At 42.7% G+C, this 288,358-nt stretch overlaps 3 protein-coding genes across 8 annotated transcripts in view; 2 read left to right on the forward strand and 1 right to left on the reverse strand.

Annotated features, from left to right (window-relative positions):
- Positions 1 to 13,156: 13,156 nt before the first annotated feature.
- GABRB3 (gamma-aminobutyric acid type A receptor subunit beta3) lies at positions 13,157 to 215,056 on the reverse strand. Of its 3 annotated transcripts, XM_083610777.1 has the most exons (10): positions 214,722 to 215,056; positions 120,447 to 120,494; positions 112,443 to 112,534; positions 112,204 to 112,271; positions 37,894 to 38,114; positions 28,341 to 28,423; positions 25,469 to 25,606; positions 24,091 to 24,243; positions 22,285 to 22,529; positions 13,157 to 15,565 (listed from the first exon to the last, which is right to left on the reverse strand). In XM_083610777.1, exons 1-10 carry the CDS (start codon positions 214,820 to 214,822, stop codon positions 15,215 to 15,217), a joined length of 1,500 nt encoding a protein of 499 aa, XP_083466903.1. In that variant the 5' UTR covers positions 214,823 to 215,056; the 3' UTR covers positions 13,157 to 15,214. The 3 variants fall into 3 exon arrangements, with proteins under 3 accessions (XP_083466903.1, XP_083466904.1, XP_083466905.1); XM_083610778.1 differs by lacking the exons at positions 120,447 to 120,494; positions 214,722 to 215,056 and adding an exon at positions 112,906 to 113,134; XM_083610779.1 differs by lacking the exons at positions 112,204 to 112,271; positions 112,443 to 112,534; positions 120,447 to 120,494; positions 214,722 to 215,056 and adding an exon at positions 40,234 to 40,397.
- GABRA5 (gamma-aminobutyric acid type A receptor subunit alpha5) lies at positions 152,652 to 226,687 on the forward strand. Of its 3 annotated transcripts, none has more exons than XM_083610821.1 (10): positions 152,652 to 153,095; positions 155,071 to 155,226; positions 171,198 to 171,319; positions 174,134 to 174,201; positions 174,320 to 174,540; positions 191,273 to 191,355; positions 211,101 to 211,244; positions 217,746 to 217,898; positions 220,418 to 220,629; positions 221,831 to 226,687. In XM_083610821.1, exons 2-10 carry the CDS (start codon positions 155,141 to 155,143, stop codon positions 222,125 to 222,127), a joined length of 1,386 nt encoding a protein of 461 aa, XP_083466947.1. In that variant the 5' UTR covers positions 152,652 to 153,095; positions 155,071 to 155,140; the 3' UTR covers positions 222,128 to 226,687. The 3 variants fall into 3 exon arrangements, with proteins under 3 accessions (XP_083466947.1, XP_083466948.1, XP_083466949.1); XM_083610822.1 differs by lacking the exon at positions 152,652 to 153,095 and adding an exon at positions 153,230 to 153,626; XM_083610823.1 differs by lacking the exon at positions 152,652 to 153,095 and adding an exon at positions 154,357 to 154,378.
- Positions 226,688 to 248,890: 22,203 nt separating this feature from the next.
- The window catches only part of GABRG3 (gamma-aminobutyric acid type A receptor subunit gamma3), a 282,951-nt gene continuing 243,483 nt past the window's right edge, over positions 248,891 to 288,358 (forward strand). The window contains exons 1-3 of one of the 2 annotated variants that reach the window (XM_083610825.1): positions 248,891 to 250,682; positions 259,732 to 259,880; positions 282,472 to 282,539. In XM_083610825.1, the coding sequence (XP_083466951.1) occupies positions 250,630 to 250,682; positions 259,732 to 259,880; positions 282,472 to 282,539 (270 nt within the window). In that variant the 5' untranslated portion in view covers positions 248,891 to 250,629. The remainder of the gene's footprint in view (positions 250,683 to 259,731; positions 259,881 to 282,471; positions 282,540 to 288,358) is intronic. The other variant, XM_083610824.1, reaches the window with a different exon arrangement.

Consider the following 288,358-nt stretch of genomic DNA (forward strand, 5'->3'; position numbering starts at 1 on the left):
GCATTGGTTATTCTTCTTCAGGCAATATGGAATTTGTTTTGAATACCTAACAAAAAGAATATTGCGTCTGTAGGTTGAAATTCATATCCTCTACTTCTGCTTAACATTAGGAATGACTTGGAGAAAAAAGCTGTTGATTAAGAGACTAGTGAAAGCAGATTAGTCAATAATTTAAAACAAGGTTTTACTTGCATGATGCTAATGCCTTTTTTTCTTTTTAAAAAGAAACAATATATCCAATGCTATGCAAATCCATAATACTCTCTTTCCTTCTTAAAATATATTTTATTGTAATTTTTTCAAAACAATAAGCTCATTCCATACCATCATTTCCTCCCCCTCTCTGCCCCTTCACAAATATTTCTAGAAAAAAAGAAAGAATGAAAATTCACAGTGATGTTTTTCCACCGCTTTGTTTCATGCATGTTGTTAAATATTTGTCTTTTTGTTATTTGTGAAAGGTCCCAATTTGTTCATGTGTTGGTTGGGTAATATTCCACTGCACTCCTGAAAATGCCAAATACAGTGGTGCTCCACAAGACGAATGCCTTGCAAGACGGAAAACCCGCTAGACGAAAGGGTTTTCCGTTTTGGAGGTGCTTCGCAAAACGAATTTCCTATGGGCTTGCTTCGCAAGACGAAAATGTCTTGCGAGTTCCTGCGGGGTTTTTTTCCTTCCCCCCCTTTTTCCCAAGCCGCTAAGCCGCTTATCAGCTGATCCGCTAAGCCGCTAAGCCGCTTAACAGCTGATCCGCTAAGCCGCTAAGCCGCTTAACAGCTGACCGCTAAGCCGCTTAACAGCTGATCCGCTAAGCCACTAAGCCACTTATCAGCTGATCCGCTAAGCCCGCTACGCCGCTAATAGCGCTAATCCGCTAAGCCGCTAATGGGCTTGCTTCGCAAGACGAAAAAACCGCAAGACGAAGAGACTCGCGGAACGGATTCTTTTCATCTTGCGAGGCACCACTGTAATAGTGTGTACACACACACACACACACACACACACACAGTGGTACCTCGGGTTACATATGCTTCAGGTTACAGACTCCGCTTACCCAGAAATAGTGCTTCAGATTAAGAACTTTGCTTCAGGATGAGAACAGAAATAGTGCTCTATTGGTGTGGCAGCAGCAGGAGGCCCCATTACCTAAAGTGGTGCTTCAGGTTAAGAACAGTTTCAGGTTAAGAATGGACCTCCGGAACGAATTAAGTACTTAGTCCGAGGTACCACTGTGTATGAGAGAGACATGACAATTCCAATTACATGAATCACAGTTGCCTATCTACAGGTGCTCCTTTAACCACTATAGGAAGGAAGAAATTCAGTAAACATGCCTTCTCCTGATACTGATGGAGTAATGGAAGAAATGGCATCAGGACCTTACCACATTTCTCTCTATCATACAGCAGTTATAACTAAGGGTAATGTTAACAATCCCTATGAAGCAGTATACACACACACACACATGGCTTCTGCATGAAGTGGAGAGGAACAGCAGGGTACTTATTCAGAGCATCCAATCTTTGCAAATCACATGTGTCTTAAACTGAGCACACACTCATTTCCTGACCTGTCTGCATACACTGTAAATAGGGGGGCACAGAGAGATGGTGTAGAACAACTGCTAAGAGAGGAAGCTGTGGGCCAGGGAGTCCAGATTCAAAACTCCAATTGGATCAAGGATGGGGAACCTCCAGCACTTCATATAATGCTGGACCAAAACTCCCATCATGCTTAACAATTGTCCATGCTGGTGGGGGCTGATGGGAGTTGGAGTCCAAGAATGTCTGAAGGACCCCAGGCTCGCCATCCCTGCATTAGGCCATAATCGTTCTTCCTGGCTTGAAGCAAGCCGCTATCTTTCAGCCTCAGCCACCACACGGTTATGAAATCCTAAGTATCAAAAGAGGCCCAGTACTGTCCACATAATGGCTGCAGAGTGCCATCAGCTTCTTTCACAAGGAACATTGTGGGAATGTCAAAATGATAGGTGGTCTGAGAGCTGGGTCATGGACATGCTAGTGTGGTGGAGCCCACTGGGTGCACTTTGCCTGTGGGTTGCCCCTCATGCATTGCACCAACCTTGGGCAAAAAGCAGGCAGTTAATGCTAGAGGGAGCCAGGGGTGCCCAGAGCCTATCAGCGGAGGAAGAAAATAAGTACAAGGCTGCAAGTCCATGCATGGGAATAAGCCCCACCGAACTGGTCTACACAGGATTGCTCTACATAATATAATAATAATAATAATTTATTATTTGTACCCCGCCCATCTGGCTGGGTTTCCCCAGCCACTCTGGGCGGCTTCCATAGAAAACCAAAAATACACTAAAATATCACAGATTAAAAACTTCCCTGAACAGGGCTGCCTTAAGATGTCTTCTGAATGTCAGGTAGTTATTTATCGCTTTGACATCCGATGGGAGGGCGTTCCACAGGGCAGGCGCCACTACCGAGAAGGCCCTCTGCCTGGTTCCCTGTAGCTTTGCTTCTCGCAATGAGGGAACCGCCAGAAGGCCCTCGGCGCTGGACCTCAGCATCCGGGCAGAACGATGGGGGTGGAGACGCTCCTTCAGGTATACTGGGCCGAGGCCGTTTAGGGCTTTAAAGGTCAACACCAGCACTTTGAATTGTGCTCGGAAACGTACTGGGAGCCAATGTAGGTCTTTCAAGACCGGTGTTATGTGGTCTCGGCGGCCGCCCCCAGTCACCAGTCTAGCTGCCGCATTCTGGATTAGTTGTAGTTTCCGAGTCACCTTCAAAGGTAGCCCCACGTAGAGCGCATTGCAGTAGTCCAAGCGGGAGATAACCAGAGCATGCACCACTCTGGCGAGACAGTCCGCGGGCAGGTAGGGTCTCAGCCTGCGTACCAGGTGGAGTTGGTAGACAGCTGCCCTGGACACAGAATTGACCTGCGCCTCCATGGACAGCTGTGAGTCCAAAATGACTCCCAGGCTGCGCACCTGGTCCTTCAGGGGCACAGTTACCCTATTCAGGACCAGGGAGTCCTCCACACCAGCCCGCCCCCTGTCCCCCAAAAACAGTACTTCTGTCTTGTCAGGATTCAACCTCAATCCATTAGCCGCCATCCATCCTCCAACTGCCTCCAGGCACTCACACAGGACCTTCACCGCCTTCACTGGTTCTGATTTGAAAGAGAGGTAGAGCTGGGTATCATCTGCATATTGATGGACACCCAGTCCAAACCCCCTGATGATCTCTCCCAGTGGCTTCATATAGATGTTAAAAAGCATGGGGGAGAGGACGGAACCCTGAGGCACCCCACAAGTGAGGGCCCAGGGGTCTGAGCACTCATCCCCCACCACCACTTTCTGAACACGGCCCAGGAGGAAGGAGCGAAACCACTGCATAACAGTGCCCCCAGCTCCCAGCCCCTCTAGACGGTCCAGAAGGATGTTATGGTCGATTGTATCAAAGGCCGCTGAGAGATCCAGCAGAACTAGGAAACAACTCTCACCTTTGTCCCTAGCTCGCCGGAGATCATCAACCAGCGCGACCAAGGCAGTTTCAGTCCCATGATGAGGCCTGAATCCTGATTGGAAGGGATCCAAATGGTCCGCATCCTCCAGGCGTGCCTGGAGTTGTTCAGCAACCACGCGCTCAATCACCTTGCCCAAGAATGGAAGATTTGAGACTGGGCGATAGTTGGCCATACTGGCTGGGTCTAAAGATGGTTTTTTAAGAAGCGGTTTAATGACCGCCTCTTTCAGCGGATCTGGGAATGTTCCCTCACAGAGGGAAGCATTCACCACCCCGCAGAGCCCATCGCCCAGCCCTTCCCGGCTTGCTTTTATTAGCCAGGATGGGCAAGGATCAAGGAGACAGGTGGTTGGTTTCACGCGTCCAAGCAGCCTGTCCACATCCTCGGGGGTAACGGATTGAAATTGATTCCATGCAACTTGACCAGACAGAGCTCTAGCACTCTCCCGCCCCAGCCCTGCTCCCACGGTGGTGTCTAGCTCCTTCCGAATATGAGTGATTTTATCTGCAAAAAACTTTGCAAAATCGTTGCAGGAGATCTTGGGGTCTTTACAAGGCCCCGGTGGTAAAGGTGGTTCCGTTAAATTGCGAACCACCTGAAAGAGTCTCCTGCTACTATTTTCTGCAGATGCAATAGAGGCGGTGAAGAAAGTCTTCTTCGCCGTCGCTATCGCCACTTGGTAGGCTCGAAGTTGAGCTCTAACCTGTGTCCGGTCAGATTCGGAGTGAGTTTTCCGCCACCGACGCTCTAGCCGTCTCAGCGATTGTTTCATCGCCCTCAGCTCCGAAGAAAACCACGGGGCTGTCCGGGCTCCATGCAATCGGAGAGGGCGCTTCGGAGCCAGACAGTCGATAGCCCTGGTTAACTCCGCATTCCAGCGGGCCACCAGGGAATCAGCTGAAAGGCCATCAACATGGGATAAAGCATCCCCTACCACTCTCTGGAAACCATTTGGATCCATTAAGTGGCGGGGGCGGACCATGCGAATTGGTCCCACCTCCCTGCAGAGGGGAAGGGTCGTGGAGAAGTCCAGTTGCACCAGGAAGTGATCTGACCATGGCACTTCTTTTGTTTCACTTTTACTTAGTGTCAGATCACCCACGTCACTAGAGGTGAACACCAGGTCTAAGGCATGTCCATGACTATGAGTTGGGCCAAACTTATTCAGGGACAGCCCCATGGAGGCCATGCTTTCCACGAAGTCCCGAGCGGCCCCTTGTAAGGTCGTGTCGGCATGGATGTTAAAATCCCCTAGGACAACCAAACTAGGTGTCTCCAGGAGAAAATCCGCCACGACCTGAAGCAGCTCAGACAGGGAATCCTTGGTGCAGCGGGGAGGCCGGTACACCAATAGGAATCCTGTACTGCCCCTATTGCCCAACTTCCAGAACATGCACTCAGAAAACTGGATCTTCCCAGTAGGACGCCTGGTGCAAGCTAGTGACTTCCTAAAAATCACTGCAACCCCCCCTCCCCGCCCACATGACCTGGGTTGCTGTGCGTAAGAGAAACCTGGTGGGCAAGCAGCGGCAAGGACAGGCCCATCTGCTTCCTCCAACCAGGTCTCTGTCACACATGCCAGGTCAAATCCTCCATCCACAATCAGGTCGTGGATGGCAGTGGTTTTATTCATCATTGACCTGGCATTACACAGCAACACCTTCAGGTCATGTAGGTTTCCCCTGTTGATTCCAGTATCCATCCGGTCAAGGCCAGACCCGGAGGCAGGGATAGTCTTCAAACAACGACTAAACCTGCCTCCTCGGTAATGACATGGTCTGGTCTTAGCGTAACTCCGCCTCCTGCCCATGATCACCGAGATCGGATGTCCCAGTGCTTCCCCCCCTGTGGAACTTGTCCCAGCCATCGTGTTGGCTGGGGCCCCACTCCCAGGCAGCCCTGATCCCGCCCCTTAAAAACAAAACGCAAACTATACAGAACCAATAAAACAACAACAACAAAAAAGAACAGAACAATTATAATAAAATTAATCCCCAACCAAATATCCATTCCACCCACCCCCAACAAAGGAAAAAAGGAAAAAAAAGAAATAAAAATTTAAATTGCCACCGACTGCTTGAGGACATTTTAAAGCACATTAACCCCCTGGAACAGGGAAACAATGGCAGAACACTTCCCACCCTTCCCAAAAAGTTTGTTCCAAAAAGGGCCTGGGCCACGCCCCCTGGGCCAGTTGGAAAAGGCCCTGGAAGGGAGCAGGCCCTGCAGTCCTCACCCAGCCGATGGTCCGAGGCCTCACCGCAGCAGGAGTCCCTTTATAGCTGGGAGAGAGGGCCTGGGCCACGCCCCCTGGGCCAGTTGGAAAAGGCCCTGGAAGGGAGCAGGCCCTGCAGTCCTCACCCAGCCGATGGTCCGAGGCTTCCCCGCAGCAGGAGTCCCTTTATAGCTGGGAGAGAGGGCCTGGGCCAGTTGGAAAAGGCCCTGGAAGGGAGCAGGCCCTGCAGTCCTCACCCAGCCGATGGTCCGAGGCCTCACCGCAGCAGGAGTCCCTTTATAGCTGGGAGAGAGGGCCTGGGCCACGCCCCCTGGGCCAGTTGGAAAAGGCCCTGGAAGGGAGCAGGCCCTGCAGTCCTCACCCAGCCGATGGTCCGAGGCCTCACTGCAGCAGGAGTCCCTCTATAGCTGGGAGAGAGGGCCTGGGCCACGCCCCCTGGGCCAGTTGGAAAAGGCCCTGGAAGGGAGCAGGCCCTGCAGTCCTCACCCAGCCGATGGTCCGAGGCCTCACTGCAGCAGGAGTCCCTCTATAGCTGGGAGAGAGGGCCTGGGCCATGCCCCCTGGGCCAGTTGGAAAAGGCCCTGGAAGGGAGCAGGCCCTGCAGTCCTCACCCAGCCGATGGTCTCAAATCACAAATCACATTGCTTTCTCTGGTGGTCACAGGCAAAAGATGGCAGAGATCCTATACCTTAGTAACGTAGAAGAGGACATTTCAGTAGACACAGCTGGTAGGACTCCTGTCCTTATTTGCGCCCATTCACATACCAATTCCTGCTTTGATCCACCACAACTCCCTTCCTAAGACTGCAATCCTATACATCAGCGTTTCCCAAACTCAGGTCTCCAGCTGTTTTTGAACTACAGCTCCCATCATCCCTAGCTAGCAGGACCAGTGATCAGGCATGATGGGAACTGCTGGAGGCCCAAGTTTGGCAAACCGTTATACAACTGCTTACATGCAGGTATTATCTAATAAGTTTCCAAAAAGCAGCATCTTTATAATTATTCAGTTCTTCAATGTCATTTTTTTTTAAAAAAGTTTATTAATTATTCATAACAAAAACAGTCCCAGTCCGTATTGTTTGCTCAGCCAGCCTTGCTGTATTGAGGATTTGTCAAAGACAAGTAACGTAATACTGCAAGGCATTTGCCTTAATATAGATCTTTTCCTAAGAAGACATGCCAAAGTTCACAAGGGCTAAAGTACTTCCCGGCATCTGCTGTGCTATCACTAAAGCCATTGCAAGGAGAAGCGGGGGATTGGAGTATTGTTGGGACTCACAGTCCTGCCAGGCAATTTTCAGTGGGAATTGGTAAAAGATTTCTCTACGAGGAAAGGAACTGAATTGTTATATTCTGAAGTTCTCACCCTGGGCCAGAAGAGGGATAGTTTTCACTCAGGTCCACATATGCAAATAAGGGATTGAAATTGACGTTCAGTGATTGGATAGTTACAGAAAGTGGTTACTGTTGCATTGTAGTGGAGCTCTATATAAGCAGGCTGGCTGAACCCTTCAGTTCAGTTCTGCTCTAGTCTGTGAAAAAACAAGAGCTGTTTGAAGAATCATGTCGTCTGATATGTTCACCCACAACTTAACAGGAATGAAAAATGGGGGGGGGGGTCCTCCTCTACAGACAGGGATGATACCAAGCAGGGGTGCCAACTTGAATAAAATATTGCAGGGGGTGGGCAAGTAAGCTCTGCCCCACATAATCAATCACAAGGCAGTGCATGCACACAATTTGAATGGCAATGCCCATCAATGTCTGGCCCCCCTCAAATATTTTATTGGGAGGGCTGGAGGGATCTCAGTCCCTAGGAGATGGCTCCGACCGTAGTGAGCAACACACAATGGTTGCTGATTTAAATGCATGTAAGTTTACACTTGATTGGCCAAGCTAGACAAAGATCGAAGATGAACCCCGGAAAAGGTGAGAGAGTGATCTGATTGTTATGACTAGTGGGGTTTTTTTTTGGGGGGGAGACTCTGGTTCTGCAGTTTGGGGGGACAGGGTGCTGCAGCCCCACCTTTCCAAGCTGAAGAAGTACCTCTGTTTCTATTGGCTTCATTTAACCAATTCCCAAATTGCCCATAAGAGCAACTCCTCCATTACAGTATCTTTCTTAGTAAAGAAAAACTGTCGATTCAAATCTGTTGCTCCAGCCTCCATTTAATCTTCTGCTTAATCTGGGGAGGGGTTGGAAAATATTTATAACGTTTCCACTCCTCCTGCAAAGCACGACCTATTTGCTGAGTTTTCACTCCCCTTCGAAAAAAGCAGGGAAGGACCAAAAGGGGTGTCAAGGAGAATTGGGGACAAGGCAACAAAGTTTTACGTACCTTCAGTTCAGTCATGCACAGCTGACTAGCTGGAGCAGCATATGAATTAAAATACATGTGCATCCTGATACATTAAAAGTAGTGGAGTACATATGGAGGACATATGGAGGACCTATTTATCTGTATGCACAGCTGAGTAAGAAAATTCCCCACCCACACTGCCTTACTTTGCTTGTACATCCTAAGCTGCCTCCCCACCTACATCCTGGCCCAGACAGCCACACACAACTCAAACTGAAGAGGGATTTACCATGCAGTAGTGGCAGGAAGTGAAGTGGGAATGTGATGTAGCAAGACAGGAAGTGTGTCCCCATTATCCTGGGCAATGGAGACACATTCCATTCCCTGCTTCTCCTGTTCAGAGCACAGGCAACAGAAGGGCTTCGTTTGATGCCCTCAATGACATCAATTTAATCTGATTAGTTATGTGTCACTGTCATGTTAACAGATTCGCTGTGTAATCCCCAGTTGGTTGAGATCACGGTGTAAAGGGGAAAGACAAAAACGACACTGAAGCTGCAGAGCTCAGTGGCTGCAAATAGGTATAGAATAATTAAGCAGCTGGAGGAATTCCCCTAGGAGGAAAGGTTGCAATATTTTAGTCTTTTTTTTAAAAAAGGCAAGTGGGAACATGATAGAGTATATAAAATTATGCATGGTGTGTAAGAAGTGCATAGAAATAAGATTTTCTCCTCATCTCATAATAGTTAGACTGTCCAATGAAGCTGTATGCTGGAAGAGTCACGAGAGAGAATTCCCTGCCAGATCTGGTGTGTGCCAGATCTGGATGAACCCCAAACAGAGGTGTGATGCTTTGAATGGATTCAGTCTCAACCAATCTGAGGCAAAGTAGGATCTGTTCAAGACTGGGCAGAAGAATTTTGTGGTGCTGCAGTGACCCAGACATTAAAGAAATGGTGCAGGCCAGCTTCCACAAAATGCAAAGTTATATCTCTAAGCTTCCTGAAGAAGGAAAATGCAAGGGGGAAGAGAGAGCAGTTTTGCCAGATCAAAACTTATGACTAGCTGAAAGCAAAGACCAGGATCAGGAGAGGGCAGGAAAGCTTTTTACTGACACTTCTAGCTTGTAGTCAGAGAAATGGTTTTATCAGTGCTCCCCAATCCCAGTTTTCAGGGCCAGCCCAATACATTTTGGCACCTGAGGCGAAGCATAAAATGGCACCTCACTCCCCACCAGGAAAGAAGGGGAGAGGGAAGAGCTAGACCAGGAACAAGAGGGGGATAAAGATCTACATCAGGATCTGTTGACCCTGTGGATCTGCTGCCTGAGGTGGTTGCCTCATCTTGCCTCATGGGTGGCCTGGCCCAGCCAGGTTTTTTGGGGGAAAGGGTCAGCTTTGCAAGAGCAACTTATGTCTTTAGGCTTAAGGAATAAATCAGGATAGGAAGGGGAGGGGGCAGAGAGCTCCACTGTGACTGGCAGGTCAAGCTTGTAATCAGAGGGAATTATTTTACATAGAAAGTGAATGCCATTTAGCTCTTTGCACTCCAAAACAACTTCAGTTGTGCCTAGCACAAGAATCCCTTGAACTCGTTCTTAACCTGGGGTCCCACTTTCATTTCTCCAATTTTCAGATCCGTTGACTAGAAATCAGCAGGGGAGATTAAGTTATTAAGTAGCAGTTGCCTTTACAAGAAGACTACTGCAGTTATCATTCTGAAATGTGTCAGGAATCAGGCCTTCAAAATGGTTTATTCTGCCTGCAAATTTCATCCAATTCTGTCCCCTAATAAAAAAGTTCCTCTTCCTTTTTTAAACAAAACAAAACAAAACAAAACAAAAAACAAAAATCCAATGTGAAAGGTATATTGGACAGAGGTGAGCTGTTACTCAAAAGTACTGAACCAGGGTCTGAACCAAACCTTCTGGTTGGTGAAGGACCTATTTAGATAGCTTTAAAGGGGATTTATGGAGGATACTGCTATCAGTGACTAATTTCCAATATCAATGCGAATTGTTGGGATTCACAAGCAGGAGAGTACCATTGAGCTAGGCTTCCCATAGGCATATGGTTGGTCACTGTGGAAACACCATGCTATAAAGTGGTACCTCGGGTTACATACGCTTCAGGTTACAGATGCTTCAGGTTACAGACTCCGCTAACCCAGAAATAGTACCTCGGGTTAAGAACTTTGCTTCAGGATGAGAACAGAAATCACACGGCGGCAGCACGGCAGCAGCGGGAGGCCCAATTAGCTAAAGTGGTGCTTTAGGTTAAGAACAGTTTCAGGTTAAGAATGGACCTCCGGAACAAATCAAGTACGTAACCAGAGGTACCACTGTACTAGATAGGCTTTTGAGTGATCCAACAAGGCTCTTATACCAAATATGTGATAGATCAGTACTGCATGGATTTTTATTTTTAAAGACTGCTTATATCCCTTGAAAAACCACTTAGGACATTGAAAATTGAACTAGGTGATCATTCAGCACAGCACTAAAAATGTAATCTGTAATCCTGGCCTTTATTACAAAGTGACATTAGAAAAATTAGTGGGGTGATGCATAGCTTTGAGCATTTAGAGAAAGTGCTAAATGCTGATGATACCCATCAATTTTCTGACGGGACCGTTCCGTTGTTTTTAAGAGTTTGCACTGTTTTGTTGTTTTAGGGTTTGTTGATTTGATGCTATTGTTCCTAGAGCTAGTGTTCCTGTGTTTGATTCTGGGTTTGTTTTTTGTTTTTACTATGCACACTGTTTCAATGGCAATGATAAGGACCAACTTGAACGGCTCTGAAAGAGGATTAGAGAAATTCGTGAAGAATAAGGCTATCAATGACTACCAGTCATCATGGCTACATTCCCTCTCCACTATTGGAGGAAGTAATGCTTTTGAATACCAGCTGCTGGGAATCACAAATGGGAAGAACCCTGTTGCATTCAGCTCCTACTTTAGGGCTTTTTCAGAGGCATGTGGCTGGCCAACATGAGAGCAAAATGATGGACTAGATGGGTGTTTGGCCTGATCCGGCATGATGTTTATTATGTTCTTTCCAGTGCCTTTCATAACAAACATGTTTTGTTGGCCTGCAAATAATTTATAACAATTTTATGTAAAAAGCTATAAAAGACATGGCTAACTTTGCTCGAGTAGCAGCCTGAGTTCAGGAACGGGAAAACCTTTCAAGAAATTTCCCTAGTCCCATCCAAATTCTCCGCTGGGCTTCCCTAGAAAACCCTCAAATGTTTTGCTACATGTGAAGCTCTGTAGCATTGTATGAGCCTTGGGATTGCACTCTTGCTTCCTCGGCAGGCTCATTCTGGTAGCAGTTCCTCACCCACCAAAGCTGTTGCAGCTGTATTTCAATTTTCTTGATCTCACCAGAGTCGCTAAGGCTGCTAATTCCAGCCATAGCTAGGTGGAGACACCACAGCACGTACAGCCCATAATGGCTAGGGTAGAAGAGCAAGAGAGGCATGTAGCTGCACCAGCCTGGAGCTGGCATAACAATCAGGTCCAATTTGGGCCCATGGGATAGCAGTAGGATTGGCTTAGGATCCAGCAGATCCCAGGCTGGTTCTGCCTCCCCTGTCTCCAGAACGCCCCATTTTGAGGGTTCCTACTTACTGTCTAGCAGGTGGAAGTAGAGCTCCACACCAGTGGAGGAAGGTGGTTGTCACTCTGCAGGCAGAGGCCACCAGGGTTGAGCAGTGGGGTAACTCCATCTAATATAAGTGCCCCTGCCCCTGCTTGGTGCAAAGGCAGGGTTGGATTGCTTAGTAAGGCTGTACAGTGGTACCTCAGGTTACAAACGCTTTGGGTTACAAACGCTTCAGGTTACAGACTCCGCTAACCTGGAAGCTGTACCTTGGGTTAAGAACTTTACCTCAGGATGAGAACGGAAATCGCACGCTGGCGGTGTGGCGGCAGCAGGAGGCCCCATTAGCTAAAGTGGTACCTCAGGTTAAGAACAGTTTCAGGTTAAGAACGGACCTCCAGAACGAATTAAGTTCTTAACCTGAGGTACCACTGTAATCCTAAGCACACACAAAGTACTGTATTTTTCCATGTATAACATGCCCCCGTGTATAAGACGACCCCTACTTTTTGGGACCCCAAATTAAGGAAATAGGGGGAGGTTGCCCAGCCTTGCCGCAGCCACCAATCACCCGCCCAATTGACACAGCAGCAGCCGATCGCCAGCAGGCCTTGCCGCAGCCACCAATCACCCACCCAATTGCCGCTGACAATCTCCTGCTTGCGGATGCCACCAATCGCCCGTCCCCCCTCAACACTATCTGTGTATAAGAGGACCCCAAATTTTTAACATTTTTAAATACAAAAAAAAAAAAATCATCTTATACATGGAAAAATACGGTAGGTTCTACAGATCTGTTTCAGCTTAATATGTTTAGGATTCAGATTAAATGTTATAGATATATAGTTCATCTCAATTAGTTTGTGAATCACATTGTCTAAATTGTTGTTGAAGCCTGAAGTCATTATGGGTTGCTGTCATTCCTCGCTCATTACTGATTTCAGTGTTATAGACCAATCAAGATACCCTCACACAAAATTATCTTTATTTACATTCATAGCAAAAAAAGAAAAACGAAAAAGACAACCCTTCCCATCTTTCATAAGTTTATGAACTTCAGTATAAGCCTCAACATCCGATTATTATTATTATAATTATTTTAACACTACAGCTGCACTGAAATTTTGATTCCTATTTTGATTTAAAGGCTCATATTATAATTTCAATGGCAGCTTCCGTTAGGCAATAAAATGAACCAGTCCACTAAGAATAATTTTGGCATGGTTTTAGTTAATACGTATTCTTCCAAGAAAGCCATGGTCTCTAGCAAGCTGCCCTGGATTCCTGGCATATATCCAGGGCTTTTTTCCAGCCAGAACTCACCGGAAGTCAATTCCGGCACCTCTCAGGTGGGTGCCATTGCCATTCTAAGAGAACAAGATTCACGGTGAGTTCCGGCACCTCTTTTTCTAGAAAAATAGCACTGCATGTTGTCTCAGTAGCAGGTGTGATATCAGCCGAGACTAAACATAATTCTGCAGGTTTCTGTTTTCATATCAAGGTAAAACTTTCCCCCCCAAATCACTAGGCCAGTTATGTGAAATACCATTTCTCCCCCCTCACATACGGTGTTCTCCAGCATGTGAAAATGAAACCAGGTATGACTGGTTTTAACTCAGTTTCAACATAATATCCTTTTCTATAGTATATTATTTTATGTGGGAGTGACATGCAAAAAGCATTCCTGTAACATGGAAAGTGGCCCTTTAACAGTATGGCAGGTGAATCAGAGGTTGCTTCCATATAATGAAAGCTACAAAATGTTTCCAGTGCAACCCAACTAGTGGAAGTTGCCATAATGAAATGAATGGGGAATACAACTGGCGATTTGCACCTACAACTTTACCTTCCAAATTCCTGCTCATCCAGTTTTCTCTAAACTCCTTTAGATATTCATTCATCTCATGTATGCTAAGTTAACAGTACTGATATGAATGCATTCTAACTACAGGAAAACAAAAGTGGAACATTTTGCATAAGGAAAATGACTGAATGCATTTAATGCTGAAGCAAGACATTTGTTCTCCATTATTTATGGTTTGTGAATGTAGCATATCAGCTATACTAGCAGTTTTAGTGTGTATATACATATATATGTACAAAATAGATGTGAAAATGTTCTGTTATTGAATTTATACATTAGAAGTGCTATATTGGTTTAATTCTAGAGAAGAGAAAGCTGTAACATCACAGAAACAAAAGTATGATATAGCATGCAGTCACAGTAGCAAGCACTAGAAAGAAAATTGGGTAAATTATTCATATATATGCATATTATGCAAATATATCTTACATTAATCATGTTCTAAAAATGTTTGGTAATGTAAATGCATGGTTTTCCCTTTTCGTTTTTAACCTGAGGTGTCTTCTAGTTTATCATTGGAATACTAATAATTAAAGAAACAATGGGCTAAGATTATCATATCCTCCATTGCCTGGCATTCTGGAAATTTGAAAAGCTCTGTGGCACAGAGAAGCTTTTATATATATATATATAAACCTTATCTATTCTTTTGTGGAACTGATTTGTTCTGCCTGGCTGCTCCACTGTAACATAGAGAAGATTTGCAAAGGGGAAGCAGGTACAGCAGAACATGGAGCAATGTATGTGCTAAAATTTTCCTCAGAAAGAATCTCCTCAGATTATAGTACCCCTGCAAAGGAGAAGATTTGATAACCCTGTATAGATCAGAATAGATCCTAAGTATGTTAGCAGCAGTTGCATTTCAAACAACATTCCAGTAACAATATGCTGTAGGGATTCTCTCCTCAAAGTAATCCTATACTGTAATTGGAATATTAAATTAAAACATTATATAATGCACTGTATCACATAAGAAGAGGCTGCTTTGCATCGTTCAATAGCTTCTTAAGGATTGTAAATCCTATGAACGCGAAGCAAACTGATCTCTTGATCAAGATTTAACTTGCTACATGAGAATAAACAAGTGATCGCTAAAAGGATGATGCCCATTTTTGATAGGGAAACTGATCTTTGCTAGAATATAAAACACAAACCATTAGCAAAAACAAAAATTAAAAAATATTGATTAGGTTCATTGGTTCAATGATTAGGAAATATAACTTAGAAAAAGTGTACCAGTGTTAATTCTACCAGTTAATGAGCAGTCAAGTTTCCACAAACAATATCACATAATTCTGATAAATATGGAATTGCAGAGGTCTGAAAAATATTTGGGTGGTCTTAAATGACTTTTAGATTTATCAAAACCTACAGTTTTCAGAGCACTTGCCTCTCCATACTTTTTATTTTATTTTTTAAAAATCACTTAATGCACATTCTGCTAAACTGTCCGTTATCTTCCGAAAGTACAGAGTGTGTGTGTATATATATAGTACATATGTGTATGCACAATGGGTATAATACACATTCTTTCACAATATATGTACACACATAAACAGGATTTTAAATATATTTATATATATTTTATATTTATATATATATATATATAGTGTAAAAGTTTCTTATGTACACATACAAAATAACAGGCAAATTAATATTTAACTTGTTGAAGTCTTTTTTTTAAAAAAAAGAAGAAGAAGTAAAGTCAATTTAGTTGACATAGTATAGCCAGTAGATTAAGTTGAAAAGAGAAAAAGTGAAAGGAAACACCATTCTTGACCATCTATCTATGGCGTTCACATCCGTTAGGTCAGGAATTTTTATCTTTAGCTGTGAAGACCTTCTCCGTAAATGACTCTTCTTTGTGTGGGCGCCAGTTCTGTCCAATGTACGCCTTCCAAGGTTTTCTCGATGCGAACTCTGTTTTCTGTACTGGATACCTGAGCTGTCAAAGGATATTGTTGAATTCTGAGGATCGGTGACGCTTGTGGTGACCTCATTGCTTGCAACTTCGTTGTGAATTTCGAGGGATGTTAGCAGGATATTCCCATGCATGTCCACCTAGTTGGAAACAAATTCATAATGATGGAGGTTCATAATTTTTTTCCAGTAAATAAAAATATTTAATTCTATTTCAGAATAGAGGGCAACTTCTGTTCCAAGTTTTAAATGACTGCTGAAAACTCTTCTATTCCATCAGGCCTATGCAGGAAATTAAGAATACATCTTTCCATAATAGTTAACTGATGTCTGATTTTAACTTTTTAACTTTTTTATTGTATGGGTTTTTTTGTTCTATTGTTATACACCACTTTGGTGTTTTTTTAATGAATAGCAGTATACAAATGTTTTTAAAACAAACACACAAACACACAAATAAATAAAATAAGGTTTAACTATTCCCCATGAAAATGGACAGAATTACCATATGAAGTGGTAAGGATTAGGAATCATGTCAATAACATAAATATAAAACAAGTAGGGCCTGAAACAAAATGTTGCAATGTAGACTCGTTCTGTAACTGGAGTGCTATTTTCCAGGGCTTTAGCCAGTCAGCCAGGCAGTCACACCTCAGGACCTCAGAAGATGCAGATCAGAGAGGGTTCTCTCCTGAGGGCGTTTAACACAGATGGGTCTCTGTTGGTGGGATGAGGAATCCCCCTAGACCTTTGCATGCTCCTGTGAGCACAACAGTATATAAAAAGGCTAAAGAGCAAATCCACTTTCCCTACTGAATTGTATTGTAAGTTCTGATCAATATTCAAAATTGCATTTGATACAGATGCAGGCTACTCATCTGCTGTAGTATTCACAAAGTCGCTTTACCTACATAATGATCCTTCAGAAAAGTCATTAACACTATGGGCAAATTCCGGTCCCAAGTGAGTATTGCTGCTCATGCAAGGAATGACTGGTACAACACTCAAAATATCACTTTCTCCTCTCCCTAGCACACATATGGGTGCAAATGCATTGAGCCACAATACACTGACCCATTGCCAGAAACAGGAGGTTCATCCCACCTTTTATCTCCCAATGCAGCCCTCCCTCTGCTTTGGGTAAAAGTTACCCAAGCACCGGACATGTAAATATGAAACATTTGGCCTACTTAAACAGGATCAAATGTATAGTTCACAATCCTGGGATGGTGGTGAGATTACATAGAAGACATACCAATACTTCCCAAGGGCTTCCTAAGTCCCTAGGGTAGGGAGGTCTTCCTCTTTGGTGGTTTTTATTCTATTATTATTTCCCCCCCCCCAACTGTGGTAAATGGAAAGAAATTGGCTATTTCATTTGCAGCATAGCTGAAGGCATGTGAAGGGAACGAGGAGACTTAGGATCCTGCTAGTGCCTGGCTGCTCCAAACATTCCCCTGGAAAACCCCATTTCCCATACCCATTGCCAGAAGAACATGGTTGTATGTTTTTGTGTGAGTGTGTAAAAGTCCTGGCAGCAGGCCTCTTTGGTGGCAGAGCATACCATGCCTAAGAGCCCCTCAGATCACATTTGCCTGGCTTTAGGATTACTGAGTGTGCAAGTTCAACTAGGCAGAACAATCTACTTACTCTTTTTTATTCCTAAAACATAATGATAATCAGAGGTTCCTGAAGATACTATTCACTCTGGTGCAACGTATTTACTAGAAATTTGTCTTGTTCTGCTTTGGAAAGCGAGTAAGTCACTGTACTGTCTGGGAAGTGTCATTTCATGGCAAAACTCCCATTTGTTTTATGGGTCTAGATCAATTTAAAAAAAAAATATTTTAAAAACTTGTATCAAAATGTGCAGGCTTCTCACTTCATTCTTAATGCCAATTTCAACATATTTTTAATTGTGCGGAATTTTTGAAAGTGAATTTAATGGCAGGCAATTCATGTTCCCTGAATCATTTCAATCCAATTTAATTGTTTAATATGATATTAATTTTAAGGGTCCCGGAATTGAAGTGTATTTGATACCGTTCACAATTGCAGAGTGTTATTTACTTTACATTTTACCATTCTTCCCTTTTTTCCCTCTTGAAGTGGCACATGAACTTAAAACAAGGGTTCTGCGGTAGTAAAATGAGAATGTGTAGCACCCTTTATCTGATCTGGCTTTATCATCAGAAGTTACAATATAATGATCCACAAAAAGGTCAGATCCCACAAATTAGCTGTGGGATCCTTCTGCTTGGATTGAGAGCAATATAGAAGAAACTGACTGATTTCCTGGCCAGGGAATAAGACAAACAGCCAAGTCACTAGCAGACATAATATTCCATTTGCAGGTTCTCGTGTCTTTGCATGTTAGCTTTTTCATGCAGATATAGCATCCCCACAAGGCTTGGGATAATATGAATTTTGACACTGTACTTATGCAACAGTCAATATACCTTCTCTAATTGCTTGCTTATGAAAGCAGGCAGTTTTAGAATCAGACCAAAACATTGTATATTAAGACAATGTTAGCCCATGGCAGCTGGGATTTTTCAACCAGACAATTTTAACCTCGTGCTATGTTGTTACGGTCTGGGCTCTTTGTGTTTTGAACTCCGTATAGATTGGTCTTAGACATTCAGTTGTATCACCCCTTGAAACAGGACTGTGCTCCAAAAGTCAATCTATGCCAGTTCCAGTGTGTGCTAATATTGTGGGCTCCTTGTCACTTGGGTACTTTTAATATTGTCTCGAATGGATTCCCCTCCTTTTTTTGGCTATATTAGTGAGAACATTTGAAAACTACTTTCCAATCCACAGACACTGTCTACGTTTTATATTCAGTGAAGGATAACCAGACCTCCTGAATGCTAAAAAGAGGGAAACTAGAATTTACATGGAAGCCGCTTTTAAATGTCTAGTTACTTAATTTTCTTGATTAGCCATTCTTGCCTTTCAAATAATTGTTTGTTTTATTGTAAATTGCTTTGGGACTTTTGCTGTTGGAAGCAATTCATAAATTCAATAAACCTAACTTAAAGGTAAACGTACCTCTGATGATTAGGTCCAGTCGTGGACGACTCTGGGGTTACGGCGCTCATCTCGCTCTATAGGCCGAGGGAGCTGGTGTTTGTCCGCAGACAGCTCTGTGGCCACAGTCATGTGGCCACCATGACTAAGCTGCTTTGGGTGAAACCAGAGCAGTGCACGGAAACGCCGTTTACCTTCCCACCAGAGTGGTACTTATTTATCTACTTGCACTTTGATGTGCTTTCGAACTGCTAGGTGGGCAGGAGCAGGGACCGAGCAACGGGAGCTCACCCCATCACGGGGATTTGAATGGCCGACCTTCTGATCAGCAAGACCTAGGCTCTGTGGTTTAGACCACAGCGCCACCCGCGTCCCAAACCTAACTTAACCTAACTTTAATGGACATCTTTAGCTCTAGCACATATTTTTAAAAACACTAAAGTCCAAATAAACATCCTGGAAACAGTGTAACAAATACTGTTAAAGATAATAGTGAAGTGTATCAGAAAATTAAAAGGGGAAAGTTTTGTATTTTATTTCCACATGCTACAGAAATTGCACTGTTAAGTTCCTCCTTGCCACTGTGAATATTAAGAATTCTACTTGTAAAATTTTAGATGGGCTCATTGCCAATTTAAAAAGGTGCATATTGAATTATTAAAACTGGTGACATGTTTTCAGTAAATGGCTCTTATTAAGGGGTCGGTACAAAACATGTGCAGGTTTTCCTTTACCACTCAATTTTAGAGCTCACCAACATTGTTCTGTAGTATATATTCTCAGTCCAGAAGAAAGCCTGTAATTATTTAAATATATTTAATATTTTCCCAAGTACAATGGCAGATGGTCATTCAACAGGCCAAATTCAAACTAACTTGAGGACCTAGTATCACACAGCCTGCACCATCATATGTCCCTAACTCCCTCGATCCGAGGCTGGAGAAAGTGAGCAATGCTTTTTAATAATAATTAGTACAATGAATGTTCCTGGTTGGAACACTCTGTTTCCAGGGACATGATTTTCAGCTAACCATGCAGGACGTACTTAACAGAGAAAGACTGGAAACCACATTTCTCTTTCAATTCTTTAATAACTGGGAGACAGGTATTTTCTAAGCATTGCTCATCCAACACCTCATACTATAGTGATGCTTGCATGGGAATAACATAAGCAGACCAGCAACGGGGGTAAAGATTTACACCCTGATAGTTACTGAGTGGAGAGTTATTACATCGCCAAAATAGTGGAATGTGCAAACCAGCCTTCATGTTGATAAAGAACAGGTGCAAAGCTTCAACAAAACACTTCCCTGAATTACTGCTGTAAAGTTTTGCATACATTTCTAAACACAACTCTAGCAACAAAGCATGCACACATTCGGGTGGAAGTGCACAGGAGTGGGGTGGGATACGGCGAAGTTCGGAGAAGTTTTTTGGTGAATTATTATAGGTTCCAGCAGAATTTCAGGGGCTTCATATATAAAAAAAATCTATAAATATCCCTGATTATATCACAATTTAAGTGTTGTGCTTCTCAGCCAAGGAACCTTGTGAGTTGTAAAGGGCGATACAGATATAATGGGGCAGGGGGGGGGGGGCGGAGGAGATAATGAACCTCACAATAGAAGTACAGTCCTATGAGGGCCTTTACACTTGCAAGGTGTGCTGTCTTTCCATTTGTGGTTTTAAATGGGGGGCTACAGAAAAATCCCCTTTGTCAAAAGGCTCTGCCCTTGTAATGGTGGAGAGAGTCCATAGACCATGTCCTTTAACACTGCCCCTATGATCAAGATGCTTGTACAAAGATTATTGCCCCATTGCTTAGAAGAATGCCCATAAGTCCTAGTTTGCAATTGCCCGGTTCACTTCTAGAAGACGGAAAACCAGAGATTGCAGGAATTAGTCACAAAATTCTTTGTGTGACAGCCTACAAAATAAGTCAGTTGTTCTTACTCGCTGGGTCTACATAGACCATTTACCGAAAAATACAGTATCTCTCTTTTAAATGACAGTCTTCAGTTTTGCTTAATTACTATTTTATTTTGCTTGATTTAATCCATACTAGTATTTGTTGTATTAGAGCACATTGGTATTTAACCCCACATACAACCCACAAAAAAAAAAAACAATTCCCAGAAGTCATTGGGACAGTTAAACTAGTTTCGGATTGGGTCAAAAAAAATTACGTAGGGAGAAGAAATTATGTAAGCCTGGATGTGCTCCCCTGATCGCATGATCACATTTAGCCATTTAAGAAAAGTAGATGACAAGAATACCACTTTCCTCCCTGGACATAGCAACAAAATATGCTGGGACACCATTTATAATATTGGCTTGAGAGGACCTATACTACTGTATAATGTTGCATGTGCCTTGAGGCACATGTCTCTTCTCTCTCTCTCTCTCTCTCTCTCTCTCTCTCTCACACACACACACACACACAGACAGACACACACACTGCCCTTAGATAAACATCAATTAAAAATTCTCGGTGTGGTGACTTGTAACAATAGAACTAGTAAAAAAACAAATCAGTACACTGAGGAATACAAACAACGCACTTAAAGCCTTTCTTAAATGTCTAAACATTGATCTCATATTTAGCTTTCTCTCCTGCACAACACAAAAGGAGGCACTGCTTTAGCTATGCGCTTGCAGTTTCACATCGAAATTTGTGGTTCTCGATCTCTTACTACACCAGTTGCCATGATCTGCACCAACCAAATATAATTCCATTAATATCACATTGTGAACGGCCCTTTGAATTCAGACGCAAACCTCGTGAAGAAAAGCTGTCTTCTTGCACCCCTTTAACCATTTCCTGTACAAATACATACAGCAGGAAATGAGCAGAGGTTTTGCTACTGAAAAAATGCACATTTGTTTTTGACACACTTAAATACAACCGCCAAACAAAAAAAATTCTGCATCTTTCCTAGTCTGGCGGGGGTAGGGGTGGGGAGCTGACAGCATTTAAGTCTGGGCTCCATGACTTATTTCTCATTCTGTATAAGAAACTAAAAAGAAATAATAAGCAGTGGAGGAAGTAGTTTTTATATGTAACAAAACACATTCAGTTGGCCAGTTCCCTTATCCTGGAGGCACGACAAGAGTAATTGGGGCAATATACATTGCATTAAGGGACGTGGGTGGTGCTGTGGGTTAAACCACAGAGCCTAGGACTTGCTGAACAGAAGGTTTGTGGTTCGAATCCCCATGACGGGGTGAGCTCCCGTTGCTTGGTCCCAGCTCCTGCCAACCTAGCAGTTCGAAAGCACATCAAAGTGCAAGTAGATAAATAGGTACCGCTCTGGTGGGAAGGTAAACAACGTTTCCGTGCACTGCTCTGGTTTGCCAGAAGCGGCTTAGTCATGCTGGCCACATGACCTGGAAGCTGTATGCCAGCTCCCTCGGCCAATAAAGCGAGATGAGCGCCGCAACCCCAGAGTCGGCCACGACTGGACCTAATGGTCAGGGGTCCCCTTACCTTTACCTTGCATTAAGTGTTAGTGATGGGAAGAGAAGTTCCCAGGCCTGTGAATCCTGAACTAGCTATTTCGCTTATGGTAATAAAGTATGTGAACCTGTAGCCTACCAGAACCATGTTTTGCTCACTCTTTCCCTTTCTGCACTCTCTGTGTACTGGGAGTGTTTTATGTGACTAAGGATCTATTCATACTGAGGGAGGGAGGGAGGTGGCTGCGGTTTCTACAGATGCCAATGATACAGCTTAGCGTGGAGGGTAAGTACACTTAATCCTACTGATCCATAGTGGTGCTTTGGAACTGAAAACAACACAGGCTAGTAGATGATGTGAATAATCCTACCCGGTTGCTTTCGAACTTAGAGCGATCGTTGTTTGCTTTGGCCGTCTTTTCTGCAAGTTTCTTCTGCCTTTGAGGGCCTTTTCCAAAGAAGATGTAGTTGACGAAAGCATATTCAAGTAAGGCCAAGAAGACAAATACAAAGCAGCCCATGAGATACATGTCAATGGCTTTGACATAGGGAATCTTAGGCAAAGTCTCTCTGAGATGAGTGTTGATCGTTGTCATAGTAAGCACAGTTGTAATACCTAAAAATGGGACGAAAGGCAAGTATATTAAGATCTTTCATGCATTTCCCCCTAAAAGCCATTTCCAGGAGCTTGTTGATGTTGTGGAAGAGTCAGCGAAATAAAGAAAGGGAACACTGTTGTTTTTATTTGTTTGTTTATTGCATTTATATTCTGCCTTTCACTTCAAGGACCTCATATTTTGTTTCATAGCTCTGTGAATTCCACAAAGAGATCTTATCCTACATTTATTGGATGCCTAACCTATTACAACCAAAGTGATTTGGAATAAGACAGTTTCTTTACTGAAGAGTTTGCTTCTGAAATACCTATAAATGATTTGTTATATAACTACTTTCTCCGGACCTAAAAGAAAATTGTCATATGAGAAATTCCTTAAAAAGGATGAAAGGAGATATAAAGGAGAGCTAGAAAGGGGATTTTCACTGAAATCAATTGAGCTTAGAGAACTGATGTAACCCAGTGCTATTCAAAGGGTGGATCATGGGTTTCTCTGTACCAATGGTGGTAATGGTGAAAGATGGCTGGCCCACCAATTCTATCTGAAATGTGTACCCTAACAAGAGTGCTCTGGGATGCACATAGAGCAGCGGTGAAACTCAAAAGCTCTAGCAAGAGTCCTGTGTGAATGGCATGTGTGCTTTAGAACCAGATGGACGGGGTATAAATAATAAAATTGTTGTTGTTGTTTTTGAGAACCCAATTAAAAGCACAGGTGTTCTGTTGCAGGTGATATGGAAACAGTTCCTTGAACCGATAATAGCTGGAAAACTACTGATGTTTCAACAGCAGGCATTTTGCACTTGAGAGTGGACAACGGGACTGCATGCAATTCAGTGCTGATCTTATTCTGGGTTACCCCATGTCTGTAAACGTATGTAACAAGGGAGAATCCATGAGGAACTGGGAGGAAGAAGAGGAAGCAAAGTGGCCTATATATTGCTTTGCCACCCCCCCAAAGCCAGCTCAATAATCAGAGAAGGGCTTGGACTTCAGAAACCTTCTCTCGGCTCAGTCCCCCTTGCATCAGCCAACTGCTTCAACAGCAAAGGGAATGGAGCCACTACTGCTTACCAGCACGAGTGAAGCAGTGGCAAGATTGAGGGTGCGTACATACAGTGGTGTGAGCAATGGATTGGCTCTGTTGGTTATGCAGCCCCAACTTTGTCACTGTCTTTTAGCTCCTGCTACCAGTAATCAGCATTGCTTTGCTGCTGGGAGGCTACTGCTGTGGCTCCAACCCCACTGGGCAAACCACTTCTGATCTGAGGCAAGCTCTAACACAGGATTGCAAAAAAGCCCAGCCTGCGAAAAGTCTTTATGCGCCTGCTGGGGACTGTAGCTGTAGCAACTTACTGCATTTCTTCGCTGTTTGTGGAAATGGGGACTTCCCTCATCTGACAGCCTGTTTATTTTCTGGGAAGTGCTCCATCCCTCCTGCGCCAGTCCACTCACCCATCTGCATGCAATCCTTTGTCACCTGTGCTTAAATATGTGGCTGTTGTAACAACCTCCTACAAGGATATGACAGGGTAATGCCCCATTCATCCTCATTCCATACCGAGAGCAACTCTTGCTGCAGATGCATCATAATTGATCCAGAAGGACACCCACGATAAAATGGTAATCAGTATCGAGGGCATGTAGGTCTGAAGAATAAAGTATCCAATATTCCTCTTCAGCTTAAAGCTCAGTGACAGTCTTGGATAGGCACCTATTAGAAAACAAGGGAAATAACAGTTAGTTATATATATTCTCCAATGTAACTATTGATGACGTTAGTAAAGGCAGAATATGCTCCTCCTCTACAGAAGCAAAAACACATTTGATGGGCTGTTTTGTTACCTATAAAACCTTGAATAAAAATCACAAAAATTTGTGAGTTCACATTGAAACTAATGCATACTAGAGAAAATATGTCATGATTCTTGAACACCTATCTGGTTACCTTTTGAAATTTTGTGAAGAACAGAGATATAGTTAATTAACATTTACAAAATAATTTTCACATATTACTGTAAATGTGTGTGTGTGTGATGTCATCTCCACAAGACGGTGGAATAGCCTTCTTCCCCTTGATTCCAGCCCATGGATGTTTAAATTAGATAACCCTAAATCTTAAAAATACTTATCAAAATAGTGAATTCTGTCAGGACTTGTTACAGTGCTCATAATTAGAACAAAAACCTGACATAAAAACCTAATAATTTTAAAAAAAGAAAGAATTTTTTTATGGGGGGTGGGATCAATACTTATTTCTCCATTACTATGTTTATCCATTAGCTTGGCTATACAATTGCCTATACTTATTTCTCCATTACTATGTTTATCCATTAGCTTGGCTATACAGTTGCCTATAGAGGCAATTCTCCTAAAACAATTTAATCAGGAAAATTCAGACTGGTGGCTTGGTTCATGAAGCTGTTTCTGAGTGAATTATTTTTGCTGTACCATTTCAGTCAGTTTCTGATCTTTAAGTGTTGCCCCTGTTCTAGTTTACAGCCCCTTATTATTCTTAATTTCAATACTACAATGCCCAACTGTCTGTTCCGTATGGTTCATATTTTGCAGCATTAATGGTAGGTAGGATGTTGCAAAATGTTTTCATATCAAATCCCTGAAATCACCAAGTAAAAGGACTTTGCCTCTAAAGTGCTTGGTTGGCAGTCTTGCTTTGCCAAAGCATCCCACCCCCACCCCCGCAAGTCCTACAGTAGTTTGGGATGTTCATACTTATATCCTTTATTCTAGACCATCACAAAAACATGGAATGTCTCAGTTGTCTTTTATTCCAGTCATTATAACACCAGTGTCCTTTATTTTAGAAAGTATGATCTGGCCACCCAGTTTTTGTCACCTCTATGGCCATATACAGACAAAAATGGGCCTGTGCAAGAGAGCTAACGATGCAGAGCATTCAAAGCACGAGAAATACTTGCCTGTGGCAAAGACAACATTCCTGGACACAAGTTTGTGTTCCACAATAGAGAACTGAGGAAGTTCAATTCTTTCCACTCCAGAGACTGCATTATTCCCACCTCGCCAGTAAAATTCTATGTCATCTGTTGTGTATCCATCTGTCAACAAAGCACAAATGCTTTAGAATCATGGGTGCTTAAATGTAAAACTGACCATTGTTAGAGGACAAACAATACAGGACTACAAGATAACAACCATCAACAACAATTTCAAAAAATAAAACAGCATTCCTCCAAGGCACAATTTTGTTTGAGTCTTCATTGCCCCAGAAGAGCAACGAATTCACTCCCTCTCAAGAAGTAGAGCAGGGGCAGCCATGTGTGTATTTCTTACCAAGTTTTGTTGACTAATAAATGTGATGCAACTATCTGGCTACTACAGACGTCAATCCCTCAGAAACCAATAAGCTGGCCATGGGCCTATTAAACACTACTTCTGTCTCTTTTCGTTAGATCCAATTGAAACATCTGTCAGCTGCCAGGATGAGAAGAACTGCCCATCAGATGTGTCATCTATCCTTATTTTCTTGTTTATATTTAAAGGGACAAAAATAAATAAATCCCATTCTTGGCTTCATGCTAAGAACTGATGCCATAGTAATACATGTTTATTATATGGTAGCTCCTGCACAACCTGAAGAACTTACCTCCAAAAATAATATGTCTTATGTAATAAGTTTAAAGTTACAGATAGTAAAAAAAAGAAAGACTTAAAACTGGAGGTTCCTTTTAGGAACACTTCAGAGTAAGAACAGAAACCATTGTCCTAACTCTGAATTAGCCATGTGATGTTGTCATATATATGGTCAATCTTATTGGTTAAATAGGGACATCACGTCATCATGCAATCCTTGATTGGCTGGGATCATGTGGTCTGTGACCACATATACACCATACATTTAAAGCACATTTAACTCCCCCCAATAATCATGGGAACTGTTCCTTACCTGTCTACAATTTACAGAAAATTACCATTCCTAGGATTCTTTTTTGGGGGCAAGCGAATGTGATTTAAATAAATGACATATATGCTGTCTATGTGAAGGAGACGCTATAAAAATGGGACCCACAGGACGAAAGACTGAACAATGAAGAAGCCACAAACAAGAGTGGACGACAACAAATGTTTATGATTTGAAGGACTACTTTTGCAGGCCCCCCCCCTCGTAAGTATTGAGCACAACCCTAGATATAGAGATGTTCTTTTTATCAAGACCAATCTCCTTCGAACGGTGAGCCCAGAGGGTCTGTGCTTCAGATTTTTATACTTGTGGTTCTGTGTTGAAGCACAGTCAGGAGCACTGGAAATGGACCATTAAAAAGCAAGGTTTTTCCCCTTCATTAGCACAATCTGCTCTGAAAGCAAGATGAAAATAACCCAATCTTCATGCCCGCCTTACAATGTCAGCAATGTAACCACCGCCAGGGCCAGGGAAGGTAGAAGCACCCTGGCATGCATGTACTGAAGTGATTGGATGCACTAAAAAAGAATATTCAATCCTTTAAATAACAATGACATAGATGTATCCTGAAACACTACTATTTGAAGAACTAAAATTTTGTTTTTTGAAAAAAAAATGCTAGAGTTGTACTGAAAAATGTTGAGAAATAGACTTTAGAAGTGCTGTGAGACAAATATGAGGCAGATGGCCTAATTCTTCCTTTGAAATCCATGGCAAAACTCCCGTAACTTCAACAGGAAAGTGGTAGCAGGCCAAGCGTAATTTACACAAAAGTGTTCATTAGCGTGTATTGATATTTTAGGCGTGTAGAAATTCCCTATACCCTTTGCATTGTAGAAGAAAGCGATGGCTCTTGAAATACAAATTTAAATGATATGAGCACTCCAATTACGGAAAACAACTGGATGGGGGAGAGAGAGGTTTTACTTCTTACATGAAGCTGAACTTATAATCATAAGTAGGTCTATCTGACAGCCCAAGAGGGGGGAGGGGGGCATAGCAAGATCACTCATCCATAATAAAGCACACTGAAAGCAAATTGAATCTCAGTGCTTGCTTTCCTCAAAATGAATCTGATTAAAACATGAACACTAGTTCTCTTGTGTTGTAGATAAGCATCCAGTCATCGCTCTTGCCTAATCAGAACGGCATTATATTTTCCATGCCTTTGGGGTTGGGGTTTTTTTTTAATGCCCACAAATAATAGCAACTTAACTACTATATTTATGTACTTATTTATTTTTCTACATATGAAAATGAAAAAGATCAAAAAAATAAAAAATCAAGGGAATACAGTGGCCATGATCCAAACAAAAACCAAAGTTGCAGTGATTTCAATGGGGCGAACTTAAACACTTGCTCAACCTTCTGATTTGCATAAATAGAAGCTGAAAGTACATAGTTTTGCCTGCATCATATGCAACAGATTTAATATTAAGAAACTCATATTTCGTCCTAGGTTGTCCTATCCAGTGTCAGCTTCCGTGTGTGTGTTCAGGGGGCCTCCCTTTCACAGTAACTGTTCCTCTTCATCTCTGATGCTGTTGCTCTTTCATTTGCCTTGCCCTTCTGGGCCCAATCCATACCACCAACCAGAGAGATGAGGCAGTAACATAGAAGAGGAAGAATAGCAGGGCATAGGGACCTGAATTTTGCCAGCGTTCAAGGCCAGGTGCAGCCTTCAATAAATGCCTAACCATGTCAATCCTTTATGACAGCCCTGGTACCATCCTGAGTCTTCAGTATGTGGCATGAATGTGAACGGGAAACCAAATAAATAACTGAGCAGCAAAATTTAAATTATTATAATTTGTGCTAAAATACTCAACACAACTGAATCTAGTAAAGCAAGTACTTTTATGTGTACATACAGCTTTCTATTTCCAGTGTACAATTCTGCTCATCTAATGGGTATCTTCGCAAGTCCATCATGCAAGCTGCAGTGGTTGTGATTCTGAAACAAAATGCAACAATAGGAACTTTATAAGAGCAATAAATCAACAGTCCCTTAAATAAACATAACATTAAAAAGAAAAGAAAAACAGGAACTGATAAGTAATGTGAGAGAGGTACTGAATCGTTTGCTATTCCTTCACTAGGACTAAGCTCATGGGCGGGCAGCCTGTGGCCCACTGGGCTCCCCATTTGTCTCATCAGGCCATTTGGGCAAGGCCATGCTCACCTGTCCTGCACCTTTCATCCTATGTGGGGCGGGTAGATGTGGCTGGGACAAAAAGGAGTTTGTGGGCACCTATCAACCAGTTCTTTGGACTTCCAAGCACAGAGCAGGGCTCCTTGAAAGCACCAACAGCGAATTGCTTATCTTTGCTTGAAGAGGACCCTGCACAGCTGAAGCCCCGATAATCAGCAAGTTATCAGTTACACAAGAGAGCTCCCCTTCAGAAACTCCTTGGTGCAGTTGAGGGGACCAGAAGCAGCAGCTAGGATTCAAAGCGCTTCCTCCAGGACTTTGAACCCAATTTCCTTCTATTGAAAAGTGTTTTTCGTTTCTTTTCACAGAAAGCCACCCATATTCAAAGAACTGGAGGATGCACTTTGAACACAAGCTACTTTCTCTGCAGAGGAGCACCCCACCCCCTTTAATTTTTAACAAGTGTCTTCTGACATCACTGTGACTTCAGGAGTTTGACAAGGGATGGTTGCATCCACCCATCACAGTTGGACCATGAGGGGTGGAGAAGATAAGGCTCCGGCTCACTGGTCGGATCCAGTACTGTACCCCAGTTTAATGCCTCTATTTCTGCACAGCCAAATGCAGCACAGACAGATACATGGCAACTCTGTTTTTACTTATTCATTAAATATTTCTTTATTCTGCCATATCCAAAACGTTAATGGTAATTTTCAAAGGACAAGGTACAATGCTAATAAAAGACTATCCTTGTTAGTTTAGGAACCTCGCCCCTCAAAACGATGAGGTAAGCTCAAAATGATGCACCCACTGAAATTCTAAAATGTGGGGCAGAAAAATGGAAACCTCTTTTTCAGGGGAAGAACAGTTTTGAAAAATTGGAACACAGATTTGAACAAAGTACTAGGCTTGGAATTTTCTGCAAACCTTGATGTCAAGCTTATCTACAACCGTTTTCCTTTTCTAATTCCTTACTCCTTAATCTCAATGAGAAGCAAATTATTTTTTTACCAGTTCCACTAAGAACATGACCCCCCCTTTTGCATATCACATGTATATCACACACATATACGCTCCAGGTTTCTTAAACTAAATAAGCAGATACATAAACAGATACATACAACAATGTATATAACTCTATACAAATTACTTCTGTGTTGTATTTATAAAATGATGATGCAGGAATAGAATACCATATGGGGCATGACTCTTATACCTACTATATATGGTGGGGTGGTGTATAATTTTGCATATAATTGAGCTTTTAAAATAATACGCAGATGACTGAGATATAGAAGAATAAGAATTTGGATTTGATATCCCACTGTATCACTACCCGAAGGAGTCTCAAAGCGGCTAACATTCTCCTTTCCCTTCCTCCCCCACAACAAACACTCTGTGAGGCGAGTGGGGCTGAGAGACTTCAAAGAAGTATGACTAGCCCAAGGTCACCCAGCAGCTGCATGTGGAGGAGCGGAGACGAGAACCCAGTTCACCAGATTATGAGTCTATCGCTCTTAACCACTACACCACACTGGCTGACACTTGCTGCAAGAGGTGGTCCAATGTGGGCAAAGCTCGGTTGGATTAGAAAACTGCTACATTCCATGCTATCTCTATCACAACACAGTGCTACTTAGAACCAAAGACATTATTTGTTAATCTAACACATGCAGGTTGAGGATCAAACTGATTTGACACAGAAAACTATAACCAACAATCATGTGGAAGTTCAGCTAGCATGCCTACTCAGAGGCAAATCCCACTGAATTCAATGGGGCATCTTCCCAGGTAAGTGGGTGCACAGTTGCAACCTTAACGTGTGGTTTTTAAACAAGTGCTTCAACATAATGCTTTATGCATTGACTTAGAAATTTTGCTACTCTGTGGCTTGATCATGGGAGCTTGCTATGGAGTTTGTCGGCAAACTTGTCCAATGAAGTTCAAAGCAAACAGTTTCATTGAATGAGGGAAAACAGACTGATCAGCACCGGTGTGGCCAAATGGAAGATGAATTGGGGTGATGGAGGAAAAGCTGCAAAAGATTTCTCAAGGGTTTGCATTATAGCATGCAGGATAAAAAAATTAACAAAACTCTTAAGGACTGAAACAGCTTCTGAAGAGTGCCTTTGCAGCTGGTCTGTGGCTTCAGGGATGAATTCCTTTTTACCAAACATCTGCTAGCACCCAGCTAATTCCCCAGGCAAGGTGCTCAAGACTATTTACTACAGGGAGACTGTATTTCTCCAGTATGACAGCAGCAGCTGTGACTTAACATGTACAAGTAACACCAAATGATCCCCCTTTTGAAAAGCATGCTACCTTAAGCTAAGGGGCAATCAAGCTTGTTTTAAAATGCACCATTCTGGTAATTATATAATCCTATTTATTTGTTAAAGAAGTGGAATCATTTTGCAAACAGTTCCGCTTTAGTGCACTGGACAAATAAAAGACCTGAGCTTTTCTGCTTGCATCAAGTTCTTTAAGCAAACAAATATAAAATGATTTGCTTCAATAAATCAAGGGAGCTCCTAGCCTTTATCGTGCATTTGCATGCATTTTAAAATGAATATATGTGGGCAAACACACTTTAAATACTTATGGTAAAATGCGTTTCTCTGTGGTTTTGAGTTATATGCCTGTATTCCTTATACTCCTATATTGTTTATATAAAATGTTGCACAGCTTGCACACTTGGAAGGAGCAGCATAGTCAATGATTTTTTTAAATAAAAAAATAGATAAGTATAACAAAATTTAGCCCCAAGTTACACTTATATGACCACTGTAAACTCTGTAATGCATTCCTGTTTCTGCGTACAGTGATACCTTGGTTTATGAACTTAGTCTGTTTCAGAAGTCGGTTCTTAAACCAAAGCATTCTTAAACCAAGGTGTGCTATCCCATAGCAGCGCAGGACTCAATTTACAAATGAAACACACTCAACAGGAAGCAGAACATGTTCTGCTTCCAAGGCAAAGTTCACAAACCAAAACACCTACTTCCGGGTTTGCAGCGTTCTTAATCCAAGTTGTTCATAAACTAAGCTGTTCTTAAACCAAGGTACTCAGAACTAATTCTAAGAAAATTCAATGGGATTTACTCCCTGCTAAGTGAGTTTAGGGATTTCATCTTTACAAATAAATCTTCACAAAGGAATGTTCTACCACTTGTTGATGGCACATTCAAGGACCTTTAAACGTTCCTTTCCCCTTGTTTACAGGAAGCTTGAGTTGATAAGGGCTACCTCAAGCATCTTTGCAATAAGCCAAACCAAGCAGCTCAAAACCTAGGCCAGTGTTTATGGAAGTTATGTATCAAAGAAAGGAAGGAACAGTTATTCTTCTTTCTTTCAATGCATAACTATGTAGCAATACCTGACTACAATACAAGACCGATTCTTTATTGCAATATAACTAAAGTAGAAACCTTATCAAACAGTGGCTAATTATTGTTTTCAAATGTTGTAGACATTGCCTGCCTAAATGCATTTGGAAATATTGGGTTGGTTTTGATACTTATCTCTTCATAAATGTTATAAATAAACAAGTAAATACATTTAGCAGTCAGTTTGTGTTTATCTCACATTTTGGCCATTTCTTAAGCCACTTTGACCTTTCTCTTTGAAAATGTGCAAGCTGACTATACTTCGGGAAATCTAAGTGTTCTGTGGCTTGACATATTATTCACAATGCTCATGACCATGGTAACTACCTTAAAATGGGGTGAAGGGGAAGGTGGGAAAGAATAGGATTGTATAGACAATTATAGTTTTCAGAAAGCTATTTTTGTTATCTACACAAAGTTATTTTTGTTATCTACACTCCATATTTTTAAATATGTGTGTGGCTCCTACAATTACATCTGAATTTGTCTTTCTGAGTTCTTTCTGTATGAACATAAAATCTGCAGTACAGTGGTACCTCTGTTTACAAACTTAATCTGTTCCGGAAGTCAGTTCTTAAACTGAAACCGTTCTTAAACCAATGTGCGCTTTCCCTAATGAGGCCTCCCGCTGCCGGTGCCCTTCCACTATTCAGATTCTGTTCTTAGACCAAGTTAAAGGTCTCTAACCAAGACACTATTTCTGGTTTTGCGGAGTTTGTAAACCAAATCCTTCTTAAACCGGACTGTTCTTAAACCGAGGTACCACTGTATATCTAAAGAGTCGGCTTCAGAAACTCATCATCTGGAAAGAAAAGCAGACTCACAAGCTGAATAATCTAATGCAAGTAATAGTAGCTCAGCCCCTAGTCTCCACCTGTAAATATTGAAAATAATGGGTTCTGGAGAGTGAACAGGATATAGATTATACATTACTACAGTGGTACCTTGGGTTGCATATGCTTCAGGTTACATGCACTTCAGGTTACAGACTCCACTAACCCATAATTAGTACCTCGGGTTAAGAACTTTGCTTCAGGATGAGAACAGAAATCGTGCTCTGGTGGCACAGCAGCAGCAGGAGGCCCCATTAGCTAAAGTGGTGCTTCAGGTTAAGAACAGTTTCAGGTTAAGAACAGACCTCCGGAACAAATTAAGTACTTAACCCGAGGTACCATTGTATACAATTTTTTAAAAACCTTACCTAAAACTTTAAAAATCTAAGGCCACAATTCAACCTCCCTCTGCATCTGTGACGCCACAGAGCCACTGCTATATCTGCAGTCCTGCTATTCATAGCAGTGGCAGAAGCTGTAGGGGAAGATAATCCTTGGGTCAGCTTGAGGCTGGTGCAGTGATCGGGCCTGGCCTGGGCTCAATACCAGCCAAACATGACTGTGGAACCCACTCAGGATCCAGCAGATCCCGAGTCAATTCAGCCTTTCTGCTTTGGGGCTTTCCACTCAGCTTCATTGATGGGGGCCTTGCCAATGGGCTTCACCTGCACATCAGGTGGGTGGAAGGGGAGACATTTGTGTCTTGGCAGTAGGTGGGCAGCTCATGTAGCTGAACTGAGCAGCAGAACACTTAAGCCAAGCCCTCTATAGCCTGGCATAAGGCTAATCGTGCTGTAATATGCAAATCATTTAACCTGGGTGAATTCTAACCAAACCATCCCATCAGTGGGAGTGTTACAGTTGACATCAGCAGAGCTTGGATTATGTCATCTCTCTCTCCCCCCCCCCCCCCCCGCAATGTAGTTTTTATTCGTTTTCATCTTGAAGCTGCTTAACATGGCTGTATTAAGATATATCTTTGTTTACATCAGAGCGTATGGCATGCAACAATTACATAAAAATAAAACACTGACAAAAACTTAGGTAAACATTTATGAGTGTATTAACAAAGTTGTGTTGAAGTGTATATACCAAAATAATTACAGTTATTACAGTGACAAAACGATGCATGGTAACATGTATTGTTTAGATTGGCAACCATAAGTAAAAGGTAATTTGTATCAGTAACAATTGGAATTTATAGGAAGAGGGGAAGGGAAAAAATAAAATACATACTTCATGCACACCAGACTGTGCCATAAACTATGGACACTGTTCTGTTATTCTGTAATCAATAAAGGCACACCAGACTGCATAGAAATAGTTGTGTTTCTTTTGACCTCTTGCTGCTTAGAATTTTTGTGTCAGTTTTTTCCAATAATGCTGTTTGCCAAAAAAGCAGAGACATCACCTTGCCAACAAAGGTCCATATAGTTAAAGCTATGGTTTCCCCAGTAGTGATGTATGGAAGTGGGACCATAAAGAAGGCTGATCACTGAAGAATTGATGCTTTTGAACTGTGGTGCTGGAGGAGACTCTTGAGAGTCCCATGGACTGCAAGAAGATAAAACCTATCCATTCTTAAGGAAATCAGCCCTGAGTGCTCACTGGAAGGACAGGTCGTGAAGCTGAAGCTCCAATACTTTGGCCACCTCATGAGAAGAGAAGAGTCCCTGGAAAAGACCCTGATGTTGGGAAAGATGGAGGGCACAAGGAGAAGGGGACGACAGAGGACGAGATGGTTGGACAGTGTTCTCAAAGCTACCAGCATGAGTCTGACCAAACTGCGGGAGGCAGTGGAAGACAGGAGTGCCTGGCGTGCTCTGGTCCATGGGGTCACGAAGAGTCGGACACGACTAAACGACTAAACAACAACAAATCTCTTGCCCTGCATGCACCTAGAAGTAGGTAATCTCCATTAATTGCAATTGTTGAGACTGTCTTCAGAAATTGCTAAAGAAGTGCAGGCATCTGAATGCACTGTTATTTCACAATGCAGACTGCACTGCCAGGCGAGGAGGCAGGCCCCTTTAAATCCCAAAGAAGTGGACCCAAGCAGAAACAACACCAAATTTCCACCTGGCTCTGCCCGCTCCCCCTGCTGATACCTCCTAAAGCTTGCCCACAATTGGGCTGACATCGTGAATGGGTAAAATTTGATTTCCCCATGGCTGAGGGGAATGTCTCCCATCAGCCACTGGGAGGCTCTGAATCAGTCTGCCACCAGCAGCAAGCTGTGAAGTGCCACAACTGTCTTACACCAGCACAATGAGTGGAATTTCCACACACAAGTAGCAAGACTTGCCATGTTTGAAGAACAACATGCATACAAGTAGTGTACTGGCTGAATTTGCAGATAGCAGCAACGCTCAAAGCTGCTGTTTTTATTATTATTTTAAACTCTGTACAACACGTCACAGTTTCATATCATTTAGATTAATATTATTAGTTATATAATTGGACATATACAACAAACTAGTGCTTGAAAATAGTTTGAAGTAAATACCCTTGAGCTGATTTAATTTCCACAGAAGTCTTTGTAATTTACATCTACTCGACATGTTTAATAAAATTCCAAGACTAAATTGCGGATAGAATGGAATTAGCTCTTACAATCTGAAGAGATAATGTAAGCATTTGTTTTCTTTAAGAGATTTGCTGCTTTCAGCAATTTATCTTCAGAGCTTGTGTTTATTTGTTGAACTCAATTAAAGGTTGGCATGACATGAGCAACTTAACATTGAGTCATTATTTACTGCTGCTGTTGGGCTTTGGTCTATATACAAAATGTTGCTATTGTATGGCATTGTTAAACTGGGTGCCAGACCCATCTTCTCCTTGGATCTAACAAATGTTAGAATTTAATCCAGGCTTCAGATTCTTGGAATAGCCGGGCTACCCTCCTGGTGAGGTGATAAACCTGGGTGATGGGAATTTAGAGTGTTAAGGGAGATTAAGGGGCTTGGTACAAGATGGCAGATTGGTGGGGCCCCTTCTCTCAATGGCATAGCTGTCAACGTTTTCCTTTTCTTGTGAGGAATCCTATTCGGAATAAGGGAATTTCCCTTAAAAAAAGGGAAACGTTGACAGCTATGCTCAATGGATAAAGTCACAATTGAAAGTAGAGCGTTTGGGGAGCAGTGAGGTGACCTAGAAGTAAAGCAGCAAGCTGGAGAGAGAACCAGAGCAACATTTGAGAGCAATATTTGCTTTCTGTTTGAATTTAAGGCTGTAGCTATGGGAGAAACAAGACCCATTCTGGTGTGTTCATGCTGTGAACCCCTCCAGTATAAGCTCTTAAAGACACCACAGTTTCTGCTGTGCCTCATGGCCAAAAGGAAACACAAATCCTGGGTAAGAACCTGGAACCCCTGGAATCTTGCAACGCTTGGATATTGGGGTGGCATGCAACACCGTGGTATTATAGCACTGGCTACTGAGGCAGTAGTACAGAGGCTCTGGGTCGCTCATATTTTTCTGGGAAATGAGCAGGAATGAAAACATAACGAATCCTGCTTTCGCTAAAACGGAATGTGCTTTTCATATATCTTGCTCCTTTCACAAACAAGACCATAGCAAGAAATACAGCTTTTTATTTCTGAGACTGGGTAGTTTCTCAGCCTTGATGCTTTTGGACTAATTCAGGGTTTGCATCTTTTGGGGGGTAAGCTCAGGAACTGTACAGCTTCCTCTTTCAATGTTAGGGAAGTGGTAGATTTTATTGCTTCAAGGCTGGGGAGCTGTTAGGCCTCATAATCTCAAATAAAGGTGTGCATACCCCACCCCTTGCATCAGTATCTGTGACTTTAAAAACAAATTCCAATCCGTTTCTGAGTTGCTCTGTGCTCTGTCCACTTGTAACTGTGTTTTGAATTCTGAGCCACTCTGTACACAATGAAGCTCTGTGTTTCCCTGTGTAATTTCCATCCTCTTTGGCCAAAGTGAGCAAAGTTTACAGAGGAGACCCTCCAGCATGGATTCAATCTGTCCAGGGGTTTCTGGGAGAGTGTGGAGTGTAAAAATGTTTTGAAAATGAAGCATTTGATGTGAACTGAATCAATGAACATTTAGTACAAACAACTCTGATCTGACTTGGGAGGTGAATAAGGGCAGATTCTGACATGCTGCTTAGTCAATAAATTTGTGCCCTGATTTCACCCAACACTGGTGCCCAGTTTGAGTTATTTACACCATACTCACAAGCTACAGGCATGTGCTTTCCTGGGCACTGCTGCTTATCATATGAATCAGTGTGATCAACTGAAAGCTTTCCTGCTGGCACTGATATGGAGACTCTCTATATGACTGAACTGATTCATGAGATAGCAGCCCTAACTAGCAGCCTCCCACATGGTGACTTCAATAGGAGTTTCGCTTTACCTTGTGATTCATTATCAGTGCTTTGGATATTCCACATTAAATATATTACACACTTTTCCTTGTCCCACTAACACAATGGCATTAAGGCACCAGAAAGGCATGTTTGTCTGAGGGAACTGCCATGTAGAACCCCAGAGATAGGAGGGAATGTATGCCCTGTTGGGGTGGGAGTTAAAAGAGCAGGAAGGATGGGGAGTTAAGTTTCACACATGATTAGACCTTGGAGTGCAAGTCTCAACAGACCACATGCTTTTAAATGAATGCTTGATGGATACTTGGATATGAGCTGGTAGTTTAAATTTTGAAGCAAAGAAAACCTGGAAAAATTAGGAAATACAGTGGTACCTTGGTTCTCGAACTTAATCTGTTCCGGGAGTCCGTTCGACTCCTGAAACTGTTTGAAAACCAAGGTGTGGCTTCTGATTGGCTGCAGGAGCTTCCTGCACTCAATTGGAAGCCACGTCGGGAGTCGATTTGTTCAGGAGCCAAGCTGTTCGAGTGGCAAGGTACCACTGTATTAGCAACGTCATTTATTCTCTGGGGGAATCTTTTAGAGAAATGCTAGAGGACGCACGATAGGTGGTAGAGGGTCTATGATAACTTAACACCAAGGGAACAAAGGTCAACAGCACAAAACCAATACTGGAAAAATCTCGATCACGCTGCTACATACCTGAGGCCATACAACACTGTACCATCTGGATGAAGGCGAATCATTCGATTCTTAACAGTAACACCGTGCACGAATGATTTTTTGTCGTTTAGGAAGTAAGTATCAGGCACCCACAGTTGATCCGCTACTCGGTTATCAAGCGTAAGGTTGAGAGGAATCCCAGCATAGGCTAGTCTTTTATCTCTCCAGTATTGTTGAAAATACATAGTTAGTGTGTAGTCCTGGTGGAGAGAAGAGAAGAAACTTAAGTCATATATATCACACTTCTGAAATCAATTTTGTACATTTTCTTTGTCTGATACACTTCATTCTAAGCCTAGCTTGTGTTCAACATTTGAGTTCTGTTGCATATCACCGTGCAATTCTGTGTAATTAAAATGTCACTGGTTTGTTGCTTTTTAAAAAAGAAAACGTGTAGGGAAAGATTCAACTTTTTATTTTCTTCCTCAAATGTGCACCGATAAATTACTAATATTTTTTTGTGAGGGCTACTGCCTTGTGTGGTGTAACATTTGCCTCTATGGGAACACTTTTGGAATTACTTGCATGGAAGGAAGCATGGAAATGAAGCTACACTTGAATTGGGCATCCATCTGAATTTTTCAGAATCCCAAATCAGACATGAATTTCCCAGGGGATACGATACAATACTGCAAGATGAAAAACTATCTTTGGTGGAGAATGATTGTCACTACTGTTCAGAGAAATAGCAGTTATATTCCGCTCTCAGTGCTCATGAACAATTTCTATTAGTGCATCGTCAGAAGGACAATATACCCCCTGGTGTTTTCTGCAATTTCTGATGTAGAGGATAGGAACAAATGCATTCTCTACCAGTTATAGCTTAATTAAAGCTTGGTTTTAGTAGTAATAAAATTGCAAAGTATTTTTATTGGCCTCTAATAAGTAATTTGGAACCAAAAACTAGATTACTAAAACCCACAGGTATATGTGTAGCACCAAAACCACATTATAGTGCAATATTAGTAATTTGATTAAACTAGAAGCAGTCTAAAAGAACTGTGTGTCGCTGGGAAAAAGAATAAATAGCAGAAAAGGCACACCACAGCTATCGTGTACTCTCCCAAAAGTTCCATCATATTCCCATTTTTGAGAAAGAGAAGAGAAGAGCTTCCTGTTCAGTAACTGAAGATGAAGCTGCTTTCATGCTGACTTCATAAACTAGTAGTCTTCAAAACCATACAACTCTATGAACAAATAGTTAAATACATAAAATGCTGAAACACTTGTGCTTATCTCGCCAAACTTTGCCACACTGTATTTTTCACACACAATGCCACCCATAAAATATTTGTTTTATCATTTATGGCAGTGTAATAAAATTATATAACAAAGCTGGTGGAGAAAACACGGCTGTCCCATTATAGAAAAACAAAAAATTCTACAACCTCAATAATTTTACAATCAGCATTGTAAAAACTGGAAAGGAACTCCTATCAACTTATTAAAGCAATTTCCAATTTGGAATAAAATTACATTTATTTAGATGAGGAAGAACAGATGGCCCCAATATTCTGTTTTTTTATTTAGCAACTGACTTCACAAAGAAAAGTTCTTACAAGAAGTTGGGAGGGGGGGAGAGAACAGGGAGTTACAGTGTTAAGTCTATTAAATAAAGTTTGGTTCGTGTTTCTATTCTGAAGGTGCCTGTGCATTTATTCATATGTAACAGGATATCTTATACATAAACACGAGTGGAAACAAGGTTTGTTCTCTTTGGAACAAGGATATTTCCTTTCAACTTTCTTGAACTGAATAGACCTTTTTAAAGAGGAAATGTTCCCATCAGCTTTTTTATCCCAAGACTTTGAAAGTCTCTGTGTTGCAAGATATGACCATCAAAGTTTCCCAGATTATTGCCTTGCTACCTATATAGTGGAACACTGGTGGCGCTGTGGGTTAAACCACAGAGCCTAGGACTTGCTGATCAGAAGGTTGGCGGTTCGAATCCCTGCAGCAGGGTGAGCTCCCGTTGCTCGGTCCCAGCTCCTGCCAACCTAGCAGTTCGAAAGCACATCAAAGTGCAAGTAGATAAATAGGTACCACTCCAGCGGGAGGGTAAATTGCATTTCTGTGTGCTGCTCTGGTTCGCCAGAAGCGGCTTAGTCATGCTGGCCACATGACCCGGAAGCTGTACGCCGGCTGCCTTGGCCAATAAAGCGAGATGAGCGTTGCAACCCCAGAGTTGGCCACGACTGGACCTAATGGTCAGGGGTACTTTATGAATAGTAATAGGTCAGTGCCAAATCAGTTACTTATCTCTGTTGTGCTTCTTTAAGTAAAGGAGCAGGACAGTTAATTTTGACTTGTTTTACCTACCTCAGAGCATATTTTTAGCTAGTGTTGGAAAATGTGTTGGCTCCAAATGAAGGCCAAATGGCACGCCAACATTTTTGCAGGTCTCTAGCACAAGGAAAGCTGCCTCCCAAAGTGCATGCCTTTTGGTGTGAATAAGTATGCCAACAACCTCTTTGGTGGGTATAAGTGTAATGAGAAAGGTTGCCATATCAACCAGTGTTAAGAGATACTGCACACAATAGAAGGTTGGTTGGCATAGCAACAAAAGGCACAATATCTTCATTTTGGCATGGGAAGAAAAACTAACCACAAAGTACTAGGCTTTCAGGCATGGAAAGAGAAGGGACAGAGCAATAACATGAGATTGTTTTTGTTGTGCCACAGTCTCCTGTTGCTCAAATGATATAAAAGCTTATCCATTGAAGGAGCTATTCCTGCAGTTATAAGTTGCATTCTGGAATATTGCTTTAGTGAGAAAATGTAATTTGGTCATAATTTTTTTAAAAAATGCCTACTATTTCTAATCAATGATTTGGCTTATTGGGACTTCCAGGGCAGTTCTAATGACTGAATAATCTAAAAATATTCCTTTCAATTTCAGCAGGCATTCTAAATAAGTTGTTCTTTATGTTTATTGATTGCTGTGTAAAATGTTTTGTGAAAAGCTATTGGAAACAAATGCATAAAAACACAAAATATATAAAAATACAAAAAATCCATGTTCAAAGGAATGTTCTTAAGGTAGGCTTATAAGTAAGGAATTTTAGAAATTTATTTACTTGTAATATGGTTTTATTATTTTAAAAGTAGTTTCTTTATATAATTTACAAAATGGTAATTTGATGTGAAAATTCCTGAGCAATTGATTTATTTATGGAATAAATACATAGATTGCCCTTCCTTAGTTGATGCCAGGCAATGTCAGTGGCCTTCAACTTAGGAAATTAAGGTCACACACCTGGAGCTCAGAAGATATCACACGGAAGACAATACACACAGATTTCATGATCTGAATGCATTGTGTACTCAGGAAATCATCTGTTAGGCAAGCAGTCACATAACAAGTAAATGATTTCCATTGATTCCTATGGGGAAATTTCTTAGGTCTTATGCAGTTCAGATTCTCTCCCCCCACCAAATCATTGCAGCTTTTATTGTTGTAAGTTGTTTTGGATGCCCTTTGCCTGGGGAAGCAGTAGAAATATTTTAAAATAAACAAGAAATGAAAAAAGAAGTCTCTTCATTCTCACAGCACAATGCTTTACATGTCTATTCAGACTCAGTCCCAATGAGTTCAATGGGGCTTCCTCCTAATTGATGCAAGATTGCAGTCCTAGTCTGAGTCCAGCACCCTAGCCACTACCTCTATGAACATAGCGATAGGACACCAACATTCCCTTCCTGATTAAAATGGCCCAAATGAATCTCAAAAGATTCATAGTGCATTCGTATACATGTTTACTCAGGTGGAAGATCTACTATGGTTGATGGAGCTTACCTCTAGATAATTGTGCACATGACCACAAACTCAGTGACTGAAGGGATATGTCCATTTCCTTTCCTCTTTCTTTCTCCTACACACCAAAGTGTGCAGCGAAAGGGGGAATGATACTGTACTGGAAGTGGCAAGCAAAGGCTAGCCAATGAAGAGTAGAATGGTCTACTCTCAACTAATCACACATTTAAAGATGCACCTCTGTCATTTACCCTTTACATGTTTGCTGCAGGAAGCTTTGCACAAGCAAGATTCCCACAGAAAACAGATACACAAAGATATCCCAAAGGTACTCAAATATTGCATTTAAAGACTCTGTATCGCAATGCAACCTAAAGGAGTTGAGATGTGTAGGTGGCATTTTTCAGGATCCAGTCATCCCAGGTTGGAAGCATCAGGAGAAAGACACAACTAGTAGATTGAGACTGTTGACGACAGCTCTTTTTAAAAAAGGACCAGAAAGTTAAACACCCAAGAAAACTACCATTCAAAAGACAAATAACCTTAGGCTCAGCAAAGCACTGAAATTGCTTTATGCAGCACAAAGTTTATTTCCTTTTTAAGCTAACACTCTCGAGGGGGATAGATTATTTAGAATCATTGTAACCACTTTAAAGAAAGGAACAAAATGTTCAAAGACAGTTGTGACTGAACCTGAAGTAGCAGTGGCCAGATGAGGGCCTCCCTTTGCTTTAGCAGGAGGAGGCGGGGGGAAAGGATTCCTTGAAGCTGTCATCTCATCTTTGAAGTAAACTCAAACCATATTTTTTTCAAGCTTTCCATTGCCATCCAAATAAACTTCAAAAGAAGACAGACATTTCTCAGCCAATCTTTGAATGCTGCAGTTTCAGGGAAAGAATCCTGTATCAAAATTGTCAAATGGGGCTGACCTCGCAGTCGACTTAGAAACTTCAAACTGCAGTGGCCAGAACGCTAGCTAGCAGTCCATTTAGATTCATATAACCTCTGTTTTTAAAACAGCTGCATTGGTTGCCAGTTCATCTCCAGGGCCTTTCAAGGTGCTCACATTAGTGTTTGAAGTCCTAAATGACTTAGGCCCCAAAGAGACTGTCTCCTTCCCTATATGACCCTGATGGGTGTTAAGATTAGCAAAGAAGGTCCTCTCGGCTGTTTCACTGCCCTCAGAGATTTGGGCATTGGCAGTTGAAGAGAGTGCCTTGGGACCTCATGGCAAAGAGTGGTTAATAAGTATTAATAATAATAATCCTGCTGCAATCCTATGTGAAGAGTTTCAGGTTGCAGAGTGTCCCCCATAGGAGCCAAGTGTTACCATCTCCACCTCCACATACCACCACTGAACTGAATGAACCATTGCAACAAATTTCCCACAAGCAGGGGTGCTTTTCACACCACATATAGGACAACTGACCAGCCTGGTCAACCTCAATTCCCTGCTGTGAAGTCTGGGAGCTGGGCTGTACCTGGGGTCTTGGAAGAGGTAGACTGCTAAATCATCTCTCTGCCTCTCTATGAACTCATGATTGTAGTCTAGAAGCATAATCCAAGTTTGCACCTAATTTTTAATTATAGAAGGCTCAAGAATGTGGAAATTTCAGCTGAAACTCTTGCTGTTTTCATTTTTATCATAACAGCATATTAAATGTTTTGTAAGTAATTATATACATCTTTAAAAAAAGAAAGAGTACAACTGTACTAGTGAATAACATGTAATTCATTGAACACTGAGGAATACTTATATGCCTTATTCTGAATTGATGCTGAGTATATAAACAATGTAATTTGTTTAACATCTGCTTGTGGTAAATGTTAACAGATGTTCCTAATTATTATCTTTCGGTGCCTATGTATGCAGAATATGAACACACATATGATAAATTAGACTTGCATGAAACGAATGCGAAATGAGTTAACACACAAACAGTATACAGCTAATTAAAATGCCCATGCTTACATTTGAAAGCTAGATTAACAAACCATAACAAATGCCGCTATTTTAATCATACAAACAAGGCAGATGCTTTCATTTGCTGGGGAATTAGACCACCCAAAACACAATCTGATATATTTGTTGTATTTTAAAACCTTGCCCTCTTCTCTATCCATCGCAATGTAGTGTTGCCAATCCACTTCAATGGTGGCTTTTGTGACATGGTGGCTTTTCGTTCAAAAGAATGTTAGATGACAAATTACATGTAGTTACTATAGATGTAGTGTGTGCTATAACTACAATACGCATGTTGATAGGTGGATACACATGAAAAGGGATTGAGATTGAGCTCAATTTCAGTTCCTTCCATTTGTACCACCACACTTCTCTCCTTCTTCCTCTTTAGCCATGCCCAAATCCCAGCACAACAGACTGAATACAGAATGGAAGGCTGGGGAATTCCTCTTGTACTGGTATCTTCCAATTTATCTACTCCCTATAGTTTGTCCTTTTAGTTATTATTGTTCTGGGCAGCTGTGCCTGGAGTCAAATTGACTATGCCAGTATTAGGTTTTAATTTACATTTCATGAAGCATTCCCCGCCCCCCTACTCCCGGGCCGCAAGAAGTGGGGAAAGAGACGCTGTTTTGATCCACATAAATACATTTAGGATCAAGGCTTAAATGCTGAAGTTTTGTGTGAGTCAGTCAAGCCTTTACATTATTTGAAGGCTTTACTCTCATAAGCACTTTATTCCTATGCTGCGAGATTTTTAGACTCTAATAGTTCACACTGTGTGCCAAGCAACTTTTAAGGTTTTTTCCTCCCCCTTTGAAAGAAAAAATGGTGAGACATCTCGTTTAAGATTCTGGTGTGGGGAGGAAGGTTTCTATCGCATTTCGAGTTCCGTTTGCTATGCTGTTCACATTTAAAAATCTAGCCCAAGCACCGTATCTTTTTATGACTAAGACTCCAGTTGTCAAGCCACTTCCTTTGGTCTCCTGTCAGTGAAGCACTGAAACTGACAGCAGTGCTCCAGAACCGTTCTGGCCTTAGTTGCTACAGCTTCAACATAAACAATGTCGTGCAATCTGGCTCCACAGCACAAGCTGCTTACTTTGGACTCATCCAAGCAACTGGGATGAATCTGATTTAAGCATCTGCTATGTTCTAAACATCCAGCCCATCCTCTTGGATTTCTTCCTTTTGATTTCTCTATCCATGGATAAAGACACAGAGTAGAAAAATACTGACCAAATAGCTGTGTATTTGTCTAAATGACAGCATGTTTATTTGTTATTTGTTGTTGTTTAGTCGTTTAGTCATGTCCAACCCTTTGTGACCTCATGGACCAGAACACGCCAGGCACTCCTGTCTTCCACTGCCTCCCACAGCTTGGTCACACTCAGGTTGGTGGCTTCGAGAACACTGTCCAACCATCTCGTCCTCTGTCATCCCCTTCTCCTTGAGCCCTCAATCTTTTCCAACATCAGGGTCTTTTCCAGGGAGTCTTCTCTTCTCATGAGGTGGCCAAAGTATTGGAGCCTCAGCTTCAGGATCTGTCCTTCCAGTGAGCACTCAGGGCTGATTTCCTTAAGAATGGATAGGTTTGATCTTCTTGCAGTCCATGGGACTCTCAGGAGTCTCCTCCAGCACCATAATTCAAAAGCATCAATTCTTTGGCGATCAACTCTCACTTCCATACATCACTACTGGGAAAACCATAGCTTTAACTATACAGACCTTTGTCAGCAAGGTGATGTCTCTGCTTTTTAAGATGCTGTCTAGGTTTGTCATTGCTTTTCTCCCAAGAAGCAGGCGTCTTTTAATTTCATGACTGCTGTCACCATCTGCAGTGATCATGGAGCCCAAGAAAGTAAAATCTCTCACTGCCTCCATTTCTTCCCCTTCTATTTGCCAGGAGGTGATGGGACCAGTGGCCATGATCTTAGTTTTTTTTTTTTATGTTGAGCTTCAGACCATATTTTGCGCTCTCCTCTTTCACCTTCATTAAGAGGTTCAGGAAGTTTATAGGCGTGCTTATATGCAGATGTACGGTATACCAGTATGACTAAGTGGCTGCCAAATTTAAATTTCGGAAAATATTGAAACATGAACTGTAATATAGCATAGCATATTAATCTTATAAACAAATGCTATCCCCCCCCCTCATCACTTATTCTTATTCTAAATAAGGGATGGGAACTTGTGGACCTCCAGCCTTAGGCTGCATAGCTAACAGTCAGGGATGATGGATTTTTCCTTGCTTGGGCAAGTGAATGAAGTGGTATTAAGACTTTCAATTTCTATCATTGTTTGTGGCAGACACAATATTGGCAATGTAAAGAATGGGAAAATGGGGAGTGTATAGAATCCGAGACTTAATATACAAAGGCAAAGCAATAACAAAAGAAAGGCTAAAGGGAAGGCAAAAAGATCTGCACCCTAATTGGCTTCAACTTTTCCAGTGCTGCTCCTTTGCAAAACATGTAGGAGAAAGAGGGGAAGGATTTCGTTCCCTCACGATATTTGAATCAAGGTGTGTTGAACCCCATTGTGATATGAAAGGCATGGTTTCATTGATTTATAGTATGCTTGTAAAATACTATATGGGGAATGGACACCACCCTTAAGAACTATCTCATCTCACCTTCAAGAAGCTTATCTGAAGGTCATTCTTAGGTGGTATTGGACTCTGGTGCATCTAGCCCAAATCAATAAATCCCTACACATACACACCCTTTGTTGGAGAGGCTATGGGAACCTTGGAACGTATTTTCATGCTTAGTGGGAATGCAAAATTATTTACGGTATATATTTTGGACCAGGGTCTTTGATATTATCTCAAAGATGCCAAACCCAGCCTTAGCCCTGCTTTAACTAAACCCAGATTCCAACCCTACTACCCAGCATAAAGATTTAATTATTTTCCTACTGGTAGCTGCACGTGTAGTGATGATAGTGTATCACTGGAAATCCTAGGTGGAGTTAACTCTTCAGACACGATTCAATAATATTTGGGATATAGCTAGTTCAGAATGACTAACTGGCCTTAGGAGAGTTTCAAGTGGGGTTATAAAGGAAAATACATTTCCTGAAACCTGCTGTCCCTTCTTTTCATATGTAAAGGAAAAAGAAAGTAAAGCTCTTCCAACAACCTCACAAACCTGTTTGTGGAGGACCTATACAGGCTGCCAATGTTTTAAGACCATGCAGAATGACACCATAATCTTAATGCTATGTTCTTTTCTTTGTTGCGACTGTATTGTATAATATTAAAATCTATTTTTAATATATTTAGAAAGAAAGAAATTAAGAATCTGGATTTGTATGAGGCTCCCACATGTCATGTTATTTTTTCTAGAAGAGCAAAATTCCAAACATTATACAACCAAGAAGAAACATGGAGGTCAGAAAAAGTTTTCTATTTTTGTACAACTGAGAGGCATGTGACCAATAATTTTAAAAAAAATCAGTAAAGGAGACCTAGTTGTGGTGTGAATTGAATTGGTTCCTTATTAATCTTAAGAGACTTTTTCAAAAAAAATCTGACTACCACGACAACATCTTTTCTTTTGAATGTTTCCTTGATTTCATTCATCATCTCACGATCTCCCTGAACATTTTGATCAGGGGGACCATTTGACATCCCTAGGACAAAATAACACCAGGGGGCCAATATCATCACCCACAATGATTCTGTGGGGAAGTCTGCCCTTTTGGGATTTCAACTTGTTGGACTCAGTGCTCTCTTTGACCTGCAGAGTGACACTGTTAAAGCTAAAAGTTTAATGTGCATAAAATGTTTGTACATGCTGAGGTTAAAACATCTGTAGAGGTTAGCATTTGGAAAACAGAGGTTTACATTCAGTGAGAGGTTCTACTCTAGGTGAAAGCAAAAGGCTGGCCTTTTTCCATTTCACAGGCTTAGGCTACCTGATGACTCATCTCCAGAAACCCAGCTGCACATCTTTCCAAGCAGAAGAGGAAACTTGAAAAGTCAGTGATGGCCAGCAGCAGCAGTGGCAGATGAAGCTAAGCTCTGCAATGATGAACAAGCTTAGGATCTCTCTCTGGGACCAGAGAGAGGAAAGTTTACTGCACTGCATAAAGGACTGAACCGCACTGCCTGTGACTTGAGAGCAATATGTTAACTTTGTTTCTTTGTAACACTTATCCTTTGTAGTTAGTATATAAGACTGTTTAGCAGTAAAGCTTTGAAACTCCTTCTTGGGGATGGAAAGCTTATTTATTTCTACACAAGGTCCAGATCAGGGATTCCGCTGAACAACTCTCAACAGACACCACTTCTGCCCTTCCTATAGAGCTTTTATCCAGGGAAAATTGTGTCCCATTGGGTATCTCCATCCCACCAGATTTTCTTTGTGCCCGCTATAGGACAATGCCATCCTCTAAGACCCAAGTGCTCCAATTCACCCATTTGGCTCAGAGGTTTCTACCATTAGCATATAAACACCTGCCTACAGTCTATCTCCTCCAATGATCCTTGTGTTTTTTGGTAGTTGTATAACTGTATAGCATTGCAGCAGTAGGATAATTGCTTAGGGTGCTTTTCTAAAGTTGAGATATGTGCTTGGGATATGGGGAAGCAGGCAGCCACAACTAACTGAACAGGAAAAATTAAATTAAAAAGGTTCATGAATTGGCTATACAATCCTGCATGTGGTGATGGTGGAAGCTGGAGTGATGTCACTTATTACTTTCTACGGTAGTAGGCAAGAGTACCTGGGTGGGTGTGGAATAGGCTGCTGCCTGAGTGCTGGGAAAATGTTATTGCCCTGAAGCTGATGTACTAGCAGGCGGAGAGATGGTTAGAACGCCCACAGTAATTGAGTAGGAATGACACAATTACTGCACAATAAAAACAATAACATAGACAGACTCTTATAGCCAAAGCCTTTTCAGTGTCAGCTCCAGTTAACTGCGGGGTTTACTATGCATTATGCATGTCTGCACAGTTTTTATTCCATTCATTTTAAAAGGACATTTAATAACACAGAAAATGAGCTGGCCAAGTTTCTGAAACTTTTGTTTATTCCATAGGCTTCTGCTTAAGCCTTTTAAATAGAATTTAAGAATTGACCAATTTTAGTCAGCTTGTTCCCACATTATTATTTTTTATAGTAAGACAAAATCTGCTAAGAAACAAGTGTGTTCTTACTGGAGAATACAATTAAAATCAAGAGGGCTTGCAAACAGTATGTTTATGCTGCTGTTTTGTTGCACTTGTTACATTCTCCAGCAGCTGGCATTCACTTATATTAATATCATGTTTTAGACTTTCTGATTCACATCTTGTATACCATACACAAAACATTCATTTTTTCTTTGCTGAAGTCTTGTTTAAATTACTGTTACTTAAGCATCAACAGTAATAATCTCTTTTGAATAGGAGGTATTCAGCAAAGTTTTACATGGAGTATGCCAATTAAAATTAATGAATATGACTAAGTTAAGTCCATTAATTTCAATGGATCTATTCTGAGTTAAAGTTAGCTGAACACAATCCAAAATATTCTGATTCTGAACCCACTCCAACTTTAAGATTCAGAGCAGCTAACACTGAAAAAAATATTAAACTAGCAGGATAAAGTTACATAACTGACAGTATTATGGCAAGGTATTATCTTAACTTTCCTAGTAAGCACCAAATCAATCCCATTTATGGAAAAATTCTAATTAAACTGGAATAAGATATTAAATGAGACTTAGCCAGTAGAAGCTAATTAGAAGTACAAAAAATTATTAGGAGTATGTCTGCTAATTAAGTGAGATCTAATTAACTGGTTGCCTAATGTGATTATTTCTTTTTTAAGACTAAGGACACTGGGCTTGATTTTTCAAGGTCACTAAAATATTCAGTATGTCCCAGAATGAGAGCCATAAATGGGATGGTACCTAGTGACTGTTAAATGCCTTAATTACTGAACTTGGAATGCTTTCCAATCTTGTAGTCTCTATATAAGATTAGAAAATATGCTCTAAGAAGTCAAGGAAAGTGGTTGGGAGAGATATGGTCATTATGAAGAAGATAGGAGCATATTCCAAACTTCTGAAGTTAGATGTGAGCTGGATTTTTAAAAAGTTGTTCCCAATCTTATCTGCAGAGATGACTAACTTTTTGCAGGAGGTCCACCGTTCAAGGAAAAACATCAAGACATCCCAGCTCAGTGTTCCTCTGTTGACTTAATGGGCTAAATCCAGAGGATGAATACATCTACAGTCATCTTGGTTTCCAGTCTCGCTGCCTACTGCTGATGGAGTCCCATCCCAGTGTTTTTTATAGGAGTGGACTCCGTCAGCCTACCTCTTGGTATTGACTCGTATGACAAAAGGAGTTAGCAGGTTGCTTTACACTGGCTTAAATCATCACCATCTTAAAGTTATGGGGATAGTTTATGAAGTTAGCAGTGCCACCCAAAAAAAAAAAAAAAAAAAAAAAAAACAGAAACAACCATCTCAAGCTGAAGAAAGCAATCAATGTCACGTGACACAATTCACTCCTGTCTAGCTGCAATGATACAACTTGGTTAGAGCAGGGAAGGTGTACAGGTGAAACTCAAAAAATTAGAATATTGTGGAAAAGTTCATTTATTTCAGTAATTCAACTTAAAAGGTGAAACTAATATATGAGATAGACTCATGACATGCAAAACGAGATAATTCTGATGATTATGGGGTACAGCTGATGAAAACCCCAAATTAACAATCTCAGAAAATTAGAATATTAAATGAAATCAGCAAAACAAGGACTGCAAATAGAGCAATATTGGACCTCTGAGAAGTAGAAGCATGCACATGTACTCAGTACTTGGTTTGGGCCCCTTTTGCATCAATTACTGCCTCAATGTGGTGTGGCATGGATGCTATCAGCTTGTGGCACTGCTGAGGTATTGTGGAAGACCAGGAAGCTTCAATAGCAGCCTTCAGCTCTTCTACATTGCTCGGTCTCATGTCTCTCATCTTTCTCTTGGCAATGCCCCATAGATTCTCTATGGGGCTCGGGTCAGGTGGGTTTGCTGGCCAATCAAGCACAGTAATCCCATGGGCATTGAACCAGGTTTTGGTACTTTTGGCACTGTGGGCAGGTGACAAAGTCCTGCTGGAAAATGAAATCAGCATCCCCATAAAGCTCGTCTGCGGAAGGAAGCATGAAGTGCTCCAAAATCTCTTGGTAGATGGCTGCGGTGACCCTGGACTTAATGAAGCACAGTGAACCAACACCAGCTGATGACATGGCTCCCCAAATCAACACAGACTGTAGAAATTTCACATTGGACTTCAAGCATCTGGCATTGTGTGCCTCCCCATTCTTCCTCCAGACTCTGGGTCCTTCGTTTCCAAGTGAGATGCAAAAGCTGCTCTCATCAGAAAAGAGATTTTGGGAGCCATGTCATCAGCTGGTGTTGTCACTATGGTCACAGTAAAATAGCTCATCATGTGGCAAATATTTTATTTTGAGTTGAGTATTTGCCATTACTGATAACAGCGGGAGTTTGGTGCAGAATTCCTACTGGCTGCTGTTGTTTTGGTAGTGGGATCATTTCCCAAGTCATGGCAGTGTTCTCCTGCCACTGATGCATATCAGATTGCCAGAGAAAGGAAGTCTCTTCCCCTCACACCAAAAAGGCACTTTTTGAGAGCTTACAGAGCCAAAATCTGTACCTCACAGCCTATCTCACTCGCAGGTTCAAGTTGCTGTTTCAGTCTTTTATTTCTTTCCACACCCAAACCTAGATTAAATTATCCTTAGCTAGGAGTGGTGGAGAACAGCATATCCTCTTTGCAGACCTTACAGTTATTCATTTCATATCTAAAGAGAAACACAGTTTAGAGTTCTTCTTCTTCTTTTACCTGTTTGGCAGATTTACATGTTATGGCTATTCTGGTGGTGACAGCAAATGGAATGGAAACTCTTCATGCAATTGGGGCAATCTACTGTTCCATAATTTTACTGGCCAGAACACAGAGCAGCTGTAAAGTGTACATTAGCCCCTAAGTCCTACACATGTAGGATGATGTGTATGGTATCAAGGAAAATCAGGTTTTATGTTTATAAGATTGAAACACCCATACAATGGGCATAAAACTACAAGCTCTAAAAGAAAACATTACTTAGGTCACTTTAAATAAATGTTATACGTTTAAATACAGGCTTTGCCTGGTGCTAATAAAATGATAGCAGCATTAATACAGCACAGACCAACTTTTCACAGCAAAATACGGATCTCCTAAACAGAAACACCTGCCGTATTCTGTTTCTGTGGTATGTGGACAGAGCATTCCATTCAATCACTATGAATGGCAAATTCTATCACCCTCCCACGGCACACAAGAGGGAAGTCTCTGTAGACTCCAATTAATCTCAATGTATGAAGATGCACAAAAGATAGTGGTGAGGACAAAAAAAAACCAAGGTAAATTTCCCAAAGAAAGGTAAAACATGGTTTTTACTTCACTTGTTAAGGGCACAAAATGTTGGGCGTTTTCAGAAGGAACAGGTTAGGAAAGATTTTGCATGCCTTCCCTTATCTGGATATTAAATGCCATGTTGGGGGGGAAAAGCATTCTCACTACACCGTCCTTAGATGCATCCCTTGGACAATCTATGTACGCAACTTAGTTACTAGGTTTACAGTATCCTTCAGTGGTTGGCGTTTCCCATTCCCCATTTCTCCTGGCCTGTATCACCAAAATGGGTGGTGCAAAACTGTTGTGTTGCAAGTTGCATGGGAAGTGGTCCTCCAGATGTTTTATACTAAAGCCAGACTAGCTGGGATTAATGGGAGCTGTAGTCCAAAACACCTGGAGGGCACCAGGTTGGAGGCGGCTGGCTTTGGCAACTGGATGGCTTTCTTTAATTAACCTGTATTGTTCTCAAGTTTTTCCATCATTCTACAAGATCAGAGACACCAAAAGGCCAGTAACACAAGCAAGCAAGCAAGCAAGCAAGCAAGGGAAGTAAAATTAGTAATTTATTACGTGAAGATGCCAAATATGTTTCGTCCAAAGAGGCAAACCTTGTGTGTATTTTATTCAGGGAAAAACATTATGTGTATTTTATTCAAGTACAAATGTAAACAATTCACTCCTTAATGTATAGCCTTGTGGGTAAACATGGTGGGTAAATATCACCCATCTTCATGCCCCTCCCACCCCCAAGATCAACAAAAGCAGAGATTCAACCTTGCAACCTGTGAAAATTAAACCTTATGTTTTGTCTCAGGGCTTGTCCACACTTCTGCTTTTGTGCTTTCTGGTCATGGGTTCAAGTGGTTTTGCTTTTGCCCTGCCACTTTCCCTTGGAAAACCTGCTCTCTAGTGCTGAATCGGAACAAACGGCAATCCACAGGAAATCCAATTGCCTTTGTTCTGATTCAGCACTAAAGATCGGGGAAAGCGGCAGGGCAAACAGAGGTGGGGATAAGTCCTCTGTCCTATTCATGATGAAACAAATAAACCAACATGTCACGCTACATTATTATGGTGGCAGATGAACATCCATCACCATGACCGATATCGAACAACTTTTATTAGAATCATTTTCTTAAAGCTTACAAATTTGAAAGCTCACATTTCAAAGCTGTAAGCAAGAAAGCAGTTCACATGTCACTGGTTCTAGTCCACTGATAAATAATGGCAATACCCTGCACCAAGAGGAAGACGCCCTCGCTTTATATGTATGAAGCAAACACTCTATTATTACTGATGGCTTTGGGATCAATTACTTTTGCAAGAAATGCCAAGAAAAATTTGAATGTGAACAATGCTTAGTTCGGATGAGAGGCTAATAAACATGTTTGGGAACACTTTTTTTTTGAAACATACAAGTATGTAACAGTCCATATCGAGAAAGCAGATATTAGCTAATATATTGATGGAAGCATTAATAGATAATTTACTGTCATCTCTCTCTTCCTTGGCAGCAAATCATTGTATGTGCGTGAGCATGCATGCCACAAATTCAAAATAAAGCACTGGACTGGGGATTACTGTAGACAGAAACCATGATACTTCAAAGAGCCCTCATTCACATGTTGATAGTACAGCAATACAGTGGTACATCGGGTTACATACGCTTCAGGTTACATACGCTTCAGGTTACAGACTCTGATAACCCAGAAATAGTGCTTCAGGTTAAGAACTTTGCTTCAGGATAAGAACAGAAATTGGGCTCCGGCAGCGCAGTGGCAGCAGGAGGCCCCATTAGCTAAAGTGGTGCTTCAGGTTAAGAACAGTTTCAGGTTAAGAACGGACCTCTGGAACGAATTAAGTACTTAACCCGAGGTACCACTGTAATCCTAAAAAGCTGCTTTAGCTGCCCTGGTGCAAACACAAGCTTGATTAAAAACTAAAGTGAGCCACTTTTTAGCTCACATTGTAGGATAGACTTCCTTCCATTCTACAACAGAGAACCTAAGAACCAGATTGAGCTATTAATAAGGAAGTATTAAAGTGAGCCAAAAAGAAACCGAGTTATTTAACCTTTTGTGTCAATATTTTTGTGCGTATGGAAATGCAGGGCTTCTGCAGTCCATGCTATGTATATTTACAGAAAAAGAGTGACATCAGTTTTTGACAACTACGTTATACAGATACTGCCTATCTAAATTACCAAAGCCTTAAGGCTGTACAGTATGTCAAACATAGTTGAATTCTAAGGCTTAATGACCCTAAAATGTGTATTCTATTTTTGTGAACATTATGTAAGTACTGTATCCATTTTACGTAAAGTGGATCTAGCACTATAGAGTGCAATATTCTGATTAAATGAGAAGCCCGTTTTTGCACGTGGCCAAATAATACAATGGGTCCTTGAAGGCTTCAGCCACATGTTTGCTCAAGAAGCAAAGGAACAGAAAAGTGAAACTATATATATGCCAGGAGCACAAGCCTAGAATTCCACTTGCATTTCTTACTTATTCTTCAGCACATACGCAATTGAAACAGGTCATAACTTTTATTTGTATCATCACAGACACTAGTCACGGGGGTTTCTGGGGGTGGGGGCGGAATCTAGATCAGTCCATAAATAAATTAGATTTAGTGTTTTCAAGCAACTATTATGTGCAAAGGCACAGGCTGTACCAATTTTTTTATACGATTCATGACCATGAATCCTATTCTCGAAATGTATCTGTAGTAAACATTTCACATGATCTTTTGACCTGATGATGCAGACACTTGTCCCTGACACTGAAACCAATATTGCTGCATTTTAAAAAATGTCAATTGTCCTATCAGTCTTACCAGCACATCAGCAGCAGCAATATACTTTACAAAACAGGTAGTTTAAAATCACCATGCGCTTCATATAAGTCTAAGTGTCCCTTGTCAACACACAGCTTAAAATTTCAATAATGTTGCGAAGTTATATTCTTTTACTTAGTGTATATGTGGGGGTTTTATGTCAGCGTCACTTGGGTAGGTTCTCTTTCTATTTGTCTATTATATTTCCATGGTAGTGAGAGAGGTCTCTCCCCTTTTTTCTTCTTCCCCAACTTTATTCTGTATACAACACTAACGTCTCACATCAAATGTAACCAATCTATAGAAAACACTCTACAACCTGAAAAAAGAGACAATGCATGTACTTTTGTAAACCAAGAAAATCTTTAATAAAAATTATTTAAAATAATAATAATGTTGTGAACTGCTCTGTGATCTTCAGATGAAGAGTGGTATACAAATTTAATTTAATAAAAGAATGGTAATAATAATAACACCACAAAACAAAACTGGCTGAAGACTCGCTTCAAAGCCTGAAATGCCTAATATCATCAGTGTTTCAGGAGTAATGTCTCTTTGATCATGTGCTGACAGCCTGTGTGGTCAAAACAAGTGCAAGAAGGCTGCTTGAGCAACTAACAGATTCTCTGAAAGTTGGGGAGGAGAGTATTGGAGCCTCGGCAAAAGTTATATTTGAGCAAAATGAAGAGAAAGAACTCTGCATTCACCTGCAGCAGCATAATGAGTCTGGTGCAACCCAACCTCATTCTCTTCCTTAGTCAATTCTGATGACTGACAGTTACCCAATGTCCTTCTATGGAAATCAAATTATTTTTCCCTCCCTACCATACAGAACAGAGGAAAGATGAGTTGTTTTCAGGGCTCCTATTCGAGTTTGATGTCTTGCACTTCATTAGATATTTCATAATGCTACTAGGATTACAGTGGCACCTGAAGACAGTGCAAATACTTCATGTGTATCAATAAAGGTTGCTCTGTGTACCACAAATTGCTGTATACTGTGAAAAACAAATGGGCAGTGAGAAGAACTAGGAAGTGCTCGCCTGTTGTTTGGAGAGGATTGCTCATTTATAATGAAGGCTATATCCTAACCCAGGAAACTGGAGGGAAGAAATATTCCCATCTTTCCACTTATATACAGCACATCTGTACAGCTAGTATGCTTGGTAAATGAACAAGAACAGTTGATAAAACCCCAGTCTTAGTTCACACAGATACATACATACATGCATACACACATACATACATACAATATAGATAGATGATAGCTAGATAGATGATAGATAGATAAAGAACTGAAGACAAGCCTGATCCACATGGTCCTTATTATTACAGTAAAATAATAAAATTGCAACTCTTGGCTAAATGCAGACTCAAATGTAGCTCAGATTCACGTTTTCAAGATTCAGTTTGCCCAAAGGATGCCAAAAACCCAGGTTGTTTTCATTCATATATATATATATATATATATATATATATATATATATATATGAATGTTGAACCTAGTTCAGTCTGGGAACCATGCAAAATAAGATTTGGAGGCCAGAATGCTTATCAATATTTATTGGCTACAATTAATGGTAGAGGACTGGGAAAGAGCCAGTAAACTAAAGATGAATCCTGATAAGATGGAGGCAATGTGGGTAGACAGCTTGCTGGTTTGGCGAAATGATATTGACTCAAATTGCTTGTTTCAGCACAAAATGCCTAGAAAAATAAGACCTTTGTTCAGGAGTTGTAGGCAGGGAAACACACCTCATTAGCAAATGAGGATGGGATGAGAGGCAACTTCTGCTGTCCTTTGTTCCTATGCTGCCTGAGTTTGATTTACTAAAGAAGCATGCATGATGCTTCCAAGGGAATCTGGCTCATCAAAACCTGCTTGCCTTTATCAACAGTACTGATGCTCAAAATTATTCTGTGCCTGTTTATGATATTGCAGGAGGGGCGGTTTGGGAGTTTCATCAGCACTGTAAGTTTGATGTGTTAAAAGGCTGATAAACAATGCACAGACTCTTAAGTACCTCCATCAACGTATAAGAGTAAACTGATACCATATATAAAGCAGAATTTTTGAAGTACAGAGGTATACCATAGTATATTAACCGTAATGGACAACAGCCTATTTGCCGGTAATAAATTCAGCCTTGCCTTTAGCAATCTTCAGTACAGGGACAGGTGGGGAACGTGCTCTACATCAACCCACACTTTACTAAAAGTAACATGGGAGGTTATTGGACTCAGTGTAGAAGTCAAAGGGCGTACCTGATGCCCCAGAGAATGGACAGAATAATGCTGTGAAAACAGCGCACAGTTTTGGAATCCATTGCAAAGGTAGACAGTTTGAAAGTCATAGGAAATGAGCAAAAGAAGGCTTTTATACAATTATACTTATTTATACATTGAATCCTAAAACACATACATTTCCGTACACCATTGTTTTAGCTAAGAGGAGACAACCATTGCAACTTTTAGGGCACAACCCTATACTAAAGAAAAGGGAAAAAAGACAGTTAAAGGAGATATGGTGGGAACACTGTCATGTTAGTGGACTACCTTTAAAAATATATTGGTGGAGCACTCCAGATCCCTCCACAGATATTTTTATGTTAGCTCAATGCCTAGAACTGGGTAGAGATGTCAGTGGGACATGAGTGACACAGAGCAACAGCACACTTACGCCATATCCATGCCAGGGGCAAGTCATGCCCCCATGCTATACCAATGCTATACCAGCTCCAGACCAGACAAAAGAGGACTTTCCTTCCTACTTGGGGAACTCTGAAGGGTCAAAGGTTCTCTTTCCGTGAACCATCAGGCTGATGTCCACGAGTTCTGTCCTGCCTACCCCACCAAGGCAGGTAAGAAGAGAATCCCTGGGCCCCAGAGAGCTGTCTTTGGGGAGGGGGGCTGAGATTGGTTTTGCGCCTCTTCTAGTCCTCCTTTTTGGCTGAAGGCAGAGTCTTTCTTTGTCTATGGATTTAGTGAGATGGCCCTCTAACTACTCACCAAAGATCTTGGTGCCAGAAAAAGGGGAGGCAGGTGAAGCACATCTGAGAAGTTGTATCCAACTCCCACTGGGCTTATGAAAGTTGGCCTATATGGCTTTCCAGATGGAGTGAAAAATGTCTGGGGGAAAGGCACAGTGAAAGCAGAAGGGAAAAACTTTTTTTGGCCCCCACAGCCAGCGGCTAAGAGGTGTAGAGCTGCACAGAAGGGTTTTTTTTTATGTGCTCATGATGTTTTTGTTTTTAATTTTGTTCTGAAATCTGCTTTGGATTTTTGAGAAAGAAAAACGGGATATAAATAACTCAGACAAAATGAATGATAAAACAAACGCTAGAAACTTGATTTGTCCCTTTTTTTTTTTGTACGAAGATGAAGCAAGGTAAGATGTAGGTATCAGACCAATCAGAATGCCTTCAGTATAATTTGAGCATATTGCTCCACAGCAATTGTCGGTGGATAGGCAAGCACAGCGTACGGCAGGATAGCATGACTAAACAATGGGAGCTGCCTTTAGTACTAAGGATTGCTGGGCTGTGTTTGTGACCAAAATATCATTCCAAGAAAAATAGCAGATAGAATATAATATAAAAACAGGGGAGGAACACGAGGAAGAAACGTGTTGCTCTGATACTTCAGGCATCTTACTGCAGAGGGAACTGAACTTATCTGCAGAAATAAGCTAGTTCTACTTCTAAATAACTAGCTGCACACAACCTAAGGTTTCACAGATGTTGCATCCACATTAGAAAGCGGATGGTTCTATATTTAGCCACGAACATTTTGCCATTATAAAAGGCAAAGTAAAGCCATTGTAATTAAGTCTAATAGTTATATACAGCAATATTGTCATGCAGCCTCTCAATAGGTGAACAGAAAATGCTGTGGCACAGAAAATCTTGTTGCTTAAAGCTATAGCACCATAGAGCTGTTTGCCAGTTTGATATCATTAATCAGATATATTTAGAGGCCAAACCTGCCTTCCATTTGAGATCCTTTTTTCTGTCAGTTAGATAAAAATAATTTCAACATAAACATTCTGGACTTCATACAGTAGCTGGTGACTTTTATAAGGACAGATATTTTTGCAAAGTAGAAAAACACACACACCAATGTGTCAAAATTATGCTTTGAAAATTTTTTTTAAAGGTTATATAAATACAGTTGTAGAATCAGTTCTCATTATACCGGATACCACCTATTTTAAGAAATTAAAATATTTTCGTAATACCCTGGAATGCATACATATACTCATATAACCTAAAAGAAAACTGTCAGTGTGACCACAAAAAGAAACCCTTGCCTTCTTACCAAGCCTGTTTCACATTATGCAGGCATTTGAGAGTCCTCTGCTGTAAATGAAAATGTTTTATGTGAACTTGTTCTAAGATTGTACATGCATGAACATGATTCTATAGTAAAATGAATTATAGTGAAATAGGTATATTGTTGTAAGCTGTCCTGTCACCATTTTTGGCAAAGAGCAGTACAGAAATATCTTAATAAGTAAATCACATACTATTGTACAGTGCTTTCTAATCTTTCCACAAAGACACAGGCATTTTCCATTACAGTGGTACCTCAGGTTACATACGCTTCAGGTTACAGACTCTGCTAACACAGAAATGGTGCTTCAGGTTAAGAACTTTGCTTCAGGATGAGAACAGAAATCGTGCTCCAGCGGTGCAGCAGCAGCAGGAGGCCCCATTAGCTAAAGCGGTGCTTCAGATTAAGAACAATTTCCGGTTAAGTACAGACCTCCGGAATGAATTAAGTACTTAGCCTGAGATACCACTGTACATGCTTCTTCATTACAGAAGTCAATATAGGCCTCTGCCTATATGCGACTCCTTTCATACATTCAGAACTTCTAGGTCACCATCACAGACATCGGCTGCATTTGCACAATCAAACCTTGGCTTGATAAGCAAATATATGCATGAGTTTTTCGGGCAACCACATACAGCCTCTGTGCTCCTCCTTGCACGCAAGCAATGGAATAGCCAGGAAACAGAAGTTACATCTGAAGCAGGAAACTATGGCTAATGCCTTCTGCTCAAGCCAAGATACTAAGCCATGCTTTAAAATTGGCTTCCAGATCCTGGCTTGTTTGGAAGCCATTAACTACAGTTTCCTGGTTTGGACATGAGAGGATGTATGGTTAACTGCAGTTTTTGCAAAGGGAGAAGCCAAGTGGGGGTAAAGGAATTGTGTCCAGGTGCCTGAACCTTGTGGATATGCCAGTTTACTAGGCTATCTAATTGTGCAAACATGGATGTTAAATTGACCTGTCTAAACAGTGAACCAGAGCTGGGGCATCCTTGCCTTCTTTAGCCTGAAAGTAGGGTTTAGAAAGTTACAGAAATACAATAGGTGAGCCAAAATGTTTCCTTGACATGGTCTTCAATAATCGAGCTGAATAGGAAAGTTATTTTTAGGGGGAGGTTCTAAAAGGAAAAGTGAATTGTTTCAAAGAAAGCATCAGTTTTCACTATACTCAGGCATTACTGATGGTTGAACAACTTAATACAACGTGAACGGCTTACTTACAGGAGGTGCGTATGTTTCGATATTTACCTGACTTCTTTAAAAAAAGAAATTACAAATTCTATTCCTAGGAAAATATATGTCCCAGCTCCAGAGCTTGTTATATTTTATTTCTGTATCACTTTACTGTAATTTAAAAGAAATTGTCTTATTACTGAAAACCTTTAGGTTGATATAGAGCGTGAATGCAAATAAGCGATTAAAAGAAGCATCATATTAAACTGATGTTCAAAGTGAAATTACAGCAATTTCTTCTGAGAGCGGAAGAAACTGTGTAGTGTTCTAATAGAATTCAGGAAATGCTGTTCGCATAGCCTGAAGAGGTAGTTTTAATGTTTGAGTTTGCTCCCCGTGCAATTATCACAGCAGAATTCATATAATTAAAGTCATTTTGGGCTATTTTATTAAGCACGTTAGGCTATTTTATTAAGCACTTAATATCATCCAGACTATACATTTCAGTATTTGACTGAGAGAATGTGAAGTTTTGATTGGATCCAAGCAACGTCTCACGTTAAAAACAAACCACAGTAGTCAAAGAGTAAATTAAGGTGATGGCAGGGTCACACAATTGGCTTAGCTTGAAAGCCTAGCTGGCTTAGTACTTAGTACACACACCTAGGCAGTTTTCTAGAACAACTCTTGAAAGAGATCTAATGGAAATGGGATGGAAAGAATCTGAATCTGGGTCAGAAGAGCCAGAAAATTCCATTTTATGAAGCTGAGGTGCATGATTTTATTTTTTTATTTAACAAGCTTTACAGACAAGCTTTTTTCTTTTAAAAACACTTTCTAACTGGTTGACATAAAATAATAATATAAAAGACGTGGGAGAGGGCCTTCTCGGTAGCTGCTCCCAGATTCTGGAACTCCCTCCCTAAAGAAGCTAAACTGGCTCCCTCCTTGCCACCTTTCCGCCAACAAGTGAAGGCTTTTTTGTTCCAATAACTGGCTGCTTAAGAGCTGGTGCCATGCTGTTTTTGATTGTAACTATTTGTATGGTTTTAATAGGGGGGAAAAATCAATAAAACGTTAAACATTGTTAGAAGTAAAACTATATACATATATAAAAATCTATTAAAACCCATACAAATAATTACAATAAAAACAGCATGGCACCAGCCCTTTCATTAAAAGCACATGCAATGCTCCTCTGAACACGTTACTCTTCCTCTCCAGAAAACATTTCACAACGAAAGTCAAAGGCTGACAGGCTTCTTTTGCATGTGTGAGATTGCTTTATTACTGCAGGGTTTATTTACTCTTACTTTTTACCCTATTGGAGCAAACAGGGAGAACAAGGTTATCCCTGCTTGCTTGTGACTCACACAACGGTAGCTGTCTTTGGCAAGCAAATTCACCCACTCAAAGTTTCTGTTGTGTACTGAGAAGTAGTGTACCTTTTGGCAGTTGTTTGTGTGGACTTCAGCAGGTTTTCCTAGCCTCGTGCTTGCTTGATTTATTATCCGCACATTGTTTTTATCTCGGCTTCCTTGCATCACGAAACGCGTTAGTGAACAAGATGTTAGGTAAGTGCCTGACCGTGGTAACAGTCAGGTTAAGAGCCAATAAACTGAGTCTAAATCCAGACAAGGCAGAGGTGCCGTTTGTGGATGCTGTTTGCTCAGTCTGGATGATTGGTGTTCATCCCATTCTGAAGCGGTTGCACTTCACTGGAAGGGAAAGGTCCAGAGCTTGGAATTACTCCTAGAGCCATTGTTGTAACTGGAAGCAAAGGTGGCCTCTGTGGTATAAAGACTGCTTCAGCATCTCACACTGCTGTCTCAGCTACTGCCCTCGCATTAGTGATCTACGCTCTGTTAAAATCCCATCTAGGTTACTGCACTCCATTACACACTGGGCTGCCCTTGAAGATGGTGCAAAATCAGCAAGGTTACTAATAGGGGGTCAGGCATTCTTAACATACTATGCTGGCCCTTGCTTGCCTGCAGGTCTAACCTCCATTTCCAGGTTCTGGTTGTTGTTATTATTTAGTCTTTTAGTCGTGTCCGACTATTCGTGACCCCATGGACCAGAGCATGCCAGGCACTCCTGTCTTCCACTGCCTCCCGCAGTTTGGTCAAACTATTTGAGAATGCTATCCAACCATCTCGTCCTCTGTCGTCCCCTTCTCCTTGTGCCCTCCATCTTTCCCAACATCAGTGTCTTTTCCAGGGAGTCTTCTCTTCTCATGAGGTGGCCAAAGTATTGGAGCCTCAGCTTCACGATCTGTCCTTCCAGTGAGCACACAGGGCTGATTTCCTTCAGAATGGATAGGTTTGATCTTCTTGCAGCCCATGGGACTCTCAAGAGTCTCCTCCAGCTCCATAATTCAAAAGCATCAATTCTTTGGTGATCAGCCTTCTTTATGGTCCAGCTCTCACTTCCATACACTGGGAAAACCATAGCTTTTACTATACGGACCTTTGTTGGCAAGGTGATGTCTCTGCTTTTTAAGATGCTGTCTAGGTTTGTCATCCTATAAAATGGCTTTGGGGCCCCAACGCCTGAAGGAATGCCTCTAGCATGTGAGCTGACCTGGACCTTAAGATAAATTGTGGATAACTTCTTCAGGGTACCCCTCCATCACAAGTGCAGAGGAGGACAACAAGAAAGCACACCTAATAATATATCCTCACCCTTGCCCCAAGAAAGCTTGCCTAGCACCTTCTGTGAAACCTTTTTAATGCCAAACACAGTAATTCCGCCCCCCACCCCGGCTTGTTAGAAAGTTTATATATTAAATCTTACCAACAAGCATGTATGCACAATAGCCCTAGAGAAAGGGACTTATATCATCTAGAATTCAGACTCTGTGGATTTATTCAAAGCCGCAAATCCCAGCCCACTGACCTCTCCATTGCAATAACACTGATCATGCAAGCAGACCAATGCAAGAGAGTTAAACATCTGAACCAGCTCACAGTTAGAAACAGTCACAGCCAGTATTAAGAGTTCCCGGGGTAGTGCTTTCCAAGCTGGAAGCTAAGGCCATGCTATCGTCTCTTGCAGCCAAAGGATACACTATGCTAATCGCTTCAATTCTGTGGTTTGCTCTTGAGTACAAGATTTCCGTTTCACAAATTACCAGTGCAGTGGGCCTGTCAGGGAATGGTCTGAATCTGATTGGGGAATGCATTCTCAGGCAGATCAGCTCCTCTTTGAAGGGGTTGAGGAGGGGGAAGATCCTCCCCCCCCCCCCGTTTCCAGCGGTTTCAGGAGCAGAGTGAGACACAGACACTGAACAGCTTAGACAGGAGTTACCTAGTTACGAGATAATGGAAAGAGAAACAGAAGGGAAGGAACAGCCAGCCGAGAACAGCCAGCAGAGATGTCATTAGAGAGTATAGGGGACCCTCCCTCCCCAAGAACTAGGAGGTCCATCTGTATTAGAAAACAAAGAATGCAGAGAGGAGGAGTAACTTCCTGTTGACACCCAGGATGTTGCTGGAGATGGAAGGGGGAGGCTTTAGAGTAGCCAACTGCTCTCCTTGTGGAGAGATGTGAATTTTTGCTTGCAACCTGATGACTGAATAAAAAAAGACTATAAATATAAACTGCTCGTTAATTCTTGTCTGTGAAGTTACCCAAGGAAGGGAAGGACTCTCCACGCCTGACAGTGCCTGATACCCTGGCTTGGAGAGCAAGGGCTTTAACTCGTTGCCCCTGCTGTCGTAAGAACAGCAGCTTGTACTAAAAGGAACATAATTTCCCTTCAGAGCTACAGAATTTCAGATTAATAAAGGCAGAGTGTTGGTTTTTTTAAAAAAAGCAGTCTCATAAACCCTCATAAAATAATTGCATGGAAATTACAAATGGGTACGTAGGTTTGACTGAGAAAAATACAAAATGTATTTCAGCTGTCGTGCAGATGCACCTAATTCCGACTCCCCCACCCCAAAACGTTTTTTTTCTTTAGAAAAACGCCATCATCAGCCTTTTACTTTAGCTGAAAATATCATTATTTCTTCTTAAGCTTTCCTTTGATCTAAAACTTCCTTCCCCAGCCTCCAGGCCATGTTCTTGAATCTGTTACTACACCATGTTGCCAGAGTACCTTCAATGAAGTCAGTAGAGCATAGTCTAGTTCTCCTGAGGCTAGTCTACCACTCTGCTTTTAGACCAGTGGGTAACTCATCTGATAGTCACGTCAGTCTGTTGCAGAATATAACAGAGAAACAAAATTCATCAGTGTAGGGAGCTAGATTTGGGCAAAAAAAATTCGTGAGCTGGAACTCGCCAGATCTCAGTTCCAGCACCTCTCAGGTGGGTGTCACTGGCATTCTAAGAGAACATGGGAGACGTTCATGGTGAGTTCTATCACCTCTTTTTCTAGAAAAACAGCACTGGATCTGCTTCCACCTGTCCGTGCTGCTTCCACCTGTCCGTGCTTTTAGCCAATGAGTGCAGTCAAAGCTGGGATTGATAAATGAGTTGTCTGGACACCAGGCAATAGGAATGCCTGGAGTCCTAAAGAGCTGCTCTCCCTTTTGCTGTACTTTTCCTGCTTCTGTCTTATTTTCTAATAGACCACGGAATCATCATATCTAATAGACCACGAAATCTCCCTTCCCTTCTCCCTAGCAACCGGGATGCAGCTTTCTTGTGCTGGGTTCACCTGAAATTATTTTCTGTAAAGACTGTTACACAGTTAAGTGTTGGTAGATGTTAAAGAATCACCCCTCTCTCCCAAAGACAAATGAGAAAACTTTGCAAAGAGGCTTCCGTATGTCTCATGCTGTCCAGGAGCTGAAGACCAAGTACTCATTAAGAATTCATTGCATAGATAACTTATACAATGGCATATATTTCCACTCAGAAGTAAGTATCTTCCTGTTTTATGGGGCAGTCTAGGCTTTGGTTTTGAGTTGGCACTGTGGAAAAACAAAGTTCTTGTGCCTTCAACAGCTATATGACAGGCAGGAATTCAACAGCACAAGCCTTCTCTAGCATAGAAATACAAGGTGGCATTCAAGTAATTTTTGCTCAGAGTAAACCAGTTTAAATTAATGACTAAGGACTCAGCTATACAGCTGCAAATAAAACGTTTTAAATGTGTTGTAAAGTGCAATATACAAATGTGACACTAGATGGCAAAACTGATCTATGTGATATTCAATGTATTTTTTGAAACTTTTTTTTAAAAGCATTTTCACAGCATTTTTTAATATGTGTGTAGATTCCACCTAAGTTAGGTCTATTAATTTCAATAGGTCTACTCTGTGTAAAGCTTCACTGAATACCACCCAATATTATGGGGACAGCTTAACCATAGCTGTATTGTCTAATTTGGTGTCATGTAATGCTTCCACAGCAGCCATTAGAGCTTATGCCACATGTACCCGGTTGCCATTTGGTGACTGGCACCCACAAGTACTCTCTTGAAATTCAAATCGGAAAGTCATAGATGTCAGCAAAATGTGCCCATGAGTCCAAAAACATTGGCAAACCCTGGTGCAGACAGTACTGAGGTAGATGGACTTGGCACAGGACAGAAACAAAAGCAGTACAGAGCAACCTTAGACTGAAAACCTGCTAATTTAGGAAGAGTGTTAGTTCCATTATGAACAGGGAATCCCACTCACCATCAAGTCACAACAAGGATTGCCAACAATTTGTTACCGCTTTCTTCCCTGTACCCCACACAATCTGAGGTTTTGCAACTTGTAAATGTTTGCCTTCAAATTCCATTCCTGATTATGATTATTTTAAGATTGAAGTGGAAATGAATTCTGGCTTAAAACATTTGGTGAACAACTGTAAGAATCCTGCAATTCTTTGGTACATTTCTGCACCAGTGAAGTGTAAAAGTTTGCAAACAAGAAAAGAAAAAGATTGAAGGGAAGGAAGCCAAATTTTCAAGAAATATAGAATTTTTCAAACTTAGCAATTGACTCTGGGACAACAGGGAGAATTAGCATGGTCAATAGGTTATGGAAATGAGCTAAAATAAATGGCAATAGTGTTACTGTATATTATATCCTCTTCAGGCTGCATATTCTAGGAAAGTTGCTGTGCCAACAGAATGGCTAAAAATATTATTCCACTAACACATTTATAGTATGGGGCTGGGCAAGCTGTTTTCCTTTCCATTAATAGCTTTTGCCAGTCAGAGTAAAACGGCAACATGCATAACAATATCATGATATAGAAACAAGGCCCCCAATTAATTCATGCTAAAATTGCTATGAAGCCAGTCAGCAAAGCTATATGAAGGATGACTTTGGGCCAATGCATTTAATTAAACAGTATCTAGTATGTTGTTTATCCTCTAAAACGTCAATTCATATTTTAAATAGAAGCTTTACTCTGAGAAGTGTTGAGGCAGCACAAAATAAGCAAAAATTTCTTGCATAGTAAAACAGCAATTACATGCAACGCTTGTTGAAGCTACATAACCATTTTCTTTAGTTGCGCTGCAGAGATTACCACAGAGAACCCTCAAGGTTTCTGGTATTTTAATCTCTGATTAAGCTGAAGGCACTGTGCTGTGTTTTTGTTTTTAGGAAGAATTATCACATGACCTATCCTATTAGCATTCTGCTGCTCTGTTTACCATGATGCTTCTTCCCTCGCTGTGTTTAATTTCCCACTTCTGACTGAAAGCAAGTTATTCTTAGCAGAGCTGTTCTAGGACTGGCATGAGCATTTAGGCAATGCCCGGGGCCAGAAACAATGATTAAACTGAATCACCTATAGCAATAGTCCTAGCAGGCAAGGCTTGTTAACAGACAATTTTCTCCATACTTACCTGAGGAGAGGTAGGACTTTGCTATAAATTAACACACTCCCTCTTCCACCTCGTGCATGCCAATCTCGCTATAAAAAATGCACCAGGAAATACTACACCAAACCATATTAGGCCAACGAAAACGTCAGAAAATAGTAATATGCTTTTTGAGTTCTCCAGAACGCTCTATCAGGCTAGATGGTAAACAGAGAAAGGGAGGGGAACAAGGAAAAGGGATCTCGGTCTCAGTATGGAATTAGCGGGGTGGGGTATGTAGCAGATATTCAAATGAGGCTTTGTTAGGTGCTGTGCAGGTCCCACAGCTACAATCAGAGGCTGCTGGGCAGAATCAGCAAAGAATAAAAAGGTAAAGGGACCCCTGACCATTAGGTCCAGTCATGACCGACTCTGGGGTTGCGGCGCTCATCTCGCTTTATCGGCTGAGGGAGCCGGCGTACAGCTTCCGGGTCATGTGGCCAGCATGACTAAGCCGCTTCTGGCAACCCAGAGCAGTGCACGGAAACGCCATTTACCTTCCTGCCGGAGCAGTACCTATTTATCTACTTGCACTTTGACGTGCTTTCGAACTGCTAGGTTGGCAGGAGCAGGGACCGAGCAACGGGAGCTCACCCCGTCGTGGGGATTCGAACCGCCAACCTTCTGATTGACAAGCCCTAGGCTCTGTGGTTTAACCCACAGCGCCACCCTCAAATCCTTGGGAACATATAAGCCAGCTGTTACCTTCCCCCCCTGTTTTGTTTGCTATCTAACATAATGAAAACTCAAAAACTTGCACTGTATTTTGACTTGCCAAAGAAAGGTATTGTCAGGTCTGGAGTGAGACTCAGTTCAGCACTAAAAGAACCAGACGTCCATTTTCAGTAAAGTGAACTATTTATTCAAGGAAACAGACATAAACTCAGCCTAGTGGCCTCAGCAACACTTCCCAGGAGGTCTTGCCCCTCTGGAACAGTTGTCAGGGCTGGAGGCCTTAAGGCTCCCCCTCTCGCAGATGTTTCCCAAGCAGTCTCAAACTGTGTCAGTGCACCTCTGATCTCTGTTCTGCTCTTTGCATTACTCTTCTCATTCAGGGGGAAGGGGAGCTTGTCACAGCAGGAGGGGGAGACTCCCTGGCTTCTTCAGCAGCCTCTTGACCAACCTCCTCTGCTTTAGCCTTGGAGTCTGAACTGCTCCCTGTCACAGGTTCTTCCTGCTCACTAAACCCTTCAGTTTCTGACACCTCCTCCCACCAATCTTTTCCCTCTGGCTGCTCCTCTGTGTCCCACCACCAATCCCCTGGCTCTGAGCCTTCTTCCTCTGGGTTTTCCCTTGATGGTTCCTCGGCCGCTGCCTCCCACCACTCCTCTTCATCCAGCCAGTCCTTGACAGGGTTTGCCCTAATATGGGTTTTGGAGGTAGATTTACTTTTTGTGGGTTTACTAAATTAAGGTCTCTTCTCTTCCATAATGTTCCTTAAAAAAACAAAACAAAACCCACTAGGAAAAAGGTAAGTCTAGCAATTCACTGTAGGGTGGAATCTACACACACATTCAAAAAAGCTCTGAAAATGTTTTTTTAAAAGCATTTTTAAAAATACATTGTATTTCCCATAAGGCTCACCATTACCATGTAGTGCCACATTGTATATTGCACTAAAAATATTTTATTTGCAGCTGTATAGCTGAGTCCTAGGTAGAATGTGGTGACAGCTCTTCACACGATTCATACAAATAGCGGCCAGAATGATAGGACAGAGCCACAGAACCATTCTCCTGACATTAGCATTGGAGCAGTTTATCTGGATGGGGTTGGGGTTGGGAAGAGCAGCAGTGAGGGTGGTACTATGAGAACAAACCAGCCGAAGCACCAGATTGGCTTTGCCACCACAGCCATGCAGCCCCAACCTTGCCACTTTCTCATTCTTGACCAAGTATGATGCGGTGATGTCAGTGTAAAGAGGATGGTCCCACCAAACATGAACCTACTGATTTACAAAGAGTTTGTACTCTGATAGCCAGCAATACATAGGATTTTACTACTACAGATAACCACACAATACTGTTTTGCCCTGTTCCCCATATAGCAGGAAGTTCAGGAAATTTAGATGAAGTGTGTGTTTTCTTATGAGCATAACCTCTGGAGATTTACTTACATTCCATTGGTCCCTAATTGCCTAGGGAAGTCACAAACGTCAACTGCTTTCTCCCCCATGCACATTCATTATCCCTGAACTTCTGAATAGCTAAAAAAGAGCTAAAGACTTTAAGATTCACCCTGTAACCTGAACAGTCATTTAGGACTCTTTCACACAAGATGAATTTCACACTTCCATGTAGGAAATTTGGTGAATCCTATGTCTAGTTTGTTGTTTCTGATAAGTGATTATGCCTATTTTACCAAGTGCATTTTAATCATGTGATCCACTACATGCACTTTTTTTAAAAAAACAACTTAGTTTTGTATGAAGAAGCATGGGTTAAATTGTGATTGTTCTCAAGGATGATGCACCTCAAAGAGCTGCAATAGGACCTTTCAATGAGAATAAAGGTAAAGATAAAGGGTCCACTGACCATTAGGTCCAGTCATGACCGACTCTGGGGTTGCGGTGCTCATCTCACTTTATTGGCCGAGGGAGCCGGCTTACAGCTTCTGGGTCATGTGGCCAGCATGACTAAGCCACTTCTGGCGAACCAGAGCAGCACACGGAAACGCCGTTTACCTTCCCGCCGGAGCGGTACCTATTTATCTACTTGCACTTTGATATGCTTTCGAACTGCTAGGTTGGCAGGAGCAGGGACTGAGCAATGGGAGCTCACCCCGTCGCGGGGATTCGAACCGCCGACCTTCTGATCGGCAAGTCCTAGGCTCTGTGGTTTAACCCACAACGCCACCCACGTCCCCCAAACACAGTAAATGGGTGTTAAAATGACAAAAGCAATTCAGTGCAAACAAGTGGTGCATGTAAGGGCAAAATACCTTAATTTCCTGATTGCTCATGGGGTCTGAATTGGCAGTGAATGACCAAGAGCAAGACCTTAGTAGGGTCATAGTGAAAGCATCAGCCCAGTTTGCAGCAGATGTGAAAAAGGTGAATTCCGAGTTAAGAGAGGAACTGAAAATAAAGCTGCCAATATAAATAATGCCTTTGTACATATCTACGTTGTGACTATGTTTGGAGTACCACATACAGTTCTAGTCACCTCACCTCATAGAAGGGATTGTAGAGTTGAAATAGGTTCAGACAAAGGCAACTAAAATGATCAACGGTTTGGAGAAATTCCCTACAAAGAAAGGTTACAGCATTTGGAGCATTTTAGTCTAGTGCAAAGAGGCACTAGGTGGGATTGCTGCAATGCTTTATATGTAAGGCTGCCTCTGAAGATGGTTTGGAAGAATTCAGCTGGTGCAAAATTCAGCAGCCAGGTTGCTCATTGGGACAATACAGTTTTGGCAGCCTATTACACCGATCCTGGCCCGACTGCACTGGCTGCCAATTAGCTTTCGATCCCAATTCAAAGTGCCGTTTTTGACCTATAAAGCCTTAAATGGCTCAGGACTGCAATATCTGAAGGACCGCCTCTCCCCATATAAACCGTCCCAGACTCTGCATTCATCATCTGAGACCCTTCTTCATGTGCCTCCTCTGCAAGAGGTTCAGTGAGTGGCAACATAAAAACGGGCCTTCTCTGTAGTGGCTCCCCATTTGTGTAATGCTCTCCCCAGAGAGATTCACCTGACACCTTCATTATATATTTTTAGGCAAAAACGCTCCTCCTCAACCAGGCCTTTGGGCGATTAATATTCCAAAGCCTTTTAAATGTGTCTGTGGAGGGAGGGGGTTATTGTATTGCTGCCCCGCCCTTAATTTTATACCTGTTTTTATCCTGCATTTTATTCTGCGAACTACCCTGAAATCTTATGATAAAGGGCGGTATATAAATCTAATAAATAAATAAACAAACATTATAATTATAGTGTATTATAAAGTGTATTATAATTAAGAATGGCATGGAGAAACTGAACATAGAGTGAATGTTAGAAAGGAACAGATGAAACCAAGTTCATACAGTGCATGAACTATGGAACTTGGTTTAACAGACAGTTAGACAAGTAAATGGAGAATATCCACTGGCTACTAGCTATCATGGTTATACTCTGCCTACAGGCAGTATGCTTGGGAATACGTTTCTGGAAATGGCTGGAGGTGAGAGTGCTGTTGTACTCAGGGTGGTGCTGTGGTCTAAACCACTTAGCTTCTTGGGCTTGCTGATCAGAAGGTCGGCAGTTCAAATCCCTGTGGCAGGGTGAGCTCTGGTTGCGATGTTCTAGCTCCTGCCAACCTAGCAATTCGAAAGCACCCCAGTGCAAGTAGATAATTAGGTACCGCTGTGGCGGGAAGGTAAACGGTATTTCCATGTGCTCTGGTTTCCGTCATGGTGTTCTGTTGTGCCAGAAGCAGTTCAGACATACTGGCCACATGACCAGGAAAGCTGTCTGTGGACGAATGCCAGCTCCCTTGGCCTGAAAGTGAGATGAGCGCCGCAACCCCATAGTCACCTTAGACTGGACTTAACTGTCCAGGGGTCCTTTACCCCCCTTTTTTTTACCTTTTTACTCAGGCCCGCCCTGCAGGTTTCCCATAAGCATGTGGTTGGCCTTTGTGAGAACAGGATGTTGTACTAGACTGACTACTGGCTTGATTCAGCAGGCACTATGTTTTTAAATTAAATGGCTTTTGCCACTAAGTTTTGATGAGTTCACCTGTATAGTCCTGATTCCACTGAAGTCTGTCGGTAGCCTGATTCAGTGGTCAGATAGTTACCCAGCCATGATATTTAGGTTCTGCTGCTTTCTTCCACCCATTCTCACTAATCACTTCCATTTTGAAAACTGTAGTTCCTAGAATACTTACCTCAGTGACACTTTTAAACAATATTTTTGAATTCATAGTAATATGCAGGCAGGATTACCAGAACTGAAGGCAGCACACATTGTTTAAATAAAAAATACTAAAGACATGGTTTCTGACCCTTTTGCAGTGAACTGTTAAGTTGAGCAGAAGGTACATCAGATAAGGAACTAAGGTATGAGCAATACTTTTAAACAGGAAAATGCAAAACACAGAGTTCAGGAAGATTTCAGCATATCCAAGACAAGGACATGCAGGAAAGGGGTTTGACAGCTTAATTTGGGTACTTAAAACTGTAATATTCTAGGAAACTTTATTTTCCCAACAATGAAACCTACAGAAAAAACTAAATGTGTATGAGAAGAAGTGGGGTGAGTACAAAAATATACTTGTGCATCACTAAAACATCTCTAGGGATGGTAATGTCAAGGAAAAGTGTTTATGACAATTATTCTTTTTAGCAGTTGTAGCAGCAGCTCCACAAAGAGCTGAGGGGGGTGTTGGTGGTTCATTCACAGGAGCAGATTCCTAGCAACTAAGGTCCCTTCGGCGCCCCCAATAAAATATTTGAAGGGGTTGGGACCCCCAAAGTTCACGGGCATTGCCATTCAAATGGTGCACGTGCACCGTGTCATGTGTTCAATTATGTGGGGGTGGGGCTTACTTGCCCCCCAACATTTTGTTCAAGTTGGCACCCCTGGGTTCACCAATATTTCATCGTCACAACAACCTATGTGGGGCAGTTTAGACTGAAAGACTGCGACTCGTCCTCAATGCTATCAATGAGTTTCACGATCACCCAAGGATTTGAACCAAGGTCTCGCTGGGCCAAGGTCAGCGCTAGTCTATCCACTACACCACAATGACAATTCAATACTTGTCCTGAGCGAATTGCAATATTACCTCAAATACCAGTATTTCAAAAATTGAAATTAGAGGTGGAAACAACGGGCATTAATATTTCACTGTCCCACTACTATATTTGTCATTTTTATGCACAAATAATAATAATTTTTCACTTTCCCAATTTATGTGGAAATTTGTATTTATATCTATTATATCTATTATCTACTTTTCTGGTTGTTAACTACTTATTTAACCTCACCAGTTTGATAGGTCATGGATGATCATATATGCCACATGCTATTTTTTGTGCTCTGATTGTTCTCTTGCAGTGAATAACGTGTGAGTAAATATTCCACTAAAGTGATTAATGTTAAGGGAAAGCAACAGTTTAAGCAGAAAATTAATAGAGTATTCTGAGGACAGTGAATATTTATATTAGGTGAATATGATTTAGAGAGCTGCAAACTGCAAGCCACAAATTCCAGAATTGTACTAAGAGAGTCACTTTGGAATCTATGAGGTATCAAAAGTATTATTGCCTTACAAATTACGGTCAGGAATAACTCTATTTGAGTGAACTATCTCGTGTGTTTTTTTCATGTAGTGCTCCACATAAAATACCTGGCACTGAGCTGTTGTAATCCAATAATGTTTTTTTCTTTCTCTATTTTAGTGGGCTTTGCTACTCTAATCCTACGTAGATCTATCATCTGGAAGGCTACTGCAGCATTTGTTAATAAATCTTTAGATACTTTGCTCTAAACATATCTTGACCATCCCAGGGTTGGGCAGGCTTTATGCTTCTGGAATCTGGTTTGCTTTTCCACTAGGACCACTGAGGTCTGCCAGCTGCCAGCAGATGCAAAACTGTTAGGGTGCTGGGAATTGTTGCTATGTAAAGGGCAAGCTGCAGTTCCCAGGATTTGGTAGGGGGTGGGAACCATGTGTTTTAAATATATGGTGTAGGCTCTGAGCTCATGAGTATTTTCACACAAAAATCCACTCCTGGCTTCCCCACACATTTCAGCGACCTACTTTGAGATGCGGGGGAAAGCCTTGCTTTTGTTCCTTTTTTTAGACAACTGAGAGTCAGAAACCCCTGCAACTAATCTGCCTTCTAACCACCCCTGGACTGTACTATATTCCTACTGTGTGCCATCCTTTTGAAATAAATAAAATTATCTAACCAACAACATTACAATGAGTGGGATTCACCTAATGCAACCTGTCAGCGGAAGCCCTGCGGAAGGACTTCCACTTGCACAATGAGAATGTCCCCCTTTTCCACTGCATAGCCCCTGCATCGGCTTGCAGGGAATCCTGAGAACCCCCCAGAACTGTGTGCAGAAGGAGGAGGAGAGGGAGATTGTTCCACTGGGCAAGCTTCCATGCAGAAATGGGGCCAATTACTACATCAGTCATATAAACATACCGAACATGTACCGAGAGAAGCAGTGGGTCCAGGCTTACATGTTATCCCACCTTATCTGTGATGTCATGTGCAACCAACTATATCTCAAAAAGAGTTTGTTATGGGAACCCTGATCACGTGGCAAAGAAACATACATTGACTTCTCATGGGTGAGCACATAGGCTCAATGTTACAGAATATACAGACCTCCTGTATTCAAATTTGTAAGCCAAACTTAAGAACCAGTTGGAGGCGTACCTCAGGACCCTTGCACCCTTGGCAGGGAGCTGTATCAGCAACCCCCTTCCCCTCCCAAAAAAATCACTTTACCACAATAGTCACCAGACAATTGAGTCCTGCACAAGAGTGGCAAGCAGGGAAAGAGGCAGGCAGGCAGGGCCTAGTTGGATCCCCAGGGAAGCAGGGGTTTAACACACACACACACAGAGGAGTTGGGAGAAGTTAACATCCCCTGCTGGCAGTGAGTGCGAAGAAGATGGCGGTTGTTACCCCAGCTGTCCTTTCAACCCACCCACTCCACAATCTCAGTTGCCATCCAGGCAATCTGTGTCTCACCCTACACAACTAACTCTTTCTCCTTGGTTGGAGCAATCTGGGGTGATTTTTGCACCCATCCTCTGTCTGTGCCCCCGGCAGTGGCCTGTTTCACTAACCCCCTAGGTACACCCCTGGAACCAATTCAGATTGTGGCCAGTCTAAAACTACTGTACATGTAGGTAAGACAGGGAGACTTTGGCATACCTTCCAGAATGAGTATGATTTAACATCTGATTGCAACCCTATGTACAATAAGCATACTTACTATGCAGTAAGCCTGCAACCTATGTGGAGGTTACATTCCAAATACAGAGGGGCACAATTTGATTAACATTTTGAGGAGGTAGCAGTGTTGTGGATTTAATTTAGGGACTTTCTGTTTGTATAGGAGTGAATCAGTGGACAGGGTAAACACTGCTAGTCATTCAGCACTTGTTCAATTCAGCAATCGGTCGCTGACCAAGGTCTAAACACATTTTATCTAGAGTGGTAGAATTTTAAACATAGGCATCGGCTCTCTTGGCACAAACGCCATCAAGTCTGCAGCCAGACCCACAAATCCAGCCTGAGAGAAGCAGATCGAAATCTTATTTCCGACTTTAGGTATGCACTTAGATATCACTGACTTTGACTTTAATGAGACTAGAGCACAAATATATATTGCATTACCGATGCAGGCCAACAGTATAATTGCTTCTTTGGCATAATTTGGAGTCTTATCCTGTGTGCTTTACTCTGCTCTGAAGGCATCGTGACTACATATTAGGCAGATGTAGTCTCTTAGCATTCTTCTTTAACAGAGAGCCTGCCAGCAGTCAAGAAGTCAAGGCAGGATTCGCTAGAACACTGCTGTATTTTCACTATTCTCTGGCCGATGAGTTTCAATTTGAGGCAGCCAAAACATAATTGCCCTGAAAAGTATGTCATGGGCTGGCAGATTCACAGCACATTGTGGACACAGCATTTGAAAGGATCTTACAGTATGCATTGGCCCAAAAACACAGACCGTGCTTGCATGCAAATATAGCTGCTGCCAGACATATGCTGTGCTATCACACAGACAACACTTATAAGGTCCTGCAGATAACTGTGTAAGGCAGCAATTCTCAGGCAGTGCTCTAGAGTGAGGTGAGTCCTTTCATGAGCGGAAGGCGGTTTTAAAATTTGTGGGGAGGTCTTCAGAGCAAAACCTATTACATTGATGCATTTCAACAACAAAAAATCCACACACTTGTTTTTCAACTTTGTGTTGCTAATAGATGCAAAGCACTTACAAAAATCCCTGTGCTTCAGCTAATTCTGTTCATTTCGAGTATGATCTATTATAATATCAAGCTTGAGACCTGAAGTAAGGGTTGAGGTGAAAGAAGAAGTTAAATTCTTTGCAAAAATATAGTTTGACCAGATTAAAATCTCGAAAGTAAACACTGCTGGTGGTGGGAGGAAGCAGACAAGTAAACGACAGGCTGCTTCACTTACACTAGAGACTTTTCAATATGAACTTTCACTTCAGCCTATTAAAATTTAATTGTGTGTCAGCACAAACATACAAATTATTCAGCCAAGTATATAAATAGTGCTGTAGCGCTACCTTAGCTATCATTACTGTGTTCATGTAAAGTTAGAAACTTAATGGCAGCCTTGCTCTTTCAAACTGTTAATTGGATCTCCATGAGAGCAGTTATTGTACTCTGGAGGTGAAAAAAAAAGTCACACATCAAGTAGATGCAATCTTTTAAAAAAAGAATGAGTTGTCATATTAAAAGATTCAGAGACACTAATATTTTCAGCAGATGAGGACAAATGTATTTACATTTTTCCTAATGTATTCCACAAGCATATTAAAACCCACATTTTCAGGTAATTCTTTTCTACTGGTTAATCTTGTGGTTTATTTCCTCTCCCTCCCTCATGCATTGTTTATTTATATTTAGTGTAGTCTAGTTCCATGGAACTGTAGAGATTTGCCCCACTGCTTCATAGATAATGAAAAAGTATCTGCTGGGACCTTTGCATTGCTTGCTCAATGGCCTTCTTTATTCTACAGGGGCTAATGTTGTTTTCTGTCCTTAAGTGATACCATAATATTGTTGTTCGTCATATATATCCTGAAGCAGAACTGCACTGTAGCTGCACCAGAGCAACACTTAGCAATAGAAAAACATTACAGCAACAACAAGAGGATATCCCAAACATACATCTGAGAAGTCTTGAAAACCAAAAGCCAAAAATGTCTTCTCTGAAACGCAGATCACGAACCACAGAAATATAATCACCTGGTGATCGAGCATGAGCATTTATTTTATTTTATTTTCAAAATGAAGAAAAAGCAGACAGAGAGCCAACAAAGAAGGATTAGGATACGCTTTCAGGTTAAGCTGGCACAGACTTCTTCCAGTTGGATGAAAAGAAGGGAGCAAACTGGGAAATAGACACATATGCCATTCTAATGAGATATTATTCTATTTGTAAGCTTCAACGAAAAGTATTACTTGTACCTAGAACCCTTCTGTATTTCACACAGGATATAACCATGAAAGTAGGGTTTCTTCACAATAACGGGAAAGCACTACATATTTTTCATGAGAGTCATTGGGCTCAGGTGACTCCCATTCTGAGGCCCAAGTGGCTTTCAATCTGTTTCTCCAGAAGTGCATGGCAATCCTTTCCCATTTTGCAGATTATTTCCACTGTGGTGGATTACGACTGCCATTGCCAAAACAGACTCGGACCTCTATCAGAGAGATATTGGAAGGCAGCAAAATCTTAGCTTGGGGAAAAGTTAAGACATTTTTTAAATTTTATTTTTACAGTCATTCAGTTAAATCACGTACTTTGCAAGCATATGTGCAAAGATTTGCTAGATTTAGGCTGGGGAATGTTTGGAACTTTAATTACATTTGGAAAAAAAATGTCTTGAGCTTAAATTTCAGGCACAGAATGGGAAGTCATTTTTCAGAAGGTGATGGGACAGGAGTTCAAACATGGATTTACCCATTTTGCAGGGGTGTGTAGGAAGGGAATATGCCCCTGCGTTGCTAAAGCACCTAGAAAACGTTCTGTTTCTTCCCATGATGCACTACAGTAGTTTAATTGCCCAGATTTGAAGTGTAGTGCGAGAAAAGCTCGGAAATGTGTCCTCGTTTCCAAGCCAACTTATTGATGCTCCTGCCTTGCCACATTCTTCTTTGAGGAAGGCAATGAAAGCACCAGAGCACAGCACACACAAAAAACCACAAGGAACATTATCACCGCCTTTGCAATGCAGAGATGTGTTTCTGCCTTCCTGAATAAGAGGGGAAACTGTTTCATTTGCTATCAGGGACTGTGCTAGGTAGCCAGATCTGAGTAGCTATATAGCATTATGTTGCCATGCCCCTCTCTACATGGTTTCTGATTGGTGGTGATCATGCAGTAAAAGAAAAAGGGTTTAAGGGGAGCAGCAGGGAGAATGAACACATATTAACTACAAACAACGATAGAAAAATGAATTGGGGGGCGGTCAGGAGACATTGTATGGCACCAAATCTCCTTTCTTGTCCCCAAAATGCTCATATGCACAGCTGGATTCAAAGCTATCAAGGACTACAAACCAATCATTTCAGTTTGTAGTAATTAGGATGTCCTTCATAATTTCAGGAGATTCAAGTGGTATGGCTTTTTTCCTGACATTTAAATGGCACTCCAGCTGAAGGTTGTATGTCTAAATTCTCTTCCACACAAAAAAAAAGTTTAAGCAGAAGCACGATTTATGTGTGTCCGTGAGGCAATAAAAAACAACCACACAAAAAATAAAAGGAGAGAAGAAATTAAGAGCGAAACCAAAGTCGCAAGAGATTCTGAGAGAAATAAAGCTATATCAAGTACAATACATGAAAATGATAAATCAGGAAGTAGAATGGAAAATTAAGCAGATGAGACAAAAGACATTTGAATCGGCTAATAAATGCGGGAAACTGCTAGCTTGGCAGATGAAAAAAAGACAAAAATTAAACACCATCACAAATTTGGATGTGGAAGGAAAGAACATACAGAATCCATTGGAGATTAGAAAGTGCTTCCAGAGATATTTTAAACAACTATACACACAAGGGCCACAGAAAGAGACTGATTTAGACCAATTTTTAAGAACAAATGGATTACAAAAAATCTCTCAAGAAAATAAGATAATGTTGAATCACAAAATTACAGAACAGGAGGTTGAAGGTGCCATCCAGAACATGCAGTTGGGTAAATCTCCAGGGCCGGATGGTCTAACCTCCAAATACTATAGATCTCTGAAAGACTGGTTAATTCAGCCACTAAAGGAGGTCTGTAATGAAATTTTGGAGGGGAAAAAGGCGCCAGAGTCGTGGAAGGAAGCTTACATTACACTTATACCGAAAACTGAGTCTGAAAAGACACAACTTAAGAACTACCGCCCCATATCCCTGCTTAATGTGGATTACAAAATTTTTGCTGATATCTTGGCTAATAGATTAAAAAAGGTATTAGTTGAAGAGATACATAAAGATCAAGCCGGCTTTCTCCCAGGTAGACATTTGTCGGACAATACGAGGAATATAATTAACATTTTGGAGAAGCTGCAAGTGAACATCAATACCAAAGCAGTTTTAATTTTTATAGATGCGGAAAAAGCTTTTGATAATATTTCTTGGAATTTTATGAAGAAAAATCTTCAGGGAATGGGGGTGGGCCAAGGGTTTGAAAATGGTATAAGTGCAATTTACTCAGAACAAAAGGCTAAGTTAATAGTTAATAATGTGATGACAGAGGAATTTAAGATAGAGAAAGGGACACGACAAGGCTGCCCAATTTCCCCATTGCTTTTTATTTCGGTTCCGGAGGTTTTGCTGAATATGATTAGAAGGGACCGTCTGATTAAAGGTATTCAGGTCGGAGCCAAACAATATAAATTGAAAGCTTTTGCAGATGACCTAGTTTTGACGTTACAGGAGCCAGAATCTAGTACGAAAAGAGTATTAGAATTGATTCAAGAATTTGGTCATGTGGCAGGATTTAAGCTGAACAAGTCAAAAACTAAAGTGCTTGAGAAAAACTTAACACCGATTGAGAAAGAGAGGTTTCAGAAGGAGACTGGTTTAACATTAGTTAAGAAAGTAAAATATTTAGGGGTTAATATGACTGCTAAGAACTTAAACTTATTTAAAGATAACTATGAGAAATGTTGGATAGAAGTGAAAAAAGACTTGGAAATATGGTCAAAGTTGAAGCTTTCCTTGTTGGGTCGAATTGCAGCTATAAAGATGAATGTATTGCCAAAAATGTTATTTCTGTTTCAATCATTGCAAATATTGGACAAGATGGACTGTTTCAAGAAGTGGCAGAGAGACATTTCCAGATTTGTCTGGCAGGGCAAGAAGCCTAGAATAAAATTTAAAATATTAACTGACGCAAAGGAAAGAGGTGGATTTGCCCTGCCAGACCTTAAACTTTACTATGAATCAGCAGCATTCTGCTGGTTGAAAGACTGGCTGCTTCTTGAGAACACAGACATTTTGGACCTAGAAGGGTTTTACAACGTTTTTGGTTGGCATGCATATTTGTGGTACGACAAGGTTAAAGCACATAAAGCATTTAAAAACCATATTGTCAGGAAAGCATTGTTCAATGTCTGGATAAGATACAAAGATTTACTGGAAAATAAAACCCCAAGGTGGTTGTCACCAATGGAAGCGAAGGCTCAGAAAAAGCTCAATATGGAGGCCAAATGGCCGAAATATTGGGAAATATTGGAACAAGAAGGAGACAAATTGAAATTGCAGAGTTTTGAGAAATTAAAAGATAAAGTGCGAGACTGGCTTCATTATTATCAAATAAGAGAGGCCTATAATTTGGATAAAAAAATTGGCTTCCAGGTGGAAAAATCAAAATTGGAAACAGAACTGTTAGATCCCAAAACTAAGATACTTTCAAGAATGTATAACTTGCTGTTAAAATGGAATACGCAGGATGAAACGGTTAAATCTGCTATGATCAAATGGGCACAAGATATTGGTCACAACATTATGTTTGCTGACTGGGAACAGTTGTGGACCACCGGTATGAAATTTACGGCATGTAATGCCTTAAGAGAGAATATTATGAAAATGATATACAGATGGTACATGACACCAGTCAAGCTTGCAAAAATCTATCATTTGCCCGATAATAAATGTTGGAAATGCAAAGAAAATGAAGGTACATTCTTTCACCTTTGGTGGACGTGCCCAAAGATTAAGGCTTTCTGGGAGATGATCTATAATGAAATGAAAAAGGTATTTAAATATACCTTCCTGAAGAAACCAGAGGCCTTTCTCCTGGGCATAGTCGGCCAATTGGTGCCAAAGAAGGATAGAACTTTCTTTATGTATGCAACAACAGCAGCAAGAATACTTATTGCAAAGTATTGGAAGACACAAGAGTTACCCACCCTGGAAGAGTGGCAGATGAAGGTGACGGATTATATGGAAATGGCGGAAATGACTGGCAGAATCCGAGACCTGGGAGAAGAGTTGGTGGAAGAAGACTGGAAGAAATTTAAAGACTATCTTCAGAAATATTGTAAAATTAATGAATGTTAAAATGATGTTGGATTGGAAATAAGTGGCATTAGCAAAAAAGTTAATAAGAATATGCAAAAATGAATTGATAATGGATGAAAATATAGAGTTATAATATGTTAAGATACAGAGTTAAGATAAATGAAAGAGGGTAAGGATTTGCTGATTTGATTATTTTAATGGGAATACAAAAAGGGGAGGTGTGAGGAGGCCAAGGAAATAAGCTAATGAGTTCAAAGTTACAAAAAACGGATTTGTTTTTAATTCTTTTTTAGCTATTTGTCTTTTGTATTTTGTATTTTTATTCTTCTTTTTTCTTTTTCATGTATTTTTCTATGTTCTCTTTTTTGTATCTTTTTCTTTTTATATGACCTTTTTTTATTTTGTAAACTTATGTTTTTGTAAAACTTCAATAAATACCTTTTTTAAAAAAAACAACAACAACCACACAAATCCTCTTAAAACCCCTACTATTTCGTAACCTAATTTTGAAAATGTTCAATAATTGGCTTTCAATCCTGGTTTAAGAATCATGCCCTCTTCAATTCCTCTTTCAACCCCAGGTGCACATATTCCAGATTTATAATGGTTATGAAGCCATGTATGTTTTATCAATTTATAAAAGAGTGCCAGCGGAAGAAAGAACTGGGGGTGGGGGGGGGGAGAGCCTTACCTATCTATAACCCAAGGTATCCTAATGTCTACTATTCCTCTTTTGTTAAAATACAGCACTGCACTGCAGATTAAATGTGGTATTAAATCACCTCTTCTGATAAATCCGTGTTGCTGCATATTTTACAAGCCCATATTTTGTCACAGTTAGTGTTTATTGGAGCATTTTCCAGCTCTTCTCCCGCAGGCATAGTAAAAGTTACTTAGTGGGACAAGCAACAAAGTCAACTGTAGGAATTGCATGCTGCAGCTGTTTGAACCTGGCTGCATTGTAGTCCTACCACAAGTTTCAGAGAAGAAGTCTAAAGAAATGTAAATCAGTCTCCCTGCTGGAAAATAAAGTTGCATCAAGAAAATGCATCATAATTTTATGTGGCTTGATTTTCAAAGAGCTTGAGTACGGCATGGCATGGGATCCTTGACAGTTGCTTTAAAGGTGATTTCACTTGCTTATCTTTTCAAAAGAGCTCTGCACATTTCATCCACGACAACTGAGAACATTGGACAATGCAGCCTTACCTTAACATCTTCTAGCCAATGTTAGAATGTACTTTTTGATGCTAACACAGTGGGTCCACTGGCAGACACAGATGCACAAGTAGGATGTTGGAGAATCCTGATGAAAATGGAAACGGGTGGGAAAACTGCCAGTGTTTGGCTCTTCATTCCATGTCCAGAATGGAAATCAGTTTAGTGGACAGGATTGGTATTTGCTGTTCTTGTTGTTTTCCACGCACAAGCAATACATAATTGATTGAATTTCCTCCTATTTGCATAGTGCTTCCTGTGCATTAAAATGAAGAGAGCTGAATTTTCCAGGGATAAGAAGCAAGCAAGCAGGCTCTAAAACAGACCCTCGTTTTGACAACTAAGGACAGGGTTGGTTCTTCCTTATTTTCAGCTCCTTTATTATTAAATATATCTATAATTTCATACGTTAAAAAGAAAGAATGGATCAGAAAACTCAAAGTGAGCCCTCATATTTGTTTTTTTCTATTTATATTTGTCAATTGTAAGTGCCTTAGTCAAATTCTGCAAGCAAGTTCATTTCAGTAGATTGTTTCTGTATATACATCATGAAAGGTTCCTAATCTTTCTTAAAGTCATTATTGTGCTTATCTTTGAGTCTCCCAGTTAACTTCGCCATTTCAGCATATTCCATCAACTTTTCTTGCCATTGTTCTTTCGTTGGTATTTCTTCACTTTTCCACCTTTGAGCTAATAAGATTCTGGCCACTGTTGTCAAATACATAAATAAATTCTTCTTGTGTTTTGGTAGATCTTGACCTAAAATACCTAATAAAAAAGCTTCTGGTCTTTTAACAAAAAAATAATAATGAATGGGGTGGAATAACATAATCACAACTTAATTGCATAAGTTTGCCACAGTGGACAGCAAGATGAATAACATAGTTTTTGATGGAAGACAAACTGTAGTGGAACAGAAACATGCAGTTAAAACAGGGTGGAATGGAAAACTATGCCTTCTTGAACCTCTAAACAGAAGCCAGAAACAGAAAGCCTCTATGTAAAGCACAGTGACCACCTCCCATTTCTCTCACATGGCTCATGTTGCTTACATCTCAACATTTCTCAGCTTCACATCTAACGCCACACAGTCCAATCCACCCACTGAACACCATACCCCTACCACAAGTCTCCAAGTCTAAACTAAGTTCAATGAGGAGACCAGAGGCAGTTAAGAGCTCTGTTATCGACAATAAGGTACCTCCCGCCTCAAGAGACAAGCCTTAGCCAGCTGATGAAGCTCTGTGTTGAGGAAAACATAGGACGTACTTTCCAGTAGACACCATTCTTTTTCCTGCGGCTGGACTCAAGTGACAAGAAGTATGAAGTAACTAACCTTCACTGCGCAAAGTCAATGGAGGTGGACCAAGGATAGTGGGTGAAAGAACAGCTTTTGGGGGGCAGACATTTTTCTAAACCAGTGTGATGGGATGTTGAGCTGCTTGTGCGTAAAGTTCCTAATCCCTCAGTGTTTGGCTAAGTCCATAAACCACTGTCTGTAACGGAGCGCCATAAACATGACTCCGTCAGTCGCTGGCAGAATCCGACAGTGGGCGTTTACGGAATTTCTTCCAGCATAAAAGCTCCTTAACGGAAACACGTCTTCTGGACTCTCTGCGTGACAGTTTCCGGCGAGGAGTGGGTGTCCCTATAGGAGGTCCTGAAACCTCCTCGCTGTTCTCGCTGGAATTGTCTCTGAGTCCTCCTTCCGACTCACTATCCCTTGGAACTGCCTCTCTCCCCCTGCTGGTTCCCTCATCAGCTGACAAGTCTCTGCCAGCCTCTAAGAGCCTCTTCCTCTCCAGTTCTCCCGATGGCAGTTCCCTGACATCCACCTCCCCTCCAGGGCCCCCTTCACCCCCTCCTTTCCCCTCCTCTGCGGGAGGCGAGGGAGCAAAACCCCTGAAAGAACTTCCCTCATCTTCCGAAGTCTCGAACATTTTCCTCCACCGGTTGCTGTTTGAGTACTCTCCCTCTCAATTCCCCTTCGGGTATATATAGTGCCCCTTTGTAATACAATGCCCCATTTCTTTCTTCAAAACCTCCGGAGTTTTCTCCCTCCCTCCTTAGACCTCGGAGCTTATTCTGGGCGTATTCATCATTCTGCGTCTCCTCTACCAGTTCCCTTTGCCCCACCAACGCCGCCCCACACACCCAGCGGTCCTCTGGGATGATATGTCTCTCTTCGGGTGCTCCCTCCCCCTCCAAATACTCTGGTTTGCGTGAGAGAGCGTCCGCCCTGACGTTTTCTGGGCCTGGCACATAGCAAATTTCAAAATAAAATTTGGAGAACTCCTGTGCCCATCTCACTTGCCGTTGGTTGAGCACTCGTGCCGTTCTCCAGTACTCTAAATTTTTGTGGTCTGTGCATACTTGCACCTTGTGTTGTGCACCAATTAGTAAGTGTCTCCATTTCCGGAACGCTTCGTGAATGGCGAGTAGTTCTCGGTCATATACCGTGTAGTTCCTCTCGGACTTGTTTAACTTCCGCGAGAAGAAGGCACACGGTCTCCACTCCGACTTATCCTTCCCCGGCTGAAGAAGCACCGCCCCCACCGCCCGGTCTGATGCGTCAGTTTCCACTCTCATGGGTTTTTGTAAATCCACATGCAGGAGCTGTTCTTCCGAAGCGAAGGCCTTTTTCAATTCTTCGAATGCTTGCTCCGCTTCCGCCGTCCAAACAAACTTCTTCTTGCTGCTGAGACAGTCCGTGATGGGAGCCGTTAAGTGGGCAAAGTTCTTGATGAACTTCCGATAAAAGTTCCCAAACCCTAAGAATCTTTGCACATCTTTTTTCGTTTTCGGTGTCTTCCATTCCAGTACCGCTTGGACCTTGCCTGGATCCATGGCTAATCCCTTGTCTGACAAGCGGTACCCCAGGAATTCCACCTCCTTGGTGTGAAACTGACACTTCTCTAATTTCACCCACAGTTGGTTTGCTTGCAGTCGGCTCAACACTTCTCTGACGTCCTTTACATGCTGCTCCTCATTCTCTGAATAGACTAATACGTCATCTAGGAAGGCCACACAATTCTTGTAGAGCAGAGGTCCCAGGACGTGGTTCATGAACGATTGAAAACATGCTGAGCCTGCTTGTAATCCAAAAGGCATAACGACATATTCAAAAGCCCCTAGAGGGGTGAACATTGTTGTCTTCCATTCATCCCCCTCCCTTATCCGTATCAGGTTGTATGCCCCCCTCAGGTCCAGTTTAGTAAAAATCTTTCCCTTCCTCACCCTGGTCAAAATGTCATCAATCCTGGGCATAGGGAAAGCCACTGGTTCCGACACGGCATTTATGGCCCGGTAGTCCACGACCAATCTCGGTTTATCCGTGTTTTTTTTTGTCCACAAAAAACACTGGGCTGCCCCCCACCGCTCTGGACTCTCTGATGAAACCTCTCTTCAGGTTTTTGTCAATAAACTCCCTCAACTCCTGCATTTCCCTGTCTGACATGGCATACAGCTTGCCCACAGGGAGCTGGGCTCCAGGGACTAGATTGATCTGGCAGTCAAAGGGTCTATGCGGTGGTAGTTTGTCTGCTTCCCTTTCGCTGAAGACATGGCTCAGGTCAGCGTATTGTTTGGGAACCTTTCTTTTGTCCATTACTTCTGTTCCTGCTAGAAAGGCTCTTCCCCCTTCTGGAGCCTTGCCCTCTTTGCAATGTTCTAGGCAATGTGCTGACCCAAAGGAGACCACTCTCTGATGCCAACCCACTAGCGGATCATGCAACGCTAGCCAGCTCATCCCCAAAATAATGGGAGCCCCTCCCAAGGTGGCCACATTGAACGCTATTCTTTCGGTGTGCCTGGCTACCCTCATCACCATTGGGACGGTCTGTAAGCTGACTTCTCCTCCCAACAGCTCTCTCCCATCGATCGTGGTCACCTGCAAGGGGTTGCTTAAAGGGATAGTCTGTATCTGGTGTTCTGCTGCAAACTCCTTGCTCATAAAATTACAGGAGCTGCCTGAGTCCAATAGCGCCCTTATCTTTAAGGGATGTCCGTTTGGCAGCTCTAGCAACACCTCTATCACTAGGGCTGGTCTCGGAGGTTCCGGCGTGGGCACTTTTACTGCTCCTTCGCCTGACTGCTGTGCCCTGATGGTGGCAGTCAGGCGCTGGCTTTTACTTGGTCCTGCCCTTCCTCCTCCTTCCCCCCAACAGCTCCTGCCATCCCTTGCCATTCCTTTCTTTGTGGACAGACCCTGGCAAAATGACCTGGCTGCTGGCAGAGATAACATTTCTTGGGGCTCTTCCCCTCCTTCTTCCGCCCTTCACTGGGATTTGAAACTGCCCGCGCGCGCACTGTTCCAACTTCCATCGGCTCTGCGGGCGGGAAAGTTGGCTCCGGAATCTCTGGAATGCGGAAATCCCTCCAACGCTCCCCTTTCCCTTCCCGCTTCTCCAAGGCTCTAGCCTCCTGGCGTGCTCCAATGGTCAGTGCTGATTTGGTCAGCTGGTCCATAGACTCCGCCCTGGGCGCCCGGGAAAGTTCATCTTTCACAGCCGAAGAAAGTCCCTCTTCAAAAAGCATTTGAATGGGTTCCGCTGACAGATCCCACCCCAATTTGTGTATCAGCATAGTAAACTCAGTCCAGTACTCACGGACAGATCGGCTCCCCTGTTTACAAGCCATCAACTGTCTGCGCACCACTCCCTGTTCAATGTCGCTGGAAAACATCAGGTCCATGGCGCGAAAAAACTTCCGTGCGTCTTTCAAGACTTCATCATGCCTTGCCATCAGGGGTCTAACCCAGTCTCTCGCCCCTCCTTCGAGATGGCTAACCACAAACCCCACTCGCGATTCCTCATCGGGAAAGTCATCAAACTGCAGATTAAGAGCATACTGCATCTCTGTCCTAAAGGCTTGATAGTTCCTGGGATCCCCCCCAAACTTCTGCACCAATCCTGGCATCTTTCTTCCTTGTGGGGGGGCCTTTGCCCTTTCTGCATCCTGAGCCCTCCTCTCATCGAGCCTCGCCGTTTGCAGCGCTAGCTGGACCTCCAACACCCGGTACCTTTCTTCTAGGCTTGGACTGGCTCCAGCTCCTCCTGCCGCTCCGGTTCCGGCTGGGTTGCTCATGATGCTTTCTCTGCACAAGCTGCTTTCAGGGACTGTCGGATTGCTGTGATGGGATGTTGAGCTGCTTGTGCGTAAAGTTCCTAATCCCTCAGTGTTTGGCTAAGTCCATAAACCACTGTCTGTAACGGAGCGCCATAAACATGACTCCGTCAGTCGCTGGCAGAATCCGACAGTGGGCGTTTACGGAATTTCTTCCAGCATAAAAGCTCCTTAACGGAAACACGTCTTCTGGACTCTCTGCGTGACAGTTTCCGGCGAGGAGTGGGTGTCCCTATAGGAGGTCCTGAAACCTCCTCGCTGTTCTCGCTGGAATTGTCTCTGAGTCCTCCTTCCGACTCACTATCCCTTGGAACTGCCTCTCTCCCCCTGCTGGTTCCCTCATCAGCTGACAAGTCTCTGCCAGCCTCTAAGAGCCTCTTCCTCTCCAGTTCTCCCGATGGCAGTTCCCTGACAACCAGTGATGGAGAATTTGTGGCCCTGCAAACATTGTTAGACTTCAACTCCAATCATGAATTATGGAAGTAGCAGTCTAGCAACATGGGTGGGGGGAGAGAGAGTCCACAGGCTCCCCACCCCAGGGTTAAACAGAGCCCAAGTGATTGTGTGTGTGTGTGCTCGCTAAAATAAAAAGCAACAGTGAAATTATTCTATCTTTTGAAATTGCTCACAGCCTGGGACCTGCCCCTGGTTTTATTTCTAGAGACCCAGTTAGCAGCTGCGGCCAGATGTTTAGTTCTGCCCTATATGCTGACTGTGCTCCTACCAGGAGACGTAAAACAACCTTGACAAAATAATGCATGGCTTGGTACAGCCAGGTTGAATTTCTGTGTAACATACAACATGTGCACCTGTACTGACAGTAGTTAGAAAACTGTAGCTCATGAAAAACATAGCAGCTCACCTGTAGATATAATTATGACTCGCAACACCTATTACAATGGCACCTTGGGATGCGAACGGGATCCATTCCGGAGCCCTGTTCGCATCCTGAATGCAACGTAAGCTGCGACGGCGCATCTGTGCACCTGCGGGTTGCGTTTTTCCGCTTCCACGCATGTGTGTGACGTCATTTTGAGCGTCTGCGCATGCGTGAGCGGCAAAACCTGGAAGTAACAGGCTCCATTACTTCCAGGTTGATGCGGAGCGCAATTCAAACGCACTCAACCCGAAGCACATCCAACCTGAGGTATGACTGTATTGCATTAAAACTGAAAATTTGACAATATAAAATCTCTCCCCATATAAACTGACCCAGACTTTGTGATCCTCATCTGAGGTCCTTCTTCATGTGCCTACTACATGAGAGGTCTGCAGGGTAGCAACACGAGAACAGGCGTTTTCTGTAGCAGCTCCCCATTTGTGGAATGCTCCAAGGAGGTTCGTCTGGTATCTTTATTATACATCTTAAGGTGCCAGGCAAAAACGTTCTTCTTCCACCAAGCCTTTGGCTGATTTAGATTCTACAGCCTTATAAATGTGTTTGTGGGATGGGGAGTTATTTCGTTACGTTTTTGTTTTAACTGTTTATTTGTGCTTTTGTATTTTTATCTTGTGAATCACCTTGAGCTCTTTGGATGAAGGTTGGTATATAAATTTAACAAATAGAAATTTAAATGGTTTTCAGTGTGCTGCTTTTCAGTGGGGAGCATTTTTAACATGCTAAATACCTCAGGGTCAGCATTCAATTGTAAAATTCAATCCAATGAGCCTAACAGGCTGGTTTGTTTTTTTCAGCTATAGCCTGCAATGATTGGTGGTTCACTTTTCCATAATAATGGTGCTGTGGTGATTTTTATTTATGTTATATTGGATTATTATATTTGTATCACCTTGGCTTTGGGTGATATTTTAAAGTAGTTGTTTTAAATACAGTTTTAATTTATATTTGATTCACAGTGCTTTGAGATATATTTTGTAAACCACTTTGGAAAGAATTTTTCTTGAAAAGAGGGTTATAGATCTGTTAATGAATAAATAATACTTCAAGAAGCATTTTCCTCCTACAAGAGCTTCCCTGCACATCAAATGATTCTATTGTGGTAATAAAACTGGAACAGGCTTCACTTTCGTGGCTGACAACTTTGCTTTGTGCCTCCTAGTGCCAAGTCAAAAATTCTCATTTTTCTCTAGGCATTTTAAGAATTGTTTAAATTTTAATGACAAGAAAGTTTGGGGAAAGGAACAGAAGAACCTTGGGAGATCTGCTTTCCATAAAGTCAAACTGATCTGCTGGTTTTGAAGTTGCAAACATAAAGCTACAAATCCATCTGTATCAGAAAGTATTTAATCCTCAAGCTTCAGCACATGCAACTATTAAGAGAGAGTGACAGGAAATGACTCTGAGCAGTAACATCTACTTGGTGAAGAATATGTAATCCTACCATTCATTTGAAATCTTTATATAAGCACCAGTGGTCAAAACAAGTGACTAGACACTCCTTTTGGCAGAATAATTTTTTAATTGGGGAGGGGGAATTGAAGCTAATATAGTAATCAGGGGGGGAAATGAATGGAAGCCAAAGGCTGAGAAGAAGAATTAGTGGAAGTAAAAATAAAAGGGGATGGTAGTAGACCTGAGCACTGACTTGCTTTTGGTAGGTCTCAAGAACACAGTAGTGATAAAATATAAATGAAGGTAAGGTACAAGGGAGACCCATTATATATAAAATGTTGCCTCAGTGAACAAGGGAAAGTATAATCCAAAGTCATTTGTACAGTGTCTTCTCCTCACGACTGAGAAATGCAGATTATTTATTTTTTTACCACTCAACATTGCAAAGTTCATAGGCTGTGGAGCAAGTGGCTGGTTCTTGCTGTTGTTTCTACAAACATAGCAAGTTCTGAAAATCCTCATTTACTCAAACCAAATGTTTAACACATTTTTCAAGAATAAGTAGTGTATCAGTGAGAGTTATTTTAGTGTCATTTGCCAAAAGCTAATGCTGAAAAACAACAACCCAGAAATCGGCATTATCTTTGACATAATTTTGCCCACGCAACACCCCTTAAGGAGTTTGTAACTTAATTCAATAAATCCTGTTCACAAGTTTATTATTACTCAGTGGACAAATGATCATGGGGAGAGGGATGAGGACAGCACTTGCTAGTTCTACTACACCAACCTGCTTGAGTACAAGCTGTTACTCAAATATACCCAACATATATCCATCCCAGTATGTATAAGTCAGAGGCAGCCAATGTGTTGCCTTCCAGATGTTGTTGACGCCAACTCCCATCCACCCAAGCCATGATGGGATGATCCTGACATCAGCTCTCTGATTGCATAAAGTGTGTTCAGGCCACAGGCACAAAACTTACACAGGTCTGGATATCCACATGTAAGGTCTTCTGCAAACAGGACCTCAGACATATGGAGGTTAGAGGTGGGGCCACAGCAGCCACAATCCCAATCTCACCCCCTTTGTGTGCACATCTGTACATAGATTAAACATCTGCACAGGGATAAATCACAAGCATTCATATACAACAAGGGGAAAGCATACATAATTGAGCAGCCTTCCCCATCCTGGTGCCCTTCAGGTATTTGGGGCTATAACTCTCATCATCCCTGGCCACTGACCATCCTGTCCAGGGCTGATAGCTAATGGGATTCTATCAGCATCTGGAGAGTATCAAATTAAGGGAAAGATCTAATAGTGATATAAAAGGAGAGGATGGGAAGCAATGAATCAAAGTTCTATTTAAACCTTACGGGTTCAAAATAAGGCTCGGCTTGGGCAGTAAGGTGTTAATGTGGGTAAGCAGCCCTGTTAGGCTCTAAGCCTCCCTATAGATTTATTTATATTTCATATAGAGTTGGATATATTCAGTTGTTGTGGTATAGGAGGTTCTAGGACTGTTGCCAAAGAGAGGAGCTAGGAAATGCAAGGCGATACATAACATGCACATAAACAAAACCATGGTAGCCACAGAACTGTAATATGATGATTGACACGCGTCCTTAAAGCCACAAGAAACGTAGTATTTTCTGTAGGAATCGACCCTTGTTTCCATTAGCAGTAGCATCTTACATCTGAATAATGTACTTCACTGCCTCAGTTTTGTTCACAGCAATTCCTGATGCTTGTACAATCTACACATCTGGCTGCTGTGCGCACACATGCTCACATATGAATTCCAAATATACTGAAGGCTACATTGACTGAATTAAGGAGGTGTGAACTGAAATGGCATGTTGAAGATAAAAACAAAACTAAAAAAATAAGTTCACACTGCAAGCAGCAGTATCATTTTTATTTTATTTTATTTTTAACATAAAGGATTACTAAATAAAGAAGAAGAACATAAAAGATGTAATCCTTGTGAAAACATGGTCAAAAATGTAATTATACATGATAAAAAATGTTTTTATACATTTTTATCATTATTTGCTGGGCCAGCTCTTCTGTATTTTGATTGCCTTCATCAACATCACATCCAATTATTTATCATCCCAACGATTTGTCTTTTGTGAAAGATAAACCATTTTTCAGTTGGCATGTACCAGTAATATTAATTGATAACATCCATCTTGCAAATTCTCAGTACAGGAACCATAATGTCTCTGAGCATTAACTGTAGTCCTCAGAAGTGGTCTGTCACAAGCTACATACTTCATCACAATATTCTATCTTTGGTTCCGCTATTTATCTTACGCTGGAGGAGATAACTCATTGCTATGTGTGTGCTGAGGGTGCCCACAATTCAGTGGCAACAGTGGACAAAGTCCCCTACAACAAATCTTCAAGTGTGGCTTCTTATGCTATACAGTGGTACCTCGGGTTAAGAACTTAATTCGTTCTGGAGGTCCGTTCTTAAACTGAAACTGTTCTTAACCTGAGGTACCACTTTAGCTAATGAGGCCTCCTGCTGCCGCCGTGCCACCACCGCACACTTTCTGTTCTCATCCTGAAGCAAAGTTCTTAACCCAAGGTACTATTTCTGGGTTAACGGAGCCTGTAACCTGAAGCGTCTGTAACCCGAGGTACCACTGTACTTTGTATTTCATTGCAGATACCCAAGAACAAACTGCATGCATACTATACTACTATGAAGTGCACATATGTGTTATCTGCCACATTCCTTTGAAATGCACTTCTGTGTACTCTAAAGGGAAATGCAGCAATCTAAACACACACACACACACTTACAACCTTCTCAGGTGACACAGTATGATATCTATATATAAGAAGCTCTCATTGGCAGAAAGTTCCACTTCTCTGGGTTCTGTATAGTGTCCAAGATGATGAATGACTAAATACAGGTTATGCAGCAAAAGTGGAAGGGTTTTAAACACACTCTTTTCAGGCCTTGACATTAAAATGCAATTTCTATCAAAGATCAGAATAGTTCAAAGTGGATGTATCAGACAGAACAGTCCCTGTGGCAAAAATCAACCATTTTCTACTTTTAAATCTGGCAAGGAGAAATAGGTTTCTTTAACCACATTGTTCTGCAGACAATGACTAAAATGAATATATTGACAAGCCAAAGGCCTATTTACATTTTTTGCTGAACAATGTATACTGAATGTGTAAATGGGCAGTGAAATCATGTGTCCCCACTGCATATATGCATAACATGTTAATTTGGGCTATGCACACACATTCCTTTACACACTGGTCCAATATGCACGATATGGACACACCTTTTCTTAAGTAGAAGGTGTGTAGCCGATGTATATGCATAAGCCCATTTTACAATTCATGGCATATGTGTAATGGGAGGCCGCACAACACTCAGCATATACCCTCTCACACACCAGACACCAGTAATCTTTTATGAGCGCAGGAGCTCCACTGAGTGACCCAAGCTCTCCCAGCTACAGTAACCTCTCTGTTCACTTCAGCGATTTCTCCATCTGGAACTGCCCAGTCTGCTAAATAAAATGAGAAATCCTAGTCAGACAAAAGGTCTGCATGCATCGGAATGCACACAGGGCTCTAAATTGTTTCTCCAGCATCATGCTGTAAAGGAAAAAAAAATTTAGGAATGGATTGTCAACAGAAAAAAATAATTGTATTTGTCAAATTCAGCTGAAATAAAATATCCAAGTGCTTCCTTAAGCTCTTAAAAAGTCAATTTCAGCATTGTGAAGAAGGCACTAGTAAGCAGTTATGCATCTGAATTATTACTAGATGTGCTCAGCTAACAAGGGTCAAATTAAGATTAATAGTAGCCATCCCGAACTGCACTTTTTCCTTTGCAGTTAACAAAAAAACAAAACCAGGCATTTATATATAAGCCCATTACTAAAGCGACTTCAAACTTTAAGAGTAAGTAAACTGAGGTGAGATAAGACAAAATATTTTAACTGACAAAAAGGACAATATGATCCGAGTCTATTGCTAGCTTCAAAATCAATTGTGTCCCTTTTCAGAAAATGGGAGTGTATTGTAGTAGCTAGATGATAAATGAACAACTGTTAGTTGCAGCGGGGAATCCTGGTATCTTTCCCTGAGAATATGGTTTTAATGCGACAATATCACATTATCTCAGAAATCAAAATGCATTATTTTGTCAGTGGAAAAATGTGATTTCCTCCCTCCAGCAAGCAATTCCATTTTACTACATATTACTATCTAGCACTATATAACTGACAATGAATATGCATTACTGGGCAATCGTATTAGATATATTACTAAGCAATGTTTTGTGTATTACTAGTCATCGACCAGAGAAATTTCGCACTTGGCATAATTTTGGGAGAGAGGGAAGAGATGGAAAACTCCAACTCTTGCTGTTTCTCCCATGTGGTATACCCAGCCTCTCCCCACTCATAATCCTCATACTCATTTCTCCTCCTGATCCACTCACCACCACTCTTTTCCAATCTACTTTTGCCCAGCTGTCCCACTTCGTTCCCCTCACATCTCCCAAGGTGGTGTTGGGCAGTGCTGATGGTACTGAATATCCTTGAGTAACCCCAGAAAGAAAAGCACTGGTGTTGCGAGATGGGTGGGTTCTAGTCTATAGTTTGCTCCATACCTTTCCTCTGCACACCTCTTGGGCTCCAGGTCTTCCTCCTTAAGACTCCATCTTGCCTCTACTCCATCCCATTTTGTTCCCTTCTCCCCACTGCTGTCCCAGCCATACTGCTAAAGTTGCCAGCATAATATGGATGCATAGGAAGCCTGTTTCATTTCATCTTCTGGAAGCTCACCACATCTGGAAGTATCTCCATTACGGTATTTGCCAGTAATTGCAAGATAAGGACCAGTTGATGTGGGGATTCCGTGCGATGTGGTATGGGAGAGGGCAGGGAGTAGGAAGCACAAGACAATACAGGCTTTAAGCACACTTCCTAGAGGGAAGCAGGCTCCCCAGGCCAGCCAATCAGGTGAGCACTGGTGGTCCAGGTGAAGATGGAGGCCAGGCAGCAGACGGGACCATCTTCCCCCATTAAAGGGGAGTGGCGCCTGGTGTCTGGCCTCTTGCCCACGTGGAGCCAGTTGTCGTTGGATCACCCACCCTTCTGCCCATTTCTGTATGTGTGGTTCAGCCCAGTTGTGACTCAGCTGAGCAGCTCGAGGACAATGCTATGGAAAACTCAGTCACTGCTTTCCAGGGGAGGATTCCCCTCCCCCCGGGATGCTAATTGGCCCGTCTGCAGATTTTCGCCTGCCTCATAGCAAATGTCATGACTTTGGCAGATAGCACATTGGGTGGTATCCTTTATCATTAAGGTACCCCATTAAAAGGGTTCGGGGAGGGGCACTGATGTTGAGCGATCTACGTGGAGCTGATGGGCCATGACACCCCTTCCAAGAGGTGGCACTGACAGGAACGTCACACTTGATCCATGCCAAGGGGTACCAGTGCTGACCCATCACCGGGTTCAACCAGCAAGTGGGTTGGCTGAGGGCATATACTTACCCAATGCCTTTGCCAAACCACTTTACATCAGTAATCAAAAAAGTTCTGGCCTATTTCACCCCATTAAAATCTTTCCTGTGTTTTATTTATCACTGTGTATCTCCATCGCCTTATGCGCCTAGGAACTTTCACATTCAGGCACTGACCAAACCGAGGCTTACTTAGCTTTAGAAATATAATAGCATCATCTGTCCTCAGACAAGTCCCTGCTAATGAAATGCTGTTGCATTGGTGATGAGCAATACTAACTGCTTCCCCCTAACATAGGGAGTGTGAATCCAGCAGTGCCTAGAGCTCCATTGTACTTAGGCAACAAGGAGTCTGTGATTTCCACCAACTTCCCTTTGCAGTCCCCGCCCCCAAACCATACCCCACATTATATCCCAAGGTACCTAAACCCTTGGTATATTTGAAAGTGGGGGGTGGGTGGTGCAGCAGGAAAGAGAGAGGCAGGTAAATCCCATTCCATGGGCAGCATTTTGCTCATCATCATTTCAGTCCAACTCACATCATTTTTTGAGTTGCTAAAGCAGTAATTGTCCATTAATGCTTTATGCCCTAAACAGTTCCATATCCCACAGCAAAGGCATGGAAGCCCTTGCGTAGGCTCAAGGAGAGAAGAGGGGAGACAGCATTGGAAAGGGTCCACCATTCTTCCACAAGGTACATTATTTTTCTCTCTCCTTTCTAAAGAAAACTAGCTTGCTCCTGCAAGATTCTCACTTTCCCATGAATTAATGCATTTTATCTCCCCCTTTTTATTCTAAAATGTGGGGGGAAAGGACAGCACCTACCCACCCTACAGAAAAACCCTCTCTCCTCCTGTGATGGATAGGAGGGCAAGATCATCGAGTGACTGCAAATGGGTCTTCTAGTTTCAAGATGAAGCACTATAGCTTTTCTAAATGCAAAGATAAAGAACACATCTCTTGTTAATGGATAAGAACATTATTTATGCAAGCTCTTGATTTCTATTTTGAAGCATAAGCTCCTTTATGTAATTTTAAAAGCAATTTACAATGCTACATGGGCAGACATGCCAGAGGAAAGGGGGGGGGAAGGATTTTGAAGGAGCCACTTTACAATAACATCAAAGGACCTGGTGCCTGTTTTCTAGAAATTCCATTCCAAAACTCAGAGCTTGTCCCCCACCCAAGTAAAGATCAGCTGATCAAACTTCAATGCACTTTCTAATTACTGAGCATTATTTTGCTTTTTATACAAAAGAAGTTATTTTTTACTTTTGGCCTATGACCTCTGCAAACAATGTTTTTGGAAACTGACTGGGACAATCCTATACACAGCTGGAGTATTCATTGTTATTCATTGTTTTCCATAGTTGGAACACAAGAATGTTAAATCATCGTCCTTCACTATGCAGGACTCACTTCACCCAAACAAACTATCATCACTGCTGGAGATTTAAGCATAATGGGTCACCTCACCATCTTAACTTTAAGATGATTTGCATGAGTGCTAGTGCTGCTGTTTGTTGCCCTCTTCATTTTTTGTTTTTAAATGTTTTTAAACATCTTCAACAGCAATGTTGCTAACTGGCCTCATTGCAGGGAATGCTGTTAACTCGACTCTTGGCTTCTCCATGTAACGTCTCCACATGGTTCTGGGGAAAGGATGCTGTGAGCAAGCCCCATCAGTAGGCAAAGTTTCTGTTGCAGACGGGCAGCTAGGCAGGGAGCTAGAAAGTGAGGATGGAGGAATGCTAACGAAGCCAGCAACTATATGATGCTAAATACTTTTAATTCTTCATCCTGTTCCCCTGCTCCTCCTCGTTCCTCAGTTGCTGATGACCCTCCATCTCAAAGTTCGGTCCCCTAATTTCTATTTCTATTGCAGGCAACACAGACACTTCCCCGATGATGGTTCTCTTCTGGACCATCATCTCTTCAAAGGAAAATTTGTTCAGCATGTGATGAGGCACACGATACGCAGATTACAACGGACAAGTTATTTCTCCAGTGCGTGGTTATGCATGGTGTGCTGATTCTAATCCACTGCTAAATGAGAAGTATGGACAGAGGGAAAGGAATGAGAAGCAGGAGAGATAGTTACACACCGCCAGTTTTCTTTCCCCCATAAATTCTTACTGTTTATTTTTCTTATCTCTGGAATTTTCAGTCTTTTACACGGGTCAGGGGTCTTTAAATCCCGATTTCACTTTATACTGTTTGGCCTCCATTTTCAGACCTCCTTCTATTACTTGGTTTCATAGCAGGCTCTTTATTTTTTTACCTTGTCTTTCTCAGTCAGATTTTTTCCCCATGCAGCTTGTTTAGACCAATTCTGGAGTGGACTCCCTTTTTTAACTCCAAAAGTTTTTTTTCTTTCTCCAATATTCTCGAATTGGTTCTTTCTGATTTTGGCTTTTTTTGGTGGGGGGAACCTGCAACTTAGCCAATGAGGGATTCTGGAGCAACTTGCTGTTGGGACGATTTTTCCCTGTGCTGAGGCTCTACCCACCAAGACAACACTGTCTCTTCCGAGACCGTATCGCTGGGAGGGGGGGCTCTCTCTCCTTCTGGATCTCCAGGTTCACCCTGGAATCTTTGGGGAGCACATTGCTCACATGCATGCCCCTTAAGCCCCCAAAATCGGCATCCAGCGCGCTCCTCAAAGTGTCACTGGCTCCCTCCATTGCTAGTGGCAAACCAGAAGTCCTTATCTATTCCATTTACATTAAGTCCATTTATAGATGGCTTAGTATCCACAGCCAAGTTTGGAAAGGAGCAATAATTTAAAAATCCTGTTGTTGGGCCAATGGGGCCTGGTATTTGGCTTACAGGATGCTGATATGAGGCGTGCCCATGTTGCATGATGAGCTTAAGTGACTCCTGGGCAAGAAAGGAGAAGAACTGAGACCGTCAGATATTCAAAGGAGGGAGGGTGCTGTTTGATTCTTCCCCTTGCAGTCAGATACAAGTAACCCTAATATAAAACCTCTCATAGCACCAGACAAGTAAAAGTTCCACATTACCGGGTGCATGAAGCCAGTAACAATAACCTATCAATGTTGGAAATTCTGTAAAACTGTTTTCACAGGAAACCGAAGCAGGACTTGGGTTCTTAAATTACTGTATTTTTCAGTGTATAAGATGCTCCCATGTATAAGACACCCCCTATTTGGGGGGACTCCAAATTAAGAAAACACCCCTCAGCGCTACCCGTGTATAAGACGAGGCCCAATTTTAAACCTATTTTTTTTTTGGTAAAAAGAAAAAACCTAGTCTTATACATGGAAAAATACGGTAATCACAGAACTCTGTTGCTCACAAAGCAAAACTGAAGGGAGTATTTAAAATAAATAAATAAATAAATTCCCGCTCCTATGACTACAAACAGATCTCATTTAAAATAAATAACCAACTATGCACACACAAAATTGTCCTGCCTGAATAACGACATTTCAAACAGAAGAAAGAACATGCTGGCTATAGCAGTTAGACCCTGTTCCCCCATGTAACCAACATTTACTGCCCTGTTTAATATTCTGTCTTCCATTTTAAAAAGTCAAGTACAACATTTACAACAGAAAAGTAGTATGGGTGTGTTTGGTCACACACAGAAAAGGACCGTTTGAATCTTTGATCCTAACCAAGTCTTTCCAAGTTGCGGCCATATATTATCTCCCAGTTTGTTCCGTCCCACCCATCACCCACCCCTTAATTAAATACAAAACTGCCTTGTTACTGGATAGAAGTGAAGTTGTACAGGCTGGGCTGCACAGTGTCATTCATGCCTTAATCTGCTCCTATTCCCCGTTCACACGGTCCTGAATCTTGTTGCCTTGTACTATAGTGCTGATTGGTTCATGTTCCAATGGACTCTCTTTGGCCAAGTGGTGGGATCTCTATTTCCTGGAAGATTCAGAATCCAGACTGAGATGGAGTTTCCTGCCGTGAAGTAATTTCTCGTTCTCTTTGGCTGCCACAGTCACAGGCCCCATGGAGATTCCTTACTTCCCAGGCCTCTTTGGAAGAAATGGACTTCTAAGAATTGGTAACTATGCAAGTACAGGGTGAGTCTTTTAAAAGAGGCCCTGTGGAACATGTGTACTCTGTATCCACGGGGCCTCTTTTAAAGGACTCACCCTGTATATGCCTTGTCTTTTCATACCTTCTTAGGATAAAGAAAGACAGCTCAGACAGTTTTAGAAATACATTATTATCTTTTACGTCTGGATGCCTAGTGATTCTAATATCCTAATGGATAAGTCTATTTTTATCTATTGCATAATGTGGCTAGGGATTTAAAACTCTTTATGCCTACCCATGCTTAAACACTGTGTGGTGCTACCTTTTTACGGATGAACAGACAGTTTGGGTTTATTTGAGGTATTCAAATACCAAGAGTGCTAGCAAAACCTTTCTGAGGTGGTAACTTTTTGAGTGATAACAACCATTTCAGGGATCCCCACCCCCCTTGGTTCTGTTCTAAATATTACATTGGAACTGCCTGGTGTTGCAAATTCTATGAGTTTCAGAAAATCCTGTTTGATTCTAGTGTCTTCCGCAATCACCGCCACATCTGATACCTAAAGGCAAAAAAGCAACCAGCAACTTGCAGTAATCTGTACAGTCTCTTCTTATATGGATACCTAACTCATCTCTCTCTCTCTCTCTTTTCCTTTCTGCATAATTCTGGCAAATGACAGGCAGGCTGACAGCCAGACTACATGGCAGTGAAACAGAGATGGCATACTTTGTTAGTGTTCCTTCACCCTTACAAGATCTGATCATTTTCTGTAATAGTTCAGATCACAGAGCGGCAAATTAATAATGTGCCATTCTCTATACACAGCCCTCATTTGCAACAAAGATTGGCTGCTGTGTTCACTGAATAGTGAATGTGAAATACATCTGGAAGAACTTTCTGGCAGTAAGAGCTGTTCAACAGTGGAATAGACTCCCATGAGAGGCGGTGGACTCTTCTTCCTTGGAGATCCTTGGAGATTTTTAAGCATAGCTTGGATGACCATGAATGATCTAGTTGAGATTCCTGTACTGCAGAGGTTTGTACTAGATGACCCACAGAGTCCCTTCTAACTCTACAATTCTATGATTCTACATAAAATATACCCTATACAAAAGCTGCAGCAAAAGAAATCTTCTTTACTAAATCAGAATTTGCAGCATTAAGTGGTTCCTAATATTATTACGTTTTCAAAGGATAAAAGATTCCTCCAAAAACACACACCAAAAAACCCTACAGGGAAACACTAAAATCAGCAGTCAGACATAAACGTCAATACAGAGCCCTTCAATAATGTAGTGCCCTCAAATTATCACAAGCTATATCTGTATGTGCAATGGCTATATAGCTTAGGTATTCTTGAAAGAGTAAGAAATATATGTCCAAATTCACTTAAAGTACAGGAGTACATTCTACACAGAGGATTGTGTCTGAGAACATATCCAGAGTTATCCAAAGTTATCCAGAGTTCTCTCTTGCTCTCTCATTCAATTGTAGAAAGAACTCTGCTCAGGTAATGCTCAAATATCTCAAGAGCAAGAATGCACTTTCAAGAGTCCATTCTTTTGTTGCCACCTGACTGAAACTCCTGTTGTTGTTGTTTAGTTATTTAGTCATGTCCGACTCTTCATGACCCCATGGACCAGAGCACGCCAGGCACTCCCATCTTCCACTGCCTCCCGCAGTTTGGTCAAACTCATGCTGGTAGCTTCGAGAACACTGTCAACCCATCTTGTCCTCTGTCGTCCCCTTCTCCTTGTATCCTCAATCTTTCCCAACATCAGGGTCTTTTCCAGGGAGTCTTCTCTTTTCATCAGGTGGTTGGAAACTCCTGTTACAACTCTCAAATCTACATGGCTAAGTCATGCAGGTGAGAATTAGTACAAAGGAATTTGGTGCTGATGGTCAACAAACAAGGAACCTTATCCACGGAGAATGTTTTAAATTGCTGCTTCTGGTGACTGTTATCATGTTCCCTGGGCCAACATTTTAAAATGTAGTAACCCTGGGGCACCAGCATTTAAAAGATTTGCAGCGCAATATAAAATCCCTTTGCACTGGACTGGAAAGGAGAGGTGGATTTGGCAGAGATGGAAAAGGGCAATGGTTGGCACAGACCACTCCAATCCCTTCGCCAAATATTCAAGCAGGCTGAACTACCGTTGGTGGGATTTCCAACAACCCCAAGGCCCAAAGCGGAGCACTCTTATGAGAGCACTGGAAAAATTGTTCATGTACAGAAATACATAGATGTTCTAGTAGGCTACTGAAGCAAAAATGCCACAAGACTCAAACACTCAGATCAAGCACTCTGTTTTCCTCCTCTCATGTACTGTGGTGTTGTGTAATAAGTGATACAAAACACAGTTAAAGCAAAAAAACAAAAACCCATAACAGAAGGAGAAGTGACATGTAAGCTTGCTCCAGTGTGAAAAACTAACCAGCCTCCTATTAATTCCCATATGTAACTCCCAATTCCCTCCAACATTCAGGGTAATCTATCAGTGTGATGTGATTAACTCTCAACTTTCTTAAAGTTGTATCACCACGCTATATCTAATATACTAATTATTAAGCTATGTTATTAGATCTTCTATATTTGGCTCAACCTTAATGACTTTACTATTTCTGAAAATGCAGGAATGTAGGCGTTTAATTAAATGAATCCATAATTATCAGTAAACATAAACTGTTAGCAGACTATCCTCTGGAATCAGTATCCAGCACCAACCTTTGCGGGAACAACAAAATTAAAAAGGGAAATGCAAAACTTTTTCTCACCATCACACATTTAAGCTGGCACCGAGCTGGAGCAGAGATCTCAGCAGCTGTACCAACAGGGAGACAGACTCCTAAAATATTGCTAAGGTTGCTGTCAAGGTTGAGTGTTAACATATCAATTAGATGATGATGTACATACAGTACCAAATCTAGCAGACTGTTGGCACTAAAATATTAAAACAATAATAGCTGGTGATCTATTGATTTATGAATATACTAGCTTAGGGTGACAATAAATGCTGCTGAAGATGCTCTATGGACATGATGTAACTAACATAATCACAAATGGGCTGCACTCATGGCAAACAAGTTTCAGTTCACACACTCCTACATTGGGGCCAGGGTTAGGAACAGCACTGGGAAACGTTGCTAGAGTTATACAAACTCCTTTTGCCTTCCCTCAAAGTTCCTCAGATATTTTCCTTGAGGAGGAATCCTCAAATTTGCTTTACATTTACCATACTCTTCCGTCTATAAGACACCCCTGTGGATAAGACGCCCCCTAATTTTGGGGACTCAATATTAAGAAAATGGGGGGAGATTGTCCAGAATGGGAGGAATGTCAAAAAAGCTTCCCGAAATTCCAAATGCTTCCAATTGAGCGCAACGCAGAAACCTCCTATCCTATTTCCTATCGACACCAGCAGCCGCCAATCACGCACCCAACTGCCGCAGCAGAGCCCAATCACCAGCAGCCATTGCTGCTGCAGCGACCAGTCGCCAGAGGGCATTCTCACAGCAGCAACCAATCTCAAGTGGGCATTGCTGCAGCAATGCCCAATTGCAAGCGGACATTGCCACAGCAGCCTATCACCCGCAATAACACCAGTGACAATCTACTACTCAAATCATTTCCACCATCCCCCGTCTGCAATACCCATGTATAAGATGACCCCAATTTTTAAGCATTGTTTTAAGGTAAAAAAACCAACATCGTCTTATACACAGAAAAGTATGGTATGTAATGGGACCATGCTTGCGTTCCCCTTCCCATGCTTCAGAGAAATGTTCGATCAGCTGGTTAGAGCGTGGTGCTGATAACGTCAAGACTGCAAGTTCGATCGCCGTATGGGACAGCTGCCTATTCCTGCACTGCAGGGGGTTGGACTAGATGATCCTCAGGGTCCCTTCCAACTCCACAATTCTATGATTCTATTAGTTGTGGATCTGGCAATCTTTTCATCCATCCCTTTTGAAGCCAACCACACACTTCACAAACATGAACTTTTCTCTATTAAGACCATGTTTAACTTCTTTGGTTAAATCTGTTTCTAACATTCCAAATAAAACTGGTTAGGAAACATACAGATGTAATGGAGAAATATACAGTATCAGAACCAAAGTGATCCCATCATGAGTGTTACAGCATTTGGAATTGGAATTACACACCCAGGGCTTGGTAAACTTGGAACTTTATTTTTACTGTATACCATCTTGATATTTTTTCTTGAATTTGCGGTTTATAACTACTCTTATATATAAAGTAAATAAATAAACTGCAAGAATCCAATAAATAAAATCCAAGAATTTGGATTTAAAGTATTCAGATTCCAAAAAACCAACCCTATTTCCCCCCTATTAATTTAACTACCTTACATGTGCAGCTCTGGAACACAAACACTCTGTTAAGAATACACTGGTGCTCTGTCAAATTGTACCATCTTGGACTTAGTGATAATGATGCCTGTGTGTGCCTAGGAACTTTCTGCCAATTTAGTTCACATGTTTTGGAGATGCCTTAAAGCTGAAACATTTGGAAAGGATGTGAGAGCGAGAATTAATCCTACATTTTCTTCTCTTACTTTAATCCTGGGATATTCTCTTTCTCGCCCTCTCTGTAATTAGGAAATGAGCTGCGTTTAGGCTGGGGCAATAATTCCTGGGAACCTTGAAGTTTTTTGGGGGAAATGAAGGTCGATAACTTTTTTTCTTAAGGTTCTAGCCAAATGCCAGAGAGGTGAATTCACACCAGGATCCATGTAACCAAATGAAGGCATTCCTTAACTCAGACATGGGCAATCTGTGGCCTGCCAAATGCTTGTTTTCTCCAGAGGCTAGGACCCAAAGCAACGGATTCAAGAAAGGAGATTCCAGCTAAACACTGGGAAGAACTTTCTGACAGTAAGAGATGTTTGACAGTGGAACAGACTCCCATGAGAGGCTATAGACTCTCCTTCCTTGGAGGTTTTTAAGCAGAGGCTGGATGGCCATCTGTATATGTGTAATCTAGTTGAGATTCCTGCATTGCAGGAGGTTGGACTAGATGGCCATCTGGGTCCCTTCCAACTCTAAAATTCTATGATTCTAATAAAGAGGAAGTCAGTCTGGCTGATCCTTTGTAAGGAGAACATTCATATTACATGGCTGAACTTGGAAACAAGTTGAATCAACATGGAGAGAAATAGAAGTTTGCTTGTAATCTAATCTGCCATCCTTCACCAATCTATGCTTTTTAGTTTGTTTTTAATTTGGAGGCAAAACTGTTCTGGGTCAGAAACTCAACTGAATTTCCCCCTTAAATGATGGAAATGTTCAGGTCATTCTACAAACAGTTGCCTTATGAACTATTTTTCCAGGAACGAATTAGGTTTGTATAGTGGGACCTGCTTGTTTCATTTTAAAGACGTGGATTTTATTATGTTGTGGCCTGCTCTGTGACTCCTAGGTGAAGGGCAGTATATAAATTCCTGAAACAAATATATAAATAACATGGGTCACAGCTTATGCTACTTCACTCTTTCTGGTTTTAATACAAGCACAGTATGGGGGAGCTTTAAGCAAGCTGCTCATACACTATATGTTTCTCACAAACACATAGCTACACCAGTTTCGAAACAGTCTGGTTTATCTAGATTTGCCAGTTTTTGCTTCTGCAGCAAAGCACACTTAACCTCACCATCTTCAATAACTTTATAGCAAAAATGTACTCGGATAGCTGTGAACAGCTCCCCTGAGTCTTCACTGTCAGACTTTGTAACAAGTTGACCTGACCTGGGAGAAGCTAGCAAATGTTGGAAAACCCATAGTGCCTCCCCCCAAATTAAGACTCTTCTGCTGAAGATAAACTTCCATATAAATTATCTTAAATTTTCACCATTGCCTAGATTAGTAGCACCACCTTATTATTGCATTTTAGTGTGCTGAGAGATGCTTGTATAAAATGTGTGTCCTATATGCTCGCTCTGGTATAGATCAGGAAACACATTCATCTTCTAGACTAAGTGCAGTCTCCAAAGGATTCTAAGCAAGTTGAACAGACATTCTAAGACAAATTAAGCCAGCTACTAAGAATTGATTCTCAACTGCAAATCAACCTTACTTTTGCAAACCCTAATTACTTTCAATTTTACATTGGTTATTGAATGTACGAATCAGACTGCATTTACTCAGAAATAGATACATTATTAGCATGCTCAACGCCATCCTTTAATGCCTCAAATCTGAAAAAAAGGAAGGAGACATCTAAAAAACACAGTCTAATCTCTGAACATCATTTTGGTTCAGTGGGGAGGTTAAAACAGGGCACAGAACTGCTAGTAATAAGGTGCTATTCTGTTCATTTTTGATGATGGAGCTAGATATGTAACAAAAGCTTTGTCAAGTCTGCTGGACCCCCTAACCATCAGCTGATTGGCATATACCATATTTACTCGAATCTAACGCTCACCTTTTTTGAGCCAAATTACATTGCAAAAATTAGGGTGCACATTAGACTTGATGGTGCATTTACATTCACCAGCAAATACTTTTGAGGGTTCCAAGGTTCTGAAAACTGAGGTGCGCATTAGATTCGATGGCACATTAGACTTGAGTAAATACGGTAGTTAGAGCATTACTAGGATGTATAGAAACTTGAGAGACGTTGTAGAGGAGCTTGGAAGGCTATTTAAAGCTACCCTTTGATCACTAGCAGATGTTCAACATAACTCTGGACATCTTTTTGGGGAAAAGAAACCTCAAGTGAAGACACTTAGTACAGGCCCACTCAAAACACTCTTCTCTTACTCCATAAATCATATCAAGCAGCAGACAATTCCTTAGAGAAAATGTCCTATTTTTATCCATTTCAACATAAGGAGGCAAAATTCTAAAATGTAAATAAACTCCTGTTGGGCATCTAGAACTCCATAAGCTAGCATTTTACTTAACTGAAGTTTACATTTGCAGCTTTATAATAGGCTGTGAGATATATATATATATATATATATATATATATATGCGCTAAGAATTGGATTTGATTATATATGCTGTGCTACAATACTTGTAACAAGGCCTATAATATAATTGACAGTCAAATTGTGTGCTGCCTTTAAGGTACTATGGTAAAAACAGTTCTAGTAATTTGATTTATTTGAATACATTAATCCTCTATCTTTAAGGTAGAGTTCAGGTTTTAATAGACCAATTATGCAAAAAGCTGATTCCAATGTCTAGGTTTAAATCAAATAAATTAGTATCATTACCACTACCAGGTTTAAAGAGTGTGCCTGAAATGCTTTAATAATTACTGAGGTTAAAAATTTAAAAACCACAGTATCATCTTGGTATTACATGCATCTGATTAATAATTCTAACGTGGACAACCAATATGATGGTTGATCTACCGCTTATATATTCATTTCAGAATTGTGTTATGTAAAAAAAAAAGATGTTGTTTTAAATCAAGCACTAATCTTTACATTCTGGAGTATCCTGAAGCTTAATTATATGAAAATATAGTCTGACAAGCAGAGAGTCCCAACAGGATGATGAAACAAACTTTAGTTATGAAAACAGCTTCATCTAGACACATTAAAACCAACGAATTTAAATTAGTCATGTTTAAGACGAATGATTTCAAAGGGTCCAACATGAGCACGATTTCATCAAATACAAGCCACAGTAAATATTAGTGGTGCACATTTTAACGAGGTTTCTGGTAAAATCAAATTGCCTGTAATTAATAAATTTTATTTACCAGAGATAACACAGAATGGTGGTTCAAAAACTTTTCCTGCCGCAGATCACCTGAAAATTGCTAATCATCTTGTTGGACCTCTTAATGGTTTTTCTGCCTGTGGTAGAATTTGTAATGTGTTGTGCTAGATGCTGTATGATTTTAATTGCTTATTTTATTTCTTATACAGTGTATTTTATTGCAGGGCAATTTGAATTCCATGGAATTTGAATTGCAATACAATAAAATACAATATAAGTAATGAAAAAAGCAATCAAATTAGAAAAAAAATCTCTATGAATATTTAATGCAATGGCTGTGCTGTCTCCCATCTTCAACCACGAATACACAGATATGCTGCAGACCAGAGGAATGAAGCTTGCAGACCATTGGTGGTCCAGAAACCAAAGTTTGGGAACCCCTGCCATAGAAAAGGGCAGCTCCCAGAGTTCCATCACACTTAAGTAAATGCAAGTGGCTTATGCATTATACAAAGAGGCAGAGGGCATGCAGAAAGGAGCAGATCTGTTTCCCAGTAGTTTCCATCAAGTTCCATGCCGCAAAGGAAATGGGCTACCATCTGTACTGTTTCTTTTCTCCCATATAAGCAAATGGGGAAGTAGTTCTGCTAGCACACAGAGTTTCAGCTGTGCAGTGGAACTTCCCCTCCCTGTGCTTCCCCTGAATCTATTCTGGAAGTTTCCCCAACCCATTGGAACATATTTATAGGGGGCACAGGGGGCACACAGGGAGAGGAGAGTGCGAGGACGTTCCATTGCACAGCTGAAACTTATTGCACTGTTGGATTTCACCCCTAGTTACCATTTACTCCAGTGTAGAGAAGTACTACACTTGCGAAGGGAGCACAATTGTGGGTGGAACGAAAACGGTAACAGGAATCACACAAGGATGTACAGTACTGTACATCTTATTGCTGGGGTCCTTGTGTTATGCCCCCCTTTTTCACATTCATCCCATCTATCACAAAAGTCAGTTTCTGGCTCCCTTCTTTGCACCCTCTAGCTGTAAGTTAAGATTTCCACATGGTTTAATTCTCTCTATGAAGCCATGGCCCCAAACGCCTTTAACAGGAGATAGACTGGGGAACTCTCACTGTACCCCCTTTCCACAACCTAATATGGTGGTTTTCACAGCAGAATGGGTTTGAAGACCCCAACACCCTGTATCGTATTGCTCAGATTCACTTCTCACCCAGCAACAGCAGCTTAGACTACACAATAAACCACCTCCCAACCATGACTGGCATTTTCCCATTTTCTAAACAAATTACTAACCTCACTTGTATGTAGAACAGAGTGCACAACTGCAGAAATTAAATGTCACCAATTGCTTCTTTGGGGACATAAGCCCTGCTCTGAAGTGAGTCCCTGAGCTCAAATCTGTGTCTCAAGAATCAGGACATACAACATGAAGTAGATAGCCATTTGCGCGAGACGTTTCAACCTACATCTGTAGCTGTCAAGGGATTCTTAGGATAATCAATTAACTGGGTACCAGACTAGATGGAATATATGTTCTGTCCCTGTCATGCTTGTATTCATTACTTAAGCTGTTTATTTTAAACATCCCATTCATCATGTGACGTGGCCTAATAAATCAGAACCCTGCAATGTTTCAGAACCCACTGATGAATAAATGTGATTAAGTACTGGGCATACGGAGGTACAGATTTAAAACTAAATATATTCTTCCAATTATAGGCACTTTGTGGCAGACTATATAAAACAGCAATAGATTTCAGAGTTGTTTACCAATTACTATGGGGAAGGGCCATAATTGAGCAATGAGGTCTTTTCTTCCATGCACTCTCTGCAAATACTGGAGGCAGGGAATGCAGTATAGACATTTTATTATAACTAGTTGCAGCAGCAAAGTTCAGGCAACTTAAAGCCAATTCAACTTATGGCTATACCAATTTGCCAACCTGAAAAAAATCTCCAGTCCCGACTATTTTTATTGGAGATCTAATTGAGCTGAGGATATACAATATATGTTTTCATCACATCCTGCTTACAAATTTAGCAGGAGCAGCTAGTGTCTTCTCTGAAAATCCCACCCTGGCCCTAACAGCTTTCCATTATTTCCCCAGTTGTGCGGGGAGGACAATGGACAAGGCATCTGCAGCTATGAATTGGTGTACTTAGGAGGGTGTTGCTCCAAGTGGCTTCTTGTTCCAGAAACAACAAAGAGACTTGCAGCACCAAAAAACCTTAAGAATTAAGGAAATGAACTGTAGAACTTCCCTGAATTTAATTTCCTTCTGACCTCACTGTTTACAATCCTCTTCCTTGCCGCTATGTATACCTGTATCTGCAACTCTGGATAACATACTGTAACTCTGGATAATGTACTGTAGTCCACAAAAGCTTATGCCATCATCAAATTGTTAGTCTTCAAGGTGCTGTAAGACAAACCTGGCTAACCTTCTGGATGGTCTTCCTCCAGAATCCTCATTACCTCAAAACACAGAGTTGGGACCACATCTCTGCCCTGAGTTGACAGTAACTGAGGGCACAGAACACGTGTGTTAAGTTTGCATTGTATCACAAAACAATTACTCTTGTTTTGTTCTGTTCCTTCTAATTTCAATTGAGGCTTCCTCAGCTATTTTTGGCCAACACCCTTTGAAGAAAATACTCTGAAAATATCTACCAGCATTTCCTGAAGTTGAAAAACAGTAAACACCTACTCAAAAAGAAGTGTAGATAATAGGTTAAGCTGTCAAAGCATTAGGATACAGTCCCACACAGAAGTACTTAGAAACAAGGCCCATTAAAATCAATGGGTGATAGCCAAATAAGTCATACTCACAGTAGATAGAGATTTCACTAGGTCTTATCTAAGCATGATTAATACTGGAAAGCACCCATTGGAATGGGAAGCTGTTTCTAATTTGATGATATACAGAAAGACAGGAAGTACACTTAATTTGTGTTTCCTCTTCACTGCACTTCTCTACCACATCCAAAAGTAACCTTATTCCCCAGAAAATTTGGTTAGGATTGGAGTACTAAATATAAAACAGCATAAGAGAAAAAAGGAGAAACCACAATTGATATTTTCCAGGGCAGATAAGTAATGTGTTCAATATTGTGTTAAGAACCAGTGTCCCATCTGAGAACAGCAAACCTGCCTCTTGTATTATCTGAGACCATCATGAATCACCAAAGAACTATAGAAACACAAATAACTTCTAAACTTAATAAATCTGACAGTCAAAATCATTTAGTGACTGTAAAGGTATTGGGTTCAATAGTAAATAACTGTGATGTTTTTAACTTATAAGTAACAAGTAATATGTCAACATATTTTAATCAACATATTTTAATCAAGTTGTTTCTTCTGCAGAAGCCACACCTTTTAAGATTTTCCAAACAACCAAACACAAAAAAGTAATTTATTCTGCTCATAATTGTATTAAGAATACAGTAATCTATTGGGTCAAATAAATTCAATCTAAACAACACATTCTAAACATACAAAGAAGCACAACAAAAGGGATTTTAAACAACTACTTTATCCAGTTTAGTAGAGGATTAGAAAGCATCTTAAAATAGTTTCTCTCTAATATTTCCTCTATTCTGTTTATTCTTTAAAACACTGTTGATACATTCTCTTTTATTTATTTTCAAACAGCATAGCACCCAACATGTTTATTATTAAAGAACATATAAATAAAAGCAAAAACCCCAATTAGTATAATATATTTATACTAACTTGAGACTTTTAGATATGTTTGATATTTATGCCATAGTTTTTACAAGAAGTCTTCTAGAGATATCTTTTTGCAAATGAAGCATTTCAACAAGGTATATTTAGGACTGCAAAATACGATAAAGTGCTTGCACATATATTCCGTTTAATATTGGGGGGAAAGTTTCCCTAACCAGCTCATTAGTGAGATCCCAGCTCTATTGTGATATATCTTTTACTTTTAACAGTGCAAACGTACACATAGAAGTAAGCCTCATTAACGTCATTGGGGTTTACTCCCAGGAAAGTGGGAATAGGATGCAGCGTAAGTTCTCATGTGCCAAAAACATTTGCCGCATGGCAAAGCCACACATTTGTTACTTGGTTCGAAGTTATTTGCACTTATTATTTGAAATGTTCCATGCTCTACAGCGGTGACAAGCAGCATGGGTTTTTTAAGTGGAACCAGGTCATGATTTAGACAGTGCAATGCCTCCTTCACACACAATACAAGCAGTGCAGTTTTAAAACTCTGATTAGGGTGACATCTGCAATCCCAGCAAGCAGCAGGAACAACAGATGCATCTGGGCAACAGAAGTTCCCTTTCAGCACCTGAGACAGCACTCTGAAATCCTGCTTTATCCCCTTCAGCATGCAGTCTACTCTGCTGCCATCAACTGAACACCCCCACATGCAAGTACTAACTGCGTATGACACACCCAAGCCAGCCATTAGACCGGCTTTTGCTGCATTACAACTTCTCAAATCAACAAGCGGTCCTCGCCAAGCAGCAAAGAGTAGCATCACAAACCTCAATGTATATATAACAGGGGCCAGGGTCACCTCCGACAGAAAATGCCAAAGATTAGCAACTGCTTGTTTCCGGCACTTGTCAAAACTTTCAGCCCAGGTGCTCTCTGGCTGAAAGGGCCTCTTATTCAACACCCTTCCACCTACTGCCCCTCCTAAGCACACTCCAGCTTCCTGGAGGGGGACGCAGACTAGATAAGGTGGTCCTGGGGTCCCATCCAACTCTACAGTTCCATGATTCCTCTGCCTCTGAGCGTGATCACCAAAACCAAGATTCAGGACCATTGAAAAAGCCTTACATCCAACACAGTAAGTTCCCAGCCATGTCCATGCCGAAGTCACCAGAGACCTACTCACCATGTTGACTTCTGACACCATGTCGATACTGGCAATGTCTATGTTCATCCCGACGTTCACTGGGGGGCCTAATGGAGAACAGGAGACAGTGTCACTTGGCCCCACACTTGGTAGAAACATGGGTTTTTCCCCCCTCCTCTCTCTCAAGAATATTCCTCCTCCCCCTCCCCAAGGAAAAAAAAAAACCCGCACAGAATCCGAGACAGACAAGAACAAGAGACACCAAACCAGAGACTCACCTCCAAAATCCGGTCTGAGGCGAATGTCGTAGCCTTTCAGCAATTTATCCACCGTTTCTTTCACGAAGGACATGTTCCCATGATCGCTCACACTGTGGGGGAAAGGAGGAGTTTGAGGAGAAATTTGAAAAGGGGGGAGAGATTGAAAAGGGTGAGAGGGGTAAGAAAAGTCCGAAAAGATGCGAAGGGTTTTTTAAAAAAATAAAATAAAATAAAAATAAATAAAACGGTGGGGGGGTGAGGAAAAGTGAAGCGATAAAGGGGAGGAGATGGAAATCCGCGACAAGGAGGGGTGAGGGAAAGAAAGGCGAAGGAGCGAGGCAGGGACAGAGGAGGAGAGAGAGGTCGGCAAGGGGGGCAGAAAAAGAAGCTCTGGTCAGTTGGGGTGGCTGGTCGAGCCGCAGCCCTCCCCCCCCCCCCGCGGCGTCCCCTCCCTCCCCTCCCCGCCAGGCGCCGCTCCTACCTCTGGGCGCAGCAGACCACGGCCACCAGGACCGGAGCGGAGAAGACGCCGAAGATCCTGCCTCGTCCCAAGCCCCACATCCCTCCGCTCCGGGCTCCCTTCCCGCCGCAGCAGCAGCAGCTGCCGCCGCGGCCGCGTGCGGTTCCGGCTGCCCGAGAGCCGCCGAGGAAGAGGCGGAGGCGACAGTCCCCTCGCCTGCCTCTCTCTCTCCTCCGACGCTCCCCCCGCCCAGCGCAGGAGGCTGAGGCGAAGCTCTTGAGGAGAGCGAGAGAGAGGCAGCTGAGGAGAACTGCCCCCCCCAACACCCCCACCCCGCGCCGCCCGGTCCTCCCCCCCCCCCACTCCCCACACGCCTCGCCCAGGGAGGGAGCGCCGCGGCTCGGACTTGGCGCTCAGGGCAGCGGCGAGCTGCGGGCGCCGAGCTCGGACGGGCGCCGCCGCCGCCTTCTCCCGCGAGGAGACTCTGCTCGGCTCCTCTGGGCGCCGTCCATGCCACGCAGGCACCCTCAGAGAGCCCTTGTGGCCGGGCGCCTGGGGCCAAGCTGAGGCCACCTCGGTAGGAACCAGCAGCAGCAGCCGCCGCCTTCCCGCCCTCCTCCGCTTAGTGCTGCCTCCACTCAGGCGGCGGCTGGCGACAGCGCCAATGCCGGGCGCGCATTCAGGCGCGAGCCGGGTGGAGCCTCGCGCGCCAAAGCAGGCGTGGGACAGGCGGCGGCAGCCACAGGTGCAGCTTCTCCTCAGAGGCGCGAGGCGCAGCGCGGGCCACCTAGAGGGGCGTGTGCGGGCGGAGCGAGGGCATGGCGGGGAGCCATGGGGCTAGGCCTTCCGAGGAGAGCCGCCCTCGGCGCGGAAGACTCGCCCCCTCTTGGCCTTGCTGGCTGCCAGCGGCTAGTGGGCCTCGAAGCGCCTAGGAAAGCAGCCCAAGTTTGAGCCGCTTCCTCAGGGGCTGGGCTACGGAAGTTTCCCCTCATAAACTGCTCCTCCTATGCGTCTGCTGGCAGGTTGGGGACTTTTCTTGCTTGGATGGCTGTCTGTCTGTCTGTCATGGATGCTACAGTTTTTCTTTCTTTCCCCTGACCGGGAATCAAACTCGGGCCGCAACGGTGAGAGCGCCGAATCCTAACCACTAGACCACCAGGGAATGGATGCTATAGTAAAGGGTCCTGCATTGCAGGGGGTTTGACTAGATGATCGACTTTGCCATTCTGTAATTATGTGCTGAGATTTCTTTCTGCTCTATTCTTTTATGCCCTGCTTTCCCCACAGGCTCACAATAAATAAACCCGCAAGGTGAAAGAGCAAAGACTGCATGCGCCATCCATCAGTCCTGGTGCCCTTCATTTCCTTCCTTCCTGAGGCCAGGAAGACTGCAGAGGTGTCCTTTCTTGGCGCAGGTTTCCCCACATGAAAGGTCGGTTCACATGCCCCACAGAACACTAGGTGATGTCAGCCATGGGAGGGCAACCCAAAGGTGAGTTCAGCAGCAACCCTTTTTGCAGCAGCCCTCTTCCTGTATGCAGTGCAAGCTTCTTCACTCATAGGTGCCAACTCCCTGGATGCCTGAGCTCTTACAAAATTCCCCATGAAGGGCCTGGGCACCCACAGATTTCGGTGCCAGGGCCATGCACCCACGGTCACAGGGCCAAGTTGGCACTTCTGCCTTCACTTTACCTTCAACCCCCTCCCATGACTTTGCCCTGCAGGGCTTTCTGATCTTGTAGCCTGTTACATCCCTTTTTATGGTATTTTTGCTTCTCTAGCTCCACCACCCTGGGCATTCCAAAGGTTGTCTGGTCTGTCCTTTCTGCATTCTTGCCCCATAGGCTTGGCACTTCCTTCTATGGATGGTGCCACCTCTCAAAACCCTCTCCGCTGCAAGTAGCCCTTGGCACAACTCCCTAGTTTCCAGCCTTGAGAGCAAAGCAATTTGTCACTGTAGCCCTCTTTGGGTGTGTGTGGTTTTTTTTTACTGTAGCCAGTTTATTTTAAAGCATTTATAAGCCGCTTAATATTTTTTGAAATCTCTATTTGTATACAATACAAAGCAAACAATATCATTAAAACAAAACTGCAACATAAAGCCGATGAAACGATAGCATGAAAACATATAAAAGTATATAAAACCAAATAAAACAGGGATTCGGGGGATTCAAACATATTAAACAGGGTACAGTCAGGGAAAGGCTGGGCCAAAGACCTGTCTTTACAAGACATCTCTAGCAACCAATGGTTCCTGCTTTTATGCTCCTCTCCAGGCCTAGACTTGGCTTTGGTTCTATTTGGAGCTCTCCAAGGTCCTGCTAGAAGCCTGAATCTCTGCTCTGCTCTGCTCTGACTTACATGGAACCCCTTCACATGTTTAACATGTAAAGACAGCTTTGAAATTGCCTTTCTTTTTTTCTTTCTTTTTGCAGAAGTGTCAATAGCAACTCTTGTGGCCTCAGGCAGGATTAGGATTGTACCACATGGGGAGGTGGGTTTAATTCTTTTCTCCTGCACCATAGTCCCCTCGAAGCCCTCCCTCCAAGTTGCTACTTGGGCAAGGCAGGGAAGCTTCCATTGGCACCGCTGAGCTTTGGCCACAAAGAGTGGAAGAATACTTAACAGGCTGGATAGTTCTCCTTGTGGTCGCTATAATCTGTGATACTGTCAAGTTTTGTGCCATAGCTCCTCTGGCAACCCATAAGGGACCTGGGGCCTCAGCTCTCTGAGATATAACAATAACATTAAATAATCACGCATTTGCCTGACTTCAGGGATCTTATGCCTACTAATGCAGCTGTTCTGCCCTATCTTGCTGACCTAGAATAAGGCTAAACTGAGACGTGACTATCTTGGCTCCACTTACCCAGCCTTCTACATAGTTTCCAACTCATACATATTCAGCTTTCTCTTTGAAATCTATAACGCATTGGAAGATATATTTTTTCTTGTTTAAAAAAAGAATGAGGTTTCTTATTAAGGGAATATACATCATCATCGGACATTGTGTTTCTGAGTAATGCCCTATATAGGCAAATTGGAAGGAAATGTGAGGTGTGAACAAATCAACACTTGTGTAAGATGTGTAAAATCTGTTATAATTATAAGGTTATTTCTCCCATTTAGCTTTGCTGTGAAATTTCTGTTTGCTTGCTGATAGTCTGTTAGGGGGGAGAGGTTTATTTTATTATGGATATAGAGCATTTGTTTGCTTCTCTGGGTTCTTACTTCCATGTGATCCTTTACAAATTTGAAACCATCATAATGTGTTATTTGATATTATTTAAACATAAGATGGCATGTGTTTTTTTAGACGGCATTTTTAAAAGAGGTGGAATAATACCAGAAGCCACCCAGTGACTTGGGAGTTTTCCTCTGGTAGAAGCTGAATCTTGTTACTCTTATCAATTCAGCTGGCTAATTCTCATTTCCAGGTCTTTGCCTATCCTCTTTTGGCAAACTGGCATGCGTGTGTGCTTTTCTCTTCAAGGAAACAATGTAAAACAATTTGAGAAAGAGGAGGTACACATTGTGTGTGCCATTACAGATTTCACTAGTGAAGAGAAAAGAGGTATCAGGTTCTGATTGGTTGGTGGGAGAAGACTGGATTATCAGAAACAACAAAAAGCTTACTAAGCATTAAATTGCAGGGGAGAAGGCAATGTGCTTTATAAACACATACAGCTGTACCTTGGAAGTCAAATGGAATCTGTTCCAGAAGTACGTTTGACTTCCAAAATGTTTTGAAACCAAAGCGCGGCTTCTGATTGGCTGCAGGAAGCTTTTGCAGCTGATTGGAAGCCATGGAAGCCACACTGGATTTTTGGCTTCCAAAAATCGTTCAAGAACCAGAACACTCACTTCCAGTTTTCAATTGTTCCAGAGCCGAAATGTACAAGTCCCAAGGCATTTGGCAACCAAGGTACGACTGTAGGTTGCGGTCCTATAAGGATTTGAGAGTAAGTCCCGCTGACATCAGTGAAATTTGCTCCTGAGTAAATGTGCCTAGGACTGCACAGTTTTCATGCATCATAACAATAGTAACTGAGTGCACGAAAACAGTGAGTTTTCCAGGAAAAAAAGAGATGCTTCTGTGGAATATTCACATTTCATTCAAAATGTACAGGGGTGTGTGCCCTTCCTAAATGGCACTGCTGGTACACATCTGTTGTGGGGAGGGGATGTTCTTGGGCAAAAATGGTGAGCTTGCCATACTGTAAACCAATGTATGCTGGTTCATCAGGATTTGAAAGAGGCATATGTTACTCTCAATAAGAGCATTCATGGTAGGTGAATACTCTTGGACAAGGAATGAACTTTTGGCTTTGCAATCAGACTTACAAAGACATTGGCAAATCGAACACACTGGATCAGTGAGAGTGCAATCGTACCTTGGTTCTATTCAGAAGAAATGGTCAGTATAGTCCTAGCATGGCACTTTGTTGTTGTTTAGTCGTTTAGTCGTGTCCGACTCTTCGTGACCCCATGGACCAGAACAAGCCAGGCACTGCTGTCTTCCACTGCCTCCCGCATGGCACTAGCCATACTAGATAACCATAATTGCATGTCTTCCTCCAGTGTGGCCTGAAGCATGCAAAATCTTTCCATCCCCCAGAGCATGATCTCAAGGCAAGGGTTTCGAGGTGAGCAATGTCACGACCAGACTGCTTCTGCTCCACTTAAAATCAGTGGAGACTGGTGACTATTGGTATTGGTATGATGGAAAGGAGGGAGCTGAACAGTAGGTAGAGCCACAGCCAATAACAGGCACAATCAACTAATTATAGTTTTGTTCCCATTCTGCTCCTAGGTGAGTTTTATAAGGGAAACACTGAATCTAAGGAGGAGCAGGCTGACAGGCTGTGCCCGCCCCCCCCCCCCGGGATGCTTGTCAGGAAAAGGCAGGCAGGTGGAAACTGAATAACATTGATGGGACCTTGGCCAATTTCCCCAAATGGACTAGCCTCATTGCTTAAAATGTAATATCTGTGTTCACACTTTCTTTATATAGGGCATAATTCAACGAAAGCAATCCTAGTTAAATATGATTTCAATGTGTGGGAGCTAAGCACGTGTTCCAAAGGGTGAGTTAAAGAGCTTAACTTTGGCTGGATTGTTTCTCTGATGTGCTCCAGACTTAATAGCAATACTATCTTGTAAGATACATACAGGTTATTAATAAGGGAATTCTGTTAATCGTTTTAAGACCACTTGTGCTCATCAAAGCTGGACTAATATAGTGAAAAGAGTGGACAACACTTGTTTAATCTGCTCTAGGGCTTCTTCCAGTTATGTGCATAATTGCAAAATCTGGTACTACTTTAGCTGCATTGGGTTAAAAAATAATAATGCTGCATTACAATATTACTGTAGTGAATAAATGCAACTGCTGTGAAGAAAGTATTGAAAAAAGGAATCGTGACTTCTTTGGCATCTGTCCCTTAAGGTATCACAATTCAAGGACATAGTCCAACCAGCTAGAAACATTCATAGAGTTGGAAGGGATCCTTAGGATCATCTAGTCCAGGCCCTTGCAATGCAGAAATATGCAGGTGTCCCATATGGGGATTGAACCTGCAACCTTGGCATTATCAGCACCATGCTCTAATGAACTGAGTTGTGCTAATGGGGCCAGTGAAGGGTGTGGCCTGGGAAGAGGAAATGGCCTAGTGCAGGAATAGGCAAACTCTGGCCCTCCAAATGTTTGGGACTACAATTATCATCATCCCCAGCTAACAGGGCCAGTGGTCAGGTATGATGGGAATTGTAGTCCCAAACATCTGGAGGGCCAGAGTTTGCCTATGCCTGGCCTCGTGAGAGTTCTGAGGGCCAGATGGAAAGACTTGGAGGGCCACATTTTGACAATAGGCCTGCGGCTTTCCACCTCTGCTTTAAAAGATGCTAGCAGAGATGTTGCCTCACCAGTTACTCCTACCTCAAACTCGCCCCCCAAGAAAACCAGTTGCTGACCAGGGTTTTTTTTGTTTGTATTAAGTTTGCTGGGTTTGATTCCCCCCACCCACCAACCCTGCACTCTGTTACATTATGGTAATTTCATGGCTGTTGATGAAGACTGCATTTGCTTTTCAGGCCTGGGAAATTAATCAGTGCAGTTGTACACTGAGATCATAAATGGAATTTTCCACTGCAGTCTTAATATTCTCTAGAGCATATGGTATGACAGGTGTCAGTGTCATAACTTTATTACGTAGAATATTACTGTGCCTGTAGAACTGAACTATGCCTAGGTGTGCACTTTATGGTCAAATAAAGAACGTATTTCATCAGAACACGTGTGGTACTCCTGCAACAATACCCACCCTCTCCTTCTTTTAGACTTAAGACATTGCTATGTCTGATAAGCCAGTATGTTATAAACCCCATTTTGGTAAGTTGCCCAAAACCTGTCAGTCACAGATACAAGTTCTCAGGAAAGCAAATGTCAGCTTCTATGAATAGCCATGTGCTCTGATTAAAAAACAAAAACCATACATCATTTTCAAGATTTTTTCCCCTCTCTCTCTGGGGCCAAACTAGACATGATATACAGTAGTGCGTTTCTTTTCCCCAGTTTTGTTTTTAATCAAAAGCTGCCTCGGGAGTCTGAAAGTTTGGGCAGAGGAAAAGTGGCGGGAGAAAGTGGGTGGGTTTTATTGTTATTTGGCACTACAAAACAATAAACCAGTTCAAACTTAGAAAGAAGTTTCAGAGTTTGTGAGCTGAAGAAGAGGAAGAGGGAATAACTTGAGTAATTCAAAATACAGTCTGTGTATAAACTGAACAGTGCTTAGATTGTTTTTTTTAGCTGCTATTTTGTTAATATTAATATTGTTTGATAGATTGTAAATGCTGCATTGATTTTTTAATCAGAGTTGCTATGATTGTGATGTTCAGATTATTTTTAATTGCGGTGTTGTTAATAGTGTTTAATAGACTGTGATTGTTTTATTGATGATTTGTTAGTTATTTCATATGATTTATCTGTATTTGTTCTATTATGTTCATTCTGTTATTGTTATTCATTGTTTGTAAGCCACTTTGAGATTCATTTGAATGAAAAGTAACTGAGAAATACAGTAAATCAAATAAAATCAAAGTGGACAGGATTTATTTAATCCTATTCTCTGAGTTTTCTGCTCAAAATTTTTTCCTTCATCAACTTTTCCACCCATAATTTCACCTGTGTGTGGGGTGGGGGAGAGTAGCTCAGAATAAAATACTTTAAGTTCCTTGGTAGGGTAAATCAGCTCCTTCTTCCATGCTTTATTTAGTCAGACATGCAGATTTCCAAGGCAATATTTAGTTTTATATCTATATATATTTGATGAAAAGATGCACACAGTTCTTCTAGACCTCAGAATATCTGTTTATTATATTTTGAAAAAAGAGAAGCATTAAATGCCTTCCAAATCGGAGCCCAAAAATTTGAAAATAGTTGGAACCACTGGCATTATTAAATGATTGAATTGATTTTTCTTAAGTGACTAAAGAATCTCAAACTTTTATATCTCAGTTTTGTTTTTTGCACTTTTTTGTTTTTGCACAGTTTTATGACTTACCTTGTGTCATAAATTGCATAGAGTTTTTTGTTTTCTTCCACAGCATTCCTAAAAAATAAGAAAGAAATGATACATTAAGTCTATGTTTCCATTTTTTTCCTGTTGCCTTTTCTTTGCCCCATTTTCCTACTAACATCCCACACAGATCTCATTTCAAGACCTGGAGTCACTCACTGAGCAAAGGTTTCTGCCTTTCATTCGCCAAAGCCTTTTCTAGAACCACAAAACAGAAACATTCGCGAACAAGTCAGTTTATTCAGTAGTATTTCACTGACCATGATTCAAAGTTGGCTTTGTTCAAGAAACCATTTTTAACACTAACCACAGTTTGTCTAGGTTTGGATGCAACAACAAACCTTGGTTAGTTGAAACGGGAAGCAAATGCCTTTTATCTCACAGCTTTGCCAAAAGAGGGGAGAGGGGAGTACACGAGAAAGCGCAGGCATATATAGTTAAAATATGGCCTAGCTTGCCTGTGGGTACATAGGCATGCTGCTGAAGTACACAGTTCCCTGCTTGCCAGGACAGTCAATACATTTAGGTAATGCAGGCTTGTATTGAGACAAGATGAACTAGAAGAAGAGTTTGGATTTGATATCCCGCCTTTCACTCCCCTTCAGGAGTCTCAAAACGGCTAACATTCTCCTTTCCCTTCCTCCCCCACAACAAACACTCTGTGAGGTGAGTGGGGCTGAGAGACTTCAAACAAGTGTGACTGGCCCAAGGTCACCCAGCAGCTGCACGTGGAGGAGCGGAGACGCGAACCCGGTTCCCCAGATTACGAGACTACCGCTCTTAACCACTACACCACACTGGAGAAGAGTACGCAAAAAGATGGGAAAGTAGTCAGAAGACTGGCCTGTAATAGCGGTAAGACAAGCATAAAGTAACTGATGGTAAAATCTAAGGCATAGATGACACATTCATTTTGACCACAGTGCAACACAGATGAAGTGGATAAATTACAGCTGAAGTTTTTATTGATGTAGCAGCATCAAAAAAATAATAATCCAGAGAAGCAGCTTAGCAAAGTCTATCACTGATCACTGCACAAAAATCAAAGAGTGTGTGTATGCAGTTAGATGCTCTGTTTCATTCCCCCCACCCTCAAGCTTGCTCAGTAATTGACATCACTTGAAGTCAAAGCTATTCTGTTTTGACACACTGGGGGAAATTCTTTTAGTTTTCCAACAGTGCAGCAGTGGAGGAAGAGATTTATAGAAGCGCAAAACCAGAGGCATCATGATTCCTATTAAAAATTCTTCACATGCTAGTTAATAGCAGATATTCACTTATTATGAGCCAATATTATTAAGCAGAGAATAACTGTGGGCAGCCAGGCAGTTGCTGCTGATGGTAAATCAAATGGAGAACATATGGTTTTGCTGTTGCTGCCATCAGTGTTGCTGAGAAAGCTAATGGGTTATATTTGTGCTTATGACTCAGGATACAGATTCAACTTTAGAGAATAAAATTAAACACTACTAATGTGATACAGGGAACTCTGCTGTGTTTAACCTGTACTGAGCACCCAGGAGGCTGGGACCGGTATCAAAACATGCTTTCAGGTTGCCTTCCAGAAAATACAAGATGTGATTATTATTTTTTTGGCTATATCAGGGCTGATCTTCAGGCAAACCATTAATTACCGTGCAGCTTTTTCAGCTGCAGAAAAGTCAGCTTTAATTCAGAGCTGAATTAAAGGATATCAGTGGCCTCATGTTAGTGTAGTATCTCTCCATTATGAAGAGACAAATATCCGCAATTCGGTCTTGTTAAAAAGGGCATTGATAATCACTCTGGAGGGGTAGCTTTCCAAGGTACCTCTTTATCTGCCAATCAATTTTCATGGTATCCTTGTAGAGGAGGGGGCCAACACTAAATGGGTTATTTTTTTTTTTTCTGCAGTCACTCTTTCCCATTCCCCTTCCAACTCTGCTCTGCAGTCAGCTTTACAAGCACACAGAGCGATGTCATTTTGGGGGTTGGCCGCCACTGCTCATGTCTGGGACACAGAAGCGCTGTCTCCTATGACACATTCCTGCCCAAACCTCATGGTCATCAGCAGAGGTTTTACTGAGTTCTCCTGGCACAAGAAGTCAGTTGGCAGGGATTTCTCACTTGTGGTAACTTATATCTGGAATGCCCTACCCAGAGAAGCTCACTTGGCTCCAACCCTGATGTCATATTGGTGCCAACTGAGCAATGCTTTACTTGCCCATACATTCCAGCATGCCAGCCTGCTGTCTTCTGATTTTCTCATTGGGTTATGGCCTGTAAATTAACAGTTTTTAAGTGTGCTCTGCCCTAGCAGCCTTGTGCCGCAGAACAACTTAAACATTTATTTCCCAAATTAACAAATAAAATTGTAGATTAACCCATTTGTCATTTATTTCCTTAGACATTTCTAAGAGGTATTTCATCAGAACACAGGAAAGCTGTCTGCCCTTGTCTTTTCCTTAACCAAGCCCAGTATAGCATTCACCCCAATTAATCTGCATTTGTAAGACCTAAAATTGTTAGTTACCTTTACCTTTTACCCAGGTGCTTAGCAAGTTGAGGTCATTTTAATCTGTTTTAGTATTTCAACTATTTAAAGTACTGTTGTACTTTTTTCTTGATTTTTAAATTTTAAATTTCTTTTCTTTTTTATAAACTGCTTTGAGGTTTCTTTTCAATCAAGTGCTGTATACGTTTTATGAAATAAATAGATAAATAAATGTGGCCCTAATATTCCAATCCATGAAATGAACACAGTCAATAAATTAAGCTGAAACCATCTTGGCACTTTCAATGGCTCGATATTGCTGTACAGTATCCTAAAGTCTGTAGAGTATGGCTGAAATCCAGTGGAAGCTTAAATGCGTCTCATTTTGCTTTCAAAATGGAAGAGATTGGTAATTCTTTGGACTGAGAGTCAAGTATGTACTAAATGCTGTTCGTGTCTACAGGTTCAATGCCAGCTATATGATTACAGCATTTCAGGCAAATGTTTCCTTTCTTCTACAAACAGATAGAAGCAGATTAGCCTTGAAGCCCAAAGACCCATTACAGAGAATCAGCTCTTGCAATACCCAAAGCAAAATATTCAAGTTACATTTAAGACTTTCGGGATATTAAAAACACTCTGGCGCTGATTAAATTATCGCTGGAAGTTGCTGAAATCACATTGAAGAGGTTTTAAATTTAATACAAATTTACAGTTCTCTTTCTCTAAGGCATAAAGGATATATGTGTGTATCAGGTTTCCTGAAATGTTTATGTATGAGGAGCTTATGGTTCTGACTAAACATTTTTTAAAACAAAAACAAAACCCTATTAGGTACACAAAAAGCATTCAGTATGCTTTTAAGTAATTTTGATGCTTAACTTATATGAGATTATAATATAATAATGTTCATGGGTCCTTTATTGCACTTCTAAAGAGGCTCTCCCACCCACATTCTCTAGCCCCATAAATACAACGGTAAACATAATCTGACATTCTATCACAAAACCATCAGTATGACATATTTGGGAGAAACATTACAATTTTTATTTTAATTTTAAAAAGGTTACCAGTTCCTATTGAATAAAGGCGCTCAACACCTCTTGCTTCAGGGAAGAAGCTGTGAAGGTTTGTATCAGAACAACTGGACATTTCCAATTGGACAATTGATAATTTATGTCACGAGAAACAGAGATTCTAGTTTGTGTGTATGTGTGTGCTGTTTTGCTGCCAGCTAGTTCTAATGTGATGATAGCTATGCATTGCAGGGGGTTGGGCTAGATGTCCCTCAGGGGTCCCTTCCAACTCTACAATTATACGATTCAGTTAGACGATTCTATTCCATCCCGGCTGCTGGATAGGCAAGACCCTCTTCAACCTGCTGATTCCTGTCCTTCGGAAATAGAAGACAGATAAATTCTTTACAAAAAGTCCTTTTAAGATTGGTTGGTTATTTCAGCCTTCGCAGGGTGTGCAACTGCAACCACCACAGAAATATAGACCATAATGTCACTTTTTAATATATCTGGTCAATGTGCGATGCAGAAACAGCCAAAAATATGCCTATGGAGGCTCCTGTTCATTCTATTTTTCAATATAATTCCTTTCTGGGGTGATCTAGCATTGCTCACAGTCACAGCCATGAAAATAAAGCTAGTTCTTTATTCCCCATCCTGTCTGAAGTCTATTCTCAATTTGTGACACTTCCCACTGCTGCGTTGACATTGAAAATGCCTTGTAAGGATAGTTCTGGCTGACTGGCATAATGTGAATGAGTCGCTCCCTCTGCTGCTTCTACTCTCATCCTCCTCTCTCATGCCAACTGTTCTTTTTTCAGCTGATGCCCTCCTGAGAGACCATTATTTTACTCTCCCTGGAAAACCTCGTCCAGGGACAGCAGGGCATTAGCTGAAGCCCAGCTGCATCTAAAAGCAGCTGGCCCTGTTGGAAGATTCCGACCAGCCATCTGGTTCCTCAGGGTTCAACCAGATAGGATAGAAGTTCATCCACCATATTCAACTTAAGCATGTGGATTTATTTGTGCATATTCTCTCAAGCATATACACTCACATTTGCATGAATTTAGAAAAGCCCTCCAATGTATTTGGAGGCGGAATAGGGCTTGTTAACTTCCACAGCAGTTACCAACAGCTTGGTATATTATTTAAAGCCTGTTCTGCAGCAAAAAAAAAGGCAAATAGTCGTGTCTTTCTTTTCTGCCTCTAAAGGTTGGCCTTTTGCTTTTGGTTTATGCAGCTGTGGGTTTTTATACACACACACACACACACACACACACACATATTACAGATTTATATGCATCCATTCCAACTTGTATGTGATTATAACTAGTAAACACTTCACTTTTAAATTCAGTTCATCTGCTAACTCAACAGCCAGTTGACTCCCAACAAGGGATAAATGAAACACAATATTCAGTTCAGCACATTTCCAGTTTGTAGTTTAGAAAAACCAAAACAGTCCTTGTGAAAAATTTGTCAGCATTTCACTGTACATTTCTCCTAATGTACACATTCTTTTGTACACAGTTTCTCCTAACAAACAATTCAGCCACAATTCTCCATAATATTTTTGTATGTTATTTCCACAAATATATATGCATGCTTAATGCAGATATTTCTGTCCATGTCTTTGATCAGAGAATTGCATCACAATGTTAGGAGACATTCCATCTTCCTGCGATACGGGGGGGGGGCGAGGGGTGTGTGGCCAGGGAGAAAGCAAATTGGCCGTCTTGCAGGTTTTCACCTACCTCGTAGCAACTGCCACAACTTTGGCAGGCATTGGGCTGGATCCTTAGTCACGGGGGTACCCTGTTAGAGGGGCCAGGAGGGGCAACACTGTCTGGGAGTCCCCATGGGGACTGATGGGCCAATACACCTCTCCCAGTGGCAACCTGTCTGGTGTAGTGGCAACCCAATCCATGTCAGGGATGACTCCCCAGTACAGGGTCTACCTCACTTGGTTCCTATTAGCAGGCACAGGCAAACTCCGGTTCTCCAGATGTTTGGGACTACAATTCCTACCATCCTTACCTAACAGGACCAGTGGTCAGGGATGATGGGAATTGTAGTCCCAAACATCTGGAGGGCCGGAGTTTGCCTATGCCTGCTATTAGGCAGCTTGATGCAGGATACATGCCCGATGTCTTAGCCAAACCTACTCTATCCTGTAATCGATAAAGTTGTGGTCTAATTCAACCCAATACCAGCATCCTGTGTCCATTCTGTCGGTCCTCCCTGCAGCAGCCGTGGACATCATGCACCTGTGGCATCAACTGCCTTTAAAGGTCATTACTGGGTTGTACAAGGAATAACAGACGTGTAGTTAGATGTGCCTTTTCTCAACATGTTTCACCATAGCTTGGGTTTAGTATTCATGTGTCCAATGAAGCAAGGGAACTTGGCATGTGGATTGGTCCCCTCTTACAATTAGTTTGTATCCACATTAGCTCTGCACTGCACTCAAAGAGCATCATTTACATGACCATAGCGACATGCTCTTTTTCATAGTTAAGTGCAGTTCAGCTATTTAGAATTTGTTTCCTCTGGGAACTCTTAAAAGCTTCAGATCTTAGCCGCAGGGGGTGTGCTTCTGTGTCTGTAACACTTATTTAAACATCAGAAAAGTTCAGATCTAAAGATCCTCTAGCTCAGCACTGTGTCAATAACAGCATTATTTATCTCCTCCTCCCCTCTACTTAACATCAAGTGTTGGAGTACAGAGAAATTGCAGAGTGAACCTTTGGCAATGTGTGGACAAGTGAGAAAACACTTCGTTGGATAAGTGATGCAGAAGAACTAACACCATTTATATTTTACATATATATAAATACACATGCATATATAATTGAGCAAAGAGCATTTAAATGGGCCTGAATATAATGGAATATATTTAATTCCATGGGCAAAGTGGAGATGTTCCACTTTTATCTTTTTTAAAAATGCTGAAAAACGTGTTCAGGTAGATGGATGATGCCCTTTTTTTGGTCTGAGTCATTATAAAGATATACGTAAGGAAACAATGGTCTGCATAAGAGCCAACTCCTAGGGGCCAAGGTGTCTTCACCCCCCAAAAAAATATTCGAGGGCTCCCCCAAGTTGACGGGCATTGCCATTCAAATAGTGTGTGTTGTGTTATGTGATTAATTATGTGAGTTGGTCCTTACCTGCCCCCCCCCAATATTTTATTCAAGTTGGCACCCCTGATGGGCTGGATCCAGTGTAAGTTAGTTGTTGGATCAGATGTTCTTCTGGCTGATTTCAATAGGAACTAATTCCAACTAACAGAGTTGTAATCCAGCCCAATATCACTTGCCTCCTTTCTCAAGTAGAATGGATTTCTATCGGCCTTTGTGGGGTCTGTTTGCTTAGGAGAAGAGAACACCGACTGAGGATTTAGGCTGCATCTACACAGCTAAAAAAAATGCTCTGGGAAAAAACCATTTTAAAGCTCACAATGGAAAATTTCATTGAGTTCCAATTTCAGCTCTACAGCACCATCTGGCGTCACAGTGTTATAACATATTTATAACATTTTATTTTTACTAATGTAGCCGAGTCCTTAGAGTGTCTTTGTGGAAATCTATCGCCTGATTATTTACATGTCATGGAAACAGCAACCAACATTGCACAGTGTTGGTCATAAAATGGACTTTCCTGCTGGTTTCCAAGACCTCCAAGTCTAGCAAGCTGTGAGCAATGCTCATCAACTGCTTCTGGGCAATCTCATGCTTGTGGTATCTTAGATCTGATCTACACATTCTCAAGAACTTGCCTTATGTCAAGTGAAACCATTGTGCTATCTGGCTTAGTATTGCTTACACTGTTTGGATTTTCTATCAGTCCTGCATAGAGGGACCTTCTGCATGCAAATTATGAGTTCTACCAATGAGCTATGGCCCTTCAGAATAACCACACAGTAGAGCTCTGTTATGACAGAGCCTCTTCTAGTCATGCTAATGTGGGAGATTTTATCATCACCATAATTTATTATTTGTACCACATCCATCTGACTGGGTTTTCCCAACCACTCTGGGCAGCTTCCAACATATATAAAAACATAATATAACATTAAAAACCTTCCCTTACTTTGAACATGTCATTTCCTCACCTAGAATAAAAGAATAGGATAGTTGGTAGGGACCCCAAGGGTCATCTAGTCCAACCCTCTGCAATGCAGGAATCTCAACTAAAGTCCATGACAGACGGCCACCCAACCTCTGCTTTAAAACCTCCGAGGAAGGAGAGTCCACAACCTCTCATGGGAGTGAGTTCCACATCTAATTGCTGAACTGAATGTTGCAGTATGTCTTCCAGTGTAAGTATCTCTTTATGTACAAACAGTTTTGTAGAGGGGAAAAAAATAGAAATCTAATACACCATTTTGGGATAAGAGGCCGTCTTTCATAAATGACTTGCTATCCGTCCAGTATAATTAATCCTGCATGCAAGGAATAAACAAGACTTGACAGTGTGTCTGTTTTGCTGCGAACGATACTCGAGTCTTTCAAGTCCTTCCTTTGAAAGCTTATGTTTTTGACATTTGCTGCACATAACCTTTCATGTTTTAATTTTTAAAGGTTGTTTCTAATCTGATTGTTTTATTGAATTGTCATATATTGCTTTGATCTTTCGGGAAAGCTGTCTAATCAATCTTGTAAATAATAAATATAACTTCCAACTACATGCTCTGCTTCTCTTCCTCAGCTTCCAAGAAGCCCTGTGTGTATAATCCATTTATTAACATGAAACATTTATATAGCACTTCTAACACTGGGGGCGGGGGGGAATCTTGATTTTGAATGACAGATGCACAAAGAAATGCTGGTGGGTCATGAATATAAATTGATGAGGAAACCCACTTCCATTTAGTCTTAGAGAGATCCTTTGACTGACAGCAGAAATAGATAGTGGTCTGTCATAAAATCACACTGCATATCTAATTTGGCAAACTATAGTTTCTTCCTGTTTTAGCGCATAGGTCAAATCCCTGGTTCTGCATAGTTTCCATGGGCACTGTCCTTGCCATGAATACAACCAAATCACTAAACCGCCATGTTGTTCATTTGGCACTGTATACAGTGCGGGTGGCGCTGTGGTCTAAACCACTGAGCCACTTGGGCTTGCCGATCAGAAGGTTGGTGGTTCAAATCCCCACGACGGGGTGAGCTCCCGTTGCTCTGTCCCAGCTCCTGCCATCCTAGCAGTTTGAAAATACGCAAGTGCAAGTAGATAAATAGGTACCACTGTGGTGGGAAGGTAAATGGTGTTTCTGTGCGCTCTGGTTACCAAAATGGTGTCCTGTTGTGCCAGAAGCAGTTTAGTCATGCTGGCCACATGACCCAGAAAGCTGTCTGTGGACAAACACTGGCTCCTTCACTCTGAAAGCGAGATGAGCGCCGCAACCCCATAGTCACCTTTGACTGGACTTAACCATCCAGGGGTCCTTTACCTTTACCTTACCTACAGTAAGGTTTGTCCTCACATTCCCCCCCTGCTGCACAAGCAGCTATCTCCTAGTCCAGCCTGCAAATGTATAGTAACAAAGCAAGGAAACTGAACAGGCATTTTCTGCTGTCATTCCTGTTCTGTGGCCCCTCTCCTCTCCAAAATGTGAAGCGTTAACCATCAGTTGCTTCAGAAGTTTTATAAAGACTTATCTTTTTGCCTGGACTTTCCCTGACCCATGAAAGGAATTTTTAAAGTATTTATGCAGTCTATAAATAAGAATTTTTTTTTAATGTAGACAGGGCCTTCTCAGTTGCAGCTCCCAGCTTGTGAAACTGCCTGCCACAAGAGGCTCAGAGGACTTTCCCTCATCTTGAGGTTACCAGGCTGGGGAAGTATGGTTGAAGAGGTGGCTGTGGAACAGTAACATCATTAACATTTAGATGACTTCGAGAAAGCAAACCATATTGCATTTTTCAACAGAAGGCAGAAGTAAAAAAAAAGCTGTTGCTGTAGGGAGAGCAAGAAAAGTCATTGAAACTGCCTTTAAACTTGGAAATTTGCAAAACATGCAATAGTGATTAGCAATGACACCCACATTACCCACTCCCAGAAACCTGGTGCAATTTCCATATTCTGCTAAGAAGACTGGCACACACAAGGCCTTTTTGTGGTACTGCTGACCTCAGCTATGGCTTAACCTACTTCTTTTATTTCATCCTATCATGTATAAGCCCCCAAAGAGACATTGTCTGTTGGCTAACGTATCATCAGCTCAGCGCTTAGGAAAGTTTGGTTCACTTCCTTCAACCTTCTCATCGAAGCTTCAGACTATGACTCACTTTCTCTAGCTGTGAAATGAGCTTGTGGTGCTTTGTAGCCCATGGCGTGAGGTGAACTCATTCGTAGTTGTGATGTGTTCAGCTGGGCTACTGCCGAGAAGCGGGCTCATAAATAAAATCTTTCCTGGATGCTATTTCCTGTTTCCTCGGCAAACTTTGTCTTCCAATCACTGCACTGATGCACAGACCCTTGCTCCTTCAGAAGGATGGATGAAAGATGCTGAAGAATGAACAGAGGGTCTGGTGCTTTAGGTAAACAAAAATCAGCCCCAGGAAGTATCCTATCCACACCACAAGGGATTCCCAAGGCGTCTAACGGGCTTGGAGCTGGATGCAAATTGTGCTGTCTGCTCTTCCTGATTGAACCAAAGATTTATGTCATCCTCCATTTTGTTTCCTCTAAGCAGAGGCTTCTGGGAAATTTTCAAATGGGGTTTAAGGGCAGTCGTATTTATTACTAAATATTATTTATTATTATTTTATTCCCTCCCAAAGGAGCTCAAGAATCAGGAAGAGACATCCTAAATATGTGAGAGTTTTCACAGCTGGTAACATCAGTACAGTGGTACCTCGGGTTACATACGCTTCAGGTTACATACGCTTCAGGTTACAGACTTCGCTAACCCAGAAGTAGTACCTCGGGTTAAGAACTTTGCTTCAGGATGAGAACAGAAATCGTGCTCCGGTGGTGCGGCAGCAACGGGACGCCCCATTAGCTAAAGTGGTGCTTCAGGTTAAGAACAGTTTCAGGTTAAGAACAGACCTCCGGAACGAATTAAGTACTTAACTTGAGATACCACTGTATATTGATCAGCAAAAGTAGTAGGGGAAAAAACCCAAATTAGGTAGGTTTTGCCTCCCTCTCCTGTGTGCTTTCACCATTTAATGGAGTCACTCCAACGCTCCGCCATATAAGATGCTTTTTCAGCATTCATTCTGATTTACTTTCACAAACCTTTAGACTATATCCAGTCTTCACTGAGCATTCATTCTGCTTTGTTTACAGGTTATATGACAACGGGCATCCATCAGGCATACATCCCGATTTGTTTATGGGGCGTTTACAACTCTTCCCATAAGTCTTTCATGCATTGCACACTTTCCAATACATTTCTCCATCACTTTAGTATCTGCAAAAAGTCTGTTTCAAGTGCTACTCCCCTCCTTTCTTTGTTGTGTGGCGATGGCAGAATGCTTTAATCCACTTTACAGTAAATGGACTGGCACTCCAGATGGACTTTGCAACCACCTCAGAAGAGGGCAGGTGAGATAGTTAGAGTGTCACACAGGGACCTATGAGATCAGGGTTCAAATTCCCACTCAGCCATGAAGTTCACTGGGTGATCTAGGGACACTCTCTCAGCCTAACCTACCTCAAAGGCTTACTGTGGAGATAAGATGGGGAAGAGGGGATTAAATGTATGCTGCCTTGAGCTCCTTAGAGAAAAGGATTGCATATACAATGGTACCTCGGGTTACATATGCTTCAGGTTACAGACGCTTCAGGTTACAGACTCCGCTAACCCAGAAATATTACCTCGGGTTAAGAACTTTGCTTCAGGATGAGAACAGAAATCGTGCAGCAGCAGCAGGAGGCCCCATTAGCTAAAGTGGTGCTTCAGGTTAAGAACAGTTTCAGCTTAAGAACAGACCTCCAGAATGAATTAAGTTCTTAACCTGAGGTACCACTGTAAATGCAATCAAACAAACCAACAAACTACACATGGAATCCCAACCCAAAACCAAAAGAGCCTGATATGAACCTTTAGTGAATCATGCAGCTATTGGCTTTGTCTTGGGGCACATAGAAAACATCTCCTTACAAACTTCAGAGGAAACTCTTTCCCTCCATTGAAATGAATGGGGAAAGCCTTGCATGCATGAGATGCATGTGAATTCCAGAACTCCTGTGTGCACAATGGGCTGCTGGATTCAGTTGACTAGGGTGCATTCAGAAGGGTGACATTGTCATGCCTTGCTGTACTATTTCAGCACCAAGGACAGTGACTCACACCCATAACGCTATCCCAGCACTCTAAACATGGCTATAAAATGTTTTGTTTTGATTTTTAAAATCACTGTTGCCGTTTCATTTGTATGGAATTTATGTTGGCCTGGTTTGATATTATCGTTTGACTTTAGTTTTAATTTTATGTATTTCTCCCCTTGGAATTTTGGGGTTGACGATCAGGCTATGAATTTTATATATATATAAAACTAAATACAGGTAAAAGGTTTGACTGATGATGCTCTATAAATGCTCTGTACCTGTGAATGCCCCCCCCTGCCCATTTTTCACCACCACATTGGGGAGAAATATTCAGCTTCTTCTGCTTGGGCCACTACGAAGCGGGCATCTTCAAAGTGGAATGAGACAAATTCATGGGGGGCAAGTCTCTCAATGGCTGATGATCATAATGGCTCTCTTTCGCTTCCATTATTAGAAACAGTCTTCTTATGAATGGCACTATCCAGACCAGTCTGGATAGTTAGCCTTGGTGAAGACTTGACGTTTTCATACCCAAAAACGTTTCTGATTTGAGTTTCCATTGAAATGAGGCTGCATTTTAATGTTTTAATGTTGTATTTTAATCTTGTTTTTAAGTTGTATTTCCATCAGTTTGTTTTTATATCGGTTGTTTGCCACCCTGAGCCCGGTCTTGGCTGGGGAGGGTGGTGTATAATTAATTTTTATTTTATTTTATTTATTTATTTATTTATTTATTATTATTATTATTATTATTATTATTATTATTATTATTACTTGCTGGAGGCAACAAGCATGACAACACTATTGCCTTCATGTCCTGCTTGGAGCATCCCAGAGACATCAGGTTGACCAGTATGGGAACCGAATGCTGGACCAGATATGCCTTTGGTCTGACCTAGCAGGCCTCCTCTTAAGGTTTTATATAAATGTCCTTTCTTTCTCTTCAGTGAGCCTGTGACCTTTTTGTACGTTAAGAAACAGGACAGAAGCAGGAAAAGGGTGGACTTCCGGAGGCGGCGCGACCGGTAATGGCTGCCTTCTCCGAGTAAGGAGAAGGGAGCTCCGCTGTAAACGGGTCGTCCGCTACGGCGAAGCGGAGACCCATTCAGGAAAACCACAGGTGGCAGAAGCCTGTGGTCTCGGGACCCGGCGGGCGCCAGAAGCAGCCCCCAAAACGTTGAAGGGACCCCGTAAGGGGCTCCGGATCGCGGAGGGGGTAGCGGCGCTGTGGGTCGTTGCGCAAACAGCGAAGTGAAGCCGCATTGCTGTTGCCGGTCAGCGCTGTCCTTTCTTCCTGCAACTTTTCTGAACTTTGGAAACTACAACCCGTGAGTAAATTTGGACATTGAAAACTTTCTGAAACTTTTGTCAACTTTCTGAAACTTTTTGAGAACTTTATGAAACTTTTAAAACTTTTTTAAAAAGTTGAAATCTGGCTGAAAACGGAGTGAGGATAAGCAGGAAGCCCATCTCCCGCTATACTGAACTTTAAGCAAAGAGCAGGAGGAGTGGAGACAAAAAGTTATGCGTTAACTAAATGCTGGCACCCTGTTAAAGCAGTTTTCTGAGTGAAAGACTTTGAGCTATTGACTTTTGCTGGTCATATTCGGGGTGCACTGATATCCTTCTTCTGTGGCACCAGTGGATTACAAAATAAATAAGAATCTCTGGTGCTGGAGCTGCCTGGATGAGCACCAGTTTGCAACTTTGGATACATTGAATTCAGGTTTTGAAACATTCTGAGTTGGAACTGGATACTTTGAAACTGTTGCAGTCAAGGCACTGTAAGAAACACTGTTTTGCTTTAAGTTTTACTCTGCTAAAAATAATACATTGTGGAGGCGATAGACATGGATTTAAATTTATAAGTTTAACTTGGATTTGATCTTTTCCCTGAAGACGTATTAAGCTCCCTCTAGAGGATTTTGGACTTACAGCAGTGACTTTGTTTTACTTTCCCTTTCCCGGCCTCTGTTTGACTATTGCATCTGGGACTCTGCTTTCTCATGGGAACAACTTGGATTGACCTTGGATTACAGATAACTTTGGAATGAGTGGCGCAAGGAGAAGAGGAAGGACTAAACAAACAACTCTAACTTTATCTGCAGCCTCACAGCGTAGATCTTCTGTGCCGGCCTTGCCTTCCACTCTGCCTCCAGACATAGAGGCGGCCTCCCTAATACAGGCAGGGGAGGGTGAGACAGAGGAGCTGCACCTGGGAGATATGGCTTCAGGGACAAGTAGCTCTGTCTTGGAGAAAATTTTGGAGAAACTGGAGGCTCTGGACAAGAAGGCTGATTTGCATACAGCTAAAATTGAACAGAACACAGAAAGCTTGAATAAGCTGACTGGACAAGTTGCACAGAATGCCCAGTCTATTGGAGAATTAAAGGAGGCTGTAGGTGAAAATCGTAAACTGGCTGAAGATACTAGTCAAAGATTGGAAGAACTTGAGAAAGAAGTAAGACCACTAAGCAAACAAGTTGGAGAACATCAGATTTACTTTTTGATGACAGAACTGCGAAACAGGGAGACCAACTTGAGGATACGGTCAATACCAGAGGTGGAAGAAGATAATTTTATTGAATTTCTAACTAAGGAATTTGCCAAGTTTTGGAAGTTAGAGGAAAAAGACTTTAAAATTGTATCTGCTTTCAGGCTTGGCAGAGTCAGAAGGACAGAGAAGCCCAGAGATTGTTTGATAACACTGAGATCAAAGGAGGAAAGGGACAAGATTTTGGGCCTGCACTACGAAAAGTCACTAGACATTTTGGGCAAGAGAATTGAAATCTACAAGGACATTCCTAAGCAGTTGCTGGACCTTAGATCTAACTACACGGAATTGGCAAGACTGTTGAGAAGCAACGCAATTATCTTCAGGTGGGAGTTTCCACAAGGATTATCCTTTACCTACAGAGGGAGAAAGATCAAAATCAAAACAGTGGAAGATAGAGACAAGTTTTTGGGAGCACACGGAGAAGACCTCCACAAAGGACTTGGATTGCCAGCGCCAGAACTTCCAGGGGAGCCCGCCCCCTCGGATCCTCAAGGACCGGAGAACAAGGTACCACCCCAGAAAGAATAACCAGACCTATCCAGGATGTCTCTGCAGCTTTTGAGTTGGAACATAAATGGCTGTAACAGTCCCGAAAAAAGGTCTAAAATTTTTCATATTTTAAAAAAGGAACAATTGGACATTATATGCTTACAAGAAACACATGTGATTAGGCTCCATAGAAAGGTGTTAATAAATAAAAGGCTTGGTCAAGAATTTATATCATCGGATACAGTTAAAAAGAGAGGTGTAGTGATCTATGCAAAAGAGAGCCTTTCACCAAAATTTCTCTTTAAAGATGAAAGTGGAAGAATCCTCGCAATAGAAGTACAGTATCAAGGAGAAAAAATTTTGATATTAGGAATTTATGCTCCAAATGAAGGAAAATCGGATTTTTATAAGAAGTTGCACGAGATCATGCTGGATTATCTGGATTACAACAACGTCATCATGATGGGGGACATGAACGGGGTCGTATCAACAAATATGGATAAGTCACAGAACCAGAACATTACTAAAGAGGGAAGACTACCTAAGACCTTTTTTGAAATGACTGACAATATGGACTGGGTTGACATCTGGAGAGTTAGAAACCCCCTGGGAAGAGAAGGAACATTCTTTTCTGAAGCTCAACTGACTTGGACACGAATCGACCAAATATGGATAACTAGAAGTCTGGCACCTAAGGTGAGGAAGGTGGAAATCTGCCCCAAAACATGCTCCGACCATAACGCCTTGAGAATGGATATGACATTGATCCCAATCGGCTCCTTTAGATGGAAGATGAATGATGGCCTGTTTAGAGATCAAAGAATTGTAAAGAAGGCCCAAAAAACCTTAAAGGACTATTTTGAGATTAATTTGAACACTACGGTGGAAAAAAGAACTATCTGGGATGCAAGTAAAGCTGTGATGAGAGGGTTCTTGATTCAACAGAATTCCTTAAAGAAAAGACTGCAAAATGAAAAGAAAGACAAAATTCTGGAAAGTATCAAAGAGTTGGAGAAGAAGTTAAGATCTAACCCGAAGTCCCAACCGATTCTGAGAGAAATCAAACTTTATCAGGCGCAATATTCCAAGCTGATAAATCAGGAAATAGAATGGAAGATTAAAACAATGAAACAAAAAACTTTTGAATCGGCAAATAAATGTGGGAAACTGCTAGCTTGGCAGTTGAAAAGGAGACAAAGATTAAATACAGTAACAAACTTAGAGGTTGAAGGAAGGAACATTCAGAACCCGGGAGAGATTAGAAAGTGCTTCCAGAGGTATTTTAAAAAGTTATATACTCAAGGGCCACAAGATGAAATAGAGATTACACAATTTTTGGAGAGAAATGGATTAGCAAAGCTGTCAGAAGAAAATAGAACAATTTTAAATGGCAAAATAACACGACAAGAGATTGAACAGGCCATCTTGAGTCTGAAACAGGGCAAATCACCAGGGCCAGATGGACTGACCTCTAACTACTATAAGACATTGAAGGATTATTTGATACAACCTTTGTTGGAGGTCAGTAATGAAATAATGGAGGGGAAGAAGGCGCCTGAATCGTGGAAAGAAGCATTTATCACATTGATTCCAAAGTCAGAAACTGAAAAGACACAACTCAAGAATTACCGTCCCATCTCCCTTTTAAATGTGGATTACAAAATATTTGCAGATGTTTTGGCACGAAGATTTAAGAAAGTTTTAAGTGAGATAATCCATAAAGACCAGGCAGGCTTTCTCCCGGGCAGACATATGTTTACTAACACAAGGAACATCATAGACATATTGGAACTTTTACAAACAAACATAAACACTAAAGCAGTTTTAATTTTTATAGACGCGGAGAAAGCCTTTGACAACATTTCTTGGAAATTTATGAAGGGGAATTTAAAAGAAATGGGAGTGGGACGGGGGTTTGAGAACGGGATTGAGGCAATATATTCAGAACAAAAGGCTAAACTGATAGTTAACAATGTGGTTACAGAAGAGTTTAAAATTGAAAAAGGTACACGACAAGGCTGCCCGATCTCCCCATTACTGTTTATTTCGGTTCTGGAAGTGCTCCTGAATATGATTAGGGGGGACCGGTTGGTGGAAGGGATTCAGGTCGGAGCGAAACAATATAAACTTAAAGCTTTTGCAGATGACCTAGTTCTGACATTACAGGAGCCGGAGTCTAGTTTGAAAAGAGTACTACAACTGATTCAAAACTTTGGTCGAGTGGCAGGATTTAAGTTAAATAAGCAAAAAACTAAAGTTTTGGGGAAAAATATGACAGATATTGAGTTGGAACAGCTTCAGAAAGAGACAGAACTAAATGTGGTTAAAAAAGTTAAATACCTAGGGGTAAACATAACAGCAAAAAATCTGAGTTTATTTAAAGATAATTATGAAAAATGTTGGTCAGAGATTAAGAGAGACTTGGATAGTTGGTCAAGACTAAAACTTTCTTTGTTAGGCCGAATAGCTGCCATCAAGATGAATATATTGCCAAAAATGTTATTTTTGTTTCAGACACTGCAGATTGTAGACAAGACAGAGTGCTTCCGGAAGTGGCAGAAAGATATTTCTAAATTTGTCTGGCAGGGCAAAAAGCCCAGAATCAAATTTAAAATATTAACAGATGCGAAAGAAAGAGGGGGCTTTGCCCTGCCAGATTTAAAGTTGTATTATGAAGCTGCAGCTTTCTGCTGGTTAAAAGATTGGTTACTTCTTGAAGATACGGATGTCTTGGATTTGGAAGGTTTTAATAATGCGTTTGGATGGCATGCATATTTATGGTATGATAAAGCTAAGATAAATAAGGCCTTCAAGAACCATATTGTCAGAAAATCAGTTTTTAATGTCTGGACAAAATATAAAGACTTACTGGAGAATAAAACTCCGAGGTGGCTGTCACCCCTGGAGGCTAAGGCTCGGAAAAGAGCCAATATGGAGGCCAACTGGCCAAAATATTGGGAGATAATAGAAAAGGATGGTGACAACTGGAAATTGCAGAGTTTAGAAAAGATGAGAGACAAAGTGCGAGACTGGTTACACTATGCTCAGATTAAAGAAGTGTTTAAAAATGACAAAAAGCTAGGATTCCAAGTGGAAAAGTCAAAGTTAGAAACTGAACTGTTAGAACCTAAGACTAAGGTACTTTCAAGAATGTATAACTTGCTGCTGAAATGGAACACACATGACGAAATGGTAAAATCAACAATGATAAAATGGGCGCAGGATATTGGGTATAATATTATGTTTGAAGATTGGGAAAGGTTGTGGACCTCTGGGCTGAACTTCACTGCATGTAATGCGTTGAAGGAAAATGTGATGAAAATGATGTATAGATGGTACATGACCCCTGTTAAACTGGCTAAAATATACCATTCGTCTGATAGCAAATGTTGGAAATGTAAGGAAAATGAAGGAACATTTTTTCACCTCTGGTGGACCTGCCCTAGAGTGAAGGCCTTTTGGGAGAAGATATATAATGAATTAAAAAAGGTGTTTAAATACACCTTTACTAAGAAATCAGAGGCCTTTCTCCTGGGTATTGTCGGCCAGAGTGTGTTAAAAGAGGACAGAACATTCTTTTTGTACGCAACAACAGCAGCAAGAATATTAATTGCCAAGAATTGGAAAACTCAGGAGCTACCTACTGTGGAAGAATGGCAGATGCAACTGATGGACTATATGCAATTAGCCGAGATGACCGGCAGAATTCGAGACCAGGGAGAAGAAAGGATGGAAGAAGACTGGAGGAAATTTAAGATTTATTTACAAAAATATTGTAATTTGGCTGAGTGCTGAATTGGATGCCAGTGCAGACAATTGTCTACCATTAAATTAGATTTAAGGCTGAATTATATGTCAAACCAAATTAAGATTATTAATTAAGATGAGTTAAATGATAATTTGTTTGAAATTAATTTAATAATGATGTAAGTGTATGCGGGAGGTGTGGGGGAGTCCCATGTAACAATTGAGAGATGTTAAATGGACAATGATAAGTGCTTATTTAATATATGCTTTATTTGAAAACTTTAATAAATATATTATAAAAAAAAAAAAAGAAGCAGGAAAAGGGTGGACTGGTGTGTGTTAAAGCAAAGGACAAAGTGCTTCACTCATGAAGGTGCCCTCAGCAATATGAGAGTTGATATTTTCGCTTGTATAGAATTTTATAAGGTCACTCATCACAGCAGTACCTGACTCCCTAACACAAACACAGCAACAGCCCTCTTTTACAGCTCTAACTCTCCTGTCCATAAAACCACTGCTGCCATGATCACAACATGATTTCCTGGAATGGAGGAGCACGTGAAAGAATGGAAGCCAACACAATGGGGATAGTTCAGAAGCTACAGGCCAGTAGAAGGCATCTCATCTGACTTTTAAATCCTGTTAAAGTCATGTAAAATTAAACAGGAACAGCAGCAACGATGCAGCCACTGTTTGTTATCACTCTTTTGGTTCTCGGCGTTCTGGTGGCCTTGGAAATGTCACTTTCTTATAAAGCATTCTTACCCATGCCATTTTGAATGAGAAAAAAGGCCGCCAGTTCTGTTTTCCTCCAAAGCACTCATCTACATCAGACTTACACTGTGGTATAAGAGTAACAAGAGGTTAACTTTAACTCAGTAACCCAAATGCAGTGAAGCCGGTGAGCAAAATTTTATCTGTTGCTTTTCACCAACAGCCTGTGTGACTTCAGACTAGGGGCTCACCCACATTTTTGCTTGACCCATATCTTGATTGTATTGTGCACCAATTAATTCTCTCAGGTCTGAAAGGTTTTCTCCTTGTTCTGTGGCTGGGCCTTGTGAAAATCCGATCTTACGTTCTGAATTAGATGTTCAGTTAAGCAAAATCTCACTTCTGCTTTTCCACATATCTGATTGATTTCTCTTGGGGAATTGCAGCTCTATGACAGGAATAGGAATCTCCTTGTGGATCTCAACACCCTTAACAAACTACAACTCCCAGAATTTTTTTTTTTTTTGGGGGGGGAGCCATTGCTGTTAAAATAATCTATGACAACAACAGTCAAATAATAATAATTGATAGGTTCTGTTCTGTCATTTTGAATTTTCAAGAAAATTTAGGATGAGAATATTGCAAGGGTTTCAGTCTTGGTGTGAGCTTCCTGAAATAAAATTATTCCTAAGGAGGCAAAATAACTCCAGAATGCAACAATATGCCCATCTATTACTGATAATGTCTGATTGGAGCGTCAGGGCAGTGCTGTGGTCTTCTCCACTTTTGTTGTTCTGAGTGCCTCAGGTTGCTTATGTTTTCTTTGACAGCTAAACTGATCTATTAATATAGCTTCCAAATGAAGTGCAGCTTTGAAGCAAGCATTAATGTTAAAGCCACTGTGTTCCAAAAAGAAGTTATAGGGAATGGGGAGAGGAAGATAAGCATATTTGTGCACCCTGATAAGGCTGCTATGTGGTGATGAGAGCATACAAGTCAGCTGCCCTGGGTACAAACGGGAGTGCGAAATGAGGACAGGGAATGATGGCATTGCCAACACAAACAAAAATAGCAGGGTTTTTTTATTTCTTTTCTCAGTTTGAGGCAGATAAAATATGACACATACACATGCTCAGAAGTGCCATTCTGGACAATCCGAGGATTTGTGGCAAGGATGAAATTACAGAGACTTTGTTCTGTAGAAAAGAGCAAGGGCCTGAAGGCCTCCTTATATCACACAAGAATAAGTAGCAGTGCAGAATCCTTTGACCTTGGCAAGAGTCCATCCCTGTTTATTACCGGTCAGTTTCAAGACAATACATTTTATTAATAGTTAAGTAAGCAGTTCGAAAGCACCCTTAAGTGCAAGTAGATAAATAGGTACCGCTTTATAGCGGGAAGGTAAACGGTGTTCCGTGTGCTGCTCTGGTACCGGTTCGCCAGAGCAGCTTCGTCATGCTGGCCATGTGACCCGGAAGTGTCTGCGGACAGCGCTGGCTCCCGGCCTCTAGAGTGAGATGAGTGCACAACCCTAGAGTCTGTCAAGACTGGCCCGTACGGGCAGGGGTACCTTTACCTTTTACTGAGTAAGTTAAAGCAGCCTGCCTGCCTATCGTCTACAAACTCACCCCATCCAAAGCTATTGGCTGGGCCGCTGTGATGTCATGGAATGTTACATGTTCCATTTGATGGTGGGGAAATGGAACATGGAATTGACACAGGTGCTCTGAGGGAGGCGGGAAGTTAGATTGGAGGCAAGATTTCACATGGGGCTTACAGATAGAAGGACTTGATTGTGAGAAACAAACAGAAGAAGTGAAGGGGCTAAGGGGCCAGGATATCTGGGGAAATTGCATGATTTATAGATTTATAGATGTTGTTGTGGTCATAGGGAGAACCAAGATCCACAGAGGTGAGAGGAAGTGGGTTGAAAATAAGGAAGGGATGCCTTAAAAATAAGTAGTGAAGTCTTTGACTGCAGACCCCAGGTATGTAAATACTTTAGAGGAGTCTTAACAGTGTATAGTCCATCAGCACTACCCCCAGTAATATTTTTGCATCCACATATCAATTTTGTATTGTTAACAATAGCATTGTCATGCAGAACAAGCATGCCTGTACTCATATTTCAGCCTATATTTTGAGGAGTGTGCATTTTACACATCTGGCAAGATCGGACAGTCAAAATCTGGCTCACTGTGACCTCCTGTTGGCCTCCCAGTTGCCAAGCATGAAAAAGTAGGACCCCTGCTAGAGATGGGATACTCTACTTTAGCTTCCCAATCCTGACTTCAAGAATGAGCTGGTCCTCTGGCGAGTAGAACAACTGACCAGGGTTTGAGGCTTTCACAGGATTTAAAATCCAAAACCACTTTATTAAAAATAAAAGTAGACCACAACTGATGCTGGCTAGGCTAGCACAGTCTGATTTCCTTCATCTACAGAGGTATCAGAGCAAGGTTCCATTATTAATCATTTTGTGTGTATGTGTGGTTGTGTATGGATTAACACACACATATTTCCATTCTGTTGATATTTAGTCCACAGCAGTTTCTTCTGCTGAAGAAATAACTAGTCCAAAATGTCACACTGCCTTAAGCTACAACCTAGCTAGTCAAGTTTTTCCTTTTCTTTTCTGAAGGGCTGGTGAGTGGGAAGATAGCCAGTTTCAATACAAGTAATTATAGATTGATCTGTCGGAAAACTCTTTCCCCCTTAAAACCACATTAATTGTAACAGTCCGATTTGTGAAGCCTTGGTGGAATTTATTTCATCTTAACACATAACACGTGCCAATAAATGCAGAAGGGAAGCTCTGTCTCAGAGACTTTAGAATAAACATCTCTGCAGTTTTCTGAAGGCAAATTTTTCCCAGTTGAAGCCAAAGACAACATGGCAGGTCAGCACTAAAGCTTATGCCGAACATCTCATCTGTACAAATAATTTTGGTCACCAATCATTATTAGCTCGCAGCGCTGATCAGAAGCAGAAAATAAGAAACCCTTACATTGTAGCCTGCGTGAAGTTTTAGCGAGCAGCACAGAGCAATGCAATAAACCAACAAACAAACGTATAGCATCAAAAACAACACAACCAAGATTAATGGAGGCCCCTTGGCTGTTGAAACATTGAGGCAACAGAACTTATCAAACTGAAGGCTCCAGGAATCAAAAAGTATGTTTAGTGGACTTTGCTATTGCAGATGTGCAGAAACAGAAATGTGATGAAAATTGGGCTAATATTATCAAGAAGTCTGTTTACTTCCCTCAGAATCCATGGTTTGGGTGAAGCAGGACTCTCCAAATCCAACATAAATTTTGTGATAGGTAAAATTCAATAGTAACAATTATTTCTTGTGATGAAGCAATCTTTTGCAAAAGAAAATGCCTGAACTCCCACCTGCTGAATACATTTTTGATATAGCAGATCCCCCTCCCTTTTAAGGAAACATCTCTGGTATCCCAATTGCCAATTTTCATTTTTCTCACTTTCAGATTTATCCAATCTTAAATTCAGTCCACATTAGTTTGCATTAAAACAAGTCATTCAGAAAATTCACCAGCACTTTAGGATGAATTTACCCTAATATGCACATTTTTGCACAGCAATTTCCCCTAATCCAATGCAGTTTTGTGTGCTATTTATACGAATATATGCATTTTTATGCAAGTGTTATTTAAGTATATGTGTTTTTCACATGGCTGGAGAACTGCATCGCGAAATTTGTAGAGGTGCAAACTTTGAAGGACGACTACTTTTTCGTGTTGGAAAATGCAAATTAAGTGAGCTCGACATTTAAATGTGAACTCAGCTGCATTTCTCCCCCATCCATCGTGATCATTATTCTGATCTGGTTTTCTGTATAGTGTATAGCTCGCTCTCTTCCTCTGCCCCCCCCCGCCCCATTACCAGCATTGCTCTTGAAGCTATAAAACCAGCTTCCTCAGTTAGCTTCTGTCTATTGTATGAAACGTTCCCCTACTGATTTCTACAGATCAAGCTAGCATTTAAAGATACATGAGGAGGCCAGTTTTTTCCCCCTAGTTAAGCTGGCAGCATTGCACCTCCCAAAGCACAAGGAACATATTTTCCCCATGAGCAAGTGGTTGCCGAGGATTTGGAGGTGTGAACCTTGCTCCCCGCCATCCTAGCCCACCCCCCAATAACTTTGTGAAAACTGACAGCCTGTATGTAGCAGGGAGAAAGGCGAGGCAGAAACGTCCCCTCTAGCTGACAAGTTTAGGCAGCAGAATTTCTGGACGCAACCACTGAGTTCTTCTGCTATTTCCTTTGAAAGCAAAATCTAATCTCCTTTAACAATTTGGCTTGGGAAAGCTGCTTGATCTTCTCCACCGCTGAAATTACGGGGTCTGAGCAGACAGATAAAAGTAGGCATTCGTACCAACCTAGTATGGCGTGCCTGTCTTGCAAGGCAGAAAATGTGTCGCTATTTGTGTCTCAATTAGAAAAGAGCACAAGCAAAGCAATCAGAAGATGTCAGCATCTCCAGGTTGGAGCTTTTGACATGTTAGGTACTGAACCTGGTTGCTTAAAGATTAATTGGCTCCAGCCAGACAGCGGTTTGTCTCCATTCCCAAGCGGTGGGGGTCTATTCAGCTCACTTACTAGCTCTTCTTAGGTAAAGGTAAAGGTAAAAGGGACCCCTGACCATTAGGTCCTGTCGTGGCCGACTCTGGGGTTGCGGCGCTCATCTTGCTTTACTGGCTGAGGGAGCCGGCGTACAGCTTCCGGGTCATGTGGCCAGCATGACTAAGCTGCTTCTGGCGAACCAGAGCAGCGCACGGAAACACCGTTTACCTTCCCACCAGAGCAGTACACCTATTTATCTACTTGCACTTTGACGTGCTTTCGAACTGCTAGGTTGGCAGGAGCAGGGACCGAGCAACGGGAGCTCATGCCGTCATGGGGATTCAAACCGCCGACCTTCTGATCGGCAAGTCCTAGGCTCTGTGGTTTAACCCACAGCGCCACCTGCATCAGCTCTTCTTAGGTAGAGAATATAATAACATGGGAAGGGCCTTCTGGATCAGACCAATGACCCATCTCATCTAGCATTCTGTTCTCACAGTGGCTGATCAGGTGTCTGTGGGAAACCAGCAAGCAGGATTCGAGCATCAGAGCTTTTCTGTGGTTTCCAGCAACGGGCAGAGTTGCACCAGGTTAGGGAAAGATGGTGGTGGACCAGTCTTTGAGTTAACGTGTTATTAGGCTGCATACGCACTGTGTGTTTAAAGCACATTCCCACTTTCCAAAAATACTGGGAATTGTAGTTGGTTAAGGGTTTAACTCCTCCACCTGAGCTGCACTCCATTGTCTCTCGAGACAGACAGATGCTAACTACCAATTCCAGGTTATAAAATTCTTGATGAGGATTTAAGGTGCTATTAATCAGCGCTATTTTTCTAGAAAAAGAGGTGCCGGAACTCACAATTGAACACCTCCATTGTTCTCTTAGAATGGCAATGGTGCCTTCTTGAGAGGTGCTGGACCTGAGTTCCAGTGAGTTCCAGTTGAAAAAAAGCCATGGCCAAAGCCATTAAGGTATGTAAACTCTCATTTCAATGCAGGAGTGTTTCTGATTTCAACCATATATGTATGTGTGTGTTTTGTTGTTTGTTTGGGGGGGTGTGTGTGCATATATACTCCTGAGCAATAACTAACAAGCCATAAATGCCCAAATAAAAAAACACACACACCAGAATATTTATTTTATCTCCAGTGTTGGGAACAATAATTGGATGAAATCCAATGAAATGTATGTCATGTTTTTGTCATTGATAAATTGCTTTTTGTCTTTTGCTGGTTTATTGTCACAATTAGAGAGGGAGAGAGAGAGAGATATGCATGCAAAGGCACAAACTGCCAGCCTCTGCATAGAAAGTCTGCCATCGCTACAGGCAGAGCAAGTGCTCCACCATCAGTTCAAATGGCCTTACTGGTAGCAAGCCTCATGCCTGCTGATCAGAACTGCTTAGCACAGGATTCTATGGAACGATGGTACCCTCTAATGGCCCAGTGGCCAACTGCACCTATTTACGCATCATGCTTCCTCTTAAAGAACAGGAGGAAAATGCTGACTGAACAGATGGGGTTTAGCAACGTGTGCCTGTAAGCTGGTATTTCTCGTGGCAAGCACAATCTCCTAAAATTAAATTGATATTTATCAAATGTTCCCTTTTGCAGCGGGATGCACTTTTCCATTTTCTTCTGAGAAGTTTACCAAAAAAAGAAAGAAAGAATAAAAATCGACAGCCGCCTTGCCGTTAGACTGCTATCCAATTTCCAGAACCTTTCTCATTAGGACTTCTCTCTTGATTTTGTTGAATGAATATTCATCTCCAAGCCACGCCGCTCTGAGGGAAAGATCTGACAAATTCAAAGAAGTGAATGTGAGATTAGATCAAAGTTGAAAGTGGAGCAGGGAACTATACAATGGCCCTCCGTTACAGTTGAAAAACAAAAATTCTAGGCCAGCGTCCTTATTTGCAATTTTTATTTAATGATGAGGGTTTTCTTTCCTTTTCCTTTTTTTTTTTTTTTTTTTTTTTTTGCTATCTCATCTCTATGCTTAGTTAACCTACATTAAAAATCTAGGGTAAAATAAACTCTCTGATTTAAATCTCTGAAAGGAAAGAAATTTCAAAGGCCAGAACTAGATTCTTATCTCAGTTTGTTTTGGGCAGGTGCTGTAGAACATAAAACAAGTGTTTTCCAAAGAGGATTGAATCCATGGTGATCATAGCTGTCAACCTTCTCCTTTTCTTGCGAGGAATCCTATTCGGAATAAGGGAATTTCCCTTAAAAAATGGGAAACATTGACAGCTATGATGGTGATGCCTTCCTTTTCTTCCTATGCCATGCCTGAAGAGTTGTTCCCAGTAACTCCAGATATCTGCCACCTTATTGACATAGCTTGCCCAAGAAAAGTATGGATGCCAAAGCCATAATCCTGTCAAGATTATAGTTCAGTGGGTAGAGCATGAAATTCTTAATTTCAGGGTTGAGGGTTTGAGCCCCATGTTGGGCAAAAGATTCCTGCATTGCAGGGGGTTGGACTATATGACTCTCCCAGTCCCTTCCAACTCTACAATTCTATCACAGTGGTACCTTGGGTTACATACGCTTCAGGTTACAGACTCCGCTAACCCAGAAATAGTACCTCGGGTTAAGAACTTTGCTTCAGGATGAGAACAGAAATCGTGCTCCGGCAGTGCAGCAGCAGTGGGAGGCCCCATTAGCTAAAGTGGTGCTTCAGGTTAAGAACAGTTTCAGGTTAAGAACGGACCTCCAGAACGAATTAAGTACTTAACCCGAGGTACCACTGTATTCTAAAACATGCATTCATAGCCTATGCTTGCATAGCCTGAAATCTGACACAGGCATGGTACGTTCACATATCAGCTGGAATCCAGCTCAGTTAGATGAGCTTAATCAATGGATATTAAGGGGTTCAAGCCTGCCCAACTCTGGGCTAGACTATAATAGTTAGATGGATAATCTAATCAGTCATTAGAGCATGGGACTCTTAATCTCAGGGTTGCAGGTTCGAGCCCCATGTTGGGTGAAAGATTCCTGCATTGCAGGGGGTTGGACTAGATGACCCCCTGTGTCCTCTTCCAACTTTACAATTCTATGATTCTATGAAATTGGAGCTATCACTTGCTTGCATCTATGTGCAAGTGAAACTGCCCTATCACCTTGGGCCACATCAAGAGATTGTGTCACAATGGAATGGAGAAGGAAGGATAGCTGGGATACTTAAACTGACTGTTACTCATCATTTTAACTGTAGCTGTCATCCTACCTAGGTGAGCTTTACCTGAATGCTATGGAATTGGGCCACAAACTGTGCTTGCTTTGTGGTTTTTCATTCACAGTTGTACCTGACCTAGTTCCTGGATCCTATAAAGTTCCTGACGTTACCTTTAACGCATCACTTTCTTTATAAATGCATTATTTCTTCATTGTCCTATTCTCCGGGTAAGGTGTCTTACAGTTGTCTTTACAGTTTGGCATATGAAATCAACTCAGCACCTTAAAAGAAATGTCAGTATATAAATCTGCCTCTTTCCCTCGTTTTAGTTCCAGTTTGCATAGTTCCAGTTTATATTAAGAATGTGAACTGTGTATATTAGTGAGGTGCTTCTTAATATCCTCCCTGCCAACGTCTTCTGTATGTGTAACACAAACTTGCTGTTTAGAAAGTGGTTCGCTTTCTTATATGGGCTGCTGCATAATATGCTCATCCATACAGAAGACTATGCAGTTTTATTGCATTATATTTTTTTAGGAGCTCAATAGAGAATTTAGCAGGCTATAGGTAGGCACGCTCTCTCATGGCATTAACCTGGCAAAATTCATTGGTTTTCCTTCTGAATCTGTGAGCAGCAGAAGGCACCAAAGCAAAGCCCATTTACTCCCAAGAGAAAATTGGTATGGCCTGGATCCTGTGGCTAGTGCAGAAAGGATAATATTCATCAGTCAACTCTCCTTGGAGCGAACGGACAGGCTGTCAAAGAGAGATGACCTTGGCTGTCTTATTATGAGGAAGTGGCCGTAGTGTGTCAACTGTGGAAAAAGTAACAATTTCCAGAGGACTAGCCATGTTAGTCCTGTGACACTTTAAAGAGCAACAAATTACAGGGTGTTTTTAATACTCCTGCTAGTAGTAATAATTCATATCATTGTCGTTCACGTTTTCATTGATTATAGAGGCATTATTGGCAAATATACAGTGGAGGCCTCCTGTACTTTTAAACAATTGTATAGAATTGGGGTTTTCTTTTAGGAGGTGGAATTTGTCGTGTAGGAGCTGACAAAGAAATCAGCTGCAGAAATCCCCCTTCCCCACTCCTGCAGTGAAACGCTACATGTTTCTGCAGATGCCCCATTGAGTTCGACAGAACTTGCTTTCAAGTAACTGTGCATAAGGCTGCCAAATAGGAGATCTGGCTTTTGTGTGTGTGTGTGCTTCCAGGCATCCTTCCACAATACAGTGGTACCTCAGGTTAAGAACTTAATTTGTTCTGGAGGTCTGTTCTTAACCTGAAACTGTTCTTAACCTTAAGCACCACTTTAGCTAATGGGACCTCCAGCTGCTGCTGCCGCGCCACGATTTCTGTTCTCATCCTGAAGCAAAATTCTTAACCCGAGGTACTATTTATGGGTTAGCGGAGTCTGTAACCTGAAGCGTCTGTAACCTGAAGCATCTGTAACCTGAGGTACCACTGTACAGCGTATCCCTATGCATGTTTACTTAAAGGTAATTCCCCCTGTGCTCCGTGGGGCTTGCTCCTTATTAAGTGAAACATTGGGAGTGAAACATTAACACCCCTATGAGGCTTGCATCATCATCATCATCATCATCAATTAATTAATTAATTAAATTTGTATACAGCCCTATACCTGCAGGTCTCAGGGCGGTTCGCAACATAAAATCACAATATAAAAACACAAAATGCATAATAAATATAAAAATGAGACTATCAGAAAGCTTTGCATGCCGTCCACACTGTCAACCTAAGCTAGGCTTTCCAGGATTTCAGGAAGACACATTATCTCCTGGTGCTGTGAGGTTGCTAAGCGTTTGAAATGTACACCATCAGACAAGAGGCTACTTTTGACATAGGATATGATTCCCAGTGCTTGGAGACTTTTGTCAAACAAGCAGCTCCCTCCACAAAAGCAAGAACAGATTTCTGAAAGGCCTTTACTATCTCAGCCTCAAAATATTTGGCCCACTTCCCATGTTCCGTTAACAGCTCTCCACGTGGAAGGTCTTCCCAAGAAGCAACCTTATATCGAGTCAGACCATTGGTTCATCAAGCTGACTATTGTCCACACGGATTGGCTGTGGCTCTTCAGAGTTTCCGACAGGGCAATTTCCTATCGCTAGGAGGTGAGGCCAGTAATTGAAGTGGAGAACTTCTACCAGTAGAGTCAGTGTGGTGTAGTGGTTAGAGCGTTGGATCTGGAAGACTAGGGTTCAAGTCCCCATTCAGCCATGAAGCTCACCAGGTGACTGGGCCAGTCACCATCTCTCTGCCCAACCTACCTCACAGGTTTGTTCTGAGTTAAAATGGGAAGGGAGAACCATATATGCCACCTTGAGCTCTTTAGAAGAAAGGTGGGATAGATCATCATCATCATCATGTGCTATTTTCCTAGAAAAAGAGGTGCCAAAACTCACCATGAATGCCTCCCTTGTTCTCTTAGAATGGCAATGGCGCCCACCTGAGAGATGCTGGAACTGAGTTCCGGTGAGTTCCAGCTAAACAAAAGCCCTGATTCTTCTTCTTCTTTAAGCATCTGCTCAACCACTGAGCTACAGCACTTCCCCAGTATGGATGAGCTTTTCCTGCCTTCTTCCATCACTAGGAACAATGGAGGCTGCCTCATACCGAATTATACCATTAGGGCAAACAGTCTAAGTCCAACCTGGAGATGTCAGGGCTTGAACCTGGGACCTTCTCCATGCAAAGCAGATGCTGTGACATGGCGCTATGGTCCTGGCCACTAGCACAGAGGCCTTCTACACAATGAGATCAGTTCATAGCTTACATATCTGGAGAGAGAGTGCAACATGGAAAGTGCTAAAGAACATACGAAGAAGCCCCAGAGATCCAACAAGGTAGCCAAATCTGGGGAGCATTCAGCATTCGCTGTGGCAGGAGCTCCATTTGAAGGACCTCTGGATACTGTAGGTCAGGTCTAGGGATGCAGTGAAGGAACCAGGTACCAGCAGAGGACCAGAAGGGAGGAAGCAACAAGGGATGGAAGAGTTGACAAGAGCCAAAAGCAGCAGTGATGGGGAGGAGAAGCAGCTAGAAAGTGTTGTGTTAGGACTGCTGAGAGAGGAAACAGAAGCGAGGACTGTGGGGACACTGGGAAATGCAAAACCAGGCTAGCTTGTATTCTAATTCCACATGTGTGAAGGTTGAAGGCAGGTTGTGGTTGAAGCAAGGGAATATGCTCTGTACACGTACAGAGGAACTCCTTTTGCTGCTGCTGCTGCTGCTGCTGCTGTTGTTGTTTTACAAAGTCCAAAGGCCGCAGCAACAGGGCCAGGCATTTCTCTCCACTGTGCTGAAGCCAGGCCATACAGCTGCAAGGATGAAGCCCAGAGGAGGGCAAGGGCAACCTCGACAAAGCTATTGCTTTGTGTATCATGCAGCTGAACTGCAAAATGTGATGCTCAATACCGGACACAGACTTTTGCATTCTGAGAATCTCAACTGTATTCTTGTCAAAAACAACCATCTGGCTCAATTAACTGCAAAACAACAACAACAACAACAACAACATAATTCCAAACTGGGAAACATGAACCTAATGTAATGTGGAATCTCAGAAACACAATTTGTGTGTGTGTTTACTCGTGTGCATGCATTCAGGGAACAGAGCTCAGTCTCTGCAATATCTTTCTGCTCCTTCTCACAGTTGGCAGAAACAGTGAAAACATTGCAACCTAAGGAAAAAACAAGCGCAAATTTGCTTAGATCTAGATGTGTACTGGTGTGCTCTGGTCCATGGGGTCATGAAGAGTCGGACACAACTAAATGACTAAACAACAACAGATGTGCACAAATCCAGACGTTTGTGAGAGATAATTCTGATTTCTTTTTCAGAAAGTGCAGGTGTAATTTATAGCCTAAGCCTATCAATGTTTACCCATGAACATGCTCACTAGGTTGAATGAGACTTGGTTAAGTGTGGTTGGGCTCACATCTTTAGGATTAAGACCCCTTGTAATGAAGCATGATGTGGTTTCTACCTGTGTTATTGGACATACAAAGTTTGAGTTCCCTTGGTGAAATTACTTCCTGCATTGTGTGGCATTGTCTCCTTCTTTCAGCCTTCATCATGTCCCTTCCTCATGATGGTGTCCAGATATCTGCTTCTGTAAAATGCTTGCAGGGGAGGAATTACATAAAGAAGTTGTAGGAAGAATGGTGTGTAAAACGCAGGAACTCACCCAAGGCAACTTGATGGTAGCAACAACTTTAATGTATTTTTAATCTTTGTTGGAAGCCGCCCAGAGTGGCTGGGGAAACCCAGTCAGATGGGCGGGGTACAAAAATAAATTATTATTATTATTATTATTATTATTGGGTGGGGTGAGGTGGTGAGAATCAGCTGTCTGACCTACAGCTCAATCCACTGAAGCGAAGGACATTCTCACCTCTTACAGGGTTTCAGAAAACACCATCCTTTTGCTATTAGTAAATATTAGGTTGGCTCCCAACTTAATCCTGCTTAGAGGAGGCTCGTTGAAATGAATGGTTCTTACGTTAGCCATGACTGACACAAAACCCATTGATTTCAGTGGGCCTACTCTAAGCATGACTAAGTATGGATCTAAACCAGTATCTGTTTAAATCACCTTTATCGTCTTGTGTTTGCATCTCAAGGTTGTTCCACCCATTGCATTGCTCGCATGTATACAATATTTATGTTCACATGTAAACATATGTATTATATAGACCCCGTTGCCAAGAAACCTCGATTAACTATGGTGGAATTGCATGTGCATTTGGAGCCTCATCCTAGTCAAGTTTACTCGGAAGTAAATTGAGCAAGGTTGCCATCCTAGCAGCGGCAACACATATCTACCACTACAAAATACAACAAATATGTCATCAGTTTTAAGCAAACTCTTTTTAGAACAAAAAAGGGCAAATCATTTTGCGCACTGAAAATGCCCTCTCTCTCTCTCTCTCTCTCTCTCTCGTGTGTGTGTGTGTGTGTGTGTGTGTGCACATGGACAAAATGAAAGATCTCTCCCTCTCTACGCTGCATTCAAGTTTCCCCAAACTGAAAAACCCCAGTTCAGCACGCAAGAAGCCATCCCTTGCCTTCGGAATCCCCTTCCTTCGAAACAGCACAATTTAGGAAGCGCTTGCCTTAGCAGTCTCCAGTTCTCCTGTGTAAGGAAAGGGACTCGGTGATTAATCTGGGCTATTTCTGCCATGCGTGCAGCGGCCTCTGCTGGCGCGCGTCTGCTTGGCAGCCGTTCGACTACAAGCGGAGCGAGAAGCCATGTGGATTTTACGAGGGGAAGACTAGGGGTGACGGAGAGGACCAGGGGAGATCGAGGGGGAGCAAAGAGATACCCCCCAGCCGGCCAAGCAGTCTTGGAAACGGGGGTTGTAACTTGGATCTTTACCTTTGACTCCCCTCTAGACTCCCCCCGCCGCTATCACCACCACCACCACGCTTTTTTGGCGCCGAGGTGGAAGATGCTCTGTTAAGAGAGAAGCCTGGATCACCGCGGCAACCCCAGCTCAAAAGCAGAGCAGCAAGGGAGGCGAAATCCAATCGGGGGACCAGCGCTGGTAAGCTTTTCTTGGCTGCGCGGCGAACTCGCGGTTGGGTGAGCGCATCTCCACGGAGCAGGCGAGATCCGCAGGAGAGCGGGGATGGTGGGCGAGGAGAACCGAGGGAAGGGAGCAAGGGAGGGTGGATCTCCTCGGGGGAGGCGACCCCCCAGTTCCTCAAGCCCGCCAGCAGGTCGGGAACGGAGGCAAACTTTGCTGGCTGGCCTGGCTGCTCTGGTGCAGCTGCGCTCCATCCGTCCGCTTGGATCGCTCAGCGGACGCCGGCTGAAGGTGGGGGGTCGGGACGGGGAGGGTTTCCCCCGCCTCTGTCCCGGCTGGCCAGAGCGATGGAGCCGGAGGGAGAGCCGCACTTGTGCTCTTTCGCCGGAGTTTGCGGGAGTTGGAGAGCGCGGCGAGGCGCGAGAGGAGAACCGGGCGCTCCATCGGCTTCATTGCAGCAGCAGCGGCAGAAGCAGTAGCAGCAGCGGCAGCAGCGGGAGCAGCAACAAGGGCTGCAAGGCACCCCGTCCTGCGTGGATCCGGCCACGGGTACACAGCCATTTCCTTGGGTCAGAAGATGGTTGGTGGGGTGCATGCACACTTGGCAGGGAGATCTAGGCAGAGAGGGATCCAGAGATCTGGGGTGGGGATGGTGGTGGCCGTGATGGTGGTGGGGGGAAAGTGGGGTGGGGCTGTTTGCGCGGGTCTGCGTGTGAATCCCCGGGCAAGAGATCAGTGGCAGAGAGGCTTTGCTGAGAGGTAAGGGGGACTGCTGCGGCTCTGCAGTGCCCTCTTTCTCTGGCCAAGCGAGGGAGGTGAAGCGGGAGAGACATCCGCTGGTCCAGATCTGGACCAGTTCGAAGGAGGAGGCAAGGAACCCTCTTTTCCACCAGGAGGAATCAAAAAAATAAAATAAAAAATCATCTGCACTTAGGGCCAGGTCGTATCTCCACTCCTGGTATCTTTCGCTGGTCACCTGAATTCTTCTTAGGGCTCGGTGGTCGCCACAGCACTTTGAAAAACGGAGGAGAACCTCCCTTCGCTGCTTCCATTGCATGGCTCGGTGGAGTGCAGGGTTATTTTAGTCTCAGGTGCGGGGGGTGGGGAGGAAAGGAGCCCAGAGTTGAAAGGCTGCTTTGTTTTGTCACCTCTGCATCCCGATCAGACAGATCAGGAAGAGGAGGGAGAGATGCTTCCCTCGCATACAGTCATAAGGAGATTTTTTAATATTTGGGGGGACGGGGAGACAGGCAGGTATGCAGGCAGGCAAATAAAGGAATACCAGTCAATCCTGCAAGCAGGTATTTTGTTGCCATGCCAGCCCCCCTCCCCATTTCCCCAACTCCTTAGTGTGTCGTTAAGGGGCTTTCAAAGCAAATGAGGCCTTTGCTTTCTATATACCGTTCTTTATGTGTGTACTCTGACTTCCAGGATGTATCAGCTAGCTTCTTGCGGTTAAGAAAATAGCCAGGTGAGACAAAGGGCATCTGAGCAAAGTGTGTCTGTGTGTAGACATGCACACACACACACTAGCATATCATAATAATTAAAAAGAGGAAAGGTTAAGTGCCTATTTTGTAGTTTTCACACATTTGTTTTGCCATGGATGTTCCATTGTGAGCAGGGCAAGTACTTCCTTGCCTGATTTGCGACTCGTGGATCAGATCTATCGCTATATCAATACATCTATGGAAAGGCACTTAATTATAGGAACTGGTTGCAACCTCAAAAGATCCCGAATACGCTGGGGTCCTCATTATCCAACCAGCTCAGGGTAACTGAATACACTTGGACATCCTTCATGTAGAGAGAGATGCTCGCACAACCTTATGTAAATTCCACTTCTCAACGAATTTGGGGTCTTTGAGGAATGTTCTGAATATCTCCCCAATGGGTTAGACAAATGATGTGCAGTGTATTGCTTGATATCTGACCTAGTTACTGGCTTTAAGTTAACACTTATGTGCATTTCTGCCTCTCTTGTCCTCTGCAGTTTCAGAACAAAGGTGGCGAAAGGTATACCCCTGCAAAATCAGCTGCTTCTGTTAATAATTTCACTGGGAATGGACAATGGGATGTTCTCTGGTTTTATCATGATCAAAAACTGCTTTCTGCTCAGCATTTCTATGAGTTTAGCCAGTCATTTTGGGTAAGTTACCATATGTAATATGATGATGATGATTATTATTATTATTTAAATGAATGGAAACCATTAGTTCTAAGGAGTTAAGAGAAAGCATCCTAATGCATACTTGATGCCAAGAAATGGATGTGGTACAATGACAGAATGCTGGATTTGGAGTGATCAGGATTGTGGTTTTGCCAGCCTCAATTCCCCCATCTGTAAAATAGCAACAATATGGACCTAATACATAAGGATATTTCTGAGCTCATGTAAAATACCAGACACACAACATGCAGTGTGTTTTACTGTCGCCATCGTCGTTATTTCTTCTTCAATATATGTGGTTGTAAGGGACAGGGATGTGAGCCAGTCAGTTCACTGTGTGCCTGAAAACACGATAAAGCAAGCAAAATAATTGCATGAGTAACTTGCTCATTAGCTTTCCCTGTTACTGCTTGTACCCTCCAGAAAGGGGAATTAAAGCATTAGTGAAATGCACATGCTCCATGTGTATTGAAAACTTGTGCATCACACCGAAAGGCAGCAAGGCAGATGCACAAGTCCCTTCTTCTTGCATTGGCTTGAAGGGGGCGTCACTTACACACCTGCTTTCTGTCCCTTCTGGAAATGGGCAAAGCAACCTTCAGTTCCCCAGGCTATTGACCCATTATATCATGCATAAGCACATTGTTTTAACTCTTCTGAGCATGTTCCATGGCCTGAGTTTACTGCTACAGTGATCGCATTAGGAACAGGGATGTGGCAAGTAGACAATATGGGAGGCGGAAGCTCAGAAATGTCAGCCTTCCTTCTACTCAAATGGATCTCCCTTTCTGGACTTTGGTCTAGTCTTCCTACACGCAGGGTGAGACTCAAATGCCCTGAGCCCTCCTCCTTCCTCTGTTCCCTTCCCTTCCTACAAAAGATGGTGAATCAGAGAGCAAGTCTCCTTGTCACTGGCAAATGACACTCTCAGTGCATCATTTCCCATTGGGTTATGGGGCTTGTCTGCAAGACCCCTTGATCTCTGGTTTCACAACCTCTGCCAGAGAACACCTTCTCCACTTCCCCTTGGGGTTGGTGGCTGATGGAAAGAGTAAGATGCTTGGGAGAAGAAGGTTATGCAACCATCAAGGGCAGCCCCAGACATCCCCCCCCCCCTGAGCAGCAGCAAATGGCACTTTTCCAAGTCAAGGTCCACAGTACTCCTGGACAGGGCTTTTTTCCAGCCAAACTCAATTCCAGCACCTCTCAGATGGGTGCCATTGCCATTATAAGAGAACAAAGTTCATGGTGAGCTCCAGCACCTCTTTTCCTAGAAAAATAGCACTGCTCCTGGACATATGCAGAATTCGCTTTAAAGGAATGTTTCCTTTCAGATCAGTAAATGCAGCAAACAGCTAGTGCAACTCTGCTGCCTGCCCTTCCCTGCAGGTACAGAAGTCTGCCTCCTCTGGGGGCAGGGATAAGTATTTTTTTCATAAGTTGCAATATATCCTGTTTATGAACAATTCCACCCCTCCCCCATAATTTTGCTGTCTTTATCCATAGAGGATTACTAGTGTAGCCTTATCCTCTTCATGCTTTTATTATTTTTGGTGGGGTTGGCAGGGGAGAGAGAGAATGAAGATTAATTATTTGTGTAGGTGGGGGGGGGGGAATGCTGCTACTGCCCCCTCCCCCCCCCCCCCAGCAATTGCTGCCTGCAGTGGACACTTTCCTCTGCCTAATACTGAGGGCTGGCCCTGTTCAGGGTGAAAAAGAGAGAAACCCAAGCTTCAGGATTGTTTGATTCATATAGCCAAGCAGCCGATCTGATTTATGAGCTGAGCAGCTGGGGTCTTGCCCTCTCCTCCATAAGAAGAGCCAGGCTTGTGTTCCAGCACTTCAGCGCTCTGGGATCACAAAAGTCAGCATCGCTGTAAATCAACAGAAAGGGAGTGTGCCCATAGGTTGCAAGCTCCTGGTTAGCTGAAGGAAGTGGGAATACTGTTAGGGCAATGGCTTGCTTTCTACCTATATTTGTTTAACTCTTTCCTGTGTACTTCTGGAAATATGAATTCGCTAGGGTGGCCTTAGGCAAGCCACTCTCTGCCAGACTCAGGGCCAAACTAGCAATGGGGGGTTGTTTTCTTAGGCAGTGAAGAGACCTGATCTCCATTCAGTTCTTGGTGGAAGAGCGAAAGCTGTCTTCATCACTGGAATCAGACTCCTCTCCCTCGATGATTAGTTAAGGAAAAGCAAAGTACACAGCTGCCTGCTACATACTGAATGCACATCTATATTGACCCCCCACTTCTCTGTTTGAAATATTGAAATACACTGGCCCACCCTATAAAATGGTTGCAAAGATCAGAAAGAAAGAAAAACCACTCAAAAGTGCAATATAAATGCTGAACAATTACTACTGAATGAATCTGAAAGTTGCATTTGAGAAATTGGGTGGGTAGAGGGGGAAAATCAAATCAACACTTTTGGTGAACCCATTGGGGGAATGCTTTAGTAATGTGCTATACAGGCGAGCATTGAGGTTAAATCCAGAGTTGCTACATTCTTACTTGATTATTGTAGGGAAAGGAGAAAACTCTTGTGTTCTTGCAATTATCAATGCAACCCCGGTGGATTTCAGTGGAACGATTTTAACCAGAAATGTACCGATATTTTTTTGGGGGGGGGTTGTTTTTTTTTGTTTGTTTTTTAATGCACCCTTGTCCTTTCCTCAGAGCTTTGTAGAAACCTTATTTTACAAAAAACAATGTAATATAGGTTAGTCAAGTTTCATGTTTTAGATAGCAAACCAAGCCAGATGTTGCAAATGCTTGGACCTCAGGACCTTGTCTTGAACAAGAACAACAAAAAGTTTTCCTTGTATTTGATTGTCTCCTCAGATTTTTGTTTGATGAAGTCACAAAAGAAATGGACAACCAAAGTAGACAAAACAAGCCAATTGCCCAGAATACAGTAGAAACTCATAGTGGGGTATATCCCAGTTGGGAGGGGTTGGGATGAGTTATGCTGGATTACTGGCTTCACAGGAAAGTGACATATTGTTCTGGTTGCCTGGGCAGTTGGGACACTGATCTCTGCTTACTTGGTAGTTTAAGAAGCAGGGTGGTGAAGAATAAGGGTTGTTGGAGCAGAAATGTGAAAGGAAGATAGGAGGTGTCCAAGGAAGCCCTCTCCAATAGCTTCCAAGATCACAGCAGACAAGAGTGAAAGGGAAAATGAGTGAGGGTGAAGCCAACCTCTAGCACTCTTGCTTGGGGCTGTTTGTATTGATACAACATTAATAAAAAGGACATAAATTTGTGCATAAAGTTTAAAAGCATGTGATTCCTATAGTTTAAAGAGAAATGCACATTGCCATTGTGAGGATGACTCACAAGGTGACCTGGGTGCTGTCCAGGTGCTGATTGTGGATGGGCAATTTCAAGGTCCTTCTTCTCCCAGCTTATGGTTCTTGGACCCAGACAGGGCTTTCAAAAACACGATGCCTTCAAATAGAGGTTTGTCCTCTGACAGCTCTTTAAAAGGAGACTGTCCTCTGTAAAGTATGGTGCATGAACACCCTAAGGCTAGACCAGTTAAGCTTATCTGCCCAGGACATTCATGTAGTTGTAGTTCTGTGTGGAAGGTTAGGGATATCTAGCAAGGGCTTCCATCTTAGCAGCTTCATTACAGTCTTGCAAGCAGGACCTAAGAGCAACAACCCCTTCTCCTCTGGTGATGCCCTGTCTGGCGGTCAGTCATACTGCCTCCAGCTGGGGAGGTAGAACATAGCAGTGCAATTCCCAGGACTCCTGGTAGGAAGTCAGGCCAGACAAAACAGGCCTAAAACTGATTTGTGTGTGTCACATGAGTTGTAAATCGGCCCTCTGTCTTTGCTTTTATATAAGGTTCCAGAGATGTGAGGACACAGGTTCTGCTGCTTTGCAGTTCATGCATCTGTCAGTATTTGCGTTGTTTAGCTTCATTATTATATTGAACAGAGTATTGAGCAAATGATTGCTAGGGGCTTATTTAGCCAAGAGGGCTGGGGGGGGGAAAGGAAGGGAGGTTTGCCTGAAGTTTCCAATTCTTAAAAAAGAACAGCAGCAGAAAGTAGAGGGAATAATAGTTGTTTACCTTGGCCACTGGACTTTGGACAAGGCACATTTAGTGCTAAAGTGCTGGACTGCAAATATAATTAGATATTAAGAAATAAAGTTGGTAGTGCCCTGTCTGTGGACGTGCCCTTACAAGTATGACAGGCACTGACGCTGTTAGCATTTCTGGGCCAAGTTAAGATTTATTTACCCAGGTATTTGAAGTTTTGTAAATTGATGAGTATTTCATCTGTTCTCTCTCTCTCTGTGTGTGTTTTTTTAATAAGATTCTTCCTTTGTTGGATGTTGCATTTTAGTATTTGTTAATTGCTATTTTATGATTTAGTAGGTGGTTTTAATGGGTGCCCATCAACATAGTATGTTGATGAAGGGAAGGTTCATGATAAAAAAATATTTTAAAAGAGAAGTAAATGAGATCTCACTAAGCCAAATAGCAGCTTTGGAGAGGGTGAAGAAGAAGAAGAAGAAGAAGAAGAAGAAGAAGAAGAAGAAGAAGAAGAAGAAGTGGAAAGGATGAATAAGAGGGATGAGAAAAAGTTAACATCTCTGCTTATTTGTTTCTCCATCCCACTTAGAATAGAAGGTCCACGTCTTGCCCATATGAGAGAAATGCAGGCTGCTGTGCATCTCTGCACTGGAGAACACATGAAAAGGTTGCTGCTGCAAGGCAGGGAAAGTGCAGAAAAGGGAAATGTGAAATCCTCACACACACCCTGCTCTGCTTATATCATGGCCATGTGCAAATCAGTGGTCACTGGTGCCTATTTGGACTGGCAGGGCAGAAGGCAGAGACCAACAGTGGTAGAGCCAAGCCAGTGACAGGCAAAGCCATGAAGGTGGAGACTAGCTGAGGCTAGACAGAGGCTGGAAGTGCAGTGCCCCATTTGCCCCAATGGACCAAGCTCCGCTGATTCAAATCCCCTTTAAAGGCACTTCAGGAATTGAATCGACTTTCTCGAGACAGGGAGCTTGCTCAAGACAGGTGCTTTTGAAGAATGAGCATCATTAGGCACTCAAGTTCTTTAGATCTGGCAAGGAACTGGGGTGGATTGGTGTGCTGCCCTCAGCAGCAAGTTTCCCAAAGAGAAGGAATGCAGCAGATCTGGAGCTTTAGAATATGCAGTGGCAAATGATTGGCTTTCTGGGGTCACCTGAGACCAGGAGCATGCTCAGTAAGGGTGCTAGACTGTCCGCCTTGAATTGCCTGTGGTTCCTGATTCTGGCTAGCAGCCAGAACACCATTACCCAGAATCCTCAGGTGATCCCAGAAAGGCTGTCCCATTTGCAAAGCTCTTGGTGGCTCATCTGCAAAGCTCCCACTTGGAGCCTCCTCCTTCAGAATAGCTCATCCTATTTTAAAGCAGGAGAGTGGACTAAATTATCTATCTGCATTCTTTCAGCTATTATGAGTCTTAAATGCAAGCCAACATTTTCTAGATGAAATTTGGCCTTGTATCTTCTTTCATTCTCTGATTCTATTAAAAAAACCAAAACCACACACAATCAGATGCAGACGCCAGAACCAGGAAAATTAGCCCTCTTGTGTGATTCAGGATAAAGCTTTCCCAATGAACGGTAACAAAATCAGGCGTTTTAGTACAAGACCAACCAGCAGGGTTAGGCAGCCTTTCTGCATTCTGCCATTTATCCTTGCAGTAAAGCAGTTCTTAAAATTGGTAAAACTCACCGAACAAATCCCTGTAACCAACTGCAGGGGTAAAGTTCCTAATTCACTGCAATGTTGGCTGTAGACTGTCCTGATGCTCAATTCTCTCAGCAATGCAGGGATGTGTGGAAAACGTGCATAATAAAGCACAGAAATTCTGTCCTCGTTTAGCTGCGGTTTTGTAACTAGCTTGTGAAATGTTTGGGGATTCCTCAGAAAGGCCCTATAGATCTTCATAAGGCTTGGTCCCATAATTTAAAGCAGCATTTTCAGCAAAGCCATTTGACACCTAGAGTTGTTGTTTGTCACAACCAGGCACTTCTGTAATTACTTTTTGTTTTACGGTGCATTTTGTAAAAGCAGTAAACTAAAATCCAATGTACTATAAGAGATTCAATATATGGCCTTCCTAGTCACTGTAGAATTCAGAGAGGCCTCTTTTATTCATAGGCTACTATGCAGCTAAAGTATTTGCCAGGCACTTGGATAGCATTTTTTGGCCAAGAAGTACAATATGAATCCTGGGGGGGAATAAACGTTTAGGAAGTAGAGCCAAAACAAAGTTTGTTGTAAATTTGCAGCATAGTGATGCTTCAAAAGGCTTTTTTTTTTTTAATGCAACATCCATCCAAAGCTGTAACAATGGAGAAAGCTCCTTCCAAAATAGTTTCAGCTTTGGTTTTAATACTGTAGCAAAACATACGCAATGTATCTTGTTATCAGGACAGAAGCTTCAAAATGCTGCTAAATATATATCTTGAAAATTCTTAATTTTGAAGAAGAGAAATGTACTAGGTGACGCACTGGCTATGCTTGAAACCCACACCTAACTATCCAAATTTAAGCAGGTGTGGTGGTTATTCTCCCCTCCCCTTTTCTGTACACCCAAAGCTGCTCTCCCCTCAAACCCATGAACCTATACTGATAAAGGTAAAGGTAAAGGGACCCCTGACCATTAGGTCCAGTTGTGACTGACTCTGGGGTTGTGGCACTCATCTCGCTTTACTGGCCAAGTACAGCTTCCGGGTCATGTGGCCAGTATGACTAAGCCGCTTCTGGCAAACCAGAACAGCGCACGGAAACACCATTTACTTTCCCACCGGAGCGGTACCTATTTATCTACTTGCACTTTGACATGCTTTCGAACTGCTAGGTTGGCAGGAGCAGGGACCAAGCAATGGGAGCTCACCCCATTGCAGGGATTCGAACCGCCGACCTTCTGATTGGCAAGTCCTAGGCTCTGTGGTTTAACCCACAGTGCCACCAGTGTCCCTAACCTATACTGATACATTTCAATAAATGTTTTAAGTGGTGAATATCCATACACACATGAAATTGGGGTGGCAACTGCACCTACATTGTTTGAGAATTGGGAAGAGGGGGGAACTCCCCCCTCCCACCATTCATCTCTGTTAGAAAAGTTCGAGGAAACCCAATAACTGTTTTCCAAAATCAGACAGCTCCAGATATGCTCCAGTAAGATACTTTGCATATTCTCTCACTCACTTCAAATATAGGAGACAGTTTTGCGAATGTATTATAATATGTCAACTCAGATCACAGACTTTCCACCCTGACATGAGTTGGACATTGTATAGATGGGGACGCTCTTAAGTTTGTGTTCTGCACTGATACGCAACAAATATTATTCTGGCATTCTGAAGAGATTGATTGTGATGAACAGCAGAAAGTCTTCAGCATGGGAGAGGCATCTGCCAGTCTTTAGCAAAGACAGTATGCTGCAACAGGCCAATACTCTGCCATTTCCCTCCATCAGGTGAGCAGCCTTCCCTAACCTGGTGCCTTCCAGCTGTTTTGGACTAGAACTCCCATAAGCCCCAGGCAGCATGAACAGTGGTCAAGCGTTATGGGAGCTGTAATCCAAACCAACTGGAAGGCACTAGCTGAGTGAGTCATTCAAAGTACTTCACATATAAGTGTTCCTCCCTCCCTCCTTACTGTACTCGTACTCTTTTTTGTCACTTTTGCAAGCTGAAGACAGAGAACAGTTGCTGATGTTAATAGGGATATATATTATATGTTATTGTGTTCTTCCTTCAAGGGGTTGAAGGAAATATACATGGTTCTCCCCTGCCATTTTATATTTACAACAACCCTGTGAGGTAGCTTAAGCTCAGAGGCAGTGACTGGCTTCATGGCTCAGGGAAGGATTTTATCGTGAGTCTCCTTGCACCGCTACTCTCCACTGACTTCCCACAGTCATTTTCTTCAGAGTTTTTAAAAAAGTGATGCTGTGCTTCGTGTGTACTGCACATTCCTCTTTGGCCCCTGATTAAGGGTTTTGTATTGTTTAAAAACCTGCAAACACTATTTGACCTGAGGCAACGGGGGCAAATGAAAGAGATGTCTGTACACCATGACAGCTAATGGTTCTCTCTGAAAGCACTTTCAGCTTTCTTTAAAATGGTTCTCTGCCTCATGCTATACCCTTTCTTTATGAAGATATTGCAAAGTATTCTCTCTGCCTCCTTGTTCATTAGATTTGCTTCTTTTCCTGGGAAATAAATTTACAAAGGGACTGAATCATAAAAACTCAGTCTCCCTGTTGTGAAGAGACACTCTCAGAGATCTCCATTTCCACGGGTGAGATCCATGCATCCCAGAGCCATCAATGATAAGCAGAATTTGTATCAGGAGCTACATTTCACTTGATGTCAAAACTAATCCATCGGTTTTAATTACAGAAATGGAAGGAGCTCATTAAGGGCAAACCTCGTTGACGTAAGATTCTTTCCCATAGAACATTCACCAGTGTGTTGTTTTTTAATATTTCAGATGAAAAGCTCTACACTCTCCCAGTAGCTAATAACTCCCAATATTTTGTTTCTGATCAAGCCACATAAATCACGCCCGCCAATAACTTTGGTGATCGCTTTCTATTTCAGTACTTCTGAAGTTGTGGAACAGAGAAGTATTAAAGGAAAGAAGGAACTAGGGCACATACTAGTCTGGTGCAGTACCTGGAGTGTTTGATTTGGATGTGGGGAAGCTAGGTTTTAATACCCAATCAGCCCTGGAGGGCTCAACCCAACCTACCTTTTTAGGGTCATAGTGCAGCAGAATGCCCCTCTGAGCTTCTTGGAGGATACAGATATAATACATATCCTTTTCTGTAGTTTCACAAATCCAACATGTCAATATGCTGCCAGCATGAGTCAGACAAAGGCAAACACAAATTCTTGCTTGACTGAATACTCTCCCATATCGGTCAGTCAGATGGGGTGCTCAAAAGCAGGATGCAAGCCCAATAGCCCTCTCCTGCAGTTGTTGCTCACCATGTTCAGAATCATAGTGCCTTTGATCACAGAGGCATTATATAGCCATCAAGACTGGGAGCCATGGTAGGTTCACTCTTCTTGTTTGGAACTATTAACAGTGGGACCAAGGATGGTGAAGTACTGAGGAAGTGCTAAGCACTGAATCCTGAAGGTTCTTAGAAAGTCATTAACCAGATCCTTGAGTTTTCAACTCTGGATGAGCCTTCCCTGCTCAGGGAGAGAGCTCTGGCATACAGTGTCGTCATAGTGCTCCCAAATTATGGAGACATCTGATTGCTTTGACAGTTTTGGAATCTGCTTTACCATATGTGCCTAATACTTTTTTGGGGAACAGTTGTAAGCCCATTTTGCTAAAGATCAAACATCCATCACTATTCCATGAGTAATCTACTCTGGATAAAATGATTCGCCTCTACCTTGGTTGATGTTTTAGTGTGGATATAGACACCCAATTGGGATGGTGACCAATGTGGTGAAGCTACCATAGTGTGACCTTTGAAGATAGTTGCCAGCTTTTGACACACCACAGATCATAACATGCCACTTGCTTGTGACACCAGAGTAACCTCCTGATTAATAACATGTCAAAACACAGCCTGTGGTGGCTTCACTACAACAGTCACCATCGCAAGTGGTTTCCCAAATTCATGTTGTTGCTTTTCAATAACATGCATGCATGCATTTCACTCCCTGTGCAAAAGGGGGTGTCATCCTTGGGGAAGCATAGCCAGTTGGGGGAAGGCATCTGTGAAAAAGACACCATTTTATGTAATGCTCTACATGTGAGTTGCATCTTGTGTCTTACGCAATAAGGCTTTCTGTAAAAGAATTAGATAACAGTTAAAGTGGCCCAGAGTGGATTTTTCAAGTGGCACAATAAGAAAAAATGTACTCTTTCATTTTATTGCCAACCAACATAACAAAGAGATGAGATTTCAGGCTACCAATCAACACATTCCAGGGACTCACTCACAAATGGAGCTATGCTTTCCCCCAGAGAAAACCCATAATAGTTATGGAACATTGGAATCAGATTCTAGACAGAGCCAAGCTCTTTTATTCTTCTGAGCTTGGAATTTTAAATAAATAAAAAGAATGCAAACAGCACATATTTCATGCAGGTAAACATATGCTGAATCAAGCAAATTGCATCTCTTGCCAAAACAATTTAATAGTCCAATCAGTTCAGCTTCACTGAGACCATCAAAAATGGCAGGTGAAATGCCCAGCAAAATAAAATCTGATGTCAGGGTGGGAGGGAGGCTCACATCACTCACATGGAAGGCAAAATCATTCACAATTTTTCAGCATCACCATCCCTATTACTATGAGATTACACAAACAGGTGTGAGAGAGACAGGGAGACAGGGAGGGGGGGAGAAGACAATGACAGACTGCGGTTACTTGTTGTCAAGGCTTGCATATGATGTCCAGTTGGGCACTGGAAATCACTAGAAACCATTTTAGGCTTCCAGTTCTTCTCCGTATTCTGTTTCTCTCTCAAAGTTGTTTCCTTATAAGCAGCTTTAGGCAGAATTAAAATTGCACCAAAGCTTTTCAAACCACAAATAGTTTGTGTAATGAAAGAGAATTCACCGGCACACTTCCCAAGAAGTGTCAGCCATCCAGGTACCAAACAATGCAGACTTCCCTTTCTAAAAAGCTCATTGGATTCCTTCTTTTTAGATAGTTTTTCAATGTAGTGCTATATTATATTACATAACATAGGATGTAATTGCTTCCAAGAAATACCGGGAGCAGGAGAGTGTTGGATTAGACAAGAATCATAGGCTTTTGCTAGTCTTAATGTCTCCTTGAAGACAAACACAATTTCAGTTTTTTAAAAATCCATTGGGGAAATGCTTTATGGCATCCTTTTACTGCCCTTAGAGAAGAGAAATTGCACAAAGGGTTTCAGCTTTCCCCGTGTTTCAGCCTGGCCAGTGGAACAGTAAGTACATTAGCTGCTTTTGTCACTGGTCTGCATTCACTGTTTCTAAATTTCTAAGCAAACCCCAAGCTTTTACCATAATGGCCAAAAGAAATCTTGCAGATGCTTTTGACAACAGTTAGAATTTAAGATGACCATATGATCCATCGTTCTTGGTATTCAATGAGACTGCGAATGTTAACTTCCAGGCATGTATAAAGTTCCTTAATGGAGCAGAGGAAACCCAATCAAATGGAGAAAAATGCTTATACACAGGTGTAAGATTGCCAGAGCCAGAGAGAACATAAGAAAAGCTCTGCTGGATCAAACCAAATACCCATCTGGTCCAGCATCCAATTCTCACAGTGGCCATGCATATGGCTTTGTGAAACCCACAAGCAGAATCTGAGTGCAAGCAGGATTTGTGATGTCTACTTGCAGTGCCAGCGGGTAGCTTTCTTTCTTGCACTTCTACCTAGCTTTGGGAATGAGGGAGGAGGGCTGCAGGATCTCTTAATCCAGAATACGGCAGCTACACTGGTGACAGGGGGCGGCCGCTGAGACCACATAACACCAGTCTTGAAAGACCTACATTGGCTCCCAGTACATTTCCGAGCACAATTCAAAGTGTTGGTTTTCACCTTTAAAGCCCTAAACGGCTTCGGCCCAGTATACCTGAAGGAGCATTTCCACTCCCATTGTTCTGCCCGGACGCTGAGGTCCAGCTCTGACAGCCTTCTGGTGGTTCCCTCATTGCGAGAAGCAAGGCTCCAGGGAACCAGGCAGAGGGGCTTCTTGGTAGTGGCGCCCACCCTGTGGAACGCCCTCCCACCAGATGTCAAAGAGATAAACAACTACCTGACATTTAGAAGACATCTGAAGGCAGCCCTGTTCAGGGAAGTTTTTAATGTGTGACATTTTAATGTATTTTTAATCTTTGTTGGAAGCCGCCCAGAGTGGCTGGGGAAACCCAGCCAGATGGGTGGGGTACAAATAATAAATTATTATTATTATTATTATTATTATTATTATTATTATTATTCCCCTCACAACTCCATCCCAAAGCCTGGGAAGGTTCTGTTCAGCTTAGGGAGGGAGGTGCAATGCTCTGGCAGGGGCCGAGAGGCCAGTTTCTCAAAGCACACATAACCTCTTTCTCCTCCAGGTAGACAAGCAAGAGTAATGATCAGAGTTCAAGGACACATTCCAGCCTGGCAAAAATACTCCAGGAGGGTGTGAAGTGTGAGGAGTGTGGCCTGGGGGAGAGTAGGAGGTGTGGCTGGAGGGGGCATGTGGCCTTGGGAGAGTCCTAAGGGTCAGACAGGCCTGGAGGGTGGTATTTGGCCCTGGGCCTAAGGTTGCTCACCTCTAAGGTTCCTCTAAGAATTGCTGCAGTATTATATTATGTGTAGGGACGCGGGTGGCGCTGTGGGTTAAACCACAGAGCCTAGGACTTGCCGATCACAAGGTCGGCGGTTCAAATCCCCGCGACAGGGTGAGCTCCCATTGCTCGGTCCCTGCTCCTGCCAACCTAGCAGTTCGAAAGCACACCAGTGCAAGTAGATAAATAGGTACCGCTCCAGCGGGAAGGTAAATGGCGTTTCCGTCTGCTGCTCTGGTTTGCCAGGTGCGGCTTAGTCATGCTGGCCACATGACCCGGAAGCTCCCTCGGCCAATAAAGCGAGATGCGCGCCACAACCCCAGAGTCAGCAACGACTGGACCTAATGGTCAGGGGTCCCTTTACCTTTATTATATTATGTGTAACACTAGAGTGTGACTGTTATTCCAAATCATTTGTAATTTTGTTGTTGTTGTTTAGTCGTTTAGTCGTGTCCGACTCTTCATGACCCCATGGACCAGAGCACGCCAGGCACTCCTGTCTTCCACTGCCTCCCGCAGTTTGGTCAGACTCATGTTTGTAGCTTTGAGAACACTGTCCAACCATCTCGTCCTCTGTTAAGAACACTAATTATGACAGGGTGGCAGTTCCATGCCTACAGGAGCTATGGGCAGTCCCTGTTCCGTTCTCGATCCTAGTGGCATTTATTGTCCATGTTAAGTGAGAATGGCCATGGGACTGGATCCCTGAAGATCTAGCTTCCATTATGGTTTTGCTCGGCATTACACAACATTGTGGCCATCACTGCTCGCAATAACAATTTCATAGGATTAAAATGTTGCTAAAGACTCTGTGTAGCAGATGGCAGAATTTGATCCTCTGGCTGCAACTTAATTAAAGCGGCGCGTTGACGGTGACCATGATCAACTTAGGGAAGAAGGCCTTTGACCCATTGGCTACTTATCTGCAAATATCTGCAAATGTTTTCCATTTACTCATCTCAGATTCTGGAGTCTGTCCAGCAGTAGCAGAAAAGGAAGGCAATGGGTGCAGCAGAATGTCTAGGAATTTGGTGGGAAATGTAATGCTAAAGCAGAAAAAAATGACGGTTTTTAAAGTTGTTCTGAGTAGGGGTGAGAAAGAGACTTGTCATCACCTTACAGAGATTATAGAAAGACTGTTCCTGCCCTCTGGCTTAGAATTTGAGGCCTGGTGCTTACAAATATCATTTGTGGGAGATAAACCTGTCTGTGGACTGTACTATTTCAAACTATGTGCATGGACTCATGTGATTGAATGTATCTCTAATATTCCCTGCACATAGAAAACCCTCTTATCAGGAAGAAGGGTTGGTTTATTCCAGTAGTCCTCAACATTTTCAGGCCCAGGACATACTTCTAATCCAAACCAGCATTTGGAGACCCATTTTTTAACCTTTTACCATACATTTGCATGGTGGTAGTGCTCTTGTTGAGACCCACCTCAGATCAAGCCGTGTCCCACTTGTGGGTTCCAACCCACCAGCTGAAGACCAGCGGTTTATTTTATTTATTTATAAAAAAATATTTACATACCACTATTCATTTAAAAAATCTCAGAGCAGTTTCCAACAGTCACACATAAAACCATACAATAAAAACCATGTAAATATATATACAGTCATACCTCGGGTTACGAACTCTGCGGGATTCGCGTTTTTGGGTTGCGGACTGCGCTGAACCTGGAAGTACTGGAACGGGTTACTTCCGGGTTTTGGCACTCACGCATGTGCGGAAGCACAAAATGATGTCATGTGCATGCGCAGAAGTGCCGAATTGCGTCATGCGCGTGCGCAGACGCGGTGCTTCACGCTGAGAATGCTGGGGGTTGCGAATGTGCCTCCCACATGATCACATTTGCAGCCAGAGGTATGACTGTATATATAATAAAATTAGAAAGCAGCCTTAATGGAAAGATGTATGCTTAGTTGCATGCAGAAGCCTGGAGGAACAGAAACACTTTCAGCTGGCATTTAATGGTCTAAACCAGGCATGGCCAAACTTGGCCCTCCAGCTGTTTTGGGACTACAACTCCCATCATCCCTAGCTAACAGGACCAGTGGTCAGTGATGATGGGAATTGTAGTCCCAAAAGTCCCAAGTTTGGCCATGCCTGGTCTAAACAGAAGGAACCTGCTGAATTGCTTTGACATAGCAATCCCACAGGGCTGGGCTGATGACCCCAAAGGCTCCATTTTGTCAAATGAGCCTCATCAGGTTGAGGAACAAGTCGTTAACCCAGCCTCTGAAAGCTGAAGGTCCCAGGTTCAATCCCTAGTATCCCCAGAAAGGGCTGGAAAAGACTCCTTCCCTGATATCATGGAAAGTCACTACCCGTCAGTGCAGAGTATTGAGCTAGATAGGTTAATGGTCTGACACAGCTTCCTATGTTCTCTCTCTCTCTCTATGTGTGAATGGAACATCCAGTCCTGTTAGCCCTGCCACAAAAGCCCACCAGCAGTCAGAAGTGGAACAGTCCACAAGCCAGTTTCCCCACACCATATGCATTAATGCAGTGCTTTTTTATGGGGTTACACATACCCCTAAACATTTTGTGAATTTGTGTACTTTTGTCCATTTACTGTATTTATTTCCCCCGATCTGAACTATAAAATGGTGACTTTCTTGAGTCAAAATGAGAGTACCCCTAAACATATTTTAAGAAAAAAAGGACTGCATTTATGGAACTATTAGAGAAACAAAGAAAGGTGACAAAAAGGGAATGGATAAAGAAGGGTGAACAAATCTCAGGTTCGTGGTGTTTAGTTGTTTTTTTGCTAGAACTCCAAGATCTACTAACCAGGTGGAAAAGAATGGCTGAGTGGGGCAACATACATTTAGAATTAAGGAGCGGGGAGCTTCTGAGCAAACTGAATTTGTTTTTAATACCAAAACTGAATGCACAGCTCTTTCACAAAAAAAACCCCTCTCCAGTCCCCCCCCCCCAAATTTCCACCCCTGATATCACCAGCTTAATTTAGAAAATGAGGAGGGGGGGACGCTTTGTTGTCACTGTTGTTAAACAATTGAGAGTCAGAAGCCTTGCTTATCTGCTGCAAATTACTTCTTGATCTACCCAGCAGCGGCTGGTCCATTTGAACAAAGGCGACACTGCCCCAGCAATCTCAGTGCATCCTCAGCTGGCCCCCACCTGCCTGCCTTTGAACTTACAACCAATCAGGGCATGGCTCTGTCTGTAACTGGCTCTGGCTCCACCTACTGTTGGCCTCCCTGCCTTCCACCCTATCAGTTCCAATGGACACCAGGCACCACCGGACCTACCAGTAGATTCTGATTTACTCCTGGAAAAGAGGAAACAAATTGTACCTAGAAGCCCTCACAATAGGGTGAATCACGCTTTTTGCGATGCAGCATGCACATGTGTTATGCATGTTATGGGGCACCTGTTTGCGTGACACATGATGGTGGAACACAGTGGTAGAAATCCCCAACAAGCAAAATCCAGGAGCAACCAAGCCATTGCATTTTACTGCAGTCCTTGTTTAAGCTATCCATTCTCAGATGCTTATGAGATCGATGACACAACCTTTAACTCTTTAGCTGTCTCTCCCAGTTTTTATTGATGTGTCTTCTCCACTCCCCCCCCCTTTTCACAGCTTCTCACAGATGCCAACAGCTTCAGGGAAATATGATACCAATGATAACATCACCATCTTCACTAGGATTCTGGACGGCCTGCTGGATGGATATGATAACAGGCTTCGTCCAGGCCTGGGAGGTACAACAGATGTTCCTACAAGCATGCCATTGTAGGGGAAAATGCTTAAAACCGCATGCAGTCGTGTCCCAGTAAGAGATGACCAAAGATGTGTTTAGGGAGCAGAGGGAGATGGTTACGAGATCTCCAGAAGGTGTGCTGAAAGCAGCAGAAGAGTGCCTCAAAAATCCCCTGGTGCTTTTGTTTTCTCACTGGTTGTATGTTAAAGATTTTCCCATTTTCAAGTTAGAAAAAGCATCCCTGGCCCACAGAGTTTGTAATCCATTGAATCCTTCTCAGAGCAGACCTAGAGAAGTCAGATCACCTCCTCAGTGTGTACGTCGGCCTTGCAACCAGATAAGGAAGTTGGGGAGGGTGGGAGGAGAACACTGATTCTAAATTATAATGGCTTTGCTGCAAGACTATATGAAAGCCACTTGCTATACTGTTTATTATTTAAATCCCACATTTTCAGAATTGCTTCAATATAGATTTAAAGCAATACAACAACAAAAAATGAGAACTGAACAATTAAACAACACCAGCCACAATGTAGTGGAGACCAAGTAATAGAATGACTTGTCAAGGGTTGCAAAATGTCCCAGTAAATGAATGCTTTCAGTCACTTCCTAAAGGCCTTTAGGCATTATTGGAACAGGAACAGGAAGTGAGTTCAGCTGTCAAGGTGCCACCACTGTTGAGGCCGTGCCCCTCACAACCACCCACAACCCCTTCAATAGTTTGAGTACTCAGATACTCTGGACAGCTCCATACAGACTCAGGCTGGAGACTCCATAAAAGTTCAGATGCAACCATAATCAGAATAAACCTTAAATAGGAAACACGGATCTATTCCAATATCTAGCTCTGCCTTCAGTAAGAGATACCTTTTCATTTGAAGAGGATCTTCATCCACTGAAAAAGTGGAGTTTGACCCCAGGGTCATCACACTTACCTACAGAGTAGGTTCTTCCTTTCAATATCTGGATAGAAGTCATATAGAATATTCCCTATACAGTGGTACCTCGGGTTAAGAACTTAATTCACTCTGGAGGTCCGTTCTTAACATGAAACTGTTCTTAACCTGAGGTACCACTTTAGCTAGTGGGGCCTCCCGCTGCCACCATGCGATTTATGTTCTCATCCTGAAGCAAAGTTCTTAACCTGAGGTACTATTTCTGGGTTAGCGGAGTCTGTAACCTGAAGCGTCTGTAACCTGAAGCGCCTGTAACCTGAGGTACCACTGTATCTGTTTTTGGTTAATTGCTAATCAGTTGCCTCTCAAATCTCAGCATGCTCTATCTTGTAAATCAATAACCTAAATATCTGATAGTGTTACTATAGCCCCAGGTTGTGATGTATATCACATTACCAAGAAAACATCACCAAGATTTCTAGGATTTCCTGATATCTGAAAAGATTTGTCATGTAAAATCAATATACCATATCTAAATTACTAAGCTGAATAGTTGGCAAAACTCGAGTTTCCTTAATGACGTAGGCTTTGTTATGACGTTATCATTCCATGAAGGAAGCAAGAATAGAATAGAATCCTTAAGGGGAGAGGAAAAAAAACCCCAAATGAGCTTTAAGCAGTGTTGAAAAAGATCAGAGAATCGTTTTTTAGTACAACCACGTGAATACTAACAAATGCAGCCAGTTGTGAAATTTGACATTGTTAAATGTTATCATTTAATTTTACCAGTCCAGTTGTTTTTGAAGCTGGGCAGACATAATTAATGTCCTCTTTGTACCAGAGCTAAAGACCATTCATTTCATTCACTCTTCTGATGGTTGTGGGGACTGGGCTGCTAATGCAGGCATGCAGAAACTTGGCGTGTACAGTGACCCATTTTCTTTCAATGGAAGGGCACCTCTGTGTCCGCACCCCTCTTTGCACATCTGTTGAAGCAGCCCACACATCCAGGAGCTCCACATCGTGTGCCTAGTTACATGTACTTAAAGGTAAAGGGACCCCTGACCATTAGGTCCAGTCGTGACCGACTCTGGGGTTGCGGCGTTCATCTCGCTTTACTGGCCAAGGGAGCCGGCGTACAGCTTCCAAGTCATGTAGCCAGCATGACTAAGCCGCTTCTGGCGAACCAGAGCAGCACACAGAAACGCCGTTTACCTTCCCGCCAGAGCGGTACCTATTTATCTACTTGCACTTTGACGTGCTTTCAAACTGCTAGGTTGGCAGGAGCTGGGACCGAGCAACGGGAGCTCACCCCATCGCGGGGATTCGAACCACCAACCTTCTGATCAGCAAGTCCTAGGCTCTGTGGTTTAACCCACAGTGCCACCCGCATCCCCCTACATGTACTTAGGCCTGTTGAACTGCCAGACTTCCTTGCTTGCATTATTCTTGTAGGCGGAGGTGATCTACTGCTGCTACAGTGGTACCTCGGGTTACAGACACTTCAGGTTACAGACTCTGCTAACCCAGAAATATTACCTTGGGTTAAGAACTTTGCTTCAGGATGAGAACAGAAATTGCACGCCAGTGGTGCAGCGGTAGTGGGAGGCCCCATTAGCTAAAGTGGTACTTCAGGTTAAGAACAGTTTCAGGTTAAGAACAGACCTCCAGAACGAATTAAGTTCTTAACCCGAGGTACCACTGTACTTACTTCTGCAATGTATCTTAAGCATGTTGTCCTCAACACAGAAACAATATGGTAATTGCCCAGAAGCCGCATAGCATTAAGTGGAAGAGTTAGGATGCCGCTGAAGGGCAAAATCCTTCTTTGCTTTGCTATTGCTATAATATTAGATGCTCCTCGATGCAAATTGCCAGCTGATGGAGCAGTCTTAATTGTTTACATTTCTTTGTTGTAGAGAGAATAACAGAGGTGAAAACAGACATCTTTGTCACCAGTTTTGGCCCTGTGTCAGACACCGAAATGGTAGGTTGCAACGCTGTGATTCTAAATGTCCCCTGCTGCTATTTGCTAGAATAATCTGGAGGACTGGTTCATTCTTATGAGCTACGGCACTTATACAATGGTCTCTGTTTTACGCCAGGAATATACTATTGATGTTTTCTTCCGGCAAAGTTGGAAAGACGAAAGGCTTCAATTTAAAGGTCCCATGCAACGCCTGCCTCTGAACAACCTCCTTGCCAGTAAGATCTGGACTCCGGACACCTTTTTCCACAATGGTAAAAAATCTATCGCCCACAACATGACCACTCCTAACAAGCTTTTGCGCCTTGAGGATGACGGGACCCTCCTCTACACAATGAGGTGAGGATGAATCTTGTGGGTTTCTTTTGAAGCCTGTTCTGTGATAAGTCCCCATTTGTGTTGCCTGGTGTTCTTCACAGGAGAGTCAAGGGGAAAAAGTCTTTTGCATGAGAACATCAAAAGAAAGCAGAAGGCATAATCATGCCTTATAACTAGCAATTAACATACAGCTTCTGAACAATGCCGATCTTTTAAAAAAAATTATCTGAAAAGCAGATGATGCAGACTTTTCTTTCTTTCTTTCTTTCTTTCTTTCTTTCTTTCTTTCTTTCTTTCTTTCTTTCCAAAAGACTGGTACTTTCCCATTGTATTTGTAGCTGTGATTTTGATCTAAGCCAGAAAGTTGAATCTGTCACTGGTTTGGTACTTATTGTACCATCAAAGACTAGGTTTTTCTTTTCTTCCTTGACTTTTACTAATCCTAATTAACAGACCATGATGTTAAAGCTTTGGCGAGCGCATGAGAGAGGCTTCATTTTAGCAGGTGCCCTTTTTCAGATCAAGCGAGTGCTTTTTAAAAGTCTTTGTGAGTTAGATCAATATCCATATCTTTCATAGCTCTGGTCCTTTCTGATCTAGTGATATTGGAAAGACATACTTTTGCACTGCAATTTGTAAAGGTGGTGGAATGGATTATAAGCCCCTCTATGGCCTGATTTTTTTGTTTTTAATTTCATTGCTAATAAATAGGATGGAATGTAAGCCCCTCTGTTGCCTGACTTGTTGTTATTGTTGTTCTAATTGCAAACAAGTGTTCTGTAATAGTTACTTAGGAGCAACAATTGCATCAGAAGTGTGGTCACACAGACAAAAATCTATAGGGAAATTAATGCATTGCATATCATGTACAGCTGCCTGTAAAATATGATTAATGACAAATGATAGCGGCAAACTCTGGAATTGGCTGGACTTGTAATAGTGAACTTATTATGAGTTCTTCTCCCATCCCCTGAACTCATTAGGAACTCAAGTAAAGTTTCGTCCTGGCTCATCCTGACTTTGCTAGCACCATCACATTTCTACTGATGCAGACATCCTTTTGCAAAACTTATCTGGAAGTGGCTGCAGCAACAATAAAAACCTTCCTGTGAGGTTTCTGTACCTATCAGAGTTTTCTCATTGCTAGTAACAGCATGGCTGAGAGACTGAGCTATGATTCAGGAAGTCTCCAGTTCACAACTAGCTCCTGCAGTGAACCTCCTAGGTGGCCTTAAGCAAGCCACTCTCTCAGTTCCCTCCTCTGACAACTCAGAACTCTGGACCAAGTTACCTGAAAGTCTATCTCTGTCTGTATAGATCTGTAAGAGCACTTAGATCACCTGATGCAATTCTAGCTGTGGCACTGCATCCTAGAGAGTATGTCGTGCAGTGACCTGAGAATGCTTGCCTCAGAGAGCAGAGCCCTAGAACCCTTTGAGTCCATTATAGTTTAAGAGCACCTCATCAATTCCTATCATGGTTTGCAGCAGGTTTCCCCACTCTTTATGAGCCTGATCGCTACTTCACCAGAACCCTGGTTCCTAGTGAGGAAGCCAAAAGGTGTTGCTTCCTAGTAGAGCAGCAGTTCTCAACCAGTGGGTCCCCAGATGTTGTTGGACTACAACTCCCATAATCCCTGAGCTCTGGCCTTGCTAGCTAGAGGTGATGGGAGTTGTAGGCCAACAACATCTGGGGACCCACAGGTTGAGAAAGGCTGTAGTAGAGGATTGACTCCACTTGGCTCCAGAAGCACAGGGAACATATTTAATCAGAAGCATTCCTGTCAGGTTCTTTTCCCTGTGTTTGAATCTGTTCTTAGCCTCTAGGCCAGGGGTGGGATACCTTTTCTTTCAAATTATTTTTATTGGTTTTCCAGATTCCTACAAATCCAACCAAATTACTTTAATTTAATACAATTTCTTTTTTAAAAAATCAGGTTTCCCGCTCCTGTTGTAAACATATGTCCATCTTTTCCTCCTGTAGCCACATCATCTCTTCATTAATATCCATTTCATTCTTCATTTGTTGTTGTCCATTCTTATAGCTGACCATCATTGCCTCCTTACAGACAGCACCTCGGTTATTTCTTTAAAATATAAAATCCATTTCATGTGTGTAGTCAGGGCCAGATTTAGGTTTGGTGAGGCCCTAAGCTACTGAAGGTAATGGGGCCCTTTATATGTCCAGCTATCCTTTGTCAACAACAAATTGTCGCTGTTTTTTGTGTTGAATATATGCTATATGGTAATTTATGGACCTAATAGGTATCTAAAGCCATTTGCACATAACAAAATATGTATTTTATCAAAGTAATTGTTGAACTGAAATACAATTAAGAAGAAGTATATTAATAGTGAAATACAATTAAGAAGAAGTATATTAATAGTGAAACAATTATTAAGCTCTAACTTAAAGTGCTTTTGCTGTTGCTGTATGTAGGTTTTATTTTATTTGTTTTTTATCTTATATTTTGGAAATGTACATCCAGTGGTGTTTTTTTCTTTAATTTTTTTTGGGGGGCCCCCAAGAGTGCAGCCCTAAGCTATAGCTTGTTTAGCTTATACGTAAATCCGGCATAATCGGATAGATACATAATGTGTAGTCCTTCATAATCGTTATTGTCTCAGACCCGGTGTGCTGGGAGAGTTAGTTCTTATCTTCCTTTGTTCAGTCTTTGCAGTGTTTACAAAGTCACATTCCAACTCCTGCTGTTCACAATTTGCATGCAGGTTGCGGCTATAAATAACTCACAGATTACACGTCCACTCTCTGCCATTAAAATTCCACTCTGGAGTTCTTCCTTGGCATGCAGCTGAAGACAAAGTCTTTTCTCAAATACAGCCCCTTGCCAGATCAAGCAGCAGCCGAGGAGTGGGGCACCTTTTTGAGCTGGCAAGCCAAATCTTTAACTCCCCTCCTCTCATGGGCCAACTTTGAAAGGTGGGTGTCGGGTCTGCCAGTGCTGCTCACAGTGGTGGCAGTCCTCTCAGGGCCTCGCCACGGGTGTGTCGCATGTGTGATGTCATGCGCATGCGATGAACCTTTTCCCCACCCCCCATGTCAGGCAGAACTCGGCGTCTCTGTTTGAATTCTTTTGATATTGTCTGCTGCCATAATGCAGCCTTGAAAGGCATCCCTCCTCAAAGCTGAAGCTCTGCAGCCATGAAACTTCAAGTGCTTCATTAAACTCTGGCTCTGTGACAAAGTGTCATAGTTGCGAGGACTCAGTACAGGGCACAGAGTAAGCAGCAACATCAGCAGTCAGATGAAAAAGGGCCAACACTTAGCAGCAAGATACAATGCCGCTGGAAGAAGAAACATGCGTCTGATTAGAAGGCAGTCATTTCTGTGCGTGTGCCGCTAAGTCACAGAGTGCAGGCCCAGAGCAGAGTTCTAGAGGGCCCCTCTAGCCATTGCACTTTGTATCTGGTCCATGCTGCTGCCCATTCCTATAGATACTCTTTGACAGTGGCTGTAGGAAGAGGCTCCTTTGCAGCATCCTGCTGCTGTGGCACCTGTAGTTGCTGGGTTTGTTGTGAGTCCTCCTGAGTAGCTTTGTGGGACACGGTGATTGAAATTTTGTAGAGGAAGAGGAATCAGTGGTGGTAGCAGACCACAGAGGGAAGATGCAGCAAGGGAATTGGGAAGCCATGGTTTCCCATCCATTACCTAAACCATTGCCCAAAGCTTGTCAAAAACTTCTGAAAATCCTTCAATGTAATGATAGATTTGTTGTAAATATTCAGTTTTGTAGTGCAGAAAATTGCCCTAATACAAAGGGCTCTGCCATTCACAGAACTTCTGTGAGAGTGAGAGTCTAGCCTACTCATTTCAGTCTTTCTTTATCTTATCTGTATCCCCAGACAATGGGGATCCAAAGAGCTCCCCCCAGCTTCTAACTTATTTTCACAACAACTCTGTGAGGTACGATAGCCTGAGAAAGCAGAAATGTTGGGAGTAGGTATCTTGGGTGCTGAAATGAATGTGGCAGATTTGGGTTTTGAGGACAACCCAATGTGTGTACACACTATGTGCTAGATGAGAATTAAAGAGTTGTATCAGGCTGCCGTTTGTGTTATTGCTTCCATTTTTGGTTGGGAAATCCCTGAGTAATACATAATCATATCAAAATGCCACTGCAGAGCTGGGCTGCATTTAGAACATCACTTCTTTCATCATGAGTGTTCCTGTGATATTTTTCACTGGCAGAAAAAGTAATGATAACATGCACCGGTTTGTCCTTAGAGAAATCGCTGCTAGCTGTAAAATGTCAGGTTTCAAAGTGTGATGTCTCTCTCTGTGTGTATATTAGCAAGTCGCTTTCCCTCACATTTAGTAACCATGGTGCAAATTGAGAAAGCCCTTGTTATGCTTGAGAATTGTTCCATTGTTTTTAAATTCAGGCTGCCTTTGTTCAAGAATAAAGCACAGTGTGATCCCCCAAAACCTGTTTTGGGCTTGACCAACCACATGGTTTAGCAGCCCTGGAGGTTATTTCTATGAGATCATTACAATTCAGAATTGAAATTCCAGCTTCTGTGGATGCAAGTACGTATACATTTCATTTTAAAATGTACATAAAAATTAAAATGCATATAGAAATATATGAGTGGGGGTATTAAAATTATTCAATAAATTTTAAAGCCTAGATAATGTTGGACACCAGTCAGTAAGGATACTGAAAATTTAGATTTGATGTAAGTGAACTGAACTGAGTTCATTCAATTAAATTCAGCACTCCTCTTCTAACATCTATTTCAGTAGCATATACAAGTATTGCAGACTTGTAACAAGGTCAGCACTTAAATTTTCCATTCCATAATGCACAATTGCTGTAATTTTCTGCATAACCATTATGGTCACTTTTAGAAGAGAGAGAGAGAGAGAGAGAGAGAGAGAGAGAGAGAGAGAGAGAGAGAGAAAGAAAGAAAGAAAGAAAGAAAGAAGAAAAGAAAGCCACATCCACAAAGTTGGAGTTTTCATAGACTGTCAGTTTTGTGTAGTACCTTTCTTGATTGAATTTGAGCTGGAAATACCCCTCCGCTGGGGATGTGAGCACTAAATTAGTGTGTCTGATCTCTTAATTGTGTGTCTGATCTCTTAAAAAATGAATGCGGGGGGGGGGGGGGCTAGATCAATACAGTGGTACCTTGGTTGTCGAATGGCTTGGCTCCCTAACAAATCGGCTTCCAAATGCTGCAAACCCGGAAGTAAGTGTTCTGGTCTGCGAACATTTTTCGGAAGCCAAGCGTCCGATGCAGTTTCCACAGCTTCTGCTTGAGGGCAGGAAGCTCCTGCAGCCAATCAGAAGCCACACCTTCGTTTTCTAATGGTTCCGGAAGTCGAACGGATTCCCGGAATGGATTAAGTTCGACAGCCAAGGTACCACTGTATGGGTATCTGGATTAGGACCATGGTGGAGGTAAAGGCTTAAAGGGTATCGCTACAGAATACATTTTAAGCACATCCAGTGCACATCTAGAGCAATGGTTTTCCCAAAAGAATCCTGGGAAGTGTGGTTTGCTAAGTGTACTGGGAATCATAGGAGGAAACTAAACTTCCTAGGATCCTTTGAAGTCATGTGCTTTAAATGTGTGTGGTGGATCTGCCCGCGGTCTCCCTCCTGGGCTGGCTTCAACCATCACCCCCTCCCCAAGCTCAGAGGACGATTCAGGTGAGGTGGAACTGCTGCTCAAGGAGTCACTATCCACTGCTCTGGGATCTTCCAGGTCAGAAGACATTGCCTGCTGTAGTCCTTGGACTCAGAAAACCTACAGTGGTACCTTCATTCTTGAATGGTTTAGTTGACGAACAAATCGGCTCCCAAATGCTGTAAACCCGGATGTAAGTGTTCCGGCTTTTGAACGTTTTTCAGAAGTCAAACATTCAACATGGCTTCTGCTTGAGTGCAGGAAGCTCCTGCAGCCAATTGGAAGCCGTGCCTTGGTTTTCAATCGGTTTCAGGAGTTGAACGGACTCCCGGAACAGATTAAGTTCGAGAACCAAGCTACTACATTACTCCCAATATGTTCCTCTTCAACCAGGCCTTGAGCTGATTGATATTATACAACCTTTTAGATGTATCTTGTGGGAGGGGAGGTTATTGTTTTGTTGCTCCTGGTTTAGCTATTTATTTGAGCTTTCTGTATTTTTATCCTGTGAACTGCCCTGAGATCTTTCAGTGAAGGACTGTATATAAATCGAATGAATAATAATAATAACTAATAAAAGAATGGCTGTAGCTCAGTGATAGAACATCTGCTTTGCATGCAGAAGGTTCCAGGTTCAGTCCTGGCATTTTCAGGTAGCACTGGGAATGTCCCTAGTCTTAAAATGATCCACTACCAGACAGTGAATACAGTACTGAGGAACATGGACCAATGGTCTGCCTGATTGAATACAAGGCAGCTTCATATGTTTCTATACAAACACCTCAGCATAGTTGCTAGTGGCTGCATAATAAGGTTCAGACTGGGCTGGGAGGCTGGCTGCAGAACCAGACTGACCAGCCTTCTGGCCACCTCAGAAGGCTTCTGTGCCTTGCTGAGACAAAGATTTTTCTCTCTGGGAGAATCCTCCAGCTAGCAGGGCGCTGTCCAAGGTGCTGACAACCGCAGCCTCGCCTGTTGTGACCCCACTCTGCTTAATAATAATAATAATAATAATAATAATAATAATAATAATTTTTATTTATACCCCACCCTCCCCAGCCAAGGCCAGGCTCAGGGTGGCTAACAAGCAATAATAAAAACAAGTTGAATGAATATAACTTAAAAACAAGATTAAAATACAACAATTAAAATACTGAAACATTAAAATATTAAAATGCAGCCTCATCACAGGAGGAGAAAGGAAAAAGGAAAAAGAAAGAGGGGGAGGGAATCAAATTGGCTCCAAGCCAAAGGCCAGGTGGAACAACTCAGTCTTACAGGCCCTGCGGAAAGAAATCAGATCCTGCAGGGCCCTGGTCTCATGAGGCAGAGCGTTCCACCAGGCCGGAGCCAGTGTTGAAAAGGCCCTGGCTCTGGTTGAAGCTAATCTAACTTCTTTAGGGCCCGGGACCACCAGGGTGTTGCTATTTATGGACCTTGAGGCTCTCCGTGGGGCATACCGGGAGAGGCGGTCCCGTAGGTACCTAGGCAGTGAAGGGATATGTATGTAACATGACTGTACCCAAAGACTGTACAGCAGGCTTCCATTGAGCTGAGACAGGACAGGACACCTCCCTGTTCATGTGCCAATCTGGTGCCCCCACTTTTTAAAACAGAACAAAACACATGCACACAAAGAGCTAAAGGCACACATCTTGGTTGGCCCCGAGAGGCTGCTTTGGAATGATCTGCTTTGTTGAGCAGACAAAGGGAAGGAAAAGACATGTGCCAACTCCGAATCGATATCACGTTCCCTAATCCTTCCCGTCCCGAGTTCAGCATCAGACTGGGCTGCACTGCCTTTAGAGACACACAGTTGCCCATGAGAGCTGGCTCCGTGGGAAAGTGTTGGGCGAGAGGTTATGACAGTTCTGCCTATGTATTATTATTATTATTATTAAAAATACACTTATTAAAAAGTTACGCTTTGCCCACTGCCATAATACCACAGAATGATCGCTTCTATCCTCAATCCCTCATCCCTGTCATGTTGGTTTGCCAAATATTCTCAGTAGGAACCCAACTACCAATCTGGTTTACTAGACATTTTCAATCAATATATCCCCTCCACAGATACCTCTGTGATGCTTATGGTATTTAAATACCCCGTTCTTCAATAAAAGAGGGGGGAAAGGAGACCAAATTGTGTTAAATGTATTTTTTTACATGCCTTTGATTATTTGCTGATGGTGTGTGGGGCATTCTGAAAGAGCAATGCTCCAGATGTTATTAACCCAAGTATCTTTTAGTACATTGGAGGTTTTCTTCCTCCCTGTGTTTGAGCGATGATGCCTGGTTCATCCACCCAAGCAACTGCTTAAGATATGTTCTTTAATGGGCTTAAGATGCCCATTATTTGATTACTTCAGCATTTATGAACCAAGAGATAGATTGCATTTTTAAAATTTATTTTACTAAGTATTAGTTTAATTACTGGGAAATAAGTAAATACATTTAGAATTGAGCCACACATCTGATTCAGCTGGACAAATGGACAGTAAAAATACTAAGCTGATTGTAAAACAATGTGACCAGCATGGTCACTTGCGGAGTAATTTGATTTCTAATAAGTGTTTGGAAACTGGCAAGATGAATTTAAGATTGCATGTTTCTTTTCAGCCCCTAGAGGGGAGCATTGTCCGTTTCTAAATTTGGAACCAGCGGCTTTCACAAAGAGGAAAATCTATACAAAATGCTAACGGGAACAGTTCTGGTTTTGTGGCATCCAAAAGGATGCACATAGAGAAAGGAAGAGTACCAGCAATGAGCTTTTATTAATATTTCTGTCTGATATTGTGAATTTGCATAGCATATCAGAAATGAAACCGGAAAGTGAGGGGGGCATGGGAATATCGATACAAACACAACTTGCTATTGATAGGTAAGTGGGGAGCAAATAAGCCAGATTCTTTTCTTTCAGAGAAAACCACTATGCTTGTTGATTTGCAGAACAAAGATGCAAACCTATGCTCTGATGAGCTTTAAATGTTCATTTTGCAAAACTACCTGGTTATTTATTTGCCATTGAATTTGGTTGTAGGGAAGCTGAATTTATTAACCATAACCAAGCAGTCGGTGCCATTTGCACATGGGAATACAGTGGTACCTCGGGTTACATACACTTCAGGTTACAGACTCTGCTAACCCAGAAATAGTGCTCCAGGTTAAGAACTTTGCTTCAGTTTGAGAACAGAAATCGTGCTCCGGCGGCGCAGCTGCAGCAGGAGGCCCCATTAGCTAAAGTGGTGCTTCAGGTTAAGAACAGTTTCAGGTTAAGAACGGACCTCTGGAATGAATTAAGTACTTAACCCGAGATACCACTGTATACGACCTGCCTTAATTGTACATTTCAAAATAAAATAAAATAAAATGTGGGCCAGCTGAAACTGAGTGCAATATGTATAATGGCCACTTGATGGCACCACAGGCATATCTTTGCTCACAAAGTCCTGGCCCAGTAGCTGTGCTTATTAATGGAGAAGAACATTTTCAAGGCTTGCGTCATGTGCATCATTCATGTATGTGCGTATGATGTTCAGAATCAGGTGCACTTCGGTTCTAGGCTCCCATAAATACATTTAACAGAAACTTTATAGACACCGTAATGTTTACTGGGTATTAGAACGAATTAGTGTGGAATTAAGGAGCTATTTTTAGTGCTGCTGCTGCAGCACGACTGATTTTTTTCCCCTTCCTTTAAAAAAACAAAAACAAAACTTACCTTAATTTTTAAATCGGTTGGTTCTCTGCAGAGACAAACTAGCATGCCAGATGTTTTCCCAGCCCGGCTGTGTAATCCCTTGTAGGGTATAACAGCGGCTACCCCAGCTGCCCTTCAATAAGTACGGACATTATTCCCATCAATAGCTGCTTCTAGAGAAGCTTTTTCATTTTAATGCATGGGGAGTGAGTTAGCCTTTTCTTTTTCTCGTCTTTGTTATTAGTGTTTTGGTACACCTGATGTAATCGCATAAACACAAGCATGAGAAGGCCTGCGAGGCAGTAAAAACCTAGCGTGAGATAAAGAGGCGTCCCATTAACATGTTAGGTACTGAACTCTCACTCTCTGAGACAATATTCAGGGCTTGAGAGGTAAGGGAGATGGACTTGAGCCTATCAGGAACTAAAAGATGGGCTAGATAGAATCTGCCAATCTCCCTCACCCCAAAATATGACTTTTGACTCATGTTGCTTAATATTTTGTGTGACAGCAAGGATTAAGAGATTATGTGAAAATCTGCCAGTATTTTTTATTCTGCTGTCACACACACACAAACATAAACAAAACAACAAGCCAATGTGACTTGTTTTGTGTATCAGCTTGATTTCTTATAAGCATTTAAAAACTGGTAGCATGAATTTAAGATCATGAGTGTGTGTGGGGGGGGGGAGAGAGAAAGGAGGGAAGGAAGGAAGGGTATTTTGCATGCAGGCTAATGATCCAGTGCCAATTGTTTCTGTATGGAATGAGGTACATTTTGTTTCCCTCTCAGCCTTTTCCATTAAATTTCCAAGGTCCTAAATTGTTTGATTGAATATATGTCAAATGTATGATTGACTTCTAGGTAGTAAAAACAAACAAAACTCAAAATGCACAACATAATAGATACTTCTAAGGTTTCTACAGTAGCTAAAAGATGTGGTGGGAAAAACAGATTTTAAATTACATTTGATTAGGTGGTAAAGGGAAAAATCAATCACTTTATCTTGCCCAAGCAACCCAAAGCAACTTGCAACCAAACACAAAAAAGCAAACAACAACAATACCCCACATAGATACATTAAAACCAAGGGGGTGAGAAGGAGGAAATACACACATTGAAAACATCCCACACACTTCTAAAAGGCCATAGACAGTTGACGGCCAAAGGCCTGGGTATAGAGGAAAGTTATTGTCTGGCACATAAAGATATATGAACCATTTAAGGCTTTATAGGTCAAAACCGGCACTTTGAATTGGGCCCGGAAAATAATTGGTAGCCAGTGCAGCTGGACCAGGATCGGTGTCATATTCTCAAACCGTCTTGCCCCAGTGAGCAACCTGGCCGCTGAATTCTGTAGCTGAAGTTTCCGAACCATCTTCAGAGGCAGCCCCACATATGTGTTGCAGTAATCTACCCTAGAGGTTACCAGAGCATAGACGCCAGAAGTTAGGCTATGCCTGTCCAGACCAGGGTGCAGCTGGGCCCCCAGCCGAAGCTGATGGAAGGCACTCCATGCCACCTGGGCCACCTGAGCCTCAAGTGACAGCAATGGATCGATCCAGGAGTTACCTCCAAGCTGCATACGTGCTCCTTCAGAGGGCGTGTAACCCCATCAAGAGCAGGCAACCTCCCTCCCATCTATCCAGTCTAGGAAACCACCCACTAACAGTTCCTCAGTCTTATCTGGATTGATCTTCAGTTTATCGGCACCAATTCCTAGCCTCGTTATGAGAAATGGAGAAAAGCTTCTCCCTATCCATTTTCTCCAAACTCTGCATAATTTTAAACACCTTGATCATGTTCCTTCTTATTTGCCTTTCCCCCAAACTAAAAAGCTCCATAGTTCCTCATAAGGAAGTCACTCGAAGCCCAATAATTTTGGTTATCCTTTTCTGAACCTTTTCCAGATCAACAAAATTGTTTTCGACAGACCAGAAGCATACATAGTCTCCCAGTGTGGTCTCACCATGAATTTGTATACAGTGGTACCTCGGGTTAAGAACTTAATTCGTTCTGGAGGTCCGTTCTTAACCTGAAACTGTTCTTAACCTGAAGTACCACTTTAGCTAATGGGGCCTCCCACTGCCGCCGCGCAATTTCTGTTCTCATCCTGAAGCAAAGTTCTTAACCCAAGGTACTATTTCTGGGTTAGCGGAGTCTGTAGCCAGAAGTGTCTGTAGCCTGAAGCATCTGTAACCCGAGGTACCACTGTAACAGCATTTGGATATTGGCCATTTTATTTGTAACCCCTTTCCTAATGATCCCTAACATGGAATTCACATTTTTCACAGCTGCCACACACTGGGTCAACATCTACAGTGAGCGATCCATTATGATCTCTACATTTCTTTTCTTCCATTCAGTTGTTGTTGTTGTCGTTGTTTAGATAGGGTCTGGAGGGGCCTCTGCTCCCCTTCTGCATTGATTAGGTAAAGGCAGGAATAAAGTTTCTCTGTAACGCCAAGACTTAAATTACCCACTGTGCTGAAGAAGGCACCTGCCAGCAATAATAAGGACAAGACTTGTGCCCTTCTGCAGCCCTTGCCATTTGAAGTTTTGAAAGCACTTCACACACAAAAACATACAAATAGTAATTAAGCTTCATCACTGCTCTGCAACAGCAAAATAGTAATGATTGGGGTTTTTTTTCCCCCTAAGCATGGAAATTGGCACAGACTGTGACCGTGAGTAGGAAATGAACAGGGGCTCCAGATTTTCTGAATCACAAATTCACTGGTGGGTGGCGATTGTGCCTGCCCACCAACAGCAGGGCATAGAAAGGAGCTGCAGAGTATGAGAAACAGAAAGCTAGAAGACAGACAGGGTGGGTGGATACCAGTAAATATAGTCCAGTGGGTGGCAGGCATTTCCTTATGGATGGCCTCTGCAAGGTTTGCACAGCTGAAGTCCCCTAAGGTTTAAGAAGGACTTAACACGGACAGAAATCAAGCCAGGGGGGTTTAAAAACAAAAAACAAAAGCAAGATTAGAGGAAAGTGAATCACTTCAGGTACACAAAAAATAACTGAACAGTGAACAAAAAGAAAAATAAATGACAGTCAATTCGGCTACATACTAATGGTTCAATCTTTCGTTTGCCTTTAAAAAAAAGTGCATGGTTTTCTCTTTATTTTTATTTATTTTTTAAAAGTTAAATGTTGTTGTTTTTAAAATATCCCGGCCTCATTTGTTTCTGAACTTCACTGTCTACAACTTTGTTGGCCAATTTCCAACTTTTGGGTTTTCTTCTGTTTGACATAGTTGTATGGCAGCCAAATCTTTAGTCACATCTTAAGACTTCTTTGTAGTACTAAATCATTTGCTGTCCTTTGCATGGATAAGGTAAGGTGTGATGAAAATCCCTGACCTACAGAAAGGCAGCAAAAATTATGCAACAATCCCTTGCTGGCACTATGGGGCACTATGGTTTGCATAACTTTCACAAACTGTGTTAAGTCCTGGGCTTGCTTGCTTCCTCCCTCTAATCTTCTTGCCTGGTTCGGAAGAGGAATTCAGAAACTTCTGCTTTCTCTTTAGCAACAGACATGTTGTCTGGCACAACAAACTTTAGATAACATCAAACCATGGTTTCTGAAGCTGGGTTGAAATCAACTGTTGTTTGTGTTAACCATGGTTCACAGTTTTGATGACATGGGAAGCCGTGGTAGACTAAAAACAGAAATGAACGCTTCCCAATTTCTTTATGCTGTGCAGGAGGAGGAGATGAGAGGCTTGTTGTAACTTATGCATGTTTCACTAAACCGTGGTTTCTCATAATACAGCCACAGAGCATAGGTTATTCTGTTGCATTTCTTTTCTATGTCATACCTCGTGTTGCATTATCCCTCGTGTTGCGTTAGGTTCATATTGCGTCTTTTCAGCTTGCGAACATGGCAAACTTACACTTCCGAGTTTCGCCGTGCGCACACACACAGAAGTGTTCTGCACACTTCGTGCATGCACAGAAGCATTCTGCGTGCTTTGCATATGTGCAGAAGTGCTCTATCACGCTCCATGTTTGCGCAGAAGCACCGCTCTAGTTGCAGACTTTTTGGGGTCCGAACGGCACCCCAGAACAGATCGTGTCTGCAACTAAAGGTACCACTGTACAGTTTCTCTAGATTGTGCATAAATGAATAGGAAACAAATGAACGAGGCTTCAATGTATAACCTACTATGAACCCTTAAATAAGTAGCACTAAACTTTGTCATGAAATTTCCCCAAAGGCTAGAAACACCTCATTCACTCACATGCTGTGGGTGTGTAACATCAGCTGAGACTCTGTGAAAAGGATGTGACTGCCACTTCTCCATGGCTGGTTCATATGCATCTCAAACAATTTAGAAAACATCAAGCAGAAACAAGTATCATCCATCACCATATACACAGATGAAAGCTCCCCTATATAGTGGTTGCACCTTGATACTAAGTTATGATAATGACCGAGTGACATGAAGTTAAGGTGGCAGAAGTCCTATTTAGGTGTTCACATGACAGGTGAGGGAATAAAGTGTGCAGGGAGTACGTTCACTAGTCCATGTCCCCCAAGTCCCTGTTTCTGCTGCCTCTATCCTCTACTTGAGCTTTGTGCAATGAGGTCAAAGATCCAACAATGGATTCTTTGCATGGTCATCTGAACACGCTGAGAATACTCTACAAGATCACTGCACAATCGAGGTTTCTTCAGATCTGACAGCTCACCACTGGAAGGTCAGAGGTAAAGGCACCAGATACATCTCCTCTAACAGGGATGCCAACTTGAATAAAATATTGGGGGGCAGGTAAGCCCCAGCCCACATAATTGACCACAAGACACGGCACATACAAACCATTTGAATGGTAAGGTGCATCAACTTGGGGCTGGTGGCCCCCTCAAATATTTTATTGGGGGGCAAAGGGACCCTGGCCTGTAGGAGTTGGCGCCTATGACCTCTAAACTTTACTCTCCTGTGTATTTTTTAAACTCCTATTTAGGGTTGATGAGGAAAGAAGAATGCAGGTTTGTTAGTTCAGTGGTTTGGGAATCTGATCATGAACTCCTTTTTAACACGTTCTTGGTTACTCTCTGGGTTCGGTTTCTTTTTAACAGAGATATTTTACAGCCGTACATCTTTTTAAGAGTATTATACACATTTGGGGAAAAGTGATTGGATTAGGGAATATAGAATTCTTCCATGGATTTTTTTTTTATATAAAAAACAAACCACAGTTTTCATGCCGCATGCAATGTTTTGTGTGAAAACTCAGGGGACGACTGTTCCTTTCTGCAGATTAATGCTGTTTTACAAGGCTATGCTTTTATAACTTTTCAGAAATAGGTGTTTCTGCCAATGGTATATTGATTAGTTGTGAGATAAAGCTACCAGTTCACCTAGAATGGATAGATTGTGTACCAGTAAGCAGAGTGAAGGGGACACATTAGGAAGCTGATTTTGGGTTCCATGAATGAGAAGCAAATGGCTAGTTATCTAATCTGTTACCATTATATTTTTTACTGCCAGGGAGGAGGAGAGGGGCTTGTGGGATTTTAAGCCATGGGTGCGGCCTTGGGTGCTATGTATGTTGACTTGAGGGCTGGGCGGTTTGCTGCTATGACTCAGGAAGCAACATGTCTTGGGCTGTCTCTGAATGGATGGATGGAGGGAACAGAGATGAGGACAACTGTATAGATGGATGGGCTACTGAATAAGAGGGAGGGGAGAGGGTGCAAGAAAATGGTTGTAGAATGGCACGTGGGCTTCAGAAATGTTATTTCCACCCTTTACAGCAGGCATAGGCAAACTCCAGCCCTCCAGATGTTTGGGACTACAATTCCCATCATCCCTGGCCACTGGTCCTGTTAGCTAGGGATGATGGGAATTGTAGTCCTAAACATTTGGAGGGCTGGAGTTTGGCTATGCGTGCTTTATAGACTCAACTTGAAAACCGATTCATTGTTTTGGAACTACCATGAGATGATGGGACCTAACTAATATAGACCCCACAAGAATGTGTTCTTTTGATTGTAGTGGATAGCTGTTAACCTGGCCTGGATCAGAAATTCTTCAAATAATAGATTTTGGGGGAAATAACCTGAGACTATAGTTTAGATGTTGTCATTATGGTGCGGTTTAGACCAGCACAGGGAACAACAGAGAGAATAGTTTTAGTGTGACAGTGAAACATTAAACTTGTTGGCTTTTTTGGTTTGCTCACACGTGTACCTGGATGTACAGGCAACCCCAGATTTGCATGGAAGTTGCTTTCTGGGTCATCATGCACATAAGCTTGTTCCACCTCTGCCTGCTCCTGTTCTCCCCCATTCCGCCCCCTTTTCTGCCCTCTTCTGGGTCACCACGATGCATGTGAACACAGCCACGTATCAACTGAACACACATAAATCAGTCTAAAAGTCAAATCCTGTTGTTATGATATGAAAAATATATTCTCTCCCTCCCCATTAGTTAAAGTATCACCAGAGTTTCTGATCAACCAACACTGATTCAGCTTGCAATTTTATTGCAACACCCCACGCAGCACTAGGAAATCCTCCTTAGGGTATATTTCTCTAGTTATCACTGACTTCCACTAGCATGGCTGTCTCTCAGACTCCCATTGCTTGATAGCTTCCCAGCTAAGTCTTTAAAATCAATGTGATTTTGAAAGTCTCTTAGCAGCATTTGAATGGCATTCACGATTCCATACCTTCAAGTGTTCATTTGACGTTGTCATTATCAACATTACCTCTACTGTACTTGGAAATGGTGCAGCCACTATAAATATGGAGGGAGTCTTATGGATTAGCAGAACAGCTGCTTTGCCAAAAGAAAAGCCTTTAGCAAAAGCGTTGGGGGGGGGGACGGAATGAGCTCTCCACCCTTTATTGCCCCGAGTTTGTTAGAAACTGGTTAAAATTTAAGGTGCCAAGGAAACAATTATTGCATCATCAATACATTATTAAAGCTTCTGTGTGTGACTTAGAAATCATTTGATTCCCATGAGAAGGTGTGGATAATATGGCTGTGCTTTCACCACCTCTCATACACAACATTTGTAAGGGGTTCATACAACCCATGTGTCGAAAGAATGATTGGAGGCAGTCATGGGGCCATGCGGTCTAGTGCTGCCACATGCCAGCACATCATGCTCCCCTGACTTCTGCACATGGAAGGGTCACCAGAAGGAGGTCTTCCCACATACAAATGAATGAATGGACATTGGAGGAGCATGGCAGTGATGGGTGGGACAGCCCACACGGCAGTGAGTGAGCGTTGGGTGACATGACCCTGGCAATCCTCCTGCATGATCTATCAAACGTGTAATGGTCCATGTGGATCCCTGTTTCTCTGGCATAGCTATATTTCTCTGTGAATCAAACCAACAAACCCTGAATTGTCTCTCTTTCTCTCTCTCCGTCAGATTGACCATCTCTGCTGAATGCCCCATGCAGCTGGAAGACTTCCCCATGGATGCACATGCTTGCCCGTTAAAATTTGGAAGTTGTAAGTGTTTAATAATAATAATAATTTATACCCCACCCATCTTGGGGCGACTTCCAGAAAAATATATAAACAGGATAAAATGTCAAACGTTGAAAACTTCCTGATACAGGGCTGTCTTTAGATGTCTTCTAAAAGTTGGGTAGTTCTTTATCTCCTTGACATCAGATAGGAGGTTGTTCCACAAGGAGGGCGCCACTGCCAAGGAGGCCCTCTTCCTGGTTCCCTGTAACTTCATGCAGTGAGGGAACTGCCAGAAGGCCCCTGGAGGTGGACCTCAGTGTCCCTTGAGCGAGATCAAGGGAGCCTATTTTAATGGGGTTTCTGTGTGCCATGAGGGTAACTTAGCTAAATGTGAAGGATCTGACACTGTCTTTGGTTTCCTACATCTGTTCTTTATGATTGTACATTTGATCTAGTCAGTGCTGGGGGTTTTTTTTTAAGAAAAAAAGGTGCTAGTACTCACCATGAAGTTATTCCACATTTTAAATATATTTTTTTAAAAGGTGACGGTACACTTGACTACCCCCAGGGGGGGAAAGCACTGGATCTAGCAAAGACTTTTTTCTGGCTCAGACCTGCTTCCATAGTTAACTCCCGATAATCCCCAGAGGCAGTCATCCCAATGGCAAACCACACTCGCTTTATATACTGTGATAACTTTGGCTTTTGCAGTCAGGGGGGCGAATTTATCTCACAGAAAGTGATCACCGCCAACAGTAGTTGTGCTGTGAGCCACAAGCAAAGTCGGCTGAGGGTCATAGCCACTAAAAGTGAATAATTTTTTTTAAAAAAAAATAGCTGCTATTATTTGGAAATTTTTGTAGGGGCTATAAAAATAGGTTAATAGACTGCCTTTGGCAAGTGTGCCAGACATTGCCAAGATATCTGTGCTTCGGTTTGCCATCTCCCTGCGTGTTACGGGTGTGTGAAAGGGGACCTGGGATGCATTTTATTTCATAAATGAGAGAACAGCCATGTGGCACAGTTATTCATTAGGAGCTGCAAGCAGAGTAGCTAGTCACTGTGCGGCAGGTGCCTGGGGATTTTATATTTATGTGGAAATGATCATTCCATTAAGTCTCAAATTGTGTTAGTATTTACATGTGCACTATTATGGAATGCTCTCTATAGTTTTTCCAGCAGAGACACAAAACATTCAAAGAATTATCTCTGCGGAGAACCATAATGCACCTTTTCATCCAATATGGTATGCACAGGTCCAGAAAGAAAGGACTGGGATTAAGGAGAAGCTATGCTGCATTATGTTCCAGAGCACAATATTTTGGGCATATGGTCTATACGTTCTCATTTGACAGCATCCAAAATGATACCACAGACAAATAAAACGAGAGAGAGAGAGAGAGAGAGAGAGAGAGAGAGAGAGAGAGAGAGAGAAAGGAGAGACAATGTGAAGAAAATGCATAGCCCTTGAACAATTCCATAGCAGCAATAGAAGGTGACATATTTGAAGATTATCCTGACCTGCTCCTCCTCTAGACTTTACACCCACCCTCACTTCCTGCCAGTTGTACAGTAAAACAAGAGGTTTGCTTGCTAAAGCAGGCAGAAAGAACAGAGAGAGAGCAAACTGACCAGATAAGGATAAGAGCAGGAAAAACTAATGTCATAGCACCCCATATTCCCTGGGTCCTGTGCCATGATGCTTCCCAGGTCTTTCCCTTTAGAACTTCACTGCCACCAGGTAAAATACAACGCTGCTTTTAACCAATCGTTATTCAGCAAACTACCCAAGCACATACTGATTTTTGGCCATCACAAAGGGCTGCTTTTGATTATGCTTTCCACATTGCAGTACAAAGGCATGTCCTTCTCATCAGTTGCAAATGGCAGCCCCCCATTCAGATTGACAGCCATCTTGGCAAAGTACTTTGAGGCAACAGCAGCCATTGCCTGCTTGGCATACTTTACCCAGAAAGGTGGCAGTGTGAACATAATCACAGCCCTTTTGTCAGTGCAACGAAGCAGAAGATCCGCACCCATTTGTTCTGCTCTTGATTGTGGGGCAGGCCTGAATTTCGCCTCTTATTCCAGTAGAAACCAAGACAAATTTGGTTTGGGGTGGATCCAGGTAGAAATTTGGGCCTCATCTCGCAACTGCCGCAACGGCTCCTTCCTTTAAAAGCTAACTATGGAAATGTCTACTGCACAAATATCACCAGTTTACATTTCAGCAGGCCACTAAATACTGCTGCAGGGGACTGGGGCTCAAAAAGCAAGACTTGGGATCTATTGCCTCCCTTCTTCAGCAACCCTCTGTCTTGGTTGCAGGGGTGAAAACTTGAATAAAATATTGTGGGGGGCAGGTAAGCCCTTCCCCACATAATCAATCACAAGATGTGTTGTACGCACATCATTTGAATGACAATCCCCATCAACTTGGAGGGATGCCCCCTCAAATACACACACACACACACACACACACACACACACACACACACATATATATATATTGGGTGGGCTGAAGGGACCTTGGCTCCTAGGAGTTGGCTCCTATGCTTGGCTGCCACAGAGAGAAATCAGAGTGTTGTTGTTCAAAGTGTACTTTTACAACAGTGGAGGAGCTGTGCATACGCTCCAACACGCCTCAGAGGAAAATAGGAACATTTATCACTTCCCACCAGCTGAAACCCCCAGCCCCTCCCCCCACTTCACCAATGGGACACAGCACAGCAAGCAGGCAAGCTCATCCTCATCCCCGAACTTGGTGGCAGTGGCACTAGTGGGGAAATAGGGACATTCAAATACAACACAAAAGCCGGGATGGCTTTCATAATTCTGGGGATGTCTCTGGAATATGTGGACACTTGCAGGGTATGGCTTTGCTTTTGAAAGCCAGAGGCTTGGCTCCACTGCAGCAGCCTTATTCTTTTGGTAGACTATCTCATACTTGGGGGTCCTCCAGATGTATGGTACTATTTATTGAACTTCCGTCCTAATTTGTTTGTGCATAGCATACAGGAAGGTTTGATTATATCCAGTATTTATTGAGCATCTGTTTTGATTTATGTTCAAAGAGCTTATACAGCAGTGAACCTACATCAGACATCTATCCTGATTGGCTTGTGTAGTGTTTATACATCTTTCCGTTAGTCATTTGTTCATGCCACACTTTTCAGTGCGTTTCACCATCTCTTTCTTTAACCCCCACAAATCCTTTTTTTTTATACATAGTGGGTTTGTTGCATTAGGGAGACACAGCACTTGGATCCACCTTAATTGCACAAACCTAAATTTCCCAGCATGCCCTTGAATCCCTTCCACAAAACACTAACAGTCTGGAGGTGCCCTTGGATAGCCCTGCAGTAAAGAGTTTTAGAAAGCCAATATGAACTCTAAGTGCTGTTTCTCAGAACCTATTCGGATGCAGGATAGTGTTTTGAAAGCGTCAAATGGTGTGGGTTAGAGCTCATAAGGAGCTTTCAGTTTGTCAAACAAAATCAAAGGTGACAATAAAATTACTCATGTGCTCAGTGATCCTCCAACTCTGAGCTGCTGATGAATTCAGCCTTAGCTGTATAATTTGTTTCCTTTTCAACCAGTGCAGGCCATCTTTCAAAAAAAAAAAAATTCAAAAAATTCAACACGTCTAGGCTCTGACTGAGCAACTTTGTATGTAGGACTGTTTTCCTTTGGGCGACCTTGGATCTTAAAAATGCAAATGACAGAAACGCCCACTGCCTTGCAGATTTCTGGGTTGATCAAATATAAAGTGCAACAGCAGAAGTGGGATCTCTGCATGCTAACGTGAAGGGACCGGCAAATGTTTAACCTTTGCTTTGTTAATCAGGCAGCTTGAAAACAAAAACAACCACAGCATGATACACTTGGATTTAATTAGCCAATTCAAGAGTATCATGCTCTCATATAAAATATTTTATCTGAGCTTGCTAAAACAGAGGCTTTCCTCTTTGGCCCTTTTCCTCCCCCACCTTCATTTTCTTTACAATGACTTTCCTAGTGAAAGTCTCTTTACCATATGTGTGTGTGTGTGTGTGTGTGTGTGTGCGTGCCAGAGGGACATGTTGTAGAAGTCAGGTTTACAGTTAAACAGCAGAGTAGTTTGGAGTAGGGAGATGGAGTCTAGAAAGTCCATTGGCAGGCAAATAGCAGGAGGACAATGCAAGGTAATGGGTTGTATCTATCTCAGTTTTACTCAGAGTAGACCTATTGAAATTAAGAACCCTAAATTATTTATATTCATCAGTTTCAATGGGTCTGCTCTGAAGAGGAACAACACTGCATATAACCCAAAGTATGTAAGGAAGACTAGATGGAAACATGGTGTACAGCATCAGACCAGTGGGTCACCATGAACATAGTATTCTTTAGAAAGTGTACTCTTGATAGCCACAAATGTTGCCTTTCATATTAGAATATCTGGGGCAGGGATAGGGAAACAAACACTACCACCCGCCTCTTTTGAGGATACCTTTCCCTGAAGTTACACATATGTCCTAGACAGCAGACAAGGAGTACAAGGACAAGCAGATACTACTAAGTTGATAGAACAGGATGCGGATGGCACTGTGGTCTAAACCACTGAGCCTCTTGGACTTGCTGATTGGAAGGTTGGCGGTTTGAATCCCCGCAATGGAGTGAGCTCCTGTTGCTCTGTCCCAGCTTCTGCCAACCTAGCAGTTCGAAAGCATGCCAGTGCAAGTAGATAAAGAGGTACCACTGCGGCGGGAAGGTAAACAGCGTTTCCATACGCTCTGGTTTCCGTCACAGTGTTCCATTGTGCCAGAAGCGGTTTAGTCATGCTGGCCACATGACCCGGAAAGCTGTGCCTTTGACTGGACTTAACCATCCAGGGGCCCTTTACCTTTTATTTTCTTTTTCTTTTCTTTTTTACTAAGTTGATGTTAGCAAGCAAACAATGCAAAAAGAAAGAAGATGGTATCTTTTCTTGGTTCATCTTCATCATCTTTGAACATTGCCTACCAAAGATTTAGAAGACTCATTCCAGATTTAGCTGTCTTCCTATCCATGCCCATGAGGAATTATATGCAACTTGCAAGTTTATATACTCACTACAGCATAAGTGGGGAACCTCTGCCCCATGGGCCTAATTATGCCCATAAGTCATCCCCATTTGGCCTGCAAGACCCTTTTGGCCCAGCCATGCCCACCTGCCCTACACATCCTGTCACATATGACATCAAATGTGGGACCGGTAAAGACATTGCAGCGTGGGCATAAACTGGGGGTCTGATGTCATTGTGATGTCAAGTGACTGACAAGTGGTCAGCCATGCACACCTGTCAAACTTTGTCCACAGGACTTGGTGTAGATTTAGGGCTGGGCAATATCTGGTTTTCAACACTGTGATAAATCATCTGCTAAGCATTGCAATATACTGATGTATCACGATGTCTGAAATAAGGATGGAGCTACATAGAGGCTGGCTTCACATTTTCCCCAACATTGTGATTTTTGCATAGATTGCCAAGTCAAAAATCATGAAACTGATTCACAATATGGACTTCAAACCAGTTTTGGGTGATTTAGCAATATATTCCCCAGCCCTAATAAGGATCTAGTTTTCCATCCCTGCCTTACACCAACAGAAGTTGGGCTGGTCTCCTCTACGTATAATATTTGGCCATACTTTTTTGCCAGTCTGGTGAAATTCCAGCAAGATTATCTTTCAGTCTGCTGTAGCAATCTTCAGCTCCTTCGCTGGCCCAATAGGTATTCTGCAGTTATTGAGTGAGGCTTCCCAGCAGCTCAATAGAAGCAGGTAAATATGATTATGATTTTGTACAAACAAGATATTTGGAGCAGAAAGAGGTTAATTGACTTTCCTTCAAGGTCATGCCAGCAAAGCAATGTCAGAATGAGAATTTCACCGCAGTTCTTTGGTCTACTGAGCAAATGTCTAATCCAGACAAAGGAGCCCCCCTGCCCAGACAATTGACTTAGCTCCTAAATCACATTTTGCACATAGTGTTAATGATATTGCATTCACCTCACTCAAAGATGAATTTGCTAATGTGTGCCGCTCTTTTGACAGTGTGATAATTCTACGCTTGCTGTGGTAAAGTTGTTACTGTAAAGTTTTTCAGTTTTCTATACTCTTGATTGAGTACCGAAAATCTCTAGTAGGGCATTTTTTTAAAAAAAATAAATAAATTGTGCTATAAAATTCTCATTCAAAAGTGTATATAATCTGGACAAATTTTCCGGATGAAGAAACAATTTTGAAGCAGAAACGCATCTTGCTATGTCAGCCAGAAGTAATAAGTAGTGTTGAAATCTTGGTTTGAATTGTTTTCTTTAAAAAAGTTTGTAAGCCATCCAGGGGACATTTTCCTATATGGAAATCTTTCAAATAAATAAATGTTAGATCTGCCATTGCTTATAAAGGCTTTCTAAATCTGACAACAGTATTTTGTGAATCAATTAAAAAATCTGTTGCTTTCTTAGTGACACTAATTAGCCTTAAGTGTAGTGATCCTAGGTGATTAACCTACCTTTGCAGTTGATATTGACCTACGTACAGCTTAGGACAAGGGTGTGTGTGCTAAGTCCTCTATTAGATCAGAGTTTGAAAGTTTAAGTAGGTCTTAATTGAGTTAGTGCACCAACTTTGGGTTGGTGTTCAGCTCAAGAATGAAATTCACCCTTATATCTTTCTCTCTTTATTTCTAACATAGTTTTTATTCCTTTTCGTCTTTGAACTGTTCAACATGGTTGCCCTGAGAAATATTCAAAAAACATTTGAATTATTACCTTAAAAACCTTTAAAACATAGAGCATGGTGGGGGCCTTCTTTCAATGTTAAAGGGTTCTCTGTTGGAAAAACGCTCTTGGGGAGACGGCGACCCCTCAAGACCTCTGAGCATCTCCCAGTAGGCATGTCTCTGGAATGGCATGTCCCTTCAATTCCAGAGTGCCTTTCTGCGACCTTTTCATATGAAAAGTGCACACAAATCTTTTAGCATCATACAGCAAGAAGAAGAAACATCCGTAGATCTAAACTATATTTTATTAACATTCTAAACAGACAATCCATAATCACGTCTGTGTTCTCCAAGCTCTGGCAGAACAACTGTTGCATCCTGCAAAAGTGAAAGTACAGTACAATAACACGCTCAAACGGAAGAGATAAGATAGTCTTCCGTTCCCACACTCTTCTCAGACATCTCATGTGATTTATATGAATCACACTAGCAGCATCAGCTGCATAAAATTCCCAACATTCTCAAGTACCACTAAGGTTATAGAATAAACCACGAGCATAAAAATCAAACATTTTAATCAGGTAAATGATAGGATGCTTTAAAGTGGGCATTTTCTTTTAAATCTCATGTCCCAACACCCTGGTACTTTTAAGATGTTTATGTTTTCAGATCATTCCAGTCTGATTGCTTCAGCTTCTATAAAAACATCCCCCCCCCTTTGAAACCGCATCCTCGCCTTGCAATAGTTCTGCCTTAGTTCCTGCTTATTTTCTAGAGACGTTTGTAACCTTTCTGAAATATGTGCAATGCCACCTCTTCCTTGTCCCGGTCTTCTCTTAAATGGTTTGTTGGCTTTGCTGTAGCTCTCCCACCTGGGCTCTTGAACGGGGTCATTTTTACCAATGGGTTCAATATCCTGCTTCTGCAACAAATCAATAACCTCAAGTGGGAGAGTCCAGTTCTAGCGTTGTTAATAGCTATGTGGCTTCCTTGTGGTTGGTGGTTGAGAGTTTGGTGTTTCCTTTAGGGACTAAGTAAACAAAAGTGAAAAGCCCAATAGTATCTTATTCCTGCATCTTGCAGTTATCGAGTGTTGTGGAACGCAACTCTGTGCTTCGTTTTTTCAAAGTATCTGAGAATAAATCCTGCAAGATCATGACTGGACTGTTGCCGTGTATTATACCTTCAACATTTCTCAAAACTGTACAGATCTTGTCTTTCTTTTTAAAACTGTGGAAGCACATAACTTTATTGTTTGTGGGGGGCCTGCATCACATAAGTATGCTGACAGTGCTCTGTGTACTCTCTTCATATCTTCTGGGGATAATTCCCAGGAAATTCTGTAATATTATCTCATTCTGCCCCTTCTTTAAACCTGCACACATGTAAATTAACATTTTGTTAAATGTTTTCCACTTCCTCAGGCTTAGACATAATGCCTTTATTTTCCTGAAGCAGCCCTTTATTTTTCTTGTTCTGGCTGCAAACTTAAATCCATGGTTACAGAAGCAGTTTCAGTGGCTTCATCCAGCTTTTCTGCTATTACACTTGCCTTTGCCTCCAGAGCTGCCATTCCTTCCTTCCAGGTTTCCATGATCATGGCTTATAAGGAGATGTGTTGTGCTTCAAACTCCTCCTGAATATGGCACCCATTCTTTCCTCCCTTTTAAAGCTGCATTTTCTGCTATTTTAGAAGGGACAGCTGCCATTTTGTATCCTTCTCCAACTATCGTTTGAGCCTCACATGGAGGGAAACCAGCTGTAAAGAAGAGTGGGAACAAAAGTGTTGGCAGGGAAGTGTTTGGAAGGAGGCAGATGTTTATTCTTAGAAGAGGGGTGCAGGTGGTGCTGTGGTCTAAAGCACTGAGCCTCTTAGGCTTGCCAATCGGAAGGTCGGTGGTTCGAATCCCCATGACAGGGTGAGCTCCTGTTGCTCTGTCCCCACTTCTGCCCACCTAGCAGTTCAAAAGCACACCAGTGCAAGTAAATAAATAGGTACCACTGCGGCGGAAAGCTAAATGGTGTTTCCGTGCGCTCTGGTTTCCGTCACGGTGTCCTGTCGCACCAGAAGCAGTTTAGTCATGCTGACCACATGACCTGGAAAGCTGTGGACAAATGCTGACTCCCTCGGCCTGAAAGCGAGATGAGCGCCACAACCCCATAGTCGCCATTGAGTGGACTTAACCATCCAGGGGTCCTTTACCTTTTTACCTTTACCTTTATTCTTAGAGAACTTTTGGAAGAAGCTTGAACTTTTCCTGATAACTTTTTGAAAATGCTTCAAGAATTGGGGTGTGTGTGTGTGTGTGTGTGTGTGTGTGTAGAGTTCAACTATCTAGCCAGGATTGTTGGCCTGAATTCTGCATTCTCTGACCGCCATTGCAAGGGACTGGTGTGCTGGCATAAGGGTGAGATAAAGGTTGTGCAATACAAAATCCAGTGCAAAAGTTGTGCTAGAAGCTGGTTGTGCAACTGGAAGTGTTGGTGCTACAGCAATTTGTTGTGCAACCAGCTATGAGAACCATGCTGGCTTCTTGCACAAGTCACTCCACCAGCACAACTGGTAAACTGCTGAAGAACTTAGTGCAACATTGAATTTCTCCCATTCTTTCCTATAGTTACTATATAAAGCTAAAAAACAAACAGAAAAGAAAGTAATTTTTTATATGGAAATATGAACCTTGACAGGAAGAACTAATAATGGTCATTATAATTTACTTGAAACCCTTTTCCAGACTGAACTGCAAATTCAATATATTTTATATTTTTCAAAAAGTTTTTTCTTAAGTATTTTTTTTTACAACATTTTTTTATATGTGTGTAGATTCGACCTAAGACTAGTCAGAGGGAATGTTATATTTCTGGGCTGAAAGCCACAAAGAAAATGAAGCAAGGAAGAAGCGGGAAGGACTTTTAAAGGGCATAAGGAACAATTACTGTTTTTCTTGTTGTTATATTTATTTCCTGTCTTTTATCCAAAAAGCTCAAGGTTGCTTCTATGGTTCTCCCCTTCCCTATTGGATCCTTGCAACAACTCTGTGAGGTAAATTAGGCTGAGAAATGGTGACTGGCCCAAGGTTCTCCTATGATATCATCAGTTAGATTCAGAACAAAATGACAAGAGCCCTCTTTTGGCATGAATATGTGGAGGACAAAAACTGGGGCAGGGGCACTTATGCAGCCGCCCCTGCCTCCCCACATGGACTGAGCATACACCCTCCTGCTTTAGTCTTCCAGCATTGAGAGGGAAGGTCTGAAGAGGGCTTGTGAGCATATTTAGCTGAACATATGTAACAGCTTTCTTGGAATCAGGGAGCCTGATAGTGGCTGGGTTCCCAGTCATGAGGAAACTTCTGAGTGTATCCAGCCAAATGTGCTTAGAAGTTCCCTTCAAACCATCATGTGAAGCTGGCATAGCTGTTGGGGGCAAGGCTTGCCTCTGTCCAAGGACCTTCTTCTACAATTTTTGCCTCTGCATCTTCAGACTGAACTCCTGAAGAGGACTTTTCTGTTTGTGTTGTTAGCGGATATCAGGTACCTGCTTGTTCTTGTACCTGTATTCTCTGAAATTCTAAACAATGAATCTGTTTTATCGTGTTATCTCCCATCCTGTCTCTGTGGCTCCTCTCATCTGCTTGTTTGCTTGACTGAATAGCCTCAGATTCAAAAAAATATACTTCCTTAATCTCATGCCAATGAAAAGCCAACAGAAATGTTTGTATTGGGTTCCAGTTTGAATGCGCTCACATTGATGGTAGACTTCCCCTTTAATCAAAAGCCCATCATCTTAGTTGAGAGATGACTATTAGAGTTACAGGAATGACAGAAATTTCCGAGAAACAGACCTGTATGCCTTTGCTTTAGTAGGAGACACAATAGAAGACATGGCTTTGTGTGCTGTTAGTATAAACTTGCAATTACACTTACTGAAGAAAAGAAGCAATACAGGGCACAGAAAGCTGTAAGCTGTTGTCAGGCTTCTGAAAACAGGTGCTGAGACAGGTCTAAAGCTTCCATCTGGAAGCCAGGCCTACACAAAGCATGCTATAATGATCCACTCCCAAAATGTGGAACACTTAAAAGTCTTGCCCACCCAAGCAAGAAACTGTCACAAAGCTCTCTTGTAAAGCTTTGTTTCCACGAGAATACATGATGGGCCTTGAGGGAAACGTCCTTGGACAGGAGTTTTGTCTCCTGCTTATGAATCTTTCTCGCAAAACCCTCATGGATATTTCATTCCACGTGAATATCTCCATGGGTGAAATAAAAAATGCACTGAAATTAGGATTTGAAATGCAAGTCTTTATTGTTGATGCTGCCGTAAGGATAGTAATGGGAGATGTATTCAAATCATTGGTTTGGCCATAGTTCTGCGTGCCCAGGAGGGCCTGGCAGGGGATGGGAAGGCTCTGAAGCAGCTCCAAAGAAGTTAATGACAACATTCAGCAAGTCTTTTGCCTTATTTTCTTCAATTTCGTATATGCAACTCTCCTAGGAAACTGCCCTATCAAAACAAGGTTCTGTAGCTTGCATGCTTTGTGTTAAAATGTGCACATCTACATCACTTTGATTATATTCTGTATCTCTGATTTGTATCTCATGTAGTCTTGCTTGCATGCTAAGAGATAACTGAAAACGGTGATTGCTGTTTTAACGGAAAAATTATTTGGATCCTTTGCAGAATGATGTGTTTAGGACCACATCATTTTTTTAAAAAATACATAGTGTTGGTATTGTTCAGTAGTTGCTGTAATAAGGCTTGTTTGGCTTATTTACATGTATCTAGCAGAGAGCTTATTTGAACCGAATCATTTGCAAGATCAGAACTAGGTTTGTCATATTTCACAAGAGAAAATTTGGACAAAAAGTCATCGAGCTTTTTTTTGCCAAAATTGTTGAACTTTTTATAGGAAATTTGCCAAAAAATTCAACACTTCCAAAATGGGCTGCCATATGCCCGACTTTTCCCAGACATTTAAACTGAATTCTGAAAATTCCGCCCAGGTGCTATTTTTGTAGAATCCCAGCAATGTCTGGAAAATTCCAGATGTATGGCAGCCCTAGTTGATCTGTTGCAGCAAAGACAAAAAAGTGTCTTGTGTCAGCTTAAAAACTATCTGTGTTATTAAGGCATAAAAGTCTGTGATCATCGGATGTATGAAGTGTTAATTCTGAGTTAAAGAGATAGGTGTGGCTTTGGAGTGACAGCTAACAGCGAGGTTAGAGGGATGCAGGAAGTAAAATGACGGTGATTATTACGTAACTAACAGTGGGAAAAACTGCAAATCAAAACTTGAATATTTGACTTTGCGTATGTATATTGTTCTCAATTTAAAGTACAGTACACTGTATTGTTTTATACCAATTCCCATCTTTCACTCCTCTTAAAAAAGTATCATTTTGTTACATTGAAAATATTTCCATTATTAACGACAAAGTGTTTGGAATTTGCAAACTCCAATCATTACATTAGCCCTCTGTCTGAAAAGCATTTTATAGTATCATGCATTCCAAGTACTCCATGCTGAGATAACAGTGACCCCAGCATTTTGCCTGCAGACTCGAAACAATTTCCTTCTACTACTGCAGTATATGTTAAGAAGCTGTTGCTGCTGCACTACTGGTTATTTAGCAGTCATCCGCATTCTATAATGAGTAGCTTTTACTTCCATCCAGACAAGAATTTAGGCCATTAAAAACCTTGTCTTCTTGAATGCCTTAGTGCCTCTCTGGTATTGTGCAGGACCATAGTCAGAGAGGAGAAAGCTACTGACCCTCAGCCTTGGGGCAGAGATAAAGCTTTTAAATCAAATTAAGTAAGCTCTCAAGATGTGTTAGCGTGACATGGCACAGCATCTGCCACTTCCAAAGCCCACAACGTTGAGCATCCTGCTGTGGAATTTCAGGAGTGGGGGCAGAAGTCAAACACTCTTGCAAGAACAACAGAACTGCTGTCAACTCTACCCAGAACATCTTTAGCATGGTTGATAAGAGATGTGCCATTTTTTTGCCACAAACATACAATGGGGAATGTGAGGCAACTGGGTCTGTAGAATGCTTCCCTCAAGCAGTACCTTTTCCCTCTGCTTTTCTGAGGTGCGCATTCATTGGTTTCCATTTCTGGTTCTGCTTAGTGCTTTCCCCTTTCCTCTGGGGTCTCTTCTTCCCTGAGTAATCCTAGACAGTCAGGGATCACACAGGGAATGTGATGACATCATAGCAACATTCAGATCTGGCTACGTGTTAACAACACTATGGACAATTGAAGCTGGCACTTTGCCCCTGGTATGAATTAGTGTGGGGAGGAAACGCACATATGCCAAGGGAACTATGCTGCATTGGCAAGACAGAGAGCATGGGCCTTGACAACAGAAATGCACTCTGCAGACGTTTTCAGTCACTGTTGAGGGACCTGAATGACTGGGTAAAGGGGGAGGCACTTTTTCCATTGGATGAAAAAAATAATGATGTGTCTCTCCCCTCCCAGTTTCAGCTCAGCTTTTAGGTACAACCACTGCAGGTAAACCAGTGTTTCCCACAACAACAACAATATAAAGTATGCATTGCATACACACCTGTGTAGTGGGAACTTGACCTGAACTGGGTACACATACATGTGTGTTCAAAGATGCAGGTACATTGTTCACACTTGATGTATTTGGTATGAGGAACACTGTTGCGCTAGCAGTGTGAAAGCCGCAGTAGCATAAACTGGGCTGCCCTTGAAAGAAACAGGGGGCGATGTGCCCATTGGGACTGCTGGGTTGACAAACAAACAAACAAACAAACAAACAAACAAGTAGGTGGAGCCAGAGCCAATGATAGGCAGAAGCATCTCCCGAGTACAGTGGTACCTTGGGTTAAGTACTTAATTCGTTCCAGAGGTCCGTTCTTAACCTGAAACTGTTCTTAACCTGAAGCACCACTTTAGCTAATGGGGCCTCCTGCTGCTGCTGCGCCGCCGGAGCACCATTTCTGTTCTCATCCTGAAGCAAAGTTCTTAACTTGAAGCACTATTTCTGGGTTAGTGGAGTCTGTAACCTGAAGCATATGTAACCCGAGGTACCACTGTAGCTGTAAGAAAGAAGGCAGCCAAGAGAGAGTTAACTTTAAGCAGAGGCTTGACAACCATATGTCAGGAGTGCTCTGATGGTGTTTCCTGCTTGGCGGGGGGTTGGACTCGATGGCCCTTGTGGTCTCTTCCAACTCTATGATTCTATGAGGGCAGAAAGGGCAAGTAGGTTGCTGTCCCACTAAACTCAAATGAATCAGCCTCCACTGATCAATCATTTGTTTTCCAAACACCACTTTGTCCCTAGCAGAAGATATTGTCTTCTAGAAAGGGAAACGGAACCCCTTCGTAGGTGAATAGCAAGCCAATAATTTGTAAATAAAGAAAACAGTCAAGAACTATAGACATTATTTTACCGTACAGTCCTTGCACATACAAGGCCTTATGCCCCCATCGTAAGCACATGTGAGAGCAATCTTCGTTTCTTATTTATTTATTTGAGAATTATATTGTGCCTTTGAATGTAAAACCTCCTAAGGCACACAATGGGGGGGGGAGTGAAAAACATTGATCTACATCAGAATGGCTGGTGGGGTGGCTATTCCCTACATAACACAAATGAAATGCTCTACTGGCAATGTTTGGAGATGGCTTTGATTTCACGGCTCCGACTGCATACAATAATTGGGTAACGACACCATTTTCCTTCAGCCCGCATTTGGCTGGAGATCATAAGATTGATTTGCTTATTTTGCCGCCTTCTAGAAGCTGGAGCTTGGTCATGCAGCTGAACTATCAGAAGCTGTCTGCTATGCTATGCTTTCTCTTGTTCATCACCAGTCACTGACTGTGCCACACTGGTTTACGGGGGTTTACTATCACCGCTGGAAACTCCAGCTTTGAATAGGATTAGTAGTGCGTGCCTGTCATATTTCAACATGGATGCTGTTCCACAAAAACAGGGGCAGCCATTATGCATAGTACTATACAAAATAACCTGATAACATTTATTTTTATAAATCTCTTATATTTTAATTTGATACTTAGATTTACATATTTGGTAGAAAGTGTATGCAAACTTTAGTTCCCTCCCTCCCCAGCCCTGATTTACAGCTTTTTTAAGAATGAGGGTTGACACCAGCCCCTAAAAAACGGGATTGCCCTGTTTTGAGACAAAAATGTCTCCTGTCCCCTTTGGACTTCAGACAGGACGCCTCCCCCCCCCCCCCCGTATTTGAGTTCGGCCAGCCAAAATTGTGGTTGCATCACTGTTGGTGCAGCTGACAAGGAGCCCAGCCTGGCGTGAGCGACAATAGAAAAAAGGGAAAAGGAGAGACCTCCTCAGCTGCCAGCTACTGATTTAACATTGTGCAAGTCCGCTCTCACTTGACTCCCTCTGCCACTCTGATCTGACCTCTCCTCCTCCCTCCTCCATGCTCGAGCCTCTTCTGACACCAGCATGGGCAAGAGGCTAGAGCTGTAGCTCAAGTCTCCCATGGGAGCTGGCCCCTGCCTGTCTATGTGAGTTAAGGGGAAGAGTGGGGCCAGGGTGGTGAGGGAGTTGGGAGGCCAAATTTGGGAAACTCGTCTCTACAAGGGGGCAGGATTTGGTGGGCCCCCCAATCCCTACCCCCGACCTGTCCCATATTTTGGCTGACCAAAGGTGGCAACTGTTGTGTACTGAAGTTCTCACTCTGTAGATAGATACTGTAGATAGTTTTCACTCAGGTCCACATATGCAAATAAGGAATTGAAAGTGACGTTCAGTGATTGGATAGTAACAGAAAGTTGTTACTGTTGTTTTGTAGTTGAGCTCTATATAAGCAGGTTGGCTGAACCCTTCAGTTCAGTTCTGTTCTGGCCTGTGAATAAACAAGAGCTGTCTGAAGAATCGCTGTGTTGTCTGATATGTTCACCCACAACTTAACAACAACCTTATTTAGAACCAACACTTGTGGTTAAACCTACATCAAAGTAACATGATTTTGGATGCTGGACTCCACCCAATTGAGCTCCCATACTTTATTGTTCTTTGGAAGTCACTGCCCTGTTGTCATGCTTACAAGAGCTCCAGTCTATTTAAAACTGCCCTGTATAGTTTCAGTTTCTAAAGATGTGGCTTCAAAATCATCCTCTTTCAATGCTCAGCCATTAGGGCCCTTTTAAAAAGCGAGATTTATAGTGACAATAAGTCGGCAAGCGTAGCAGGAGAGCGCACAAAGGAAAAAACAATAGCAGCCGAAATAACCGATTCTGGCTGCTTCCCCTAGAGAGATAATTATGCAGCCACTGTCAACGCGCAGTTCAGAATCAATTTTCAGATTCATTCCAGATCAAATGTTGCATCCAAAAATAAATATTCCACTATAAATATTAACATCAATGAGCAAGAGGAAGGAAGGAAGGGGGACAGAAAGTACTGGAGATCCAGGAAAACTGAGGAGGGGGCTACTATTGCAAGCCAAGTCTGCATTGTAAAAGTCACATTGGATGTGCGAATCGCACCAGTAGTGGTACTCAGGCCAAAATATGTCAAATTGGAATACTGTTCCAATTTGGCAATGTTATTACCATTTGAAATGCTTATTCCCCCACTCCCTGCAGGCAACTTCATATCCATCCAATAAGTGTTCCATGTTACAAGAGTAGGAATTGTGTATTCTTCTTCCCCAATGTTTGTTTCCCTATACTGTAATGGTTTAAAACAGGAATTGTTAATTTGTTAATAAATTAGACATTTGGGAACATTGTTATAGCCTCGTTTTGCCTCATAGCCATAATCCTTTCACCTTAAGGTGCTCACTTCACTTATTTATTATTGTGGGGTGGGGGGAGGGGAAGAATACCATGAATGCAAAAACCAAGGGATCTGGCTGTTATATATTGTGGCTATTACACATTGCACCCCCTCTTTATGTCCCTTGAATATCCTTTAAAATAAAATAAAAATTGCAGCTGGTACGAATAACTCTTTCGAGAAATATCAAATTAGTACCAAAAACTTGTTTTCCTGAATTACAGTTGTAGTATTATTAGTTATATGGACGTAAAATCATAAGGAAGCTAAGAGAGTATGATGAAGTTTGAACATCCTCTCTCTTTTCCTTACATTGTGCAAGATAACACAGGCTGCATTGTTAAAATACTTCAAAATCACATAATGAAACACGAACCCCTAGGCTGAAAGCAGCACCATTTTTTTCTCTTAGAGATTCTGCGCTGCTTATTTAGGAGTGATGCAATTACCTTCCTACAGCTTGAAGTTTTATACAGCTCTTATAGCAATTAATTAAACGGCCTCGGCCCAGTATACCTGAAGGAGCATCTCCACCCCCATCATTCTGCCCGGACGCTGAGGTCCAGCGCCGAGGGCCTTCTGGCGGTTCCCTCATTGCGAGAAGCAAAGCTACAGGGAACCAGGCAGAGGGCCTTCTCGGTAGTGGCGCCCGCCCTGTGGAACGCCCTTCCAGCAGATGTCAAAGCGATAAAGAACTACCTGACATTCAGAAGACATCTTAAGGCAGCCCTGTTCAGGGAAGTTTTTAACGTGTGATATTTTACTGTATTTTTGGTTTCTATGGAAGCCGCCCAGAGTGGCTGGGGAGGCCCAGCCAGATGGGCGGGGTATAAATAATAAATTATTATTATTATTATTATTATTATTATTATTATTATTATTATTATTATCAATTCTCCTAATTTGCTCAATAAGGCTCTTCTTGATATATATCCTCCTTCCAGCATTTAAATCAGGCCTGTACAATGTTTGCTCCCACCCTGTCCTAAGCCAAATATAGCCCCCAGCCATATATTCTGACAATGCCTATGCCTTCGCAACCCCAGGCAGACAGAAAACCCAAGAGGCGTACCAGCTGTGGGTGGACTACTGAATATGACTGGTGGGTAGCAGCAGCTAGCCTGGCATCTTATCAACACTGAGGTTGGCACAATAAGGCCACCATTGCTTGTAGGGAACTACTTGCCATCTTTGGTCTTTCTTGTGCACAGGCTCAAATAAAGCTATGAAAGTCACGCAGTCACTCTCAGGTGGGCACAGCAGTGGTGCCATGACCAGAGTGATGGAAGGAAGAGGAGGAGGAGGAGGAAGAGGAGGAGGAGGAGGAGGAGGAGGAGGAGGAGGAAATGAAGAAGACGAAGACGAAGAAGAAGAAGAAAGAAGAAGAATCCCCAGGCCAACCAACCTGGCTGGTTCTGAAGCAACAGTAGTCACCCATCAGCACCAGGCTCGAAGTCCTGCCCTCCCCAGCTGCTCTCCCCCCACAGAAAGCTAGTTGCAGCTCATCTGCTGCTGATCTCAAGTTGGCATGTCAATAGCACACAGCAGGCAGGGGGAACATGATATCCCAGGCACCTGGTCCCTTTCTTCAGAGGCCACCCTGCTAATATGCTTGTGTTATTATATGGCAGAGTAGGAACCTACAGGAGATAGAACTCATTGAGCTACCTGATACTGAGTCAAACCATTGGTCCATCAAGGTCAGTATTGTGTATAGTAGAATCCAAACTTGTGGCCCTGCAGATATTGTTGGAGAACCATCCTGGTTAATGGTCAGGGATAACAGTGCCTACTCCTTCTCAGCAGCTTCCCAAGATTGTAGACAGGAGTCTCTCCTAGTCCTACCTGGAGAGGCCTGAGATCTTCTGCATTCAAAGCAAATACTCTATGGCTGAGCTACTGCCTGGGACCTACAAAAAATGGAGCCAGCTCTGGTTACAATCCATGGAGGCTTGACATATATATTTCCCTATGCTATATTGAAAGCTACACGGATTTTAGAAACCCCCACTCCTGTTTAGTGAATCCTTATACTGATTGACTGTTTCAGAGCAAAAGAAAAATTACAATCAATTTTGTAACAGGCATGCAAGTCTCATATAGGCAACCTCACATGACAATCGCATGCACCGCTGTTTTGTCATATAAATAGGGTGCACACAAGCTCAGAAGTCGCAGCCTGTTGTGCAATTTGGAGAAGACATGTGCTGATCTGCTCACCATTTGAATGTTAATGGAATTGCCTTCTGCACAGGAATTTTGAAATGCTTGGAGGCTCATCACAGCCATTCGCTGATGAATGGCTCTGTGAAATTGACTGTTTCCCAGTCTCCGCTTCCCATCTATAAGATATAGTAGTCACTACCTTGCAGGCTAAATGAGTAATGAAATATGGAAACATTATGATAGTTCCCGAGGCCTAGGAATAAGAAAGGGTATACATTTACAAGAGCATTTTCCATTACAGTTGAAAACTGGTGCTGAATTTCCATAAAGGGAGAGATTTGTGTCTAAACACTCTGCCCGAAAACCTTCTCTCTCTATCTGCCACTATACAAGATCCCCTTTTGGTCACCATGCATATCCTCAGTCTTTGGATGTATCACACTAACCCATTTGTAGCACAAATATGTAGTTTTCCTCAGCCTGGAATCTTCCATGTTTGTCTTTAATAAGCTGCTTTCATTTGATTGATTCTAAATTCTGCTGTCCGCAAAGGTGGGGGCAGTTACTTGGTATGCATTTAGAAACCCTCCCCAATTAGGATATCCACACATTTTCCTCCATGCACATGTTCGAGGTGAATGGTGGTGCTTGCAATCTGGGTATATATCCACCCACAGTGTCACTGGGCAGGTGCAGATACTGCCCCCATTGCTGGGACTGCCTACATCTGTTTTCACCCATTTTCGCATGGACACACTATGGGGCTGTCTAGAATAAACCTATAATGAGCTTTTATTTTCAGAAAGAAACCAGTTGCTCAAAAAGTGTTTTTCAGAGCAAAAATATGCAACAGATCTAGAATGTGTGAGGACTAGGTGGGGAGGGGGGAAATACCAAGCTCTCAGTCTCCATTGATGTTAGAATAAAATGTGTGCAGGGCTGAATCCTGACACTAGCAAGAGATTCTGGAGCTGAGCTTTGGAATTAAGCCCTGCTTATCGAGTAAGATTTCAAGTCTATGAATATTAATCTCCAGACTCAATTTCTCACATGCTCTTTTTGCCAGATGCTTATCCCAATTCCGAAGTGATCTATGTGTGGACTCACAGCCCAGCTGCATCCGTGGTAGTAGCAGAAGACGGTTCAAGGCTCAACCAGTATCACTTGATGGGGCAAACTGTCGGTTCTGAGAACATCAGTACCAGTACAGGTGAGGAGGGAGAAGGGATGCTGTTTTTGGCAACTCATGTGTTTATTTTTGCAAACGGTTTAGATTCCTGAACATCAAAACATCTAAGTAACACATCACAGAAGCATTAGAATATCAGAATGAAACAAGAGTCAGGCAGATTCAAAATGCTGGTTGTGGACAAATTCAAAAACAATACCAAGCTAGAAAATAATCAGGTTTTTTTCCTATCTTGGTATTGCACCATTAAAAAAACACACGGTGCAACGACACTGAAAGCCAACTGACCCACTTAGCCATGGGATACTGTCAGCAGTTGTGGACTGTTGTGGTCTAACAGTGGTGTGGAGTGAGAGCTGGTCTCTCAGGTTACCTGGTCTTGAGATGCAGAGGATGTTACTGCATATACCAAAAATAAAACATTGAGCTTGGCCTGGTAGCATATTGGCAGCCACTGCAATTCCCTGAACAAAGGTGTTACATGATAATAGTAGTCTTTTCCACATAGCAATCTAGCAGCTGCATTCAGCACCAGCTGCAGCTTCAGGATCAACTTCAAGGGCAGACTGAAGTGCATTGAAATAATCAAGTATTGAGGGTACCAAGGCATGAACCACTGTACCTAAATTATATGATTGGCTGTGGGTGGCACCTCAGCCAAAGCTGGTAGAAAGCACTCCTAGCACTGAAGCCACCTGGACCTCCGATGTTTTAGTCAATGTGGAAAATGAGAAGCTTACTTCTGGAAATTTCAGGCACATTTTTAAGGTCCCTCTTTTGTTCTCACAGTGAGTGTGGATTAAATAATTGGTCTCCCTTGCCCGTGATATTTATGTATCATTGCATCTGTATTCCAGCGTTGCTCCAAGGAGCTCAAGCATTCTCCCCCTCACCATTAATTTTTCACAACAACCCTGTGAGGTGGGTTAGGCTGAGAGGATGTGACGGGCCCCCAAGGTCACTCAGCAAGCTTCATGGCTAACTGGGCATTAGAACCCAGCATTCTAACCACCGCACACTGCTGCCTTGTTCGGGTGTGGGTTGGAAAAGGCGGCAATACTTGCTCAAGCATGCATATATACCATTTGCTTGAGCAGAACCCACTGAAAAGCCTAGTGACAGGAATAGGGAACTGCAGCTCTTCCCATTTTGGTGGACAACAGCTTCCATCATCCCAGACTCCCAGCCCCATGTTGTCTGGGGCTGATGAGAGTCAAGAGTTCAACAGCCTCTAGAGAGAACTACATGTTCCCCATCCCTGCAGGAGGAGAAGCTGATACAGAAACTCTTGACCTGTGATGCCTCGTTCCCCCATGCAAGTCACCACTGGATACTGCAGTGCTCAAGTGAGAACACTGCATGTGTGCACCAACAATTCAGTGGCTTTAATGACTGTGAGCATGCAGTCAGGTTGTGGTATGCCCAATTCATGCTCGGACAGCGTCCAGGATCCAAAATGCCACATGCATTTTCAGCCTTTCTCTACCATATAGGTGTGACACAAGTGTGTCATGCAAAGACTCCCCGATTTTGCATGCTTTTTCTTGTGTTCGATTTGGGCCATCACACATCTAGGCTGATGAATGTGCTGCTTAGCCTACACCACACACTCTTTTAGGTGTGTGGAGGAGGATTCCAATCTACCGTCCGTGCCTGGCTACACATGTGCATGAGACCGTAGTGATTCTCATTTAATTAATACAGAGTGAAAAGGTATGAAAAGCTTGGGTATGTACGCAAAGGCAGCTATAGGTATTGTGGTGATAAAGGAGCTTAGTCTATGGGACTATGTTCAGTGGGGGGAAACACAGAGATGGGGAACCTGTGGCCTGCCAGATACTGTTGAACTACAGTTCCCACGGGCCCTATCAGCTGAAGCTGATGAGAGTTGAGGTTCAGCAACATCCAAAGGGCCCCACAGTTCCCCACTCCTGCTCTAAAAGTGACAGCAACCTAGCAATCCAAAGGAAATGCTATTCTTTGTCCATGTCCTGAATACGGGACACACCTAGCAAGCAGCATAAATCAATCCTCGAATACCTCTTGAACTTGCCATATTTTCCACCCTGTCTCTAACAGCTGCATGAGCACAAATCCAAGAGGCACATCTCTACAACCAGGGGAAAGCTGCACCTGTTGGATGGATGGCTGCCTTCGTGCAGCTGCTCCACCAAGGCCAAATCTTCTGCGGCAACAGCAGCAGCATAGTCCGACACTTGGGCGCTAAGGAAAGGAAGGCCCTTGAGGGGAACCGGGGACGAGGCGCCCGCAGCTTCCCCCGCGTTTTGCAGAGGCTGCTTTCGCTCGTGCCGGCTTATTCCCCTCCTGCAGGAGGCGAACAACCGCCTACGCGTTTTGATCTCTCCCTCTCTCTCTCTCTCTCGAGCTTTAAAATGATTTGTTTGATGAAACGCATTTGGAGGCGGGCGGGGTAGAGAGGGGGGGGAGGAAGTGGCAGCTGTTGCCTGGCTTTGCAGCGTGTCCGAAGGACCACGTGGCTGCAAAGGAGGCGCTAACCCGAAGGATTCTCCCATTTCCTCCCTAACTGGAAGTGGAGGCGCCAGATGTGGCAGCATTAGGGAACTAAAGAAGCTTTAATCCCGCGCCCAGCCACCCACGTGAGACCCCCCCTCCCCCGCTCCAGGCCTGGCTCGGGGTTCTATGTCAGGGCAATCCTGGCCGGCGATTGGCTGCAGCGCGTTCGGAGGGGGCGGAGGAGGGAGGGCCGCGGCCCCGGACCGAGGTCCGGGAGTCACATGGGGGCGACAGACAGAGGGGCTGCAACAGGTTACATAACGGCCTCGCCTTCGCTGCTGGGAACGAGGCGGGGAAGGCGTTGTGCGGTAATTAGAAACTAAGCACCGCGCCCGGGGCGGAGGGAGCGAGGGGGCCGCACGCTGCGCCCATCGGGGGAGACGCCGCCGAAGGAAACGCGGGGCTCCTTTGTCCCCGGGGTGGTGGCGCAGACCTCCGAAGGAAAACCAGCAGGGTCCCCCGGGGGTGGGGCGGAGGAGCTGCCTCTTCGATCAGGGGAAGGGCTATTTTTAAGGGATCCCTTCATGCAGACAAAGGCAGACACGGGGCTAATGGGAAGGAGAAGCGATGGCACAGCTCCAAGCTGCCTCGTTCGCATCAGCAAAGGCGTCCGCAGCTCTTCCCAAGCGGCGACCCGTCGAGAGCCCAGCGGGCTGCTTTTGAAATCCAAAGGGCGACAGTAAGGGGGGGGGAGGCAAGGAGGAAGGGGCGGCGGCGGAACGGAACTTCGCGCGGAGCGCCACAAACCTGGCAATTGTCTGATCAAAGCTAAGCTCGCACCGATTCCCCCCAAACCTCACATCCAGAGCTCCACAAAATAAGCGCGCACCGATCCACAAGTCAAAAAGCTTTCGTTTTGTTTGGGGCAGGGGAGGAGGGATGGTGGAAGTTAGAGGAGCACCTGCACGATGAAACCAGGGCGGGCAGGTAGCAGCAGCAGCAGCAGGCGGCCGAGTTTCTTACCAGTTCACCATCATCGCGGCATTGTTCTCTGCGATGAAAGGCAGCTCCCCTCTCGCCTTCAGAATCGCCAGGAGGAAGATCCAGAGCGCGTGCCGAGGCATCTCCTAGGGTCGTGCGCGGCTCCTCGGAGCAAAACCACAATCCCAAGCGAGCGGTGGGCGCTCCAGGGTGCCAGGGGACTCAACTCGGCCACTACTCTGCAGGGCACTTGCGAAGGGGGGCAAACAGCTTCAGCCTCAAGGAAGCAGCAAGATTCGTAGCAGAAATCAAAATGTTAGTGCCCCGGGGGCACCGCCTCCCTTAAGGTTTGCAAAGGTTTAAGCAAATAAAATGTTGGTTTTCAACATCAATAGGTTTGCTTGTTTTCCTTTCTTTCTCCCCCTCCCCGTCTTCTGCTTTCTTTCCCCCCTTGCTAACGTCCCAGGTTACATCTGTGCGGGCTGGGTTGTGATTGCAGGGTGGATCACAAAGAGCAGGACACAGATTGTAACCAGGGATTAGCAAAATACAAAAATCCGATTTTACACAGGGGAAGCATCAGTCAGCTATGGATTTTCTGGGCTTCATCAAGCTCGCAGGAGGCTTGTAATCGGGGTTACTTGTGAACGGATTTCCAAGATGTTCTGTCCTTCCACAGAGCTGTGGGATCTGAAAATAACAAGCATAGACCCGTGAAAGAATTTCACAGTTTGCGTATTTTGCTCCTGCCTCGTTTCCCCCCTTTGCAATTGCTTCTTAAAAAGAAAAAAACAACAACACCCCCCCACACACACAGCACCACACAACCTATAAATAATATGCCATTTTAATTTTAGACCATGCAACAATTGGTGAGAAGGTGGAGGTTCAGGGTGATGTGAAGCAGATGTGCTCACAGCGAGGGCTGCTTCTGGTCTTCACTGGGGACTGAAATCAGATTGGTCCAAAATCCAAAACCACATCATGCATGGATACTGCCTGCAATATGCTTGTTGGAAATCAAAGGAGCCAGTGTGGTGCGGTGGTCAGAGTGTTGGATTAAGACCCGGGAGATGGGGATTCGAATCCCCACATAGCCGTGAAGTTCGTTGGTGATCTTAAGCCGATTGCTCACTCTCCGTTTACCTACATTGCAGGGTGGTTGTGAGGATAAAATGGGGGTGGGGAGAACTATGCATGCTACCTTGGCCTCCTTGGAGGAAGGACAAAGAAATAATGTGTTGCTTTCAGTGGGGTGAGCATGATGCAGAGGGCTGCTTCTGCATGTGGGTCACCTTACTTGGGATAGGGTGCCAGGCTCCATGGGACCAGCTTTTGGGACAGCCACTGCAGGTCTTTGCTAGGAAGCACCAATCTCAAGAAGAGATTCTGCAGTGGATCTCAGATGGAAAGACCTGGACTCAAAGGATGCAGAACTTGCCAGTTTTGGGAAGCCAGATGTTGTTTTTTGAGAAAAAGGATGACACTTTCCTATACATTTCTTGCTCTCACTTTGACCCATTCGATGCCTGCTTACCCCTAAATGAGACCCTAACTAAGTTTTAGTGGGTGACTTGATTTATTTATTTTAAACCAGACTATGTTATAGATCCAGCATATTCAGCTTTTAGCCAAGGTTTCTCATCGCAGCAAAAATATACATCTCACCTCGAGTGAATCCTGTTGCAAGATCCATACCACATACAATCTCTCTACAGTCTGGAGCTCCTTAAGTGTGCTTGGTAGGAATTACTATGTTCTTTCAGAGCTGAACAACTTCATGTATTCAGCAGGTGCAAAAATTGGTAGCATATTAGTCCTTTATGCAAACTATGGCATCTCCTTTCTACTGGTGCACATAGATCCACATATTTATGGATTATTAGAATCAAAGGAAAATTCTGTGTTAAGCTGTGTAGTGGATTGCATAGAGTAAATTTGCATAGAATTTAGCCCTGGTGAAGTCGTCACTAAAGCTACAAGGAGACAGTAATTTGGGACACAGCAATTGTCTGCAGTCTGTAGATCACCGTGCTATACAATTGTAAGAGGTAGGAACTCTCCATGGAAATGATACAGACCTTACCCCTTGAGACCAGGTCCTCCAGTGGAAGCCATAGTAATGTTTCCATGTGACAATAGCTATACTGCTGCCTTTGCCAACCTGGTGCCCTCCAGATGTTTCAGATCACAATCATAGGAGCCTACTCCTAGGTCCCTTCAGCAGTCCCAATAAAATTGCCATTCAATTGATCACATCTTGTGATCAATTATGTTGGGTGGGGCTTACCTGCCTACCTATCTATTTTGTTCAAGTTGGCACCTCTAATGGGCATTGTAATCTAAAACTTCTTGAGGGCACTAGATGGACAAAGACTAATTGATCCTCCACAACAATGGGAGAGAATCCTTGTCAGTGCTAATTGTCACTGAAAATGTGTGGCAGAGGCATGAGGATTCCTCCATAAGTTGTGCAGTGCTCCAAAATAAATGCTCTACACATTAGCTGCTCCACAAATAAACTCTTATGGGGAAGCATTTTCCAGCAGCATCCATGTGGGGCCACAACATGGATTGAGTGGGACCATGGAAAGTCACTTTTCTTCACCAACAACTGGGTATGTAGGCAGGGTACTAGCACAAGTTGAAACATCATGAACGAAGTCTACGAAGCTTGGGTACCAGAGATTATCTCAGCTTAGAAATAAGCTTCAAGCGGATGGGTCTTGCTTGGCTCTGTCCTCACCTTACTTTATACCACAACCTGCCCCCCTCCCAGACCTGGGAACTGTAGTTAAGGGTGCTGGGGATTGTAATTCTCCTGGGGGTAAACATTTCTGAGGATTCTTTGGAGTGGAGCATTTTAAATGTATGGTGTGTATGCTTTTGTTCCCAGCCAGTGGCTTATGAGTACAAAAAGAAGTCCTCAGTTCATTTCTTTTGTTTGAACCATCCAATATTGTCATATGGAAGAACTGCTAGACAGAAGACAGCTGTTTGCGAACCGGTGCTCTGGCCTTTGTTGATAACTTATGTGTGTTGTTTTCTCCTCTTCTGCCACCTTAGGTGAATATACTATAATGAGAGCACACTTTCACCTGAAAAGAAAGATTGGCTATTTCGTCATCCAGACGTACCTTCCTTGTATTATGACGGTGATCTTATCCCAAGTATCATTTTGGTTAAACAGAGAATCTGTCCCTGCTAGAACAGTCTTTGGCAAGTATTTCACTTCTCTCTGGTGTTTTTTTTAAGTGACCTTTACTCTAAGGCAGGGGAAGGAGAACCCTAATCAGGTGTCCTGGTGACCTAACCACCATTCACCATTGGGTAGGAGGCAATGCTTAACTCTTCCCCTGCCAACCAGTTCCCCCCTGTGCATGCCTCTGTCTCAGGCAGTTCCTTGCCTTTTCTCTCCACCCCCTCAGCCCCACAAGCAGGGTCTGAAGGAAGTGGGGGCCACAGCCCTATATGCAGCTTCAATCACAGAAGCAAGGAAATGTAACATTAGAGTCCGCCATTGGACAGGAAGCTGCATTCCTACATCTCAGCCAGCGTGCAGCGGGCACAGTTATTCCTGAAGCCAAACACTATGTGTCCCTTTTATCATAGCCTGCCTGATTGAAGTAGTGGCCACTCACTTTGTATGGATTTTGACCATGCCAGGGGAACCTCACTGCCAGAACCACCCAGATCATGTAGGCCAATGATCACCAACCACTTTGGACTTGTTGGCATATATGTAAAATGGAGAAACTCTTGTTAACACCACACACACACACCCTGATGCCAAGCACACATCACAACCTGTTCTACAGGCTGCAATTGAATGCTTCCTTCAATCCTGCTTTCAGCATGGAGAGGGCACCCTGGGGATACCCTGGAAGGTCTCTGCAGGCATATGTCTGCCGCTGATCCACATGCTGTTAGTATCCAGTTTTAGGTCTTCATTCCATATTATGACTTCTATTTTCCTCCCTCAGTATTGCACGTTTCTAGATTTGATATATGGGGCGCTCGCACTGCATCAGGCTTTGCAATTTCCAAGGAGCCGATCAATGCTTAATAGCAAGCGCCATCTTTAGAAGTATTAATTATTCATTTTATTTCTTCGTCCCCTAATTGCAAATGTGGCTCTAGGTGACATACAAAGTCAGGGTGTACATTTATCCATGTTTTTAGGCCTGTGCTAATAGGCATTTTACTGCATTTGCCATTGCCTGCGGCTACAAGCAATAAATATTTATTGGATTGGGCATACAAAGGAAGATAAAACAAAATCAAACTGCAATTCCTGCAATTCAACAATTTGCTTTTCAGCAGAACACCCCTCCAAGGCAAAAACTCATCAGTTGCTATCAACCCACAGCAACTAAAACCAGTGGTGTGTTTATATGAAATGCCGGTGAGGTCGGTAGATGCTAAAAGATGTTCAGTATTTAAGATGTTGAAAGGTTTGGGAGAAGATGGAAAATCTAAAGTGTAGGTACAGTGGTACCTCGGGTTAAGTACTTAATTTGTTCCGGAGGTCCGTTCTTAACCTGAAACTGTTCTTAACCTGAAGCACCACTTTAGCTAATGGGGCCTCCTGCTGCTGCTGCGCTGCCGGAGCACGATTTCTGTTCTTATCCTGAAGCAAAGTTCTTAACCTGAAGCACTATTTCTAGGTTAGCGGAGTGTGTAACCTGAAGCGTGTGTAACCTGAAGCATATGTAACCCGAGGTACCACTGTACCAGGAAAACCTCTTTACAGAGAGCATTCTGCAGATGGGAAGCTACTGATGAGAACGTCCTTTCCCTTGGAGCCACTCTCCCTACTTCATGATGAGAGGACACTTGGAGTAGGACCTGCCAAGATGATCTGAGGACATGTTTGGGAAAAGCTGTTCCTCCTTCGTATCAGGGTCCCAGGCTCAAAACCAGCACTGTTCATCTAATCAAACCTTCCTCAACCTGACTCCCTTGAGTAGGAGCACCGGGGCCGGGGCGAGGGGCCAAGTCCCAGAGTCCTCCTGCCACCTTCCCAAAGTGCGGCAAGAACTTCCCAGGCTTTGAGGAGGAGGAAGGAGGGCTCTAGGACCCTCCCAGAGCCCTTCTGCCTCCTTCCCCAAACTCAGTTCCTTTTACCCAGCTTTGGGAAAGTGGGGTGAGGGCTGGTAAAGGTAAAGGTAAAGGGACCCCTGACCATTAGGTCCAGTCGTGGATGACTCTGGGGTTGCGGCACTCATCTCGCTTTATTGGCCGAGGGAGCCGGCGTACAGCTTCCGGGTCATGTGGCCAGCATGACTAAGCCGCTTCTGGCGAACCAGAGCAGCACACGGAAACACCGTTTACCTTCCCGCTGGAGCGGTATCTATTTATCTACTTGCACTTTGACATACTTTTGAACTGCTAGGTTGGCAGGAGCAGGGACCAAGCAACGGGAGCTCACCCCGTTGCAGGGATTCGAACCGCTGACCTTCTGATCGGCAAGTCCAAGGCTCTGTGGTTTAACTCACAGTGCCACCCGCGTCCCTTGTGAGGGCTGGAGAGGGCATCAAATTTTGGCCTTGCACAGGGCGCCATATTACCAAGGTCCACCCCTGATTGCAGCTCCCATCGTTCCTGATTGTTGACCATGCTGGCTGGGGTTGATGGGAGTCTGAAACATATGGAAGGCACCCAGCTGGAGAAGGCTGACCTAAGGCATGCACAGCTTACAGGTAATTCTAAAAGTTGCTCCTTCTTTTCTTTTCAAGGGGTCACTACGGTCCTTACCATGACAACTTTAAGCATCAGCGCCCGCAACTCTCTACCAAAAGTGGCCTACGCTACCGCGATGGACTGGTTCATAGCCGTGTGCTACGCCTTTGTGTTTTCTGCACTGATTGAATTCGCCACAGTCAACTATTTCACAAAAAGAAGCTGGGCCTGGGATGGCAAGAAGGCATTAGAGGCTGCAAAAAAGAAGGTAGCCTGGATTGCTCGATTGGTTAGAGCATGGTGCTGATAACACCAAGGTTGCAGGTTTGATCCCCGTATGGGACAGTTGCATATTCCTGTATTGGAGGGCATTGGACTATATCATCCTCAAGGTCCTTCCAGCAATATCAATTCTATGATATGCATCTCTTTGAAGAGATAGAATAGTTACCCTGAATAGGAAGGTGGGAGCTCTCTGACTTGGTTAATAATCGAGTGAACATAATCTACAGGAAGTGTCCTTGTTGCTGTGATCTTCTACAGTGCCATTCCACTGGATCGCCCTCCTAACATTTCACAATGCTACTTAAGCAAAGGAACTATCCCTTTGTCTTCAGTGAGACAATGGATGTCATGGGGCCAGTTCTACCATTTGACAGAGTAAGCTAACTGCCTCAACCAGCTGATTCTGAGCATCAGTAAAGGGCAGCAAACAGTTACTGGTGTAATTTACTGTTATTGTATGTTACAGCTAGAGAGGGAAAGGAACTCATGGGAATTTCTACCAAAATAACATGACCTTCCTTGCATGCTTATACAGGCATGAGATGGCCAAGTGGATTGGGGCTGAGGGACAGATTTGCTGCTCTACCTCAGGCCCTAAATATCTGAGATCAAGACTGCTTTTTGCTATACTTTTTTGGCCTGGACCAAAAATATCTGGGTGGGGTTTCTTTCTCCTTTTTTTGAAAAAAGAAAGAAAGAAAGAGACCAGTTCCAAGCCTAAGGCATGGTAAAGGAGAAAATCCTTTTTTATTCTCTCTGTATCTTCTTGCTAAGATAAATTCTGTACACACCCAACCAGAGGATGCATTCTCAAACTGAATTAAGCTTAATTAGTTGTGCTTTAAAATATTTGCTTGCCGTACAATCAGATTGATGTGGTGAAACACTACCCCCCCCCCACTTACATGTTTTCAAATGTGTATTTGTGAAAGCATTCTTAGAATCTGGGTTTATTTTGCTTGGTTTATGAATCTGAAGTGCCCTTACAGTTTTAGCGAGGATAAGAATCCACTAGAAGAATGCAAAACAGACACCTGCTTAGTCCTCTTTAAATCACTTCAATTGCTTTTATCAGTGTTAAGGCATACATAATCTCTGCATACAGCCCTCATCTTTCTTCATGTCCTAAGTGTGCATTTCTGTTTTTTTCACCAGTGTTCTTTTTTGTTGTTGTTGTTTGGCAGAAAAAAGAGCGTGAATTGTTGGCAAGCAGAGCCATGAACACTTACCCTGCCGGACGGATGACCCCCACCTTAAACTTACCAAAGGACTCTGCCCCTGCAGTAATCTCCAACGCCGCTCCCATTCCAGTCAAGCCCGCCGAAAAACCAGCCGAAAACAAAAAGACCTACAACAGCATCAGTAAGATTGACAAGATGTCCCGGATAGTATTTCCGGTCCTGTTTGGAACTTTTAACTTAGTCTATTGGGCTACGTATTTGAACAGGGAGCCTGTGATCAAAGATGCTTCTTCAAAATAAATGGAAGGACCTTTTCGAATCAAGTGTTAGCCATACTTGCAAAAACAAACTCTACCAAGGAGAATTCGAGTTCCAAAAGACTTTCTACCTTTGGGCAATATTCTTCAGGAAGTTTTTGCATGTTTAACAATATGTACAAAAAGAAAAAAGAAAAAAATATTATTGCCTCGATTGTTTCTACATGTAACCTCAGATATTTCTGGCAATTACATTAACGGCAGCAGACACAAATCTTTCTAGGACAACAGAAGACATGAGACATGGCTTCTATGCTGCTGAGTAACTTGCATTGATAGTTTACAAATGAAATAGGGTATATTTTTTAAACCGTTTGGGCATATTGCATATCTGCAGTTTTTTATACTTTGAATGTAAATATCGGTGGCAACTGTGGATTCTGCCGTTGCAGAAAAGTTCATACAAGTTATTTCGGAGTTTGCCAGTTCTGGAGTATTCTGGTTAGGATCCAGAACCCTGCAGGCCCATAGCTTGGCTGTGCACATGTAAGTGGATGTTCACCATCTCTTGTGTTGTGCTCCTCCTGGCAGGTTTTTGGATTAGTGGCGATCCACATATGTACACTTGGGTTGCGTGCGCATGGTTGAGTGGGACACCTATCACAGATCAGAGACCACAGGCTTCATCTTGCCTCACATCGCTTCATGGTAAGGCAGACCTTTTCAGCAAAAGCAGTTCACATGTTCAGCTGCAAATCTGAGAAACGGGCCGGGCATTTGATTATGAGTGCTGCGGCGACTGGCATCCCAGTGGCAAGCTTCTCCTCACTTGAGCCATAATAGGTAACACTCCTGACATACAGCACAGTACTTTTTGAGCGAAGCTCACGACATGATTGCTCTACCTACCTCAGGGATGGGGTACAACAGCAGAGCAGATGTTGTCGTCCTCCAACTCCCATCAGCCCCAGCCAGCATGACCAGTGGTCAAGATGATGGGAGTTGGTGTCCACCAATAACATCTGAGGAACCACAGGTTCCCCATGCCTGGACCTCATGGTTAGCAGTGCCAAATATTATTGGTGCTTCTGGAAAACTAACTATGGGAATATTGATCCCTGCAGTGAGCACAATCCATAGCCCATTTCTAGATTATGTCATTAAATCAGTGTTTCTCATACTTGGGTCTCCAGTTGTCATTGGACTACAACTCCCATCATGACTAGCTAGCAGAAAAAGCGGTCAGGGATTATGGGAGTTGTAGTCCAGCAACAGCTGGAGACTCAAGTTTGAGAAACACTGTATGAAATGATTAGTCATTGAGTAGAGTGAATGCATCTTGGATCGGCCTTCATTTTTCTCACATAGTGGAGCTGTGCAGGTTTTAGAGACCCAGGTCTAGATTCTTTTCATACATAGGTAATAGCCTCTTGATTATAGCCTATGACCATGACTTCAATCTATTTATCTGGAAGAATGAAGCCAAACTAAATATCTAGTACAGGGGTCAGCAAACTTTTTCAGCAGGGGGCCGGTCCACTGTCCCTCAGACCTTGTGGGGGGCTGGACTATATTTTGAGGGGAGGGAATGAATGAATTCCTATGCCCCACAAATAACCCAGAGATGCATTTTAAATAAAAGCACATATTCTACTCATATAAAAACACGCTAAGTCCTGGAACGTCTGTGGGCCGGATTTAGAAGGCGATTGGGCCAGATCCAGCCCCCGGGCCTTAGCTTGCCTACCCATGATCTAGTGGCTGCCTCCTAGCTTCAGAAGACTTAGGCAGCTTCAAAGGCTGGGACTTAGAAGACTTGGCAGCCTTAATACACTTTTTCAGTGAAAATAAGGCCACCACCTAATTCTTCATTGAAAGCAGGAAAGTTGTGCCCATCAGGAATGTGTCACCTAAAGCAGATGGCTTCCCATCACTTTCATGGTAAACAGGCGCCTGCAGGAGGGATGGGGAAGAATTTGATTCAGTTCATATTTAAAGGCAAGTTTACCTAATTCACACTTTCAGAAACACGATAAGAACACAGCCAGCTTTCAAATCCACACTTCTCTAAATTCTCCAATCAAGTAAAGTGTACCAAAATGCATATACTACAGCAAAATGTGCATATAACTGCACATATTAGTGAAAATGAGGGTTGTTCTGCTCAGAGTAAGCGCAGTGAAATTAATGGACCTAAATTAATCGTGTTTATACCCAGGTGGGGTATAAAAAAAAGTATTACTACTATTATTATTGTATTAGGAAAATTGCTTTGCAAAAGATGTATATGTTAGGCAAAATTGCATTCAAAAACGTGTATATTAAGAAAAATAAGCACTGAAACGCTGGTGATTTTGATTCAAACTGTTGTGAAAATGGGGGAGAATGGCACTTAAGGCTGGGGGGAAGCAAGAAACAGAAAAACTGGAACTGACAGATTCACCTATCACTACCTGGCAGAAAGAACTTTGAGTTATGGTTATTACCTTTTCCAAATGTCTAGTCCATGACCACAGGCCATGCTGGGAGTTGAAATCCAACAAGCCCTGGAGAAACATTGGTTTCCCATCTCTGGTCTGGTTTCTAATGTGGTTCCCCCACTTGCAAGATTCACCTTTTTTCACTCCTACAATGTGTCCAGAACTGTTCTGCCACTATTCCAAGAAATTCCAGATTCTACAACAAGATCAAGCAGTGCCCTTATCAGGGAAGTAAACCCTAATCTAATTCAATTAGCTAGCTACCTTAATGTATATCTTGTTCGACTTTTGATCCCAGCACTATTGGGGACCACAATGTATTTATTGGGCTATTTCTTTGTACTGTTTATAAATTTGTTTTCTCCTCCCCTTCCTTGCAAATGCTCAAACTGAAATGCCTCCCCACAACAACCCACAATCCATAACCAGTTCAACAACTTTGAAACTGGTATTATATTTAAAGACCATTATAGTAGCACAGAACATAAGAACAGATGTAACTATAGTCAGCAACTGAATGAAACTCAAGACCCTGGGCGGATTTACACTCACATTTTTTAATGTTAAGAAAGGGGTAAGGAATGGTTTCGATAACCATATGGACACATGGTGTCCGACTTTTAACATTCAAAATGCGTTATTACAATGTGACAAGAGAGCAACCAGCAGTGGAGGGGCAGCATTTTGGCAAAACAAAAAACAAAGGTAAGAGGTGCTTCATTTTACAAATATGCCCTGTGACATTTTAGAACGATATATCTAATATCGTTCTAATAACGTTATACTGGTCAGTGTAGATCCAGCCCATGTTTGTACTTAGTCTTAAGGCTTTGGGGCAGAAAAAAAGTATGGTTTACCAATATTCCAGCTTCCTAAAGGCTATTTAAAATTATAGATGAACTCTGGCTTTTATCATGCACACACACAAAAACATATACCCTATAGGTAGACAGAAATGCTGAGCCCCCAAAATTCCACCCGTTTTCCAGTCTAGTAGCATGTTGACAACAAATCGGGCATTGAGCAATGATTTTGCCATATATACTCACACTGGTCACTCCAGGGACTTTTTCACATGGACCTGCAACTTGACAAACAGGAGTTGTGCGAGAGCCATTCCCATTATCCCATTCCAGTGGAACTTACGCAGTAGCAAGTTCCTGGTGGAAGATCTCTCATTGCACAGATGATGCCACTGACCCAGATTCTCATAGGAATTTTGAAACCCACGGACCAGTTTTAATATGCGCTTGCTGAGAGTCTGGTTCACTGATTACTTGAACAATAAAGCCACTACCTACGTGCTCATTAGAAGTGACAGGAATTTTGCCTTTCAGGGAAATAAATACTTTTGTTCAAATTCAAGCTACATTCCCCCCACCCCCACCACTTAATTATCATTGTTGAAGAATCGAAACATGTATTGCATGAGATTACTTTTTTATTTTTTAAAGTAGACTAGAACCAACTACGCCAGATATAACGTACTGTTCATTCGCTTAGTATTCATTTCCATTAGGGTGATACGAACATATTTAGAATGTCTTCTCGAAAGAAAAAAGAATGCATTGTATAATGATGTCATGTTCTGATAAATAAAAGACAGAGAGGGAGAGAGAGAGAAATTATGTTTGTTTTTTTAAAAAAGCCAGCTGTTTCCAATAGCTATCTCAGTATTTTGTTGGGGATCATGCCTTTCGGAAACTTCTATTGCTTCCTGTATGTTTTGCTTCATCGGTGAATGATAAAGGCTGCAATCCTGTACACATTGATCTGGGAGAAAGTCCCACTGAAGTCCATGGGGCTTCCTTCCGAGTAGACATGTCTAGGATTTACACCATCAGGCTGCAGTCCTTTGCACACTTCCTTGGGAGTAGGTGCCATGGAATTTAAACAGGACCTACTCCTGCATTACCATGCCTAGGCTCAGGATTGCATGTGTAATTTGAGTTATTTTTACTTTCTTTTCCCTGCATAGACCCATTGCTTCAGTAGCTTTTGTAATTTTATCTTAATGTTTAAATAAAAGAATACATTTGATAGTCAGTTGCAAAATGTCATCTTTTCCAAACTTACGGTTAATAGAGAGAATTAATGTTCCAGGTTTTTTTTTTAAAAAAACCAGCCGAAAGCTTGAATTGTGATTGCCACCAGTGGGAACAGATGCTAGAAACATACAGGTTTGTGGAATTTAATTTGCCAAGGAAAGAAGGCTCCATTCCCCGATGTGTATTTGAGGCTTGATCCAGTTGGCCACCTACCTGTGCCATTCAACATTCATGACTCCTCAGAGCTCCATGACCGCTACTACCAGTGAAACTCACAAATACACAATGCTCACAGCAGTGGTTGGGAAGGATAAAAAGGGTGACTTATAGAATCATAGAATCATAGAGTTGGAAGAGACCACAAGGGCCATCGAGTCCAACCCCTTGCCAAGCAGGAAACACCATCAAAGCACTCCTGACATATGGTTGTCAAGCCTCTGCTTAAAGACCTCCAAAGAAGGAGACTCCACCACACTCCTTGGCAGCAAATTCCACTGTCGAACAGCTCTTACTGTCAGGAAGTTCTTCCTAATGTTTAGGTGGAATCTTCTTTCTTGTAGTTTGGAACCATTGCTCCGTGTCCACTTCTCTGGAGCAGCAGAAAACAACCTTTCTCCCTCCTTTATGTGACATCCTTTTATATATTTGAACATGGCTATCATATCACCCCTTAACCTCCTCTTCTCCAGGCTAAACATGCCCAGCTCCCTTAGCCGTTCCTCATAAGGCATTGTTTCCAGGCCTTTGACCATTTTGGTTGCCCTCCTCTGGACACGTTCCAGTTTGTCAGTGTCCTTCTTGAACTGTGGTGCCCAGAACTGGACACAGTACTCCAGGTGAGGTCTGACCAGAGCAGAATACAGTGGCACTATTACTTCCCTTGATCTAGATGCTATACTCCTATTGATGCAGCCCAGAATTGCATTGGCTTTTTTAGCTGCCGCGTCACACTGTTGGCTCATGTCAAGTTTGTGGTCAACCAAGACTCCTAGATCCTTTTCACATGTACTGCTCTCAAGCCAGGTGTCACCCATCTTGTATTTGTGCCTCTCATTTTTTTTGCCCAAGTGCAATACTTTACATTTCTCCCTGTTAAAATTCATCTTGTTTGTTATGGCCCAGTTCTCTAATCTGTCAAGGTCATTTTGAAGTGTGATCCTGTCCTCTGGGGTGTTAGCCACCCCTCCCAGTTTGGTGTCATCTGCAAATTTGATCAGGATGCCCTTGAGTCCATCATCCAAGTCGTTGATAAAGATGTTGAATAAGACCGGGCCCAAGATAGAACCCTGTGGCACCCCACTAGTCACTCTTCTCCAGGATGAAGAGGAACCATTGATGAGCACCCTTTGGGTTCGGTCAGTCAGCCAGTTACAAATCCACTGAGTGGTAGCATAGTCAAGACCGCATTTTACCAGCTTCTTTACAAGAATATCATGGGGCACCTTGTCAAATGCCTTGCTGAAATCAAGGTAGGCTACATCCACTGTGTTCCCTTCATCTACCAGGCTTGGTATCATGGCCTTGGTACAAACTTTCATGACTGTAGGGTCACAGCATCCTCAGAAAGGCATTCTAATTGCAAAAACACTACATTTCTTGGGGTTTACCTTATTCAAAGCTGGAGAAAGTATGGCGCTCCTGATATTCATGGAATCCAATTCCCATTAGCCCCAGGCAGCATGGCCAATAGGGATGATGGGATTTGTAGTCCAACAACAGATTCACCAATGCTTCTGAATACCAGTTGCTGGAAACCACAGGAGAGGTGAGTGCACTTGTGATCAAATCCTGCTTGCTGGTTTTCCACAGGCATCTGGTTGGCCAGCGTGAGAACAGCAGGCTGGACTAAATGGGCCATTGGCTTGATCAAGCAGGCTATTCCTGTGTTCTTGTAGAGAGCTAGTTTCCCCATCCCTTACATATTAATTCCATCTGACCATTAGAGTGGTCAGAAGTCTACCAAGTGTGACTCACCATGGCTCAGTGGAATTCCATTCACATCTGTGGGATGCAGACCAAGCTTGCATGTGAGCAACTTAATGGAAGGTCTTTTCAAGTGAGTGCCTTCCCCTTGGGACATGTTCTTTGTTCTCACAACTTGATGCCAATATATTCACAGGTTCCCCTCTACAGAGAGCAATGTCTAAAACATGACTGGTGGAAGTTGGAGTCCACCAATATCTAGTGGACCACAGGTTCTCTTTTCCTGGTATACAGCTTCAGCTCCTCTAGGGTCCCTGGCATACAGTCTCAGTTCACCCTCATTTTGACATTTAGATGTGAGTTTTCAAGAGCAAAAATGTCAGTTGGATTCCTCTCCCCCCCTCCAAAAAAAATCTTATGCAAAGTAAGGTAAAAGTTCCATTTGCACTGGATATTTTTTTTAATGTCCCAGAGAGTGATCTAATTTATCATCTTTAATTAGTAAACAAAGCGTGAAAACTGCCAAGGTTGCCTAATAATTGATTTTGCACTTGGCATGCACTCATTGTTACCAAGGGGCATATGAAATGGAAAATGTTCTGCACAAAAACAGAGCACTGAGAACTTTCCCACTCTATCACTGCCACTTGCTGAGGAGCTACAGGATTTGGCAGGAACCCAGGAGATGAGATGCACCACTGGCAAGAAAGAGACGTCATTGTAATTCCACTCCCACTGCCCCCACACAGCTGGAACAGCCAAATGTGTTGATTAATTGGTTGAGTTTCTTTGTATGTTGCATTTCCACTGTGAGCTGGACACCAAAGCAGCTTACAACACCCATCCACAAAACACTGAGAGGCGTGTGTGGAGGAAGAGGAGAGAAAAAGTGTTTGCAAAGCATGTCAACGAAGCAAAATAAGGGAAAAGGTCAACAACTTAGCAAATGAAATAAATTCAATATTGCAAAAGAAATAATCTAGACTTAGACACAAATACAGAGCAAGAAGGAGAAAAAGTTAACAGACAATTAAGTCCCAGCTGCTGTTGTTGGCCTTACTGCACACCAAGGAGCCTCTGTGTGGGATGTAATCCACCGAGAGCAGTCAAACCCAACATTCCTTGTTTTCCTAGAGTGGACATGCAAGGGGATGTTTGGTCCAGCCAGTCGAAACTTCCTGTTTCCTCTTCGGCTGGAACATCCTTCCTTTTGCATGTGACTAGAGGTGGGTGTGACCTTACCTGTCCAGGTAACAAAAGAACAAGGCATGCTGCCACACTCTCTTTTTCACCTCCTCCTTCATCAGACCAGCTTCTTAGCTAGAAATGTTCTGCTAGCTTCCCAGATAGCAGAAGAACTGGGATCCCCCCCCCCAATATGGGGTAGATCTAAATGTACATATTTGTAACTAAGTCTGCCTTCAGGGATCCAACTGTGAACTGAATGTAAGTAAACTTCTTTTTTTGACTTTAAATATGTTTGCTGTGTCTTTATTATTTTAAGAGGGATAAAAGGGAACTTACTATGAACAAACAATTCAATACTGAATTGTATGACAGTGAGAGGCTTACACAAGCCTGCAGCCAGCTATCTGCTGTGCGTCAAAAGGGGAATGTAAACTCTGCTAAGTAAAGAAACTTGCTAGCGCAAGTTAGGAAGGATATTAATAAACAACATATCCTCTCCTGCCTCCCTGAACATTCCCACACTCTGCAGCATAACCTAAATACAGTTCAGAGAGGGCGAGGTCTTCTCTGCAGGCTAAATGATTCGCAGCAGACTACCATCACTTTTCATCCAGGGGAGACTTAAGAACAGCAAGAGAGTCCCCCAGCCTCTTGGAAGTCCCAGCTGCTAGCCCTCGTTTTACGACTCTTCTCATTTATATCTGCAGGTGTGGTGGTGATGTCTTGGGCTGATGTCTTGCCTTGGTAATGGACTAGATGTGACTAAATAAAGTGACACTCAGTCCCAATAAGACTAAGGGACAGTTAGGGAGGATTGGTTACCTAGACTGGGTGGATGAGAGGTGGCTTACTCTTGGTGGAGTTACACTCCCTCTGAAGGAGCAGGTATGTTGCTTAGGGGTACTTTGGGATCCTTCACTCTCACTTGAGGCTCAGGTGGCCTCGATGGTGTAGAGTGTCTTCTACCAGTTTGGCTGGTGGCCCAGCTGTGCCCCTATCTGGTCAGGGATAGCCTAACTGTTGTCTATGCTGTGGTAACCAACCTCCCAGATTGGGCAACTATTAGACATGATAGCCATTCCACCATATCTAATGAGAGTTTGGGGTTTTGTGTGGCTGCAATTTTAAACCCTCTTATGGGGAATAAGTCCCACATTAAAACAGCAGCAGTAAAACAATGCAAGAGTGCTACATATTAAGAAGAAGTTGCGAGTGAAAAATGTTTTCAGGGTCTACTTGAAAGCCAGTTCTCTATAATTTCCCTAGGGAGAGAATTCAACAAGCATGGGGCCAGTACCAAAAAGGCCCTGCCCTCCTGTGCCTGTGAATTCTGATTTCCACTCAACATTTGGGGGTTGTTCCATAAATCACAACTACTAATCATCAATATCTTCCATAAAAAAAAATCTGGTGAAATGAGAAATTGCTATCAAGGTTTGTGCCATTGAAGAGTAACTGTGCAGAGAGCATCCTAAGACATTTAAGACCCAAACTTCCTTGCTGCAAACACCTCTCTGCAGTTCTGATTCAGTTTAGCCTGTCCCTTCTGCAACATTGTAAAACTGAGTTTCCAGTGCTGCTCTTCTCCTTCCCTTCCTTCCTCCCTCGATGGTGTTGCTAAAATATTGCCATAATGGTCTGTTTTCTATTACCTTCTATCTCATTTTGTGCCCTACAGGAGGAATTTAAGTTTTCTATGAAAGCGTTTGCTTCCTTACAAAAGTTGTTGCACACAGCAAAATACTGTGGACACAATTAATGGTTTCTATTTCAGGTTAAAGCCAAGAGAATGTATTGTACTGGAGCATAATGCTGCCGTACACAAACATGGCACAATGCACCATCAATAAGAGTACTTGCATTCTTATGGATATTGGAGAGCAGATGATGGGAACAGCATTCGAAAAGGAAGGAGCGGGGGAGGGAAGGGATCTGTGCATCAAACTTATTAACCATTGTGGGGAGGCAGGGTATCTTGGTACAGTATGTATGTTTGTGTGTGTGTGTGTGTGTGATTGCAATTGCTATGCTTCTTGGATGTGTGAGGATGTAACTAACTAAAACTAATCAAGAATGCAGCACCTAGACTGGTGGCTGGGAGCGGCTGCCAGAACCATATAACACCAGTCCTAAAGGATCTACATTGGTTCCCAGTACATTTCTGAGCACAATTCAAAATGTTGATGCTGACCTTTAAAGCTCTAAGCAGCCTCGGTCCTTGTACCTGAAGGAGCGTCTTCACCCCCATTGTTCAGCCCGGACACTGAGATCCAGCGCCGAGGGCCTTCTGGCATTTCCCTCATTGCGAGAAGTGAGGTTACAGGGAACCAGGCAGAGGGCCTTCTCGGTAGCGGTGCCCAACCTGTGGAACACCCTCCCGTCAGATGTTGAGGTGATAAGAACTACACAACTTTTAAAAGACATCTGAAGCCAGCCCTTTATCAGGAAATTTAAAATGTTTGATATTATATTGGTTTTTTACATTCTATTGGAAGTTCCCCAGAGTGGCTGGGGCAACCCAGCCAGATGGGTGGTGTATTATTGATTGGTTGGAATCACTGATCACACTTTTGCTATGGAACTTCCCAGTTTTCCTATACAACATTCTTGGGGAAAGGTGATGGTTAGTTGCTGCAGGGCCACTGCAAGCTGACATGAAGTCTGCTTTCTGGCTCACATTTATTCTGTAGTAGACCTCACTATGTACAATTGGGGCTCATTCTTAAGTAAATGTGGAGAGACTTTAGAGCACCTTATTCTTATACATATTTATTCAAGAGCAAATCCCTCTTTCTTCAATAGGACACGCTCTCCTGTAAGTGTGCTTTGGGTCACAGCCTAGGTGCTATATACACAGCTACTTGGGAGTATTTTATAGTGGGGTCAGTTGTGCATCTGAATTGGCATGCACTAGGTGCAAGGTGCCAGAATCATTGCAGTTTATTGCTCCATCTTTGAACAGAAAATCTGCTTCTAAAGGCTCCCTCAAACGTATGGCGTACCTCAGGGCATCATTCATCATAACCTACTTGGGAAAATGGGAGTTGGCAAAGGAAACAGAAGGACTCAGCTGGCAAACCCCAGGGACATAGTACTTATTCTGTGAAGAGAAACTACCTAGGGGCTGAAGCAGTTAGGCTCCTTCTCAGGGACACTCATATTTACAGTGTCCAGAGGCAGAGAGCAACAGACACTGAGAGAATATTAATTCACACAAGAACAGAACAATTCTCCCTAAGCTTCCTGCAGTGTAACTGTATCTTAGAAGGACCATTTACCTTCAAACACCTTTTAAGGCAACTGTTGCAAGGAACTGCTGTAGCTGCAGGCTTCATTCTGCTTTGGCCCTTCCATCCAAAACTTAAGAGTGACCTTAAGATGGTCAGGGAACCTTCCTTTGTTAGGTGTATCTCTTCTGAATAACCCAGTGACTGACTGATGGCTGGGGGTTATGGAGAGATCTCTCTTGAGTGTCAGCCATCAGAACTAGGAGTCTCCTCAAGTGCATTTGTTCAGATGGAATGTACCGTAATTTTTGCTCTATAAGACTCACTTTTCCCCTCCTAAACAGTAAGGGGAAACATGTGTGTGTCTTATGGAGCGAATGCAGGCTGCACAGCTATCACAGAAGCCAGAACAGCAAGAGGGATTGCTGCTTTCACTGCACAGCGATCCCTCTTGCCGTTCTGGCTTCTGAGATTCAGAATATTTTTTTTCCTTGTTTTCCTCCTCCAAAAACTAGGTGCGTCTTGTGGTCTGGTACGTCTTATAGAGTGAAAAATACGGTAACCTTGAACTGTGATAATGCCTCTCACTTGCCTGGGTGGAGGATGGCAAGATATGTAACAGTGATGGGGAGTAGAAAACTGGCTTTTAGGTGGCAGTGATGTCACCGACTATACAGAGATAGGAGTCACATCTGTTCTGTTGTCAACTTTTGCTCCTGGCACCAACTGCTTTTAACCCTGGAATCGTAGAATCTTAAAATTGTGGAGCTGGAAGGGACCATAAGGGTCATCTGGTTCAACCCCCTGCAATGCAGGAATCTTTTGCCCAACATGGGGCTCAAACCCACAATCTTGAGATTAAAAGTCTCATGCTCTACTGATGAAGACATGTGTAGCTCCTGGAAAAACTGCTGAGGAGGGAATGTGGCACTTGGGCTGAAGAATCCTCCTTCTGCTCCCACTCTAAAGGATGCCCAAACTCAAGTAGCACTATTCCTAGGACTATTCACCTTACTGAGTATACAACAGTGAGTTAAAATGGCTTAGAGCATCACCCAGAGCAACATGGTCCTTTGGACCAGCATGAGCTATGCAAATGCTATCCTTTCTCTATGATTAAGCTGGTGTGTGAACTGTGCAAATGCTTTCGCTTCTGAACTTCTGTGGGAATTAGATGGTGATGATCTCTTGGTACATACCCACAGAAGCCAGAAGACAAGGACTGCTCCTGGTGGAAAGCACTGAATGGGAGGGCTATGCTTGAAACTTGAAAAAAAAGTTTACTTTCTTCAGCTCAGCAGAACATGTGCTGCAGGGCCCAATCTCATCCACTTATTTCCAGTGCACATGATTTGAATAAAGCTAATCAGCATCAAGGCCATTGCAAATAAGGTTTGTTATTTCTTTGCACTTCTGTACACTTGTGCAGTCTCCGGAGCCTTAAAGAGATCGTTTGTAAGCTGAGCCTATGCACACTGACCAGGACGCAGTTCCATGATCACAGTGGGTCTGAACACCTGACTACACACACTGTGAATATTTTGTAGAGAGTAATGAGCTAAGAGGGAAGTTTATTCACTCCAGCTTATCCCAACACAGCATTCTTTTCATCACTGCACATGAGTTCTGCCCCAGAATTTGGGGTGGTGTTGAGGAAACATAGCTCAGCACATGCTTTGGATACAGGAGGTCCCATTTTTAGTTCCCAGTATCTCCTATTTCAAAGATCTCAGGTAAGCAGGGCTAGCAAATACCTTGCCGGAGACTTGCTGTAGTAGGTGATGCTTGGCTCAAGAGACCAATAGTCCAGCCTGGTATATTCTCATTTCCAGGGAACTTCCTAGTACATATGTATAGAGTTCCAGCCTGCTTTAATTTTCCCCAGGCTCTTGACCAATCTTTTGCAAGTCCAGGTGCCATGTTGCTCTCCACCTCACAAGCTACTTCTGACCAAAGACCACATGTGACAACATGATTGGGCCACACCTTAATCGATTACAAATGCAAGTTGTTTGGCAAAGGCATTGGGTTACAACAGATATCAACCAGTCCGACTGTGGGATGATCCAACTCCCAAGAGACTGCAGTGATCTACCCATTGCCATTGGAGGGGGGAGGAGCTTTTTGGGGGGAAGAGAGGCAAAAATTGTTGAACTTTTATTAGGGGGGAAATGCCAGAGCTGTTGAGCTTTTTTTTTTAAGGAGGGAAAGACTATCCATTAACTACGATGCCAACAAGCGCACAAAACAATAAAGCCCGCTAACGTTGGCAGCAGAATATAAAAGACCGACCTTTTGATGCTACGTAGGTTGGCAGAGTCCCATGGACTGCAAGAAGATCAAACCTCTACATTCTTAAGGAAATCAGCCCTGAGTGTTCACTGGAAGGACAGATCCTGAAGCTGAGGCTCCAATACTTTGGCCGCCTCAAGAGAAGAGAAGACTCCCTGGAAAAGACCCTGATGTTGCGAAAGATGGAGGGCACAAGAAGAAGGGGACGACAGAGGACGAGATGGTTGGATAGTGTTCTCAAAGCTACCAGCATGAGTGTGACCAAACTGCGGGAGGCAGTGCCTGGCGTGACAGAAGTGCCTGGCGTGCTCTGGTCCATGGGGTCACGAAGAGTCGGACACGACTAAATGACTAAACAACAACAACAACAACAAGGTCGGCATTAATTGATGTACGGCATACATCAAATAGGCACCACCTCTCAGTGGAGTGCCATCTCAATGAGTGGTATGGCCCTAGCCTGGGCATCCAGACAGAAGCACCTCCTCATGGATCCCTTTAACGCAATACCTCTATTCCCATGGCTTGGTCAAAATGACTTCATGGGTCAAGTGGGGAGGCCTGATGGTCCAAATTTGGTACATGGATCTGTGTTTTCCCACTGCTGTAAAATGATCTGTTTACTGTCTATAAAATAGAAATGCACTTTCAGAAAGACATATTCCTGTGAAGTGAAATGGGCATCTGATCTATGCAATAATGACAGTTGCTTTTCAGGGGTATCAGCATGTGTTCTTCTGGAGTTCTGTCCAATGCATTGAATGAGAAACCAACCTCTCGCATATGGTCCAAAAACTGACTGCTTTAAGACCTTTGGCTTCCTGGCTGTGCAACCAAGTTGAATGGTTTGGCCCATGAGTTGTAACAAATGCCTTTTCTCTGGTCCCTGTTGAGATCTCTCCAACACCCTACTGAGCAATACTTGTGGTCCTATCTCCATCCATGCTGCATGGATTCCCACACTTTTTCTGCAGCCTCTTATGTTTCTGTCTAAGTCCACTCTTTGCCCTTAGACTGTGTCTCTCAGTTGGAACCTGGATTTCAAATAGCTTGTCCTATCATTTCAGTCAAGCCTGGTCACTGGTACAAACCCTGACGTACCTTGCATTTGTTTTGACTGTGACTCATGATTTACTCTCTGCATAATAATAATAATAATAATAATAATAATAATAATAATAATAATAATAAAAACCAGTGAAGTATATATTGCAGGATGTTATCCTTCCCAGGTCATCTGGACCTTGTTTTCTATCAATGGATTGTGCACAGTCTGTGATCTCCACGTTGCTTTGCCAGATTTCGTACTTTGTTCAAGAAAGGTGCACTGTTTGCATTTGCCATGACATTGACTAATCCCTGCTTTAGCTACAGTCATCCACTAGATGGTTTGCTTTTGTTTGTAATGGCATTTTCCTAGTTCTTTCTGTGTCTGTATTTGCAGGCTTGATCTAAGATCAATGAAAAGCAACAGGGAGAATGTGCATAAATTTCAGTGACATTTTCTACAAGTCTTCCTTATTTTATTTTATTTTGGTTTTTATTTTTTAAATCAGTAAATCATAATAGAATCTGATGAAATTGTAGTTAACTTTATAGCACTTTGTGTCATTTTACTGCTAAATGCAGTAATTTGCTTGAAATACCACAGGAGGAGTCCATAAAAGCTAGATGGTTTAACAACCACCTTTTATAGCTCTACGGTAGTTGTTTAATACAGATAATCAAAATTCCCACTTAGTTTCTAGCTAATTATTGACTGCTGACAGAAGAATTTTCTTGTGCACTTACTTAGCAAGGGAAGGTCACATTCTCCAAAGTTTTTGCTATTTACAGCTTACAGAGAGATTTAAGTTAGATAAAAAGACTTTCAGTATCCAAAAAAAAAAAAAAAGATAGACTTTGAAATATAGTTGTGTACAGATGATGAACATATTGTGAAAATGTACAAATTACTCTTTAAATCTGAAATACAAAAAAGAACAAGTTAAATAATGTTTAATTAAATTGGCAAAATAACTTTGGGTATAATATACAGATGGAACAATGGGAGCATATGGGATTATAGAGTTAAAATATGATTGAAAGGAAAATTTTAATAAAATGGTGTACCGTTGGTATTTAACCCCTCAGATGTTATTTAGAATGTATAAAAATATTCCAAATACTTGCTGGAAGTTTAAAGATGGAAGTTTAAAGGGTGACACTGTGGTCTAAACCACTGAGCCTTGGGCTTGCAGATCAAAAGGTCGGCAGTTCGAATCCCCATTATGGGGTGAGCTCCTGTTGCTCAGTCCCAGCTCCTGCCAACCTAGCAGTTCGAAAGCATGCCAAAAAGTGCAAGTAGATTTATAGGTACTGCTCCGTCGGGAAGGTAAACGGCATTTCCGTGTGCTGCTCTGTTGTTGGTGTTCCATTGCGCCAGAAGTGGCTTAGTCATGCTGGCCACATGACCCAGAAAAACTGTCTGTGGAGCAGACAAACGCCGGCTCCCTCGGCCTGTAAAGCGAGATGAGCACTGCAACCTCAGAGTTGTTTGCAACTGGACTTAACGGTCAGGGGTCCCTTTACCTTTTACCGTTACCTTTAAAGAACATGAAGGGACATTCTATCATGCTTGGGGTGTGTGTGTAAAAAAGCTATTACAAAATGGATACAAATTCAAACAATGATACGGAGAATCTTGAAGGTTAACTTCCAATTGAAACCAAAACTCTTCCTGCAGGAACTTATGGACAAACAATTAGAAAAAGGACTATGAAACTTTATTCCAAGACATGATTCCGGTGGTGAGACTTTTATACACAAAAAGATGGAAAACCCATGTTTCCCAACAATGGAAGAACGGTTGTTAAAATTATTGGACGTAGCTGAGATGGTGAAATTTACATGTTTAATCAGGGAAACATTGACTAAAGATTGGGAATCTCTTATAGACTCTGTGTGTGAAAAAGAAAATGAACTAATGACATTTGGGTTTGAAGACTGAAGATAATGTTGGTTTATAGAAAGTGGTTTTATTAGGTGTAATACTGGAATGGATGAGTTGAATAACATTTACAAATAGCTGATAGATGAGGAACAGGAAGTTCTTTCTTTCTTTTGCTTTTGCTGTGGTTTGTGCTTTTATCTAGATTACGTAACTTTTTACTTTGACAAAAAAGATATTTGATAAAACTTTCTGTATACCTTTTTCTATATTCCAATAAAATCTATGAAGGGGGGGGAGAGTTTTCTTGTTCCTGCTCAGGAATGATCTGATAACTGAGTCAGGTGATCTGTTGACAAAAATAATTAAAATCCATATGTTCCCATACATATCCTAAGGAAGATTACTGAATAAACAGAAATGCTCAAAGGATGATTATTCTTTTCAAAGGTTTGCTTATAAGGATCTCCATCTGTTACTGCTACTTATGTGTTGTCTTGTGTTCTGCTCTCAAGTTAGTGCTGTCTTCTTACTCCAGTTATATTGAAAGGTCAGAGATGAAGGGAAAAGTTCCTCAGCATATCACTTTACCATCATTAATGTTACCATCTTCAACAAAGCAAGCAGGGAAAGAAAGGACTCATGAGTTCTCTGTGACTTTCCACATCAATGGCCTGTAACTTTTGGCTTCTCATTTCCCCACCTGCAATTAGCTTTGGTATTGAAATGAAATGTGACTTGAACTGAAGATCTTCTCTGTTGTGGTTGTTCTTAAAATTAGGAATTGGTTTCAGAAATTCACCCTAGTGAACCATTTTTCAAATCCTAGGTATTTTGAACTATTCAAATCACACTTTTTTGCAACTTTGTTTTCCACTAAATTGACATCACAGTTACAAACGCTTCAGGTTACAAACTCCGCTAACCTGGAAGAGTTACCTTGAGTTGAGAACTTTGCCCCAGGATGAGAACGGAAATTGTGTGCTGGCGGTGCAGCAGCAGCAAGAGGCCCCATTACCGAAAGCACGCCTCTAGTTAAGAACAGTTTCAGGTTAAGAACAGACCTCCAGAATGAATTAAGTTTGTAACTAGAGGTACCACTGTAATTTGTATAAAGTCTTTTTGGTTGTTTGTTCTAATAGATTAAAAAATGTTAATCCTCTAAAGTACTTGTTGGTAAATCTGTATCTAACTAGAGTGGGCGGCTGCCTCTTGGGCTGCACAATGGAGAATCAAGGATCTGTCGATATTTGGTTAAATAAAAACAGAATTCGATGAATGCCTACATTCAAACATGGGGCTAAGTAAGAGGGAAGCCCTTGCAGAGCTTTAAAGTCACAAAAGTAGTGTAGTGAGAGAATAATAGGTTGTTAGACTTTTAAAATATCTCATTCTAGTTGCTACCAGAGCTTCCCCATTTCTACCCCTCTCACAGTGAAAAGTTCATACAGTTTTATAAGTTTAAAACAGCTTTACTTACAAAACTTCCAAAGGTCAGATTCATGCATTTATCCATGCAACAGCAAGTAAACACAAGCAGAATTCCTGGGATATAAAACACAGCAAAATAGTGGAATATAATTACGCAGTCTGAGCTTGTAGCAAGCAAGCTGAGGCACATCCTATCTCAGTGAGTTCATGTGGTGAAAGAAGAACAAACAAAGGGGGAATCTTAACTTTCCTCCTTCCAGGTGAGGGGTGTGACCTAGCTGAGTCTAGGAATACAGGTCTGTGGTCTTAACTCCATCATGCATTAACTAGCCTTAAGCTTGCTAGTTATATTTGACTGCAATTTCCCATAGGATCACTATGCCATCAATGTATGCCTACGTGGTTGGGGTGCCTATTGGCATCACAGAGGTTAAAATGTTGTATCCAGTAAAATCAAACATCTCCTTTCACTTTCCAATGCCCTTAACAACTCCCTGTTGAGCAAGCTGGAAAAAAATATCTGCATTGTTTGAGAGGAGCCACAATACAGTGGTACCTCGGGTTACATATGCTTCAGGTTACATATGCTTCAGGTTACATACACTTCAGGTTATATACTCCGCTAACCCAGAAATAGTCCTTCAGGTTAAGAACTTTGCTTCAGGATAAGAACAGAAATCGGGTTCCGGTGGCGCGGCGGCAGCAGGAGGCCCCGTTAGCTAAAGTGGTGCTTCAGGTTAAGAACAGTTTCAGGTTAAGAACGGACCTCCGGAACGAATTAAGTACTTAACCGGAGGTACCACTGTACTAGCTCAGTCGCTTTCTGAGGTAAACTATAAATTACTGCTGCTTCCTTCAATGAGTATTCTTTTGGTTTGTTGTGCATACTGACATAAAGACATTTCTCTCTCTTTTTCCTATGATCTCTTCCAGGTAGGAGCAAGATGGAAAACTGATGGGTGTGGTACCACCAAGTTGCTGATCAATATAAAAGATGCTCAGATACTCTCTCTCACCCCCCCCCCCCGATTCTTCCTATGCAACTCTCTTTCATATGCTCTCACCTATCTGAAAAGAACACAATCCTAACCTACGGCACTGGCTGGGTAACTACGAACTTTATTCCAAAATGTCAGGAAAGGTAGATGAAAGGTCATGCTTGGAAACTCAGATATTCTTTTTGAAAACTAGGGGGACAGAGCGGGGGAACTGAGGAATCTGTGAGGAGGCCAAACCTTCAGTAAGGCTAGGAAAAAGCAAGCCTACGATTCTTATTCAAATTACTCTGATCGCTTTATCAAGGCAGTTATAACGATATTCTCATGCCATTCTTAATCCACATTATTTTCTATTATACTGCTGATTTTCCTTGAAGTTCCTACGTCTTCCTTCAAATGAAATAATGGGCTGAATCCAACAAAGTACTTCCATTTGCACTCAAGAGGTGGAATTTCCCTTCCCTCTCCTCCCTTTATGTCCCCCCCCCCTCCAGATCTGTTCTTGGGTTGCTTCAATCCTGCTAAGTAGATGGGGGCATTTGAGAAGAGGAGAAGAAGGGGAAGTTCTGTTGAGCAACCCAATGTTATTTTCTATATGAAAACAGCATTATTTACTGAATTGTGTTTCAATTTGTTTCAGTAACAATCTGGAGTCTGTGGCCCTTTGGTTATGTTTTACTCCCTGGCAGAGCGTGGGGGGGCATAGGGGCAGTTGCCACAGGCACAAAATTGTTAGGGGTGCAACATTTCAACACCTGGTGCTGCCTCAAGACAGTTGTGTGCTTCTGTTGTTAGGCTCCATTGAAAATGGCTTCCCCATGCAAACCAGGAAGTGACCTCTCCACACGATGGAATTATTATTCTTTTCTTATCTCTGTGGCTGCAATCTCCTGGGTGATGTGGACTCCATTAGGCATATTGAATGTGTATGAGTACTCCATCTGTTTTCCTCCCACCCTTCCATACGGCCCCGGGCACTGGCAACCCATGCTATACCACTGCTCCTTGGGCCCATGGGTCGCTAAGGTGCTATTAGAGCACCAGATTAACACACCATTGGGAGTGGCCATTGGGATCAGCCACTAAGAGATTAGGTGCCTTCTAGTGAAGAATGCAGTGGCTAGGTTGCTTGCTTGTGGTGGCAAACTACCACCAGCAGAGAACACTGCTGTGCTGTGGGATTTACACCAGCTGCCAATCTGCTACCTGGGCAAATTTTGGTTCTAAAAATATGAAGACCTCTATGCAGCAGAGCTGCTCCTTCAAGTCTCCCAAATATCAGAAGTCCACAGTAACTCAAAGCAGGGCTTTCAGTGGGGCTGCCCCTGTTCTGTGGAACAGCCTTTCTTCTGAGATACAACAGGCACTCACTATCTTTTTCTTTCACAAACAACTGAAGACATTTCTGTTTTGACAACCTTTTCCAGATGGCTGAAAAGGTCTCTGCCTTGGGTGTTCATTGTCTTTAAACCTATCTTTTTTGTTCTATTTTTTGAAAGCTGCTTAAAACACTTTTCACGGTATGTTTGTTAATCCCTTTCAGACACACGTAAAAGGCAATTTGATAATAATTAGAGTAATCATCATCATAATAATTTAATACTCCAGTGAAGGAAGTTGCATGCTCAGCCACAGTGATGGAGCACTGAACAATCAAGTAGTGAGTGGTCTTCTTCTTTGGTGATCACTTGTGGCTGAGTAAGATTGTCTTCCATGAACACAGTCTTAATGGTGTGTCTGCAAGTGACTATGGAGGCCAATACTGGATCCACACGTCCTTACACAGTGGGGTTTTTGGGCGGGAGCAGTGAGTGGTGTGCCTGCTTGCAGTTAGCAGTACTCTGCCTGCCTCACTTAATGGGATAGGTTCCAAACTTCTCTCTGCAACAACATATTTAAAAGAAGCCGATCATTTCTAAACCTACCTGACAGGCATTTCGGAATTTCTATTAAAGCACAATGGTCCAAACAGCAGCCCAAAGCAATAGCTGCTGTCTTAAGATCGATGGCAATTCTCCCATAAATAGAACTTCCTGTGGGTTGCTCCTAGCTTAATCTATGGGTGGGGAGGAATGGGCTCAGCTGGAAACAGCACAGCAGCAACAAAAGGCTTTTTGAGCAGCATTTCTTGGATCAGCTGCAAGAAGATCCTGCAGCCAAAAAAAAGGACTGTTAAGGCAGCAGCTCCCTGTTGTCATTGGGCTGGAGCACAGTAACTTGTGGCATAGTTGGCAATTGAAGGGAGGACAGCTTCCCCGCCTCACAGGATAGTCTATAGAGGAAGGGGAGAAGTGCCTCAACTACAAAGTTTCCCTGACTGTTCATTCTGTGCTGGTTGTGGGTATTGTGCAAGCTCTAACTAACTGAAAAAAAGTTTTGACTATGGCAGACCAACACGGCTACCTATCTGTAACTGAAAAAAAGGACAATTTTATACTGAAAAGTAAAGGTAAAGGGACCCCTGACCATTAGGTCCAGTCGTGGCCGACTCTGGGGTTGCGGCACTCATCTCACTTTATTGGCTGAGGGAGCCGGCATACAGCTTCCGGGTCATGTGGCCAGCATGACTAAGCCGCTTCTGGCGAACCAGAGCAGCGCACAGAAACGCCATTTACCTTCCCGCCGGAGCAGTACCTATTTATCTACTTGCACTTTGATGTGCTATCAAACTGCTAGGTTGGCAACGGGAGCTCACCCCGTTGCGGGGATTCGAACCACCAACCTTCTGATCAGCAAGTCTTAGGCTCTGTGGTTTAACCCACAATGCCACCCGCGCCCCTATTTTATACTGTACTGTACTTTATACGGTACTGTTCTTGGCTCTTTGGAGCTGTCCGGAGTTCAAGTGCTGAAAGAGGATGGTTACTGGTTATGTAAGGGAAGAAAGCCCTTTGTCCCGTGCCCCTTATCTAGCCAGTTCCTCTTCCTTATGCTTCCCACCTGATTTAGCAGCCCACCACCCACCACAGAGGAAGCTCCCCTTTGAACACATCCTCCTGAGAAGCAACACATCATACAAAGCAACCGAATGCCTTCCTTCTGCAACAGATCTGTGAATCACGCCATCTCCTCTGCTACCTCAGTCCTGCACCTCACAAATAGTTATTGATACAGAACAAGGCACTTACTGTCCAGGCAGCTTATCTAGCCAATGCAGAAGCCCACGCTGCATTTAAACAAACATTCCAAGTAGCAAATTAGCATGAAGCATATTGGTCGCAGCACTGAAAACAAGCAGGAATAAGAACCCTCCAATTGTAGGAACTTCTGTGTTTGAACTAGATTTGCCCTTCTGGCAACCATCAAATGTAGCTTTTACAGCAGGTAATTATTAATTTGCATGAACTGTAATGAGGTAATGTAACCATGGGAATAGCCTCCTACGTGGAAGTAGAGGTTTAAAGACTCCATTTCCAAAGAGGCAGCAAGCTTTAGAAAATCCATGTCACCCAGGAGAACAGTTCATGGGCAGACAGAAAGATACTGCCAATGCGTTGGGATCAATGATGACATCAGACAATCTGAATTGTCCAAGGCTCGATGCAGGACAGCAGCTGGGAAAGGTGAATGTGGTGGGGTTTGCATTTGTTCCATTGTTTTTTTTAATTTCTAGAGGCAGTGAAAATAGATCTGCCAGCTCCTTCCAGTAATTTGTAGTCCCCTATTTTGGGGACATGTCATTGGAGGGCAGGCTACGGAGCCATGTTTTCTCCCAATGCCCCGGTCAACCCCAGAAAACCCTCCCTTTTTTTGTCTTTACCTATGGCATAGATTTTCCCTTTACTGAAGTTGGCATGGGCTACTCAGATTTCTGCTGCAGTAGGCTAGACTGCAGGGATGCGGGTGGTGCTGTGGTCTAAACCACTGAGCCTCTTGGGCTTGCTGATCAGAAGGTCAGTGGTTTGAATCCCCACGATGGGGTGAGCTCCCGTTGCTTGGTCCAAGTTCCTGCCAACCTAGCAGTTCAAAAGCACATCAAAAAGTGCAAGTAGATTAATAGGTACTGCTCCAGCGGGAAGGTAAACGGCATTTCCGTGCGCTACTCTGGCTTCAGTGTTCCATTGTGCCAGAAGCGGCTTAGTCATGCTGGCCACATGATCTGGAAAAACTGTCTGTGGAGCGGACAAACGACGGCTCCCTCGGCCTGTAAAGTGAGATGAGCACCACAACCCCAGAGTTGCCTGCGACTAGACTTAACGGTCAGGGGTCCTTTACCTTTATGCTAGACTGCACATAGTTGGATCTCACTTCACAAGGGTGAATCTCTCTCTCCCCCCCCTCTCTCTCTTTCCCCCAGAAAGTGAGATCCAAACCCGCCCAAACTCAGAAGCCCTCCCACCAACTGCAGGATTGCAGCCTAAGATAAACGAATAAGCAAAATTATTTTGCATTTCATGCTACTTTTAGAATGACTGTCTACTTCTGATGTTTAAAAAAATGCAGGTTGTGCTTACTGAATGAGGCCTTTTCTCTCTGTCCTACCAATATATGCAGTGCAGTTGGTGGGAACTCAAGTGAAGGACATCTTGGTGGCTGCTCCCTGTGAACTCTATGACAGTGTAGACCAAGCAGAGCTGCTTCTGTTGCTACATGGTAGTACAATTGGCTTTGATGCACTGCTGTATTTTGAAGGCTGAACACACATGTGGCTTAACTGTATTTGTGAACTTGCTCGCTTGCTTGTGGTTTTATTATATAAACTGCTCCAGGATTCTAATGAAGAGTCGTGCAACAAATGAAATCAATCAATCAATATAAAAACAGACAACTTTAATTAAGAAAAGCTGCTGTTAAAAAAGCAACTCATTTTCAGAGGCATGCATTTGAGTTCCCTTACCTTTCACTTCTCAATGGATCTGGGGCTAGTTCTGTGGTTCTGTATGGGAGAACAACCTACTGGCATCCAGTTAAAAGGGAGGAAGGCATAAGCCATCAAATTTGAGCTCATATATTACTACTTAATTTGCCCCTATTAAAACCAACAGAGTTTAGGGTGCAATCCCATTGATCTCAGTGGGACTTAGAGCTCACCCACATTTCTGCTTCTCCTGTGCCTGGAAGACACATGTCTGAGTGGTTATCCACTGGCCCCGTACTTTCTAGGTGTGAGTCAGAGTGGTTTCTGTTTGCTCCATTGCTTTCTCCTGGAAAACACACTCTTTACCACTGAATTGGAGCAAGCATCAATCTGAGGAAAACTTGATTGGTGTTGCTCCAATTCATTGGGAAACAGTGGGTTTCTCCAAGGGAAACTGGTGAGACAAGAGGAAGTGTGGAGGAGCCCTTACTCCTAAATAAGTAGAGATTAATTAACAACAGCAACAAAAGTTTGATCTGTGGACATCAATGACAGATCTCCCATTCAGTAGTATGGAGGTTTCCCCAGTTAATAATTTCTGGTGCAAATAATAGTAATAATCAGGTAGCTGTGTTGCTACATGAGAGGGCGGCAGGAAACCAGGGATCTTTATTGTATATTTATTTTGCGGGAACGTTCAGGGTGGCAGGAGAGGATATATTGTTTATTAATATCCTTCCCAACTTGTGCTAGCAAGTTCCTTTACTTAACAGCGTTCCATTCCCCTTGTTACATGCACAGCAGACAGCTGGTTGCAGGCTCGTCTGCAATGTGCCGTCTTCTGTCTTCAACGGCACATCCATAGGCACCTGAATTAAGCTCTTGGGATCCTGGTGACACTCCATCTCCTTGATCCCATTTTGTCGGTCCATTTCCAGCTGTGATACTCTTTGTGAGATGGGATGGACAGAACTGTACACAATATTCCAAACATAGCCACGCCATTCATGTATACCAAGACACTATGGCACCAGCCTGTTTCTTTTATACTCCTTTCTCAATAATTGCCTTTTCACCACTGCGGCATACTGAGTCAATTACTTCATTTAACTCTGTACTCATCACATTCCTGATATCTCTTAATTGGATTATTATTTTTTTGCTGCCATTTTAATGCATAGGCATGACTGATTTTCTTGCCTAAGCATGGCTCACTTCCCACTTAACATTGGAAAGTTTTACCCAGACAAAACCCATTGAAATTAATAGACTTAGCTTAGTCATGTTCATTCATTTTAGTGGGTCTACTCTGAGTGAAATTTAGTTGCATACCACACATTGAATCTCATTTGCCATTTTACATGCACAGCAGACAGCTGGTTGCAGGCTCATGTGAGAAGTTTACTCACCTCAGTTCACAGTTGGATTCCTGAAGGCAGACTTAGTTACAAATATATGCATGTGGATCTACTCCATATGGGGGAATAATTCCAGTGCTTCTGCTAGCTGAGAGCTAGCAGAACAGTCCTAGCTAAAAGCTGGTCAAACGAAGGAGGAGGTCAAAAAGGAGGGGAGTGTGCTGCGTGACTTGTCCTTTTGTTACCTGGACAGGTTAGGTCACACCCACCTTCTATCACATGCAAAAGGAAGGATGCTCCAGCCAGGAGGAACAGGAAGTTTCCACTGGCTGGACTAAACATTCCCTTGCATGTCTGCTCTAGCATTGCAAGGAATGTTGTATTTGAGTGCCACTCATGGATCATATCTCACACATTATAGGGATGGGGAAATATTTCCAGCATACAGTGCAAGCGGTGTGTGTAGTCAGAGCAACTAAGGTAAATTTTACATTTGGTAGGCTGGTTTGTGCACACATCCTTCCATCCAGACAAGCAAGATGTAGAGTTCAAGTACACATTTCAGCTAGGCCAAAATAACAACAATAAAAAAAATGTGGGGGAGGGGATGAAGAACGTCAGAGGGGTGTGGCCCAAAAGAGAGTTCAGCGGGTCAGATAGAGAGGCCTAGAGGTCTATGATTTGCCCCTACCCGGGGGGGGGGGCTGATGTTCCACACCTGAAAAGATGCTGTTAGAGGGCATGAAAGAAGCCATGGCTTCATTATTACAGAATAATGAGCTTGGTTTTATAGCCAGTGAAAAAGATGGCACCAAAAGCAGAATGGAACAAAGAAGCAATGCCTATTTCTTTGAGAAAGCTTTTATATCCCCTATGAGAGGGGTGTGTGCATGTGTGGCTTTATTGTTCTCTGTACAGCCTGTAGAAATCTGTGATCTTATGAGCATCCTGAACATTCCACCCCCAGCGCTCTGACACCACATATTCCTTTTGGGGGAATTGTTTTCTTTTTAAAAATGAAGCTTAATGAAGTGTTTTGCAGATCTCGAAAACTCTGATTTACGATTTTGAGTTGCTTCTAATAAACTTATGGTGTGTTGTGTTTTTATTCCATTATATCCCATTTAAGTTTACATGTGCACATAACTTTTTATCTGTTTGTTAGTATTTAAATGATAGGGCTTTTTATCTCCTTAGTTTTAACACTGTACTGTACTTTCCCCCCTTGCAACTCACATTTCTCTCTGATCTAGTAACTGCAATATGAATGAAATAGAATGATAAACACTTTATTTTCCCCAGGAATCCAACCATTTTTTTTGGGGGGGGGGGAAATAACCTTTTATAAAAATAGCATTTCCACCCTTTCCATATATTTGTGATAGTTTATGACAACAGCAGACAAAACCATTTTAAAATGAGGAGGCAGGGTACATCTCAGTGATGTGAACCTTTAAAGTGCTTAGATTGTCCTGACTCAACTAAAGCTATGCTGATCTACAAATGAATCAGGAAGAGGTGGAAGGCTGAGCCCCTGAAAATGTCCTCACATTTTGGAAAGCTTTCCCTACACTAAAAAAACCCCACCTCCTTGCAAATAGAAACCCAGCACAGCAGGCAAAGAACTGAATCTTTGTCTCTAGTGTGGTAGATTTCTATTTGTGTGGTATTACAACACAAGCAAGTGTCCCAAACAATATTCAGTCTGCAGACTCTGAAGTGACATTGTTTGCTCTACCACTTCTGCATGGTAGAACCTCATCACCCTGTATGATCACTAGGCCTTGCGAGTCTGGGTTAAATGCCATGGAAGTCACTGAGACAAGTTATTGACAAATAATTAAAGCCACTGTGGCCTAGTTGTTTGAGTGTCAGACCAAGACCTGCGAGACCAGGGTTCAGATCCCCGCTTGGCCAAGAAGCTCACTGGGTGACCTTGGGCCAGTCACTGCCTCTCAGCCTAACATTCCTCACAGGGTTGTGGTGGGGATGATATGAGGAGGGAGAAAGCCATGTACGCAGCCTGGAACTCCTTAGAGAAAAGATGGGACATAGATGCAATAAAAAAGGTAGGAATATACGTTGATTTCCATGTGAGTTAACCGTAGGTTCCATTGATGCACAGTCCTTATAATATAGCTGAGTAGCTTTAAGGAGATCAGGGTCCTTTTCTTACTTACCCTGATAGCAGGGTTCAGACGTTACAAGAGCAACACAGGCAAACAGGTTGGTGATGCTTTTAGAATCTCTTTGGAGTTGGTGGCTACCCATCTCTTTCAGCCAAAGGAACCTAAACGATTTCTCCAAGGCTGTCGAGGACGGGGTTAGTCCTCTCAGAGTCCACCGTAACAGCAAGCTTAGCACAGTTGCTCCAGAGAATCGTTTCAGCTATTGGCATTCTCTTCGTATTGTGACTTGGGGGCGCGGTGCCATTGTTTGTAGCCAAGGGGATTTGGGTCAACTTTTCGTCTTCCCTTCCTCGGGGAGTAAAGAATCGTTATTGCTGCGGGTTTGTTGTTTTTTAAATGGGCGGGGGAGAGGGAAATGCCCGTTCCCTTTCGAAATACTTGTTTTCATGCGGACTAGAAACCTGCGCAAACCTTCCTGAGCACGAGCTACTAGCCCACCTCATTCCCTGCCTGGATATTCCTGCGCTCGCGAGTTCTATTTCGGATCAAGCAGTGGGCGGATGGCAGCAGCGGCGCTCGTGTTTACTCGTCTCCAGATCCAGAGAGGATCCTGCTTAGCCCACCAGATTCTGATTCAGGGTCCTCCGCCTCCTCCTCCTCGTCGCCCATCCCTGGCTGCCAAGTCTTGCCAAAAGCTGCGGTGGGTTGGGGGTGGGGGGGTGGGGATGTGACCGCCCTCTTTCGCGCTCGCCTGGCCATCCCTGCAGCTGGCAGGGACCTCCCCGCTCTCGCAAGGACATCCGAGGCAATGTTGACGAGGCTCAGCTCGGCTCGCTCCTCAATAACTGTCAGCGTGGGTCGCCTGGCAAGGAGTCAGCCAAACACAGCAGCCTCCTCGCGAGGCGCGGGCGGCGCCGGGAGGTGCTGCTGTTGCTGCCGCTGCTGTTGCCGTCGCCTAGTCAAGCTGGGGAGAAACTAGACCCCCCATCCCGCTCCTCCAACTGCCCCCCTTCCATTTCTTCTGGAGCACCTTGACCCTCAAGGATGGAGAGGCACCGTCTAAGCTCCTAGTGGCTCCAGCTGCCCGGGAACAAGCCAGGGACCTCTTGGCCGTCCGGGGAGGGAGGGAGTGGGGAGACCCACCGGGCGCTTCTCAAATGGTGAGGGACCCCACGCAGCCTCGGTGATCCAGGTCGGAGGAAGCGTCCCACGTCGGGGATCGGAGCTTTCCTCCTGCCCAACGCCTGATGTGCTTTCTGCAGGCGCTTCTTCTCCTCCTTCTCGGACGTGTCTCCACCAGCCGAGGGGCATGGCTGGCTGACACGACCCTCCCGTGGACCAGCAGCTTGCTTGACCAGCTTAGACAATTGGGGGGGAAGTGGGGGAGGGGAAGGGGGTAAGGAGGAGGGCTGTGGAGCACCTCGGACCACCTGTCAGACCCTCCTCGGATCCGGAGTCCCTCTGGGATCGAGGGAAAGCTCGCTTTGCACTTGGGGGGTCGTGGGGGTTGCCTTATGGAAGACGTGGAGGAAAAGCGGGATATGCCTTGCAGCGTGCGGAACTGGGAATAAGGAACAGCCAACAGAGGGGAAAAGAAGAGAATATCCGTGGTTTGCTCTCCCTCACCTCAGATACCACCTCCTCCTCCCCTTTGCCTGAACATCTCCTGCAACCTCTTCCTCCTCCTCCTCCTCCTCTGGGTCTGCTGCACTTTCTCCCCTCGCTTGGCTGCGCTGCTCGGATCATGTCCGCTAAGCTTCTGGTGGGCTTCTTCCTCCTGTCCGTTTTCCAAGCCTGGTAAGTTTCATCTGGCGCGCTTCTCCTAGCCTGCTTCTCTCTCTCTCTCTCTCTCTCTCTCTCTCTCTCTCTCTCTCTCTCTCTCTCTCTCTCTGTCTGTCTCTCCCCCTCCCTCTTTCTTGGAATGTCCGTGTCCGAAAAAACAACCATCTCCAGCTGCCCAAAATAACGTTATGATGACAACAATTTTTGGGGGGTGGGTCGCTCTCCTCCACAGCCCTGATTTTCTCCCCAGCTGGGAAGAGGCGCGGTGAAATGGACCAGCTGCGAGCAACTCATAGACACACACACTGTCACTTTGTAAGCCCAGATGCTGCTCCTTCCATCCACGCATCCTCTTCCCCCTTTCCAAGGCTCCAGAAATCGCTGGTGGTCGTCCTCTGGAGTCCCTCTCGGTCCCAAGCCCCTTCGTTCGCCCCCACCTATTGCAAAAAAAAAAAAAAAAAAGGTAGAAGTTTCCTCTGCACTTTGTAGGGGAATCTAAAGCGAGCCTTTCTCGCAAAGCCAGCCCATAGAAGGCTCTGTCTGCAGGGGACGAGATTCCCCAAGTGGTTTGTGTCTTAAGTGGCACCCTCTTATTTTAAAAGAAGATCCACTTGCGAGCGATTTGGGTGGCGCCGCGGTGAGATCCAAGGTTTGACGTTCACTCACCCGGGTCAAGATTTGGGGGCGAACGACGGCTGATCTTTAAACATGCGAGTCGAGGACCAAGACAGGAGGAAATTGATCAAGGCAATTAGCCTGATTAGCCCGCTTTTGTTTCTCCGCAGCTGATCTGGGGAATGTCTTGCGAGGCTCATTTCGTTAGACGGATCAAAGCGATTGCCTAAATATCTTGTCCGGGATTATCCAGAGAGATGGTTTCCTTTGATAATCATATTATACCGGGTTACGATAATGCCTCGGTAATAATCGTGTCACAATCCGTTCTGGAAAATGCCGGCACGGTCATTCAGAGAGCGATCTGTTTGCCCTGCTCGGGGTGCTTTTATTGGGATCCCTTCTGCCGCTTCTTTGCCATCTCTCTCCTCGCAGAAATAATTCTGCTAAACTTCAGCTAACGGGCAGGATGTCAATCAAAGTTAACTCCTTTGCAGTTGCACCACGTTATTGGGGAAACCCACAATACACCTTCTGTTTTCCCTTACTAGTAACTTTACAGCATGAATCTATGGTTTCATCATTCCTGTGGTATCCACACACCTATAATGGTGGAGAAGTTCTGTTCCCCCTCTAAACTGTCCCCAAATAAGACACCCCAGGGATGCCTGCAACCTCTGAATACAAAATGAGGTGGAAAGCCTTTTCATTCATCGAGAAAGGCATCCCAGAATAACTGGACAACACTTTTTAAAAAAGTTTAATCTAGTGTTTACAGATACTGCAAATGGCAAGCCCCAGCTTCCCCCTTCACTGCCATCCAGGAGGGGATGCCTCCTCCAAGAGAGCAACGTCAAAAGATGGAGGCCTCTTGATCCATTACAGGAAGAAGGACCAAGTCTCTTGAGGCACCTTAAAGGGGAGGGGGACCTGGGGACCTTCAGCTGGCGTTGCATTGCAGTTCCCATCATCCCTGACCATTGGCCATTGTGCCTGGGGCAGAGGAAACTTAAGAGTCCCAAAAGATATGGGGGGCCAGAGAGTCCCTACCCACTCGAAGACTAATGAGGAAGTGATTATGCTTGGCTCTAGTCAAGGAAAGGTTATGGTGCAATTTGTTGTATTGAAGGTTCCACAAGACCCAGTTGCTCATCCAGTCTCAGTCTCTTTCCCTCTCTCTCTCTCTCTCTCTCTCTCTCTCTCTCTCTCTCTCTCACACACACACACACACTGCAGATTTATTTATTTCACATCATTGACTAAAATTGCTTTAATCAGGTGACAACTGTACACATTTTATTCTGTCATTTTGCCCTTTCTAACCCTTCCCATCCTCTAATATGAAGTGATAAAATCACCCTGGCTTTATTGAATTGCTTTGGGGTTGGGGGAAATGCTGATGATGTTCCCTTTTAGGGGAGAAATTAGACGGTGGTGCATCTGAAAAAGCTTCAGCCAAAGATCAGTGTCTGGAGCAGTTACTTAGTCCCAGATCCTTCCACAGTGTACAATGTCTCCTGGGATGCTTACAATGTTGACTGGCTCTCAGAGCTTCCTAGCTTTGATTTAGGAACCTCCGAAGCTGCCTTATACTGAGTCAGATCATTGGCCCCATCTTGACTCACTATTGCCCTCACTGATAGGCAGTGACTCTGGGGGGTTTCAGGTAGGGACTTTCCCTATCCTACTTGACAATAGGACCTTCTACACGCACCATTGCCTACTGAGCTAGGTCTCTCCCCTTCTTAGCAAGACCCAAGAGCCACTGGTGAGATGGAAACCCTACTGTGTCCTGCAGCAGATGTGCTAGTTCGATGAGTGAATATTGCTCCACTTTAATTCAATATTATTGCACGGAAAGGAAACAACCCATCTGCAATGGTCGTACCATTCAAGTGACCATGGTGGCATGGTGGATGTTGCCTAATCAGCCCTGTACAAATGGTTCTGTGCATTCCATACAGTTGCCAAAAGGGAATGCTTCTATATATCAGCCTCAATGAACACATGAAGCTCTCTTGATACAGACTGTTGGTCCATCTTATCACAGGACTATCTATTTCAACTGGTTGCAGCTCTTCTAGAGCTTTGGGCAGAGATGGGCATTTCACTCATCTGTTTAATTTGGGGATGGGGAACCCATGACCTTCATATGTTGCTAGACTCCAATTTCCATCACCCCGACCTTTGGCCATGCTGGCTGCAGCTAATGGGACTTGAAGTCCAGCAGCCTCTGAAGGGCTACAGGGTCCCCCATCCCTACTAAACGGAAGCTCCCAGGGATTGAACCATTTGCATGCAAAGTGTGTCTTCTCTGCCATTCTGTACTCTTTTTTTTAAAGCAATAAACTCCCTGACATAAGGAACTTGCCACCTAAATTAACTTGATCATAGTTGTGTATTGCTTCAGGCTCAACTAAATTAGACACATGCTTTTTGTTTTCTTTCATTTTCCTTCAAAGCAGCAGTCATGTGGGACTGTGACTGGGGAAATTTGTCCTGAGGGAAGAGGTGTTCAGTTATACTCCCATACCATTTGCCTATCAAGAGGAAATCATACAGACACCATATTGCTACATTTGACATGACTGGGCAAATAGCAGCTTCAGAAGGGCGACTCAGATCAGCAGGTGGGAAAGGGTTAAACACCCCACCTCACAGCACCACTTTCTTAATCAGATTGGAAACCCCATGCAACTGGTTTAATTAAAGAAAACACACACATAAAATTCTGATTAAGGATATCCCAAGTCAGCTGCAGTATAGCACTTACCTTCTGCTACTTTGTAAACAAGAGGCTGAGACTGTTGCTAAGAATAAGGATAGAGATCTATAACACACCCCACCCCACTTGGTTTGGTACTCTAGCTCAGAAGTGGAAGCACACAAACAATTCAGGATTCTTCCCCTCCAGTCTCTTTTCCATCTCCTCACTCCACCCTTAGTTGGATCCTGCAAAATCTCTCTGGGTCTAAATTCTACCAGATCACACACCCTGCACAACTGATGTCAGCTTGGATTTTTAAAAATAAATAAAAACCCCAGGCCCCAACTCATTCATAACCTAAGTGCCCTGCTGAGTCCAGTCAAACATCCTGCTTCCTGGAAGCCCATATGAAGACAACTCTCCCCAGCAACTAAAATGCAGGGATCTACAGTGGTACCTCGGGTTACATACACTTCAGGTTACAAACTCCGCTAACCCAGAAATAATACCTCGGGTTAAGAACTTTGCTTCAGGATGAGAACAGAAATCATGCTCCAGCAGCGTGGCAGCAGCAGTAGGCCCCATTAGCTAAAGTGGTGCTTCGGGTTAAGAACAGCTTCAGGTTAAGAACGGACCTCCGGAACGAATTAAGTACTTAACCTGAGGTACCACTGTATTGCCTTTGAACACAGAGGTTCCATTGCTAATTTGACATCCTCATGAATTTGTCTACCTCCTAAGTCAGCAGACATAATCATTTTTTATTTTTTTTATTTTGTACAAGTGAATTCTACAAATTCATTGTTCATTGCGTGGAAAAGACTCTCTTTGGTCTGTTCTCAACAGTGACTTTGGCCAGTCAAAGGTATAGGTCAGTGGTTCTTAAACTTTTTCTCCCATGGACCACTTGCTGAGGGACTCGGTGGATTTTTCTGCCAGGTGTAGCCATTGTACTAGATATCAGAATAATTATAATTGCATTTTTTTTGCTTCTTTTATTCCTTAGAATTCCACTGTATTTCTGTTTGAGTGCTATAGACATACAAGAAATAAAAGAAGCAACAAAAAAGTATGCAATGTGCCGTCTTCTGTCTTCAACGGCAAATCCATAGGCACCTGAATGAAGCTCATGGGATCCTGGTGACACTCCATCTCCTTGATCCCATTTTGTCTGTCCATTTCTAGTTGTGATACTCTTTGTGGGATGGGATTGCCAGAACTGTACACAATATTCCAAGCATGGCCACGCCATTCATGTATACCAAGACACTATGGTACCAGCCTGTTTCCTTTATACTCCTTTCTCAATAATTGCCTTTTCACCACTGCGGCATACTGAGTCAATGATTTCATTTAACTCTGTACTCATCACATTCCTGATATCTCTTAATTGGATTTTTATTTTTTTGCTTCCATTTTAATGTATAGGCATGACCGATTTTCTTGCCTAAACATGGCTCACTTCCCACTTAACATTGGAAAGTTTTACCCAGACAAGACCCATTGAAATGAATGGACTTAGCTTAGTCATGTTCATTCATTTTAGTGGGTCTACCCTGAGTGAAATTTAGTTGCATACCACACATTGAATCTCATTTGCCATTTTGTTTTTACTCACCCAGCCTGGAGTGGCATTTTAGAGTTATTCCCAGTCTGCCTGGGAGTTCAATATATTGAGTAATTTGGTATAATCCACAAACTTGTCACCTCTCACTGCTTTTATCTGACTCCAGATCATTTATGAATACAGTGGTACCTTGGTTTATGAACAGCCCTGTTTATGAACTATTCAGTTTACGAACTCCGCAAAACCAGAAGTAGTGTCCCGGTTTGCGAACTTTACCTCAGTATAAGAACGGAAACCAAACGGTGGAAGGGCACTGGCGGCAGGAGGCCTCATTAGGGAAAGCGCACCTCGGTTTAAGAATGGTTTTGGTTTAAGAACAGACTTCCAGAACGGATTAAGTTTGTAAACCGAGGTACCACTGTACATTAAACAAAACTGGCTCCTCCTCCATACAGATTGGGGAGGGGATTCTATTGCTTACAATCCAAGTTATCAATTTACTCATACAATCCACCTCTTGTTCCTTATTTCGCTATTTACAATCCATAACATGATCCATTCTCTCACCCTGTTACTCAAGGATGTATGGTGAAGAACTTTGTTGAGGTAGTTACAAAGATAGCACCCTACCCAGCATTTTGGCTCAGCCTTAGTTGGTACAAAGAGCATATTGCTAGTAAGATAAATTGAGGGTGGCCCACATTCTCTCCTGCAATGTGGGCAGATGCCCTGGGGATCAGATGAGCTGTGCAAGGTTTTTGTTCCTTGAAATAAGGACTCTGGGGAAGCTATAGAAGGAACGCCATTCTCAGTACAGGGCCATCGTGCAGTCTGCATAACAAATGCTTTGAGATTTCAAATCAAACACCTGTCCTTACATTTCCCATTGGGCAATTTCTTTCAAGCCATTCAATTTGCTATGAAAATAACGCCAATACAATCAGACGCTTCTCCTTTTTACAGGAAAAAAAGTAACAAAATGAAATCTCCCCTCTCACCAATAACATATATGCATGCCGAGTTAATTCATATTCTAGTCTCACCCACCCACATGTAATCTGGTTACTGTACATAGCCATTTTAAAAAAGTTGAAATGTTTGACATGAATGTAGATATAGCCAAGCTTCACTTTCTCCCCCCCTTCAACGTATTATTTGGCAGCAAACATATTCATTGTTAGTTTGCGATCAGTTCCTCAGGGGCACCAGTAGGAACATAAAAGATTTGAGGCTTGGTCCCATAGAAACCAATTTTCATATGAAGACGTATGTGTATAGATGCAGATTTTTATAATTTAAATGCCACAGAAGGCAGGGCAACCATTTCCTTATCCAAATCACTGCAAATAAATTCTTTGATTAATTTGCACCCCACAACAAGTCACCCCAGATCAGTTCTTCATTCATTCATTTACCCTCTATTAATTTTTTCCATCAGGTCCTGCTCCAAATCAAGTTAATTCCTCTTCAACAACCCCTCTCATTGCTCTTTAAATTCACCATGTCATAGCTGTGACACCCCACAGCACCCCCTAGGCTCGGCGCCCAGTGTGGTGGAACTAGTCACACTGCCCTAAATCCACTTCTAGGAGCAGAATGGGACTCAGGTTGGGTTGTGATTTCACTGTGGAGAAACCTGTCCAAAAGAAAACAGGAATCCAGCAGTTGATACGTACTCAAGGTGCAGCTCAACCCAGAACTACTCTGCATGCAATGGAGTTGCACTGGCTGCAGCTGAATACAGATGGAATTTGCCTTGTAGCCTTTAATAACTCACCTCCGAAAGAAAATAATTCATTTAATGTACCTTGACAAATCATGAGTGTCATCACCGGAGAGAGAGAGGGAGTGAGGGACGGAGGGAGGGAGGGAGAAATTACAATAAGGCTTAGAAATAAGTGCCATGAGCAATGAAACACAGCTTCCTTCCACATTTTTGGTTTTTTGTATAAAAAAAAATAGTTCATATATCCCAGACGTATTAAACTGTAATTTAACTTAGGCTGTCTGTACTCATGTCCAATTGCTTGCTGGTGCATCATATAAATGAAAGGATGCTGCAGCAAACTCCCTGACGTAATGAGCAGGTTAAGAAATATGGAAATCTACCATAACCCAACACCCCAGGAGAGTTACAAAGAGAGAGAGGGAGAGGTGAACAAACTGGAAGGGAAGGAAATGAGCAAAATCAAAATTTTGTAACACTGTGCATGTAAAGAAAGAGGAGGGCTAGGAAAACCTGCTTCTCCCACAACTGCCTCGAGAAATAGGCCAATCACGTCCCAAACTAATTGCTGCAACCAACCTCCTCCTCTTAACTCCTCCAGCCCCCAGACAGGAGGGAGTTCTGGGACTTTCAAGCAAACACCTAAACAGGGACTCAGAAATGGCATCCACTTTACTGGACCCACCACAGGTTTATCCACCAAGATCTATCTCAGTTTACACTGTGAGCAGAGCAAGCTTCTAGCACCCAGATCTGGCTTTGCTTCCTGTGGCCTCCACATCTTCTACCCTACCAGACCTAACGGCCACCAGCCATCACTGGCTGCCCTATCATGCAAAGTGACATGGAACACAGAGGAGAGAAACCACACACGCAAAGCATGGCTTTCCATCCCCTCACTGTGAGGTTACAGGGAACCAGGCAGAGGGCCTTCTCAGTGGTGGCACCCACCCTGTGGAATGGCCCTCCCATCAGATGCCAATGAGATAAGTAACAATACAATCTTTAGAAGACATCCAAAGGCAACCCCGTATAGGGAAGTTTTTAATGTTTAATGATGCTTCTGTATATTCTTGAAGCCGTCAAGAGTGGCTGGGGGAACCCAGTCAGATGGGTGGGATACAATTATTATTATTATTATTATTATTATTATTATTATTATTATTATTACTAGTACTACTATTGTGATGGGTACACACTATATATTTAAGTTGGTCCCTGGGAATACGTTCATCTATTTCTACTTTGAAATGTATACTTTTAATATGCCTCAAATGGAAACAAGATTCACCATGCTTTTAGCAAAGAACACAATAAGTTGTGTTATATGTAGTCAGACTACAGAACTTAATTCATTCTGGAGGTCCGTTCTTAACCTGAAACTGTTTTTAACCTGAGGTACCACTTTAGCTAATGGGGCTTCCCACTGCCGCTGCACCACCGCCACGTGATTTCTGTTCTCATCCTGAAGCAAAGTTCTTAACCTGAGGTACTATTTCTGGGTTAGCATAGTCTGTAACCTGAAGCATCTGTAACCTGAAGTGTCTGTAACCCGAGGTATCACTGTATTTGTTCACCTAGTGCTGATTCTGACCCCAAAAAAACACTCTTTGGAGTACTGGGGGGCAGTGGCAGAGGGAAAACTCCAGAATAATGTGGGATGTGGGATGAGGGGCTGCTGGAGCAGCAGGGGAAAGCATTCCAGTTCAGATGTGGATCCTAATATGAGTTAACTGAATGAGGTTCATGGTGGGGAAGTTCATGCCCTCTGCCCCATTCCATGTTGCCCAGGAGGACCCCCACCCAAGAATCCAGAGAGGGCCTGTGTGGCTGCAAGAAGACTTGGGTGACTGGAAACATTCCTTCCACGAGGCTCCTTCAGTTAATTTATCTTTGGATTGAAGCCAATGTGTCCAGGATACTTTTATCTTATTTTCAAACATGCTACATTAAATACCTGAACTCCGAAATGCTGAGGATATATAATGACTTTTTAACAGGGTGACATGATCAGGAAATATTAAAATAACTAATCCTCCCTCCTTCACTTTCTTCCTGGGCAAGAGATGAGGAAGCATGTGTTAAAGAAGCTAGATTTGAAGTTGTGCAGGGTGTTCTTCCAGCACCTCAGGCTGCTACCGCAAGTTAAAAACTACACAAAATAGCTCATCACACTGATATAGAAGAAAAGTGGCATTTGTCCCTAGATTCACCATCTAGTGAGAAGTAATGATAGAAGACTGTTCAATTATTTTCCATTAGAGTGTCCTACTTAGACTTTCATCTGTAGCAGTTAGCACATCCTTTGATTTTTTCCCCTTCTTTTAATGGGAAAAACAAATAACTCTGAATGCTCCCCCATGAAATGACTGAATTATGGAGGAAATAGAGGCATTGCACTGCCCTTCCTCATGTGACACTGTCCTGTGGTTTTTGTTTTGAATTGCAGCTCAAGAAAGGTTGAAGAGGATGACTTTGAAGATTTCACGACAAACCAAAAATGGGTAATGTCTCCAAAAACGCATGACACTGACGTGACACTGTTGTTAAACAAGTTGCTGAGAGAATATGATAAAAAGCTGCGGCCAGACATTGGAAGTGAGTGCTCTCTTTCCCTTTAATTTTCTGTAATGGATATATCCTATTGAAGATGGCTGTGTCCGTATTTTCTTTTTGTTTTAGTAACCAATGTGCATGATCAGAGGCGTACATAGAGACCAATGTGTATTGGTTCAGGCTGACTACAACCTGTAGTAGAAATTGGATTGCATACGAGACACTGGGCAATCAGTAAATAGTACGAAAATAAAATGGTAAGGCTATAATGATATATATTAGTGCATCATTGAACTCAGCGAGACTAACCTTTGAGTAGACATGCATAATAAGATTGTGCTGTTTGCAACATAATAAAAATATACGCATTTTATAAAATGGGTGCATTTAGACTTTTTAATAGTACACTTTGGCTTCCCTATCTCAAAAACTGTTGGAAAGCTGGGGAAGATACAGAAAAGGTCAACTGAAATGATCACAAGGCTAGACCATCTTCCCTTGCGTGAAAAGTTAAGATGTCCAAGTGCTTTTTAGTTTGGAAAACAAGATGACTGATACTATGGAGATCTATAAAACTATGGAGTGAGAAGAGAGGGAATAGCTGAGACATTTTAATCCCTCTGTCATAATACGAGAACTTGGGTACATAAGGAAGTTGATAGGTAGTAGTTTAAGGACAAGACAGATTGTATAGTTAATTAACTTCTGCAATTCACTATCACCGATGTGATAACATGCATTAATTTAGATGGATCTTAAAAGGGATTAGGATTAATTCACAGAAGATACATCTATAGCTATATATGTAGGTATAACCATGACATCTAAGAACAGAGGGTGGCATCCATTGGATGTCCCTGACGCGCAGCGTAAATTCATAATGCAGAGTCTTCTTCAGTAAAAGAATAAAAGCTTTACTGAGTCAAAATAAACTTGTTTGCAGATAACAGCATAGTGAACAGAAGATTAAACTAGCTTCAGAGCATACACAGAGTTTCCACTGAGCACAGGCTCCACCACGCACTGAGACTGAGCCACAGAGCCACAGAGCCACACACAGACACTGAGTGAGGCACTGAGTCTACCTGCAAGCAGATACAATACTTATACAGAGAATGAGTCATCCCCAAGATGAGTCACAGTGATTCAGCATGCTAAATGATTCTGCAGCTTTTCAGCATTTCACAACATTTCTAGACTCCTTTACTGCTTCCTTTACTGCTTCTGCTCTCATATACCTTTGTCACATGACAGTCCACCCCACTGACAGAAGGCGTATGTTAGTGGAACTGAGCGGGTGGGATAGTTGGGAAATTCCTGCTCCAACTGCAGCCCTCTGCCAGCCCTGAAACTCTGCCAGGAAGAATCCCCAATCCTCCAGAGTAGATTTTCAGTGGACTGGGGTGCAGGGTAGAACACGAAAAATAGCCTTCATCCTTCTTCGGCTGAGGGATGCCTTTCACCAGCAGAGGGTACCATCTGAAAACTTAGATGTTCAGGGACAGTGTATCTGCCACAGCAGGCTGCAGGGGGGAGATTCATCATCATCACATCAATTTATGAATTTCCTTTTATATTTGTCTCAAGACGATTTACTAACATATAATAAAACCAGCTAAAAATAGTTTTATAAACAGTACAACCTCCCCCAAAGATGTTTTTTTAAAAACAAAACAAAACAAAACGAACACCAAAGACTGAGACCTTTTCATTCGGATAGAAAAGATGGATGAACAAAAAATTCAAATCCAGATAGTGGACACCTGTCTTATCTCGACAGGGATGCTGTTCCACACAAAAGGGGTAGTCATACTGAAATCCCTGCTCTGAATTATTGTGAAGTGGGCTTCTCATATTTTGAGGACTTTCAGGAGAAACTCCTCTGCAGAACACAGTGACCTGCAGGGTGATTTTTCAAGGATACACAAGAAGCAGTGGAGTAGGCCCTCTTCACTGCAACTTCTTGGAAGTTAAAAGCACATTTGTCAACAAATAAGAGCTGGGCCCCCAACCCATATCAGAAATGCATTCCAAATTGGAGTCTTCCAGCTGCATCTTTCCAACAGAAAAGTGGCCAGGTTAAGAATCCTTCCCCCTTCTTAAAGTATTATTCATATAATGTATTGAAAGGCGAATTCCTGCTACCCTATTTTGATTAGTTTCTCCCTCCCAATGCAACCTCATAAGACATAGTATTTGGTAGCTTCCTTTCAATCCTCTGGATAAAGTTTTCCTGTGTGTGTGTGTGTGTGTGTGTGTGAACGTACAGGGGGTCAGTGTCAGGGTGCTGTCAGCAGCTCCTGGCTGGTTGCCCAGGGATGTATAAAGAGAACGAAAAGTTTCTTACAGTCCTTTTTATTTCAAACTTTACAGAGAGAGGCTATAGAACCCAGCCCCTTGGATAATGGCATTTCCCGAGTGAATCTCCACACCCCCTTCTCTCCCACTTCCTCATTCGTCATCCTCATCATCTCCTCTATGGGTGCCACTAAGTGCCCTCTGTCTTTGAGCTCTTTGCTCTCCTACTTTTAAGGTCTGCCGGGTTCTTGGAGATGGTGGGTCTGGAATGCTTTCTAGTGACAACTTGTCAGCCAGCTTCTGCTCTGTCTCTGCTCCTCCTCTCCCATTATTTCCCAGCTTTCCCCCTCATCTGCCTCTGAGCTGTGACCTCCCACAAACCACTGTTGTAAATCTATACTGTTTTCCTCTTCTTCCTCCTCCCTGGAAGGGTCAGGCTGGGGAGGCGGTCAGCACCACTCTTCCACCTCTGCCAGCCCCTGATAGTCAGAGGGAACAGAGGAAGGGAAAGATCCATTGTGCAAGAATTTTAGCAAAAAGCAGCACATCTAGCCAGACAGAAAACTCCTGTAGCAGCTTTGCAAATTGATCCACAAGTCCTTCTCAGATAACTGAATTAACACAGGGCCCATTTGAAGTGGCTTGGGCAGAGGAGCTCAGAACCCATTATTAAGCATGGATGAACAAATCGGGAACAGCCTTGTAGAATCATATGAGATGGAAAAGGCGAAAAGACCATCAGGTCCAACTTCTGGGCTGCAAGCCAGAATAAACAAAACCCTCTAAACAGGTAGCAGGCAGAAAATGATTTGCCTTAACAAGCTTTTTGCATCCCTAGATTCACAGATCCCTGATTCAAGGAATAGATCTGGTGTGCTGAAAGTCACCCAGGTGTGAGGAATGGGCTGTAATGCATTTTACTTTTGTTTTTGTTTGAAAACACTCGAGTTTATTTTGTTAATGAGGTGCTGTGCAACTGGAATTAATTTGTATTGAATCAGGCCAACGTATGCAGATAAAGACTCAGGAAGTGATTTGTGGATGAGAGCAGGCTCCCAGACACACCTAGGTTAGGCACCTGCATGCAGTAATTCTGCCGTTCTAAGCAATAACTCAGAGTTAGCACCACTAGCTGCCTGGAGCGTAGAGTAGAAGAAGAGTATAGGACATTTCTGATGGCTCAAGGGAAAAATAGCTATGAAAGGAGAATTCCTGTATGACAAGATCCTGGTTGGGTGAGAGTACTCTTTGGTGTGGGAACCCCAGCAAAGATTTTAAATCCACAACATATGCAGTAAAATCAGGGCTCTTTTTCAGGCAGAACTCAGTTCCGGCACCTCTCAGGTGGGCCCCATTGCCATTATAAGAGAATACGGGAGGTGTTCATGTTGAGTTCCAGCAGCCCTTTTTCTGGAAACTGAGTAATGTTGTTGGCATCCTTCTGTCTCAAGAGACAATGGAGTGTGCCTCTGGGGGTGAAATCAAATCACTGCGTTTGCAGCATTGAAGTGACCTCCCCAAGGCACATGTCTGGGCAGTCCTGGGTTGCCCAGATGTCAAGACCTCTCTCAGCCTCACTGATGTGGTCCAAAGCAAAGCAGAACAATACATATGACACTAGCTTAGCTGCAGGAATCGCTGGAAACAGGCGTACAAGGCACCACCTATTCTGGATTTGGGTAGGGTTCACTCCCTAGCCTTTTATTTTCCTAAAGATATTCTGCAGAGGTTTAGGATCCAATTTTTTCTTTTCTTAGAAGCCACCTTCCCATGTTGGCAAGCCCCATTTACCTGTATGTGCAGAAACCACCTTCTTGATTGTTGGATCCACCATTGGTCTCATCTGCTCAATCTGCCAGAGCCTGTCTTTGTTTGCAGAGGAAGTCCTTAACTCACTGAGGGTTTGAGATCCATCAGCTACCCTCACCTGGTTTAGCCGGCCAGTCGTAGCCATTCTCTAACACCCCATGTACCACATGCAGCAAACTAAAGCGTGGAAATCTAGGCTTTAATATATGCCCTTGTGAGTTCCAAAACTTTCCTCTTCCCTTAACATAGAAAAAGACTACATGTTTGGCTTACTGAAAATCTGTCCAGTTTAGCTGCTTCAGAGGATGAGGTTCTTAGGTAGATTGAGGGATCAAAAGCTTAATTACTTGGTCCCTCCCAAGGTAAGCTAAGCCTGGCAGGACAGCTTGCTCTATGGTATTAACCTTTTCATGCATTAAGATTATCAGAACGATCGTGTGCAACTAAACTACTTCCCTCAAAGATCAGACATTTTTCAAAAAGCAAGTGACAGGAAAATGCACTTAAAAGTGTGGGATAACACTTTGATGCAGCATCATCTAACCTCCCCGCAAACAAATCGCAATGAATTCTCATCAAATAGCCAATGTCCTCTTATCCCCCGGCAAACAAATCAGGATGAATGCTCAATAAACAAGTAGTCTAGCTGTATCCATAGCCTATATGGTGTGGGTTTTTTGTTTTGTTTTAAGGGTTGGGTTTTATTTCCCTGCTTGTATAACCCAGCTGCTTCACTAAAGGCAATTGGTTACTAATTGAACTCAGCCCATCTTAGTTCACTGCTAACACAACCTTGCATAGTAAAATCCAGTGTTAGAAGAAAAGCTGTTAATATTTCAATTTCACGGGTGCGTCATGCTAGGCATAAAGAGCTTTCAACACCTGATCGAATGGAGCTCTTAAAGTTTGAACAATAACATGGTTCACAGCCAATAGCAACACCTGCAGCTAAATTTTGGAAGTGCTATTTCTTTTTATGCTGGGCAGCTTGTCCCCAGGTCACAAACTCTGGAAATAAATCATCTCTCCCACACAGGCCTGGAATGAGCAGAATAAATCACGTTATGATTCTACAGGGAACTACCTAATAATAAAGTGAGTTTCCATAATGTTAGCTGTGGTTACACATTTTCCCCAATGCTGAAAGATCCGTTGGCAAAATAATTCCCATTATCTCTCAGCATGCAATCATAAATCTTGGCTTAGATCAAGGAGTCAAATTATTTGACATCTCATATATTCCAACAGACAGGGTAGGAAAGTCCATATAACTCTGGACTGTATATTGAGATACTTAAATAACTCCAATAAACAGCAGCCTAGTTTTTGTGAAGCAGTGATCCATGCGATGGTCATCTCCAGGCTTGACTACTGTAATTCGCTCTACGCAGGGCTGCCCTTGAAGCTGTCCCAGAAACTCCAGCGGGTGCAGAATGCTGCAGCGAGGCTCCTCACGGGATCTCTGCCATGGGAGCATATTCATCCAGTGCTTTTCAAGCTGCACTGGCTCCTGGTGGAATACAGGGTCAGATTTAAGGTGCTGCTTTTGACCTTTAAAGCCCTTCACAGCCTAGGACCCTCGTACCTATGGGACCGCCTCTCCCGGTATGCCCCACGGAGAGCCTCAAGGTCCATAAATAGCAACACCCTAGTGGTCCTGGGCCCTAAGGAAGTTAGATTAGCTTCAACCAGAGCCAGGGCCTTTTCAACTCTGGCTCCGGCCTGGTGGAACGCTCTGCCTCATGAGACCAGGGCCCTGCAGGATCTGATTTCTTTCCGCAGGGCCTGTAAGACTGAGTTATTCCACCTGGCCTTTGGCTTGGAGCCACTTTGATTCCCTCCCTCTCTTTCTTTTTTCTTTTCCTTCTCCTGCGAGGAGGCTACATTTTAATATTTTAATGTTTCAATATTTTAATGTTGTATTTTAATTTTATTTTTAAGTTGTAATCATTCAACTTGTTTTTATTATTGCTTGTAAGCCGCTCTGAGCCTGGCCTTGGCTGGGGAGGGCGGGGTATAAATAAAAAATTATTAATTATTATTATTATTATTATTATTATTATTATTATTATTATTATCCTTGCAAATGCCAGCATAATGGTAGGAAAGTGAATCATCATTGTTGCTGTGGTTTAAAGGGATTCCATCTTCTTCTCCATGTCTTCTATTGGAAAAAGCCCAACTTTTGAGCTCATGCAACTGATACTTGGGTACCAAAGACAGGATGTGCTGTCATCCATTGGTATGCTGCCCATTAGGGCTGGGCGATATCTGGCTTTCAACATCACAATATATCACCAGCTAAAAATCACTATATACTGATATATCACAATGTATGAAATAGGGATGGAGCTATGTAGAGGCATTGGCTGGCTCCATGGTTTTTCCCGCATTGTGATTTTTGCATAGCAAGCTCACACATGTACAACATGATTCACAATATATTGCCAGGCCAAAAATTAAGAAACTGGCCTCACAATATGGACTTCAAACTTGTTTCGGATGATATAGCGATATATTGCCCAGGCCTACTGCCCATCATGCTGGCTAACAGATACATTTTCTGAGCTGGCAGAGATAATTTTGGACCTGGTTGGGGGGGGGGGAGAGAGAGATCCCTTGGAGTGTGGTACTGGAGTACTTCAACATCCATATTGAGCTCCTTTGTTAGGAATAGCTCAGGACTCCATGGCTACCTTGAAAGCAATGAGACTATACTAAAGTTAGTTGGGCTCTAGTGACATGATGGCCTATAACACTTGATTTAGTGTTCTCACCAGTGTGGTGTAGTGGTTCAGAGCGATAGACTTGTAATCTGGGGAACCGGGTTCGCGTCTCCGCTCCTCCACATGCAGCTGCTGGGTGACCTTGGGCCAGTCACACTTCTTTGAAGTCTCTCAGCCCCACTCACCTCACAGAGTGTTTGTTGTGGGGGAGGAAGGGAAAGGAGAATGTTAGCCGCTTTGAGACTCCTTAAGCTAGTGATAAAGCGAGATATCAAATCCAAACTCTTCTTCTTCTTCTTCTTCCTCAGCCAGCTGAAATGCGAGTGGGTGGGGGGACATATTCACAATTTTTTTTTCACTGATAAATTACTATTTGGTAAGATTTAGAGACATAGCACCTTCAAACCTCTACAGAAGAGGACCAGTTAGGCTGCTGTTCTCCCAGAGGCAAATTGACAGTCTCTTGGTGACCTTTGGGAGAATTTCCAGCTGGCACAGTTGTCACTCCTGATGAAGTCCTGATTGATCAATGGGTTAAGGAAATGATGATCAAAGACCAACTCCCACTGACTAGATGCCAACCTGCTTCCTAGGGAGCTTGGCATGATAAAGCAGCTGGGATCATAGCTGTCAACTTTTCCCTTTTCTTGCGAGGAATCCTATTCGGGAATAAGGGAATTTCCCTTAAAAAAGGGAAAAGTTGCCAGCTATGGCTGGGATGGTGCAAAGATGGAGGAAAACTCCAACTGAGCATGGGTTAGAACTAAGGGCTACTAATTTTGCTACCTCCTTCCATTCTTTGGTAACCATTACAGTTATCTAACTCTTAGACATAGGGCTGTCTTTGAAGCATTTGATGCAGAATCAAAGGGCCAGATTATTAACTGAGACTTGCTGATCTGACCACAACATTCCAAGCGCTTAAAAATCTGGCGTCTAGGTCTTTTTCCGGGTTCGATTCAGAGTGCAGGCATTGACTTACAAAAGCCTTCAATGGTCAGGCTATCCAAAGATCCGCCTTTTTCCATATCAACCTGACCATATGCTATAATTTTCAACAGAAGCTTTCCTGTGTGCCATCAGGCATTAGGCAGATGGCAACTGGAGACTGGACCTTGCAGCAGTGACATTTAGGTTTTGGAACTCCCTCCTCAGAAAGATTTGTGCGCTGCCTTCTCTTTTATATTTCTGGTGCCAAATAACATCAATATCATTCAGGTGAGAATTTGGGGAGGAAGGAGTTTGACATTTCATCATTTTATTGCTTCAGTTTAAACTTTAAGCTGTCTTTTATTTTTGATGTTTTAGTTTGATTTCTTGGGTAAGGGATAAAACATTAAATACATTGCATATTGGCAGAAAAGGCAAAGGTCATACAGAGGAGCTGAACCAGGTGCTAAACCGAGGGCCATTTGATTTTCTGCCAAGCACCAAAGTCACATGGCTAGCTCCTATGCCTCTGCTATTGGAGGGGAATTCTCTAGTTTCATAAGCTATGATGTAATTAATCATATAAATACAATACAGTGGTACCTCTAGTTATGAACTTAATTCATTCCGGAGATCCATTCTTAACCTGAAACTGTTCTTAACTAGAGGCGTGCTTTCACTAATGGGGCCTCTTGCTGCTGCTGCAACGCCGGCACATGATTTCCGTTCTCATCCTGGGGCAAAGTTCTCAACTTGAGGTAACTCTTCCAGGTTAGCGGAGTTTGTAACCTGAAGTGTTTGTAACCTGAGGCATTTGTAACTCGAGGTACCACTGTATAGCATTTCTAAAACATATAATGCATTAAAAGATAGACAAGTTAAAACACAATATATATATTTTTACATGCAGTTTTCTTTGCCCCGTTACTTAATTTCAAAAAATCTTTTAGTTTTATCCTCTTTGAATTGGAATGCATGCTTCATTCCCCTTCTCTGCCTGCTCCCTCGTTCTCTTTAGTTGGGATATAAAGAACCACACAACCATCACCCAGGAAGGTTTCTTTGGCTTGTAATTGTCAAACAGCAACTATGACATCTCAAAACTTGTTCCATAGCAAACCAGTTAACCTGCTTTCAGTCTATTCAGTTGTGCACATTTGCAAGCTACTTGGAACGCCTTCGCTCTCTTACGTCATTTGAGTCTCTATGTAACAAATCAAAATATGGCAAAAAAGGAGCTGCGTCTTTAATCTATAGCATTCTTTTAGAACAATATGCAGGTGATACAGGAGGTCTCTGGACAGTATGGAAAAGAAACTTAGGGATCATAATTGCAGATAATAAATGGCAATCAATTTGGCACAACCCGTCCCTACAAACAATCTCTGCTCGTTTGCAGGAGGCTTCTCTCAAAATTATATTTTGCTGGCACTGGAATCCATCACGTCTAGCCAAAATAAACACTACCATCTCTCCCCTATGCTGGAACAGCTGCAGAGAGATAGGCTCATATTTTCATGCACGTTGGTATACTCCTTTTGGGAAAAGGTGTTCCAGATTATTTTCAAAATTGCTCATCAATCCCTTCCACCCAATTCAGCTCTTGCCTCATTATTCTTAGACTCAAACTTAAACAATACCCTCAAATGCAGAGAATTAGTATTTTTTCTATTATCAGCAGCCCAATTAAGAATTCTGGAAACAACCTACAGAAATCCTCATTGAAACCTGCGTAAATAATATTTGGAATGCGGTTCTGTCAGAAGGCCTTACTCGCCATAGAAGAGTAATTAAAGGCACTTCAGAGATAGACACTTTTGGCAAGACCTGGCTTCCATTCTTTTACTTTATAAATGAAACAGAATATACTTTTATTCTGCCCATAACACAAGAATCTCTGTAGAGAGGATACTTGAATTGACAATGCATAAATAAACATATTGCTTGTGTACTGTGTACAGCATATGAAACTTAATAAGAACGTACCACTGGACATTCTCCAAGTTACTGCAGTTTTATATGTTGTTCTTGTATTTTACATGAAAATCATTAAAAATTATTTGGATTACAAAAAAACAACCAACCACTTATGCATTTAAGGTGCGTTTCAAAAACCAATTTGTGGGGAAACATTCCATTGCGTGTATGCAACACAAAACAGCCAGCTTTCAGAACGATCCCATTCTCTTTTTTTGCTCTGCTAATGATTAGTTGTACTGCTTGGTTTATGTCACTAGGTGTCAGTGTAGTACTGTATGCACAGCTAAGAGCACAATATCACTAAAGGTCAAAATAACAAGTGAGGCCCTTTGAAAACAACTGGATTTTCATTAATTTCCTGTTCCCTATGGCTGTAATCAAACTGCTTGATCAAACTGCGAGAGGCAGTGGAGGACAGAAGTGCCTGGCGTGCTCTGGTCCATGGGGTCACAAAGAGTCGGATACGACTAAACGACTAAACAACAACAACATGGCTGTAATCCTGTGTTTCCTTAAGTGTCTGTGTTCCCTTAAGTGTCCCATTAGCCCTGTTGGACACAGTGAGATTTGCTTTTGAGTAAACAAACATAAGCTGGACTGTGCTGCAAGGGATTTTTTTTCCCCTGGCTCTGTGGAACATGACTATATTTCTTCAATAAAAACAAGCAATTAGACTTATAGCCTTTTCCCTAAAAAAGAGAGAATATTTCCAAGTGTGGTAGGATTTTCAGTGAGCCACGTTGTGTGAGTTTAATGCAAAATATATCATGGTATAGAAAAGAGAAGCGAAATAAATGGAAGAGAAGATAAAGAAATGTCAACTAATATAGTTGTGCTTTTTTTAAAGAAGTCAGCAACCAGTCATGCATTTTAAATAGGGATTCAAATATGAATGCCAGTGAGGTGTATAAAAGCAGATAATCTATATTTTCAAATGCTCTTTGTGCTTAGAAATGCCCGTGGAATACAGCACTTTTGATGAACTGAATTGCACCTGATTATTTTCTATTTATATCCCATTTTGATGCCTCAAGGCGGTAGCTATCAAAGGCACTCCAGAACAATGAAAAAGAACAACAAGGTGGTGTGTGGGTTGTGGGTGGACTTGAAATAATTGGAAACCCAGTCACTCTGGATGCCCTGGTTTATTCGGGGGGTGGGGTAGGATGGTTGAAGGCAAAAGCGAAAAGCCACAATGCACAAGAAAAACATCACCCACATTGCTTGGGACCCTGGCCTTTGACTTAGGAACTTAATGTATCAGGCATGCCAGACACTCCAAAAGCCACAAAATGGTTTATATAAATGAAACGCAATGTGGTGTACACCGTAGGAAAAATGTGAAAGGCACTGTGTGACATCTGACAGTGTCAGAGTGTTGTGCAATGAACCTTCTAATGCAAGCAAGACTTCATTCTCTCCTGCTCCCTTCCATCTCTGCTGCATCTCCTCACACCCCCAAAATCTCCCCAAGAGCAGAAGCGGGGGCTGCAGAAAAGAGGAGAGGAAAGGGAAATCCCATCACGTCCATGTTAGATATTGCCCATTAAGAGTAATTTATCAGCTTAAGTTCATAAAATAAGATTCAAGTAATTGCAGAACATGGAGAGCTCTAACAGCAAATTGTAAAGAAGAAGAAGAAACCATGTATATTTCAAAAGGGCGTTTTATTAGATTATACAGAAATTTCATGAGACAAAATTCATGAGGTAAGACTTGATTAATTGTAAAATGTGGAGACAAATGAAACAAAAATAAATTTATAAGGTGTTAGGGAAGTTATCACAACACACAAGAGAAGATTTGGTTAATGATTAATCCACAAGTAGGGAAAACGTAATTCAGCAGGGCATGATGAGGCAAGGTGCGATCGATTATTAAATTTAGGTACCAATGATACTTACAAAATAAAACTAAACCTCTTCTTACAGCCACGTAATAGAATCAAATTGTAAAATTCACATGGAAAAGCTTGGCCAATTTAGATAATTATTAATGTAGGTATTAAGCACATTTGGGAATATAAATAGAAATAGCTATTAAAATGAATTAATACTTTAAGAGAATGAATGAATTTCTGGTCATATAAACGGTAACTTTATTATTAACTTAATGTAGGTCCAGAGATCTGGGTGAGCAACAAGTGTGTTTGCATTCTGCCAATTGAAAAAGACCTATAGGGCAATCCAATTCCCCTTTTGTGTCTCTCTTGAAGGTGTGGGGGTTGGATGGGCTAAAGCTGTCCTGGTTAGCATCCTCCTGGTCACCTGCAGAAATATGTCAGCTGGTGCTCAGTTTCCCCTACTGTCCACCCTAAACGGGCAGATGGAAATACAGCTGGTGGTATTTTGATTGATTGATCCATTGATTAACCCATTGATATCAGGGACATCTTCCCAATAGTGGGTCCTGAACCCCTGGACTACCTGGCAGCAAGCCAATATGTCAAGTCCAAAGTTCAAATCCACACAAGCAAAGTCCAAAGGGTCAGGAAACTCTGTCCAGGGTCAATCCAAGTAGTGTAGCAGTCAGGACACAGTCCAGAATCAAACCCAAAGCACAGTTTGGGCCCAGGAACATCCAAGCAAAGGTCAATCAACATGGGCAGCTGAGCAGACACAGCAAGCCAGCTCTGCTTCCCTCTGCAAATCCCTTTGCAGGCTGATTGCAGCACCTGGACATAACGAGGCAGGTGGCCCTCCCCTGTTCTGAGCTGAGGAATCACACACCTCCTCCCAGAGCTAGTGAGCCCCACCTGGCCAGCTAGGAAGCTGGGCTGTGGGCCCTGGCCTGCCTCAGCCTCCTAGAGCTCCCATCTTGCTGCTCCCTACACCTCAAAGCCCACCATGTTCATGGAGACAGACCCCCCCGGCTCTGCTGATGGGTCCTGTGCATTGACTCCCAGCCCCTCGCTATCCTCCGTCACCCTGTGAGTATTTCCTTCCCCCTCCCCTGCCTGTCCTGGTGTGTCCAGTTCCAGCTATACCCCTCGCCGGGATCCTCTTCCACCCCGCCATCATCCTGCTGTGGTTGCTAACAGAAGCCTTTCAATGGGTATTTGATCCTTAGCTGACCCAGTTGTTCTCACTGGGCCCAATGTGGGTCTGATTACTGTGCCAGAATAAGGCTGGTGCAAAGAGAAGCCTGCCTTGCCATTTCAGCAGGGCTCAGGATGCAACAGCATCTCCACAACTCAGTGAAGCCCCTGCAGATTGTGTGTGTGTGTGTGTGTGTGTGTGTGTGTGTGTGTTTGTGTGTGTATTGCTCCCTTATTTATTTGTCCATGTATTCATGGGCTTGTAGTATTTTTAATACCAGTTCTACTGTTCTGTGGATATTACAGTTATATGTTTTTATTGAATTTTATTATGTATGTGGGTTGTTGGGGTTTTTGTGTGACTGGTAGTACATCACTTTGGGCAAGATAAAGTGACTATCAAATTCAATAAATAAATAAAAATATTACTCTTATGGAGAACCACCTTATAAGTTGGTTCAGTGCCCATTCTGCTGCCCGGCTGCATTAACCTGGCATGCCCAACTTTTGATCCTCACTGGTCATTTGATTTCAGAACAATGTGGCTAAACTCACAAACTGAATGTCAGGTCACACATTGACCTGGTATGTGTGTTCTACATTTGATGTAGAAGCCTAGGTACTGGATCCATCCTGTAGGAAAAAATGAGGTCAGTGAGACCCTTTTCCTTCCCATGGAAGGACTCAGTGCATAGCCTAACCCATAGGATCCAAGTAGTCTTGCATAATGTAGCAAATTCCAACACTTCAATTTGTTGTTGTTGTTTAGTCGTGTCTGACTCTTCGTGACCCCATGGACCAGAGCACGCCAGGCACTCCTGTCTTCCACTGCCTCCCGCAGTTTGGTCAAACTCATGTTTGTAGCTTTGAGAACACTGCCCAACCATGTCATCCTCTGTCGTCCCCTTCTCCTTGTGCCCTCCATCTTTCCCAACATCAGGGTCTTTTCCGGGGAGTCTTCTCTTCTCATGAGGTGGCCAAAGTATTGGAGCCTCAGCTTCAGGATCTGTCCTTCCAGTGAGCACTCAGAGCAAATTCCAACACTTCAATATACCATTATTTTAATCACATAGGTGCTGGTGGTATTTTTTCTTCTTCTAATACTTTTTATAAGATATCCATGCTACTGCTATCCATCCAATAGCTTTTTTTGTCCTTTAGTACCTATGTATCCCAAATATCCCAACATCATATCTTGCTAGTACTTCCTCACCACCAGACACCCCTGTCCTTTTCACATTTCCAATAATTAGTGTTATATACTCTAGATAGTCTTAGAGGACTTGCATAGCATCTTACCCACAGTTTTAATGAATTACCAGTTAGGACTAATGATGCTGTAGTGCTTGTTTGCATATGTCCAGGTGTATTTTCATACAGAACCCAGAATTGGTTCTCCAATTAAAACAGAATAACAGCTTTTAGAGAAAGCCAGTACTGCTTTATTTGATGTGTAAAGGAGATTCATATGTGTGTGTTATACAGGAGGTATTTCAGGGAAGCCCTATTGACTTACATCTGAGTAAACAGGATCAGACTAATTGTTTACATCTGATTCTGGTTTAAAATCTGAAATAAAACTGATATAATTTAAATAGCAGGCATTATAATGTGGTTTAGCTTTATTGCCATGTTTGTCATTCTATTGCACACCAAAGATCTACTCTATAAATGTGTTTATGCATACTCTTACATAGTATGTCAGTTTCACATCATCAGTATTGCTATATTCCACCTCTTCAACAACAACAGAACTGTGGAGAAATAGAAAGTGCATCCTTTTACAATATGGCGATTACGTTCAATTTAGCTGCTGCTAATAAATCCAATATAAATTCTCCATCTGGTTTTTGAATAGCTTCTTTTAGATATCCTAGTAGGATGACCTTGATACATCTAAATCAGGCATGCCCCTAATGTGATTAAAGATTGTTTTCCATAATTTAATCTTGGGACAAGTCCAAAATCTCAGCATTAATGATGTTACGTTCCGGATGAGAATCATGTCCCAAGTTAGATATATCTTTTCATCTGCAAGAAGTCGGGCTCCTGTGCCGCTGAGATTGGAGCTAGCAGGTTTTCTTTAGCTGTACCAAAATATGTCACCAGTAAGATATTTGAAGTGCCAACATCTCCCCCCCCAACCCCCTGAAGTATAATAATGCAATGTCTGAAGAAGGAAGAAATAACCTTTCACAAGGCCATAAAACTGGCTCAAAGTGGGTCATGCGCTGGACATTCTCTGACCATTAGTGAGTGTACAGAAGGAGCCCAAGGACAAAACTCTGAAAAGCCCTTGCAGACAGAACCGTCAACGGAAACACTAAAATCTCAGTAGGAAGATACAAATGAATGCAATCCAGGAGAGGACCCCAGGAACCAGGACTAAAACAAGAAGAACAGGATGAGTGACTGTCAAAGGAAGCAGAAAGGCTTAAAAAGAATAAGAATGGAATAAAACCCTTGATTCTTTTTGCCAAGGAAAGATAATTAGAAACTGTATTAAGCTTCTGCTTCATGGAGAAGAAGGCTAAAGCAGATTGAAAAGGGTCATGACTAAGTTAAGTAAGAAATTTGAGATAACAATGATTTATTATTACTATGACTGTTATCATTTAATATCATATAATTGTTTCAGGGATTCTCTTCTAGATCAGATTCATTTTTATCTGTTTACTAGGGGCTGGATCCCCACGCACTCCACTCAACCCCCTGCCACTCACATAACACACAACCCCCATAGAGTTCCCCCTTCCCACCCCATGCATCTACTAAGATTTCTTTTCACCTCCCCAATCCCATTTCTGCAGCTCCTTCTCTCTTCTGTTCCACAGCCCCTCTTTGCATCAGATTTCACCGTCATCCCCATAAACTCCTACATCTTCCTCCTCGCACCCATTCCACCCACTTATGAAGCTAACATCCCCTCCTCTTCTGTACACCCTTCTTAATGCACTTTTTCGGAAAGCAATTTCCCAAATTGAACGCATTTCTGTATGTTATTTTCATTTCTATGCACACTTTCCATTAGTATATGCACTTTTGTACATATTACTTGGCTGGAGAACTGCATTGTAAAATTCAGAGAAGTGTGAATATTGAAGGATGGCTGTGTTTTACTTGAATCATGGAATCATAACTTGGATCATTGTATCATGGAGTTGGAAGGGATTGTGAGGAGGATCTCATCCTACCCCATGCAATGCAGGAACCTTTCGTCCAACATGGGGATCAAACCCACAGCCTTGAGATTAAGAGTCTCAAGCTCTACCAACTGAGCTGTGTGTTTTGCTTCATGCTTTGTTCCAGAAACTGTGAACTTGGCAAGTTCCCATTTAAATGCTAACTGAATCAAATTTATCCCTCCTCTGTACATGGCATATTAGGGTGAGTTATACTGTTAGAGGGACCAGTGCCGGATTTGTGGTCCAAACCACTGAGCCTTGGGCTTGCTGCTGAAAAGGTTGGCAGTTCGATTCCCCATGACGGGGTGAGCTCCCGTTGCTCAGTCCCAGCTCCTGCCAACCTAGCAGTTTGAAAGCATGCCAAAAAGTGCAAGTAGATAAATAGGTACCACTCTGGTGGGAAGGTAAACAGCGTTTCCATGAGCTGCTCTGGTGTTGCTGTTCCGTTGTGCCAGAAGCGGCTTAGTCATGCTGGCCACATGACCTGGAAAAACTGTCTGTGGAGTGGGCAAGCACCAGCTCCCTCAGCCTGTAAAGTGAGATGAGCGCCGCAACCCCAGAGTTGTTCGTGACTGGACTTAACTGTCAGGGGTCCCTTTACCTTTGTACTGTTAGAACATTGGCTCATCTAGCTCAGCATTGTGTACTCTGACTGACAGCAGCACAATAGGATCTCCAGCAGATCTCTTTTCATCATCCACTGAACTTCAGAGCTCCTTCATGCAAAGCATCTACTCTGTTGCTGAGCGAAGGCTCCCCTGCCCCCGCCAAAGCAGTGCCTTTGAGAACTAACAGGTCACCATTGTGACTCTACTAACTCCTGGAAGTACTGCACAGTTGACTCCCTACCCCTTTCTTCTTTCCCACAGGCTTTCCAAGGAGCCCCCCGTCACTCATTGACTCACAATGTGGCCTTTGAATTGTCCCCTCTTATGCAGGCCACAGAGCATCCAAGGTGGGAATGCAGGGAGATGTAAGGCACTCAGCAGGCCAAGGCACTCAGTGGAGACCAATGGTTATGTTCATTATTTTATGTGCTTTGGTGATTACAAATATGTACATCATCATATTGCAATTTTAGATGAAATCTCCCCTTTTTTTAAAAAAAACCCATTAGGCATCTTTCTACCCCTGTGGGCTTTCCATTAAACAGAACAGATATGCCAAAGTCCTAATCATTTTCGATATGTAATCTATTAAATGCGGTGCAAAAGAATTCAAACAGGAAAGCGAAATACTGTCAAATCCAGGGAGGCTGCTGTAGATTTGTGCTGGCGCACATGGAGGCAGAATTTATCCCCTTGATTTACAGCTACAAGATTTGTGCTTAGTGGAAATTGTCAGATGTATTTTGCCAGCTCTCCAAATAACCAGGATAACCTTTATTCATGTTTTCATTAGTTTCATCAATGGCCTTCTTAATTAGAAACAGGATGCTTGGATATTACAACGTATGTGACAAACAACTAGACAGCTCTAAACGTTTGTCATTTGGTGCTACCAGATGTCAGCCTGGCAGTGTTGAAATTTGGACACATTTCCTCCCCCCCCCCCTTCTTTCATGGAAAATAACCACCCTGCGTTAAGAACTGTTTCAAAGAGGTTGATTTGAGAAGGCAGATATCTCTGCTGACATCCTTTAATCATTCTTCCACCTATGATATACATGTAAATGTTATGGTTGCTGACAGCACTCTCAAACTATTTTTGTCTGATCCCTCTGACAAAGAAACACTGGAGAGCTAGAGATCCATTTACAATCTGACTGACAGATTTGAGAAGAGCTACCATGAACATTATTCTACCTGCCCACCAGGCAATATGACTGTGAGGAATGACCTCTGTCTCATGACAGAAGGCTCCAGACCCATGACTAAAATAAAGCCTTTAAAAATATGCATTTTTGACTATTCTATTGTGTCGCTCGACTGAATGGATGGGGAATCTATGACCTTCCAGTTGTTGCTAGACTGCAACTCCCGTTGTTCATGACCACTTGCCAAACTGGCAAGGGCTGTTGGGAGTTGGTGCACCTCTGCCCAGCTGGAACATTTGATAGAACTAATCATTTGTATGTCTATTTTCCTTAAGTAATTACATGCTCACCTTTCTTACACTATACTCTTTGTTTGGCACATGTGAAGGAGTAGAAGTTCTAATTGGGGTGGAGAACTGGTGAACCCCTAGATGTTGCTGGAATCCAACTCCCAGCCATCTTAGGAAGAATGGTCAATGACAGGAATGATGGGAGTTGTAGCTCAGCAACGTCTGGGTGTTTGTGTCACAAGTTAGCCACCCAGTTCTAGATCATTTCAATATGACATGACTCTGGCCTTCCCATAGGCATCTGGGTAGAAACTCTGGAAAAGCAGGATGCTTGGCTAGATAGCTTTTTGTTCTGATCTAGCAGGGCTTTTCTTTTATTTAAAGAATGCATCAAAACTGATTTTCCACTGTGGTACCTCTCTAGTACTCTGCAGAGGGATTCCACCTGCAAGCAAATAGTTCTAGCCAGTGTGGTGTAGTGGTTAAGAGCGGTAGACTCGTAATCTGGTGAACCAGGTTCACGTCTCCGTTCCTCCACATGCAGCTGCTGGGTGACCTTGGGTTAGTCACACTTCTCTGAAGTCTCACCTCACAGAGTGTTTTTTGTGGAGGAGGAAGGGAAAGGAGAATGTTAGCCGCTTTGAGACTCTTTCAGGTAGTGATAAAGCGGGATATCAAATCCAAACTCCTCCTCCTCTTCTTCTTCTTCTGCAGTGACATATGCAAGTTCCAGGGAAACCATGTATTACCTTGTATTGTCGTCTACAAGTTTCACTGATTGCATGTTTATAGAAGGGTCCTGGACCAAGAATCATGGTATACAATTGCATAGCTAAACCTTCCTAATAGGGAGGATTAGCAATGAGACAAGGAGCCAGTGCCAAGTGTAATCAAATGCATGGTTTATTGCAGAAATAGAAATGTCAAGTAATAGCTTTCAGACTGGTCCAACAGCTTCTGGATAAATCCACAGAAGGCAGAGAGAATTGGGGCAGATAGGTTGGGCAGGAACAATGTGCTGAGCATAGAATTATAGAGTTGGAAGGGATACCAAGGGCCATCTAGTCCAACCCCCTGCAAGGAATCAACGAAGAGGATGATACCTAAAAAAAGGGAGGGCAGAGCAGTAGGCACCAAATTAGAAGGAGGGGGCTAAATTAGTGGTAGGGAACCTATGGCCTGTGGGCCTCAATGGGCTTCCCTTTGGTCCATTAACCATTTAGTCCATCAGTCACTGTGTCCTCCAGAAGCTGTTGGACACCAGCTTGCACCAGTTGCAGCCAGCCTGCCCAATGGTCAGGGCAGATGATGGAAGTTGAAGTCCAGCAACATCAGGAAAGCACCACATTGGCTACCCCTGCTCTCAAGCAGAAATGCCATGTTTTTCAGTTTTCCTCTAGCCTCTTTTCCATCTTCCAAACCCTGGGGCTCAATCCAAAGTTGAGAAGGAAGGCACAGCCATTTCCTCCTTCCCTTCTGTATAGTCTGAGGAGAAGATGCAGGATTTTGTGTCATGCCCATCCACTGGGAGAGTGATCGAAAACTCCAGGGACACAGTGTGGAGGCCTTGTCTTTCCACTTTCAACATGTGAAGAGAGCAGGGCTCATTGAGGCATGCCTTCTTTTGCCTCCTATTGTAAGTTCTTTTGCCTCCTATTGCCTCCTATTGTAAGTTCTTTTGCCTCCTATTGTAAGTTCTTCAAGGTGTTCTTGACAACACAACAGGTGTCATAAAGTTCACACTGCCCCAGTTCAAGAGGAACAGATTCGGAGATTCACAGACTCTTTGATTGTGATCTGCCTACGTTGTGCTGCCCTCTGCTCCCCCCACCCCCCGGTCCATGCAATACTTCTTAAAATTACACCTATTATGGATTTCTAGAGGTCCCTCAATTATTTCATTTTGCAACTTCTCCTCTTAAGAGGAGCAGCAGGAAGATTGCCATTTGTTTTCAGTTGCGTTACAATCAGGGTTACATTGATTAATCAGTCGTATTTGTTCTGATTTCCGTTTTTGATTGCTGAAGCCAGGGCTTCAGTTCATCTGAGGCTATTCTTTGGGTTCAGCGTGAGTTTCTGGATTTAATTAACTCTCCCAAATTGTCCCAGAACAGTCTTTATTCAACTCTACAGATGAGAACAACTTGAATCTGGCTACTGGATTATTATTATTTTAAAACCCTTCAGTTAGTTTTTACTTATTCCCCCCCGCCCCAATATATGACTTGTCAGCAATTACATAAAGTTTTAGAAAGACTGAAATTCATCCATGTCCACCCTACATTTAGTCTGAATTCAAATTTCTAACTTTTAATTAGATGGCCAAAAGGCTTGCATGGAAAAATATTTCTACACTGTATTGTATCATTATAAATTAAAGGATATTTCAGATTCTTGGTTCCATTCTTCTTGTTATTTTTTAAACTGACCGGCAATGTCAAGTTTTAGAAATACGCACAAGTTCAAACTGCAGAAGATGGGGGAGAAATGTCATACCCAATTGGCAGCGAAGTGAACCCTGGTCTATTTGTGTTTCTTCTGCCTCTCAGGAGCTCACCATTTTATGCTCCCAGCAACCCTCTGGGATAGGTTAAGCTAAGAAATAGCAACCTGCCCAAGGCTATCCACTGATCTCTGTGACATGAATAAACAGGAATCTGAACCCATGTCTTCACGGTTGAAATCCAACACTTTCCCACATTTGAGATTTTATATTTCACTACTACAGTCCCCATGAAATCATTTCATTCACTACTGTAATTAATGCTAGTCATGTAAATCTAACCAATGGGATTTACAGAGAGAAATATTTGAAAGCTCCCCCCCCCATCATTTATGTTTTATGTGCCTGCAAGATCATTAGTATTTTGAACTACGCAAGGATTATTCAAGCATCTTGGGATGTGTGTACATCACCACAGGTACAAATGAGGAATGCAAGAATTGCCATGCTGAATCATCTAGCATTCCCACTCCCCATGGCTAGCCAAGGAAGCTCAAAAGCAGGGCAAGAGAGAGAAAACCTGTTTGTCCCTGGTCGCTGGTATTCAGAACATGCCCCATTCTGAACATGGAGGCTCCTTGCATAGCCACTCTTTCTAATCAAGAGGGACGCGGATGGCGCTGTGGTCTAAACCACTGAGCCTCCTGGGCTTGCCAATCAGAAGGTTGGTGGTTCGGTGATGGGGTGAGCTCCCATTGCTCTGTCCCAACTCCTGCCAACCTGGCAGTTCAAAAGCACGCCAGTGCAAGCAGATAAATAGGTACCACTGTGGCGGGAAGGTAAACGGTGTTTCTGTGTGCTCTGGTTTCTGTCATTGTGTTCCGTTGTGCCAGAATCAGTTTAGTCATGCTGGCCACATGACCCAGAAAGCTGTCTGCAGACAAACATCAGCTCCCTCGGCCTGAAAGCGAGTAGGTAGGGGTATTTCTACAAGGCTGCCCTTTTTCAATCAGCCTCTGATTTACCTTGGGGGTGTCCCGGAAGCCATTTGATGGCTTCTAAAGTGGGGGGTGTTACTATAAGACGAGACCACACCGGGTTTATGAAACAGGGACAAATAGATCAAGTGTCCACCCCATTCCCCAGCCCCAAAATACTATAGGAAAATGGGGGGCATTCTGTTTCAGCCCTTATGTGGAGGTGTCCATGGTAGTCTATTTCTGTATATGCACTCTACATTTAAAGCACATTTAAAACACACACACACACCCAAATTTCCTGGAAACTTTAATTTTTAAGGGTGCTTGGAATTGTACAGCTGTGTGAGGTAAACTCCAGTCTGCAAGATTTTTTGGTTGTTTGTGTACTTTGAATGTATGGTGTATTCACAGCCTGTGTGGCTAGTGATACTATATATATAGTTTAGTCACTAGGTGGCGCTGGATTTAGTTGTGTCTAGGCAGAGGCAGAAGTATCCAATTACTGTTCTTTTATTGTTTTATTTCTAACATTTGCATAGTGCCTTTCACCACCGAATGGTCACAAAGCAGTTTCCAATTATGCTCAGTAAAGCAAGCTATCAGTCAACGTAGCACGGTATTTTAAACTCTACAACGCAAACAAATTACTGTAGATTCCACAAATAGTCACAACATTTCACCACAGCAAACAACCATCTGAAACAGAAACGATGAAGTTCATGTTTAACTTTCCGATTGGTATGTCCTCTTAGCTTTCCATGATACAATGTCTCTTTTGATCCCTGGCAGATTGAGTCAGTTTCAGGGTCTTCCATCCAGAGGGTGGGAGCAGGAGGAGCTGCAGATGGACTAAGGGACTGGCTGATGGTGAGGAGGCCAACCCACAAAAGGAGCCCCCTCCACTGAGTTATGGAGTTCTACGCTCCAAATGTAGCTCCAGAGAGGAAGAAAGGAGGACTTACAGAGTCCTGTACGTCAGAATATACACAATGTGCATTCATTCCCAAGCTGTTGCTTAAAAAGAGAGAGAGGATTTTAGAAGAGTTCTTGGAGGGGGGAGGAAATGGTCTGTGCTGTGCTCTTGTTTCAAAACGGATTTGAGATGGGAAGGCTATAATTACAGAAATGTTAAACATGATGCCCTGTGTTGTCTCCAGGGCACTATTAAATGCTGCTTTTTTTCTTTCTTTCTTTCACAGTGAAACCAACTGTCATTGATGTTGACATTTATGTTAATAGCATTGGCCCCGTGTCATCAATAAATATGGTAAGTGTCTTCCAGTCAATGATTTTATTGGCATCGCTGCTCATGCCATCCGCATCTGATCCCCTTAATTTTTACTAAAACATGAGACGAGGTGAAGTGTTATGGTTGCTCTTGTCGCTGTATTTTCTGATCTGGTTCTGCTTTCCTGACAATTCTTTGTCCCTTTATTGAGGGAGGCCAGGACGGTGCAGGCAGGAGAGAGCTGGTGCTCAGCCGTATCATGCTGTGATCTGTCTGCCACAGAAAAAAACACTCTTAAAATGATGCATATTCCGTTTATCTTTGGGAAATATGCTTGCCCCGACATTGCAAGCAACGGTGAAACAATGCTGACCGCAGAAAATGTGGCGATGTAAACTAACCCTGCACTCCTATGCCTGTGTCTACTCAGAAGTAAGTCCTGCTACTCTTGGTGGGGTTTACTACTGGGTAATTGCACCTAAATAAATTGCAGTCATGTGTTTTGCCATTGAAAGACTGGTCTGATATCTTTTGGAAGTCTGCATGTCAACATGGTGGACTCACTGCAACCAAGGCATTGACTGCTGAACTGTCTCCAAGTTTGTGGGAGTCCAGGATATTGTAAGGGAACATCTGCTCCCCCATAAAGAGGCTGTGACACAGATGGAAACTGATGTTGTGTGACTCATCATCCATCAGTGGTAGGTAGTGGCCATTGGAACCGGTACTGAGGAAGGCAAAGGAGTCCAACAGGAGGTGTACCCAAAGCCTACAATAAATTTTGATGCGGGTGGCGCTGTGGTCTAAACCACTGAGCCACTTGGGCTTGCCAATCAGAAGGTCAGCAGTTTGAAGCCCCACGATGGGGTGAGCTCCCGTTGCTCTGTCCCAGCTCCTGCCAACGTAGCAGTTCGAAAGCGCACCAGTGCAAGTAGATAAATAGGTAGCACTGCTGTGGGAAGGTAAATGGTGTTTCCCTGTGCTCTGGTTTCTGTCATGGTGTTCCATTGTGCCAGAAGCAGTTTAGTCATGACCTGGAAAGCTGTCTGTGGACAAACACCGGCTCCCTTGGCCTAAAAGAGGGATGAGCATTGCAACCCCATGGTCACCTTTGACTTAACCATCCAGGGGTCCTTTACCTTACTACAATCAATGGAGCCAACTAATTCTCATTATCTCTCCATCTTCCTCACTGTTGAGTGTCCAAAAGGCAATATGATAGGCGGAAGGAGATTGTGTCTAGCACTGCCTCCTGGACAAGTAGTAAGAAGCAGGCTGGGGCCAGGGGGTTGGCTGGGGGCAGATTGAGGTTGGTGAGGCAGTGCCTCATTAACCTTTGAAAACTAGCCTCCATTGCTCACCATACTGCAGTCACGATGCTGACTAGAAGGACGGGGACCTTCTTTTCATGGCTTTGTAATTCCCGACTCCTAAAGATTTTTCACACTTGGCCCCCTCTTGGACTTTTGGAGTTTTCTCAATCCTTTTTATTCTTCTGCTGCTGTAACTTGGTGAGATTGTAGTTCATTTATGAGCGCTTTCGTTGTTTTGAATTTAAGTGCATTGTAGATTGCTTTAATGTAAAGTATGCTACCTTGTTGTGAGTCTTTTAGAAATTCACAAATAAGTGCACTAAAGATGCTATCCTCTATGCACTTAGCCTGGGAGGAAGACAAATTGAAATTGTTGGGGCTCACTTCTAAGTAGACATGCACAGGATCACACTTTAACAATAATGTTTGGGTTTCTTTAAAGCACTTTTTAAATGCATAACTCTTATCGGCAAGGCAAAAATACATTTGTACTTAAAACCACATTTGTTCCCATCCAGTGAACTTGGCAGTGCCATTTTATAACACAATGAATATCTCTCTGAGCTATCTGTAGAGTGCATATGCACAGTTAACTAACACTTAATGGTTTGTGGTGCACAGGCAAAGCTTTAGTTGCAGGAGGCTATGCAATAAATTATGTGAATGAATCTGCTGGACTACAGTGTACATGATTTAATTCTGTTTTTAGCAGTGATTCTGGCCATAAAGGACATTTGGAGCTGAACTCAGAAGAAATTAGGGATGTAGTCTTATACATACTTATTTGGGAGTAATTATCACTGGGAGTAAATCCCAGTCACAGTGGGGGTTACTTTGCGGTAGGGTTGTGCTAGTAATTCTGCTTCCTTATTTTTATTAAGATACAAAATATCATGATGGTACAACAATTTAGCTTAGGCTAAATTACTCTTTCTTAAGACTTATTTCTTCTTCCGTGTAACAATGCTCTTTGCTGTGATGTTCAGCTCTTTTGGAATGTTTGGCTTAATCTTACTCACAATGGAAACTTTTAATGGCAATAATTTTATTGGGAAACAGCAGCTACCAAATTCTAAATAATGACCCTGATCCAGAGAGAAATGTTGATACTTAAATGCAATTGAAATTAATGAAATCGTATTTGCTACTGGCTTGTTCTGTTGATTGCTGTAGGACTTCAAGTAATTTTCTTTGAATCGAGGTTAATTAAAATCTGTTTTCTTTGCTTATTGAAAGGTTGGGGTCCCCCCCCCAAAGATTTTGGTGTCTGTGTGTGAGAGAGAGGGATGCTTTGTTTATCAAGGTGGCATCTGTGTGTGTCCATTAGTGGAGGGAAAATGGGGGGGGGGTGAAGGCTAATCAATTCAAATACTCATATGTTGCCAGGATTCAATGAGTGTTGAATTTGGGTCGCTACAAGACTAGGAGTTCTTTCCTTAATTTCGCACTAGCTGGGGTAAACACAGGATAACATAATTTCACATCTCCTGTGTTTGTGTAGAGGTGGGAATGCACAACTGACTGTAAGTTAGAAGCATTTTAGTAGAGCAGTACCACTGGATTCCTCACCCTGCAATTTTGATTATGATGCTTGCTGTATCAGAATATTATGGTCAGTATGTTATAGCTGAACAGAGTTTTAGATCCGGGAGGTCAAGAGAGGAATCTTGTTGGTTGGCAAACCAAGACATCCATACACACTGCCCTGGCTTGAGCCCAAGGAGGTCACTTCAGTGCTGCTAACATAGTGGTTTGACTTCACCCCTGGAGGCACACTCCATTGTCTCTCAAGACAGATGGGTGCCAACAAATATGAGATACTTGCCATGTAGACCACCCTGAACAACTTGGTGGAGGAATAGGGTAAACCAGGGATGTATACATTTATATAGTTGAAGCTGCTCCAATTTTATTTTTATTTTACTTTGAAATTGGTTGGTTGGTTATTGCAATTGTGGGGGATTCTGCTGGGCAAAAATCAAGGTTCAAATATGAGAAAGAAATGAGTTTCACCCTCTGGACATAGGTGGTTACTCTGCAAAGTCCATAATATTGTTGGAATTTCTGAAATCAGGCTCTGCCTATCCTGGCATCTAATTTGAACTCAGGATAAATTTAAAGTCCATCTGCTACCATGTAAACGTGGCATATCAGTGATCTGCATGACTCCACCCAGATTTGGTTGCACAAGACATGCACACATGAATGCATTTCTTATGTCTGTCTCTGCTCTGACTTGGCACACCACATTTTGTCTCATTTGTTCGAAAGAGGACAAATGCTTAATACACATTTATTAAGCAACATGAATCAGAAGAGTCCATGCTGTATGCAGGTTGCACAAGCCACCCCCGTTGATTTGTTGTTACGGGAGAGAAAGATAATTAGCTATTTGTCAATTCTAAGGCTGAAGCAGATGGTTCCCTTGCTGGGCAAACTTTGCTTTTACCTGAAGAAAAATGAATCAAATACATTACTTTGACTGAAGATGTCAGTTGCCCCAGTACTTTCTGCACACTCCATCTTTTGTTTGTTTGTTTCAGTCATTCGTCAGGAAATGCCCATTCCATATTTTCTTACCAAGATTAATCTTTTCCCTGGAAGCTCAAGGTCTTAAGTTTTATCTGCATCTTCAGGAGACCAAGTGATGGGTCATTTGCCCTGCAGTTTGGAATGGCTCCAAGGAACCATGTTAAACAGAGGTCCATAAAAAAATTTAAATGATCAGTCAGCCAATCACTTTATTTGCATGCTGCCTTTCCAAGGTTAAAACCAGGCTCAAAGTGGCTGAGAACATATGAAAAATTACATAACTACAAACATATCATCATAACAACAAACAAAACATCAAAAGGTACGTACTGAATCGAACAATTTATACACCAATCATAAGATACAAAATGAAGATACAAAAAAGTAACAGCAACAACAGCAACAACCAACACAACAAAAAACCCTAATAATACCTCAGCCTATTGAACTGTTGTCCAGCTGACATGTCTCTCTCATGTTCCATGCTTGGATTCATAGGAGTACTGAACACTTCAGCAAGTGTGGTGTAGTGGTTAAGAGCGGTAGTCTCATAATCTGGCGAACCGGGTTCGCTTCCCCACTCCTCCACATGCAGCTGCTGGGTGACCTTGGGCTAGTCATACTTCTCTGAAGTCTCTCAGCCCCTGTTTGTTGTGGGGGAGGAAGGGAAAGGAGAATGTTAGCTGCTTTGAGACTCCTTAGGGTAGTGATAAAGAGGGATATCAAATCCAAACTCCTCCTCCTCTTCTTCTTCTTCTTCTTCTTCTTCTTCTTCTTCTTCTTCTTCTATGTAGGAAATCCTACCTTCTAATAAAATATGCAGTCCAGTAGTTGTCTTTATAAAAAACTGTTTGTCACTCGGTTATGACCAATTCAAATGGTTAAATGTTCTGCCTATTACAAATTCTACCTTAAAGTAAAGTAGCTTTTGTATGGAATGCAGGCAATATCCAATGAGTCTTGCTCAGAGTGAACCCATAGACCTAAGTTAGACTGATGTTGGGTACCACTCTGTATATTTTAGCTTTTGTATGTTTTGATACTAGTACCAAAGTTATCCATGTATCATCTATCATGTATCATCTATCTATCTATCTATCTATCTATCATCTATCTATCTATCTATCTATCTATCTATCTATCTCTATCTATCTATCTATCTATCTATCTATCTATCATCTATCTATCTCTATCTATCATCTGCCTATCTCATCATAATCATCATCATCAGTCTATTAATAATATTATTATTTATACCCTGCCCATCTGGCTGGGTTGTCCCAGCCACTCTGGGCGGCTTCCAACACATATAAAAACATAATAAAATGTCAAACATTAAAATACTGAATATATTACAAACATTTAATATGAAAGGGTCAGGGGGGAAATAGAGATGCTGCCTCAGATAACAAAAGGTTCAAAGTAGAAAGGCTTTCCATGGGTACTAAGGAAAGGGGTGAGAAGTGACCATACAAAACAGGAAGTGTAGATTTCCCAAACGTTCTGACACCTCTGTAATAGAAAAAAACAAATCGCACTTGCGTCCACAGAAATGTAAGCTGTCTGACAGAGAACTAATACATGTCACTTCATGCAGAAAGTCAAATTTGGACTTTACATTGCAGTATCAGTGTCGCTTTCTGTGTTGGCTCTTTATAGGAGAGGGGAATGAACAGAACACCACAACTTGCCATTATTTATTTATTTAACAAAATATATACATTTCTTGAATTATTATTTTTAAATCAGAGTGGTATACAAAAGAAAAACCAGCAAAATTAAAACCTCACAACCATACTTTAAAACACAGAGAAGTTAAACTACTAAAACAGATTAGAAACATCTCAACTTTATAAGCATCTGGGTAGGCTTGTATAAAAATGATTTTTTTAGCAGGTGCCAAAAATTCAGTATTTATTGAATGTGAGAGCTATGGCAGGTGTTTGACACTTTTAGTACACGCAGGGTTGCATCCAACACGATTATATTTAGAGTAGACCCATTGAAATCAGT

The sequence above is a fragment of the Podarcis filfolensis genome, assembly GCF_964270895.1.
Source record: "Podarcis filfolensis genome assembly, chromosome: 4".
NCBI lineage: Eukaryota > Metazoa > Chordata > Lepidosauria > Squamata > Lacertidae > Podarcis > Podarcis filfolensis.

Bases quoted from the DNA above. Each gene is read 5' to 3' on its own strand.
- GABRA5 (XM_083610821.1), top strand. From the start codon at position 155,141: ATGGACAATGGGATGTTCTCTGGTTTTATCATGATCAAAAACTGCTTT. The intron at 174,202-174,319 runs GTAGGTTGCAAC...GTTTTACGCCAG, and splicing joins CTGTGTCAGACACCGAAATG to GAATATACTATTGATGTTTT. The intron at 220,630-221,830 runs GTAGCCTGGATT...GTTGTTTGGCAG, and splicing joins TAGAGGCTGCAAAAAAGAAG to AAAAAAGAGCGTGAATTGTT.
- GABRB3 (XM_083610777.1), bottom strand. From the start codon at position 214,822: ATGCCTCGGCACGCGCTCTGGATCTTCCTCCTGGCGATTCTGAAGGCG. The intron at 112,535-120,446 runs GTAAGTCATAAA...TTTCCCCCACAG, and splicing joins TATGCAATTTATGACACAAG to TGTGAGCGATCATGGGAACA. The intron at 25,607-28,340 runs GTATGTACACAT...CTTTGTTGACAG, and splicing joins TACACTGGAAATAGAAAGCT to ATGGATACACAACAGATGAC.